The following is a 288,358-nucleotide window of genomic DNA, read 5'->3' as shown; positions in this document are numbered from 1 at the left end:
AGATATTTTTCACTTGAGTGCAATTCAAAATGGGGCAAGTCGGGGGTTCTTCTAGAGTCCAAGAAGCTGAGGAGCCCTGCTCTGCTCCACAACCCTTCCCTTCTCCTGCCTCTTTGTTCCCCCCCCTTATGCCTTCATTTTCACTTATAACCCTCAGCCAAACCACCAGCAATTTCTTCTGAATGAAATTTCGAAATAAATCTGAACTTCTACCACTTCTGTCTCTACTCTGTACCTTAGTCTAGGCTATCCTGACTGTTTGGACACATCTTTTATTTTCATCTCTAAAATAGAACCCAACACTCTTAGGGATTGGCAAACTTTTTCTCTAAAAGACCAAATAGTAAAGATTTTAGACTTTGCAAACTTTGCAGTCTCTGTTGCAAGTTCCCAGCTCTGCCACTGTGGCACAAAACAAATAGTTATGGCTGTGTTCCAATAAAACTTTATTTGCAAAAACCAGCGATGGGCCAGATTTGTCCCACAAGCTGTAATTTACCAACCCCTGGTCCAGACTTTTATTGTGGGATTTCCCTACAGCACATTTCACAGTCCTTAAAACATAATTTTCAATCTTGATCATTATGCATTATAAACCAGCTACTTTTTAAGCTAATCATTCTATGTCATTTTAAAATATGACCATATATGTTCTTTCATTTGTTCATTGATCTGGAAACATACATCGCAGTGACTTTTTCTGCACAGTGCTGCAGTGTAATCATCCTGAACACCTGACATCAATATCTCTTCATGTCTGACCTTTCTACATAATGATCTATGTGACAGACTGTTCTGCAGATACTCATTTCATCCCTACAGGAAAACTAAACAGTCTAATTAATGAATCCTCTAACTAAACCTTTTCCTTCACCCTGAACTTTAGCCAAGAATATAAGGACCACCAAATTGAAAATGAATGAAGCTTGCATTTTTCTTTCTGTCGGAGAGCATCTAAGGACTCAAAATGCAGTTTGTTTCCAAAAGTTTTTCAGGATGGGGGTTATCCACATCTTCACATGTGTATAACATACATATTTATGGGAAAAAGGAAGAATGGATTTGAGATAAGGAAGAAATTACAAGCCAATGGTTCATGAGTTAAATATAACCCAGAGAGATGTTGCTTGGCATTTATAGTTGTTTCAAACAATTTGAGCCACCACAAACAGGATCAGAACCTTTTACATTAAAAATTTCAGATTCCAGCTTATCTTTTAAAAATAAGTATTTCCAGGGGCGGCTGGGTGGCTCAGTCGGTTAAGCGACTGCCTTCAGCTCAGGTCATGATCCCAGGGTCCTGGGATCGAGCCCCACATCAGGCTCCCTGCTCGGCGGGAAGCCTGCTTCTCCCTCTCCCACTCCCCCTGCTTGTGTTCCCTCTCCCGCTGTCTCTCTCTCTCTTTCTCTCTCTCTGTCAATTAAATAAATAAATAAAATCTTTAGGGAAGAAAAAGTATTTCTGGCAACACAGTGACCAAATTATTCCAAGGCAATAACAAGCTAGAACTGAAAGGTGGCCCACTACTTTTAGATGGAGAGTATTTCCTACCTTTCCACAGTCCCCACTACTCCCTATTGTCTACCTAATATTGGAGCAAAGTGTCTGTTGCCAATTATTATTGTCTTCACACTATGTTTTTCCTACGGTAAAGAGTTACTTTTTTCTGTGCCCCTTTCCCAATCCAAAGCAGGAAAAATAGAGGATTGAGAAGGCCATGTAATTTGTGGAAAGATAGCAGTTAGAACTCCTTTATGCTGCGAGTCTGGCCACTGTAGGCAGTTGGACAGTTTACCCCTGTGAAGGAGAAAGAGCTCAGCCAGGAGGCTGGATTAGAGTTCTAGGCTTAGTTCTGACTTAGTACAAGGGGACTTCTGAGCAGGGTACACACCCTGGCTTGCCCTCAATTTGTCCCCCCAAAATAAGTGGTTTTGTATGAGTTAGGGTGTTTTGACAGTCAGAAAAAAGGTAATTAATAGGAGGATATAAGATCCTATGGAATTGATTTGAAAGCAGAAATGATATGGAACTAAGGCACTGCAAGGAGCTTGTCAGTAGCAAATGCAGAACCAGACCCATAATAGAGCAAATAAAATAGGGCAATAATGCTGGCGTAGATGAATCCCGACCATTTCATTTCCTTTGCATTCCTTGTTCACTGTTCAAAGTTCCATTTTGTGATTGGCAATACTCAGGGGTAGGTGGCCCTTTTATTGGTAGCATCAGGCCAGCAAGCAGACAGATCTGAGAGGAAGAACCCCAGCAACCCCTTTCATCTTCCTCTGCAGAATGACATCTGAATTTATAGTCTCACCAAAACTACACATACAGGCAGAGAGGGAATTCCTCAAAGGGAAATGTTGGGCTGCTCCTGAGGGAGGATAGCATATGCTGCCCAGGCCAAAAACCCAAATGAATGCCCCTTACTGGATTACACAAAATCTTGTATGGAACCTAAATATAAAAGACAGGGAAGCACAGCAGTTCCGTTTGAAACAGGAGGAAGAAGCCAGGAGTCCTATTTACTCCCTGACTCCTCACCCTGCGTTAGCCCCTGAAGCATTTCCGCTGACCCAAGACCACCCTGAAGCCCAGAGTGAAAACCACAGGACGAGATCATCTGCACGATCCCTGAAAAGCTGTAATTTTGTGATCTGAATGGCAGAAAAATTACTGGAGTTTCCACTGGTTGGTTGAGCTCAGAGACCCTAACTAGATGATGTCTACAAGATAAATCGTGACAGCCAACCAAGCCATGAGCTGGGAATAGCACTGGTAAATCATTCTCATTGACTACTGATGACAGGGACTGGCTTTCAGGTTGCTACCATCAGAGGCAGAAATTGGAAACAATGACCTCAATGTCAACAGCTGAAGGGCTGATCATCGACCCTCTGTGCCACTGGATCCTCCACACATATGGAATGCCTCTGTTGTTGGGTTACTGAGAACGTCTCTGTGGCCCACCTCTCTCACACACATCAGTATGTCTTTATCCTTTGTTTAGCATGGCAATGTGAGACAGGAAGAAAACGGGTCCTTGTGGCTTCATAGCATGAGAGACCAGCAGGAAGAAATGAGGAATGTGAGAAAAAATATCATATTTACTAAAGATTTGTTTTGAATAACCAGCCACTCGGGGTAGCATGCAGCTGGAATCACATTATTAAACTATTACAATACTGAAACAGAGCTATGCTAATAGCATACACAATCACGCAGAAAGCCCCAGTTGCAGAGATCATTAACTCTTTGAAGATTTTGGAATAATTTTTCCTTCCCATTCTGGAAATATCCCAGCCTCACACCATTCTGTTTACTAAGTCTCTCATGGCACCAGTTCTTCATATGTGAACGTGCCTTACTGTTCCAAGTGAATTATTGGCAAGAAACTTCAGCTCTCAAAGGGAACTGAGCAATTGGAGGAGCTTAGATTTGACATTACAAGAAGTATTGTCTCTTACCCAAAGAGTTCAAGTCTCCAGGGAGATACATTCCCATCATCTCAATATCTTCAGAAGTCAGGGACTCCTTCCTGGCTTCACTGTGAGGAGCATTGTACGACCACTTTCAGAGAACAGGTTTCTGGTTCTAGGAGTGAGTGACATATCGAACACCTTCCTTCACGTGGTTTCCAGGCTGCTCTGCCCAGCAGAATATCTATGTCAAATGGGAGCTCCTAAGAGCAAAGGAGCCAAACAGCCCATCTAGGAAGTAGGCCTTCAGATACCTGACCTGTTGCCCTCAGGCCCCATGTGCCATCCCTGTGGTCATAAGGACAAAAAAATGTCACATATAGCAGCACAAGCATTGTATACACATCAAAATCTGGATGTGCACCCCAGCTCTACCAAGCACAAGCTAGGTGACCTTAACAATACTTGGTTACTTTGTCTTTCCATTAGTAAGATGGGAATAAAAACTCACTGGGCACATGGAGGATGAAAGGAGATGATGTGTGTCGTAAATGGATTCTACTGTGCTTCGTGCATTATACATACTCAGTGGATGCTAACTTACATTACCATCAACCTTACCCACGCAGATTGCCGAACCTAGTGGTTTTCAAAGCTAAATGTGTAGACTCACCTAGAATGATGTTTTCAGTCATCAACGGAAAATGATCTGTACCCTAGGCCAGACCAACTGTGTCAAATTACTGAAGCTGGGATGAGGGTGTATGTGTGTGTTTATCAAGCTTTCTAGGTGATGCTGATATAGCCCATCTCTGGACTATGTTTTGGGATCCACTCTCTATAATTGGAGTAATTGGAGACATATATATATATATATATTCACATGAAAATATAGTTAAAGCCAAAGCCACGGTCGCAAAACCCAACACGATCTAAGAAAAACAGAGAGCAGAGGAGAGAGGAGGACACACAGAGGGCAAACATAGTAACCATCTTAAAACCTATGCTGATGTCAAAAGAAGCTGTCTTTTACTAAGAACCTTCTAAGCACAATCCTCAGATAACTCACAAATCTCCTGTGATTAAAAGGCTTAACAGAAAGCGTTGAAACTACATAGCGAATACTCTCAGGAAATAAAAGATTCCTTTATTAAATCTAAGCTAAATAACAATTTAACCATCTTTCTCATATCCTTTGTCCTTGCAGGAAGGCTCCTCTATTGGCACTCATTTGTAAAAATTACACTCAGGCTGCATTTGCCAGCACACATTGGAAAAATCATTCCAAGGGTGACTTTTCATCAAATTTGTCAGTGTGCTCTGCGAACCAGAAAACGTCTTGTAGAAGGCAGAGTGGATGACTGGCGTGAGCTTAGAAAGACTGGGGAATACTTCTAGACCGCTTTTCCTCTGTTTTCTAATGCGGAAGTTTCCTTCAAAGAATTAACACTTCTGCTCTGTGCCTTCTGACCCTGGCCATTTGCAGAAATCTTCTAGGGAGACTTGAAAAATTCTAAGCGCCCACCTCAGATATTTGATCTGGTGTGTTTAGGGTGGGACTAATCATTAGAATTTATAATGCTCCTGGAGAGATTCCAAGGGGCCAGCAAAATTGATGACCACTGTTCCTTTTTATTTTTTTATTTATTTATTTGACACAGAAAGAGAGAGAGAGACCACAAGTAGGCAGAGCGGCAGGCAGAGGGATGGGGGAGAAGCAGACTCCCCACTGAACTGGGAGCCCGATTCGGGGCTCGATCCCAGGACCTTGGGATCATGACCTGAACTGAAGGCAGATGTTTAACTGACTGAGCCACCCAGGCGCCCCGATGACCACTGTTTCAGTTAAAGTCTCAAAACTTGCTTATCAGTAACAACAAACTCACATTCAGGGAGTATTTTAAGCCATTAAAACCTTCTTATGTTTTGGTGTTTCCAATGGTTTTGGTTTATTTTTCTGAGAGGTACTAAGTTTGGGTTCCCAGATAAAATACAAGATGTCCTGCTTATTTATTTATTTGTTTGTTTGTTTGTTTGTTTATAACGTTTACATATGTCAAAGCCTTGAGGTGGTTTATTTGCTTGTTGAATTTTCAATTTTTTTAATTTAAATTTCAGATAAACAACAATCATGGGACTCACTTATACCAAAAAAAAATATAGTTTACTTATTAGAAATCCAAATTTGCCTGGGTGGCCTGTACTTGTATTTGCTAAATCTGTCAATCCTATCCCAAAGGCCTCAGAAAAAGGGGAGGGAAATTTCTAGTAGCCACACTTTAATTTTCCTTAAGGAATTCCTCCTCCCCCTCTTTGTCTATGTGGTTTCGGTGGATACATGAGCTAGACCTGCCCATCAGAGGTGTCCATCTCCCTGGCCACAGTGATTCACACAAGCATGGTGGACATTTAAACCAAGACAACCAATAAAACATCATTCCAGAACTTTTATGTGATTGTGAGGGAAGAGGTACCCTTTCTACTAAGGTCACTGGGAATGTAGGCTTTCCTGGAGCTACTGGTGGTCTCCTTATCACCATATGTGAAGAATCTCCCTGAATAAAGTCAACAAGAAGAGGGCAGAGCTAAGAAATGAAGAGAGACCAACCCTAATGAACCCTGGGACCCAGTCATGCCTGAAATCTGCACCCTGCACTTTTTGAGATGCCAACCAATTGATTCAGTTTTTTAAGCTTATACCAGTTTGGGTTAGGTTTCTACCATTAGCCCGCAAAAGAATCCTGAATAATGCATGTAATGAATGCACACCGAGAAGCTGGAATTCAAAGATAAGCTTTCACCTGCCTTACCACATTCTTTTTTTAGCCTTAAGAAACGGTTCTTCCAAATACCCCAGTATGTAATTCCTCTCAGTAACTATCACTGACCCCCACTGTTCCTAATCCAGTATTCCCTTCTCTGTACCCCCTCATACTTTGTCTGTTCTATCATGGTGCTCTCATACATGATAGCTATTTAAATACATTGCTGTCCTTCAGTTTTATTTATCTTTGTATTCCCAGCCAGGGTCTGGCACCGAATAGGTGCTGAATCAGTGTTTGTCAAATTAAATTGACTGTGCAGACAGGCTGTGATGATGATGATGATGATGATGATGATGATGATGATGTATTCAAAAGCTACATTGAGCCACAGGCTTGGCCTGTGCCAGAAGGGAGGGAGGCTGTGGAGGAGAGAGCTGGCCCGAATCATGCAGACCATTGCTTCTGTCCACCATCCCTACATATGCAGAGTGGAGATAAAGCTTCAGATTTTGTGTCTTATCTTACATTCAAAGTCATCAGATTTTGTTTTACCAAATTAATATGTGCCACATAGACACATATTCAGCTTATACTTACATTCTAGAATTCAGTAACAATGAACAATACATTTCCAGTTTATTTCCTTTCTTTGGTGTGATTCTCAAAAATGAAATAAAGGAAATAATCAGTGGTTCCCCCCTCCATGGAAACAGAACAGAGATTTTTTTGAGAGAAAATATAGTAATGGGCACACTCCTTGGCTTAACAGTGAACAGTGTGTTCACAGTCAGTGTTTACATCATTGACTGTTTTAAAAAATTATGATAACTCTTTTGGGAAGATGCAGGGAAGGAAAGCAGGGGATTGTGGTGAGAGCTAAATTTTTGTTCACCGCAACAAGACATTGATCGATAATGTCTATAATTGAAAATATGCTGTTATTGCTGCTTCTAGATATTTAGCACCACGGAGGCAAATGCCAGAGTCAAGAGCTAAGAGTTGAAAGTGGTTGCTTCAGGGGCCAGAACGGGGCAGGAGTGAAGCAGGGGACAGAAAGGGAGGTAAGGAGTGTTGCAAGGAGGATGTCCCCTTCCTTTTTCCACAAAGGGTTTTATTCTACAGATGATCTATGATAGGATGCAGTCCGGTACTGGATGGGTTGAAATGTGTGACAATCCTAAGGGGATAAAATGTTGCCCAGAGTGTGGAGTTCTGCTTGTAGAAAGAACCAAGGAGTCCTGGATCTCCCATCCCCTAACTGAAGGATTTTGAATCAGTTTTATGGCTGTGTCTGCAAGAATAAAAGGCAAAAATCAGTCATGTTGAAGAGTTTTGAAAGATGTGAATCCTGGCTTCCCATTCAGGTTCAATGCCATGAGGACGGAGCCTCCTGAAAGCATGACATCTGACTCTGTCCCGGTGTGTGTCTTTGTAGACTGGCACAGAAATTTCTTTTGAATTCCCCTGTGTTTCATTTAACCATGATGAAAATCACTCCCCTCTCAAATTAAACTGACTACAGTCCCATGTCCTCTGCAGGGGGCCTCAACCTTGGCTGCTAAGAATGCCATACTATTCATTCCTATGAAAGTGGCTTCCAATAACCAACCTGGCTGTTAATCTAGCAAAACAGACTGGTAGTTCTTGAAGTCATCTATTAACGATAATTGAAGTCTTAATCTGGCAGGAATCTCTCTCTATCAGGCAAATCAACTCTTTGAAGTGGCACAGGGGTACCATGGACCTCATGTTCAGAGGACTCCCTTTGAGCGGGTAGCCTGTCATCCCTGGAAGACATTACAGACAATGTCAATGGCTGTCTGAGGCTCTTGACTAGAAGCTGCCATCACTGCAAAGCTGAGATAAAAAAGTCTCCATGTTCCTCTTTAGAACTGCCCATCATCCATTTTCTCTGGAAGATTTGCTTGCCAGTTAGTAAAACCATCCCAAGCAGCGGTGACAGGGGGTAATTTCAGAGGAAGAGAGCTCCTGACACAATTTTTTTTAAATAAAATGGGGAAACACAGGGAAGAATGCTTCAGAGGTTTCAAATAGCATGAAAGGTAGACAATTCTAATTTCTTGTGTGAGTCTATTTAATGCCCATCTCCTGGTCTAAAGGAGTTATCATAGTAAGATAAATTCATGGGAGGTCTCTGACTGTTGTGATTCCATAGATCCTGGACAAATTCTGGGGAATCTGAAGTCCTGGTGGAGGAGAGCATGTGTTTGGGAGCTTCCCTTCTCTTCACAGAATAAAATGATCATACGTGCTGGGAGCACATTTAAGGCAACACGGTGCAATCTTCCACCCAACACAACACCCCTTCTCACTTGGTCTTCTTTGAAATTTAATATAGCCAGTGATGGGGAGCTCTCTGTATTCCACTCTGCATTCCAAGGGAGCATGATCTTTTCTTTGAGAACAGCTCAATTAGCTGAAAAGTTCTCTACCAGAGGCTGAATAGAATCTGTTTCCTTGTGACATTCGTGCGTTGGTCCTGGTTTTACTGCCTGGAATGACATGGTGTCATTTGAATTCCTCCTCCTACTACTGGTCATCCTTCAACTAGAGAGTGCCACCATGTCATCCCTTCTCTGGGATAAACAGCCCCAATATTGCCAGTTGTTCCTCAAATCAGTTGCTTTTCAAACAGTGTTCATCATGGGGACTTTCCCTGGACAGTCTCTAAGACGCTACTGTTGCGTTTAGAAACTATGGCAAACATCCACAGCAAGATATGTCTTCCCTTGCACTTCCCCAGGCCAGGGTCTTAAACCTAAGGAGAGCTACTTGGGATTATATATCCCTAGGGGCTTTACGAAAGTATTATTCACGGTGTACAAGTGTTGTAATTACAAAGTGCAGAGACCAGCTTGGTTGCTTATCCAATAAACTTCAAAGCAGAAGGCAGGGGTGGAAGAGTTAAAAGAGAAAGCAACAAATATCTCATAGAGCACTGGGTCGTGACTTTATTAATGCCAACGGAATTTACCCATTCAATTAGCAAATTAGCATTGATTGGAGAATAACTCCTATGAAAATAGAAACTATCGGGGCGCCTGGGTGGCTCAGTTGGTTAAGCGACTGCCTTCGGCTCAGGTCATGATCTCAGGGTCCTGGGATCGAGCCCCGCATCGGGCTCCCTGCTCAGCGGGAAGCCTGCTTCTCCCTCTCCCACTCCCCCTGCTTGTGTTCCCTCTCTCGCTGTTTCTCTCTCTGTCAAATAAATAAACAAAATCTTAAAAATAAATAAATAAATAAATAAATAAATAAATAAATAAATAAATAAAAAGAAAATAGAAACTATCAGGCACCATGCTGGGCACTGTTCGCTATTCTTGGGAACTCTGCTGTTTCCCTAAACTGATGCAAACATCCCCTAGGACTTCCTAGACGCAAGTACTTCCAAGCAGGACAGCCAGCCTGTAGCACTCTCTGTTCATGTTGTGCAGGAGTACAAATGGTGTCCTCACACAGGCTCTGGGTAGGCCTCCAAACCCATCTGTGTTTCACTACTCCTGATGTGCCTCAGGAGGCCCTCGGTACCTGTGGGTTTCCATGCCCAATGGGTTCAACCCTTTTAAACTTGATTGACTTGTCTCAGAGGTTAAAAATCAGCCAAACCAGGGTTGACGTGGTCTTTGATTCTCTTCCCTCCAAAGACTAATTTGACTAGCTAGACTTCCATTGATTCTCCCTCCCTTTGCTAACATTGACACTGGAGGACAAACAATGTCTTAGGAATAGATGTGTCCATTTGCCTGGGGCCTGGAGCCCCAGGTCAGTAATGTTAAAGCCAGACACACCAGCAGAGGTTAAAAGATAAGCCCCCAGTGTACTGAGCTGTGTTTGTTGTTTTGACAAAGTAGAGAGCTTAAGGACGTGGAGGACAGTTCATTTCCCCTGTCAGTGTCACCTAGAAGACAGATGTTTTCGGGAACAAGAGCCAGAGAGCCAAGAACCTTGGCTCAAGGCCAAACCATCTTGTCCACATCAGCAATTAAGAGAATCGACTCCGAGCACTCATGTTGCTGAGGCTGACTGATGAGAGGAGGCTGCAATCTGAAAAGCACAGCAACAGGACTGTTGTACCCCTCCTGGTCCCCACAAAGCATGAAAGTCAGCTGTCCTGTGATTCTTCCAAACAGAAGTCTGGGCAATCAGTGAGTCTGTGACCCAGCAGAAACCACGGCGTGGGGGTTATAATAGTGGAATTAACTGGGTCCTCCTCACAAATTTTTGTCAATTTAAGTGGCCAATTTCACAGCATCCCTGTGAGAAATGGGCCCAGACGTGGTACTGCCCTAAAGATTCACGCATGAATCACACCAACTGCTTTTCAAGGCCACCATTGATTTTCTTCTGTTGGGTCTCTTTCTGTGCTGCACACTAGTTTGAAACAATTTCATGGTTTCCAGCTAAGGAGGAGAAAGAGTGTAACACAGGATATTTAATACTACTTAAAAATCATATATATGATTTTTTGTGTATGTATATACCACTTAAAATCACATGTGTACATGTATGTCTTGTTTTCATACTACATATATGTATTTTACATATTTAGACTAGTATGTACCAGAGATCGTTTCTGTATTAAAATGATTCGTGAATGTTATTTTCTTCCCTATTTATCCTCAGTGTCTCACCATGTCTTACCTCCCCTTGAGTGCCCCCCCAAGTATTCCAGGGTGGTTTCTTACACATTGTAGATGTTCTATCAGTGTTAGCTGAATTGTCAATTCAGTTCAATGGGTGCATACCCACCATTGCTCTGTGCAGTCTCCTTATAACACCATTTACTACACCTAATTTCCTGCCTATTGTCTGGATTAGCCTATTTGTCTTCCTCATCCCATTTCTTTCATACCTTTTCCCAAGAGAGGAGGTCAATTTTGTTCTTTCCCATATTATCCCCCTCCCACAAAGAGGGATCTTGTATGACCTCTCATTTCGCATTTATCCCATAACTCTCCAGGAAATTACTTAAAACATCATCTGCCAATACTCCCTTTGGGGGTTGAAACTGGTCGTTCCATTTTATGAACAAAGGATACAATTTGCGTACTTCCCTCCCTAAAACTTTAAACAGTAGATATTAACTGATAGCAAATTGTAGTTTTCATATGAAGCTGGCTGCCCTGAAGTTTTGCATCCAAATGCATTTCTCCTTCATTGACATATTCATCACTGTACTTAGTCTGCCTTTGCCAAATTGGTTTCTCTCCTTTGTCATGACTAATAAAGAAGAAAAGCCTCTCTCTACTGTCTGCCTACTCCTTCTCTACTGCTAATACCCAGCTGGAGGAATGCAATGATATGTAGTCAGTAAATATTTTCTTTTAGAGTAATTCACCAGAGGAGCATTCCTTCCTTCAAATTATTGCTCTTAAAAGTATTTAGTTCAAGAGGAGTAGGAGACCTGGATTTCGTCTGGTCTCAGGAATTCAGTTGAGTAGGGATCAAACCATTCTGAACACCTACGAACTCAACAGGAGATCGAAGAGGAGGGTAGCAACAACTCTCTGAACAGAGAAGCGACCACTTTCTGGAAGGTAGGACGTGCGGAGAAGTGAATCCGAGGCGATATTCGGGAGGATAGATGGCGGGGGAGGGGCCTCCGTCGGCCGCTTCTGGCAAGTGCTAGAGCCGCGGAGCACAAAATCGGACCTTTTAGAAGTCGGCTCCGCGGAGGGACATCGCTCGAGTGGCTAAGCGGGGGGTGGAACCCTCGCGGGACAGTGTGGTCTCAGGACCCTCGGGGTCACAGAAAGACCGGGGGTGCCTGAGTGCAGCAGAGCTCCCAGGTATCGGAGCGGGGAAGCCGGCTGCAGAGACGGAGCCGAAGCACAGGCTCTCAGCTTGGGGTTGCCATAAACTGTGATCCGCGGCCCAGTCGGGCCACTGCTCCTCCAGCAGGGACCCAACAAGCGGCAGATCCGGGGAGACTCCCCTTCCTCCTCCGGGAGGAGCGGCGCGGGAGGGCACCGCAGGGATCTGCTGGGTTTGGAGACTCCACACGGGGTCGGGTGCCAGAGATAGAAACGCTCAGTCACAGGCCGGGTGAGCACGTAGTGCGGCCGGAGACCGGGGACACGGGAGTGACTGCTTTTCTCTGGGGGCGCACTGAGGAGCAGAGCCCCGAGTTCTCGGCTCCTCCGGGGCGAAGATTGGGAGGCCACCATTTTCACCCTGGTCCTCCAAAGCTGTACCGAGAGCTTGCAGGGAACAAAAGCTCCTGACAGCAAACCGGAGCAGCTTGCTTAGCCCGAACTCACAAGGGCGGGGCAATTCCGCCTCCGGCAAAGACATTTGGGAACCACGGCAACAGGCCCCTCCCCCAGAAGGTCAGCAGGAACACCCAGCAAGCCAAGACCAAGTTTACCGATCAAGGAGAACGGGAGAACTCCAGCGCTAGGGGAATACCGCACATAGAATTCATGGCTTTTTTTTTTTTACCATAATTCATTAGTTTTTCAAAGTTAATTTTTTTAACTGTTTTTTTTTATTTTTTCTTTTTCCCTTTTTCAAACAACATCTTATCAATCCATTTTCTAAAAAAAACATTTTTTATTTTTAGAGTCATATTTTTATCCCTTCATACTAGTTACCCTTATTTTTGGCATATATATATAAGTTGTTCTCTCTTTAAAATTTTGAGATACAATTTCTTCTAACAGATCAAAATATACCCTAAATCACTACTGTATGGCTTTGTTCTATTCTCCTGCTTGATCACATTCTCTCCCTTTTTTTTTCTTTTTCCTTTTCTTGTTAAATCTTCTTCTTTCTTTTTAAAAACAACTTCTTATCATATCAATTCCTTCTATAAAATCTTTTATAATTTTCATCTTTACAGTCATCTGCCATCCCTTCATTGTATCAACCCTTAATTTGTACATATATAAGTCTTTCTTCCTTTAAAATTTTAGCAGCCACTTTCTTCTAACAGACCAAAATATGCCCAAAAGCTAGTGTGTGGCACTTATCTATGCACTTGCCTGATCATATTTGATCATATTCTGTTTTTTTTTGTTTTGTTTTGTTCGGTTTTTGTTTCTTTTGTCTTTTTCTTTTTCCTTTTTTTTTTTCTCTTCTTTCTTTCTTTCCCTTTCTTGTCCCCTAGTTTCAGGTCTTTTCTGATTTGTATAGAGTATATTTGCTGGAGACGTTGTTAACCTGTTAGCATTCTGTTCTCTCATTCATCAGTTCTCCTCTGGACAAAATGACAAGACGAAAAAAATCACCTCAGCAAAAAGAACAAGAGGGAGTACCATCTGCCAGGGACCTACTCAATATGGACATTAGTACGATGTCGGACCTAGAGTTCAGAATCATGACTTTAAAGATACTAGCTGGGCTTGAAAAAAGCGTGGAAGTTATTAGAGAAACCCTTTCTGGAGAAATAAAAGAACTAAAATCTAACCAAGTCAAAATCAAAAAGACTATTCATGAGGTGCAATCAAAAATGGGGGCACTAACTGCTAGGATAAATGAGGCAGAAGAGAGAATCAGCAATATAGAAGACCAAATGATGGAAAATAAAGAGGCTGAGAAAAAGAGAGATAAACAACTACAGGATCATGAGGGCAGAATTCGAGAGATAAGCGATATGATAAGATGAAAAACATTAGAATAATTGGGATCCCAGAAGAAGAAGAAAGAGAGAGAGGGCCAGAAAGAATATTGGAGCAAATTATAGCAGAGAACTCCCGTAATGTGGGGAAGGAAACAGGCATCAAAATCCAGGAGGCACAGAGAACCCCCCTCAAAATCAATAAAAATACGTCAACACCCCGACATCTAATAGTAAAACTTACGAGTCTCAGAGACAAAGAGAAAATCCTGAAAGCAGCTTGGGAGAAGAGATCTGTAACCTACAATGGTAGAAATATTAGATTGGCAACAGACCTATCCACAGAGACCTGGCAGGCCAGAAAGGACTGGCAAGGTATCTTCAGAGCACTAAACGAGAAAAATATGCAGCCAAGATTACTATATCCAGCTAGGCTGTCATTGAAAATAGAAGGAGAGATAAAAAGCTTCCAGAACAAACAAAAACTAAAGGAATTTGCAAACACGAAACCAGCCCTCCAAGAAATATTGAAAGGGGTCCTCTAAGCAAAGAGAGAGTCTAAAAGCAGCATAGATCAGAAAGGAACACAGACAATATACAGTCACAGTCACCTTTACAGGCAATACAATGGCACTAAATTCGTACCTTTCAATAGTTACCCTGAATGTAAATGGGCTCAATGCCCCAATCAAAAGACACAGGCTATCAGATTGGATTAAAAAACAAGACCCATCTATATGCTGTCTGCAAGAGACTCATTTTAGACCCAAAGACACCCCCAGATTGAAAGTGAGGGGGTGGAAAACCATTTACCATGCTAATGGACACCAAAAGAAAGCTGGGGTGGCAATCCTTATATCAGACAAATTAGATTTTAAAACAAAGACTGTAATAAGAGATGAGGAAGGACACTATATCCTACTTAAAGGGTCTATCCACCAAGAAGATCTGACAATTGTAAATATCTATGCCCCTAACATGGGAGCAGCCAATTATATAAGGCAATTAATAACAAAAGCAAAGACACACATTGACAACAATACAATAATAGTGGGGGACTTTAACACCCCCCTGACTGAAATGGACAGATCATCTAAGCAAAAGATCAACAAGGAAATAAAGACTTTAAATGACACACTGGACCAAATGGACTTTACAGACATATTCAGAACATTCCATCCCAAAGCAAGGGAATACACATTCTTCTCTAGTGCCCATGGAACATTCTCCAGAATTGATCACATCCTAGGTCACAAATCGGGTCTCAACCGGTACCAAAAGATTGGGATCATTCCCTGCATATTTTCAGACCACAATGCTTTGAAACTAGAACTCAATCACAAGAGGAAAGTCGGAAAGAACTCAAATACATGGAGGCTAAAGAGCATCCTACTAAAGAATGAATGGGTCAACCAGGAAATTAAAGAAGAATTTAAAAAATTCATGGAAACCAATGAAAATGAAAACACAACTGTTCAAAATCTTTGGGATACAGCGAAGGCAGTCCTGAGAGGAAAGTATATAGCAATACAAGCCTTTCTCAAGAAACAAGAAAGGTCTCCAATACACAACCTAACCCTACACCTAAAGGAGCTGGAGAAAGAACAGCAAATAGAGCCTAAACCCAGCAGGAGAAGAGAAATAATAAAGATCAGAGCAGAAATCAATGAACTAGAAACCAAAAGAACAGTAGAACAGATCAACAAAACCAGGAGCTGGTTCTTTGAAAGAATTAACAAGATTGATAAACCCCTGGCCGGACTTATCAAAAAGAAAAGAGAAATGACCCAAATCAACAAAATCATGAATGAAAGAGGAGAGATCACAACCAACACCAAAGAAATACGAACAATTATAAGAACATATTATGAGCAACTCTATGCCAGCAAATTAGATAACCTGGAAGAAATGGGTGCATTCCTAGAGATGTATCAACTACCAAAACTGAACCAGGAAGAAATAGAAAACCTGAACAGACCTATAGCCACTGAGGAAATTGAAGGAGTCATCAAAAATCTCCCAACAAGCAAAAGCCCAGGGCCAGATGGCTTCCCAGGGGAATTCTACCAGACATTTAAAGAAGAATTAATACCTATTTTCCTGAAACTGTTCCAAAAAATAGAAATGGAAGGAAAACTTCCAAATCCATTTTATGAGGCCACCATTACCTTGATCCCCAAACCAGACAAAGAACCCATCAAAAAGGAGAATTACAGACCAATATCCTTGATGAACATGGATGCAAAAATTCTCACCAAAATACTAGCCAATAGGATCCAACAGTACATTAAAAGGATTCTTCACCACGACCAAGTGGGATTTATCCCTGGACTGCAAGGCTGGTTCAACATCTGCAAATCAATCAACGTGTTACAATACATTAAGAAAAGAAAGAACAAGAACCATATGATCCTCTCAATAGATGCAGAGAAAGCATTTGACAAAGTACAGCATCCTTTCTTGATCAAAACTCTTCAGAGTAGAGGGATAGGGGATACATACCTCAATATCATAAAAGCCATCTATGAAAAACCTACAGTGAATATCATTCTCAATGGGAAAAAGCTGAGAGCTTTTCCCCTAAGGTCAGGAACGCGGCAGGGATGTCCACTCTCACTGCTGCTATTCAACATAGTATTAGAAGCCCTAGCCACAGCAATCAGACAACAAAAAGAAATCGAAGGCATCCAAATCGGCAAAGAGGAAGTCAAACTCTCACTCTTTGCAGATGATAGGATACTGTATGTGGAAAACCCAAAAGACTCCACCCCAAAACTGCTAGAACTCATACAGGAATTCAGTCAAGTGGTAGGATATAAAATCAATGCACAGAAATCAGTGGCATTCCCATACACCAACAACAAGACAGAAGAGAGACAAATCAAGGAGTCGATCCCATTTACAATTGCACCCAAAACTGTAAGATACCTAGAAATAAATTTAACCGAAGAGGCAAAGGATCTGTACTCAGAAAACTATAAAATACTCAGGAAAGAAATTGAAGAAGACACAAAGAAATGGAAAAACGTTCCATGCTCATGGATTGGAAGAACAAACAGTGTGAAGATGTCAGTGCTACCTTGAGTAATCTACACATTCAATGCAATCCCCATCAAAATACCATCCACCTTTTTCAAAGAAATGGAACAAGTAATCCTAAAATTTGTATGGAACCAGAAGAGACCCCGAATAGCCAGAGGAATCTTGAAAAAGAAAAGCAAAGCTGGCGGCATCACAATTCCGGACTTCCAGCTCTATTACAAAGCTGTCATCATCAAGACAGTATGGTACTGGCACAAAAACAGACACATAGATCAATGGAACAGAATCGAGAGCCCAGAAATGGACCCTCAACTCTATGGTCACCTCATCTTTGACAAAGCAGGAAAGAATGTCCAGTGGAAAAAGGACAGTCTCTTCAACAAATGGTGTTGGGAAAATTGGACAGCCACATGAAGAAGAATGAAACTGGACCATTTCCTTACACCACGCACAAAAATAGACTCCAAATGGTTGAAAGACCTAAACGTGAGACAGGAGTCCATCCAAATCCTAAAGGAGAACACAGGTAGCAACCTCTTCCACCTCAGCCACAGCAACTTGTTCCTAGAAACATTGCCAAAGGCAAGGGAAGCCAGGGCAAAAATGAGCTATTGGGATTTCATCAAGATAAAAAGCTTTTGCACAGCAAAAGAAACAGTCCAGAAAACCAAAAGACAGCTGACAGAATGGGAGAAAATATTTGCAAATGACATATCAGATAAGGGCTAGTATCCAAAATCTATAAAGAACTTATCAAACTCAACACCCAAAGAACAAATACTCCAATCAAGAAATGGGCAGAAGACATGAACAGACATTTTTCCAAAGAAGACATCCAAATGGCCAACAGACACATGTAAAAGTGCTCAACATCGCTCGGCATCAGGGAAATCCAAATCAAAACCTCAATGAGATACCACCTCACACCAGTCAGAATGGCTAGAATTAACAAGCCAGGAAACGACAGATGTTGGCAGGGATGCGGAGAAAGGGAAACCCTCCTACACTGTTGGTGGGAATGCAAGCTGGTGCAACCCCTCTGGAAAACAGTATGGAGGTTCCTCAAACAGTTGAAAATAAAGCTACCCTACGATCCAGCAATTGCACTACTGGTATTTACCCCAAAGATACAAATGTAGGGACCCGAAGGGGTACGTGCACCCCGATGTTTATAGCAGCAATGTCCACAATAGCCAAACTGTGGAAAGAGCCAAGATGTCCATCAACAGATGAATGGATAAAGAAGAAGTGGTATATATACACAATGGAATATTATGCAGCCATCAAAAGGAATGAGATCTTGCCATTTGCAACGACGTGGATGGAACCGGAGGGTGTTATACTGAGTGAAATAAGTCAATCAGAGAAAGACATGTATCATATGACCTCACTGATATGAGGAATTCTTAATCTCGGGAAACAAACTGAGGGTTGATGGAGTGGTGGGTGGTGGGAGCGATTGGGTGGCTGAGTGATAGACATTGGGGAGGGTATGTGCTATGGCGAGCACTGTGAATTGTACAAGACTGATGAATCACGGATCTGTACTTCTGAAACAAATAATGCAATATATGTTAAGAAAAAAAAAAGAAGAAGATAGCAGGAGGGGAAGAATGAAGGGGAGTAAGTCGGAGGGGGAGACGAACCATGAGAGACGATGGACTCTGAAAAACAAACTGAGGGTTCTAGAGGGGAGGGGGTGGGGGGACGGGTTAGCCTGGTGATGGGTATTAAAGAGGGCACATTCTGCGTGGAGCACTGGGTGTTATGCACAAACAATGAATCATGGAACACTACATCAAAAACTAATGATGTATTGTATGGTGATTAACATAACAATAAAAAATTATTTTAAAAAAGTATTTAGTTTATACTTTGAGTTTCCTGATTATTTTGTCTACTAACCTTTAAAATGTTAACTGATATGTAGAGTCCTGCACTAGTAGATAATAAATAAATACCTGTTGAATTAATAAATGAAAAAAAAATTTTAAGGGTCCTTCATCATTCAGTACAGTCCCCTCTGACATGCACCAATTTATCAGTATTTCTTCTTTCTCCCAACGTAGAAAGTCCCTGTGAGTGTCTTTAAAGATCACTGTGATTAGGTAATTACTTGTTTATTAATTTGACAAATATTTAATTCCTATTCTGTATGGCACTTAGTAGACATTCAGTAAACAAGTAATGTGTTGAATAAACGAATGGCAAACTGATGAGATATCTAAATGTCATGTCCTATAAGAGAAATCTGAAGTTATAGCAAGATCTTAATCCAGAAAGAGAGACTCTCAGAAGGTAATGACACCTGTCAAAAAAAATAATAATAATTGAAGGATTGTCACAGATCCTGTCTGAATTTAAAAATTTGATACTTATTATAGGGTTTTTTGCACTCACTTACTTTTAAATATTTTATTAAAATATTACCTTGATTAATGAATTTTTTGGCATCCCCTGAAATTTTGCATATGAAGTGAGTGCCCCACTCGCTTCACCTTAGTGTAAGCCCCACAGGTAACATTTACTCAAGAGGTTCAGTGGCTTTCCATCATCTCCACAAATTCAAATCATAACCTCTTTCAAAGTCCACATTAGTGTTTAGGATGGAGAGTGCGTAGACTGTTAGTTGGTACTTGGATAGGAGAACTGGGTGTACTCAAATCAGTTCACCACAGAGGGCTCCATAGAGAGATGGACAAAAAGAACAATGATAGATGGGAGCTCAAAGTACCATTATAATTGAGTTTTCTGGCAAATCAGATTGAGACACTGGCTTAGATTCAAGCTCTAAAGAGGACTTTGTTATGGAATGAATCGTGCCCCCCAAAACTACATATGCTGAAATCCGCATCTCAGAATGTGACTGTATTTGGAGATAGGATCTCAAAGAGGTAACTGTGTTAAAATGAAGTTGTTAGGGTGGACCCTAATCCAATATGAATACTGTCCTTATAAAAAGAGGAAATTTGGACACAAACATGAATGGAGGGAAGGTGATGTGAAGACATGGGGAAGAAGATGGCCATCCATAAGCCAAACAGAGAGGCTTCAAAAGAAACCAACCCTACAAGCACCTTGATCTCAGATTTCTAGCCTCCAAAACTGTCAGAAAATATATTTATTTCTGTTTCTTAAGTCTCCGGTCTTTGGTACTTTGTTGTTGTGGCTGTAGAGAACTAATACCGGCTTTCCCTTTGCTGTAGGACCAGAGTTAGATCTAACATCAGTCAGTTGATCTGAAATGACGATGCGGTGAGCATGATCTTCTCAAAGGATCAAAGATTCCTCTTAAAGATCCTTGAGAGGAAGAGACTAGCAAGCAACATGGGCAGCCTCTGAGGAACATTATCCATTCAGCCTATACATCCGTTGGTGGCAGGATTGAAGACAGAGGGGGAGAAGAGTAATTTGGACAAATCAGCAGATATATGCAAGTGTAAAGGAAGAGAGAATACTGCATTATCTGCTTGCCCTAATTTAATGATCTGTGACCGTACCCATTAGGAAATGTGGGGCAATCTATGACCCATGGTCAGGGTCTGATCAAATCATATGCCTTCCCCTAGAAGAAAGAAAGATGGCAGAAGGGAACATAGAGGTCCTCTTCCCTAAAGTTCAGTTTAAATGTTACTCCTTGAAAAAAATCTTCAGATTTATACCCATCCTTACTCCGAAAGCTGGAAATGAGTTCTTTATCCTCTAAACTCCCAGATAAATTACCAGGTATTTTCCTACAGAATCTAGCACATTCTCACAACTACCATTTTTTGTTTGTTTCAGCATTTTATTGAAAAAAGTGTCATAAATTGAGAGCTAAGGAACTGACGCTCTGATATACATACCAGTAGAATTAGTAATTACTAATAAAAGAACAGATAAATAAACAACAAATAAATAATTTCAGTAAGGGTAACTAAAAAACCAAGCAATTGATTAATAGACTGTGCTAGTGAACTTTCCATGTGATATCATTTACAACTATCATTTGTTGAGCCAAACAACAGCAGTTTATAGAAAATATGACACGGAATCTTAAAAACAACCCCATGGGTTAGTATTCCCAACACAATTTTAGTAGGTATTAAAGTAATTTATTTCAACAAACATGTATGGAGAAACTAATATGCTCTTTAGCTATATCAAGAATGTGAAGTTAAGGTAAAGTTTTTGTCTTCAAGAAGGTCTTAGTTTAATGAGGGAAAGATAACAACAAAGAATTGGTTTCTAATGTAGTAAGTCAATTTACTCATTTAACAAATATTCATTATCTACTCTGTGCTAGACACTGTTCCAGACAATTAAAATATACCAGAGAACAGAGGCACTTGGGTAGCTCAGCTGGTTGAGCGTCTGACTCTTGATCTCAGCTCAGGTCGTTATCTCAGGGTTGTGAGTTCAAGTCTCATGTTGGGCTCCATACTGGGTGTGGATATATATATGAACAAAATAGATAATATAATATTAGAAAGTGATTAATACAATGGGGAAAAGTGCAGTAGAAGAAACAGAGGTGCTGTGGGGTGTGGGAGTTGGGTTGCAATTTTAAAGTGGGTGATCAGGATGAACCTCGTTAAGAAGATAATATTTAACCAAAGACTTCAAGTAAGTTCACCATACAGATATCTAGAGAAGGAGAATTCCAGGAGGAGGGAATAAGGGATAACAATAATTAAGGCAAAAGGAAGCCTGGCATGTTTAAGAAATGGCGTCAAAACTCAATGTAGTTAGAAGGTTAGAACAATGTGAACGAGGTATAGAGTGGTAGGAGTTGAGATCAGTGAGATACCCAGGGGCAAGTCAATGGGTCTATTTAGCTGTCATAGGGCCTTTGGATTTTATTCTGAGTGGGGAAGAAAGCTGTTAGAAAGTTTTGAACAGAGGAGTTAACTTTGAGGCCAGGACGCAACTAGAGAGTCAAGAGGATTTACTGGGAGAGCACCTATGGAGGATAAAGGGGTGAGGGTTTGTTACGGAGATAGGAGTAAACTGGGATAGACTGAAGGCCACAGTGTAAGTCTGGCACCTGTGAAAGGAGAGAGGGAAGGAAAGAAGATGGGCTGGGAGTAACCTCCTACCAGAATACAGCTCTGAGAAATTTACATGTGAGAGGCTGCAAGAGTCCAGCCCAAATGCCCTCACCGTAGTCAGTCATCAGCGGGGAGCAACCTGAGACAGCATGACTGAGAAGTGCTTGAAAACTGGGTGGATCCAAGGTGTGGCAGCTGGATGCTGTTCTTCAACCACCCTTCTCTCAGCAGATTCTCTGGAGGGAAGATCTGAGCAGCACATCACCCTGGCTGCCAACGGAAAATGAAATCATCAGGAGCGCCTGGGTGCCTCAGTCGGTTAAGTGTCTGACTTGGGCTCAGGTCATGATCTCAGGGTTCTAGGATCGAGCCCTGCATTGGGCTCCCTGCTCAGTGGGGAGTCTGCTTTTCCCTCTGCCCCAGCCCCCACTCATGCTCTCTCTCTCAAACAAATAAGTAAATCTTTTTTAAAAAATGAAATCATCTGAATTGTATATATAAAAGATCACTCTGGTTGCTGGGGAGAAAACAGATTGCATGAGACCAAGACAGAAAACAGGAGCCAGCTGTGAGGCCATCAAAATCATCCAGGTGAAGGATGAAGGAGCCTGGGATAGAGCCGTGGTTCTCAAATGGGAATGACTTTGTCCCCTAGAGGACATGTGGCCGTGTCTGGAGACACCTTTAGTTGTCACAACTGGAGGGAATGGAACATGCTACTGTCATCTAATGGGTAGAGACCAGAGATACTGCTAAATATCCCACAACACACAGGACAGCTCCCACACAAAGGACTTATCAAACAAAAAATGTCAATGATGCTGAGGGAGAGAAATCCTAGGGTAGGATAAAAGTGATATAAGTAAATGACTTTTTCCCCAATATTTTTTGAAGGTAGAACTGACAGAATTTGCAGATGGATTGAATATAAGGTATGTCAGAAAGGAAAGTCCATGTCAAGATTCCTTGATTTTTGGTATTTCGTCAATGTTGGTTGTGATCTCTCCTCTTTCACTCGTGATTTTATTTATCTGGGTCCTTTCTCTTTTCTTGTTAAGTCTGGCTAGAGGTTTATTATCGATCTTATTAATTCTTTCAAAGAACCAGCTCCCAGTTTCGTTGATCCGTTCCACTGTTCTTTTGGTTTCTATTTCAAGATTCCTTGAATTTTGAGTACTACCTAGAAAAATGGTTCCAGGTTTGTGTGTTTGTCTTTGTTCTTGTTTTCTCTCACAATTGAGATAGTATAGGCTTAGAAAGAAGTGGTTTGGGGGGTGAATGCAAATTAGGAATTTTGTTGTAGGTATGTTGAGTAGGTATGACTATGAGACATTCAACTGCTATCCAATAGGATATTTAAAATATGGAGATTTTTCATTCTCAAGGGAAACTGGAAATATAAAGTTGGGGAGCATCATCACAGAGTTGGTATTTAAAGTCATTGGATCGAATGAATTCATGTAGGATATAAGTGTTAGAAAAGAGATCCATATTTGAGTTCTGATCCATTTCTGCATATGAGGTTGAAAGATGGCAGGGATCTAATCAATTGAGAAAGGAGTATCCAGTGAGTTGGGAAGGAAATGAAAAGAGGTGGTGTTTGTTCTGAAAGCAAGAGGAATTGCTGCTGATGGGTTAAGGAGGAATGAAGAGTGAGAATTGGCCTTTGAACTTGGAAAGCTAGAAGGCATTGGTGGCCTTGATAAAGGTAATGTCAAAGGACGATGGAGCTGTGCCTTACTCTTATAACCGGGAGGAAGGCAGCCAGTTGAGGATGAGAATGCTCTCTAAGAAGATAGCACTGAAGGGGCACCTGGGTGGCTCAGTCAGTTAAGCATCCCACTCTTGATTTCGGCTCAGATCATAATTTCATGGGTCGTGAAGATCAAGCCCCACATCAGGCGCCGTGCTCAGCAGGGAGTGTGCTTGAGATTCTCTCCCTCTTCCCCCTCCCCACTTGTACTCTCTCTCTCTAAAATAAATACATAAATCTTAAAAGAAAAAAAAGGTAGTGCTGAAGAAAATGGAGCGAAAGACATATATCCCCAAATTTACCATCCAGCCCTTTTATATATCCCATAAGGAGAAGCATTCACAAAATCAGAACTTGACATGGGTGAGAATGCCATCAAGAAAAGTCAAGAACCATTTATGGAGGATGCTGTAGAGTCCTGGACTTTTAAAACAGGGTTCTGATAAGCTATGGGACTTTATGACCAGTGCCCAGAGGATAAAACCTCTTCCACACATGTTCTGTACCCAGCAAGAGACAGACCAGAGTCTGTTGTATTCTCGAGTGAAACGTTCTACTGAGTGAGTGAGAGCTTTTGGGTGGTTTCGCCACACGGGAGCTCATTTGTTTCTTCAGTTAAAAAAAAAAAAAGCGCGCTTTATAGTATTGATGTACCTGGCTGGCCAGACTGAAGACTTGGGGAAATCAACAAAGGAGGTCCTCAGAGAAAGGAGGCCCTCCCACATTTCCTCCCCATCCCCTAACTCCCAACACACACACATACCCTAGCCAACCACCATATTTCCCCCTTTAAAACCTTTTTTTTAATACTTTTTAATTTTTTGAAAGTTCTTCTTGAGAGTCCAAAATACAAATCTCTCCTCCCACCTAGAAAGGTTCTTCTGGACTGTCAAAACTGTATTTCCAATGCTAGATTTCCGAGAGCTGAAACAGCCCGGCATGCTCGCATAACACAAACACACTCAGAGAACAGCAAAGGAAGTAACATTGAAAACCCTTTCTTTGTTTGGGCCACGTTCAGAATAGACCAAGAGCAGACTTCATGTCCTTTATTTATTTATCTATTTATTTATTTATAAAAAAGTTTTTTTTTTTTATTATGTTCAGTTAGCCAGCACACAGTACATCAGAAGCACTAACTGGCTGGATTGAGAAGCTATGAATTTCATTCAGGTACAAACTGGCTAAAAATCCTTTATTTAAAATATAATATGCCAGAGGATCAAGAGAGGCCAGAATTTTCAGCTAGTCAGTGTTTTGTGTGTGTGTGTGTGTGTGTTTTAAGTTTCTCAGCCTTCACAATTAAAATTTTAAACATCTTCCAGCAAGAAACTAGGTTTTAAGATATGCATCAGCATTGGAAGTTAAAACTAAATGGGTTTACCATCTCTCTCTGGGCCAGTTGCCAGAATATTACATTATCCTCGCTCCTTCCTCTCTCTCTCTCTCTCCTTTTCTCCAGCCCCTCTGGTTTTTCCTCCCACCTCTCCCTCTGATTTTCAGTGTGTGTGCATGGGTCTTTGTCACCTTCAGCATGTGTTAGTAGGGCAAGGACAAATGAAAAACTAGAAAACAGGAAATACGGTTTCTGGTGATACTACGCTCTTTCCCACAGTAATCATGATCCCCCACCAGTCTTTCTGTGCCTCAGTTTGCCTGTTTGGAAAACAGAATGTTTGCTAAGTTAGGTGAGATCTTCCCTATGGTTTCTTTTCCCTCAGAAATATATCGAGTTGTTGCTGAAGCTTATGTCTATTTTAAGCAGTGCGGCTGAGTCCAAATACTAAATATAAGAATAATCTCAGAGCTAAAAAAAGTTTTTTGATTCCAAGTTTGAAAGACTTCCTTAAAATCCAAATTTTGATTAACAAAGAATCAACTTTCCCAATGTATGTAATTATCAAAAATCATTCCAATTACCAATTCATCACAATGCATCAACTGAAAGCTGTATATTCTTTCCAAAGAAAAAGAAGAGCAATTAAAATAAGGCTTTGTCAGCCAATGTAGCATTGTAAGGATAAAGGCATAATTTCCTGACACCTTTTATGTACATAAAGTAGTTTGGAGAGCTTACCACCGTTTTGGACCTCTTGAGGTTAGGGTACCCCAAGTTGAGAGCCATTTGCCTATAAAACACTGAGTGGGTGCTGATAAAGCAATAATAGCCTGGCCCACAATTCTATAAGTAATAATGATATTACTAATCATTTACAACAGCCCACTAGGGACTTTGGAAATAACCTCAAAGCAATTAACTAATGACCTGCCTTTGATTATGTCTCCAGCTTTGAAAGCAAAAGGTTAAGGTTCATATGCCAAACCAGTGTTGAGAGAGTCACATAGCCTGGTGGTCAGCTCTCTTCCTGAGCAGGGCACATAACTCCTACCTGGTTAATCTCCCTTCCGAGTACTCTTTCCAGAAGATGGTAATCTTTATAGGCTTTTAACATTTTTAGGACATCTTTTTTCATTTTAATTAAAACTATTGTTGACACAAAAAACTTGGAACCACAGAAAGGCGCGGAAACAAAAAATGGCATCCGTATTCCCATCAACCACCCCAACATTACATTTTTGTGTTTGTCCAATTTTTCTACCTATCAATGTACAATATGTTACTCAAAAATCAACAACATGTTAATACTGCTGTTTTTACCTGCATTTCTCATCACAACGTGTTGTGAACATGTTTCCACAGCAATAAGCGTTTTATACAGTTGTACACATTTTAGTTAACTAATTCCTTTCTGTTGGGTATGTAGGCAGTTCCAAATGTCTCACTACTTTAAATAATTCTGGGATTCTGTTATTTCACTCATTAATGACACCTATTGATAGGCATCCTTTCACACTCAGAAAAATTCTCTTCCCATGTATATACTTACACTGATAAGACAAACTTTCAAAAGGGGTATCAATGTCAATGACATCTACGTGTTTTGAAGCGTATGGCAGACTGTCTCCCCAAAACTGTTGTTTTAACTTTTATTCTTCTCTCAAGAAGTAAACCTGAGAGTGCCATCTACAACCTAAACTTTACCAATTTTAATAATATTTTCAAAAACTGACCTAGGACAAAAGCATCTCATGGTGTTTTCCCTTGCATATTTGATTATTAATCAAGTTGCACGTTTCTTACGTGGTAAGTGGTGATTGGTATTTACCGTCTATTGAGTTTCTGGTATATGTCCTTTGAACATTTTTCTACCAAGATATTAGCCTTTTCTTTATCGATTTCCTGATTGATTTCCTCATTGACTTACTTTATTTTATTGTCATTTTATCATGACCACCTCTACAAGTTGGTTCATACGAAGTTAGCTCATCTTTTGTAACTACTGTGTTAAAAAATGTTTTGTGTATATACACAAAATGGATACTTCTAGAGCATAAATTGAATCCTCCCATGCATGATGGGATTTATAATGCAGGCTTTTTTGCTTTTTCTTGTCTCCCTTCCAACCCCTCCCCAGGTCCATCTATATCTTCACCAGCACACCCCACAATAACCCATGTTAACAACCTAGTATATATCCTTCTAATTTTTTCCATTTTCTCCTAATTATATATCAATATACATATAGATATATATACAGCATTTTTCATTTATTATTTCATAAAAATGAGATTATATTCAACAATTTTGGCATCTTATTTTACTCACTTAAAGATACTTCATAAAAATCCTGCCAAGATAAAATGGTATAATTCTAATTCATTCTTTTTAATAACTAGTCAGTTTCCCTGGGGTAGATGGACCACAACTTATTCAGCATCCCCCTATTACTAGCATTCACTCTGCTTCTGGTTTTTTGTGACTATGAATGGGGCTGCAGTAAACATCTTTGAGCAGATATGCTTATTTATGGGTGCTTTCATTTTGATGGGATAGGTTCCCAGGAAGAATACTGCTGAGTCAAGAAGTATGTCCAATTTATTTTTATTTTTATGGGTGCTGTCAGATTGCTTCCTGAAAAGGCCATAATAATTCCTAGTTCCACCAGCGATGTATGAGAATTTCCCCGTAGCTACATTAGCAATAGGTATTATAGCTCTTTTCAATTTTTATAAGTCTGAAGAGTAAAAACATAGCCCTGACCACTCATGAATTCAAGTGACATATGATTTTATTGAACATGTGGATTTTACTTCTGTGAATTACGGCTTATTCCTTGATCCATTTTTTCATTTTTTCATGTCAATTTGTACAATCTTTGTATACTATAGATTTTAATACTTTGTCAGCTGTACAGTAAATCACTTTTCTCCAGGGCTCATACACGTATATATATATACCTTATTTATGGCAGTGCTTCTCAAATTCTCTGTGGCAAAGGACCAGTAATTTTAAAATTTCCAATCCATAGCTGATCAAGATTTCATAAAATACAAAATCACACACTCAGATGTCATGGTGATGTTGAATTGCTGTAAAAGTTTATAAATGCTTATTCTCAGTGTCTATACTTAACAAGGGTCGATAGCAAATGTAGACAGGCACTGGTCCCCCAGCCACACTGTAAGTAACATTTGTGCCATCTTTCTTTGCAATCAAAATTTTTCACTTCTATGTAGTCAAAGTATTTCCTTCTATAGTTTCTGGACTTCCTATCTTGCTTAAGGAGGTTGTTTAAGATTCATTTACAAGAATTATATTGCTAAGCATATTCCATTGAAATCTCTAGTCCATGTGGGTTTTTTCCCAAATTTTCTTATACCCTCTTCTTTGTTCTGGGTTGTTTATGGTGTGGGATAGGGGTCCAGCCCTAGTTTCTTTCAGATGTGCTGCCACATTGCCTTTGTCGTTGTGGAAGATATAAAGGTCTGGCTCACTCAGCGGTCACTCCCTCCCCCTTCTAGTTTACCTTCTTACGATATAGATTGAGGGTCTGGAGGGCTAAAATCTTACATTCTCAGATCAATTCTATTGTGGCTCCATATGTGATGTGCATGCCATGAAATAGGCAAATCCAAGCAAGTCTTGGAACCAGGAGGGCAGTATAACGGGCTGCATAGGGATTTTCATTTTTCTGATGTAAACACAGTAGATATTTTGTTCTCTTGGGGTAGCTGTGAAAAGTTTCTCAGGTTCTTGTATCATAAATGCCAAGCAATAGAGTAGCAGCAATGGTACTTCTTGAAAAGTCTTGGGTATGACTGGCCTTCTTTCTGGCTGCATAACATTCGGCCATTTTTCTTTCATATTCTCAGATAGTTTCTAGGAGCTACCTAACTTATCTTAATAAATTCTTTCACTTAAGCTACCTAGATTGAATTCCATTGTCTATCACAAAAAACCTTGGCCAAACAGTCATATATATTATTATCTCATATACTGAGATATTTTACTATATTCACAAAACCATTTTGAATCAATCAGTATCAATATACTCATGCTTATAACACATTGTTGTTATCACCGTGGATTTATATAGTGTTCTGAGGTCTGAGTTTTTGGTTCGTTTGTTTTTTGTTCTTCTCAAAAATGTACACTTCCATTTGCACTTAAAGATAATTGTATCACTTTAAGTCAATAAAAAGAATGAGAAGCAGAAGCACATTTGAGTAAAACTAAAGAGACTCCCTTGAGCCCTAAGCCAAAATATATGAGGACAAGGACTGAATGAAGAAATGGAAAATGACTCAGAAAAGCTGAGGACAGTCAAACCAGGACATTCACAGAGTAGCATACTAATTATCACCTTGAAGAACCTTTGATGAAATTAATAAACTCGTGGCACCTGCTAAAGATTGTGAGGGATTGCTAAAACCATGAGGTTTCTGTAAAAGCAAGAACCAGAAGAAATTAAACTCCTAAATATACTTTCTCACAGGCACTATCTTTTCTCTCCACCTGTAGGAAATAGGAAGTATATTTTCTGGAGAAAATAAACTATAGAAGCTTTGGACTTTGGGCCACCAGCCCAGAGAAGGTGAAGATAAGAGTCTAGGATAGAAGTCAGCAATTATTTTTTTTCAGTAAAGATCCGTATAGTAAATATTTTAGGCCTCATAGCCATATGATCTCTGTCACAACTACTCAACTGTGACATGGTAGCACAAAATCAGCCATCGATAATACTTATACAAATGGGTGTGTCTGTGTGCCAATACAATTTTAATTATAAAAACAGGTGGTGGCCTGGATTTGACCAACTGGCTATAATGTATAACTTCTTTGGCCTAGGGTAATATCAGGGGTATTAAGTAAAAACAGGGAGACTCCTAGTCCTCCTGTGACCAATAGTTAGGTTTATTCACCACACCATACTTTTTCCTAGCCCTCATCTCCCCCCAAAACATATAAGTAAGTTAGTAAATGAGGATATTATTCTCTCAAGAAACTAAAAATCCCAATAGCAAACACCTACAGATGCCAATATATAGTGTCAATGATTTAAAAAACCAACTGGTCCAAGAGGGAAACTCATCGCTTGTTAAGCCCTATGAGCCTGATCCAGTGAGGCTGCAGGGATTGGGGGTGGAGCAAACTCCAAGCAGTTCTCACTTAAAACCAGCTTCATTTTTAAAAATTAACAGATAACAAAAGGTCCTCTGACATTTGAAGAAAACTTCTAGCATAAAAGGCAGAGACTGGAACAAACAATACAGACAATGCAAGGATCAAGAAACAGCTTCAGAGAAACTCTAATTCATATCTCCAGAGAGGCCCATTCATTTATTAAACACATGTTTACTGAGTGTTAAGAGTGTGCCAAACATTTTTCTACATATAAGTGATATAGTAGTGACCAAAACAGATTAAAAAAAAATTTTGACATCACGAAGCTTTCTTCTAGAAAGAAGACAAAATAAAATGAAACAAAACAAGAATTCTATTTCTTAAATTATAAAACAAAAAAGTTTTACTGATGATGAAAATTTTTCAGGTAAACTTTTTCTAAAGTATTGGAAGATAAAATTGGAAATCTCTCTGAAAAATAAAAAAATAAAGAAATTAGAAGGAAAATAAGATAGAAAAGAAAATTAGAAAAAACAAAGAAAGAAAGAAAATTAGAAGGTTGACCCAAGAGGTCTAACAACCAACACTTAGGAATCCCAAGAATATTAAAAAAAATTATCAAATTAATAACACACAAAATTCCCCAGAGCTAAATGACACGAGCTACCAAATTAAGAAGGTCCTCAAAGTAACCACGCAATAAGTGAAAATTATCAACATTAAGGCACATTTCTGTGAAATTTTAGAATGCCAGGGAAGATCTGAAGACTTGCCAGAGAGGCAGAAAAGTTCTACTTCAAGATTCGAGAATAAAATCACCTCAGATTCCTCAAACACAATAATGGAACAATACCTTCATTTTTTTAAATTGAAAATTGTTTCTACCTTAGAATTCCATACCCAGCCAAACTATCAGTCAAGTGTAAGAGTAGAACACATATATTTTCAGACATTCAAAAATCTATAAAAAGGGAGAGGCAGAGCAAGATGGCGGAGGAGTAAGAGACCTGGATTTCGTCTGGTCTCAGGAATTCAGCTGAAAAGGGATCAAATCATTCTGAACACCTATGAACGCAACAGGAGATCGAAGAAGAGAGTAGCAACAACTCTCTGAACAGAGAAGCGACCACTTGCTGGAAGGTAGGACGTGCGGAGAAGTGAATCCGAGGCGATATTCGGGAGGATAGACGGCGGGGGAGGGGGCCTCAAGCCGCGGAGGACAAAATCGGAATTTTTAGAAGTCGGCTGTGCTGAGGGACGTCACTCCAGTGGCTAAGCGGGAGGTGGAACCCTCACGGGACAGTGTGGTCTCAGGACCCTCGGGGTCACAGAAAGACCGGGGGTGCCTGAGTGCGCCAGAGCTCCCAGGTATCGGAGCGGGGAAGCCGGCTGCAGAGACGGAGCCGAGGCACGGGCTCTCAGCTCGGGGTGGCCATAAAATGTGATCCGCGAAACAATCAGGCCACTGCTCCTCCAGCAGGGACCCAACAAGCAGCAGAGCAGGGAGACTCCCCTTCTTCCCCCGGGAGGAGCGGCGCGGGAGGGCACCGCAGGGATCTGCTGGGTTTGGAGACTCCACACGGGGTCGGGTGCCAGAGATAGCAACACTCGGTCACAGGCCGGGTGAGCACGGAGTGCGGGCGGAGACCAGGGAGACGGGAGGGACTGACTGCTTTTCTCTGGGGGCACACTGAGGAGCGGGGACCCGAGTTCTCGGCTCCTCTGGGTGGAGATTGGGAAGCCACCATTTTCACTCTCATCCTCCAAAGCTGTACCGAGAGCTTGCAGGGAACAAAAGCTCCCGAGAGCAAACCCGAGCAGCTTGCTTAGCCCGGACTCACAAGGGCGGGGCAATTCCGCCTCCGGCAAAGACAGTTGGGAACCATGGCAACAGGCCCCTCCCCCAGAAGATCAGCACGAACAGCCAGCCAAGACCAAGTTTACCAATCAAGAACAGGAGAACTCCAGCGCTAGGGGAATACTGCACATAGAATTCATGGCGTTTTTACCATGATTCATTAGTTTTTCAAAGTTAATTTTTTTAACTTTTTTTTATTTTTCTTTTTAAACCAACATCTTATCAATCCCTTTTTTAAAAAAAAATTTTATTTTTCATTTTTAGAGTCATATTCTATCCCTTCATAGTAGTTACCCTTATTTTTGGCATATATATATATATGTTGTTCTCTCTTTAAAATTTTGAGATACAGTTTTTTCTAACAGATCAAAATATACCCTAAATCTCTAGTGTATGGCTTTGTTCTAGTCTGCCTGATCACATTCTCTCCCTTTTTTTTTTAAATCTTCTTCTTTCTTTTTTCAAACAACTTCTTATCAATTCCTTTTATAAAATCTTTTATAATTTTCATCTTTACAGTCATCGCCCATCCCCTCATTGTATCAACCCTTATTTTGTACATATGTAAGTCTTTCTTCCTTTACAATTTTAGGAGGCACTATCTTCTAAAAGACCAAAATACACCCAGAATCTAGTGTGTGGCACTGATCTATGCACTAGCCTCATCATATTTGATCATATTCTGTTTTTTTTAGTTCTGTTTTTGTTTGTTTTTATCTTTTCCTTTTTTTTCCTCTCTTTCTTTTTTCTTTCTTTCCCTTTCTTTTCCCCTGCTTTATGGTCTTTGCTGATTTGTTTAGAGTATATTTTCTGGGGACGTTGTTAACCTGTTAGCATTTTGTTCTCTCATTCATCTATTCTCCTCTGGACAAAATGACAAGATGAAAGAAATCACCTCAGCAAAAAGAACAAGAGGTAGTACCGTCTGCCAGGGACCTACTCAATATGGACATTATACGATGTCGGACCTAGAGTTCAGAATCATGACTGTAAAGATACTAGCTGGGCTTGAAAAAAGCGTGGAAGTTATTAGAGAAACCCTTTCTGGAGAAATAAAAGAACTAAATCTAACCAAATCAAAATCGAAAAGGCTATTAATGAGGTGAAATCAAAAATGGGGGCACTAGGCAAGATGGCGGAGGAGTAGGAGACCTAGATTTCGTCTGGTCTCAGGAATTCAGCTGAAAAGGGATCAAATCATTCTGAACACCTATGAACGCAACAGGAGATCGAAGAAGAGAGTAGCAACAACTCTCTGAACAGAGAAGCGACCACTTGCTGGAAGGTAGGACGTGCGGAGAAGTGAATCCGAGGCGATATTCGGGAGGATAGACGGCGGGGGAGGGGGCCTCTGTCGGCCGCTTCTGGCAAGTGCTAGAGCCGCGGAGCACAAAATCGGACCTTTTAGAAGTCGGCTCCGCTAAGGGACGTCGCTCCAGTGGCTAAGCGGGGGTGGAACCCTCGCGGGACAGTGGGGTCTCAGGACCCTCGGGGTCACAGAAAGACCGGGGGAGCCTGAGTGCGCCAGAGCTCCCAGGTATCGGAGCGGGGAAGCTGGCTGCAGAGATGGAGCTGAGGCGCGGGCTCTCAGCTCGGGGTTGCCATAAACTGTGATCCGCGGCCCAGTCGGGCCACTGCTCCTGCAGCAGGGACCCAATAGGTGGCAGATCTGGGGAGACTCCCCTTCCTTCCCGGGGAGGAGCGGCGCGGGGACGCACCGCAGGGATCTGCTGGGTTTGGAGACTCCACACGGGGTCGGGTGCCAGAGATACAAATGCTCGGTCACAGGCCGGGTGAGCACGGAGTGAGGCTGGAGACCAGGGACAAGGGAGTGACTGCTTTTCTCTGGGGGCACACTGAGGAGCGGGGCCCCGAGTTCTCAGCTCCTCTGGGTGGAGATTGGGAGGCCACCATTTTCACCCTGGTCCTCCAAGGCTGTACGGAGAGCTTGCAGGGAACAAAAGCTCCTGAGATCAAACCTGAGCAGCTTGTTTAGCCCGGACCGACAAAGGCGGGGCAATTCAGCCTCCGGTAAAGACATTTGGAAACCACAGCAACAGGCCCCTCCCCCAGAAGATCAGCACGAACAGCCAGCAAGCCAAGACCAAGTTCACCGATCAAGGAGAACGGGAGAACTCCAGCGCTAGGGGAATACTGCACATAGAATTCATGGCTTTTTTTTACCATGATTCATTAGTTCATCAAAGTTAATTTTTGTTAACTGTTTTTTTTTTCTTTTTCTTTTTCCCTTTTTCAACCAACATCTTATCAATCTCTTTTTAAAAAAAAAAAAACATTTTTTATTTTTCATTTTTAGAGTCATATTTTATCCCTTCATAGTAGTTACCCTTATTTTTGGCATATATATATAAGTTGTTCTCTCTTTAAAATTTTGAGATACAGTTTCTTCTAACAGATAAAAATATACCCTAAATCACTAGTATATGGTTCTGTTCTAGTCTCCTGCCTGATCACATTCTCTCCCTTTTTTCTTTTTTTTTTAAATCTTCTTTCTTTTTTCAAACAACTTCTTATCATCAAGTCCTTTTATAAAATCTTTTATAATTTTCATCTTTACACTCATCTTCTATCCCTTCATTGTATCAAACCTTATTTTGTACATATATGTCTTTCTTCCTTTAAAATTTTAGGAGGCACTTTTTTCTAACAGACCAAAATACGCCCAAATTCTAGTGTGTGGCACTGATCTATGCACTAGCCTGATCATATTTTATCACATTCTGCTTTTTTTGTATTGTTCTGTTTTTGTTTTTATCTTTTTTTTTCTTTTTTTTTTTCTCTTTCTTTGTTCTTTCTTTCCCTTTCTTTTCCCCTGGTTTCAGGTCTTTTCTGATTTGTATACAGTATATTTGCTGGGGACGTTGTAAACCTGTTAGCATTTTGTTCTCTCATTCATCTATTCTCCTCTGGACAAAATGACAAGACGAAAAAAATCACCTCAGCAAAAAGAACAAGAGGTAGTACCGTCAGCCAGGGACCTACTCAATACGGACATTAGTACGATGTCGGACCTAGAGTTCAGAATCATGACTTTAAAGATACTAGCTGGGCTTGAAAAAAGCATGGAAGTTATTAGAGAAACCCTTTCTGGAGAAATAAAAGAACTAAAATCTAACCAAGTCGAAATCAAAAAGGCTATTGATGAAGTGCAATCAAAAATGGGGGCACTAACTGCTAGGATAAATGAGGCAGAAGAGAGAATCAGTGATATAGAAGACCAAATGATGGAAAGTAAAGAGGCTGAGAAAAAGAGGGAGAAACAACTACAGGATCACGAGGGCAGAATTCGAGAGATAAGTGATTCGATAAGACAAAACAACATTAGAATAATTGGGATCCCAGAAGAAGAAGAAAGAGAGAGAGGGGCAGAGGGTATATTGGAGCAAATAATAGCAGAGTACTTCCCTAATGTGAGGAAGGAAACAGGCATCAAAATCCAGGAGGCACAGAGAACCCCTCTCAAAATCAATAAAAATAGGTCAACACCCCGACATCTAATAGTAAAACTTACGAGTCTCAGAGACAAAGAGAAAATCCTGAAAGCAGCTCGAGAGAAGAGATATGTAACCTACAATGGTAAAAATATTAGACTGGCAACAGACCTATCCACAGAGACCTGGCAGGCCAGAAAGGACTGGCATGATATCTTCAGAGCACTAAACGAGAAAAATATGCAGCCAAGAATACTATATCCAGCTAGGCTGTCATTGAAAATAGAAGGAGAGATAAAAAGCTTCCAGAACAAACAAAAACTAAAGGAATTTGCAAACATGAAACCAGCCCTCCAAGAAATATTGAAAGGGGTCCTCTAAGCAAAGAGAGAGCCTAAGAGCAGCAAAGATCAGAAAGGAACACAGAAAACATACAGTAACAGTCACCTTACAGGCAATACAATGGCACTAAATTCATACCTTTCAATAGTTACCCTGAATGTAAATGGGCTAAATGCCCCAATCAAAAGACACAGGCTATCAGATTGGATTAAAAAACAAGACCCATCCATATGCTGTCTGCAAGAGACTCATTTTAGACCCAAAGACACCCCCAGATTAAAAGTGAGGGGGTGGAAAACCATTTACCATGTTAATGGACACCAAAAGAAAGCTGGGGTGGCAATCCTTATATCAGACAAACTAGATTTTAAAACAAAGACTGTAATAAGAGATGAGGAAGGACACTATATCCTACTTAAAGGGTCTATCCAACAAGAAGATCTAACAATTGTAAATATCTATGCCCCGAACATGGGAGCAGTCAATTATATAAGGCAATTAATAACAAAAGCAAAGAAACACATTGACAACAATACGATAATAGTGGGGGACTTTAACACCCCCCTGACTGAAATGGACAGATCATCTAAGCAAAAGATCAACAAGGAAATAAAGACTTTAAATGACACACTGGACCAAATGGACTTCACAGACATATTCAGAACATTCCATCCCAAAGAAACAGAATACACATTCTTCTCTAGTCGCCCTGGAACATTCTCCAGAATGGATCACATCCATTCTCAAGGTCACAAATCAGGTCTCAACTGGTACCAAAAGATTGGGATCATTCCCTGCATATTTTCAGACCACAATGCTTTGAAACTAGAACCCAATCACAAGAGGAAAGTTGGAAAGAATTCAAATACATGGAGGCTAAAGAGCATCCTACTAAAGAATGAATGGGTCAACCAGGAAATTAAAGAAGAATTTAAAAAATTCATGGAAACCAATGAAAATGAAAACACAACTGTTCCAAATCTTTGGGATACAGCAAAGGCAGTCCTGAGGGGAAAGTATATAGCAATACAAGCCTTTCTCAAGAAACAAGAAAGGTCTCAAATACACAACCTAACCCTACACCTAAAGGAGCTAGAGAAAAAACAGCAAATAAAGCACCAACCCAGCAGGAGAAGACAAATAATAAAGATCAGAGCAGAAATCAATGAACTAGACACCAAAAGAACAGTAGAACAGATCAACGAAACTAGGAGCTGGTTCTTTGAAAGAATTAACAAGATTGATAAACCCCTGGCCAGACTGATCAAAAAGAAAAGAGAAATGACCCAAATCAACAAAATCTTGAATGAAAGAGGAGAGATCACAACCAACACCAAAGAAATACAAACAATTATAAGAACACATTATGAGCAACTCTATGCCAGCAAATTAGAGAACCTGGAAGAAATGGATGCATTCCTAGAGATGTATCAACTACCAAAAGTGAACCAGGAAGAAATAGAAAACCTGAACAGACCTATAACCACTAAGTAAATTGAAGCAGTCATCAAAAATCTCCCAACAAACAAAAGCCCAGGGCCAGATGGCTTCCCAGGGGAATTCTATCAGACATTTAAAGAAGAATTAATACCTATTCTCCTGAAACTGTTCCAAAAAATAGAAATGGAAGGAAAACTTCCAAATCCATTTTATGAGGCCACCATTACCTTGATCCCCAAACCAGACACAGACCCCATCAAAAAGGAGAATTACAGACCAATATCCTTGATGAACATGGATGCAAAAATTCTCACCAAAATACTAGCCAATGGGATCCAACAGTACATTAAAATGATTATTCACCATGATCAAGTGGGATTTATCCCTGGACTGCAAGGCTGGTTCAACATCCGCAAATCAATCAACGTGATACAGTACATTAACAAAAGAAAGAACAAGAATCATATGATCCTCTCAATAGATGCAGAAAAAGCATTCGACAAAGTACAGCATCCTTTCTTGATCAAAACTCTTCAGAGTATAGGGATGGGGGTACATACCTCAATATCATAAAAGCCATCTATGAAAAACCTACAGCGAATATCATTCTCAATGGGGAAAAGCTGAGAGCTTTTCCCCTAAGGTCAGGAACGCGGCAGGGATGTCCACTCTCACCACTGCTATTCAACATAGTATTAGAAGTCCTAGCCACAGCAATCAGACAACCAAAAGAAATCAAAGGCATCCAAATTGGCAAAAAGGAAGTTAAACTCTCACTCTTTGCAGATGATAGGATACTGTATGTGGAAAACCCAAAAGACTCCACCCCAAAACTGCTAGAACTCATACAGGAATTCAGTCAAGTGGCAGGATATAAAATCAATGCACAGAAATCAGTGGCATTCCTATACACCAACAACAAGACAAAAGAGAGACAAATCAAGGAGTCGATCCCATTTACAATTGCACCCAAAACCATAAGATACCTGGGAATAAATTTAACCAAAGAGGCAAAGGATCTCTACTCAGAAAACTATAATATACTCATGAAAGAAATTGAAGAAGACACAAAGAAATGGAAAAACGTTCCATGCTCATGGATTGGAAGAACAAACATTATGAAGATGTCAATGCTACCTAGAGCAATCTACACATTCAATGCAATCCCCATCAAAATACCAAACACTTTTTCAAAGAAATGGAACAAAGAATCCTAAAATTTGTATGGAACGAGAAGAGACCCCAAATAGCCAGAGGAATGTTGAAAAAGAAAAGCAACCTGGCAGCATCACAATTCTGGACTTCCAGCTCTATTACAAAGCTGTCATCATCAAGACAGTATGGTACTGGCACAAAAAACAGACACATAGATCAATGGAACAGAATAGAGAGCCCAGAAATGGACCCTCAACTCTATGGTCAACTAATCTTTCACAAAGCAGGGAAGAATGTCCAATGGAAAAAAGTCTCTTCAACAAATAGTGTTGGGAAAATTGGACAGCCACCTGCATAAGAATGAAACTGGACCATTTCCTTACACCACACACAAAAATAGAGTCCAAATGGTTCAAAGACCTAAACGTGAGACCGGAGTCCATCAAAATCCTAAAGGAGAACACAGGCAGCAACCTCTTCCACCTCAGCCGTAGCAACTTCTTCTTAGAAACATTGCCAAAGGCAAGGGAAGCCAGGGCAAAAATGAACTATTGGGATTTCATCAAGATAAAGAGCTTTTGCATAGCAAAAGAAATAGTCCACAAAACAAAAAGACAACCAACAAAATGGGAGAAAATATTTGCAAATGACATATCAGATAAAGGGCTAGTATCCAAAATCTATAAAGAACTTATCAATCTCAACACCCATAGAACAAATAATCCAATCAAGAAATGGGCAGACGACACGAACAGATATTTTTCCAAAGAAGACATCGAAATGGCCAACAGACACATGAAAAAGTGCTCAACATCGCTCGGCATCAGGGAAATCCAAATCAAAACCTTAATGAGATACCACCTCACACCCGTCAGAATGGCTAAAATTAACAAGTCAGGAAACGACAGATGTTGGCGAGGATGTGGAGAAAGGGGCACCCTCCTACACTGTTGGTGGGAATGCAAGCTGGTGCAACCCCTCTGGAAAACAGTATGGAGGTTCCTCAAACAGTTGAAAATAGAGCTACCCTACGATCCAGCAATTGCACTACTGGGTATTTACCCCAAGGATACAAATGTAGGGATCCGAAGGGGTACGTGCACCCCAATGTTTATAGCAGCAATGTCCACAATAACCAAACTGTGGAAAGAGCCAAGATGTCCATCAACAGATGAATGGCTAAAGAAGAAGTGGTATATATACACAATGGAATATTATGCAGCCATCAAAAGGAATGAGATCTTGCCATTTGCAACGACGTGGATGGAACTGGAGGGTGTTATGCTGAGTGAAATAAGTCAATCAGAGAAAGACATATATCATATGACCTCACTGATATGAGGAATTCTTAATCTCGGGAAACAAACTGAGTGTTGCTGGAGTGGTGGGGGGTGGGAGGGATGGGGTGGCTGGGTGATAGACATGCGGGAGGGTATGTGCTATGGTGAGCACTGTGAATTGTGCAAGACTGTTAAATCACAGATCTGTACCTCTGAAACAAATAATGCAATATATGTTAAGAAAAAAAAGAAGAAGAAGATAGCAGGAGGGGAAGAATGAAGGGGAGTATATCGGAGGGGGGAGACAAACCATGAGAGATGATGGACTCTGAAAAAGAAACTAAGGGTTCTAGAGGGGAGGGGGGTGAGGGGATGGGTTAGCCTGGTGATGGCTATTAAAGAGGGCACGTTCTGCGTGGAGCACTGGGTGTTATGCACAAACAATGAATCATGGAACACTACATCAAAAACTAATGATGTCATGTATGGTGATTAACATAACAATAGAAAAATTTTAAAAAACTATAAAAAGTAAGTATTTTCTTTTGTGCCTTTTAAAACAGTTTTTTAAACTTAAATTTAATTAGCCAACATATAGTACATCAATTTGTGCCATTTCTAAGAAAACTACTAGAAGATGTGGTACACAAAAAGTAAAGAAGCTAGGACAGAGAGGATTCAATATTTGAAATAGAAATGAAGGCAAGTCCCAAGGAATTGATGAAAGAAAATGGAGAATAGGATGTGGCTGGAAAATAACTTAAAAGTTCCAAACCTTGGGGCACCTGGGTGGCTCAGTCAGTTAAGCATCTGACTCTTGATTTTGGCTCAGGTCATGATTTCGGGATTGTGAGATCGAGCCCCACTTCACGCTCTGCACTCTGCTTGAGATACTCTCCCTCTGGCCCCCCCAAAATGATAAATAAATCTTAAAAAAAAAATTTCCAATCCCTGTTACGGTATGAGGATGGATGGCTCCAGGAGAAATGTCCTCAAGTAAAAGAAGAGAAAATGATCTATTATTTGACAGGTTCTCCTTTTCATGTGGAAATTTATGCTGAGAAACATTGTACAGAACTTTAGAAATGTTGGAAGACCACCATAGGCTCAAGGAAAACTTCACAAATAAAAAAAGCAATGATTAACTCTATGCAAAATAAAAATGCATATAGAAAAGGAAATAGAGGAATAGCAAAATATTCAGCTTCAAAATGAACAAGATTGACATAGTTATAATGGAAACACTGAATACGGGCTTTATCATTTCATTGAGGCATAATTTATGTGCAATAAGCTGCACCCATTTAAATTGTATAACTCGATGAGTTTTTAACACATAACCATTTTATAAACAAACAGCCACCACTCTAGCTCCAAACTCCCACCAACACAACGCATGCCCCCTGTTCACCTCTCTGGTCTGACACTGCGTATTCTTTTTCTTTTTTTTAAGATTTTATTTATTTGTTTGACAGAGAAAGAGACAGCTAGAGAGGGAACACAAGCAGGGGGAGTGGGAGAGGGGGAGGAGCAGGCTTCCCACTGAGCAGGGAGCCCAATGCGAAGCTCGATCAGGCTCAATCCCAGGACCCTGGGATCATGACCCGAGCCGAAGGAAGACTCTTAACGACTGAGCCACCCAGGGGCCTCGACACTGCGTATTTTTGACAACAAAAGGAATCAGGGTGGGAAAGACAGCCAAATGCTTGTTCTCTTTTACTTTTTCTTTACAATTCCTATCCTCTTCTAGAGAGAGCTTTCCCCCATATTGGTTCTGCTAAGATGTTCAGAAAACCACCCCCAAATACTTCTCTCTTCAAGAATGTTGTCCATCAGGGCCCTTGGTAGAATGTTACACCTGTTTTGGTAAGTTCTCCTGACACTGAATTTACATCTCACTCATAAACATCATCTAGATTTTCCCAAAACAGTACTGATGTGAGCATACTCATGGCACCCTATTAATAGAAAGAACTTTTACTTCATTGGCTCCTATCATCACCTTAAATTATAATTTCTTTGGATTCTTGCTACTCAAAGTGTGGTCCACAGACCAGTAGCATTAGCATCACCTGGGAGCTCCTTAGAAATTCAGAAGTTCAGTCCCCACCCCAGATGAAAAGCTGCAGGATCCCCAGGTGTACACTAAAGTTTAAGAAGCACTGCCTTAGTTTTCTGCCAAGACTTCATCATTTATTACAAGGAATGTCCAGAAATAGCTCACAAATTGTCACATCATTTACCACATGGTGCCTGCCATTCCTTTCTCTTCCGCTCTGTAAGAACTCTTTGGTGATACACAATTCTGAGTCTTCTACTGCATGTAAGGGACAACAAAGGCACTTTGCCACTGTGCCCTTTATCCACTGGCCAGCCACTTGCTTCTGGCCAACGCTCCTTGCATCTCACCACTCAGCTTCACATCCACTCCTGCAGGTGGGTAAGGCTTGTAGAATTCAACAGATCACTTGCCCTCTGGACATCTAAGCAGCTCTGTATTCCCAGCACAACAAGGGAGAATGCTTCTCACCCCATTTATTACATAAATGGCTAAGCAATGCTGTTACATTCCTGATGTCTTACAAGTTTTTAATGAAAATATCTTTCAGATTTTATTTGCATCTCACCTCTCCCTAAGATTGGGACATGAATCCAAGTTATACAAAGGAATTGTAGTAGTGGGAAGCCACAGGCAAAGTGAAAGACATTAGAATTCATTCACTCATTCATTAACTTAATTTTTCATTTATCCACTCAAAAAATATTTCCTGAATGCTTATTCTATGTCAGCATTATGATGGAACCTGGGGATACAGCACCTTCCCTCCTAGTGCACTTTGTAATTGGGTCAAACCCTGTGAGTCCTATGCAAACCATCCTCTTAAGCAGTATTTTTTTTAAACTATAATATCTTAAGACCATATGACAGTGTCTCTCAAAACACGGTCCAAATTTCTTAAAAAATTTAATTCATGAAACACTTAAAATCCTACATCAGAATCACCAGGGACACCTGGAATGCAGATTCCCGGACTGAACCCCAAACCTTCTAATTCTGAATCTAGGTAGTACACAGAATACTCTAGGGCATATCCTAGATGTTGTAAACATGTGATTCAAATTGGTAATCTATTGGTAATTCTGAAACACATCGGGGTCAAGAAGGCTTTTAAGTCTGAATTGGTTTACATATTCAGGATCTGCAGAAATTGTATCTCAAGGAAGGATTGCTTAAAGGAAGAGTTGGGTACTCATTGCTCCAAAGCACCCAGCAGAAGAATGCAGTGGGGGATGAGGTAAGAGATGAGGAGAAATCACCAAATCTTTAGGACAGTAAACTTGGACAGACATGGAGGCAGGCAGATACCGGGTTCAAGGTATCTACAGAAGCGAGGCCAAATCTAAGGGAAAGCAAGAGTCAGTTCGTATGGCCCTCTGGGATCAGTGTCCGAAGGCTTTAACCAAGCAGTAAGTTCAGAGAATTTTGGAAGCCTTTAATGAGTGGTCCAGACAGAGCTACAAAGGCTATGTTAGGGTCCCATGAGTCCCTTGGAGGACCTGTACTTCTGCTCAATATGCCTCTGCTGCCCTTAAGATTTCTGCCAGCCCATCCTAGGACCTGAACATCCATCGATCCAACACAGGTTTAAGTGCAGAGACACATCTGAGTTCATGTCAATTAGAATAAGAAGTAATAACTGGTCAGGCTACTTTGCAGGAGTAACACAGATGCAGCAATATTTGTGGTCTCACTCCATACGTGATTCTTTTATTAAAGAAATGCGGAGAGTCTTTGCATCTCATGGAGAGGCTTCCTGTCTATGGGGGAGTGATGGGGAAAATGGCTGTGATCATTGCCAATTCCAGACCATCTGTGAGACGAAGAGATGAGCCATGCAGGAGATGGCTCCCTCGCAGACACAACCAGCTCAAGGAAGAGCCAGGGTCCTGTTTAGTAAAAGCTGCCTTGAAGAAACCATTCTCACTGACACTCCTCAGGGGCCAGATCTGGATTCCAGGGCAACTTTATGAGGTGCTACTATAAGGTAATGAATAGATTCTTACCAAATGTTCCAGAATTTACAGAAGCGAGTGTTGAAAACACCTCTTTTGTAAATTCCTCCAGAGCCTGCGGCAGATCTTAATCCTCTGTGTGGGATTTGAGGTTTGGAAACAGGCAACAGACAATTGGAGCCAAGGACGGAGAATCAGGTCAGTGCCTCTGCGCAGTGTTGGGGTCACAAAAAGATGAAGTTTTACTATAATAAAGATGCTTTCATCCCTTTCATGATAAATTGAAGTAAATTCAAAAATATCAGACTGATTTCCTGTGTGACTCAAATTGAAAGTAATAAGTCAAGATGAAAAAAGTGCCTTGGAGCAATGGCAGCACTATTAGAATTCATATACAGCTGCCCCTGGTGATATGACTCTGGGAAATAACCCTCAACTACAAATGCTGGCATTTTACTGTAAAAGGTCTTAGTAGAGTCTTGAAACAAACGCCCTGTTCAGAGATTTTGCACCACCATGAGGCACCACCACCCAGAATGCCCATGGTCCTGGGGCTTCTAAATCCTCAGTGGTGCTTTGCTGCCCCAAACAACTCAAAGCATAACCTGGCCTCTCACCAGGTTTCCAGCACGGTCCTAATGCTGTGGCGGGAGTTCTAAGGACTAGAAAGAACCAGGCATCAGACTGTCTTCCTCAGGTTTGGGGGCTTCTTCCAGTATAGCCTTGGAGCTGGAAAATGGATATTCATGACCATAAAAAAGGATTAGACCATGCCAACAACCTCTTTTCTAGTCCCTCTGATCAGAGTAGACTTGTTCACCATTATTTTGGACCCTTGACTCACAAGTGCAAAGTTTGTAATGGCCTCATCACCTCTCCAGGAAAAAATGTGAATCCACTTGCATGGCGCCCAAGATCCCTGCCCAACTGTTTCCCTGTCTAACATGGTCACCTGCCACATCTCCACACTTTATACTGCAGCCATGATGAGCTATCTACAGTTGCCCTGTAAATATCTACTCTTTCCTTAATAATTTTGCCTGTGGTACACTCTCCTTCTACCCCAGGGATATGCAGAGGCATATTCTCCTCTTGTTACTGACCCTTGGCTGTAAGGGGAGGAAAGTGGGATGAGTCCTATGTCAGGATCAGTTGGGGGGCAGCACCACTATCTAGATACCATTGGACAGATTTTGTCCTGGTCTTATTTCTGCCTGAACTCATCCCAAGAACTCATTATAAGATGGCTGTTCTGCCAACCGTCTCCACATGGAGTCTGGGAGGTCACAAGCCAAGTTCTGGCCAAAGTTCTAAATCTAAGAAGATCCTTATGGATGAATCACCAAGATAGCAAAATTGGGTAGATCTCACTGTGCTTGTGGATCTTAAGACTGGTCATATTTTAAAATCAGTTGGGGAAATTTTTTTTAACATAAAGCCAATGAAATTAGAGTCTCTGAAGTTTAGCCTGAACATTGATTACATTTTCAAAGCTCCAAGGGGAATTCTAATGTTCGGGCCGTACTGAGAACTGCTGTACCATTTCCTTGACTTCCTTCTGCCCTGACTCCTTTTCTCACTTTTCCATTGCCTTAACACTTTCCACCCACCTCTCTCATCTATGGCAGAGACTGGCTCACCCATCACAATTGCCCAGTGGAAACTGAACAAGGGATTGAACCAAGCTTATACCACATTGTCAAGATTCTAGGCTCTAGAAGTTTATTTTCTCATAATACATAAGGCATATTATCTGGTTTCTTGCTACCTGGCTGATTTACCCTCTTTGGAAGGAATTGGATCTGACTCAGTAGAAACCCTAATCAGACCGACGGATACCAGGAAAGGCTCCAGGAAGCTATGTCACCAAGAGCTAATGGAGCAGTTTAGAGTGGCTGAAAAAGCCCCGGTCCAAAATGGAGATGAAAAGATCTGTGTAAGAAAAGATTCTGTGACCTCCCAGACATGACTGTCTTCTAGTTGGAATGACTGTATTCGACCCAAATGCTGGGAGGAAGGGAGAGAGAGAGAAAAAAATATCAGAGGTCAAAATACCAGGAAGAGAAAGCAGACTGATCGTCACACCAGCTGCATGTTGAGAGGTGGGGATTAACTAAAAAACAAACAAACAAACAAACAAAAACCTCAAAAGGATGTTTTAGGATGATGGAAATATTCTTTGTCTTGATTGTGGGGTGCCCTGAATGCCATCTCACAGACTCTGGCCATGGGGGCCACAGACCAAAATCAAGGGCCATGCTGCTCCTTCATCTCAGAATAGCATATCCTGAGTGTCAGATCTCAATCCCTTTCCTGAAGTATATCCCATGAAACACTAGTTTCATCAGTTGCTCCCTGAATGAAAAGAATCTGAAGTCAAATAAATTTTGGAAATGCTCATACTCTGTCCATCTCTTGGATGATCACAGGATACATTAGACCAGTTCTGTCCAGGGGAATTATAATGTGAGTTACATTTGTCATTTAAAATATTCAGAGAGCCGCATTTAAAAAAATAAATTTAAGTTTAATAATATTTTTAGGTAACCCAATATATCAAAAATATTAATATTCCAACATGCAATCAATATAAAAATTATTAATGAGATATTTTACATTCCTTTTTTTATACTAAATCTGTGAAATCTGGTGTATTTTTTAATTGACAGCATATCTCAGTAGAGAGAGCCATATTTCAAGTGCTCAATAGCCACATGTGTCTAGTGACTGCCATATTGAACAGCATAGCCTTAGAATATTAAATATCTACTCTACAGGAACACACTTCAAAAATGTTAATCTAGTCCAGAGATCCACAAGTAGTGTTCCAAAAATTAGGTATAGTGTAGACATGTTTTGACTGGTCAATACAGTGTTTGTGAGTAATTTAAGTTGGCTTTTAAAAATTGGGGGATTTCACATAAAAAGCTGGATTTCTAATTTCTCTGCAAATGAAAACACCTGATATCATCGAGTCTGTATTCCTTCATGGCAACTATAGGCTAAAGCTGAGTGTCAGTTGCTCTCTTTAGAAAACAGGTGGGGTGGGTTGGGCTCCAAGGTTCACACAGCAGGATATGCCTTGCTGTTCAGAACCATCCATATTGCTCCCACAATGTACTTGCATATACCCCACCTGGGCACCCCATCCATGTGAGTGACTGTAGGCATTTGAGTACCTAATCCCTGGTCAATCTCAGTCTTTTCACTTTTCAGATAAGTAAGCTCAGGCCCCCAAAAGCTGAAGGTCATGTGGCCAAAGTTATTTTGCTAGTTCAGGACAGACTGAGAACTGTCCCCCATTTTTCCTGACCATTCCCATATGCTCTCTGATGCTTCTATTACTCTTCTTTTATCCATTTCTGCTTCTTCTCCTGCTATACCTTGAGAGACTCACAAAATCTGTGAGCCACAGACCTGCTAACTCTTCACTATTAAATTATGCCCTTTAAGTTAAAGATGGATGATGGAAATCGTCTCTGTCTTGGTTGTCTGACACAACTTGGATCTGCACTCACGACTAATGAGATGCTGACTTGAAACAAATCAAGGGGTGATAGAGCCTTTGTGGAGGTCAAAATATCGCCCAGTAGTCCTAGAGATAGTACCAAATTCCTTAGATATCGTTCAGTCTTCTTGTTTGGACTTAATCAAAACATCATGTCTGCTGTTAAGAATGGGACATCAAGAATCTCTGAACAGAATCCCAACACAAGGCATCAGGAGACAGTGCCTCTGGGCAAGATGCCAGAGCTGCCATGGTTTTACTACTCCCAGCGGGAAGTGCGTTCCTCCCGGCATGATTCAAATCTATAGCTGATGCTTATCTCAGGGCCAAGGCCAATACAATTTTTTTTCTTTATAACATCAGTTCATTTCCCCAGAGTTTCAGCTACTTTTAATAGGAGAATATTTATCCAAGAATGTGGAGAGATGGGTGTCTGTGTGTTTGAGAATGCGTGGGTGCTCATATACACATTTTAATGCAAAATTAATTACCCTTGAACACGACAGACTTCTTTCTTATGTACTTTTTGACTCCTACTTCGTGGAAAGTTAAGAAGTGACCCTGTAGTATAGAATGGATAAAAGAGCCAGGAGTTAAAAAAAAAAAAAGTACACTCATAGGTACCCCCATTAGCCTAGAAAGACAAAGAGCAAAAAGCAGAGAACAATTGATCTTCAGTGGTCTTTCTCTCTGTCTAATGGACTTATTAGCTCACTGTGGGTTGGGAACTAAGTAGAGAAATTTAAGGAAGAGATGCCATCTCTGTGATCATGTATTTCTCAATGAAGACTTTTGATCTTCCCAAGAAGAGCCCTTATTTCCTCAACTCCTTGTTATAACCCAGATCATGAGCAAGAAATGGATTAGTGGCCCAGTCAAGGAAACAATGGAGGGAAACACAATAGATGTCCTAAGACTGGTCTAGGGAGATGCTTTCCAACCATTGTGCCTCCTCTGAGCTGTGGTTAACCCCACATGTATTTCCAAAGGCTCAACAAATTTTAGAAGAACCATATTTCCTTTTCCACCTTGTGTTCTCCCCACCATCTAGCAGTTTTTCACTTGCTGGTCATATTTGTCTGGCTTCCCCAGAAAGCAGAGCCCAAAGAAAAGGCTTATGTCCTCTAAGTAGGTACTACAACACCAGGGGACAGGGGTGAGGAAAAAAGGGAGCGAGCCAGGGAGGGGCAGAAGAGCCAATGTGAGGGTGTGTCATTGGGCTGGTCCTCAATTGGTATCAAGTGAGACTTGGAATCAGGTGCTCTTTTTTGTAGGACAAGAGGCTTATACATAAGCAACTGCTTCTTAGGACAGTCTAACAAGGGAGAGAAAGATTTTTCCTGCTATTTCATAAATTTCAGCAAAGATATCCAAGGACAAGAAGAATAGGTGCTAAGCACCACCCACTCTCCTTTTTATGATGAGGTGCTAGACTGTTTATGCAAGACTTATATAAGAGGTGGCCCAAAATTCATATACCTGCATCATCCCATCACCCACCCAAGGTTATTAATGGGACGCTCAGAAGATTAAGGAGGAAGATGAACGTATAAAGCTTTGTTTCCAGAGGGCAATATTTCTGTTCTCTTACCCAAGGGAGAGAGAAATAAAATGCTCCTCCCTCCTCTTAAGCCATGATGGGAACTTCAGGAGAAAAACTCAGAGGCTTGATTTCTTTTCCCCATAGAATTTGGGGCCACATGGGCTGGTGGCTGCCTCATACCTGAGGAAGAAATAGTGGGAGGAGCCCAGTGATGGCAGGAGAGCAAAAGACAGCTGCATTAGGCATAGCCTGCCATCTCCATTTGCTAAGGATGTGTCCATGTTGCTTTGGGTCCCATGAGCTTCTTATGGGAAAGGAGTTGGCCATAAGCCATTTTCAAATGGACCCTGCCCAAGAAACCTAGAGGAGCAAGGTGACCCCAATAGAGGTGACCCAACAAAAGCCAGGGGGTGAGGGAGTCTTAGTAGTTAGGTAAATAAGGTATCACCTAATCAATGGAACTGCAGGTAGCAGACCTCAGCAGCAGGTAGGGATTCTAAAGGAACTCTCCAAAACTACACGGCACGAGAAAGAAGCCAAAGTGCTCATTGAGACACAGCTGAAGCATAACAATGCCTGGTAAAACAGCATCACCCCAGCTAGTGAACTCAAGAGGAGGCAGTGAGAGGAAATGCGGGAAGGAGCTGGACGTGTCTCTTCTCCCGCCTCAGACTTCCAAGCCCAGATGGGTGCAAGCAGAGGGAGGGAAGAACTTTTCAACTGAAGAAGAGCCCAGAGTTTTGATGTTAGAGTGGCCTGGGTTGTATTATCATTATTACCCAAAGAAAAGTAGCCAGAAAACTCTGGGAACTTTCTGGGATTTCAGCCAGAGGCAGGGAAAAACATTCGAACAAAACAGGTTGGAAGAGATAGCGGTAGGAAAGAGAAATTGGTCGCTGGGTGTACCCTGCAGAGCAATTGACCAGCTACAGTGCTCAACCAAAGGACTGCATTTGGGACAGCCCTTCAAAAATATTACTCATCCTATCTTGCTAAGTATTTGTCAAGACAGAAACCAGATATCCCGTAATCCCATCAGTTTGTTCTTTTGTGCAAAAATTAATTTATTAAAAGATCCCAGGAGAGTCCCTGGACAGGGGAGGTGTTCATTGAATGAACCCCATTCTGCTCCCTCGACCTCTCTGGTGGCCTGGACCCACCCCACCTGGCAAAGAAACTCTGCCAACAGCAAAGATGCCAGAAGTGAATTTCTAGGTCAAAAGACAAAAACAAAAACCAAAACCCTATTCTTGACGGCAAAACAAAAATTATGGGAGAATAGATGAAAACCAATAGTAGGAAATTTAAAAAATGAACTTTACTTGGAGAGGATGGAAAAAGCAAGAAAAAAATAGAGTGATAAGCGAGATGGAAGGTGGGCAAAGTCGGGAGGAGAGAGGAGAAGGATCCCCTCAGAGTTCCAGGGCACATGAAGGAAGGAGGGCTGACATGCTGACTCTCAGCTGTTATTTGAAAGTGGCAGCCCTGGGCAAAAGATTTAAAAAGGAGGCGGATGATCTATTTAAATATGAGAGATTCAAATGGACCGCAGTTGTCTATGGACTGGGAATGGTATGAGGGGGAGCTCAAAATTTTCCGAGGGGCAGAAAGTAACTGAAAGGTTGCTCTGACCAGCCCTTGGAAGTTGCCTGGCCAAGTGAAAGGAAACACATCAAAGTCATGTATTGGGCTCCTTGCCAGATGTGAGGCTGCATCTGGGCAGAAGCATCCAAGCCAAGCCTCTACACTGCAATTGGGTATGCCACCCCCCACCCCACCCCCAAGCTACCAAAGGTCCCTTCTGTGCCCAAATGGAGAAAAAGACCCCACGAGGGCAGCAGCTGCTGATGACAGAGGGAGAGTTACAAGAGGCCTTCAAAACAGGACATCTCTCCTCCCAGACTCAACACCTGGCTGAGGTAGGTGCTTTGTTGATCAGCAACAGCAGGGAAGAGGGAAGGAAACTCAGATAAAGGGCTTTGACTGGACCGAGCTAGAAATCCCTAGACCAGAAGCTAGAATGGACTAAATTAAGTTATTTGTAGACAGTAAGTGGTGGATCAGAGCAGAGATCAGACTGAGTTATACAAACCAAGTTCTATTCCTAAGATCCAGGCTGCGTCTTGCGGACTCTCGTAACTGAAGTGACCTTCTGGAGAACAGAAGGTCTTGTTTACCCTCTTCCCTCGAGGCAGAGGGAGGGAAGCAAGGTCGTGCGGAGTAGACATGTCTTGGCTTCTTTCTTTTCTTTCCCTGATTACAACAGGAAGGAGACAAAAGACAGACTAAGCCACTTAAAAAAATACTTCTTTGTGGTTTCTCTGGGGTTTTTTTTTTTTCCATTCGAATAAAAATGTCTTCATCTCCCATTCCCTGCTTTTACATAACTTCCTAAATATTAAAAGAGTCCATCAATTTGCTTAATGTTCTACGTTTTAAAGAAGTCTCTGGCAGAACCCATATTCTATAAGGAGCTGTGCTTTCCTTTTTCTGAATATTTAAGCAGAATAAATCCATTAACGAATAAAAATACACAATGGCCTTAAAATTCCTGCCTTAAGAAATTGAGGCTGTCAGTCCCAGCTCCCTCTTATTTAAAGGAGTAGTTGGACGACACCAATATGAAAATGAAGCATCTTGACAGTTCCCTGAGGTTAATGGTGCAGAACCACCTGTATTTAACATTCTGGCTTCTACTCCATTAACATGCCTAACTCAGTTTTCTTGATCTGCCAGGGAGAGATGGAATGAAAATCAATATCTTATCCCAAAGCATTGATGAGATTTTTATTCTCTCTCCCATCGCAAAGGAATGTCAGCTCACTTTACAGCAAGACTTACCCTAAGAAATTGCAGGTTGTCACCATATAAAGCTACGTTGTATGAAATCAAGAGTTGAAATGGGTGCCGCCTTGTTATTTTTTCCCTTCTTGCAACATATATTCCATGTTTGCATTAGTGCATTCAGATGCCAAAAAGATAAGTACTCAGCAATCCTGACTGTGGAAGCACTTGTTAATAGCTTCAATCCATTCCCTTGGGTTGTGAATTTGAGCTTTCCTATCTTTCCAGGAAGTCCCTCCCTCTACCTTGGCAGTGAGTGAACCTGCCAAGAGACGCGCCCCATGCCCCAACCCCTGACTTTGGTCCAGCTCTACTGGGTGTATAGGCTGCACCCTGGAATGTTCACCCTACCTGCAAGCACGCCCTGTGAGCCTTGTGCACTCACGCATGCCCAGAGAAACGGGTGAGCAAATAGCAGCTTCTGCCATAGGAATGACATGGTGCTTCCTTCGCTGCCTTGGTTAGGCTGATCCTCCACCTCTCACAGTGGAAAACATGCTTACCTAGACCCTTCCAGGTCTGCATGGCCATTCATGCTTCAGCTACCTTCTTGAACTTGATCTTGTAATTGCCAGGGCTGCACCAGCTGCCTCACTTACTCCTGCCCCATTGCTTATCTGACCCATGGTATCCACACACCACCGTTGCCTGGAGATGCTCTTGGCCCTAGTTGGCTCTTCCCTGTCATTGTACCCTCATCATTTAAAATCAGGATATCAGGGGCACGTGCCTTGTGTTTTGAGTGTGCACTCTGTGTGTTAGAGAGGGGGCCAGCAAACCTTTCCTACAGAGAGCCAGAGAGTATAAATACTTTAGGCTTTATGGGCCACACAGTTTCTGTCACAACCACTCAGCTCTGCCATGGTCCTGTGTATTAGTCAGTGTTCTCCAGATAAATAGAAGCAGTAGAATCATCTATCTATCTATCATCTATCTATCTATCTATCTATCTATCTATCTATCTATCTATCTATCTAATCTATCATCTATCCATCATCTATCTATCTAAAGATACAGAGATATCTAGAGGAGATTTATTATGGGAGTCGGTTCATATGGTTATGGGGGTTAAGCAGTCCCACACTTTACCATCTGCAAACTGCGAGTATAATTCAGTCTGAATCCGAAGAAGGCAGAACATGGACATTCCAGCTCAAGTGAGAGAGGGAATTCACCCTTCTGTCACCTTTTTTTGTTGCATTCAGGACCCCAAAAGATTGGATGATATCCGCCCACATTGGTGAAGGTGATCTTTTATTCAGTCTATTGAATCAAGCATCCATCTCCCCCAGAAACACCCTCACAGAAACAGCCCAAAATAATGTTTTACCAGCTATCTGGGCATCCCTTAGCCCAGTCAAGTTGACACGTCAAATTAATCACACATCCTGTGAAAGCAGCCCTAGACAGCATATGTAAACAAGTGAACCTGGCTTTTTTTCTAATAAAAATGTAGTAGTGGGGGCGCCTGGGTGGCTCAGTGAGTTAAGCGTCTGCCTTGGGCTCAGGTCATGATCCTGGGATCAAGCCCCGTGTTGGGCACCCTGCTCAGCAGTGAGTCTGTTTCTCCCTCTCCCTCTGCCTCTCTGCCTGCTTGTGCGCTCTCTCTCTCTCAAATAAATAAATAAAAATCTTTAAAAAAATGTACTAGTGGACAACTAAAATTTGAATTTCCTCTAATCTGATGAGTCACAAATATTATTCTTCTTTTTAATTTTGTAAGAACCATTTAAACAGGTAAAAGCTATTCTTATCTCAGGAGCCATGTGGAAGCAAGCAGTGGGCCAGATGTGGCCCATGGGACTTAGTTTGCTGATCCCTGTGTTCGAGATTTCAAATAAGCTTCCTACGTAGTAGCTGGCACAGAGTGGGTACTCAAAAAAAAAAAAATTACTTCACGGGTGAATTTAAAAAAGAATGAGGAAATGAATGAAGGAATACGGGAATGAAATCACAATAAAAAAAATTTGACTGATCCCAAGGAACTCTGAAAATGTCTTTGGTCATTTTTCTTTTTAATTGGAGTCTAAAGTTCCATGTCTGGACCCTTGTGCATTCAGTCTTTAACCTCACGCTCCACTCACTCATTTGACAAATGCTCACTGCACACCTACTACAGTATGGGCCAGGTCTGCTGCCAGCCACCGAGGAGAGAAGAGTGGATGAGACAGGCCTGCCCTCTCAGAGCTCGAGCCCTAGAAAGGGCTTTAGTGAGTGAACAAGGAATTACATCACTTTGCAAAATGCCTATGAGACAGGACAGGCTACTCTGGGATCACAAGGGATGCTACCAGTCAAGATGGAGTCAGGATTCCTTAAAAGTTAGGAAGGTCAAGTAAGGTGGGGCAGGCGGACCCTTTGACCTCCATCAAGACAGGACCCCTTTGCCTTCTGATCAGACCCAGCTCGTGTAAGTCAGGAGCAAATTCTGGGATTCTCTATTAGAGTTAGTCCAAAGGGATTGTTATGGACTGAATGTGTGTGTCTCCCTAAAATGTATATGTTGAAATGCCATCCCCCAATGTGATGGTATTTGGAGATGGGCCTTTGGGGAGTGGTTAGGTCATGAGAGTGGAGCCCTCACAAATGCCCCTTATTAGAAGAAAACAGGAGAGAGAGAATTCTTCTCTTAGTCATGTGAACAGACAATGAGAAGATGGCCGCCTATCAACCAGGAAGTGGGCTCTCACCAGATCCCAAATCTGCCAGCACCTTGATCTTGGACTTCCCAGCTTCAGGAACTATAAGAATTAAATGTTTGTTGTTTAAGACACTCAGCCTGTGGTATTTTGTTAGAGCACCCCAAACTGATAAAGACAGGGCTCACCTAATCTTCAGGATACCTCTCTAAAGTTCTCCAACAAGTCCTCCGAACGTTAGTTTGCACGTTTGTCGGTTATAAATTCCAATAATTTGAGATAAATTTTCATCTTAAAACACATGTAAAATATTTTCCTCCAATAAAGAAAAACCAAGCCCCACTCCCATGTGTTTTTTTTAAATTTTTTATTGTTATGTTAATCACCATATATTACATCATTAGTTTTTGATGTATTGTTCCATGATTCATTGTTGCGTATAACACCCAGTGCTCCATGCAGAGCATGCCCTCTTTAATAGCCACCACCAGGCTAACCCATCCTCCCACCCCCCTCCCCTCTAGAACCCTCAGTTTGTGAATTGTCCCATGTGTTTTTATGAAAGATACAGCAAGGTTCTCAAAGTGGAGGTTTCTTGTATGTCCCTTAGATAAAAGCTAGGGAAATAACATTAAATCTTAACGGAGTGGAAGTGTTTCTGAAGGGAACTAAGATAATACGCACCAGACACATGGCTTTCTGAAGAGCTAACTCAATACCAGGCTTGAGCTCAAAGAATGTAGATGAATGGATGTTTAACATGAGCCCTCAATGCTCTCTTACACACATCAAATGTCTCCAGCCAGCTTCTGGAGAGTGCTGAATTATAGCAAATTCATGATGGGTTTCTCCGATGCGTTCCTGAAGTGTCGGTGGATCCCGCTTTAATCATTGAAAGGCAAAGCCAGCCTTCCAGGAAGGTGGAGAAAGCCATACACAGTGTGATGGGAGAGGCAGGAAGGCCCACTACCCAAAACCATCTGCGCATATCCAGGTGCCACAGGGCTGTAAGCCCTCCACTACAGAGAACCTGATCACATTGCTGCCCCCACCCGGCTTTGTTTAGGGGCTCCCCATCAACTTTCAAATAAAATCCACATCCCTTGGAGTGATATAAAGAGATCTTCCTAGGAAAAAAAATTAAGTTAGATCTCTACCTCATGCTTTAAACCAAAATAATTTCCAGATGTGCTGAAGAGTTAAATGTAAGAAATAAAACCTAAAAAGAACCTGGAAAAAAAATACAGAGAAGTGAGCATTCTCTGATCTGGGGATTGTTAAGATTTACAAAACATGCAAGTCAAAAGGGAAAGGATGGATAAATTGAACCATATAAAAATTTGAAAAAATATATATATATCACAGAAATGAAACTAATGAAATTGAAAGGCAGGGGGCAAATGGAGAGAATATTTTACTATATGATGAAGCGTTAATATTTTAAAATGCAAGTAGCACTTTGCAAAGAAATGAGAGGGGAAAAAGATAAATATTAGCAACAGAAAAAAAATGGGTACAAGGCATGAACAAAAGAAATGAAATTCAGTGGTTTATGCAACAAATCTTTATGCCTAGTCTATGCCAGATCCTGTGTCTGTTAATATGAAAAAGCATTGTGGGTGGAGGTGATATGGTCTGTCCAGTCAACAAAGCCCAGCCCCTGGGAATGTTGGTTGCCTGGGGCTCTGGCTGAATCCCTTCCTAGACTTCCCTCCCGCAAAGGTAGTTGTCTCTCCCAAGGTGGAGTCCCTTCCCTGGCCCACACCCAGTGACTGGTCAAACGAGAGGCTGCAAAGGATAGACCCCTTGCTTCAGGTCAAGACAACTCCAGTTTATAGTTCAGCCTCTCTTCTGCCCAGTCCTGTTCTGCTCACACTTTCAGGTGGTATCCCCAGGATTGCTCCCCAATCTGGGCTCCACACTGCAGCCAATATACCTCAGGTCTGTTTCCAGGAGACCTGACATAAGACAGGTGTTCAGCTTCACCAGTAGGCAAAGAAATGGAAGCAAGGACATGCCTTTTTTGCCTATCAAATTAAACAAGATATTTCTTGAATGAGAATATGCAATGTTTCATAAGACAATGGGCGCTCTCAAATCAGCCTGATGAGGATACAAATTGGAACAGCTTTTCTAAAGCCTAAGTTAGCAGATGTGCCAGATTCATGTATACACATAACATATGATCCCTCTAATTTTAAAGATTTGGTCTTCTGGAAATATTTATAAAGGAGGTGACTTTCATTTTAGACATGCTGAGTGTGTAGGGAAAATATCCAGTAAGAATCTAAATGTCCATGCAAAGGGTAATTCTTTATAAAGTATTACACATACCTACTATGCAGCCATTACGAATCATTTTATGTCAAGACAACTTCAAATAAAATCCACATCCCTTGGAGTGATATAAAGGGATGACATCGGAAAATATTCATAAGACTTTAAGCTTACCAGGTGGTTAACGAAATGGCATGTATATTATAAGCCCAGTTTTTTATAATTTACCTCTTGCATGGAGGAGAGGCCTTAAATTTTTGTAATTGGGGTCACAAGCCGGGACCTGAGAGATAATTCAGCTTGCAGGTGCATTGTATTTGGCCAAAACAGAATTTAAAATTTAAATAATTTACATACCTGGTGGGGGGCAGGGGTGGGGAAATGTAGCCTCTCCATTGTGCCACGGTCCCCACTGTTATTATTAATTATTATTAGTTATTATTATTACTTTTTTTCCTTTCCTAGATCTTGAAGGCATTGAGTTTGTGACTCATTTTAAAGCTGAGAGCAAAAGGAGGAAAGTGACTTTTGCTCCGCAAAACATATTCATGGTCTGTTTGTGGCTGTGGGCTGAGAGCCTGTGAAGGCAGTTTCATTTTTTAACTTGAGCAAGTTGAAAGGGGTTCCCACGCGCTCCAGTCGGAACAGTGAAAGAGAAGGTGATCCCCTGAGCGGAGATGGTGTCTTCCAGGGGAGACATGTTGAGTTTGAGGTGCTTGTGGGATGGTTAACTGAAGATACCCATGAGAAGTAGGATCTCTGGGTGTACAATTCTGTATAAGATGGTCAGTGAAGGCTTCAGCATGAGTGAACTCATCAGCACAAATGTGTAATGTTGGCAAGGGCTTGGGCCAAACCCAGAGAAATGAGCCTTTTCAACTGGCATGGGATTTGGCCAAGAGCAGCTTGCGAAACCATTGACCTTCCTTCTCCAAGGACTCTCTTCCGAGGCTTCATAGACATGACCTTCTTGGGATTTCCCTTCCTGGGCAGTGAAGGAAGAGTCCCCAAAAGAGGGGAAGACCAAGTAGGTATAGGAAAGTCTCAGAGAGGCTAATAAAAGAGAAAATTTCAGAATGGAGGTAATGATCAATTGTAGCAAATAATGCAAAAAAAAAAAAAAAGGAGCGAGAGTTAAGGATTTTCAAAAGTGTCTCTTGAATTGAGCAATAATAAGATTTTCAACACCTGGGAAATAGTAGCTTTGGGGGAATGAAAAGTGTCAGAGCTTTGAGGCGAGAGTGGGAGGTGAGGAACAGGTGACAGCAGGTAATGCCAACTCCTTCAAGACATAATGATGACTAACGTTCTATAAATTTTGCAGGGGAGCACTCTGTGTGTGTGTGTGTGTGTGTGTGTGTGTGTGTGTGTGTGCGCGTGCGCAGTGGGCCAAAGCAGAGGGGTTGGGGACCAGAGAATAAATATTTGAGGTGCTTTGGGCCAGATGATCTGAGTCACAACTGTTCAACTCTGCCATTGTAGAATCTTTACATCATTTTATGGCCTCCCGTGCATCTGTTTAGAATGGTAGTTCTCAAAAGTTCAGCTTGCCTCAGAATCACTTGGCAGGCTTGTTAAAACAGATTGCTGAGCCCCAACCCAGAGTTTCTGATTCAGTAGGTCTGAGGTGGGACCTGAGGATTTGTATTTCTAGCAAGTTCCCAAGTGATGCTACTACTTAGCTGGTCCAAGGACCATGCGTGGACAGCCACTGTTCTAGACTTCAGCCATGGCTGTCAGATCTCCCCATTAAAACTGAAGTCTACCATGGAAAAGACCAGCCTTTCCATTTCTTTTAAGGTTAACTGCAACCTCTCGGGCAACTTCATACACCTCAACCCACACAAAACACAGCCCTGCTGCCTTCCCAATGTGTAACAACCTGCAAGCAAGAGGTAAAAGCTAATGTATAAATATTTACTCTGGGCTTTTTTCTTCCCAGTAGATCATGAAAAGTTCCCAGCTGCCAGGGCAGAAGAGGATCATCTAAACACTTCATTTCAGCGGTGTGGTGAAAAATGTTTAACAACTGATTTAGGTGGGGAGGAGTGCCAAGGTGCATCATTTGCCAATTTCTGCTGAGTAAATACTCCCACCATGGCTGAATTCAAGCTACCAGTGTGATGTCACAAAATGCAAGACTGGGTAAAGGCATCCACCATTTACTCCACTGAGCCACTGTTAAGTGGACTCCAGTCTACCACTGCATAACTTCCCTTGGGATTCACAGGAAGACAGTAGTTGGCAGGAAAATCACAGCTGCTGAATGCTCAGTGGCTCAGCCCAGCTCAGCTCCTGGACTGTCTGGTTTTCACTGGGGGTCTCTAGCCTCTGATATGTAAAGTGCTGAAACTACCCTTCCTTAGGTTCCAGTGGAAACCAGTTTACATTTATAGCTGCCCAAAACCTATCCTAGGATGTCTCTCACCCCCACCCACTCCACCTGCTTATCTTCAGAAATGTTCCAAGGGGAAAGAAGTCCAAGAATAGGGAGCAGCGGGTCCTGGGCATTGTTTCAGTTAGGATAGCAGAAGTTGATTTCGTTCTTAGAACCGCTGAGAAAGGACCAGACAATGTGTTCTCTTGGCATAGTCTCTCCTGCTTCTAGTTATCAGGCTTTCAGAGATCTCAAACAGGTAAAGCAGAGCTTTCCACCACAGATTCCCATTAGCATCACCTGTGTAGTGTTGTTTATTTTTTTAATATATAAATACCCACCCCCAGATCTCATGACTTAATTAATCAGGAGTGGGGCTTGGGCTTGAGTATCTATAAGAGGGGTTTCTGATGTACAACTATAGTTGAGAACCCCGAGACAGAATCATCGATCTTTTGTCCAAAGGGACCCAGACCCCAATTAGTCCAACCCTCATTTGAAAGATGAGAAAACGAAAACCCAGAAAGACTTAGTGATTTGTCCAAGCTCATAAAGCTAGTTAATTATACAGTGGGGCTTAGAATCTATGCCCTGTGACTTCCAATCCCATGTTCTTGCCAATGGACCATAATGGGTCTCATGGTCTGAAAGGCATTGACACCAAAGAGAATTGGCCTTCTTGAACTTTCCTTTGATAAGGGCTTGGGGACTTGGGGACTCGGCCTGGTGCCCTTTATTTCCATATGGAAGTGCCTCATGTTTCTATTGGAAGAAGACAAACAAAGCATGGTTTTGCTCCCCACCTCCATCAATACCATCGACAGGAAGTTGTCTTTGAAACCTCTTTCTCCTCAATCTAAGAGAAAATGTTTTCTCAACTTGGCAAGCTCACAAATATCAAAAAAAAAAAAAAGAGAGAGAGAAATAGAAAGAAAGAAAGAAAGAGAAAGAAAGAAAGAAAGAAAGAAAGAAAGAAAGAAAGAAAGAAAGAAAGAAAGAAAGAAAGAAAGAAAAAGAAAAAGATTAAATTTGCTTTTAAGTTACCAAATGCACCATGCAGGTCTGTAATTGACCATGAGAGTGTCGGGAAAGTATGATCTATCCTCTATAAATCAGGAAACCTTAAACAGGCTCTCTAATCGTAAATGCCGATCCTGGCAGTGTCCAAAAAGGCTCATGTTTATAAATTGTTCCCTGATGTTTTAAGTAAGTGCACAAACACAAATCATACTAAGGACTTCAGAAAAGACTTAGCTGTGTGGCAATTTATTATAAGCAGTGTAATTTTCATCAGTCAGGCAGCCCTACACTGTAATTACCTCTCCACCGAAAGAGTTACAATTGCTTTCATTACATTTTCCTAGTCATATGCTCGTCTGGATTGCCACAGAGACACTGAATGGAAAATGCATTTATTTATTGTTAGTCCTCCTAATGGCTTGTTACTTGGTTTCTAAAGATGTTATCAAGTCACTTGCTTTCCCTACTCCTCCCGCTTGGACTAGCGGCATTTATGGCCACACAAAAGAAGCTCAACTTGAAAACTCTCAGCTCGTGGTGAGCATCCAAAAATTGACCAACATCTCCAGATTAACCCAACCCTGGTCTAGGAGTCCTCATTCAGCTGGCTTAAATTCAAGTGATGAAGATTAATTAAAACCACATGCCATTGAGCACAAGGACCAGCCCCCTGGTCACAACAGAAAAGAAACCACATTTTGTTCCCTGTAGTTAGAGCTTTACAGGAACATTTAAACGACCCCAAAGGTGATCTAGAGCCCATCTCCCACATGGGTGGGTGCTGTGATTAGAGGGCATGGTCACACCTCGGACCTTGAAACATGCAAAAGGCAGGGGACAGTTCCATCCCTCTCATAGTCCTATTTAACCTTGATACCATGAAAGATAAAACGGGAAACAGAGGTCCTGGATTTGGAAGGTTGGAGCAGGTGGGTGGTGAGTAGACTGTGTCTACACAGTGACAGATGAGTTTTATCAAGCTAGAGCATTTTGCCAGTCATTGATGAAGGGGTTGCTTATTGTCTAGGACAAGAGACAACTCTGAGTCACCCACAACAGAAGTCTTCTAAGGAATCTGCCATGTGCTGGCAGCTCGGCCACTCAATAGCTGTGACTCTGAGCAAGACACTTAACCTTCCAGAAGCTCTCCTCCCCAAAAGTCCACTGAAGAGCCAATGACGGAGGTGCAAACGGTGACTCTTTCAACTTGTACATCAAACTTGGAACACAAAGGAAGGAAAGGGGTTGTCAACACCAAAAGAATTCCTTCCCATGTGGTTTTTTTCTTCTTGCCTTTACTTTTCTTATTTAAATCCGTGTCACTACTTACATCAGTAGTGGTCCTGCCTAGGAAATCCTCACTAGCTGAATCAAGAAAGGACATTTTAAGTAGTCTAGAAACACAGAGCGCCAACGTTTTAAATTTCAGAAAGATACCGGCAGTATCACCCGCTCTAGTGGTCTTATTTATAGATAAGAAAACTGAGATGCTCAATAATGTGTCAGAGTCACAGAAACACTTCATAACCAGACTCCCAGCTACCAGTCCAGATTTTGCTGCACCAAAGGCAATCTCTCCCTGATGCACTTGATGAGCGACTAGCGAGTTGCCATTAAGGAATGCCATTCTCCTGACTTTGCCCCGCACGTAACAGAGTATGCACTTTCTTGAGCGTGTGTATGAAGTGGCTTAAAACAGGGGACCTACTAAGGCTAGCTGTATCTGATGGTCCATCTTCCTTCTACAGTCTTCCTTTAGAATTACTCTCAGGTCTAGGGTGTGGGAATAAAAGCATACTCTCCCCACAGTGGGCGAGCCCTGGGGGTGCCAGCCACGTAGCATGAGTCTGCGCATGCAGTGACAAAGTTCGTAAGTGTATGTGTGTCCATTTTGTGCTCAGCTGCTGGGGAGCTCAGGAGCAGCCCATCCCCACCTTGAACTGCTTCCCGTGAGCGTGAGGGACAGGCCCAATTTCACCTAACCCCAAATGAGCCCAGGTTGGCTGTGCCACCTCCAGTTAAAATGAATTCAAAAGATTTCCCCGTGACAGCTGGGCATAAACTCATGCTTTCTAAGGCTGGTTCATTCAGGGTAAAAATTTCTGCTTTGCATGATTTGTCGAATGGAAGAGCTCTTGCTCTTGGATGAGTCTGTCACTTCTGCAGAAATCCTATACCCTCCATTTCCTCCCATTTGCTTGCATTTCACAAATGGCCACATCATTTTGTCAAATTGTGGAGCCACTTGGAAATTGGGCATAGAGTTTTGCATAATCATTCATGTCATGCCAGTGACACTCCGTGATTACATATAATGGTCTCTGAGGAGTCCCTGATGCAGGGGAATGCTACCTGGTTGGCCTCGGAGCCAAGTCTCATTATAACCACTTCATAGAGAGGGACACTGAGGGGGGGAAAGGAGCGACATCTACCCCGGGACCCTGTATAGACAGGCAGGAAAAGCAGGAAGTTCCGCTTTCCTCAGTGAGCTGGTGTCAGGAAATGAATTAGTAGTCTTGTCTAAAAGGAATTCTCTTGAAAATCATTTCAGTTAAATTGATCTCTGAGCCTAGACACAAAGGCCAAATTTCACTAAAATTTCACCAGGAGGGGAAAAAAATTAGCTTTTGCTTTAAGATACTTTATCGGTGAAGATAAAGGCACAACCGTTTTTCAAGAGTAGAGGGATGTTAGCAACAGCTAGTGTGTAACGTAGGTTCATGAAGGTTCATTGCTATTCTTTCTATAGTTTTCTGTGTATTTAAAATGTGTCACATCAAAACTTTTTTTTTCCCATAAAACATGTAATGTTTCTGTTTGGATGTGAGGATCGTTGAAATGTTTGACCACACTGTTGAATTCCAGATTATGTCGGGGGGTGGGGGGAGGGCAATGACCCCGAGAGATTTCAGAAAGAAGTAAAAATTTCTAAACAGGCAGTAAGATGGAGGGACAGAGGCATCGTGTGCCCCCTTTTCCAGGAAGAACCATGGAGGCAGGAAGCTCCTAGGGGAGAAAAGTTTGCATGGTGTGTCAGGGTAGACATGTAGTCATGTAGAGTTTCCCAGAACCTGCCTCAGTAATGGAGATGCAAAAAGGGCCACATACACCCTGGAGTGGCATGGAAGTTATGGAAATGCCTGCCAGACCAGAAGAGGTGGGTCAAGAGAAATAAGGAGCCTCTTGGTCAACGCCGTGTAGCCAGATGACATTACAGGCACCATTCCCCAAAACTTCAATGCAATTCCCACCCCCTGAAATGACAGACATTGTATGTCCAACACTAAGGCAGTGGAAATGAAATAAATTGAGACAAGATTTAATCCTTAATTCTCTCCCCTCTTAATTTCTGTAACACTTCATCTGTGTCCTCTGGTTTTAGGGCTTATTTATGAGTTGCCTTGCTCGCTCTTTTCTGATGTGTGTTGCACTTACCTCACTGCAGACTGTAAATCCTCTGAAAGCTGGGGATTACGTTGTATACTTTTAAAGGCTTCCCTGGCTCAGCTCAAGACCCACCTTTAGTACAATCTTCTCTGATGATTATGGTCTACGCCCTCCTTGTGTCTTCTAATATTCGTAATGTCTGTATTACAATTAATGTATTGGGATGGTTTTGGCACTCACTTTCTGCACACAGTTCTTATTTTATTATGACAGTATATTTCTATGTTAATAAAATGAGAGAGCAATAGCAATCCTTGTGAGATGCTGTGGGAAGGAAAGCAGCAGATACTCTCATTTCTCCAATGCTACTCCTGGTCTCAGCCCCCTTCTTCCCTGCCCACCTTCATTCTAGAGGTGAGAGACGCTCTGGCTTAATTTTTCTTTGAAGAAGCTTGCTGAGGACTTCTGGAAAGGCTTTTACTCTTCCCCATGAATGCGGACACATGTGGCTGGCAGCACCTCTTCTTTCCCCATCTCCCTGCCTAGATTGTGTATTCTGGATGCGATACCTGGTGTTAGGGTAACTACCTTGAGACTACGGGGGGAGGCAAAAGGAATGACAGGGTTGGCATTTCTAACCTCACTGAGGTGCCGAACCAAAGCCAGGAGCCACACACCAGGCTTCTTACGGTGTGACCCCAACCCCATGACAAAATGCTCAGGCTTTATTCGATGTGATGGGTGGCCCTGTTGGGAGGGAGGTGATTTTGCCTCCCTTTAATGAAGACAAGTGGTAGCCATATAAAGGAGTATGGGAGTGCTAGAGGCAGGAATGCAATTAAGAAGCTCTTCCTTTCATTGAGGTAAAACACAAGAAGGACCAGAAATAGGGCGATAGCCGGAAGGATGAACATCTGGGGAGGGACATAAGACATCCTGTAGTTGTAGAATTAACAAATGTGGGTAACTAGTTGGAGATGGAATGAGAAGAAAGACAGAAGTAGAGGCCATTTGGAGGTTTTATCAGGTACCCAGATGGATGGTGTTACTATGTCGGTATGATTTCCAGGAGATCAGGGATTTCAGGATGGAAGGCAGGCTGTATAAAATAGAAGCAGACTGAAAGATTCATCAAAGTGTCTCCGATAGTATGAATCAGCTGCAACCACGCTCAGTCTCATGTCATTTATGTAATTTTCGAACCCTTAGATGAGAGCATGGAATTGGCATAGCTTGGACCACGAGCCCATCTTGATCAGGGTTGAGTCGGCACCTGGAACCACAGTCCCACTAAGACTGTGTGCAATGGAAGGAAGGAAGGAAGTAACCCAAAGGAAAAGCAGGGCACTATTAGGAGAAGGAGGAAAAATGGAGTTTGGGAAAAAGTCATTCATGTCCATTATACCTAATCATGTAATAATTCTAAAGGCTAATGGAAAGATGGAGCACCTGTGCAAGAAGAAACTGAGTGAAGACTGGATTTCTGTCTCCCTTGTCTAGAGACCCCTAAGGTAGGTACCTTTCTTTTGGTTTACTTCTTCCAAAAAGAAGTCTAACTCCCGCCTTCCTCCTCAAGAGCAAATCTTATCTTATGGTATATTGGCGGCAGCACAGTATGACTATGGGAATAATGAACAGTAGCAATGTAAAGGCGAAAGTTTTATTTTTAGTGAGAAAAAAATCAAGGGTCTGTGCTTTTCAAAACTGACCCTAAGAGGAGATGGCTGGATGTGTGGCACTTTGAAGGACAAAGGAATGTTTTGGGGGGTGGTGGGACAGATCAGGCTTCCCTAGAAACGTTTCCCAGCTTCTAAACTACAAAACCGGAAGGAGAAGCTTCAGATCATTTGGCTCAAGGCTCATTCACCAGCAACAGGAATATTCTGGCATACTCTAGAGTAAGGCAAAGGCTCTCTCTCCCTCTCCCCCTTCCAACACCCCCTTATCAGTATTCAAACAAGAGCTTAAAGGAAAGAGTAAACAAATCAGAGCTGCTCCATGTGAAATCAAATTTGAGGGCTTGAATATTGCCCCCAGTACCCCTTGTTCAGCCTGTAGTTTTTGCTGCACACCACCCAAAACTAATGACTTCAGACAATGGCCATTCATTTAGCTGATGTTTCAGGGAGTCAGCAAGTTGGGTTGGGCTCTGCTAACCAGTTCTCAGCTGGGGTCATTCCTGCATAGGCAATCTGCCATCTATCAGCTAGGCAGCTCTACTTACAGGGTTTGGCTGGTTGAGATGACAACTACTCATCCTGCCATAGACAGACTTGGGCTGCTCATAGTTTCCAAGAGCCTCAGGAGGGCAAGCCCTAAGGCATAAATGCTTATCAAGCCTTGGCTTTTCTCACAATTAATAGTGTCCCACTGGCCAAGGCAAGTCACATATCCAACCCAGTTTCCAAGAGTAGAGAAACAGTCTCCACCTCCTGGTGAAAGGATTTGTAGTGGTACATTGCAAGGAGATGAACACAGGAATGGATAGAATTTGTGATCATGCTTCAGTCTTCCATAGAAGGTAAACTCTGATGGGATTCCATGGATCCAAATTTGGAAACCACTGGGCTAAGCTAACCTGATTTATACAGCCTCAGTCTGCATGGATGACTTCCAGCCCACCTAACTAATATGAGGGGAGCCTGCTATGTCCAAATCTCTTATTTTCTGCAGGCTTCTGGGTGAGTAAGTTAGCAAGAGCGACTCCACTGCCCAGCTAAATCGACATTTATCTTGCCTCCCCAGCCTGAGCCATCTGCCCTAACACTGCTTGCTCCTTTAAAATGCAGCATTAGCAGATAGAGACCCCTGTGCCTTCCACAGACCTTGGAAAGACAGGCTGGCTTTCCTTGTAGCACGTTCTGCTGATGGTGAAACAGTTCAAAGCCGGATCATTTAAAGCTCTTATTTAACTCAAAGAATTCATTTGTCTTTTGATCCACCTTTCACTCTGTCAAATGCTCCCTTTCCTATCATATTCAAACACACACCCCCTTCAGAAGCTGGTAAACTCATCCCCTGCCAAGGAATGGATTTTCCCCATATTGCGCTATCTGAGTGATAAAAGGGTTTAATGTCCCAAGTTCGTTTTTCAGTAGCTAACTCAGATACACCCGACACAGCAAAGCGCCTAAGCTCTTTCTGCAGTTATTAAACTGTTATCCCTAATTCCTTTGGAGACTCAACCTAGCAGCAACGATTCTGAGGCACTTCCTATTAAATCTGCGTTGTGCACAGAGAGATAAAGCAGGCCAGCTCAACCCTGTTTACAAGGATGACAGAAGAGCTACTGCAGGCTGCTGGTGCTGTCAGCACTTTCTCCTCTCAGAAAGGTTGTGCGAGATGGTCCTTCACAGTCCCTGGCCCAGGCACATTCGCCAACTTTTGTGGACTCTGCTAAAACACTTCCAGGGTAGGAGCTCAGAGCCGCCGGGCAACACCATGGGGCGGTTTTACCACAGGCACGGCGTGAGCATGCCACAAGCTCCGCCAACCTGAGAGGGACAGGAGGTTCCAGACACATCTATATAAAGCCAAAAATCAGTCTGCAAGAAAACAAACTTGTGTGGTGTGATACATAAAAGGGGTCTCCAAATTGTGTGCACAGCTCCCGAGGGGGATATAAAAGGATGCATTGATGGATAAAAACAATACACTAGAATTACAAAAAGAAAAAAAGAAATTAAGTTTTCCTAATTTTCTAATATATAGATTTTCTCAAGCACCCTTAAGTGGTCTCCATGTGAGGTGGCGCATGTCTCATGGGACACATGGGTCCACCACAGGAGGAGATAGAGAGCAGACTGAAGAGGTGTCCTCCCTCACTGATACTTTAAGCAGACTGTGACATATCACTGTTTATGTGAGACCTGTATAACTAATTTAATGACTACATGATTTATTTAACCTAAACCAACTCTTAAGACACAGACGAGCGGCTTAAAAAGGATTCTTGCGAAGACATTAGAATTGAAGGTACGGTGATAACGTGGCCTCTCGGCAGCAATAGACATGCACTCCATTCTCCCCTTGCTATTTGATCTCCCTGTCAGCCACCCGATGAGGAGAAAAACAAAAAGAATGGGGCTAATTAGATCTGACGAAAGTTTGAAATATGAATGTACATCCACTACTGTCGATGGCAAACCTCATCCAAAGTACCTTGAAGTATGAGCTAATGATGTTTGCAAACTTTCAAGATTAGAAGGTTGCTTATTTATTTTATTTTATTCCTTATTTCTTATTTATCCCAACCTTTTGTAATTTCTATTCTGTACATGTCTTATAGTATAAATAAAGATGCATACATTGGAGATGCATGGTAAGATATTTTTAACCAATGGGGTACTACAACCAAAAATAATTTGGACTGTGACAAAATGCATGGATCTGGAGGCATTATGCTAAATGACAGGTCAGACAGAGAAAGAAAAATGCCATATGATATCACTTATATGTGGAATCGAAAAACAAAACAAAACTCATAGATACAAAGAGCAGATGAGGTGCTGGTGGGGGTGAAGGGATGAAATGGGTACAGAGGGTCAAAAAGTATAAACTTCCAGTTATAGGGCGCCTGGGTGGCTCAGTTGGTTAAGCGACTGCCTTCGGCTCAGGTCATGATCCTGGAGTCCCGGGATCGAGTCCCACATCGGGCTCCCTGCTCAGCGGGGAGTCTGCTTCTCCCTCTGACCCTCTTCCCTCTCGTGCTTTCTATCTCTCATTCTCTCTCTCTCTCTCAAATAAATAAATAAAAAATAAAATCTTTAAAAAAAAAAAACTTCCAGTTATAACATAAGTAAGGCCTGGGGATGTCATGTACAGCATGGTGATTATAGTTAATAATATCATATTACAAATTTGAAAAGTTGCTAAGAGAATAGGTCTTAAAAGTTCTCATCACAAGAAAAAAATTTGTAACTATGTATTATGAGGGACCTTACCTAGACTTATTGTGGTGATCAATTCACAACATATACAAATATCAAATCATTATGTTGTACACCTGAAACTAATATATGTCAATTATATGTCAATTATAACTCAATAAAAAAGTAAAAACAGTGGCAGTTATATTACTTTACGTAGTAAACTCACTTCCTAATAGTCAAACCTCATAATTACATAAAAAAGTGAGAATAAATTGGAAAGCCTAGTTTAAGAAGAAGGTAAAAAGGACAGCCAACATTTGCGTAGCCCAGAGAACGTTGCCTATAAATTCATAGCTTTTCAAAAGTCAAACTTTGTGTATTTCCCACTCATGGAGCCTCCAACTAAGAAAATAAAATTAAATTAGAAAGGTTATTGGATCTATTTTATTTGCTAACTGTTGTAGGTGTTTGCTTAAATTGAATTGTGTCCTCCCGGGTTCCCTAAAGACCATTCATTCAAAGACTTCTCAACGAGAAGTACAAGTGAAGAGGCATTCCTCCTGATGGTGATAACATGACCTTCCCCACAACCAACAGTCATGTACTTCCTGTGTAAGGGTCTTCTTCAAAGAGCTTGATGTATATTAACACACTTAACTCCTCACAATAACCTTTTGAGATACTGTGGCGGACAGACTCTAAAGGTGGTCTCATGACCCCTAATTCTTGGTGTCCATACCTTTAAGTGACCATCCACCCCCACCTTTGAGTGGTGGGCAGGACATATGACTTACTCCTAATCAACAGAACACAGCAAAGGGGACATGATCATGTTACCTAGTACTGCCTGACTTGCCAGAGCCTCTCTGTGTCCCTGGTTGGTTTTGAGAAAGCAAGAGGCCACAATGGGGTCCACATGGCAAGGAACCGAGGGTGGCCTTTGGTTAATAGCCAACAAGAAAATGAAGACCTCTGTCCCAGAATCACAAGAAATACATCTTGTTGACACCTGCAATGAGCTCGGAAGTGGATCCTTCCCTGGTCGAGTGTCAGATGAGACCTCATCCCCAGCAGACACTGCCTCTGTGAAGAAGACTCAGCTGAGTGAGGCCCAGATCCTGACCCCTAGAAACTGTGAGATAATAAATGTGTGTTGTCTTAAGCTGTGAGGTGTACAGTAATCTTGTTACTCAGCAATAGATAGCTAACACAGCTGCGTGTCCCTGCATCCTTGCTTTACAGATGGAAGCTGAAATAAATCATCCAAGTTCACACAGCTAGTAAGAGACAGAGCTGAGGTGAACACCTGGGAAGTCTGGTTCTGGAAGATTAGTCTTAACCATTCCACTTACTGCCTCTGCAAATACTTTACTTACTAGACCACCAGTCACCTCCTTAGGGTAGGGACCCCTCTCCCAAGGCCACAGCCCCCTCCCTTGCAATCCCAGTGCCAAGACTGAGGCATGGCAATCATGCCGCACAAAGGAAAGAGTGGAGACAATGAGTCACGGATGTTCCTTCCAAGGCCCTGGCATCTGGGAAGGAGCAAAGCTTAGTAGCAGACCAAAGGCTCCGGCTGTCTGTGGCTCTGAATAAGTTCTGCCAATAACTCAAGCTTCCCCACAAATAAAGGAGGAAAATAAGTCTGTGGGTGTCACAGAAAGAGTCTTGGCACGAAAGTCAGCACATTTAGCCTCTGACCTTGGGTCTGCCAACCAGGAGGCCGTGGGAACTTGAGGAAGTCACTTAGCTTCTCTGGGCCTCTTTTTTCTCATTCTAGAAGGAAGAGTTTTGATTGGATGATTCTTAATGTCTCCAAAATTTTTTTTACCTAGTTCTAAGGTACCGTCTTGGTTCTGATACACTGAATGCCTTCCCCTTCCCTCACTCCAGAACTGACAAGGCCTTCTTCATTTTGTCCACCTAATTTTGAAACCCAGGTGACACATTTCTAATGGAGACTAGGTAGGAGAAAGAAAGAAAGAAAGAAAAAGAAAGAAAGAAAGAGAGAGAGAGAGAGAGAAGAAAGAAAGAAAGAGAGGGAGGGAAGGAGGGAGAGAGAGAAAAGAAGGAAGGAAGGAAGGAAGGAAGGAAGGAAGGAAGGAAGGAAGGAAGGAAGGAAAAGAAAGGAAGGAGGGAAGGAAGGAAGGAGAAATCTCACGGGGTCAGAGATACAAGGAAGGTTGGAATCAACAGCCAAAAAAGAAGAAATTCTCACCCAAAGCTATTGGAGCCCTGAGCCTCCAGCCTTGGCATTTCTACCCATCGCCCAAGCTCAGACACCAGGGCTCCTGTGTCCATGCATTCCCTTGCAGATTGAGTCCCAGCCTGCATGACAGTCTCATTTTTCACTGAATGCATGCAGTGAATGCTAAACTGTAATCTCTTTTTGCATGCTTCGGTTCCAAATTCATAACTGGAGGAGCAGACCCTGTTGTGTGCAAGCGACCGCTGTTAGCCGCTCTGCCAAGCTGAGCCAGGCAGCCCTGCAATCTTGTGGCATTTTCCCTGCTTCACACTTTGTCAAAATGCATCACGAGCGACACAAAGAAATGGCCACTGGAAACTCCCCATTTTCCAATCCTTTTACTATCTAATTGTTCTTCTTCTTCAAGGCTTGGCCATCCTCAAAATAGGCCAGGGTCCCTGCTTGGGTTGCTTTCACTTTAAAGCAGAATGCACTACAAAAGAGAGGCCCTTCCTACAGCTCTGAGCTGGGCAGTGTTTGTCTTCATTGTCCTAAATTCTGCTTTCTGTGCTCCGAGCTGCCTCCAAGTTGCTGTTTTACCCTTCCTCTTAGTGGCCAATCCCTTCCAGCACTACTAAAACATGATCTCATAAAGAAGATGGGATGAAAAGTAAAGCAGATCTGCCCTGCAAGAATCCTCCGTGGGCTTCCCATTGCACTTAGAATGATGTCTACCTCCTTGCCATGAACCCGGAACCCTGCCTGCCTCCCCCCAACTTCACCCCCAGCACAGCTGGAAGATCAGTCCCCTCCAGCCTTTGCACATGTTGTTCCCTTTATCATAATGTTCTTTGCCCAGATCTCTCCATGGCTACCTCTTGCTTGTCCTTAGTCTAGGGAATGGAGGCCAGCAATGTCATCCTGATGTTGTCCTGGTCAGCCCTGGCTGTGCACATGGCTGGACTCCAGACCCCAGCATCTGTGACTCCACCTGAGCCTTCTGACCACCAGAGCCCACTCTGCCCTGAGGCAAGTCAGTCTGGTGACATGCCAGTGATTCAATGGCCCCAGGAGCAGCCTTCAATCTATTCCTAGCACCCTTGTCCCACAGCTGGGATAACTCTGAGGCACAGGGTCTACACTGGCTCCCCAGGTGCCCACACAGTCACTTGTTTGGCGTCACACCCTCTACTCATTCCATACTCTGTCTCACTTCTCCACTCCTCTCCTGGTCTTTTCGGGAATGACTTCCCCAATAAACTGCTTGCACTCCCATCCTTGTCTTGAAGCCTGGTTCAGAAATCCATCTAAGAGAATCTGCATTCCCCATTCTGTCCCTATGACCTTGTCCTATTTTCTTCACAGCTCTTGATCTCTGAATTCTTTTCTCGGTTTATCTATTTCCTTACTCTTTTTTATCAACTGTCTTCTCGACGGAAAGAATGTAAGCTCCACGAGAGGAGAGAATTTTTTATTTGTCCCCAGCATTTGAACAACACCTGACACAGAGTAGGTGCTCAATGAATGTTTGCTGAGAAATGAATGAACTCAGGGCGCCTGGGTGGCTCAGTCGATTAAGGGTTTGCCTTCGGCTCAGGTCATGATCCCAGGGTCCTGGGATCCAGTCCTGCATCAGGCTCCTTGTTCATCAGGGAGTCTGCTTCTCCCTCTCCTTCTGCCCCTCCGCATTTATGCACGTGCCCTCGTTCTCTCTCTCATATAAATAAAATCTGTTAAAAAAAAAAAGAAAGAGAGAGAAATGAATGAACTCACAGCTGACTGATGCTGAGCTGCTCTTTTGTCTTTTAATGGGATTTCCCATTGAAGGCTAAGGTATCCTACAAAGCTGCCCCACCCATCTGACGCCCCCACTAAAACATGTCAAGCCCATGGGGAGGGGGAAATAAGGAAAGTTCTTTGTGCCTCAGAGGTCATTGTGCAATCACTGAGGCACCCGGTATCCACCAGCCGTGGTCACCCAGTCCTGCAGGTGAGACCTGACCAGAAAGGACAGTTAGATGGCGTGATAAAAACTGCCTAGGTCTTTGCATTCTTGGGACAATGTAACTATTGGAATTCTGGACTCTTGCCTTAAATTTAGGTTGTTTAGTTCTGCCAGATGAAAAGCACATTTGTCTCAAGTGGCCATCCTTTGTCCCGCAGGATGTTCTCTGTGGTTAACTAGGTCTTGGGTCTCAGTCCACAGAGGAATGAGCTTGCTCGTTAGGTGGCTGCCAGCAGGACTTGGAAAGAAGACCAGGTCTTCCCAAGCCACCCTCTGTTCTAAATGCGAGGATCACAGAGCATGTGCCCTTGTGTGTGTCTATCTCCCAGGGGTGTGGAGTGCCTCTTCCACTCATGCCCACTCCCTGCCCTTATCCCTTATGCCTGGTCCATCTGTTTAACTTCCCCAGACCCAAGGCACTAGAGACCATCTCTCTTTATTCACCATTGTGTCTCCAGTGTTTACTATAGTTACTATAGTAATTATTAATTAATTATTAATTACACAGTGGGTGAATGAATGAATGAACAAATGAATGAATTTGAGTTTTCCCAGAGGAAGAACCACTAAAACCCAGTGAAAGAGTCTCTAAAGCTCATTGAGATGGAGTAGAATCTTCAGGAGTCCTTGATGAAGAAAGGAGCAGTGACAATGACTAGCCCACTAAGAAAAAGTCATAGTGTCAAAGAATCCGATGAATGGTGTTTAAAGAAAAAGTTGGGATTGCCCATGGGTGATTCCGCACAGGCAACTGTGGCTTAGCTACAAACAGATGGGCTAATTTCCAGAAAACTCCACCATCAGTAAGTTATTGCCAGAGCCAGGTTTTAAATCTCTTTTCTGATCATGAGGGGCACACCCAGACTCCTAAAATGCCCAGTGACTAAGGAGACAGGAGGCTACACAAACTGTCCCAAGAATTGAACAAGATGATGTATGAGGAGGCATTCTGTAAAGCGTAAATCTCTTTACCCACAGTGTGTTTTTATGATGATGATAAATACTGCTGCTAAGTGTGTTCAGTGGATAATTAGTCCCAGACGATGTCCCATTGGAAAAAAGAAAAAAAAAATGTGTGGTCAGAAAGCCAGAATGAAATCCGTTTAAAATATAAGTCAGATCATGCTACACCCCTGCTCCAAAGCCTCTGGAGTCTCCCATTCCACGCAGAGGCAAACTCAAACTCCTCACTAGGGCCCCCAAATCAGATGTGGTCTTCCATCTGGGCCTTGATCATGTCAGTTCTACAGTTAGTTGCCTGTTAGAAAGTTCTTCATGTAAAATCCTAAAATCTTCATGGAGCAATGCTCAATACCACTAATCGCTAAAGAAATGCAAATCCAAACGGCAAAGAGATTCCACCTCACACCCAGTAAGACGGCTATTATTGAGGTAAACAGAAAATAACAAACATTCGCCATGACGTGGAGAAATTGGAACTCTCAACGCACTGCTGGTAGGAAGGTAAAATGGCACTGCCACTGTGGAAAACAGTATGGCGGTTCCTTGAAAATGAAAAATGGAGCTTCTGTTCGATCTAACTATCCCACTTCCTGGTAAACATATACCCAGAAGAATTGAAAACAGAGACTCAAACAGATATTTGCACTCCTGTGTTCACTGCAGCATTATTCATAGTAGCCAAGATGTGGAAATTGTCTAAATGTCTGCCAACAAAGGAATGGATAAAGAAAATGTGGTATATACATACAATGGAATATTATCCAACCTTAGAAATTTTGACCCATGCTACAATCTAGATGAACCTCAAGGTCACTATGCTGAGCGAATGAAGTCAGTCACCATCCCATTTCTATGAGGTAACTGGATTAGTCAAATTCATGGAGACAGAAAGTAGAAAGGTGGTTACCCTCCTGGGGGTATAGAGGAATGGGGAGCTAGCATTTAAAAGGGACAGAGTTTCAGTTTGGAAAATGAAAGAGGTTCTAGAGATGCACAGTACTGACGCTTGCACAATGATGTGAAGGTATTTAATGCTACAGAACTGTACTCTTAAAAAAGGTTAAAATGGGAAATTATGTGTTATGTATATTTTAACACAATTTAAAAATAGAATAAGGGGCACCTGGATGGCTCAGTCGGTTGAGTGTCAGACTCTTGATTTCAGCTCAGGTCATGATCTCAGGGTCCTGGGATAGAGTCGCACAACAGGCCCTGCACTCGGTGGGGAATGTGCTTGGGATTCTCTCTCTCACTTGCCCTCTGCCCCTCTCCCTACTTGCACATGCACACACACACTCTCTCTCTCAAATAAATAAATACATCTTAAAAAAAAAAAAGAAAGGAAGGAAGGAAGGGAGGGAGGGAGGGAAGGAAGAAACGAAGGAAGGAAGGAAGGAAAAAACCCACATGGGTTTCCTCTCACTTCTCTCAGCATCTGAACATCAAATGTCACCCCTCCAAAGAGCCACACCTGACCACACCCTTACAAAGCACCTCCAATCCTCCCTGCCCCCTTACCTTGCTTTCTTTTTCCTCCTGGGCCTTATCCGTGCCTGACACATTATTACTCAAATCAGTATTTGATTTTGTCTGCAGTGTAAGCACCATAAGGCCTTTGTTTGGTCCGCTACCATTTCCCCAAAAGCTGCAGCAGTCTTTGACACATGGTGGTTCTCACTAAGTATCTGTAAAACAAATGGACGCAATGCCTTTTTCTAGATGAGGAAACCGGAACTGCAAAAAGTGAAGTAACATACCCATAGTCACTCACACGTGAAATAGACACAAAAGCCAGGCCCGGGACCCAGCCCCAAGTCTGCATCTTCTCCCAAAGATACTGTGTTGTTGTTGATGGTGAAATTCGTTCAAATGCCCCACCTTTTCTCGCCTGAGTGAGATCTCCCCCAGTTCAAAATCAAATTGCCTGATAGGCAAAAATATATGGGTTCATTCATTCACTCAATGCCTATGTTCCCGGCACTGTGTTAGGCACCAGACGGGAACAAAGAGCAGGAAGGTCAGTGCTGCATAGACCAAGCCTGCGGTGATGAGAACCAGCCTCGCCTTGTGTCCATGGACAGGCCCTGGAGTTCAAGAAACTCTTAGCCACGTGACAGGAGGAACTGAGGCGAGGAGAAGAAAATGGTGCCACCATGTAGCTTGCTACCAATGAAGCTTAAGGAGCAATGTGGAAGCCAAGAAACGAAGGTGACAATATTTTGATGGAGTGTTTCCTGAACAGCTAACTTTCCTTCCCTTTGCCTTATCCTTCTAGACACTCCAACTCCCTTGAAGTGATCTGCCATGGCGTGGATTTGCACATCAGATGGAAGTGAGTTCCAATCTCAGCTCGGAGTGACCTTCAGCAAGATATTGTAATCTCTCCGGAACTCAGTTTCCACCTCCATACAGTGGGAATAGAGTGATGCCTACCTCAGAGGATGATGAGGATTAACAGGAAAAACACATGGAGAGGACAGTACCTGGTACTTGGTACCCAGTAAGCATTTAATAAATGATGGCTCTGTTATTATCTTGCACTGCACATGCCGCCCATATATTTTAACATGTTCCTTAGCCCTTCTGACTATAGAGGGGGTGATTTTTTTTTTTTAACAGAAAAGAGTTTGTAGAAAATAAACTGGAAGTGGACAACCAGTGTAGAGAATTGAAAGAATCTGATAGAAATAACAGATTTGTTCTTTCTGGCAGAATTTAAGGGTTTTGGGAGAGAACCGTTGGGATGGTACCCCAGAGCCAGTCATGCCGGCCACACATCTCTTCCCAACTCTGTGTCCAGTAACCTCACGATGGCGGCTTGAAATTGACCAGGAGGGGAGAATTAACACCACAGAAATCAGCAAAAACCACAAATCAGGGCTTTTTTTTTTTTTTTAACCTTTTCAGGAAAGCTGGTTTATCAGCACCTCTCTGGAACTACAGCACAAGCTCTCCCAAAGTTTTAGAGGTCAGGTTTTCCGACATGATTGACCAGGTTCAACCTGGCTGTTGAACCTTGTGTGGATGCGATCTGCGTTTACACTCAGGATATTGCAACATATGGTGTGCATTTGGAACATACTTACCTCTGGTGATAAGACCACCTCCCTCGGGCTGCCACGGGAGGATGTGAGGGGCACACCTCCCCTCGTCGCGGGTGCCCACAGAGAAGGCTTCTCGGAAGAAGCAGTGTCTCCATCGAGTCCTAAAGGACAAGGGGTTAGAACATCAGGAGAGCAGAGAGTGTTCCAGGCATAATCAGGAGCCGCTGGAGAGTTCAAACCGGGAGAGGATAGGATCAAAATTGCCTTCGAAAGCTCACTGGCTGCAGTGTGAGGTGAAGAAAATGTCGGGTAGAGGACCCGCCAAGAGAGGCTGTGGAGGAAGCTGCGGGGGGTGGTGGTGGGGGAGCCACGTGAGGGAGGGTTGGTGGCCGCCTGACACGGGGTAAGTCGCTGAGGGAAGAAAACAGGGAGGGATCTGAGCAGGTGTTCAGTGTGGACCATGATGACAGCAGGTGGGGTTGAAGGATGGCAGAGAAGAATTGGAAGCAAGGACTGGAAGAGATATGCGTACATCTCTGCTCACAGCTGTGTTATTCACAGTAGGTGGAAACGACCCAAACACCCATCAACAGATAAATGGGGAAACAAAATACGCTATGGGCAAACAATGGCATATTATTCAGCCGTAAAAAGGAAGGACCTTCTGACACCTGCTCCAACATGGGTGAACCCTGAGGACATTGTGCTGAGTGAAATAAGCCAGTACCAAGAGGACAAATACTGTTTGATTCCATCCACTGATATGAGACGTGTAAAGTAGTTGAATTAATAGAGCCGGAAAGCAGAATGGTGGTTGCCAGGGACTGGTGGGATGTGGAATGGGAAATTAGTGTTTCACTGGGACAAAGTTCCAGTTTGGGATGATGAAAACATCCTGGAGATGGATGGGAATGGTGGTTATACCACAATGTGAGAATACTTAATGTTACTAAACTGCACACATAGGAATGGTCAAAATGGTCAATTTTATGTTATATCTGTTTTACCACAATGTAAAAAAAAAAAAAAAAAAAAAAATAGAGGGGAGTGAAGGATCCAGCCCAGAGTTCAGGGTTGAGGGCTGTAGAAGAGAGGGGTGTTCCTAATGGACCACAAGCCTCCTGATTAGCACTGCCCTGTCCAGTCAGACGCCAGTCATAATGATTCTCTCCAGCAAACTGTCAGCTTGTTTGACTGAACGAACTCCACCGACGGATTGTTTGCTGGTGTTTAGACAAAGCTAATACTACTAGAAATAACAAGAGTGGCCTGGTGCTGAAGTGTCAGATCATGAATCACTGAAGTCAAAGTGTTCTTCAGTCTGTAGCCCAAAACCACCACCCACTGGATTAAAAGGAAGGAACTACTGATAAAAGCAATGATATGGGTGAGTCTTAGAAGCATTACGCTCTCTGAAAGAAGTCACTCACCTAGAGTGCTTACACCAGGATCCAATTCATATGAAGCCCTGGGAATGGGTAAAAGCTCATCTATGGTGGAAAAAAAAAAAAATTAGAACAGCAGTTGTCAGGAATCGGGAGTTAGAGGGGGTGTGCTAGCTGGGAAGGGCCATGGGGAAACTTCCAGATATAATATCTTTCAGGGCTTTATTTCCTGATAAGGGTTTGAGCTACATAATTATATTCTTAAAGGTTGCCAAACTGTATACTAGATCTATTCACTTCTCTGTGTATAAATTCAACCTGCTCAAAAGGACTATCAACAAATACTGAACTCTAGTGAATGTTTGATCTGCATGCTGAAGTATTAGGGACGAACTGTACTGATGTCTGCAACTCACTTTGAAAGGAATTTAAAAAGAAGATGAATCAGTGCATATGGACAGACCCGGGAGGAGACCAAAAGTACAACACATTGGCAATTATAGAATCTAAGTGGTGGGTACATGGGTGTTTACAGTTCTTTCCATTTTTCTATATATGTTTAAAAACTTTCATATAAAATGTTGAAGGGAACAAAATTATTGTTTAAAAGAAATGGTTTTTTTTTAAATCACTCAATTCTTAGCATGTTGCATAACCAGACAGATTATTAGAACTGTATGACCATTGGGTAGCACCTAGAATAGCGGTTCCTTTTTTATTTTTAAAGATTTTATTTTATTTTATTTTTTTAGATTTTATTTATTTATTTACCAGAGAGAGAGCAAGAGTGAGAGCACAAGCAGGGGGTGCAGCAGGCAAAGGTAGAGGCAGGCTCCCTGCTGAGCAAGGAGCCCAATGCAGGACTTGATCCCAGGACCCTGGGATCCTGACCTGAGCCAAAGGCAGACGCTTAACCGACTGAGCCACCCCGGCGCCCCAAGAAGAGTGGCTCTTAAGCCAAGCTCCCTAGGAGTCTTTCAGGGACTTCCTTTCCTTTGGGAACGATAGCTCTTCTTTAATATGTTTTATATGTTGGGGGTTCTGTGTAAGATTTTTGTTTGAAAAAAACATTTTCGCTATTTAAAAAATGTCGATGCTTGTCAATACTATGTCATCCACGTTTGGGACTGGCTTTTGCTGTGCAAAATTGCCCCGTACATTGCTATACCTGGGCATCCTTGGTCTTCAGCCACTAAACGTCAGTAACACCCCACCCCATCATGGTAACAATTGTAAATGCCCCCCGGGACATTCCCATCTTGGCCCTCACCCCATTGACTCCCACATCCCTTTGCAGTTAGTGCCAAATCTAAGAAACCAAGGTCAGCAGGTCTGCCCTTAAGTGGAGACTGTTTTCCCACAATGGCACCATGCCTGCAAGGCTTCTCCAGTGTTAACAATGTTATAAAGGAATCCCGGGAGGCGGTTTCTACCTTCCACACACAATTCTTGGAAAGAAACGATCATCCTCCCCTCTTCGCAGGCCGGACCTGGTGCTCTCTCCCTGTAAACGGATGTCTTCAGACGCTTCCTGGATGCTCTCACATCTTGACTTCAGAAAGACCACGGCTGCCATGACCACGCCGGCATTCGTACGTCTGGTCTACTCGACAATTCTGCTTACCATTATAAATGATTAAATTTGCTTTCAGGCATCTGAAAATAAAAATGAAGAAAGACCATGGTGCTTAAAAATCCATGATGACACCCAAGCAGTGTGCCAAGTGATCAAGACCTCCATCGGGGAGGTTGCCTCTGAAAAGGACAGTTGTCAGGTGGCACCCCCACGCCCCCCAGACAAACCCCTTTCCCATTGTTTTCTTAAATGAATGTGCACATGGGAAACGAGTGAGGAGCATCCTGGAACAGATGTCTAATATCATTAAAGTTGGCTCCAGAAGAATCCAGATCTCAGTTTGGTATATTAATGCTCTATTTATCTTTAAGCACAGATGGATATTTTTATTAGTATTATTTTGTTTATCTGGTTTCAAGAAAGGTTAGTCTAGGGGGCAGATGCCTCTGTTATGAGAGCACATTCCTGCCGAGGGAGTGAGAAGAGAGGAGTAGGCTTTTCAGTAGAACTTTAATTAGAAAATCCGAAGTTATAAATGTTGGCAGCTCTCACCTGATCTAACGAGGCCAGTTGCAACAACAAACAGGAAGACAAATAGGACATTGGCAAGCCTCTGCTTTCCCACCTCTCCTCACCAGCTGAAGAGAAAAACAACACACCACCACCTCGTCCCCAAATGTAAAACAGACCGTGACCAAATCCAAATTCTCAGAAAACGGATGTTTTCATAAGCAGCTGGTTATCACCGAAGATGACCAAGAGCAATAGGTCTGTTATTTAAGGTCCCAGTTGTGAACGCATGGACCTTCCAGAAGTTTTGGGGTGAAGCAATTTCTATTAGGGATTTCATGGCTTTTATTAGAGGACAGCCTGTAATCCTGGGGGCGGAATGCACAATTATAAGTGTCTCTGCACAATTATTACCTCTAGTTTGTTTTTCACTGGAGTCGATTTCTTATTAGACTCTCCTTTTAGGGGATTTAAATGGGATTATGGATCCACATGCCCAGGAAATTTCTTACCTGATTGGATTAAGAGAGTTCATTTGCTTGATGGTTCTTCAGAGAACTGTTAACAACGTGCTGGGTTTTGTCACTAATAGCATAATTCCTTACTACTCATCTTTTTTTTTTTTTTCATTCCTTTTTCTACCATCCTCTCTATATAGCCGCTTGTGCAGGTATATAAGGGGAAAAGAGCAGAGGTTTTAAAACCCAAAGTCTCGGTCTAAGGGTCAGTTCCGCCCAGTAGCACATGAACACAGACATACCACTTACTGCTTTCTGCCATAAATTTCTTGCCTCTAAAATGGAAGTCATTGTCTCCTAGGCACCTTACAAAGTAGTCTGGAAGATGTGAATCCATCATGATCCTGCCAAAAAAACAAACAAACAAAAAAACCCAACACGCTGCCTCTTGTGCGTCATGCTCTCTCTCCCCAACGGCTCATGCTCAGCTTTTCTTAGAGTCCTCTCTTCCCTCATCCCCTGTGTCTACCCCCTCTCTCAGACATGTCTTGTCCTTATTTTCAACTTGTCCTGCTCCATTCTCAGTACCCACATCAGCTGCTACTCCCACTGATCTATCTGCCCCGTGTCTCCTATTCCCCTGACATTCACTGATCCAGGTGAGTCTACCTGACCCAGAAACACACTTGTCTGTTCCGTGGCTTTTCATGGCCCCGGTTGGTATATTATCTCAGTTTGGCATATTTTGCTGTGTATAAAACAAGACACAGACGACTCGGCCTGCTGGTCAAGGATCTCCTGGATGCAATCTGACCCCCGCTTTCCAACTTCATCTCCCCAAAAGTGTACGCCTTCCAACGGTACACGCCTGGCCATTCTCTTGCATAATGCCAGGAACATCCACTTCTTGTTCCTGCTGCCCCCTCTTCCTGGAACACCTTTTGCATTCATTTTCTCTACGTGTTTGTATCTCTCAAGGCTCGGTTCACATTCAACCTCCACGAGGCCGTTCCTGCTGAAAGTCTGCGGAGATCGCGCTCCTCTTTACCCCAGTCTCTGTACCTCCTCATCTCCACCTCTCTGGGGTGCTTATTTGTACTTCTCCCTACCATTTGATTATTTGCTATGTGCCTGTTAGGATAAAAAAGTCCTTGAGGGCAAGCACTGTGTCTGACTGGCCTTCCAGAAAGCTCCACAGCACCGAGCGCCGAGCAGACTCTCTATAAGTACACCTTTGAATCAAGAGTGCTATTTGGAGCCTGAGCAACTGCTGGGAGACCCGCATGTTGGGACACGTCTGGCCTTCCCAGTGCCAAGGTGCATAAAGACTGCAGGAGCCCTCTGGGACATAGCCCATCCTGAGGCAGAAAAGGTGAGCAGAAAAGCTTGGCCCCCTCACAAAGCCTTTAGTCATGGCAGTAGGGGCTTGGTTTTCGAGTAGAGCATAATGTCTGCCTTTCAGCTTTGTCTCCTTTCCCAAGGCCTGTTTGCTAAAAAAAAAAAAAAAAATCTAGAAGGCATTGGAACACAAATAACACAATTTAAAAGTCTCTGTTAAAACACTGGAAATGGAGAGGAAGCATCCCCCAGACTCCACAGAATGAGAAATGCCTTTGGCATCGAAGGGCTCCAGAGGACGTAGGGCTGTTGTTTTGGTGCCTTAAAAACACAGCTCCTCGGAACCCAATGGGGTCAGCAGAAAAGCCAAAAAAAAAAAAAAAAAATCATAATAATAATAACGCAGATGGTGCACAAGAACTAAGCATTTATTCGTGAACACATATAAGATACCTCTAAAGACCCCAAGAGTCATCTGTGGAGAGCCGAGAATTGCAGAGGCTAAAGATCCTGGCATTCACAGGTGGGGCCAAGGGCAAGGGAAGTGCGGATAACCTAAGGCAGGGGTGAGGACATAAGAGGACAAGGTGACATGTACAAAAGAATTGTTCGAAGCACATACAGATCACAGGTTTGGGTTGTTATGATTCACTGGGTCTCCAGGTATCTCTTGGTTATAGGAACACGGTCTCACAATCTTGAGTCTTGTCACTCTAGAATTAACCTGTCTCCCGAGACCTCGAGCCCCTCTTCCCAAAGACTGTTTTCATCTTTCTCCCCTCTAAGTGTTAAATCTATTTGCATCATCCCTCGGAGGCTGCTTCAAATAAATCCACTGAGCCATGGGAACTCATGTCACCAGTCACAAGAACCTTTTGTTTGTCATTGCAAATATTGGCTATCAGATAGGAACAATGAAGGGGGGAGGGGCACCCATGATGTATGTCCCTGGAGTTTGGGAACTGGCTGAACTGGTGGCAGGCAGAGGAAGGAAACTGGAAAGACAGACTATCCTGCTTAACTGCTCCTCATTTCTCATGCCTGATGATTATTAATTACATTTGTGCATTGATACAATTTGCTAGTTTTCTGAGGAGGCAAATCGCGCTTAGTCATCTTGGCACTTTTAAATGTAAATGAAAAATCACCCAGTGCTCCCAGCCAGAAGCGAGAAAGATAAATAACACCAGGAAGCTGGTCGTTGCCCGTCTGTCATAAAATTTCATTAGTTTGGACAGGCTGTACAACATAAGCAATGAATGAATGCTAACTATACTTCCTTGTCTGTCCGCTCCCATAAGTCACCGGCGCTGGACAGGGCCAGAGAGGTGCCACCTGCCAGGATGTCTCGATGAAGGGCACACAAGCCTCCGGGGGCCCCAGGAGGACCCCACGGCACCCTCCCTCAGTAGCGGGCTCCGAGCCTCTCTGTCCACGTGGAACGGGTCTCTTGTTGGACTCGTTCATTAACAAATACTCCTTGAGGCTTCTACGTGCTGGGCACACCTCTGAGTGCAGGCAATGTTAAGTGCATCCACCAAGTCGGACGGTGAGAGGTGCCAGGAAGAAAACACATGAGCGAAAGCAGAGACGGTTTTGCATGAGGGGTGGCAACAAGTTGTCTCATTGATCACGGAGCCACGTGGGCATTCAAGTCCCAAAGATGGTGACAGCCCAGGAATCCTGAGACTCTTGGCGTGATTGACATAAAGATAAAGGCGCTTCTGCTCACTCCCCACCCCTTCCTGAACAATTCAACTTTAAAGCCGTTGTGTGGGACAGAACAGGGGTCAGCATCTCTGCAGGGAGAAATGGTAAACACAGTGGCCCAAGGGTGTCAGAGTCCCAGAGCAGGGTGAAAAGGGTGTCCCTGCAAAGTGATGGCCTGGCCTGGGGTGTCTGAGCCTGATGGTAGGTGTTGGGACTTATGTGCGTGCATGGGGACTCAGGGTCAAAAGCTGGGAGGAGGGGGTCTCCACTGGGGGCAGGCGGGCATGGGGATTCAGCCCCAGCAGGGTGAGGAGAGCACCTGTTCATAGGGCAGCTTAGCATGGGAAGTCAGCCCCAACAAGGCAAGGAGAGAACCATCACCCAAAGGGGTGTCAGAGCTCAAGCAGGGTGAGGTGGGCATCCACAGGCAGATTCAGGGGAAAGGGGAAATGGTCACATTCAAAAGCATTGATCAAATGAGTAAATAAAGGAAGGAAATGGGGGCCTTGGTTCTCACTGTCAGAGAAAGGATGTGGATGTACACATATGGGGAAAGAGAGAAAGCTAGAATAAACCCCGTGCTGTTGGATCGGAATTAGAGGAATCAGAGTAAACACGTTGTTTTCAATTTATAGACATAGACGTCAGAATAAATACAGATGAATATATACATTCCCTTGCTGTGCCCACTGAAAGCTTGGGAGAAAGAACACCCAATAAATGCAATTTTCTTTCTCGTGGGGTGGTGCAGATGGTAACATAAAAACTTAGAGATTTACCACCATAAAGGGAGAAGCTGCCTGGGAGTAAAACAGAGGAGAATGAAAGTAAAGAGATGGGATCCTGATGGCATTATTTGAAGCCCTGGATCCAGCCATGCCTGAAGCTTTCTCTTATAATCAAACGGTCTTTCTTCTTTCTTTCTTTCTTTCTTGCTTGCTTGCTTGCTTGCTTGCTTGCTTTTTCACTCTTTCTTTCTCTCTTTTTCTTTCTGCAGGGTTTGTTGAATTGTTGGCACTTGCAGTGGAAAGAATTTTGATTATTAATACTCTCAAAAAATTCCTGATGATTGGTCTTAATTGAATCACAACCTCAGATATTTCAAGCACCCTACTTTTTGAAGGCATTTGCAGGGTGCCTGGATGGCTCAGTCGGTGAAGCATCTGCCTTTGGATCAGGTCATGATCCTGGGGTCCTGGGATCGAGTCCAGTGTCAGGCTCCCTGCTCAGTGGGGGGTCTGCTTCTCCCTCTCCTTCTGCCCCTTCTCGCCCGCTGTCTCTCTCTCACTCACTCTCTCTCTCTCAAATAAATAAAATCTAAAAAGAAAAAGGCATTTGCATCTCCATGTAGTCATTTATTTAACAAGTGTTAATTGGGTGTCTATTACATGCCAGACAGTATTCTGGGTTCTTGGGTACACCAGTGACAGAAAACTGACAAGAATACCTGACCTGTGGAATTGACATTCTAGTGGCACAAGACAATAGACAACAGACAATAACGAAATAAATAGAAAGGTATAAATGCTGTGGTGTTGGGGGTGGGGAGAAAGAAAAAGCAGAACGTGGTAAGGGGGAGACAGACATTCCAACATAGGAAGGGGGACTTGCAATTTTATTTGATTTTTTTTAGAAGATTTTATTCATTTATTTATTTGAGAGAACGAGAGCACAAGCAGGGGTGTGACAGGCAGAGTCAGAGGGAGAAGCAGACTCCCCGCTGCGAAGGGAGCCCTATGTGGGGCTCGATCCCAGGACCCTGGGATCATGACCTGAGCCCAAGGCAGACGCTTAACCAACTGAGCCACCCAGGTGCCCTGGGACCTGCAATTTTAAATAGAATAATCAGAGTAGAGAACACAGTGAAAAGGTTCCATCTGAGCAGAGTCTGGAAAATGAAAGGGTTAGACTAGATTGGGGAGAAAAGCATTCCAGTTGACGGGGGACTGCCAGGGCAAAGGTCCTGGGGCAGAAGCATGTCTGGTGTGTTCAAGGAACAGAGAGAAGTCACTGCGAATTGGGAGAGAGCTGGGAGTGATTGGTGGCCTAAAGGGAAACACTGGGGGATTAGGTAAGACCTTAAAGGCAGTTTAAGCTGTCAGCTTCGACTCTGAATGAAAGGAGTCACCATCCTATCATTTTAAGCAGAAAATTGCATGGTCTTAGGTGTCAAAAGTATCACTCTGGCTGTTATGCTAAGAATGAACTAAGGGGTTGAGGGTGAGGCGGGTAAGAGCAGAGAGATCAGGTAGGAGGAACTGAAGCGAGAGATGCTGGTGGCTTGGGCCAAAGTAATTCCAGGAGGGAGTCAAAAATAAATCCAGGGTTTTGTGCCTGAGCAGCTATAATGATGAACTAAATAGGAAATGCCACAGGAGGGGAGATTTATGGGGAGAAAGAGCAGGAGATCAGTTCTGGATAAGCTGAGTTTGAAATGTCTATTAGACATCCAAGTACAGATGTTGAGTGGCCGTTATATATAAGAATTTAGAGTTCCGAAGATGAATTAGGACAATTTTTAACTTCTGCAAACTCTTACAAAATTAGCTTCTATTTTATAGAATAGAAAATCTGTTTTGTAGAATTTGTGTATCGGAGGATCCGTTTCTAAGTGCAATATTGTAAAGATCAGGCCAAAAAATCATAAAACCTTAACCTAAAATTTCCGGTGCTGTCTCCACTGTACCTTTCTCTAGGCCAGTGGCTCTGAGAGTGGTCTAGTCACCTCTGGGGCAACACTAGGACCCTTTCGTGGTATCTGGGAGATGAAAGTTATTTTCCTAATAATAGTAAGGGATTTAACCAGTTGTAACTGCTTAAGCAAACCTCTGTAAAAACCTCTGAACTACAAGGTTTGGAGAACTTTGGGTTGGTGGGCCCATGGAAACGTCAGGAAGGTGGGGTGCTCAGAGAGGGCTCGGGAGCTCTGCGTATCTCCTCCACCGTCCCCTGGATGTCTCTTCCCGTTTGCTTGTTCATTTGTATCCTTTATAATAAATCAATAGACCCAAGCAGAATGTTTCCCTGAGTTCTGTGAGCCATTCTACCAAATTATGGAAACTGAGGAGGGGGTCATGGGAATCTATTTAGAGCCACTCGAAGAACAGGAGGCCCATGGTTTGCGATTGGCGTCTGAAGCACCAAATTCACAGACAGACTGACCTGTGTCTCTGCAGGTCAGAGATGTGGTCCACTAAGCTGATGAGATCATCATTTGGAGCTCCATGGGTAGGCGCTCGAGGGGCAGGAATTGGGTCCTCTTAATCCAGACGAGGCCTGTCACCAAGAGAGCCTTCTTCACTATCCGATTACTTGTGGTAAGATAATCTGGACCTCCCACATTCACCCCAAACATTTTCCCACACCAGTGTGGGCTTGTTGCCGTAAAAACATTGTTTTGCTTCCTATCCAGAACTTTCCACCTACACAGTGATCATTTTTGTAAATCGTCAAGCATATCCAACACACACACATACACACATACGCATACACACAGAGGCTGGATATAGAAGAGATCCAAATATAAAATCAAAGAATTTAAGAAAAATGGAAATGCTAAATTTGAATTTGGAATGCCAAGATGAACCCTATCAGGTAACACAATATCTATAAATTGGTCTCTGCCCCTGGCTCTTGGCACAGAGCTCCTAAAACCCTTATAATTTTCTGAGTGATAGGAGTGTCTTTTGTTCCAATGAGGGGACTCTTGGGGGCTCTGGGATGGCTTCAGGTTGGAGCTGGGTGCCAGAAAGACCAGGCCAGGATGAGATGCTTGGAACTTTCAAGCCATCTCCTGTCCCCGCGCAAGGGGAAAAAGGCTGGAGATGGAGTTAATGATCCGTGATGGTTGCACGATGAACCTTCCAGAAAAATCCTGAAAGTACTGGTTCTGGAACTGTCAGGTTGGTGAACACGCGGGGAGGGTGGCACACCCCAACTCCGTGAGAATAAGAAATCCTTCACTTGGAATACTTCTGGATCTTGCTCTGTATATCCCTTCATCTGGCTCTTCGTTCATAGCCTTTATTATATCCTTTATTTAAAAAAAATAAATAAATAAACATATTTCCCTGAGCTCTGTGAGCCATCCTAGCAAAGTATCAAATACAAGGAGGGGGTTGTGGGAAGTCCTATTTATAGCTGGTTAGTCAGAGGTACAGGTGGTGACTGGTGACTTGGGATTACTGTCTGAAGTGGGGGGCAGTCCTGTGGAACTGAGCCCTTAACTTGTGGGATCTAATGCTGAGCCCAGGTAGACAGTGTCTGCATTGAAGTGAATTATAGGACACCAGGTAGCGCTGCAGAGAATTGCTTGAGGGGTGGGTCTTACAGAAGCACTGTGAGGAGGTGAGTAATGGAGAAATAGAGAGTGTGTTCTTCCCAAACTACCCATACAAGGTATATGTGTGTATTTCCCCCCATTGTGTCCCCCAAGAACGTGGAACACTAGCGCCTGACGAGCAAAGTATGTGCAGCGCCCAGGTTTTGATTTCTAAAACCCACTATTCTCTAACAGAAAGCAGCGTTCCTTAGAGAACTGGTCAGAGCAGGGAGCCGCCAAGGTGAGTCTATGAAATCTCACCGGGTCAGAAAGCGGAGGGAGGGTTCTTGTTGATGAAAACCTGAGAAAAGGTCATGGGAACTGCTTGAAGAAGCTCCCATGGCCATATTTAGAATGATTTAAGCATCAAAAGGAATGATTGCATGCGAGTAAATAAAAACCCACGACGCAATACTGATAATAACAGAGAAGAAAAACAAAAATTACGTTTGCCCCAGAAAATAAGAATATGATGAACAACCACCCCAAAAAATGAATTTTGCAAAAATCTGGATGGTGGGAAAGGAGGTGGGAGTTGAAGAGTGGTTAGCACAATTCACTCTATTTACATTTTTTATGGAAGTTTCTATGGGTATCTTTTTTTTTTTAATAAACAGGTAAAAAACAAGGGCACTTGGGTGGTTAAATTGGTTGAGCGTCTGACTTCAGCTCAGGCCATGTCCTCAGGGGTCCTGGGATCAGCCCAGGGTGGGGGCTACACGCTCAACGGGGAGCCTGCTTCTCCCTCTCCGTCTGCCCCTCCCCCCTCATTCGTGCTCTCTCTCTCTCTCTCTTTCCCAAATAAATAAAATCTTTAAATAAATAAATAAACAAGCAAAAAACAAACAAAAAAGTAATGACTTAAATATGCCCCAAAATGAACAATCCATCCAGAAAAGGCTAGAAAAATGAAAGATCAAAATCAGTTACCTATGGTTAGCAAAAGTAGAAATGATTTTAAATCCTCTTTTTTTGCCTTTTCCCCCTAATTTTCTACAATAAACATTACTGTAGTAAATATGAAGAAAACCAAGCTAACTGTCACCTGCTAACACATAGAATGCACACAATCCTTGCAGAGCCTACCAAGTAGCACAAGGTAGTATCTATCACTCTTTCATGATTTAATTATATGTACTTCCATTTTTCTCTTACGTCTTTCCTCTCTTCTTTCTTTTATGTTCAAAGAGATATTGTAGAGTCAAAAATGTAATTACCGATGGCTAGATTGGGCACAACTCAAAGATCAATGCACTTAGACTAGTTTATACAGGTCTGGGTTTCATCTCCAAAACAATACTCAAGAAGAAGACATGAAAATGTATGAGATTGGGCAGCAAAATAATGAGACAAATTTTTTCAATACCAAAATATATCTGGAACTCCTCTTGAGTTCTTCAGAGTTGAAGTCACCTTTCTTAAGGAGCCTCAATAACGTAAATCTTTCACTTTTGAGGATGAATTTCATTTCTGGAAACAACCAAAAGTCCTCCAGAGCCAATTCTGATGAATGAAGTGGTTGATCAAGCAGGAAACTATTTTGGGGTTAAAAATGAGGTGCAACTGGAGAGTGATGAAACAGAAAACATAAACTAGCTCAGAAGCAATCCCAAAGTGGAATTCTTTAAGCATTTTGAGACACTTTGGCGGGGGAAGGGAGTAGAGCCTCCCCAAGTGAGTACTTTGAAAGAATACTCATTTATCATCATTATTTACTATCTGTTTCTCTCACCAAAGGAGGATAGAACAGCCTCAGACCCCATGTAGCTTGAGCTCATCACTAATCTCCCTTAAGGGGAGCCCCTCACTTGGCACAACTATGTGCCCTCTCCCACTCTGGAAAATGGTCTGAAATCCTCTCCTCTCCTCACAGAACTGAGTTCAATCATCTGTCATGGTCAACTCCTGTACATTTCATTCCAGTTTTGGAGTAGGCATCTTGACGTCTCCAGGCAGAATCATTAAATAATTATTCCACACTGTCCATTCTCTTGGATCCCTGTCTTAGCAACTAAGAGTTGCACGTTCTGGAGGCGCAATGCTCTCTTCTTGTAAGAAGTCTCTGGTTTGGGTTAATCTCCACCTCAGATGAATTTTTGTTCCTGGGGCCATCTTCTGCCTAGAGTCTTCTCTCTGTGGAGCTGGAATGTGGGGGCCAGAAGAGCCTGTCCCATGCATATCAGAAAGTACCTCTTCCCAGCTTCTGACCCAGCATTTCTTTTCCTATATTAGAAATGCAGGCCACCGGCATCTCAGGAGATGGGAGGGGGCTCGCAGGGGACCCCACAGGACCAGGGCCAGTCTCCCAGAGTGCGACGAGAAGGCAAACTAGGGTCCTGTAGTGTGGCTGAGCTGGACAGGTTAAGATCGAACTAGGTTCTGAGTCTCCCAACACCTTCATTCGGTAAACTTCTCAAAGCAAAATGTCATGAAAACAGATAAATTCCAGCCTGAAAATCCAGCCAAGCTTTAAAAAAAAAAAGTGAGTTGCAAAAAATAAAAAGAGTGGGTGAGGAGTATAAGGTTGTGAAAGCCACCTTGACAGCACATTTCCATAACCAGATTCGGTATGCACTGTGGGGTGAACTTGGTTCTAGTTTCAGCAAATAGTATTAATTTCAAAAGCTCCTTTTTTTTTTTTTTTTTGTCAGGCTAAGTTTATAAACACAGCTATTTGCTAATAAATGTGACCTTTAAAACACATTACTCTAAACACAGACTTGCTCTGTGTCCAGCTGAGGGGCGGGGGGAGGCAGGGTATGGCAGGAAAAACCTAGAGAAGCGTCTGGAAGGAACTATTCACAGCCTCTCCTCAACCACTCAGACCTGAAACAAACCTCCAATGGAGTGCTTCCATTTATCCAACAAATTTCTTTTTTAATCTCTTGAGTATTTACTGCGCAGAAGGTGCAAGGTGAATATAGTAAAGGTACAGAAATTAATAGGACACAATCATTGTCTTCAATGCATGAGCAACCATAAGACACCACACAAAAAATATCAATCATGGTAGCATTTGAGACGGCTGGTGTGTAAGGTGTCTGCATAAAGGCACACTTCGAAGGGGAAGAACTCTGTCTCATCCACGTAAGATGGACAGGAAAGCTTTAAAGACTTGCGGTTAAGTGAATCCCCATTTTACAGATGAGAAAAGAGAAGCATGGTGAGGTTGAATAAGTTGCTCATGGTCTTAAGTTCTGGAGGTGAGCTGCTAACTCAGACATAAGAGTCTCGTTACCATAATTGTGCCAAAGATGTTCTTATTCTCCTTCTTGCATGCAATCTTTCTCTCTTGCCACTTATGGAATCCCTTGAGTGGCCCAGCTTGGCATTTGCCGATCCTTAACAGTTTACGAGTCCAATAATCCAAAACTTTCTTAGATGTTTCTGGAACTCAGTGATTTTCCTTCTCTGGTTGGGCCTTTAACATATCTGCACTTCACTGTACTGAAAACATTGTGAGTTTGGTGCTTCCTTTTCTCTGGACCTTTATCTCTGGGTTTCTGGGTTATTACACCTGGAGTTGTGAGAACCAGGAAATCATTCATTGAGACACAAATAACAGATAGATTGAATCATAAAAAAGGTTATTGGGAGGAAATTAGTTAGAATTCTAGTTCCCGTGTGTCCAATATACAACAGTGCACCCGTGTGTGCACACACCCACACAGACACACATGTACAATCTCTGTCCACAATTAGTCTTCTGCCATTGCCTTTATAATAAACCATCTGTTTCTTTATCCCTCATACTTAGCACTTTTGAGTTCTTAAGTACAGTATTGATTACATTTATGCATGAATTTCTTAAGTTTCTAGGGGGTTTTGGCAATTTTATGAGTTCTAGGTATTTGGTTTTTATTCTTCCCCAATAGACTGTACAATCTTTGAAGATGAGAAACAGATTTCTTTCATTGGCCAATTTCCTTTCCATTTTTCCCCAGCATGAGCTAGAGCATATAGAGGACACTAAATAAATTCTACACACACACACACACACACACTTGCACACATATGGTTGTGGCCCACTCCCTTTCAAATACAAGTTACCTAAATCATATTTTGTACCTAGATTTTTCTCTTCCATTGACAGACTCCCTTGTAAAAGTCTCATCAAGAAGAAAGCAAATGCCTTAGCTTTCTATTTAATTTCCCATTCTGCAATTAAGAGGCTTTCTTTGTTTCTAGCCTGTTTGAATCAAGGATCTCATATGCCATGGCTCTTTCACAGGATTTTGAAGACTGAATTACAGTCCTATGGCAAACAGGCAAGATTCTAATTTTATATATTAACCGTAAATACAAGTATTTAGTATCTAGCATATACCAGATAATGTAGGTATGTTGGATACATAATAGAGACAGTCTTTAAACCCTCACAGGCTCTTAGACTTATCTGAGAAAGAAGAAAATGGAATAAACCTAAGATAAATTAACAATGCGAGACTGTGAATTACACAAGTGACAAATAAGTAGCTCAGACAATGAGGATTATATGAAATCAAAAAGTGTGTATGATGGGTCAAAATGGTTCAAATAATCTCATAAAACTGAGACTTTACCTTAAAGGATCCTTCTATTTCAAATCAGCCAGCAGGTAGAGCTTTACCTGGCTATTTCCTCTTCCTGGAATGTTGCTCTTGAGAAGGTTAGCTCCCCTACGTCACAGAGAGACACCAGCCTCAAGGCAATCTCCTCAGAGGTTTTAGCTGTAAATCTAAAGGATGCCCCCCTCCCTCCATTATCCCCTAGTGTAGTACCTGGTTTTACACCCCCTCTCTAACACTTACTGTCTGATCTTTTTAATTGTTTTCTGATTATTTGTTTATTATCTTCCTTCCCCTTCTAAAAGGTAAGTCTCATAAGAGCCATGCCATTGGTTTGTTCTGCTGTGTTTACAGTCCCTTGAAGACTGCAGTAGGTGCTCAACAAACATTAGAGACATGTATGCGTGGGTGGATTGGGACATGCATCATGAGTACAGCATGAAGAACATTCCTGGAAGAGCTCGAAGGCAAAGAATAAGTCTGACAAGGTGAAAACGCCAAACTACAGTGACAAGGTTACACAAGGGACCAGTAGGAGTAAGCCTGCCTGATAGTAAAATGAACAAGGAATATAAACAGACAATTCACAAAATCTAAAAACCAGAATATCACCTTAGCATATAAAAACACACACAGCCTCACTGGCTGTTGAAGAAATGCTAAAGAAGCATGAAGTAGCATGAAAATAGACAACAATTAAAATCAACAAAATGTTTAAGATGATAGAGCCTAGAATGGGCAATATTGCTCAAATTCGGCACTATTTCTAGAGGAAAATATGCATCAAATTCTTCATAATCTATACATTATTAGACCCAGCAATTCTACACTTAGAATTTATCTTGGGAAATAATTAGGCAAAATGGAGCTTCAGGAATGTGAATCTCAGGATTGTTTATAAAAGTAAAAAATTGAAAACTGCATACATGTGTCACAATCAGCAATTAGCTTAATGGATTATGGTGTGTTCATGCGGTAGAATACTACGCATTCACTAAATAGGATGCTTTAGTCATCAGAGATGCTTGTGACTGTATTGCTTAGTAAAAACAAAGGTTTTTACTAAGGCATGATTCCACTTTCATTAAAACAAAACAAAAATAACATTTATGCACTGAAAATAAAGTTGACTTCCAAGACCAAAATGATCAAGTAAGAATCACTCACTGCATCTGCCCAATCAAATACAGTTTTGTAGTTCAACTTGAAAGTTTGGTATAATTAGTGATAGGTGTCAACAAAACTAAGCGAACAACAATATGAGATGATTATAAACTCTAGGGAAAACAAAAATTGCTTTAATGTGCAACTTGGCTCAGCTGTGAATAATATTTGGAAATCCTTATTAATGCAAACACTGACCACTTATATCAACAACAAGTATGATGTAACCATACTACAGAATATAGGAGGGGCCAGGTATGTGCAGCCAGTGTAAGAAGGTTAAATTCTCTCCTCCCGTAGAAGAAAGTCAATAGATAATGTCTCCAAAGTCAATAAGTAACAGGATCAAAATAGTATTTAGAGATATATACCAGAATAAATCATAAAAGGTTTGAAAGCAAGTACTGGGACTTACAGATGGCATGTGGCAGTTTTCATTAAAAGTACGATACAACTTCTCAATAATCATGTGCCTGTATCGATTTGATTTAAAAAAAAAATTCAAATTGAAATAAGAGTTGAGATTTTGACAGGAATTATTTTGATTTTTTTACTTACCTGGATTCAATAATGTGCCAGGTTTTACTGTATATGGTTAGAAAAAAAAAATCAGCTTCTAAATTAATAGCATTCAACCAAACAAAGACTGGCTTTCTTTTTTCTGTGTTGTTTTCGTCCAGGCTGCTGTAACAAAATTCCACAAGCCAGGTGGCTTATGAATAGCAGAAATGTATTTCTCCCAGTTCTGGGGCTGGGAGGTCCAAGATCAAGGCACTGGTACGGTAGTCTACTGGTGAGGGCCCTCATCCAGGGTCATAGCCACCTTCTCGTCGTGTGCCCACATGGTGGGGAGGGGCAAGGGAGCTCTCTGGAACCTCTTCTATAAGGACACTAATCCCATTCATGAGGGCACCATCCTCAGGATCTAAGGACCTCCCAAAGGCCCCACCTCCTAGTACCATCACATCAGGCATTAGAACTTCAACATATGAATTTGGGAAGATACAAAACATCCAGTTTATGCATTTACTTATCAAGTTTTTGAATGGGTGTCCTATGCCAATGTTCACAAAGATAAAATGCAGTGAGAAGCAAGGTGCTTCCCCACTCTCGAGGATCCAAACACATCCTAACAAATCAGACTAGAATCAATGAGGCACTTCTCACGGTAGCCAATTTCAGATTTAACAGATCTTAGATCTCTTTCACAGGTCGCAGATTTAACAGTCTCCAACTATCCCCCAAATCCCAATTTCATGTGGTTTTGCTTGCCAAGGTCATATCTCTCTCGGTAGCTCAGAACATCCCAGCTTCTCCAGCAGTGGGACCAACAAAAGGCACACAGGGTGGTAACAGAACAGATAAGTAACAGTAGAAGAAACTTTGTATCAGTTCAACAAACATTCCTACTGTGGACCAGGCATGGTGCCTCCGGTCGTGCCAGGCTCTGGAGGGATCTCATTAGGAGGTACATCAGTAATTTCAATACGTTGTGGCAAATGCTAAGATTAAAATACCCAAAGAGAATGGTGATAGCTCAAATAAGAGACACAACCCCATGTGACTCTCTTAAAGAAGGTGAGATTGAAGATTAAGACATCAAGAGACGGGGAACTTGGGTGGCTCAGTCGGTTGAGTGTCTGACTCTTGGTTTTAGCTCAGATTGTGATCTCAGGGTCATGAGATCGAGCCCCTCATCAGTCTCCACACTCAGCAAGGATTGTGTTTGGGATTCTCTCCCTCTTCCTCTATCCCTCATCCCACTCGAATGCTCTCTCTCTCTCTCTCTCTCTCTCTCAAATAAATAAATAAATAAACCTTAAAAAAAAGAGAGGTTAAGAGTAAGATTAAGAAGTCAGGGCAAGGTTAGAACATGGACCCTGGAGTCAGACAGACCTCAGTTCTGATCCCAGCTCCATTATTTATGAAACCAGTGGTAAGCCACTTAACTACTCCAAGCTTTAGTTTTGTCCTCTATCAAATCGGCTAAGAGATAATGTACACAAAGTACCTAGTGAATAACAGGCACTCAAAGATGCTTCTTACTCTGATTATTTTCATATTTGAGGACTGCTATCATGTAGAACAGAGTAGAGGCATCGAGTTCTTCCAGAGGGAATAGACATGGATGAGCTTCAGAGAAAAGGACCCTGGTCCTCATCCTAGGACAGAGTCCTAGGGAAAGAGAAAGAAATCTAAAAATAACCTATAGAATCTTTGATCAGGGAAGACACAGGTCTTATTACTTGGATGGAATATGGAGATGCAGCAAAATTCAGAGTAGAAATTGGGGTGTGGAATGTCTAGGAAGAGAAGCTTTAGATCTCTCCCCAGTTTTTTCTTGTATGGTGTGTTGCTACAACCAAGCAGTGGATGAGCTTGTTGCCACCCAGGAATGCGCTTGGAACTAGAATTGAGGAAAATATTTTTGGTTACTCAAGTTAAACCAATGACCGAGAAACAGGGGGTTGCTGGATGTCAGTGACGACTGATAGATACAAAGCCTTGACTCCTAATGTGCTTCATCAACCCATCAGAACTTAGAGGAACCCTTGGGGAGGGAGATGTCATGAACTGACAGTCCCCTAACAGAATGAGAGCCCCAAAGAGAAATTTAGGTTGAACTGTAGAAAAATGAGTCACTTTTTTTTTTCATACCACAGTTTGTAAGCTGACATTTGTACCTGTTACATTCATTCTTCTAAAACTCTCCAAAACATTCTGAAGCTCAAACAGGCTTGGGAATCACTGAATTATTTATGCTTTGCAGGAGCAGAATCTTACTCATGTCAATGCCCAGGGGAGACTGAGCCTTAAGAACACATGAGACCAAGGTGGACGTCAGAATACCAGCTTCCTAACTTAACTGCCATTTAGAGCACAAATACATCAGCTTGATCAGCACACACTCTCCCTGTAGTCAATCTAGATGGACGCCATATATTATAAGAAGTCACTCTCGGGGCACCTGGGTGGCTCAGTTGGTTAAGCGTCTGCCTTTGGCTCAGTTCATGATCCCAGGGTCCTGAGATCAAGCCCCATGTTGGGCACCCCACTCAGCGGGGAACCTGCTACTCCATCTGCAGCTCCCCCTGCTTGTACTCTCTCACTCACTCTCTTGCTCACTGTCTCAAATAAATAACTTGAAAAAGAGAGAGAGAGAGAAGTCACTCTCATCATAAGGACAAGAAACATGAGAAGTCAGCATGGTCAGCACACTCCCCATGGATTAGCCAGCACTGTTGCCCTACTTAAAGTCCCTCGAAGAATTCAGATAGTCCATAGCTATGGTCCAAATTCTTAGGATGCCGTGTGAGTTTCTACCCACTTGTCTGACCATGTCTCATCGTTCCCCCTCACAATGCCCCTGCTCCAATTGCACTACTGGGTATTTACCACAAAGATACAAATGTAGGAATCCGAAGGGGTACGTGCACCCCAATGTTTATAGCAACAATGTCCACAATAGCCAAACTGTGGAAAGAGCCAAGATGTCCACCGACAGATGAATGGATAAAGAAGATGTGGTATATATACACAATGGAATATTATGCAGCCATCAAAAGGAATGAGATCTTGCCATTTGCAACGACGTGGCTGGAACTGGAGGGTGTTATGCTGAGTGAAATAAGTCAATCAGAGAAAGACATGTATCATGTGACCTCACTGATATGAGGAATTCTTAATCTCAGGAAACAAACTGAGTGTTGCTGGAGTGGTGGGGGGTGGGAGGGATGGGGTGGCTGGGTGATAGACATTGGGGAGGGTATGTGCTATGGTGAGCGCTGTGAATTGTGCAAGACTGTTGAATCACAGATCTGTACTTCTGAAACAAATAATGCAACATATGTTAAGAAAAAAGAAAAAGAAGAAGATAGCAGGAGGGGAAGAATGAAGGGGAGTAAGTCGGAGGGGGAGACAAACCATGAGAGATGATGGACTCTGAAAAACAAACTGAGGGTTCTAGAGGGGAGGAGGGTGGGGGGATGGGTTAGCCTGATGATGGGTATGAAAGAGGGCACATTCTGAGTGGAGCACTGGGTGTTATGCACAAACAATGAATCATGGAACACTACATCAAAAACTAATGATGTAATGTATGGTGATTAACATAACAATAAAAAATTAAAAAAAAAAAACATTGCCCCTGCTCCAGCATCACAGAAGTCCTTGCAAGATGTGTCTCTACCTGAAGTGCTCTTCCTCACCCTACTCCTCCTATGAGACCCACTTCATCATCTAATTTGACTAATATTAAAGAGAAGATTTCACTGACCTATGGCTTCTACCGCTGCTGTTGAAAAGACAGGTATCAGTTTAATAGCGCCTTCTTCATAGGTGATCCATGTTTTCTCTGTGGCTTCACTTAAGATCTTGTCTTTTACCATCCATGTTCTGCACTTTGATTATGATGTGCCCGGGTTTGGCATGTCTTCTTGCATATCCCTTTTTGGAACTTGTTTGACCTCCTGGACCTCAAATTGGTGTCTTTCGTCCATTATGGTCATTTTTTTGTCTACTGTCTATCTGTTCAAATATTGATGCTCCCCTTTCTCCCTTTCTTTCTCTACTCTCCTTCTGGAATTCTGAGTAAATATTTTTCTATCTCTTTTCACCTCTGTACTGTAGTCTGGCATTTCGTTAAATCTATTTTCTAGCTCACTAGTTCTCTCTTCTGCTGGGTCTTATCTGCTGTTAATACAGTGCGTTTTAAAATTTTGATTATGGTGTTTTTCAAATCTGCTTGATCATCTTTATAGTCTCTTGTCCCTTTAATGTCTTCTTGATTTCTTTAGATATGCCTACTTTATAATCTATCTTCGACAGCTCTGACATCTACGAAATCTTTTTTGTGTTTGATATTGGTGTTTGTACTTTCTGCTGTCTCTCACTCATGGTAACTTGTTTCATTGTTATTTGGGCATTTCTTACCTAAATTAGTATCTTTTGGAAGTTCTCCAATGGGAATTTTTTTGAGATCTGGTTTAAAGGTGGGTTCCTTCAGAGAAATCCTTCATAGAGGACTTATTTTTGTGTCTTCCAGATGCCAGAGAGCACAAAAAACCCAAGATCGCTTTAAATCAAATTATAGGCCTGAGAATTTTGCAGAGATTCCAGTTAGTACCAATTTGGGCCACAAATTGGTGTGAGAAATAGGTGGGAAGAGACGTGGATTCAATGCGGAAATTTTTTCTTTTACTCAGCAAACAGTTTCAAGACTGGGAATTTTTCTGGAAGTCCCTTGGATGTCAAATTATTTCTAGTTCAGTTTTACATGGTAACTTTCGGGAGCCCCGGCTCTACCGATGGGAACACCAATTATATCCTGCATCTTGGGCAGCCCCCATACTCTGTCTTCTGCCCCTTGAAGCTGTGAGAACAAAAGCTTAAGGTCACCAGGATTCAGTATATAATTGTGAGTATTCTACTCATCCCTATGGGTCTCTACATTCACTTAATTTGGCTTCTAAGGAATCGTTATTTATATAGCAGTTTATCAGTAGAAGATTTTTAAAAATTTGATTGCATTTTAACTAGCATTTTGTTGTGTTCAGAGGAACAATTGGCCAGAGCCTCAAGTCGGCCATACTGTTTGACATAGATGCCGGGAGTGATTTGTTTTCATAACTGCCTTCCTAGCAGAGTGTGGAGGGCCATAGCATATGTGCATGAGCTGATGCTCTTGTCATTGGGGGGAGTTATCTAATCTGGTTACTTAGGAATTCAACCTTTGATGGATTGCTAACTCAGTGAAAACTGGGACTAATAAACGTTGCCCACTAGTCCAGAGAGACAATATGGAAGTTGTCTCAGCCATGACTGTAGCTGGAAAATTAGAAGGCTAAATCAATAAACAATTCTTCCATGGAAACTCAACATACCAGGCCTGTGTGTTTAGAGCTTGCTCCACAATGCATTCATGGTGTGGGAAATCCTTGAGCCAAAAAGTAACGTAAAATTGCTCTTGGGCTGGTACTAGCTCTGGGGTGTTCAGGAGAAGCAAACAAAAACACACTGGAGGGATTCTTTGACCACTCAGGCTGCCCAGATTCCCAAAGAAAAATAAAGTCTCTCTTATAATCCTAAATTACAAAGTGCACAAGGAAATTATTCATTGTGAATGAAAGTCAACAAAAATAGGAAGCATAAGAACTAAAGCCCCAAGTGGCTGGGTGATAGATATTGGGGAGGGTACGTGCTATGGTGAGCACTGTGAATTGTGCAAGACTGTTGAATCACAGATCTGTACCTCTGAAACAAATAATGCAACATATGTTAAGAAAAAAAAAGAAGAAGAAGATAGCAGGAGGGGAAGAATGAAGGGGAGTAAATCAGAGGGGGAGACGAACCATGGAGAGGATGGACTCGGAAAAGCAAACTGAGGGTTCTAGAGGGGAGGGGGGTGGGGGGATGGGTTAGCCTGGTGATGGGTATTAAAGAGGGCACATTCTGCATGGAGCACTGGGTGTTATGCACAAACAATGAATCATGGAACACTACATCAAAAACTAATGATGTACTGTATGGTGATTAACATAACAATAAAAATTTAAAGGAAAAAAAAAAAGAACTAAAGCCCCAAAATACAAAATAATTGAAAAATAACCCAAAAGAGAGTACAATGACACGAATGAATAGAGGTATTAAATGATACAGAAGTGATAAGGTAGAAAAAGAATTAACGCACTGGAGGCCAAATCTGGGTAGATTGCGCAGAACACAGATTGAAAGATGTTAGAAGACAAAAAATTTTAAAGAGAAGTTAAAAGACATGGACTACAAATTGAACAACTCCAATGTATATCTAATAGGAATGCCAGAGAGAGAGAATAAAAACGGGGAAGAATTCAGAAGAAACAGTGTTCCTAATGAGCATATCTTAGAATTATCTAGATTTGATTTAAAAAAAATAAATCTTCACATTAAAGAAGTGCAGTAAGTCTAAGCGTAATAAATAAAAATAAACTATGTTTAGATTCATTGCAGTGAAATTATATAAAATCTAAGGAAACCAAACTATCTGGTGGTGGGGGCGGGGAATAAATTATCAATAACAGAACAACCACCTAAATGGCAATGAAATTTTTAGCAGTAACGTTAGAGGAGGGAAAATAATCAGCAACTCAGAATTCTACTATCAGCTACATTGAAGGGTGAGGGTGAAGTAAAGTGAGAAGGGGTTATTAGTGTTTGCCACTAGGAGAAGAAGCAAAAATAATACGCTCACTGTGAGGCAAAGTACATACTTGGTAAAGCTAAATAAACATTGACTCAAAATATAAAAAATAGAAATAATGACTAATTTAAAATAATGACTCATTTAAAAATAAAATACTAGCAAAGCATAATATGGAAGTTGGACGGGTGACAGCGATTGGAATTAAAGAATTCTGAGGTCCCTGTCTTATGTCAAGTCATGGATGCATGTTAACAAGCTAATGGCTGATGCTATGATAAATAGGAATAGAATTTATAATTTCCAAAGAGAAGATCAAAAATAAGGGAATAAAGTACATAGTCACCCTAAAAAGAAAGTTTTGAAATAAATGTGGTATCATGTTAAAATTTGATAGAGCTGGGTACTGGGTACACAGAGATTGTTATTATCTATACTGGTCTCTACTCTTATCTATGTGTATGAAATATTTCATATAAATAATAATAACTATTACCATAATGATATTGAAAACCTAGTCATCGAGCAAAGGAGAAAGCAGAACCTAAAGAAAGACCTGATCAATGATGCTGAATGTAAAGATTCTCTTATTAATTACAATATTTAAAAACTTGTATCAAGAAAAAATTGGGGTATATACTCTTTATCAAAGATATATCTAAAATATATTGAAAAAGTGAATGATAGAGGATGGAAAGATATATACTAGGCAAATATTAACTAAAAAAGGCCATCATTTGACATAAGTATCAGATAAAAGAATAATTAAGGCAAAAGACAATGTTGAGGGGAAAGAGAGCACTACATATTAATAAAAGGAAAATTTTATCAGAAAGTGTGGTAATCATATATGTACCTAACAATTTAGCCTCAAGACATATAAAGCAAGAATGGATGAAAAACAAAAAGAAATTTATGAATCAATATAGGGGAAGATTTTTAATATTCCTTTTTCAGAATTGACAGATTAAGCAGACACAAAACTTGGTAATGGTAGAAACAACGTGGACAACACAATTAAGCTGATCAAAGGGACAGATGTAGAGTCCTGAGAATTAAAGAACACACATTTTCAAGTACACATGGAATATTTTAAATAAATTGACTTTATCACATGCGACCAACCAAGTCCCAATAAACAACAAAGAGTTGATATCCTACAGACTACAGCACAATAAAATTAAAAATCAACAACAAAAAAATGATTTAATATGCTTGGGAATTTTAAAAAATATTTCCAAGCAACCAATGAGTAAAGAAGAAATAATGCAATTTAACAAAATCTTAATACAAACACTAAATACTGAATCTGGAAAACAGCAAGAGGTGTCCTGATAAATGTTTTCCAACAGGTTCTCTGTGTTGGGGTGTGTGTGTGTATGTTGGTTGGGGGATGGGGATGGGGGAAGTAGATGTGCAGCATTTGCCAACATCTGTAGTATAAATATCCCACCAGGTCTGTTTCAAGCTATCAACATAAAGGGTAAAATCGGAAAGAAATACACACAATCAACTCTCACAAACCAGTATGAGCTGGCCACAGTTGGTTCTGGCACACCACCGTAAACAATTGAAATACATCTTCAAATGCATATATTAAACAAAGAAGAAAGGTTGAAAGTGATTTTACTTAGTATCTAAATCAAAGGTTAGAAAAAGAACAGGAGAGTAAACCCAAAAGAATTAGAAGGAAGGAAATAATAAAGATAAGAGCAGAAGTTATTAACATTACAAACAAAGACACAGTCAGGAAGATTAACAAAAGGGGGAAAAATGGCTCTTTTGGAAAAGAAATTAACTAGGCAAACATCTGGCTAACATGATCAAAAGAAGAGAAATTAAAATAAAAATAAACAATGCTCTGAATAGAAAGAATATAAGAGACGTAGTAGAAAAATAAGAGATAAATATACACGATGCCAACAAGCTTGAAAACAGATTAAAAGGGGAATTTTCTGGAAAAATACTAACAGAACTGACTCAAGAAAAAGTATAAAATGTGAGCACACATGTTACTATCAAAGAAACAGAATCAATCCCTTTGCCCCCTGCTGTGGCTCTCCCTTAGCTCACACAAACACAATCGCCAAGCCTGGCTGGTTTTACAGGTAAGTTCTGCCTTCAAGAAATGGATAATTTTAATATCATAAAATTGCTTCAGAAAAATAGAAGAAGGAAGAAAGCTATCCAGCTCATTTTATGAGGCCATTAAACCTTGAAACAAAACTGGAAAGAAAAACCGTAGGCCACTTTCATACACGAACAAAGAGACAAGTGTATGACAAAGCATATTATTTTAAAAATCTGGCGGTGCAATTTCATAACTCGTTGCTAATTAAGATTTATTCAAGAATGTAAAAAAAATCCCTTTGACAGTCAATTAATATAATCATCACATTAACAGGTTAAAGGAGAAAAATCATTTCAATAGATGCAGAAAAAGCATTTAATACAATTCAAAAATCATTCCTGATTAATCTGAATATACTTCCCCTAAATAAATAAATCTTCTTAAGCAAACTAAGAATAGATGGGAACTCTGTTAACTTAAAAGGACATCTTTCAAAAACCCACTGCAAATATCAAAATCACTAATGTTAAAAACATGAGAATACTCCCTTATTCTGCTTTCGATGCTATATGTAGGTACTAGCTAACAAAATAAGAAAATAAAAGAAAAAGTTAAAGATTGAAATGTTCATAGCAACGTTATTCATAACAGCCAAAAATTCAGAGCAAACCGAATGTTTATCAACAGGAGAATAGGTAAACAAGTTATGGACTATCCACACAATGGAATATTGTTCAGTATTGCTGGTGCTGGCAATGACATGGATGAATCTTAAAATAACAGTATGCTGTGCAAAAGCAGCCAATCTCAAAATAAAATATACCATATGATTCCATTTATAGAAATTTCCAGAATAGGAAACACTAACTGATAGCTGCAAAAACCTGACTGTTGGTTGCCTACAAATCAACTGCAGTTAGGGACTGACTGCAGGAAGGAAGTTTTTTGGATTTGGAGTGACGAACTTTGTTTTATGTCCTGACTGGGGTGTTGATTATACAAGTGTATATAGTTGTCAAAGCTAATTGAACTGAATAATTAGGGTCTGTGCACTTCATTGTTCGGTAATTATATCTCAATTTTGAAAAGCGCAATAGATATAAAAGTTTAGATTTGGAAGAAGAGGGTAATGTAATTGGTGCATATAATGTGTTTATATAGAATATCCAAGAGAATCGACAAATAAATATTTGTACTAATAAGAAAGTTTAATGAGTTGCTAGAAATCAATATTACAAAAATCAATAGTTTTTTTAAAGGACATTATTAACCATGGCAATAAAAGCTTTTAAGGTGGCCAGAAATAAATCTAACAAATGGTGTGTAAGATTTTTATGGAGAAAGCCACAAAACCTTATTGAAGGGGGAAAGCAAAAAAGGAATTACTATATTCATGGATGGGAGGGTTCAGTATTTTAAAGATTGCAAGTTTCCCCCAATTTACCTATAAATTCAATATTTTTTCAATAAAAATGTCAGTAGGGTTTTTCAAAGACCTGACAAGAATAAGCTAGAAAATTGCAAAGAGAAAGAAGGGGAGGAGGCTTCAGAAAGAGGCGGAGGAAAAGAAAAAGGGAGTTATCCTTTTGAATATTGGTATTCATCATAAAGCTATAGTAATTTAAACAGTGCAATATTGCCACAGGGAATAGAGAGCTTAGAAATAGAACCACTTAGCTATGGAAATTTGGAATATGACAGAGATGGCATTGTAAATCACTGGGCAAAGAATGAAAGCATTCAATAAATGATGCTCAGACATCACCATATGGAAAAGAGAAATCCAACTATTCGTATGCAAAAGGGTAAAATTGGATATCTACCCCCATATCATGCACAAAAATCACATAAATGTGAAAATCAAAACTTAAAAAGAAAATGTAGTGTGCTCACTTCAGCAGCACATGTATTTTTAAATATGTAGGAGAATATCTTGATGACATCTGCATACTGTCATATGATTTATGGTAACAAAAGCAAAAGCCATATTGAGAAAAGAAATGTTGTAAATATAATTATATTAAACTAAAGGAACTCTGTGTTTAAGGCATATAGCTACTGCAGGAAGGTGCTTACAACCCACATAACTAACTTTATATAATTAGAATATAATAGAATTCCTTAAAAATCAAGCAAGACAATCCAAGAAAAAAAAGAAACACAAATGAACATACAAAAAGATGTTTTAACCTACCTAGTAATCAAAGAAAGTGTAAATTAGAATGAATACCATCCATACCTATCAGGTTGGCAAGAATCAATAGCCAGTAATCAATACATCCAATTCCAAGAACAGGTGAGGCTACTGGGAAATGGGAAGCCTTATACAGCTGCAAATTGGTAAAACTATTTATTTTTTTTTTATAACTAACAGTTATTCTGGAATAACTGTTAAAAAAAAAAAAGTGTTGATGATGTTCTTCCAACCAGAAATTTGGCTTCTAGATGTTTGCCATAGAGCAGTACATGCAAAGACATATGTGCAAGACTGTTCATTGCAACATGGCTTGTAATAACAAAAAACTAGGGGAAACAAACCACAAGCGTTATCATATCATATATTTTTCTAAATATAAAAAAATCCAATGTATATTTATTATGGCTGGATATGTATTTAGAGAAAGTACATACCGATACACAGCAATTACAGTATAGGGGTGGTATATGGGAAACCTAAATTGCCTGGGTTGGGATCAAGGTTACCAGCGATACGGTCTTGGACAAGTTATTTAACCACTCTTTCTTCTTCTCCTCAACTATCAAATGGAGGATGATAATAGTATCAGTGTCATATGTCTACAGTGGGCATTAAAGGAGCTAATGTATGCAAAGTGCTTAGAATAATGGCTAGCATCCAGTACATTTGCTGCTTTTATTACCATCATCATCATCATCGTCATCGTCATCTCCATTGTCATTACCATCATCATCAAGACAATGGTTACCACTAATGGGAGGGGAAGAGAAGTGACAGAGGTAAATCTATAGCTTTATCTCTAAGGAAATATGGCTATGTTAACATATATTAAGCCTGAATCTAATATGAGTATGAGGCCAAGGGTACTTAGCACATGATTTTTTGCCAGATAACTTTCTGGGCTTTGCTGTGTATTTCAAATCGTTCATATATTAAAAGTTTTATTTAAGTAAAAAGATGAATGGTCTGTGGAATATTATGGAGAAATGTTTAAGCTGCCTTGTTTATTGAATACTGTGAGAGGAAATTATTGTGGGAACATATTTTTGGACAAGTGCTTGACAGCAAAATGCTAGCAACAGCAAGTTACAAAGTTCACAATTTAAGAAAGAAAAGCCATGGGAGTTACAAGTAATTCTTTCCAAGAACATCCGAGATCTCAAAGTTGCAGAAAAATGTGCAGAAATGCAGTTTTTAGGGAGGACATAAACCCAGAGTTCCTGCAAGTGCCAAAGAAATAATGTTGGTTTATGTAAGTATCCAAAAAATGTTTCCTGAGAGAACTATTATAGTAAACTTGTAGAACATTTATTCATTTTTTTCAATGAATATTTATTGAGCCTCAATTATGTATACATACATGTTTGCTGTTTGTCTTTTTGCCCCAGGGAGACCAGCTATTATTTCTTAAAAGGAAAGGAAATTGGGGGCACCTGGGTGGCTCAGTTGGTTAAGCATCTGACTCTTGATCTCAGCTCAGGTCTTGGTCTCAGGATCATGAGTTCAAGTCCCGCATTGGACTCTACGTTGGGTGTGCAGCCTACTTAACTACAAAAAATTTTTTTAAAGAAAGAAAACTTTTATGTTCTTTATGTACACATATCACAATAAAGGGCTTTGCAGCTACAGTCCTAGGAAGAAGATGATCCATCTGTCAGAGTGCTTTCAGTAGCAAGGAGCAATAGCTATCTAAATCTTAAATCCTGGGGGTTTATTGTTATCTCATTAAGGAGAAGTCTGAAGGAAAGTAGTCCCAGGGTTGATTCAAATGCTCAGCAACATCCACAACACTCAGACCCTTTCTGCCTCTCTGTTCTATTGTCATGTATGTCAGGAATATTCCACTCAAGGTCGTGAGATGCTCGCAGCAACTCTGCATCATGTTTTCTTGCAACCAAGCTCAAAGGCAGGAAACAAGTCAGGGCAGCAGACCCCCTGCTCACCTGCCATGTTATCAGGTAGAAAAATCTTTTCCAGAAGCCTACTCAAGAGAATTTCTTTTCCATCTCCAGGACCAGAACTGGGTCCCTGGACTTTCCCTAAACCATTCATTGGCAAATGGATCGGAGGTTACCATGACTGTTTTAAGACTCATCACTAATTCATCACCTAGGGCTGGAATTATCTTCTTTTAGCTTATTACCCCTTGTGCCTGCACAAAACCTAAGTTATGTTATCAAGGAGGAAAGTCACAAGGAGGAATGTGAGCAACTCTTACTAATGAAAGAGACAAAGGCAAACAAAAGAGAAAACACAGACCTACACGGAACCCACCCAGTTTTCTCTAGTAAGACATGTGGCTTGTAGCAGACACTATTATCTGTACCCAATGGTTATTACCAACCTCTTTCTTACCAGCAGTGCCGGACTTACTTATTCTTGTGTTCCTGGACCCAATTCCAATGTGAGGGTGAGGTGGGTCCCCCACACGTGATACCAACCAAGTCTTAACCACGGATCAGGTGTCTGAGAATTCAACTCAATTCTGACACTATCTACCCAGAGAGAGCATCAGATCCCACAGATGAAGAAGGGGTTCAGTCCTATAAAACTGTTCCACATCCCCCACTTCAGTTGCCAACCACGAGCCTCAGGCTGTTACTTGTGCTTCTAGATGACCAGCTACAGATGGGAGGTTCCAACAACCTTAAATGTGATTAATTTGCTAAGGCAGTTCACAGAACTCAGGGAAACAATTTCTTACATTGACAAGTTCATTAAAGGATATGAACCTACAGCCGGATAAAGACATACAGAAGAGGAGGTCCCAAACAAAGGAGCTTCCCTCTTGTTTGTTTTTTTTTAAGATTTTATTTATTTACTTATTTGAAAGAGAGAGAGAGAGAGACAGCGGGTGGGGAGGAGCAGAGGGGGAGAAGGACAAGTAGACTCCACGCTGAACGCAGAGCTTGATGCAGGGCTCTATCCCAGGATGCTGAGATCTTGACCTGAGCCAAATCCAGAGACAGGAGCCCACCCAACTGAGCCACCCAGGTGCCCCTCCCTTGGGTTTTTAAGGAGGTTTCATTACATAGTCATGATTGACTAAGTCATTGGCCACTGACTGACTGACTGAACCTCCCGTCCCACCGGTCTGGGGATGGGATTGGAATTTCCAGCCTTCTAATCACAGGGTTGGTTCTCCTGGAAACCAGCCACCATCCTTAGGTATGGCCACCCTTAAAGTTACCTCATTAACATAAAAAGACACATTAACAACTCTCAGCAATTAGAAAATTCCAAAGGGGGCGCCTGGGTGGCTCAGTTGGTCGGGCAACTGCCTTCAGCTCGGGTCATGATCCTGGAGTCCCAAGATTGAGTCCCGCGTTGGGCTCCCTGCTCGGCGGGGAGTCTGCCTCTCCCTCTGGCCCTCCCCCCTCTCATGCTCTCTCTATCTCATTCTCTCTCTCAAATAAATAAATAAAACCTTTAAAAAAAGAAAAAAGAAAAAGAAAAAGAAAAAATTCCAAGGGTTTGGGACTCTGTGAGCCAGGGACTATGGAGGAAAACCAAACACACTTCACCCAGATGACCACAGTCTATTTCTTATATAACACAACATCACTTTTACGCTTTGAGCAGCCAAATGTTTTCCAGAGATTGGACCTATTTATGGCCTATGGGTGAATCTTCATTGGTCTACACCCACCCAAGTAATTCATTCCCCTTGCCCTTGACCAGGATAGGAATGGGAATGTGACAGGAAGGGAAGCCTTCTGGGGAGCCTCTGGGTAGGGACAGAAGAAAGGAGGGCCCCTCTCTAGTCTGGGAACACTGCTGTGGGGATATCTTGGCTATAACTCTTGCAGCCATCTTGCAACAATGAGGGATGTCGGGCTTTAGCTATCATAGTGAAAATAGGCCCTGGATGTTACTGTCGACTTTCTAAATTAATCAACCTATTAGCCAGTTTACCCCTAAACTTCTTATAATATGAGATAATGAATTTTCTTCTTTGTTTAGGCCATTTTAGTTTGATTCTTTGGCACATGCCATCGAATCATCCTGATGGTGTACTCTTTTGAAAATATAAAGCAAAAAATTTGAAGAGAGATTTTTTCAATCTAGATAAATAAGAAACTAACAAGAGCACCTCTAACTGCTTTAAATTGGTTTGAATCCACATATTCAGAATAATCAAGTGTCATAATACTTAAGGAAAACCTTTTACTAAGCATTTCCTCTGTGTCAGGCACTTTTATGAGCCCCATGATGAGGCAGCGATTGAGCAAGTAGGCTAGGGACACACACAAAAAAATGGAAATACCTGATCCTTAAATTCAAGGATCTTACACTACAGTTGGGGAAAAAGTTCATTTGACAGTAAAAATTCTAAATTTTACATCAGTTTTAAGGAAGTGGTCCCATTATGTTCAAAGATGGTACCTATTATCAGTCAAGTAATAAATTGTACCATCACTCTGTAATACATCAAATATCAGAATCCTTTTCCACACAAAATCTCTAGATCCTAAAGTACATTAGAAAAACCTTTAATTTCATAAGATCAATCCTTCTTTTGAAATAGCAACCGACATCTGAACAGATTTACTTTACCCTTGAGCAAGTTGAAAATTCATCCAGAAAGACACCATGCCCAATTTTTTACTTAAAGCATTTTACCGTTTATGAATGATTGTCATAGACCTGGAATTAGTGGAGTCTAGATTAATGAGTCTTGGCTGTATTTGCATGGGAGTATAGTGATATCTGATTTGATAGTTTATCTTTAAATTTACTGAGGAAAAGAAAGCCACCACAGAGATAGTGGAGAGCAAGTTGACCTGTTCACACTTGATGTAATTCATTTTGGTATTTATGGAGAGAGTGCCCAAGGCAAGGAGGAATCTAAGTAGTGATAAGTGTGCATTTTGCCTTCATGGGGACCCTGAGGGAGATGAAGAGTGCTAAGTCTTGGCAAGAAAGCAGCAACCCAGATATAAAATACTTCAGCTCCGAATGTGTCTACCAGAGCATAAATTTATTAAAACCCCATTTTAGACCATAAAGCAAATGCATCAATAAAGCAGCAGCTCCCACTAGCTAACTCAGGTTTGTTTTGTGTTTTGTTGTAGTATTTTTATATATATATATAAAAGTATGAGTGGTTCAGCAACCGTGGCGTTAAAAGAGGCATCTCAAGCACCAGGTCCATGGTTGGTGTGCTACGAAATACAGAATGGCCAAGTCGTGGCCTTCTGCATAAAACCACTTGAAAGCCTTTCTCTAAGGCTGAGGGTTCCATTTTCCCCTGTAGAAAGCAGCAAGTAGCAACACAGCCTGTAAATAGAAGCTCTTCGTTAATAGAGGATTGTCATTTCCACTGAATCCCAACCGGGAGAGTTTGACTGGACTGGACAGAAGAGGGGAAAGGCAGGTGGCGGATAAAAGAAGCTACAAGGTACGAGGAGGGTGTTTCAGCTTCTAAAACTTTCTCTCTATCAGACAGATTACTGTCTGCAAGGGCTGTCTGCCCCTCACTTTTCATGGAATCCTGCGATCCTGCAGCAAGGTGTTACTACGTTGATTTTTTAAATGAACACGTTTCAGTGTCAAGACCATGAAAGACAGGGAAAGATGGAGAAATTGTCATAAATTGGACTGAGGACACATGATAGCTAAATGCAATGTGGCATCCTGGATTGAGTCCCAGAGTAGAAAAAGGACATGAGTGGAAAGACTGGGGAAATCCAAATAATGCATCTAGTTTAGTTAATTGCACTGTACTGTGTTAATTTCTTGTTTATTAACCGTTCATCTTTATCTTTCCTGGACATTAAAATTTACTACCTAAGGCTACATTTAAAAGTAAAACATGTTCAAGAAGTTATTTTCCATGTGACAGAAATGCAGTGTGTTTTTCTCCAGTTTAAGTGGTGACGGTCGCAGAACAGGTCTTCGCTACTAAACATGACATCTAAAGAAATACCTAAACCTGATATTGAAAGAAATCTAGGGAACTCACATGACTATTTCAAGGGAAATATGATGTCCAGTATTGTCCATATGTTCATTGTCTCTTGAGAAAGACCAACTGGCCATGAAGAGAAAGTTGAAGCGTGTCATTGGCAATACTGTTACTCCCTACCTACTTCCGTACATGCCAATCTATTTACCAGCAGTGTCCTGAGAAAGAACTAGAATTTGGGAAAGCCAAGAGGCAGGGTGAGGAGGTTTCAAGGAATTCAGAGCTATAGGCTCTGGGTTCAAAGCCTTAGCTATATAAAGACAGCTACCCTTCCACCCATACTTTGTAGCCTAAGTTTCCACGTGAGATTTCATTTGGGAAAAAAAATTCTGTTTCAGTTTTGGCCATGGCGGGGTGGGGGTAGGGGAGAACATTCTTTTTCAACTTCTGTTATGAAAAATCTCAACTATATACAAAAATAGAATGGAGTGAATCCCCATGTACCCATCATCCAGCTTCAACAATTATCGATACATGGCCATTCTGATCTCATTTATACCATAATCACTCCCCCACCATCCACTCCCACAAGATTATTTTGCAGTAAATCTCAGTCAGACATCACAGCATTGTATCTGTGAATATTTCTGTATGCAGCTCTAAAAGATCTTATTTTTGTGAAAAAAATATAAACACATTATGCTAAGTGAAATAAGCCAACCACAAAAAGACAAATACTCTATGATTCTGCGCATATGACACACTTCGTCAAAATTATAGAGACAGAAAGGAGAATGGGAGTTGCCAGGGGGTGGGAAGAAGGAGGAAGTGGGAGATTAGTGTTTAATGGGTACAGAGTTTCAGTTTTGCGAGATCAAAAGAGCTGTGGACATCAATGGTGGTGATGGTTGCACAACATTATAAATTTATCTATTGTCACTGAACTGTACACTTAAAGATGGTTGAGTTGGTAAATTTTGTTATGTGTGTTTTACCACAATAAAAAATAGAACAAAGGCAATTAAAAAAAACCCACACAACCACAGTAGCCTTCTCATACTGAAAAAATTAACACTAATGCCTCCTCAAATAGCCAGGAAGTGTTTAAATTTCCCCAATTACTCATAAGTTGTTTTTTTTTTTTTTACAGTTTGTTTAAACAAGATTCACACTTTGCATTTGGGTTTAATGTCTCATAATTGTCATATAATCTAAAGGTCTGCAGAATTTTTCATTTTCTGGGTTTTACTGATTACATCCTTGTGGTGTTATTTCACACATTCTTTGGGCTATAGGTTTTTCTTCTGCTGACCCCTCGCCCCCTCCCCCACCAGACACATTCTTCATGCTAGTGTCTGTTCTGGGCCCTGTTATGCCAAGCGCTCCCCAGAAGGGATTTGATTCATCCTTGTGGTTTTATTCTGGTCCACTTGAGATCTGCACACCCACCTGCCGAATGGAAGTCATCTCCCATATCAACGTGAGATGGTCCAAAACAGAGTTCACTGTCTTCTCTCCCTCCCACTATCAAACCTTCAGTGTTTCCTGTGTTCCTTTCTCCTCAGTGAATGGAACCACAGTCTGCACAGAGGTCCAAACCACAAGCATGGGCGCCATCTTGGACCCCTCCCTCTCCTACACCTCCTAAGTCATCTGTGCCAAGCCCTGTCAATTCTACCTGACATCCATCACCCACACCGACACTCCAGTTGATGCCACTGGTATCTCTTATCCGGATCTTACCTGGAATCTCTTCTCTGGATCGCTTTAACAGTCCCCCGACTGGTTTTCCTGTTAAAATTCTCACTGTGTTGCACATTACTTTGTCATTCGGCATTGAGAATTGTCTTCCTAAAACAAATCTGATTACATTGCTCTGCTATTTAGAACCCTTCAACGGCTCTTCATTGCTGTAAGGATAAAATCCAAACTGTTAGACATGGAAAGCCCTTCAAGATTTGGACCCTTCCTTCCTTTCAAGACTCACTTCTCCTCTACCTCCTCTACCACCCCTCCCACTACACCCCTGTCATTGAGGGCTCCTTCTGAATCTCTAGATATGCCTCCAGGCTCTCATCCCTCTTCTTGCTGCCCTCACATCCTGTTCCCTTCACCTGCTTAAACCCTACTTATGTTTGGAGTTCTGCTGTGATTTTCCTCCCGTTCCCTTGGCTGTAATCACCCCCAAGGACGGTGTTGGTTGTTCCTCCTCTATGTTCTCATAGCCCCCAGATTCAGCCCTAACAGTACTGTTTGTATCTCTACTACCCAGAAATCTCCCTAAGAGTATGTCTTGATGCTTTCATGTGCTCAGGACAAATGCCTAGGCAGTTCATTGGCTAAAATGATAAAGGAGTAAAGGAATAAATGAACGAATCAATCAATGGTTGAGTGAAAACTTCACATGCGAATGATCTAAGCATACCAAAGGCAAGCTAGATAATTCTGACTTTTCAAAAATTCCCATCCTTTAGCCTTCTAATATAAACTACTCAGATTCATCCAAAAGCAAGCCATTATTCCCTTTATCTTGCACTGTGGGACTTTTTTAATGTAGCAAAGGAAAATTATCTTCAAAGCATTTCCCAGATAAATGATGAAGTTAGAACACAGGGCATAGAATTTTATGATAAAGCTATTAGTTAACGTGTTCCTAGTATCTGATAACTCTCCTATGGGTACAGGAGATTATGAATTTTGAGGACATTTTGGAAACAATCTCAGTTTAAAAAGATCAGGGGTATGTGCTATGGTGAGCGCTGTGAATTGTGCAAGACTGTTGAATCACAGATCTGTACCTCTGAAACAAATAATGCAACATATGTTAAGAAAAAAGAAAAAGAAGAAGATAGCAGGAGGGGAAGAATGAAGGGGAGTTAAGTCGGAGGGGGAGACGAATCATGAGAGACGATGGACTCTGAAAAACAAACTGAGGGTTCTAGAGGGGAGGGGGTGGGGGGATGGGTCAGCCCGGTGATGGGTATTAAAGAGGGCACGTTCTGCGTGGAGCACCGGGTGTTGTGCACAAACAATGAATCATGGAACACTACATCAAAAACTAATGATGTAATATATGGTGATTAACATAACAATAAAAATTTTTAAAAAAAGATCAGGTGCAATATTAAATTATTTTCTTTCAAAATACCAAAAGTGTGCAATATTCTGCTCTTAGGAGGCTATTCCCATTAATGTGACATTTCTGTGGCTACATTTCTGTGGCTATTTATAATGCATTTCTGTCTATAAAAGAACATACACTGTGGCTCTTTTTTTAAACTAGTAGTATACATAAAAGATTTCTCAGTTTTAAAAGAAATGTCCCTATTTCTAATGATGTACTCCCTCTTAATAGGCTCAGATCCTCTTTTGACTTGTCAATAATGCCACTATGAAATTCTGGTTCTTTGGTGACTACCTAGAGTGAGGGTCCTTCCACCACCTCTCCTGCGGCCTCTCTAGGGCTCAAGGAAATATAAAAGAGAGACTGCCAAAGCCTGCAAGATTAGAAAAGGCTATTGACTTTATAATGGCCACTGTCATCCTAGAAGAAGGTGAGGTGATCCCTCAAACCCAGTTCCAAGGGATAAACATTGATAGTTTATAAAGGTTATTATGTCCCTTCTTGCTCACTCCCCCCTTTACCATCACAACGCATATTCCATAAGAATATGATAAGGACTAGGAGAAGCAAACCCGCAAATTCCCTGATTGAGTCCCAGTTCCAAATACTATATCCCAATAGTATTTGTTTTTTAGCCAAAAATTTTTTTATTCGTAATTGACAGTTCCGCAAATGAAAACCATACGTTTTTACACATACAATTTCATTGGGTTAAATGTGCCCACACCCACAGAACTTTGACACAGCAAGCACCAGGAACCATGCAAGCAGTAGGAAATGCAAGCACTAAAACGTATTTATTAACTGAATAAGTCCCTGCCTCAGCTAGGCAACTTGTCTAGAGAGATATGTCCATATAGACATTAAAAGTTCTTCTAGATCCAAAAGCAGCTTAAAAAAAAAAAAAAACGAAAAAGGAAAACATTACCTGTCTCATTTTATTTAAACTGACTGGACAATATCATTTTCTGTTTAATTTCAGTGGGAGATGATGTCAGAAGTCCTCGCTGCGTGCTGGCCAATCAGCACTTGAAAAGCACTTTCTAGGTAATGTTCCAGATTTTTAGTTTGAGCAAAAAAGCAAGAATAGCCTTAAACATCCAAGCATCTATGGGAAAAGATTAGCAGAAAATAGGAGGTAAAACAGGTTTGCTCTCATTAATCAGTCACAACCAAAAAACAGCAGAGCTGTGAAAAGCATCCTAAAAGATGAGCTGAATTGGAAGTCCCTGGGTGGCTCAGTCAGTTAGGTGCCTGACTCTCGGTTTTGACTCAGGTGCTGATCTCAGGGTCCTGCGATCAAGTTCCGAGTCAGGCTTCGGTGCTCAGCACGGAGTCTGCTTCTCCTTCCCCCTCTGCTCCCACTCTCTCTCTCTCTCTGTCTCTCTTTCTCTCTCACTCTTAGAAATAAATAAAATCTTAAAAAAGAAAAAAAAAGGATGAGTGGAATTGAACTCTTAGTTCAGTTATTCTCATTGTACTTAAGGTAACAAATTTCTTAATCCACATCTGATTAATTGTGATATATAATCTCAAAATTGCTAGTATTTTCTAAGCAGCCCAAAATTGCTGTTTTGATTTCTTCTTTGTCACAGGTTATTCAGGAAAATTTTAAATTGCCAAGAAGTTTTATTGCTTGTGCTAAAACTTTTAAGTTTTCTTGCATTTGGGGCCTGTATAATTCCTATGATTTGGGATTTATTGGAAAGTTTGTGGCTTCTAATAGGATCGGTATTTGTAAATATTTCATGATATAGTGTGTAGTCTCTTTAAAGATTTGTTCTTTTTGTTTATACTGATTCTTGATCACAGTAACAATGATTACTTAAACATCAACTTTTTTTATGCTTTCATTATACATCACCATTTTTTCATGCAATATTCTCTTATTCTTGAAGTCTTCGTTGTAATTTATTTCCAGTAAGCAGGACATTTTCAGGTCATTTCTTTTTCAGGACAGGCATAACATGAGGTGTATTTTATGAGTCCCCAAATATATCTAAGAACATCTCTGTGGCATTTGCACATAAAACTATACTGGCTTGGGGCGCCTGGGTCGCTCAGTCAGTTAAACGTCTGACTCTTGGTTTCAGCTCAGGTTGTGATCTCAGGGTTGTGGGATCGAGCCCCACCTTGGACTCTGTGCTCAGCGTGGAGCCCGCTTGAGAGTCTCTTTCTCCCTTTCCCTCTGCCCCTCCCCCTGCTCATGCGCTCTCTATCTCTCTCAAATAAATAAATAAATCTTAAAAAAAACCATACTGGCTTGATATAAAATACCTAGGTTACTTTTTTCCCCTGCAGAATTATATTTTAATCTTCATTTTCTTCTGGTATTTATTTTTGCAGGGAAAAAAAATGATCCCTAATTTTTTCCCATTACATTTAAATTCCTTGAAATTAAAAAACTTTTAATTCAGATAACCTAGGTCTCTTTTCACCAAATTTGCCTGACATTAATTTTGCCCTTTCATTTAAATATCTAAATCTTTTTCTGGTTTTGAAAACAATCATGCATAATTTCTTTCATGATTGCTTCATTTTGCCGGCTTTGTTCTTTCCTACCAGAAGTACTTTTGTGTATGTATGAAATTTCTTGATTTTCTCTTCAGAGCATCTCTCTTCTATAACTCTTCATATATTGCTAAAATTAATAGACTTTTTAAAGCAGTTTTAGGTTTTCAGGAAAAAAAACAGAGAAAAATAATCTTGAGTTGGGGTGCTCATTTCTTACAATCTGTGAGCCCAAATCAATACATTATTACTAACTAAAGCCTATAGTTTACATTAGGGTTCACTCTTGTTGTACTACATTCTATAGGATTTTTTTTAAAAGATTTTATTTATTTACTTGAGAGAGCAAGCACGAGAGAGAGAGAGCACGAGCGGAGTGGGGAGAAAGGCAGATAGGGAGGGAGAAGCAGGCTCCCCCCGAGCAGATGCTTAACCGACTGAGCCACCTAGACGCCCCTACATTCTATGGGCTTTTGATAAATACATAATAGCATGCATTCACCCATACAGTGAATTGCAGAATATTAATTTCACTTCCCTAAAAATCTCCCATACTCTACTTATTCATCCCTCCCTCAAACGCCCCTAACCCCTGGCAATTCCTGAATTTTTAACTGTCTCCGTAGTTTTAGCTTCCCCACAATGTCATATCATAAAGTATGTTGCCCCTTCAGATTTATGGAATCATAAAGTATGTTGCCCCTTCAGATTGGCTTCTTTCCCTTAGCAATGTGCATTTAAGTTTCCTCTATGTCTTTTCATGGCTTGATAGCTCTTTATTATTTTTGTTATTGCCTAGTAATATTCTTTGTCCGGATGGACTACAGTTTGTTTATCCATTCACCTACTGAAGGACATCTTGGTTGCTTCCAAGACTTGGCAGTTACGAACAAAGCTTCTCCTAACATCTGCGTGCAGGTTTTTATGGGAACATAAGTTTTCAGCTCATTTGTGTAAATACCAAGGAGCACAATTGCTGGATCATCTGGTAAGAATGTATTTGTTTCCATAAGAAACTGCCAAGCTGTCTTTTAAAGTAGCTGTATAATTTTGCATTTTCATCAGCAATGAATAAGAGCTCCCTATCTTCCACATTGTCACCAGAATTTGATGCTGCCAGTATACTGAATTTTGGCTATTCTGAAAGGTGAGTAGTGGGATCTCATTGTTTTATTACATGTCCCCACTCACATATGGTGTGGCACATCTTTTCATAAATTGACTTGCCACCCGTGTATCTTCTTTGCTGAGGGATCTGTTCATATCTTTGGCTCATTTTTAATGGGTTCTTTTTTTTTTCAAGATTTTATTTCAGAGAGAAAGAGAGCATGAGCAGGGGGAGGGGCAGAGGGAGAGAGAGAGAGAGAGAATCTTAAGCAGACTCTGCACTGAGCACAGAGCCTGATGCAGGGCTTGATCCCATGGCCCTGAGATCATGACCTGAGCTGAAATCAAGAGTGGGCTGCTTAACCAACTGAGCCACCCAGGCTCCCCTTAATGGGTTGTTTTCTTATGTTTCAATTTTAAGAGTTCTTTTTGACTCTTGAACACCAGTCCTTTAACTGATACGTGTTTTGCAAAGATTTCCTCCCAGTCTGGGGCTTGTCTTCTCATGCCCTTCACTGTCTTTTTTGTAAAGCAGAACTTCCTAAATGGTGTTATATCCAAAGAAGTCATCACCAAACGCAAGGTGGCCTAGGTTTTCTCCTCTGTGACTTCTAGGAGTTTTATAGTTGGGCATTTTTTGTGTAGATCTATGCCCCATTTCGAGTTAATTTTTGTGAAAGGGGTAAAGTCTGTGTCTAGATTCATTTCTTTTGCGTATGGATGTCCAATTGTGATAGCACAATTTCTTATATTTTTTTTTCAAATAATCTTCATTTTTTTCTATGAGTTCTCGGAGAACTTGACCTTTTCCCCCAAGTCACTTATTTCATTTTCTGGACTCTCCAGTCTCCCGTTCCCTGTTTCTATTGATGTTTAGTAATCATTTTTAGTTCACTCTTTACTTTTTATCTGATTCTTTTCTCATATCAGATTGTTTCTGGTAAGTGAGCAATGACCTCTTCGGTTTTCTTGGAGAATATGGACTACAGATTTTTTTAAACTTAAATATATATAAATTGGGGGAGGATGCATCTTGCTGAGGGTCTGCTTACATCTGTCATATTGCCATATAGTCACTAAGAGCTAAGTATAGGATAGCGTTCAAAAGCATTCCAGTTTGGACAATAAATTATACAGTCGCTCTCTATGCAAAACTTAGGTATGTTTCCGTACTGTTTCGCTGAGCCTTGTTTTACTATGTGCTTCTTCAGCCTTTTTCACTTTATGCTTCTTTCATTATGGCTAAAGGACATTAATTGTCGTCCTTTATTATTTTACCCTGTGCACACAAGTCAATCCACACGAGACATCATTTAACCCTCCCCCAAATCCCACAAGTCAGAACTACCCTCCCCATTTTACCGATGGGGAAATTGATGCCCGGAGACAGGGCCTGGGGGCAGGGCAGAGCTCCAAGCTTTTCTTAACTTTCCTTACTAGGGAAAATCCTATGGACAGGAAGTAGGAGAGGGTTGTTGCTATATTTGTTGGCTTGTTTTAGAGAGAGAAAGTAGGGGAGCCCTTTGACCCAGGCTGGTATCTGGCAAAGGTGACACTTTCTTGAGGCTCCCTGGAGGCATCTTTCCTTGTGTGGAATATCTGGTGTGGGACCAGACACGGATAATGAGCAAGAGCTGAGTCAGACTTCTTCTAAGAGGCTGAGGATGACTCTTTTTGCAGATTGGCCAAACCAGAAAGGTCTGCAAAATGCACCCCTGGTCTGCATTCCTGACTTTGAGAGCTACCTGTACGGCCTTTGTCAGGCTTATGGCATAGTGCAGGGTGAATGCAAAGGCCAAAAACTTGACCAATGCAGGTGGACTGACAACAATGGCCCAGACGTATTAAACATTCAATAGACTGAGAGGCTGGACACAATGACACGCCTGATACAGGGACCTCACCAGAGACGTGGCCCAGCCCAGATACATTTTAAACCCAATAAAGATCCACCGAAGGGGTATGTGCACCCCAATGTTTATAGCAGCAATGTCCACAATAGCCAAACTGTGGAAAGAGCCAAGATGTCCATCGACAGATGAATGGTTAAAGAAGATGAGGTGTACACACACACACACACACACACACACACACACACACACACAATGGACTATTATGCAGCCATCAAAAGGAATGAGATCTTGCCATTTGCAACGACGTGGATGGAACTGGAGGGTGTTATGCTGAGTGAAATAAGTCAATCAGAGAAAGACATGTATCATATGACCTCACTGATACGAGGAATTCTTAATCTCAGGAAACAAACTGAGTGTTAACTGGAGTGGTGGGGGGTGGGAGGGATGGGGTGGCTGGGTGATAGACATTGGGGAGGGTATGTGCTATGGTGAGCGCTGTGAATTGTGCAGGACTGTTGAATCACAGGTCTGTACTTCTGAAACAAATAATGCAATATATGTTAAGAAAAAAAAAGAAGATAGCAGGAGGGGAAGAATGAAGGGGGGTAAATCGGAGGGGGAGACGAACCATGAGAGACGATGGACTCTGAAAAACAAACTGAGGGTTCTAGAGGGGAGGGGGGTGGGGGGATGGGTTAGCCTGGTGATGGGTATTAAAGAGGGCACGTTCTGCATGGAGCCCTGGGTGTTATGCACAAACAATGAATCATGGTACACTACATCACAAACTAATGATGTAATGTATGGTGATTAACATAACAATAAAAAATTTAAAGAATAAACCCAATAAGGATCCCAACTGACTACTCCAGAAAGTAATCACCCTGAATACACTCAGTCCTCCAGACATAGAACAAGCCTGATATGTGGGCCACATCACATACTCAGAATACCACTGACTCGCTAGCATCCCAGACCTACTAAGATGCACAACCCGCTCCTAGCACCAGGAGAGGCCCCACCCACTGGAACCAGGGTGGGTGAGATGGAGAAGGAGGCCAACCTGAGATCACCCGGAGTTCCCGGTGGAGCAACACTTTTAATCTTCTAACCATATAAAACCCTGCTACTGAAAGGGTGGTCCACCATCCAGGAGCCTTGGCATCTCCGAGATGTCTGTCAGAAATGCAGAAACTCGGACCCCAACCCCAGACCTACTGAATCACTATCTGTATAATAAATTCCCCGGGGGGAGTGGGGCACACCTGGGTGGCTCAAACGGTTAAGCATCTGTCTTTGGCTCAGGTCATGTTCCCAGGGTCCTGGGATCGAGCCCCACGTCGGGCTCCCGGCTCAGTGGGGAATCTGCTTCTCCCTCTCCTCCCTGCTCATGCTCTCTCTCACTATCTCTGTCTTTCTCTCTCAAATGAATAAATAAAATCTTAAAAATTAATTAATTAAACAAATTCCCCAGGGAGCTCATATGCATTTGAAGGATGAGAAACACTGATATAAACATTTGCATATCTTTCTAGAAGTTTGAGCTGGGCATCAAGTAGCTGAAGAATGAGTGAAAACATGCCTATTCACTTGCAAGCGTTGTCATGGACCGGCAACACAACAAGCAGGTGTTTTTTACAAGTTGCATGCGTTTGCGAAGCTTTATTTTCTTACTCTTTAAAAAAATAATCTCAGGATATGCACATGCTTCTTTGAGCCTGATCCAGCACCAAAACGGAATTATGAGATTTACACATGCTTCCAAGTCTGTCACAGGGATAAACTTCTGGCAGAATCTGTCTATTTCCCTCAAAATCTGAAAATAATCACAGTCAGGTATGTATTCCCCTGTTGCTGGACTCATTCATTGTAATCCTTGACGAGAGCAAGGTTATTAATTGTGTTGACCATAAAACATGGGAAAAATAAACAAAATGCATTACCATGTTATGAATTATTGAGAGCTGTTAGAATGGGTTTCACGTATATCTCATTCCTCACAGGTACTCACATCCACGAGGCAACTTCCATGGGGCTAACTGATCCCATTCCCTAATTTCGAACTATTGGCCAAATGCGTGCTGATGGTTCCGCTGACCCCACCTGACACGGGGAGAATCTGTGTTCGCCTTGTGCGGAAAGTTGCGATGAGTTCTGTCAGAGTTGTTTTCATTCCCTTCCAAATGTTTCAGTCCCGGATGAAGGGAGAAAAGAAATGTATCCTTTCTCTTTGCCAGATTAGAATTCCCACTGCCTGGAAGGACTAAGAGATGGGCAGATTTTGCCTTACTGGCTCTCCCCTCCCCCCATAACACACACACATTAATGCAGCAGATGTGACTCTGGGTTGTTAGCCTTAGAGAAGTGATGTATTGGGGGAAAAAAAAGGAAAGAAAAAGGAATCTCTTTCTGGCTATTTAGTTTCAAATACCTGTATTCCAAAAACATAGATTTTGGAAAATTTCCTTCCCTGTGATGGGAGAAGCAATGAGATCGTGGGTGAAGGATGTCCGTTCTATTTCTAACCCGCTCCCCTCACCCCTCCACCAGAAGAAGGAAGCCTTTTTCTTTGCACAAAGGTACTTCTGCTCACCAAGCAGTAAGTCTGCATGGCTTCATCCAACCACAGGGCACACTGTTTCCTATCTGGACCATCCAGATGGGTGCCTTTTTCTGATTTGCACAAAGGCAATAAATATATATGCTCACAGAGACCTAGGGAGAGGGTGGTTCCTGAGCAAGAGGCTCTGTTTCCTGCCCTTAAATTGGGCCCAGGAAGGTCAGGAGGTAAGGAGAGGAGTTAAATTTGCAATCCCCATGTAGATTCCTGGGAAGACAGGAAGACTGAAGAGAAGAAATGGTTATGGGACATATCTAGGCAGAGGCAACATTACATCTTGCAGGAGCAGCAAAGAAACTGCTGCGTCACAAGGTGCCTGGCAGAAGGTTGGAGAAACAGCTCCACTGCGAACTTCACAGACGAGGAAATGGAGGAAGGAGAGAGCATGGACAGGAGAGGCTAGCTGGAAAAAACCAAAATCGTAACCAGAACTCAAACGATGAATACCTGCTTTTCCCTGCCCTGTCACTCCTCCCCCTGACAAATGTCCACCTTCTTATTAGATAAACTTACCAGTATTTTGCGAGGATTGGGGGTACAGTGCAAAGGACAGTGGACCCACAGTTGATTGAGTCTAAATTTCTTCCATCATGGTAGAAGAGAAGCTTGGGCTACAAGGTAAGTAGTTACAGGAAAAGGAAATAAATTGAATAAAAGAGGATACATTTCTTGCTTCCCTGTATTTGTAGGCTGAGAGTTAACACCTGCTACACTTTCTTCTGCCCAGTCAGGCACCACTGTTTATTCTGAGACAGAGATTTCTAACGCTACATAACATCATGCTTTTAATCAGCACTAAGTGCATATTTCTTAACTTGGCAAACGATGTAGTTCCTTAGAAAAACATTTTTGGTTTCTTGTGTGTGCGTGTTTTTTAAACAGTGTAATTCTCTAGAACAACATTTAAGGAATTCTTGAGCAAATTCAGATTTTTCTGATACGAAATAGTGGAGATATCCTGAACACATCCTTACACGCTGGACAAAGTTTTCTAATAGCAAAAATATTTCATAATTTGTGGATAAATTCATAATCTGTATGACATACAGATTATTTTGTCGATGCTTAAAGCATCTTAAGTTACCTAAGCTCACCGTGTTTGTCTTCTCATTTTTAAGAAACAAACTAGTTTTGAACCCAAGTGGAAAAGCATAATTGTATTTTAAAAAAGATGTTTAAAACAAAATAGGACATCTTGACCCATTTTAAAAGCAGCAGCGTGGTAAATAAACACAGGCATGGTAAATAAAGGTCTCTGGCATTCTTTTCCATGAAGCAATAGTTGGAAGAAATGAATGAAAAAAATTAATACAGTAATTTTCCTATTTGGCTCCTCTTCTAAACTTTCTTCAGCTCTCCAGCCTTTATACCAGATTTGCCCTAGTTATTATTTGAAGGGGACAGTCATGGAAAAGTCTTGAGAAGTGTTATAAAGTTTGTTTCTGAATTAAGATCTATATATTTTTTCTAATATGGATTTTAAAAAAAAATGTGTTCTGTGTTTAAAAGTCTTCCGTATACAGCAACAACAACAAAAATCTTTCTGGTTTACAAGTCAAACACAAGGAAAAATCCACGTTACTTTTCACTTTTACAGAAATGCACATCTCATGTGCACCCGGATTCAAACACAGACCCTGAAATCGAAAGTACGCCATTCAAAACAATCGTCACTAGCCTCCATTCGTCACCAACTTCAAATCAGAAATGTTTTATTTTTATTTTTGTTTTCTTCGGTGCCCCACCCCCACCCCCTGCCACATTCTCATCATCCCCAGTAGTCTTTCCACTCTGCTACATCCTTAAACTTCTTGAAATCAGGGTGTAAAGTGACCTCTTCCAGAAAACTTTGCCCAGGTAAGTGTATCCTCCCCTTTATAAAAACTGCCCAGAAATTATTTCCGGTCCTCCACATCAGTCTTAGACATCTAATTTCCATTGCACACTTATATGGAGTGCATGTTATGCCCTGCTCTTCTACTCTATTCCATTAGCTGCTCCTTGAAGGTACACAGAGATGTAGTTTAGACTTCGGGATTTCATGTTCCCAGGTTTGGGGCTACACCCCTTTCCCATCTCTGGCAGAGATGGGCATTCAACTTTCCACCATCCATGTCTCATTTTCTTGGTAATTGAAATCCTCAGAAGTGACCACATCTACCCATGGTAGATCTTACTGACTCTGACCTGAGAGGTGTAAACATCCCTTAGAAACTGGGGACTCTTATCATGGAGCTAAATACCTGTACTTGACCCAGGCATTCAAGAAGCAAAGGGAGGATCCAAGAAAAAGTGGAACTGTGGGCCCAGGTGATTGCCTCACACCACCGAGGTGAGGCAGCAAATAGGTGATAACATGTGTGAGCTACAAAATGGCAGCCGTGGGTCTTCTCCCAAAACCTCCTAAAGAACCTCCCTGTGACCCACTCTAACCAGGGACATACAGGAAAGGGGATTCTGGGATATGTAGTTTCGTACGGCTTGAAGTTGACTTTACAAAGTCATCGCATTCTGGATTTCTGTAAATTTTCTGTTTTTAAAACTACTTTATTCGGGACACTATGAGCAACAAAGTATAATTCCTAATGGATGCTGGGCCCCTATAAATAAACGTTGACTCGGAGCTGAACTAGATAATGAATATGACACGTGGACTCAGATAACTTCAACACAGAGACTTTTCTTGTCTTGATTCTATGTAAGACGTCACTTTAAAGAAAACTTTTGAAAACCTTCAAGAAATGCATGCTTGGAAAAAAAGGTCAAGGCATTGATTGAGAAGGGTAGAATGAAAGAATCATAGTCTTCATTCCGGAAAGAAGGCCGGGAAGGAATAATGTCATCGTTTAATTGGTCACAAAAGACATGGCCAAGGGAAATATGGGGCTTGTAAGGAAAACTCTGAAATGTTAGATCCAGGATGAAAGAATACTATCACCACGCGAAGTTGTTTTTTTAAAATATGGCTGTTTTTGCACATGGCATAAACTTCTGCAATTTGAGCATTTATGTTTGGAGTTTGCTACTATCTTATTTCTAAATGAGATAGTTCCTTGTAATTTTGGAAGGCAGGTGTCAGACCACACGCGTCAGGTGGATCCTCCGAAACGGAGTTAGGATTGCGAGCTGGTTCGTGGAAGGGGTGGGATAACCCGTGAAAAATAAAAGGGGCAGGAAGCAGAATTGGACAGAGAAAGCTTAGAGATCCTGATGGAGATCTGACTCTCAGGAAGAAAGAGGAGGGAAGCAGGACGCCCAGGGAAAGCCCAGGGAAAGCCTCAGATTATGATACGGATTTGACAAGGGTTAGGTTAATCCAGTGGGGAGCCCTGGAAAAGCCCCACATCCAGCAGAAATGGCCAAATCCTAGTATTCACGCCATGCTCAGTCGCTGGATGGGACATTTCTAGAAAGAATATGGTGGGGGCGCCTGAGTGGCTCAGTCAGTTAAGCGTCCGCCTTCTACTCAGGTCATGATCCTATGGTCCTGGGATCAGGCCCTGCGTTGGGCTCCTTGCTCAAGGGGAAACTCCTCCCTCTCCTCCCAGCTCAGTGCGCATTCTCTCTCTCTCTCTAATAAATAAATAAATTCTAAAAAAAAAAAAAAATAGAATATGGTGTCAGCTCAAAAGCTGGGTTGGATCTGAAGGTGCTAGCATTGGAGGCTGTCAGCTAACTGCACTCCTTACAGGTGAACAGCAGTTTCTTCCTCGAAGGAGATCTAAGTAGCACATTTCTGTGGCAGCCACAAGCACAGTTAATAACACATATATCCTTTCAACACGAGCGACAAACCCATTTCTCAAAGCCAAGATGATAAGAAGAATACTTATTAGGGCAGAGTGACTTGCTTCAGATCAGAAATTAATTGGAAAGAATGGTTAAGAAATGAATGGGCCTCTTCCAAAATATTTTACTCTTGATTTTGAGCTAGAAGTTTTCACTGTGTTCACACAGGCCCTGAACCAGAATGGAATACATGTTAACATTTATCCATGGTATTCCTTGGGGCCAAGTTCAGTGACTTTTATTCCTATTCAGCACATATTATCCAGGCAAATCATGCTCCCATATCCCCCCCAGCTATTCAAAGCCCCACTGTCCCTGCACCCCAGCCTCACCCCACCTCGATTCATTTGTAGATCAAACCACCCTGAGAAGTAGCTTCTCAGGCTTCCTACCTTCCCTAACATCCTAGCTTCCCACCGAAATGTACATGCTCTGTTTTGCATTTCCTTGCTGGAAGATTGACAACCAAGGCTGAAAACCTCATGGACTTGGCTAATGAGAACACAGTGATTGCCTTGTTTGTGTCTAGAGAATTAACCCAAATAAATGGCTAGCTAATGGGGGGATTTCCTTTCATTTGTTCAGGCGAATGTTGGTGAAATTTTGGATAATGTTGGTATGCATGTATTCACCATTTACACTGAGAAGGCAGCAGCTTATGCTAAATATAACGGCCAGTTGCAGATTTTACTCTCAAAAAAGGTACTCATTCGAGACTAATGACCTCAGCAAGTGGGTCATGACTATTCATCGGCCTATTTGGGAACTTTAATATTGTAGAGGACTTTCTATACTTTAGATGTTCTACTCTAGAGAGAGGAATAGAAAGAGTAATAAAATAATAGTTAAGTACCTGCTGGATACAAAGAATGGTGCTTGGTACTTTACGGGTACCATGCGTTTAATTTAGTTGTCCTATAAATTATACACTATAATTTCATTTTACAGATGAAGGTCAGAAAAGTCCAATGGCCCAAGATCAATCAACCAGAAAATTGTAGTGGTTAGGCCTGAATTCAGATCAGGTCTACCTGATTCCCAACTCCTCTGCTCTGTGCTTTCTCACCCTACAATTCCACAGGTACTTATTAGAGTCTAAGACTTCTGACTTGAACTCCACCTCAGCAGCATCTAACAGTCGGTGTGGGAGGGTGGTTGGAATTATAAAGAAAATAAGATTGGGCATGCGTTGATGGTTGCTGAAGCAATATGGGTGGGGGTACCACCCATATTTGAGGAGGGTCATTATACGAATTTCTTTGCTTTTTACATATTTGAAAAATTCCATAGTAAACCTAGGCTTATAGGAATTTTCATTCCGTAAAGGTATTCCACAGCCACAACAGGCTCAGCACCTAACCAGGACATTATGGAAGACCCCAACGGGCCACACGCACGCGCGCGCATGCACACACACACACACACACACACACACACACACAGAGTCAAGATATTAATTAGTTGTCAAGGTGCAAAACACAAGTCTAGAGATCTCAGCGTTTCCAGCATATATCAGTAGAAGCAAATGTTCCCTTTCCGTGAATGAATTGCAGCATTCAGCAACATTTACTGTCATGTTCCTCACCATTTGCTTAAGCCCAGCCAAACCAAACGAGGGATCACCAGTGGAGAGAAAAGCAAATGTTTGCAAACTGTGAGCAAATTAGGAGAGAGTCCTACATTTAGAGAGACATGAATTATTGTGTGCAGATATAAATAAACATTGTTCTCAGCTCAGGCTCTGTCGTCACCTCAGCCCTCCACACAAACTCATCCAAGGATAAATGAGCTAGTGTTACTCAGACCTGAGGAGCTCCAAAAACCACCTGAAGGGGCACACGCTGTACTTTGCTAAGCTTGTTTGCAAAACTCAGCCCTGGGAATACAAAGCTACCACAAAGTATGCCGCCAACTCTGAAATATGTGTTTTTAGGGAACCATAAGGGCAAAACAGTTATTCTGTTCTGTTGATCCTCGCTCTGGATCTTGGCAGGGGGCCTTCAGGGGGTCCCACAATTATTTCCCCCTCTACCTTGTCCATTTTTTTAATTAAGGCATGCTTATTGTATAATCTGTTTTAAAATACAATCAAAAGGAATATTTAAAATTGCCTCAATTCTACCAACCAGAAGGAACCACTGCTAATTTTGAACATATGCTTCTAGAATTTTTAATGCATATATAAACTCTTCAGAATTAAAATAGGAACATACTGTAGGTAACTTGCATTGTTCATTCAAAAAGAGCCTATGAACATTTTAATGCCTATAAACAACCTTTACAACAATATTTACAATGTCTGCACATATGGACATAAAACAATTTATTCAGTCAAGACATATTATTGGATATTTACCAAGAACTGAATACTCAGGCTGCTCACACATTTTTGTCCTGAAACTGAGCTTGGATAAATATTTTAATAGATAATTATTTCTACAAATCCATCATTATTTCCTCATGATAAATCCTTTGAAGTAGAATGCACAGATTAGAACTTTTTGAGGCTTCTAATACAAACCACTTTCCAGAGAGAGTATACAAGGTTACGTTCCTCATCATCCTAGACTCTAACAGCACTGAGTGATGATTATTCTTTTTTTTATCTTTGCCAATTCAATAGGTAGAGCACTAGATCACTTTTTTTTCTTGGAATTCGCACTTCTATTACATTAATGATATTGAAGTTTTATCATGTTTTTTTTATTTTTATTTATTTTTAGATTTTATTTATTTATTTGACAAAGAGAGACACAGTGAGAGAGGGAACACAAGCAGGGGGAGCGGGAGAGGGAGAAGCAGGCCCCCTGCGAGCAGGGAGCCCAATGGGGGACTCGATCCCAGGACCCTGGGATCATGACCTGAGCCGAAGGCAGACGCTTAGCGACTGAGCCATCAGGAGCCCTATCATGTTTATTGAAAAATATATTATCTTCCTCTCTGTTGATATAGTTTTGTATATGTATTTGCATTTAGTATTTATCTTTAAGGCTGTTCACATTTTAATAGTGGCATTTCCTTGTCTGTCCTATGCAATGCAATTTCTTTCCTCATTTTTGATTGCCTTTTAACTTGATTTGCTCTTTGGAACACAGAAAAGTTTTAAATTTTTAGGTTAAAAAATGCATAGATCTTTCTCCTTACCGATTCTGTGATTTAAGTTGTACTTGGACTACCCTTCCCAAGCTTATATTTTCTTCTATTAACTCATTTAAAAATTTTAATCCACCCAAAATAAATTTCAGAGAATAGTGTGAGAAATAGATATGACATTTTTTTTTTTTTGCCGAGGGATAATTCAGTGGTCCCTATACTGTTTTTATTTTTATATTTTTTTAAAGATTTTATTTATCTGAGAGAGAGTGAAAGTGAGAGAGATCACAGAGGGAGAGGGAGAAGCAGACTCACCACTGAGAGGAGAGCCCGACATGGGCCTTGATCTCAGGACCCTGAGATCATGACCTGAACTGAAGGCAGAAGCTTAACCAACTGAGCCACCCAGGCACTCCCTTACACTGTTTTTAATATAAGCACTCTTACTTGTTGTGATGAGCACTGGGTTGAATCACTATATTGTACACCTGAAACTAATATTACACCGTATGTTAACAAACTGGAACTTAAATAAAAACTTAAATAATAAAAACTGGAGTTTAAATTTAAATAAGCACTCTTTTCCATACTGATTTAATGTACCTCCCTTATTTAATACGTGAAATACTTATATAGTCTTTGGTCTGTTCTCGGACTTCTCATTCTTTTTCAATGATCTTGCTATCTATTCTTGGGCAAGTACCACCAGATTATTTTAGCTCTTGGGCCCTTTCCACTATGTTATAATACCTTAATGGGGAGCCCCATCTTGTTCCATTTTATTCTCTGACTTTTCTTTGCTTTTCTTGCTGGTTTTTCTTCCTGAGACACTTTGGAATCATTTTATTAGGCACTTTATTAGGATTATGTTACAGCCATAGATTATATTGGAGAGAATTAACAGCATGGCAATTATTATTTCTCCTAATACAGAAAGATGGTATGTCTTTTCATACATTGTAGTTATGTGGGGTGGGGCCATCCGATTAGTTCTGAGCCATGAGCTGGGAACAGAGGAGACATTTACCATTTCTGATTAGAGGGAATTAAGAGTATATGTGAGTCTTTCACACTCTCTTCCGCTAAGGTGATGACCGTAGAGGCCACATCTTGAGAGTGGTGGAGTCACAGTCACAAGGTGGAACCAGCCTAGATCCTTGAGTCACTGCCTGGAGGATGGCAATCTTGAAGTCACCCAGCCTGCGTCAAGCTTTAAGTGAGCAAGACAGAAACCTGTGGTTTGTGTCAAGCTACACAGGTTTGCGGATTTATTTTGTTACCACAGTATAGTCCCTTAGGAAAGGTTGCAACTTCCTTCCTCAGTAAGTATTGATGTGTCTCTTGTTATTGTGATAAGGGAATCAATTGCGTTTTCATTTGCCGTAATGTTAATTTTTTTAAATTTTATTTTATTATGCTGTGTTAGTGACCATACAATACATCATTAGTTTTTGATGTAGTGAGCCACACTTCATTGTTTGCGTATAACACCTGGTGCTCCAAGCAGTACGTGCCCTCCTTAATACCCATCACTGGGCTAACCCATCCGCACACCTCCCTCCCCTCTAACACCCTCAGTTTGTTTCTCAGAGGCCATTGCCTCTCATGGTTCGTCTCTCCCTCTGATTTCCCCCCCTTCATTTTTCTCTTCCTTCTCCTAATGTCCTCCATGTTATTCCTTATGTTCCACAAATAAGTGAAACCCTATGATAATTATCTTTCCCTGCTTGACTTCTTTCACTTAGTATAATCTCCTCCAGTCCCGTCCATGTTGATATAAAAGTTGGGTATTCATCCTTTCCGATGGCTGAGTAATAATCCATTGTATATATGGACCACATCTTCTTTACCCATTCGTCTGTTGAAGGGCATCTCAGCTCCTTCCACAGTTTGGCTATTGCGGACATTGCGGCTATGAACATTGGGATGCATACAGCCCTTCTTTTCACTACATCTGTGTCTTTGGGGTAAATACCCAGGAGTGCAATTGCTGGGCCACAGGGTAGCTCTATATATAATTTTAATTTCTACCGGATAGGGATAGGATCTCCATTCGCCTAGCCGGTGAGGAAGGGGACAGATACAAAGTAGGAACTGCGATGCCGTGCCTAAAAGCTTCTCTTCCAGATTGCAGTTCTAGCTCACACTCGGCCCAAGCTGCAGGGGCAGCAGACCCCACTTCCTCTGTGTGAAGCCCCTCTTGCTGCTGCCCTCCTTTCCTGAGCCGAGGAACTCATGCCAAGTAGAAAGGTGAGTGAATGCATCAAGCAGCCCCTGTGTCTGTACCTGATACACTCACTCCTAGATTATTTGTCCTGGCTCCCGGGCCCTCTAGCTCTAAGTCCGGGGGAGGGAGGGATTGGTTGAATTTTGCTTTGTGGCTCCCCACCCCTCGTTCTCTGGACGTGAGTCTCGCCCTTTCTGTGTCATGAATCATGGACTGATGGGCTCTTTTCTCAATCTGGTTTCACCTATATACTCTAAATGGCAGGAGTTCTCAGAAATTCTAGCCAAGTGGGCACTACCCCTGATTCCACATGCACACATGTTCTTTTCATAGAAAATCTGGAAGGCGGGGGAGAATTAATTAAACGTGTGAGTGCAAGTCATCATTTTAGACTAGTGGTCCTTTCATGAATATTTTCGTGAGAACTTGGAAAAACTAAGTGGAAACCCAGATGTTGAGTGAGGGAGCAAGTTATCTCCTTCCCTACCCTCCGCCATCCTCTGCATGTGGAAGGGAGTAGTGCTCGCAAGATTTATTTTCCCACTGAAACCTTCCTTAGAAAATGGAAATGATTACGGTCAGTTTCAAATAATATTTTTCCCTCAGTTGCATAAATCATGAATGCTAGCCAGCACTCAGTCGATGTCCTTCCTTGTGTTACTGTCAGTTCCTGCTTTTCAAACACCCATTCATGAATGAGATCTTATCTGTGGAAAAAGTTCTTCACTAACTCTGGGGTCAAATATATCACATATGAGTATTTTCTTTTTCATAAAGCAAAACTATTCAATTTAAATAGCTATCAGATTATACCCTTTTAATATTTTTGGCATTAAAACGATCTATCTTATTATGGAGCAATTCTATGTACACTAGATGGTAGTTCGAGTTGTTTTAAATGCCTTTATAAGGTTAAAAGTTGGCAATGCTGTGTTGGTTTCTGAATTATTTTTGAAATGTTTTGCGGTCTATATAATCCCAAACCCTGTGAGCCACTGGAATGTATCTTCAAATAGTTTTTCAACAAGTGGAATATTTTCTGAGCCCTTGCATTTCTGAGAACGCTGCCTGTCCCACTGAAAGACAAATCGCTGCGTATCAAGTTCTTAGCCCATAACTTTTTCCACCTCAAAACCCCGTGGAGTCATTTGGCATCTAACTGTTGCAGAGGAAATGTCTGAGACCAACCCAAAGTTTTGTCCTCTTGTAAATAAATTTTTACGGAATAGTTGCAAGATTTTTTTCTCCCCTTTCTCAAGGCATTGCTTTACAATTTCCCCTGTGCATTCAGTGAGATGGTATGTGTGCCGCCTGACAGGCCAAGGGGAGAGATCCTGGCATCACCTAAGTTTGAACCTAGTTCCACACGTCAACAGCCAGTGTCTGGGGCAGTGTTATGGGCCGAATTGTGTCCCCCAAAAAGATATGTTGAAGTTCTATTCCCCAGTACCCATGAACATGACCTTAGTTGGAAGTAGGGTCTTTGCCGATGTAATTAAATGAAGATGAGGTCATTAGGGTGGGCCCTCATCCAATGACTCGTGTCCTTATAAGAAAAGGGAAATTGGACACACACACACACACACACACACACACACACACACACACACATTGAACACCGTGTGAAGACACAAAAATAGACATGGAAGGAAGTTGGCCCCATGAAGACAGAGGCAGAGATTGGAGTTTCACTGCCACAAGCCAAGGAATGGAATGCCTGGAGCGATCGATGGGAAGCTGAAAGAGAAAGGAAGGTCCTCCCCTAGAGGCTTCAGAAGGAACGTGGCCCCTGCTGAGAACTTGATTTCAAACTTCCCGCCTCCATAACTGGGAGACAATACACAACTGTTGTTTTAAGCCAACAGTTCGTTATGGAAGCTCTGGGAAATGAATACAGATTTCCCAAAGACTAGGAACTTCCTTACTTTATCTACAAAATGTGGATAATAATTTGTTAGAAGATTGCTGAGAAGGTGAAACGTGATGAGATGGGACAGGATACGGAACTTCTGGCACACAGGAAGAATCTAATAAATAGGTTGTACCATCATCTCCCGCCCCACTCCCCCATTGCCTTCCTTGGGTAGCTCTCTCTCCTGGAAATGCTTTCTTTTTCTGTCCTCCTGACATTTTTAATATAAAGCTTATACGATTTTTATAAAATAATGAAGTCATTAACTGTGGATTCCCAGGCCCACCCCCAAAGATTTTTTGATTCAGTAGGTCTTAGGTAGACCTCCAGAATGAATATTATTTGAAGGTGTCCAGACGTGAATTCTCATTAGGTATGAAAGTGCAATGTAATTTAAGTGGTAGACCTGGTATTAGTATTCCTGTTCTATAAATATGGAAACTGAGGTCAAAGGAAATTGAACCCAAGTCAGAAAATGTAAAATCAAGTAGTTTTTTGAGGCTGAACTTCAAGAACTTCACTAGTTTGATGAAATGTGAAACTCTAGACTGGTATGAAAAAACCCCAGATAATGAGGGCTCCATAATATATAAAATATGGGAGACGGTCCAGGATTGGATTAAGAACACATGGAATTAGAAAGGTTTAAATTCTAGTTGTGGCACTTACTTTCTAGCTGCGTGAACTTGAGAAAAACTATTTAACCTTTGATGGTCTCAAGCTCTTCTCATCTGAAAATAGGAATAACACATATTGGGGTTCTTGTAGAAGCGAATGAGATGCTGCAACAAAGCATTTAATACATGGGAGGTACTAAATCAATGACATGTTTTTGCAAACATGCGTTGATCTTTATTTCAAAAAAGGTAACAACATCTTCATTTTCTGCTCTTGACTGCCTTAAAGGTAAAAATGCAGGGAGAAGGAAAGTCCATAGGTGAGAATTAGTAACTCATTTTATTGACTGATTGATATTATTTGACAGAGAGACAGAGAGAGAAGGAACACAAGCAGGGGGAGCGGGAGAGGGAGAAGCAGGCTTCCCGCTGCGCAGGGAGCCCGATGCGGGGCACAATCCCAGGACCCTGGGATCTTGACCTGAGCAAAAGGCAGACGCTTAACCGACTGAGCCACCCAGGCACCCCTAGAATTGGTAACTCATTTTAGAAAAGATGTGATGTCCATGCTTTCCTGGTAGCTTATAAATGAATAATTAATTGTTGTGAGAATAACTTCTTTGGGATTCTTATTAATTTGCCTTTAGCAGGTCTCCTTGTATCTTGGAATTCCCTATTTTCATAATATTGACAGGTCACCTAACCAAACTACGTAAGAACCATTTTTAAGAGTTGCTAGCAGCTAATAGAAAATGTGTGTTTAAGGATGCTCTCAGTGGGTTATGATTTTCTCAATGAATAGTGCCCCAAAGGATTTGTTTCCTGCTACTCTTGGAACATTTCATTATATTCTCCCACTAGGCCACAGGATGCCGAGGAGGGGACCAGGAAAGGAATGCTTTCCTGATGTGGGGAAGCAGGATATTTTGACATCATCAAAAGAGTCAGGCGCACATAAAACAACAAGCAAAAGGACGGGAAACGCATCTGCACAAAACGGCTTCTTTTATTTTGGTGTTATTCAAACCACTGTGGATTTGTATCGAATTAGAAACAGCCACCATATTCAAATTTTATTTTTTGTTGAACAGAACATGCTTTTCGGATATCTGACATGATTCCAGTTGTTTCTCCACGTCATCTGTCCTCAGCAAACTGCAATGCCAGTTTGCTTAACTCCCCTGCTCTACTTGTCCAATTGATCATCCAGGATGCGAAGAACAGGAAACTACACAGTAGCTTAAGTATAACAATATGCTTGTAGCAATATGTCTGCAACGGACGTTCCAGACTTGGGGCAGTGGCTCAACAATTTTTTTTTTTTTTTTTTAGTTTTTAAAGATTTTATTTATTTGACAGAGAGAGAGAGACGGAACACAAGCAGGGGGAGTGGGAGAGGGAGAAGCAGGCTTCCTGCGGAGCAGGGTGTGTGATATGGGGCTCAATCCAAGACCCCGGGATCATGACCTGGGCCGAAGGAAGACCCTTATCCAGCTGAGCCACCCAGGCGCCCCTGGCTCAACAATTTCACCCCAAAACTGGGCTCTGTTTCTTCCACCCTGCCTCCCACTGCCTATTTTCTTGTCCTCAAACTTGTCACTTCATAGCTGCCATATGGCTGCCTCAGGGCCCGGAATTATATTCTCAGCCCTGCTTCCTGAGAATGAAAGGGAAAGGGCCAAGAAAGCACCTTCCTTGGCATGCCTGGTTTTTTTTTTTTTTTTTTTTTTTTCAACAGTAAACAAAATTACTCCTATCTTTTGAGCCAGACTGTGTAACGTGGCCATCTCCGGAGTTCGACTCTGGGAAATGTGACCGAGATGACTCTGATTGACCGAAGGCGATCAAGATTCACCTCCTGAGACTGGGCATCTTGCTTCCCTTCACAAAATTAGAGCGTTATTTAAGAAGGCAGAAGGCCATGTCAGTGAACAGAATTTCCTATCGGGCATCTCCCTGCTGCTTTTTTCTGCATTCTGCATTCTGCCCTTTTCCCTTCTGGTATCCCAAAACTCATGTATGGAAGCAGCCCTGGGGAGCTGAGAGGGAAAAGTGCAGCTGGTTACAGCTGAGGTGTTGGATCTGATTGGCATGATCTTGGACTCAGATTCTACCCTGATGTTACCAGCTACCCCGGAGGAACTATTAGCAGGTCAGAGGAACTGATTTAAGCTGTTCAAGCTCACAAGAGGCTGATTTGTAAACTCTAAGCTGCACACTTCGAGTGGAACATCTATGCAAATAGAACTCGCAGCTGTTTCTCTGCCCTGGCTCCAAATCTACCTTGGAGACTGGCCTTAGTCATTCTGTAGTGTGGAGCTGGGAGCTGGCAAACCCCACTCCTGCAGGCTCAGGGGTTGGCTCCGCCAATAAGGGATGGCCGTGCTGCAAGGCTGGGACAGGGAGAAGGGGCTCCCCGCTCCTATCTGCTGTGGGGCTGCCTACGGCTCCGCCCACCTCCCCGCCAGGCCTCTCCACTCCAGAGGCAGTAGCTGAGCCTGGGGTACAGCTCTTCTAACACTTCAAGAACCGGCATGATCAGCTCAGTGGCACTGTCATGTAGAGACAGCCAAAGGCAGGGTCCTGAAATACTCCACGCTTCCTCACACCTGAGTGCCTACTGTAGCAGGAGTTCACCTTTACTAAGCCTCCAAAGGAAGACGAGGGCAGCTAAAAGCCATTTTTTTTATTATGTTAATCACCATATATTACATCATTAGTTTTTGATGTAGCGTTCCATGATCCATTGTTTGCACATTAACACCCAGTGCTCCATGCAGAACGTGCCCTCTTTAAAAGCCATTGTTTAGGATTACATTAAGGTTCTGGACACATCCGCTTATGTGGAAGCTCTAACTCTGGTGAGCAGAGCTAGATCTCTGGTGGGAGCCCATCGAACTAGAAGGAGTCTGAGCATCCACCCTTCTTCTGGGTCCTTTTCAAAGCAGGAGACCTCTCTCAGGCAAGGAACGTACCTAGGCCTGTCTTGTCTCCACCCACTCCCAAAAGTCATGGGACCAGAAGAACCATCAAAGGTGACGGGTAATGGCAGTAGATTCCGAGAGAAGAAAATCCGAAGACCAGAAATCTCAGAAGCCTGAATCCAAAGAAGATGTGAAGTCGAACTCAGTATTATTTTTTAAAGATTTTATTTATTTGACAAGAAAGAAAGAGCGCGAGCACAAGCAGGGGGAGCAGCAAGCAGAGGGAGAGGAAGAAGCAGGCTCCCCACTGAGCAATGAGCCCGATTCGGGGCTCAATCCCAGGACCCTGGGATCATGACCCGAGCCAAAGGCAGACACCCAACCGGCTAGGCCACTCAGGTGCCCTGAAACCCAATATTTTAATCTCTTTGCCCCTCCTTCCAAAAGCTGGGCTCTTGGCGGCACAGCTGGTAACATCCACACCTTATGTCATTTTACTAATGAAGTTACTACAGGTAGAGTAAGGGATGAGAGAGATAATATAATGAGACAGAAAAATGCTGGCCTGGGTGTCTGGAGAGGAGGTTCTACCACTTAGAGTAAATTAGCTTCTCTGGACCTCACTTTCCAATATATGAAATGAAAAGGTCGAGCTCTATAGATGTCTGAGGCCTACCTCTGCAAGTCCCATTAAGCGACATTGTAAAGGTCAGGGCTTCTATATGGTGTTTTCCAAAGAAACCTGTCCATTAAAAGTAAGTCTAATGAAACATGATAGTTTCAAATCAGGAAGTCTGATTCACCTTAGGGTAAGTAAAAATTGTCGACACAAACATATTCCAATCCCCCAAACTGTTCGTGTGTGTGTGTGTGTGTGTGTGTGTGTGTGTGTGTGTGTAAGGCTACCATTTCCCAAGTTTTCATGGCATTTCACAAAATGGGTTGTGTTCAAAATGTTTGCAAAATAGCAGGTTCAACAAAATTGTGGCAGACTCTTTTACAGAGAGAGGGGCAGAGGCGGAGGAGAGAGAGAGAATCTTAAGCATGGAGCCTGACGCGGGGCTTGACCTCACAACCCTGAGGTCACGCCCTTAGCCAAGATCAAGTCAGATACCCAACCAACTGAGCCACCCAGGTGCCCCTGTGGCAGACTTTTAGTTGCTTACCCAAAATCCATTCCTTACTTGTTCCCCAGGTTGAACATTACTTCGATGTGATTTGGGACAGCTTTACTTGCAACTATGGGTGGCCAAATCATTGTGCACAGGCATGTAACCCTGCTCGTTCCAGAAGTACCTCTGGGGATTACTTTTCAGGAGAGTATGCTTTGAGACTACTGACCTGGGGTAACTTAATTACAAACATTTAGATAGATGTATGCACCTCCTGACCAATCACACCAGGATGTATTCATCTTTTAGGCCATGTCTCACAAAAAACATTCACTCTGGTTTCTCTCAATAAATTGGGGCATCTGGGTGGTTTAGTGGGTTAGGTGTCTGCCTTTGACTTGGGTCATGATCCCGGGGTCCTGGGATCAAGCCCCATATCGGGCTCCTTGCTCAGTGGGGAGCCTGCTTCTCCCTCTCCCTCTGCCTGCCACTCCCCCTGCTTGTTCTCCCTAATATATAAATAAAATCTTTTTTAAAAAAATAACTAACTAAATAAATAAAAACTTATGCATTAATTTGTGTACTTGATCAAACCCTGCCCCCATTTTTGGAAAGGATTTAAAATGAAGAAAAAATCTGTTAGCCAAAGAAGAACATGTCTATTCAACACCTTGTCTATCATAAATCAAGAGCACTTGGGAATTTGTATTTTCTGAGTATATGAAATACAACATTCATGTTAATCAATCTTTTAGACATAGCTGTGCTGTCAAGTAAAAAAAAAAAAAAGCTGAAATCCAGTAATTCTCAGTTCTGTGTACCAAAATCACCTGTGGTGCTTTAAAAAGAAAATTACAGGTCTCTTCCTTCCATTCCACACCCCTTCTGATTTAATTGGTCTGTAAGTGGCTTAGGCATCTGTAATTTTTGAAGCCCTCTGGGTGATTCTGACAGACAGCCAAGGTTGAAATACCGTGTTTTATAAATCACAGAAACTGTTACACTTCAAGATGCTCAGGTGAATAAGGCTGTACGATATGCTGGAAAGAACAGGTATCAGGGGTTCTGGTCTTGGTTCTGGAACTCAAGCAGCTAGGAGGAGACTGGGCAGATCACCGAAAACTCTGAGCCTCAACGTGTTAGTTCATAAAGACTTGCTATGGGAATACACATCAGGTGTTTATAAAAGCACACGATAACGTATAAGGAGTTTGAAAACTTTTAACACAGTATTTAATGCTATTTTTCTCTTCATGGAGTGTCCTTTTTCTCGTCTGCAGGAAAAATCTGTCCTCCAACTGAGTAGAGTTCAAATCTCTGCTACCTTCCCTGACCCAGTTAGAATTGTTATCTCATCCATATTTCTGCAATACCTTTTACATCACCCCATCATGCTGATTCTATTAACTGAACCTCTCCTACCACCACCCCCTGCACTGGGAGCACAGCGTAATCTCTCACAGATGGGGAGGATCTTTTTTTTTTTTTACATCATTAGTTTTTTTATCAGCAATAATTATTTTAAGTGAATATTTTCCCCCACTTTTTATTATGTTAATCACCATACATTACATCATTAGTTTTTGATGTAGTGTTCCATGATTCATTGTTTGTGCATAACACCCAGTGCTCCACGCAGAACGTGCCCTCTTTAACACCCATCACCAGGCTAACCCATCCCCCCACCCCCCTCCCCTCTAGAAGCCTCAGTTTGTTTTTCAGAGTCCATCATCTCTCATGGTTTGTCACCCCCTCCAATTTACCCCCCTTCATTCTTCCTCTCCTGCTCTTCTTTTTTTTTCTTAACATAGATTGCATTATTTGTTTCAGAGGTACAGATCCGTGATTCAACAGTCTTGTACAGTTCACAGCGCTCACCACAGCACATACCCTCCCCAATGTCTACCACCCAGCCACCCCATCCCTCCCAACCCCACCACTCCAGCAACCCTCAGTTTGTTTCCTGAGATTAAGAATTCCTCATATCAGTGAAGTCATATGATACAGGTCTTTCTCTGATTGACTTATTTCCCTCAGCAGAACACCCTCCAGTTCCAACCACGTCTACAAATGGCAAGATCTCATTCCTTTTGATGGCTGCATAATATTCCATTGTGTATATATACCACTTCTTCTTTATCCATTCATCTGTCGATGGACATCTTGGCCCTTTCCACAGTTTGGCTATTGTGGACATTGCTGCTATAAACATTGGGGTGCAGTACCCCTTTGGATAGATGGGGAGAATCTTAATCTTCCTATCCTGTGTCTAGCAACGTTAGCTGAGGTGAACCAAAACAGCTATCACCTTATCAATGAAAACACATACCCCCGTATAGAACGCAGTTACCTAGTTACCTATTTCTCTCTTTTCCAAAAGCTGCATCTTCCTTCTTCAGTGTCCTTTTACTTGTGAAACTCCTACTTTAAAAAAAAAAAAAAAAAAAAGAGGAAGGAAGGGCTTCTGAGATCTGCTCTAGAAGTCACAACACTAATGATCATTTATTAAAGCCTATATATAGTAGGTGCCTGGCTACCCATTACAGAGACTTTATTTACTTCTCTCGACCCATCTTATAAGGTAGATGTTATTATCCCCGTTGTACAGCTAGATGATGAGGTTCGGGGAGCTTATGTAACTTGCTCAAGCAGGTCAGAAGGCCAGAGGTGAAGTGAGGACTCGAAGACAGCCCTCTCACCAGAGCCCGAAACCAACCAGCACACGCACCTGCTACATCCTGAGACACTCTGATGATTCCACTCCCCGGTGTGGCTCAGGGACAAGCGACCCCGAGTTCACCGGTCCTCCCACTTGACAGCCAATAGAGTAAAGCTGCCCCTGATCAGACTGGAAGGTGGAGGCATCGTCCCAAGAACCATTTTCTCTTGACGATTCAGTCTGCAAGAAGCGTCCCAAACTGACTTTAAACTGAAGCGCGCGGAGCCCGCAGTCCAGCCCCGCTCCTCGCACGAGGTCACCGAGATGCGGCCAGAGGACGCCTGGAAACCTCTGGGAACGGAGGCGCGGGCCGAGCTCCGCGCGCGGCCTCTTTTCCGGGAACACTCAGCCACACCGTGCTCCTCGCGTTTCTCGAAAGAACCTCAGGCTTCCGACCTCCAGGCCCGCACTCCCCCGCCCGCCCAGGGCGATCACCTTCGGCCACAATCTTTCCCTTCCGCCTCTTGGCCGCCGGAAGTGACGCACCGGAAGCGGCTTCTCTCCCACGGGGGCGGGGAAGGAAGATGGCGGCCCCCAGCAGCCGGTGAGGAGAGAGGAGGACACGGGGATCCCAGGGAGCGGCCGGACTCTTGCGTTATGGCCGCATCCCCGCACACTCTTTCCTCACGCCTCCTGACAGGTACGGCACCCGTCCTTGGGCACGACTTTGGGAAAATTCTCATCTAGTTGCCACGTGCAACGCCGTGGTTCCAGCTGGCTGCAACCTTGGGAGCCCTTGGCGAGGTCGGCAGGGCACCGGTGGGGGGAAGTGACCTCTGGAGCAGCCTGAAGTGAAGACGCTGGGGAGCTGGGGTCTAGTCTTGCAGGGGGGCCCCAGTGGTCCGCACCGCCTCCGTGCCCCTCCCCCGGGGCGGTGGTGTCCGGGGCTGCTTTCGGTTTCCGAGGGGAGGCTGGTGGAGAGGATCGAGTAGAACCTTGGGGCCCCACGAGTCTCGTGGTTTCTCAGAGCCCCAGTTCCTAGTTACGAGGGTAAGTTACTTGTAAGCTCCCTCGTGAGGACTGGCGAGCGCTTTGCCCTCCCTCAGAAACCTTGTTCCAATACAAAGGGTTGTGCTGACAACGGTGATGTACGATAAAGGTAAAATGATACAGGTGATGACAACTATAGATAGTGGGCCACAGTCCCTCTCAAACTTTTGGCTTTCTACCATCAGCGTGGGCCCTGATAGCATCCTCCCGCTAAAGGCCCTGTGACGACTGTGTGTTAAAGGTGGTAGGTGCTTCCGTGCCTAGGTCTCAGCTCAGGTGGCACCTTTTCGGAGATGCCTACCCTGACCACCCTATTTAAGGTGCAGCCCCCTGCCCCTCTTTTCTCACATCACTCTTATCTCTTTCCCCATGGTTAGCATAGTCTGTAATTGTTTTTGTTTTTGTTTTTAAGATTTTATTTCTTCGAGCGAGCGAGCATGGGTGGGGGGAGGTAGGGAGCCCCGTGCAGGGCTGGATCCCAGGACCCCAGGGATCGTGACTTGAGCCACCCAGGCGCCACTTAATTATTTATATACAGGTTTATTATGTGTTTCTCCCAACCCTGTGAAGGTTAGGGACAGTTCCTCTCTGGCTGGCCTCTGTGCCCCTAGGGCCCAAAACGGTACCTGGTCTGTACTGTTCACTCTTAATAATTGTTCGTTAATCCTATTTGTCCATTCATTTCAGAGATTAATTAAAGAAATGTTAAAGAGGAGGTGGGGAATTGTTTTGCCCTCGGTAGTTTTGATGATAACAAATGGCTGTGTGAGGAATGTGTTGCTGGTGGTCTGAATTGGAGATGGGTAGCAGAAGCCAGGGACTCCTTTTTGGTCAAATCCCGCTGTTGGGTCTCACCTGTCACAAGCTCTCTCTGCAGTGCCTAGCGATGTTGATCACAGTGACTCTGTGAAACTCCTTTCTTCCTTTTCTCTTATCATATTATTATTTTTATGGGTCTCTTTTGGCTGTGTAATCTCAGGGCATATCATTTGTGTTTTCCGGAGTTGAGTTTACTTATCTGTAAAGTGAGGCACTTGAACCAGATGAGCTCAAAGTCCCTTCTGGTTCAAAAAGAGGGGAGGAGTGTGGGAAGTGGGAGCAAGTAGAGATGAAACAAGATTGGCCCTATTTTAATAATTGTTGAAGCTGGGGAATAAGTATTGGGAGCTCATTGTATTCTTACGTTATTGTCTACGATCGAAAGTTTTCATAATGAAAAGTTTTTTTAAAAAGGTCTGTGATTCCTTTTTCTGTCATCCCTGACTGTGAGTGTTCTTTGATCGTGACCCTAGGCACTGATTCTCAGAGAGCTCATCCTTTCTTAGTGCTTGAATTGCTACCTCTGTATGGAGGTTTTTCCAGTGTGCATTCCTCAGCCTAACTGCTCTTCTGCCTTTCAGTCCCAAACTCGCGGCTTCCTGTAAGAACAGTCTCACTTCACTGCTCAGAGTTCCCCAGTTCCAGTAGTGGGCTGCATATGGTTTGGTGCTGGATCAGTCTTTTCAGTGCTGGTACGAAGACAGTTTAGCTTCCTGAAACAGTGAACACAATTGCCCAAAAAATCTGCTAGTAAGTGGTCTGTACAACCTGCTATGATCCCCTTGAAAGATCATTACAAGACCTGATAGGGAAGCACCGTGGCAGGAAGGGGTGGAAGAAAGGCAGAGTGCGACCATATTAGGTATCTGGTGGTTGTGTCTGCTTAATGCAAAGCATTTTATTGCCATTAAAAAAATTCAGAACCTACAGTTACACGTCTGTGCACTACATTCTTAAAAGCTCTACCATTGTGACTCAGTGTGACGTTGAATGGTGGGTATGGTCACGTTAACAGATTTTTAATGTAACTCTTGTAAGCTCTGGGTATCTTCAGACCGACATTTGTTATCCAGGGCTGAACTGTCTTTCAGTTTCTAGGAACTGATTTATAGAAATGGGACATGTTTCGCCTAAATGAAGTGTTTTCATCATTTGAAAGTGCAGTTTCCAGCTGGTTTCTTTTTTTCCTTACTACTATTCTGTAAAATCTCAGTTTGACCCACTTAACCTTGAGAGATATTTTCCGAGGTGGTTCTTTCCCTCCCAGCAACTTGTATTTCTCATTGGACCAAATGACCTCAAAATTTGAAATTAAGGCCCAAACAATAAAACTTTGATGTTTTTTGATGTAATCTTTTATGTATATTATTTTACTTTATTTATTTATTTGAGAGAAAGAGAGTGTGCACATGCACACGAGCAGGGGGAGGGGCAGAAGGAGAGGGAGAAGGAGAAGCAGACTCCCCACTGAGCAAGATAGCTCACAGGGTTGGGGGGGCTCAACCCCAGGACCCCGGGATCATGACCTGAGCCGAAGGCAGATGCTTAACCAACTGAGCCACCCAGGCGCCCCGACATAATCTTTTAATGTTAAAATCCTATCTCCCCAAAGAATAATGTCAGGGCAAAAGAAGGAAAATTGTACACCATCAAACAAAACAAGCAAACCCTTGAGTATCAGGACTCATTTGAAAGGAAATTTCAGAGGACTGATTTCAGTGCTTATTCCCTCCTGTACTATGCATGTGCAGGCAACGCATATTCCCGTATATGGAAAATAAGCATTTCATAATTAACTGAGATTGGAGAGTATGATTCCAGTGAAGAAGTGACTTATCTCTGGTCTACGATAATTGCCGTGTATTCTGAGGGGCACTGATACTTCCAAGTAAGTTATGTAGATGGAAAATCTAGGCAGCGAACATGATTTCCATGTTGCAGAGAAAGCACTCTGTCAACTTTTGTAGCAGAGGTGAGTGGAGAATCTCTGCCCTCAAGGAACCCAAAACTATGATGGTGGAAACAAATGGAAACAATTGGCAGTAAGAAGTTCCATAAAAAAGAGTATAAAGTGACAGAGTAATTGAAAAGAGACTTTGAAAATTTGACAAGCAGAGAGGGGAGGCAAGGCATGGCCAGCAGCAAGCATCCACAAAAACGAACAAATTGTGTAAAAGTGTGGTGGGCTTAGCGGAGAGTGATCAGTTACGCGTCAGTTACGAGTACGTTTCTGGGGAGTAATGTCTATCCTGGGCTTCCCAGAGAAAACCCGTCCATTACAACCCATCCCTGTGTTGCTAGGAGAGCAATTGGCGGTAGGCTTGATGACCCTGGAAATGAGTGAAAGCTTAGGAATTACCCTATAATTGCATTTGCTCGGGGACAATATGTAGTAGAACACGATTGTCTTAAAGTGGCCAGACACGGCAAGAGAAGATGCGTGAAGGTGGTGGAGAATGAGCAATGTTTTGGGTCGTGGAAGCCATGGGACCATCGCTTCCATGGCCTTACACGGAAGCATTGGATTCGTTGTTCGAGAGGTTTGGTTTGATTAAAAGTCAAATTCAGACCACAGCTCTTTTGCTTCTTCCTGCCTACGTTGATAGAGCCAAACTTCACTGAGGACTGTTTCCCCTCCCTTTTGGTTAGTTGTCTTACCCAGCATGGCCAAAGTATTAATCTGAAATGTATTTTCCAGTTTACTGTCACTGAGAAAACCTGTGTTTCTCATTTTCCACTATTTTAAAAGTGACTGAACTGATTGTTTTATATTTTTCTCAAAACAATCTACAGTGTGGTCATTTCAGCACTTCATATAATAAAAGTATAACGATTCTGAAATGAAAAATTGCCCTATCCCTGCTGAAGAATTTACACTTAGTGAATCGAGGGGATTCGTGGCAGTGATGCACAAATCCGGTCAGAGTTCTGACCCTTCACACGTCCCATTGCTTATGGTGGTGGCCAGCTTTGCTTCTGGGTAGACACAGTCAGGTTTTGGTGAGAAGCACTAATCACGTGAACCTTTCCCTTTTCTCCATACAGGTTGGGTAGGAGGATGTGTCTGGTATCTACAAAGAAGAGCTATGCAGGAGTCCCCTCACACATTCGTGCATCTTTTCAGGAATGTCAATAAGCAGTGGATTACATTTCAGCACTTGTCCTTCCTCAGGCGCATGGTATGTTCAGAAGACCATTCTCACTCGGCTGCTGTCTGCCTTTACTTTCTTTGTATGAGGGAATTTGAGAAATTCCTATTAAAAGAAGAGTTGTAAGAAGTACTGCTTGAAAAAGACTTTTATTTAGTGTCCTTTTGGCATTTATCCAAAACTTTAATTCCTTGTTTTGATTATTCTTAACTAAAACCAGAATAGTCCTGGCATTGGAGGTTAAAAGTATGATCTTGAACTTACTGATTAAGTTTGGAGAAAGATTGAAAACTTCTGGCATATTTTACCTAGGAGAAAATTAGGAAAAGCTGAACTGTTATCATATATCTCTTTAAATTCTTTTAAAGTTCTGTGAATATATCAATGATATAGAAATAATTTCTTTAACAGTGTGACCTTCCCGTTTTCCTATATCAGCAGTGCATCTAAAAGTCTTTTAAATGCATGCGCCTCTGCGTAGTTTTTGTAGCAAATTGAGTTTTTAGAATTTGCTAGGCATTTTTTTTAATTTTTTATTGCTGTGTTAATACATTACATCATTAGTTTTTGATGTAGTGTTCCACGATTCATTGTTTGTGCATAAAACCCAGTGGTGCACGCAGAACGTGCCCTCTTTAATACCCATCACCAGGCTAACCCATCCCCCCACCCCCCTCCCCTCTAGAACCCTCTGCTAGGCATTTTATAGTGGGCATTACTCGTACATCCTGGTCCTCTAGGTTGGCTCCATGATATTGTGGGCAACATGGTAGCTTATTCCTAATTACCAGTAAGGACATTTGCCATTAGTTAGAAAAGTATAGAATGGAGATAGTTAAAAACTCATAATTATGATGCAAGCCTGAACGGTTAGCAAGTTCATGATCTCAAATCTGATTTGACACTTCTCTTTTTTTAACTCAGAATGCCCACTTTAACTTAAAATGTAAAATTAACTTAAAATCTTAAACTCATTATTTTGATAAGGGATTTACATTTCCAGAAATGTTCAGATTTCTTACTTTGGGGATCAAGGGTAATGGGTATTTAGAAGAGAAACTCAAGTATGTATAATGCCTTATGTGCACAGAATTCTGGGTTCATTCATGAGTTCGTAATTCCTTTCTAGAACTAGTGTGTGTAATTTCAAGTCTTTGTGATATAACAGAAAAATCACTTAACTGGTTGTCAGAGCAGGTGGCTCCGAGGACCAGGGCCACTTATAACTAACTGATTGTTGACTCTTGTCAGTTACAACTAACTAGTTGTTGACTCTGTCACTTTATTTCTGAGCCTTAGTTTTCTCTTCTGTAAGTTAAAGAAAGAGATACTGATAATGATCCGGCTTCTTAAATGGCCTTTAGAAAAGCACAAATAAGATATATACTTTATAAACTATGAAGATCTATATTATGTAAAACTACACAGTGCCTCACTATGTTAGTAATAGTTAACTGCTGCTTGCTAGTAAGCAATAGAGACTGCCAGACTGTAAAGCTCACATTCTTTCCACACACACACTGCTCTAACGTAACTGAGCCCTGAATTATACCCTACTGCCGAGCCCCCCTCTGCCCTGTTTGCCTAGAAACGTGGAAAGTCAACAGGTTGACTTGGGCTCTTGATGTTAGAACATTTTTTCACTGTATTTGGTGGGGATCATGTTGGAGATCATGCTGGAGGGAATAAGAAATTTATTTTTCTTTCAAGGAACTTAAATGTCCAGGATTTTCTAAACCATAGAATTAAAAACCATCACCGAGGTGTCAGTTATGTTCTCTATACCTCTTAATGTAGTGATTTCCATGTAACAAACACTTGAATATTCATTAATTCAGCATGTATTTACAAAGGTACGGGAAAATCCTTCAAGTGCTGTAACAGACTGATGGGAGGAGTTACCCAACAGCGGTGTAAGAGCACTTTGGGCCTTGGGTTTATAGTAACATGTACTTTCCTTATTTAGTATGTCACACAACTGAACAGGAGCCTCAACCAGCAAGTAAAACGGAAGCCAGACCCTGTGGCATCTCCTTTCCTTGAGAAAACATCTTTGGGTCAAGCCAAAGCAGAAATCTGTGAGATGAGACCTCTTCCACCCCCCAGCCTACCGTTATCCAGAAAGCCAAATGAAAAAGAATTGCTCGAACTGGAATCAGCCTCCATAATTGAAGGCTCACTAGATGCGGGGAAAGAGATGAAGGACGAAAAGCACTGGAAAGAGATGAAGTTGCAGCTGGATGATTTGCCAGGAATTTTGGCGCGGCTGTCCAAAATCAAACTCACAGGTACTTTATTTTTCTGATACACTTAGGTTCTTACTCGAAACTTTATTTTTAGTTAAACGAAATGCTAATTTTAGTACCGCACCAAAAGTGCTATCTTGAAACTATTGATCCTCTGTTAGTATTTTTTTTCTCTCTTCAATTTAATTGGGATTCAAAATCAACTTTTCTGAATTCTGTTTACACAGAACTGTAAATAGTTTTGCGGTAAACATACCGTACTAAAATTAGTCTTTTTTGTTTGTAATTAAAGTAGAATGCTTATCCTGCTTATACCCTTGTCTTTTGTGTTCTTACGCCTACTACCCTTTAAAGATGGCAGTGGGGTAATGAGTTCTGTTTGAGTTCTGAAAACAAAAAGGCCTGCACGCCTGTGGCCACTGGGTCTCCGAGCACACCGCTGGGTTTTGCTTCTTGTAGGGCCTCTGGGATTGTCGCAGGCATGTGGGGATTTAGAGTGCATCTCTGGAAAAAAGGTCTGGAACCAGATTGTATGGCCTCAGCCTAACAAACTGTACCGAATTTTATTGTATGCATTGGGTATTAACCCATAATTATGTCATTCGGTTGTCACCGCCGCCCGGTGAGTCAGGCAAAGTTTTATGGTCATCACGCCATCTCACAGCTAAACTTAGAAGTAGCTTCTGGGCTAACCGTGTTCAGAAGGTATGTTCTGGGTCATCCTGCAGCTTGAAGACCCCTTCTCTCCATTTCTTCTTGGACGAGAATAGGGAGAAGAAATACAGCAAGGGAATAATAAAGTTAAACCAGGTATTCTTTGAGGAAAGAAGTGGAAAGCAATGTTACTGAGTCAAAATTGGGAAATGAACAATGAGACGAGAGGCTTTGGAGAGTAGAGAAGACCAGGGAAAGAGTGGTGTGTGTGTGTGTGTGTTTCAAGACAGTTGAGCCTGAAATCCAAGGTAAAAGGAGATGAAGCAGGTAACTTCTTTCCTCAGTGACCAAAGTCACTTAAAGAAAATCTTTTTGGGGGGTTGGGGGGGGTAGAAAACAGGCATAGGGAGTTTGCCAGATAGAAGAATCATAGTAAGACTTACTTAGTGTAACTCCAGAACAGTGAGGCTAATTCCAGGTGGCATCCTTGAAAATTATGGTAGCTGAGCAAGGAATCACCACATTTCAATGAAAAGTTATCTTTTATCATTTATCATGTTGCTGACATGGTAAGAATGACTGCAGATACGATCGTAAGGATGTCACCCCGAAAATGAGTCCTCTCAGTCTGAAGGCAGCGGAATTGACCTCTGTCAACAGCAGGAGCTGCTTGCTTTGTGTGCATCATCGTTGACCGTGTGTTCATGTCTGTATCCGCCTCTCACTCCGCAGACTGCTTCTCTCTCACCATCCCATTCCTGGCGGTAATACCAGCATTCTTTGCTTCCCCCAGTCGGGAAACCTTAGCATCATCCTTAATTCATCGCTCTCCAGTCACCCTTCATCTCTAGTCCAACATCCAGGTGTTAACACTGGTGTCTTTTGTAACACCCGTGCGATTGCTCATCCCTGTTTCTGAAGCTGCCATCTTAGCTGAGAGCCAACACATAGGAGCCCTCTGGTCACTACAGCAGCTCCCAGCTGTTGTCTCTGCCTCTCTCCTCCTGCTTTACCAATTTTCCTAAAACACTGCTTTCACATATTCCTTACCTACTCAAGAGTCTGCAGTCCTTCCGTATTGCCTCCTGCCTCAGCTCTGCCTGGCTTTAGAGGAAAGTTGTGATCTTGAGTGATCAAATTCTTCCCCATAAATAGACTGCCCCTCCCAACCCTTTCCCCTACCCTGTCCTGCCAATTAGGCTAAGCCTTCCATCCACCATACCCATCCCTCCTGCCTCCGTGGGAGACCGGTCTGCCTCTTTTATATCTAGTTAGAGCCTTTCAAGAGTTCTCCATTAAGCCTTCTCTTGCCTGCTCTTGGCCCGAGTCTCCCTCTCAAAATTTGGAATATGGCTTTGAGGTCCAGCAAAACTTGAGTTCACATCCTGGCTAGGACATTTACTAGTCAAGGGAGCCTTTGGGCAGTTTCTCAGCCTTGTTGAGACAACTTCCTCACCTGTAGAGTAGCAACAATAATAAATCCTCCAAAGAGTTAAATCACATAATGCACTCAAAGTACCCAGCAGCGGGCCTGACACAGGGAGCACCTCAAAGGTTAGTTTCCAAATAAATACAGGTAAACGTTTGCTTGTCTATTTAATGTATCTTCCCCTAAGATGTTCCAGGCCAAAAATCCTGCCATCTCCGTGTTGAGTATTTGTAGTCTGGAGTCCAGTGCTTCTCACTTCGTAGAGGAAACATGATAGATTGAAGTCATCCAGGGTGGGGCAACTGCTGGGAAAGGGGATAGAGAAACCCTGTCCCTTGGGGACGAGATTGTTTGGCTTGAGAGAGAGAAGGGAGGAGGGAGAAAGAAGGCGACGGAAGGGAGAGTGGCCATGTTCAAGTAGCTGTCGCTCCTGTGATTTAAGGGAACAGTGCTGCTGATGTCCAGGCGAGAGGGCAGAACAAGGAGATTGCACGTCCAGCAGCATGGAGAGCTCTCAGGAGAACGATGGGATGGGAAATGGGCTGCCTCTTGAGGAAGTGGTCCTTGTCATTGGAACCATCCAGGTAGAAGCAGATCATCTTTGAGGGAAGTTGAAGGGATTCCTGCACTGTGTAGTGGGTGGAACTAGATGATACTAAGAGCTGGCCTCCCTTCAGTATTTGTTGGGTGTCTACCTTGTACCTTTGTGCAAGATGCTGAAGATACGGAGATACATGATTTCTTTCCTCAAGAGGAAGCTGATCATCTGGTGGAGGGGGGATTTTGTAGGCATACACATATATACAAATAAAACAGCTGTGGTCAGACACCTCTGCATTTCAAACCCTGAACTTTAAGTAACCTTTGTGATCTTGGGTCATTAACCTTAGAATGCCCAGTTTCTTTATCTGTAAGATAGAGATAATCGTACTCACTGTATATCCTCACTGTGAGGATTAAATGAGATAATGCATGTGAGACACTCATGTGCCCAGCACCTGGTAGGTGCTTAATTAGCTATTATTAATACTATTATTCGTACTGTGTCCATATTTAGGGCAGTTGGTGTTATGGGTGTTGTAGCAGTTCTATGTGTTAAGGCAGAGTGGGGACCCAGAGAGGTGAGTGTTGTTTCTGCCTGTGAAGGGGGCTGAGGTGAACGAGTGTTTACTAGGTACAGAAGGCAAGGACTGTAAGCAGAGGGAGAAGGCTTTGCAAAGGCAAAGAAGCTGGATGCATCCTGGCACATTCTGAAAACTGCGGATACTAGGAGTCATTAAGCTGGACCTGCCTGTGACACAGAGGAGACACTCACTGAGAGTTAGGCAGGGCCACAGTACCATGTTGGCATGCATTTCATGCTAGGGAGTTTGGCTCTTATACCCAAGCAGTGGGAAGTTCTGGAAGGTTCTTTGGAGGAACACACAATCACTTTGTGTTCTGTCTCAAATATTTTTTTTTAAGTGGCTGAATTAGTACCTGATTATTATAAACTTATTGCAACGAAAATTCAAATAATACAGAAGCATGTATCTAAAACTGAAAAAGTATGCTTTCCGGCCATTCTAGGTAAAACCCCTGCTTGAAATGTAGCCTCTTCTATATGTGTATGATCTAAAGCCATGGATATGGTTGTACATTTTAATGGAAATAGGATCATTACACACACACACACACACACACACACACACATGGATATGGTTGTACATTTTAATGGAAATAGGATCATTACACACACACACACACACACACACACACACACACACACACACACACACACACACACGGTTCTGCAGCTTGCCACTTTCTCTTAACAGTGTAGCTTTCACTGAAAGTATTTGCCACTCTGTCCCCTTCCATTATGTAGAACTGCCATTGTTTGCTTACCTAGCCGTCTCCGGCTAAACGTGCAGGGTGTTTCCAGCATGTGCAAGTCTGATTCCCTCCGTATTCTGTGCTTATGCATAAGCAGTCTCTACTGGTTTTGCCTCTAAGATAATGGAAAAGGATTTTTATGTGTGTTAGGTTTCATATTTTAAGTCATGATGGGATTTAGCATCTTTTTCTCTATTTTGATCATTTGTGTTTTTTCTTCTATTGTTTCTTATACCCTCCGTCATTTCTTACTGATATTTTTTTGTGATGTTTTGTTGTTTTGTTTTGTTTTGCCCCACTGAGATATTTACCTTTTAGGTGTTCAAATTATTTATTAGTTGGTTTTGTTGGTTTTTTTTTTTTAATGCTTAGAAAGATTTTTTTCTGCCCTGTGGTTATAAAAGCATTCGCTCATGTTTTTTCCTGGTACTTTTCTATTTTTAGCATATTCTCTAAGGTTTGGGGACCACGTTGAGTTTAGTTCCACAGAAGGAATAGGATTGATTAAGAGATCTGTGGTAGCGGCATCATTGAGCCAGGGGTGCCTGTTTTTGTAAATAAAGTTTTATTGGAACACAGCCATATCCATTTGTTCTGTGGCGATGTCATGCTGCATCAGTGGCGGAGCTGAGTGACTGTGATAGAAAACGTACAGCCTGGAAAACCTGAAACACTTCTTCTCTGGCCCTTTAGAGGGAAGAACTTGCTGAGCCTGGCTATCAAGCATGGGCCAGTGAGAGGCAAGCGTGAGGACCAGCACACCAGTTGGCGGTCAGTTGAGACTTGGGCTGCACTAAGGCTGTAGTGGGTCAGGAGGAGGAAGAGAGAGAGAGAGAGAGAGAGAGAGGAGGCAATAGAATGAGCAGAACCTTACGTAGAGATGGGGGAGTGCTGGGAGGCCTGAAATAAAAGGTTAGGGCACAGAGCCGCAGAGAGTTTGGCTGCCACAAAGCAAGCATTCTCCAGGTCTCTGGGCCACGTGCTCCCTGTTACCCTCCACCCGACCCACTTCTCTCAGAGAGAGCATAGTGTGGTGACCTGTGGTCCAGAGTCCCTGCATTCAGATCCTGGCTCTTACAGTGACCTTGAGCAAGTTCCATAAAAAAAGTAAAAACAACTCTGTGTGCCTCGGTTTACCCACCTGTAAACTAGCTAATGATATCTACTTCCAAGGGTTGTTCTGAGTATTAAATGGGATAAAATTTGCAGACTACATAGAAAGTGATAGGTTAAGAGCTATACACTTGTCTCGTAAAAGACAAATTTGTTACCTAGGTGCTGCCACAGGCATTTTGAGTTTGAGATGATTATCCCTGCTCTAGAAAAACTTCCAGCTTTCTGATATGGATCAACGGTAGTGTGAGGCTGAAGAGTCTGAACACTGAAGGAAGAAACAGGTTTGGGGGGAAGATGAATTCAGTTTCGGACTCGTGGATTTTGAATATCCCGGTGGTGAGGTTCAGTGGGCAGTTGGCTGTGGAAGACAAGAGCTCAGATAGAACGTTGGGCTGTAAGACTGAGGGGTCTTCAGCGTGGCGCCAGCCATGAAGATGTGGTAGTGAACAAAGTTGTCTGCGGTTGGTGTGTAGTGACCAGAACAGAAGACCAAGGTCATTTGGGGTGCATCCCCTTTTAAGGATTGGGGAGAGCGTGTAACGGAGCCTGCAAGGAACTAAACAATCAGAGAAAGTGAAACAGGAAAGGGCTTAGTCACAGAGGCCAAAAGAGAAGACACGGTTCGTAAAGGAAGTGATGAACATTTTTTTTCTTTTTTAAGTAGACTGCACGCCCAACATGGGGCTGGCACTCACAACCCTGAGATCACGAGTCGCATGCTCTCCCAACTGAGCCAGCCAGCCGCCCCAAGGAAGTGATCAACACTTAAATGGTAGAGGTCTACTAAGATGGCTGGCCAGAAAGTTATTTTATTTGGCCAGTAGGAAGTCAGTGTTGCCTTGACTGCTAAATCAGGAAATAATTGTCAATGCTTCCTCTTCTTAGAGCCTTAAATGAGGTACTTGAAATGATTCATTTAAAGTAATTCCTTAAGGTTTATTTTCAGAGTGCTTACTTCTTTGGGAACAGAAGGGAAGTATGGTAATTGGTTTAGGATCCTTTTTTTTTTTTTTTTGGTGGGAAGCCACACCTTCCTGTCCTGCATCCTGGCTGTTGTCATGCTTTTCCTTTTACGTACCATGTGGTGTTGTATATCAGAACAGGCATTCCAGCTGCAGGGTTTGATACTGAAAACATGGTGACTGAAATCTAAGGCAGTGATCCAGTTGCTCATTTAATAGTACATAACGTGTTAGAGCGTGTGCGTTGACTCATCGGTTCCCTCATGTCGGCGTGCTAATGAGCATACGCCGCACTCGTGTTCACACGACGCTTCCTGGCCCCCATCCACAGGGATCCTGGTCCTGTAGGCCTGGGGCAGGACCCCGAGGTCTGCATTTCTGACAAGCACACCAGATGATCCGATGCAGGTGGTCCTGGACCACCCTTCAAGCAAGTGAAGTAGGTGTTGGGCAGGAAGAGTGCCGGGCGCAGACGCCTTGGTCTGCTGGATGTGGGGGGCACTGACCCAGTGAGAGCAGAGCAGCCCCTGCTACTGCCGGCAGCAGGAAGAGCCAGCTGGGCAGGATCTGGACCACACAAGAGATGGATGCAAAGCAAGATGCACCGAGGAAAACGGGAGCAACAGCCTCCGCTGCAACCACAGATGGAGAAGTCCCAGGGCAGTAAATTTCCCCTCGTATCATTTTCTATATTCCCTGCCCCAGGTTTCTGGATGAGCTAATTGAATTAAAGTCATTTCCTTCTGCTTATTCCATTTAAAGAGGCAGCACCCTTTGGGTGACCCCTACCCCCTTATTTGACCTTTTACCTCCCTCTTTAGTTTATTACTTGAATTCACACATGCCTTGGAGTCAGCAGGATTTTTTTTCTTTAAGAAAATCCCTGGTATCTATCAATTGATTTCTTTTGGACTCTTAACATCTTGGGCAATTCATTTATAGCTAATGATAGCCGAGGCAGAAATATCTGAGAGTCAGCGATCACTTTTATGGAACTAGTCTTTCTTTGCCTCCCTTGGTTTATAGCTGTAATATACCAAGGATAATTAACTGTAGAATAAGTGAAGGGCCATACAGTGATCCTACTTCTGTTTCATTTGTAGGATATCAGGGTAGCAGCAGATGGATGCCTTGACATGCGTGCCAGGATCTGAGCCAAATGTTTGCTGGTGCTATACCATTTAAGGATTTTTTTTTTCTATGAAAGGAAGTAAGACTGAATTTATAAAGAAGCAATAATAATGTCTCCCTTGAGTTTCTCTTGCCAACTGAGCTATTTACAATATGTTTTTGGAGTTTGTTGCAAGGACCACACTGGGTTGGAGAAATTTTATTGGGGTTAGGATCATAAGAGGCTTTGGTGACTCAACTGAGTTTATACTCAGTATGGGTCAATAAAAAGCAGGGTTTTTTTTCTCCCCCCCGCCCCCCACCAATAACATCTGTACTGAAAAGCTACAGCATACTTTCTGAGACCAGAACACGAAAATAGATTGTTTGTTAGAACCAGTAATTATGCTGTTGACAGGACTGATACAAACTAGAGTCTATCAATGTATAGATTTTTTTTCCCCCTAGAGCCTAGAATGCTTTTTATTAAAAGGAAAAAACCTCACAAGAATAGAGGATACAATTTTATTGTTTTTAAAAGTACACTTACTCCAGTCTTTGGCTCTCAGATACTATATAACGAATCTTTATATTGATTGAGTAGAATTATGATTTCCTGGCTTTTCATTTATATTTTGAAATAATTGCCTTAATGACATGCTTATAAATGTTAAAATAGTATCTTTATTAATTGTTTACTTTTAGGAAACAAAATGGAAAATACAGATAAGCAAAAATGAAAAGAATGTAATCTCCCCTTAATTTCTGCCTTTCAAAATAATAAGCATTTTGATGACTTTGGCATACTCTAGAACTTTTTTTCTATACATCCTATTCATACATATTAATGCATACATAGTTTCTGATGTGTTTGTTTTATAAAAATGGGGTCATAATACACATTTTGTTCAGTTATTTGCTTTCTGCCCTCAATAGTGTGTCACAGACAAGCTTCCTCATCCCTATAGTGAAATCTGCCTCCTATATTTTTAAGATTAGTTGTACTCCATAGTGTGGATACATTGAATTTATTGACCGATTTCCTTTTTAATTGATATTTAGGTAGTCTGTAGCTTTTACTACTAGTAATAATGATTTTTAATATCATCGTACATCTGTCCTTGTACACATTTATTTCTGAAAGAGCCTTAGACATGCACTTTTGCTTTTTTTTATTTCTTTTAAAGATTTTATTTATTTGAGAGAGAGAGGGAAAACAAGCAGAGTGGGGAGGAGCAGAGGCAGAGGGAGAAGCAGACTCCCCGCTGAGCAGGGAGCCCGATGTGGGACTCGATCTCTGGACCGTGGGATCACGACCTGAGCCAAAGGCAGACGCTTAACTGACTGAACCAGCAGGCGCCCAGGATGCTTTTGCTTTTAATGGGTAGATAGCATGCTGTTGCATGGCCGTATCATAATTTATTTACCACCTATTCCCTTTAGATTGTTTTCAGTTTCTATTATTACAAACGGTGCTGTAATATCTCTGGCCATTTTCCTACAGTAGGTGCCTCCAGGGAGCCTTGCTGAATCAAAGGCTATGCAGACTCTGGAAGTTTTTATTTTTTCTGGCAGATTTCTCTTGAGAAAAGTTCCACCAGTCTGTGCTATTATCAGATTAACCAACCCTCTGTACCTTCCACCAACGAATGCTAGATAATAATACACTTTTAGAAATAACTCTACCTATTTGGTGGGTGAAAAATGGCACTGGAGTGTTTAAATCTGTATTTTTAACTTTATGATTTTATATTTTCATTTAAATATTTCCCTTACAGGAAATGTTTTACAGCCAATGGTATAAGGTGGAGATACCCAGTTTTTAATAAGTCATTAACCAGTGTTGAATGTCATACTCACACATTTAAGAGTTTGTGAAATTCTGTCCCTGGTGGACAAACCTCATTGCCCTTAACCCCAAAAATTCTGTTAGTATTTTAATTGGTATTTCTGCATGTTTACAGATTAATTTGGGGATGAATTGAGATCTTTACAGTGTACATCATCCTCGTTTATCCAAATCTTTTATGTCTCTCAAGTTTTATAGTTTTCTTTGAATAGACTGTTCTTACTGATGATTTTGAAACAGTAAAAAAATATATTTTCAGTTGATTATTGAGTTTTTCAGGTAGTCAATCAAGTGATGATCAGGTTGTCTCCTTTTTCATATTTATACCAATTATTTCATTCTCTGGTGTAATTGCCGCTTTGTTCTGTTCCCTCCATTTGCTCTCCTCATTGTAGTTTCATCTTCGTTCAGAAGGAGCCCGTGAAGTGTGTTATGTTCAACACTGATTTGATTTGCTGCTGTCTGCTTCTTATTACCACTCCTGACTTCGAACGTTCTGCTAATGGCAGTTTCTTTTTCTGTATCCTTTTCTTAGCCCTTTTATTCTGTTTCATGGGGTTTGTTTTTTCTGCTTTGTCTACTCATCCTCCTGCTCTTCACGGAGTGCCTGTTATGCCCCAGGTGTGCCCTTCCAAGTGCCCGGGGTAGAGTGGGGTGAGGGCCCCCTGCTCAGGCCCAGCTCCTGGGTCCGACTTCTGTGGGGGAGCTTATACGCTGCTGGTCCTGTGGTGCATCTTCTTCAGAAATATATTTAACCTCTTTTTCTTCCATGCTATTTTTTTTTCCTTTTATGTTGTAGAATCCTTTTTTTAAAGCTTCCATTTGGCCCATTTAATCCATTCCTGAGTGAAGACGACTATTCCCGACAGTAGCCACACCCCCCAAAAGAGTGTAACGTCCAGGAGGACGAGTATTTTGTCTGTTCGCACATTCCTCTGCCCTCCGTGCCTCCGGCAACGCCTGGCACATAGTAGGTGCTCATTATGGATTGATTGAAGGAATGCACGGTTGGCTTTTTCTTCATCCCCTAACACTTAAACTTGGCATTGTTGGGACTTCTCTTGCGTTTTAAGCTGGAGGATGGAGGTTATCGGTTTACATGATTGGTGTAAAGTTCCTGTGGCCTGAGGAGAAGCAGAGGGAGCTAGCTACCAGCGAGGGAACTTTTTCTCGAAAGGTGTTTGCGTGGTGTTTTTGAAATCACAGCGCCAGTGTCTTGCTCCCCAAGTCTGGTTCTTGGTGTAGTCTGCCTCTTCCCTCAGCCTGGCCTTTTCTCTGGTGCTGCTGCCCCCTGAGCTGAAGAATACCCCCCCGCCAGGGTGTAGTGTTAGTGGGTGTCGTGTGATGCTGGATTCGATGTGCGGGAATGTTTCTGCCTTGTCGCCGTGAGAAGGATGTCAAGGCAAGGCCCGGCTTTCTTTTTGGTGTGACCACTTTTCTCTGCCTCTAACTCTGACGCGGCTGCCTCTATAAATATTCCTGCCGGGATGGGGAAGGGACTTTGCATAGAGTGGGCCCATCCCACCCGTGGCCCCCCTGCCCTCTGTCCCTGGCTCCCTACCTCTCCATGTTAGGAAGAAATAATGGGTACTGTCAGCCTTCATTTCCCGTATTTTTCTATTTCCTTATTAGTTGGTACGTAGGTACTCTAATTTTTTGCCACTCGTGTAACGAAAGTAGTAAGTCATCTCTCAGCAACTGTCTTCAATTGAGTTTCCTCTGTGCTATACTTAACAAATATTTCTTGAGGGTTTTAGTATATCCTCTCGGCCTAGTTTATTGCTGATGCAGGTTTTTCTCTGGTTTTTAGTTTTATTCATTCATTTCAGTTGGTTTCTGGTAGGGGTGGGCCATGAAGATGCCTTAGCCAACGTTCTAAGTTAGATGAAAAATACATGTATCTGGGCTATTCTGTTTTCTGATGATTTAATTGTTTTATATCAGTTCGATGTTGATTAAATTGATTGTAAGCATAAGATGCTATGGTAGATGCCAGAGGAACGTAAAGATAAGTTTCATACGGATGATAATCATTCTCAAAAAATACTGACAAATTTGGGGCGCCTGGATGGCTCAGCCCTTGATTTCTGCTCAGGTCATGATCTCAGGGTCCTGGGATCAAGCCCTGAGTTGGGCTCCCTGCTCGCTGGTGAGTCTGCTTCTCCCTCTCCCTCTCTCTCAAATAAACAAATAAAATCTTTAAAAAATATATCAACAAATTTAAAGAAGAGAAACAGGAAAAAAAATAAACAAGGTTGAGAACGGGCTCAGCTGCAGGTAACTGAAAACTTGGAAGAACAGTGACTTAAATAAAGGGTTTATTTTTCTCTTGTTTAGAGGAGTGTGAAATTATGAGTCTAGAGCTAGTGCTGAAGGTTGCTGTCAACATACTTAGGCTGCCGTTACTTCTTTGGCTTTTGTTCTCAAGACCCCAGAATGGCTGCCACCCCCCGTCGTCGTGCTGCACTCCAGGCCGAAAGAATGAAGAAGGGGGACTGTGTGGAAAGGCAGAAACCTCCTTACAAGACTTTGCCTTTTTATTTGGAAAGGAAAGCTCTTGATGGGGACTTCCCCTTAAGTCTCACTGGCCAGTACAGTACAAAGTGGCTACCTCCAGCCACAAGGGAGGTTGTAAAGTCTGGCATAATTCTTACAGAAGTGGAGCATCTAAAATCCAGCCCCGTCAACTGGCAGTAGCCGCTGGGTTGTGTCATTAGGCAGCGCAGCCCCTTCCAGGAAGAGGATGTAGGGCTGCCTGCCGCTCCACGCTCCAGTTTCCCCAAGAAAACCCAACGCCGCCCCATAGTCCGCCCGGGGACCGCCACTGCGCATGTGCGCTTCATACCTAGAGTATTTCCGCACAGGCCGGCTTGCCAACGTGACGTTGGCTTTCCCAGGGCTCCATCCCAGGACCCCGAGACCATGACCTGAACCAAAGGCAAGTGCTTAACCAACTGAGCCACCCAGGCGCCTCACAAGGGTGCATTTTTATCTGTATTTACACTTTGTGATTTTTATTGTGGTTGTTGCCATCACCTGCAGAATTTTGAACAGTTTAGCCTTTTAATTACAAGTAATCGATTATTTTACTCTATTGGAGTAGTCGAATGCTTTGTGGTGCCTGGAAATTGTTGTACCTGAACCAGGTGACTTTAGGTAACTGTGCTTGGTAGTCCCTGGGCCTGCTTTTTACACTGTCGCTTTCACCTGTTGTCATTCTGCACTGAAGTTTTTAACCTGCTACCTTATTTTGTACTCAGCATAACTGTGGGGATGGAAGATAGCCCTACTGTGTTACCCAGAAAGTTCACGGGACTTGTGAGAGCTTGGAAGCTCAGAGGGGCCCTTTGAGGACTCTACTGTGCTTTAATCTAGTCCCCAGCTAAGAGACTTTTTTTTTTTTTGTCTTTCAGATAGGTAGTGACCATAAAGATTATCAATGAGTCATCTATGAGAGCTCACAAAGTCAGTTTCACTTAAAGGGACAGCTGCGTCATTAAGGGAATTCTTCCATTTGTTGATTATCTTAAAAGTATTTCTAAGAGTCTTCATGCTAGAAAGTTGTCTTGAACGCGTAGAATAATGACACAGCCAGCATTATTGCATAACTGATCACTAGGAGCAAATGAAAATTTTCCGTGCAAAAGATCATGATGCATCAATAGACGTATGTATGCATTTAGGTCCAGATACAAAGAACAAGTGAGAGGCCCATTTTATTGACCCGTTAACATGTGTGGCAAAAAATATTCAAATGTAGATAAACACTAAATCCTGTCAAAGTCAGAATGATAACTTAAATGAACCCTTAATCTTAGTTCTTTAATTTAAAGGTTTATCGTAAAATATCTGCTGTCTGGACACTGACCAACAATTTTGAGATGAAAGTGAGAAAAAGCTCAACTAACAGTCCCTTCTTGCCAAATTCATTTTTCAAAAGACAAAGTTCCACTTTTTAAAAGTTTAACGTACATCTGTTTTATGGAAAAGTTTTCTAGTTAATTACAAAGGCTGTAAAGTGTTGTTTATTAAGTATATTAAGAAGAAGTATTTCTTTATTGAAAAGGGGGGAAAAAACCCTAAAAATAGGATGACAAAATAAAAAGCTTAGATGGTTCAAGGAAAAACTAATTCAGAGAACAATTTTAGGATCTCATTCAGTGTTGCATTATTAACTTAGATATAAACAGGTTTTATTTATGTATTTATTTAAACAGACCTGATAGATATTTCATTTCCCTTTTCTGAATGCTGACTGTAAATGCAAACCAAATGCTTCCTGGTGAATTGCCTTGGGGACCATACTTAAATGTTTCATTTTGGTAACAGTATTGCTCAATCAATTTGAAGTATGAGTTTTAATTTGGTCCCAGGATTTTTTGGGACTGGCTTTGGTCGTTAAGTATATGGAAAAAAAGACAGAGGGAAACAGGAAGGCCCTCTTAAGGAAGTTCTTAATTTTGCGGCTGTGTTATTCAAAATCTCTATAAAAAGTCTTATCTTTTAACCAGAGCTGTTATGGTTTGTAATCAGTTATCCCTGATTGATATCCTTTAATGTGGCTGAGCAGAAAAATACCTTGTCTCTCATCAGCTGACTTTTCATCTGAATTTAGCAGTAAGCAGAAGAATTACCACCTTCTTTGATATGTGTGTTGGTAGAGGACTGTGTCAAGAGGTTCGAAGACCGCTGCCAAGCCAGGAAGCCTAAAAAACTCACGTGCATTAGAAATTGAATCATTTGAAGCTTAAGCTGTTAATAGAAACGAAGAGAGAGGAGGAAATCTTAAGTACAGCTATTAAGTAAAAACTACCCGCTCATTTTAAAATCAGAAAAGACTTAATTCCTGCCTCCTAATTAAGTTACATCATTTTGAACCTCGAGATCAGCCAACAGAACGGATTCCATTGCTTGGACACACGCATAAACAAAACCACGTAGAGGTTCATTAACTGCCTGTTCCTATCAGCTTTGTACATGCAAGAGCCTTAAAGAGAATACGTCTCAAATTTGTAGGATTTGGATTCCAGTGTTGCATGGTATCTGCTCTCAGGGGTAATGAGACATAGTAGATCACAAGGATAATTTGAAATCTGTAGAGAATCTCAAACTCTAATTTAGCCAGGGGTTTTAATCTTGTGACAAAATCTTTTACCAGAGTTGATAATTATCCAAATTGATTTATTGGAATTTTGTTTTTCATTTAATTCTTTAGGAGCCCATGCTAAAAAAAAAAAAAAACAAAATTAGTGAGGTTTTAAAATAGAGATAAAATCAGTTGGTAGATGACCAGTTTTTTAATACCATCCTTATAGTTATTTTTAACTGATGATCGCAGGAAATAAAGTGCCTTCATTATGCTTGTGCTCAAAGACCAGTAGTTCTCAAAGTATTGAGCCTTTAAAAAAATCTTCCTTCCTTCCTTCCTCCCTCCCTCCCTCCCTCCCTTCCTTCCTTCCTTCCTTCCTTCCTTCCTTCCTTCCTTCCTTCCTTCCTTCCTGTCGTGCACATACATACGTTTATAATGTTTATGCTATTGTGTATGAATGTCACATATAGCAGAAAAGTGAAGAGTTATTTGTAAATGAAATTCATGTACTTTTATACCAATGCACTGTGTTCATTTTAAGATAAGCATAATGTGTGTTTTAAAATAATTAAAGTCAAATATAAGTGAAAGTTCTCATGGTTTCTTCCCATGTCCCTGAGTTATCCGTACCCTTCGTTTTTTTTTTTTGAAGTGTAGGGCTTTCAAGCTTTAAATACACATAAAAGCACTTTGGCACTGTAAAGTGCTTCACAAACGTAAGTTTTGTTTTTTACTGTTATCATTTTTAGTCCACATTTATGGAAGGACTGCTCTCCAGTCACTCTCCTGGAGCCACAGAGAAATAAGTGGGGTCACAACATAGAGGCCTTCGGAGCTTGTAGGCAGTGTTTTGTTGTCTCTCCAAGTTCCTTAAGGCAATGCTTTGAAATGTTAAGTCTAAGCTAAGTGGCCAGAGACCTGTTTCACCTAGAATTCTAGAAAGCACATTTCAAGAATTACCAAGAGCGCCACTTACTAAGTCCTTTTTTGCTGGGCATTGTACTTAGTGGTTTTGGTACAGTGAAACACTAAGTGTGTCTCTTAAAGGTGTCATGTAGCATGGACAAGAGTCAGAAGTCAAGAGTTGTTGGTCCCTAGGAACACTTAGCTTGGGGAAACCAAGGTGGTGGGATCGTTGCCTTTGGGTGATTGAAGGATTGTGCTGAGAGAGGGGTCCTTTGGTGTCGCTCGAGAAGAGAGAAGCGACAGGGAGGTATTTCAAGGAAGCGGATTTGACTCAGTGGAGAGAGAACTGTCCAGCAGCTAGAGCTCTTCTGTACAGAAGGGAGAATAACTTCCTGTCCCCAGATTTGGAGAGCGCCTCCATCCAGAAGGTTGTCCCGGGTGTTCTGAGATCAGGACAGAGATTACGCTAGTTGACCCTAAGTTCCCTACAGAAGGCCTGTGCCAGAGCCTTCAAACTGCTTATCTGCACCTCTGTACTGTCCTTCCCAGGCCCTCACCGCCTCCCACCCAGCGCACTGCCCTAGCCTTTTCTTGGTCCTCTGAGTAAATTTTCCTCCACTGCAATCCATTCTCTGCGTTGTTGATAGACTGGCCGTTCCTAAATGCCACCCTCCTCACGGTGTGCGCTACTTTTCTTTGCCTGCAAAGCAAGTTACCACAACTTAGCAGTTTTTTTTATTTTATTTATTTATTTTTTTAAAGATTTTACATATTTTTTGACATAGAGAGTACAGGCGGGGGGAGTGGCAGGCAGAGGGAGAGGGAGAAGCAGGCTCCCCACTGAGCAAGGAGCCGGATGCAGGACTCGATCCCAGGACCCTGGGATCATGACCCAAGCCAAAGGCAGACGCTTAACCGACTGAGCCACCCAGGCGCCCTACAAGTTAGCAGTTTAAAGCAGCACACAGTTATTTCCCAGCTTGAAATCAGCACAATGGTCTGGGGTGTGGTTCTCACCTGGCGTCTTCTTCTAGGCTCGCTGTTCCCCTCCAGCTATTGGCCTGGACTGCGCTCCTCTGGGCCCTCCCAGTTCCTTGCCATGTGGCTCTCCTAGGCAGTTCCCATCAGGGACTTTTGCTTTCTTCCAGCCCAAGGGGACAGGTGTACTTGGGACTGTTTCAGAATAAATACATGTTATACAGAGTGTAAGTAAGAACTTCTCTCTGGAGAAGGCGGGCAGACAAGAGAACGTATTTGTTTACTCCTGTGAATGATGGGCTCTGGAAGAAGGCGGGTCTTAAGGCAGGCCTTCTGGTTCGGAAGAGATTGGTAGGACTGCAGCAGACTGAGCTTGGGCCAGAGAGTCAGGACTGCCTATATCCTAAGCACCTTTACGGACTGCCGCTGACTCTCTGTGCATGCCGGTGCTTGTGGTTCACTGGCTGGACACCCACCCAGGAGCGGGAATGGTGGTGGGTTGGGCTTCATGGGGGGTGGGCATATTCCTCCTCCTGACTTCCTTCCAGAGTCATCCCAAGGCTTGCCGTCCAGGGCCCCTGGGCCTCTTATCGGATGGGTCACGCTTCGTTGGCAGCATTGATTTTATGCTTACACATGAAGGGACAGAATATGAGATTACCAAATAAAATATAATTTCAAGTGTTATTAATGAAAGAATATATTACACTCACTTTTAATGAGATCCTGGTGTTGCAGAATGATTCCATGTAATGAATCCCAGGAAATCAATGAAAAGTTTAATTACAGTTGTTAGCAGTGCTGTATGAGAGTATTGCTTTGGTCAATTTTACTTGTACAGTGTATCAATCCTTTCTGCCTTCCTCTTTCTTTAAATTAATTGCCTTGATGAAGTAAGTATAAATACATTCTTTGTTAGAGTTCAGTGTTTAAACGTGTTACAAAATGCAGGTTTCCTCCTCAATAATAATAATTATAATAATAGTGTTGATCAGTTTTTAATGTACATTACGATTTGTACAGTTTTAAATTAGGCAGTGTTTCCATTTTGCAAACTGAGTCATTGTTAGGTCTTACTAAAACTTAGTCCTTTCCCTTTATCAGTTTTTTGCATATCACTTTCTGTCTCTTCTTATGAGTTGACCCGTTAGTCAAAATTTGATGTGCTTTTTGTATCGTTCATCACTCAGTCAAACTCCGGGGCAAGTAAAAAGAAAAACAAGATACTTTCTCCTCTGAACTAACGGTTTTATTTTCATGTAGCTACACAGCCTTTCTGGGTTTAAACAAAGTGAATTTTCTTCTTGCACCATTTTTATCTTGACAGTTCAGTGATTATTGTGCTGTCTCTTCCACTACGGTGGAAATTGCTCTTTCTTTTTATTTGTTTATAAAACACAATACAAAATGTTGATGTGAATATTGAGAGATAGCTAAAGTTACTTTGGTGACTCTGGATTTTACTAATTTTATATTGAGAAAATAATTATGCATTTTCTGTGCTCTTTTAACTCCCATGGTTGTTTACAAATAGTCTACTTTTGGTTTAAGGTTCAAGGCTTCACCATAGAGTCAAGCATTATTTTAGGGGCCCAGGGTGGCTCGGTTGGTGAAGCATCTAACTCTTGATTTCGGCTCAAGTCGATCTCAGGGTCATGGGATCGAGTTCCGTGTTGGGCTCCACGCTCAGCTGGGAGTCTGCTTGGGATGCTTTCTCTCCCTCTGCCTTGCCCTTCCCTGCTGCACTCTCCCTCTCTCTCTCTCTCTCTCTCTCTCTCAAATAAATAAGTAAATCTTAAAAAAAAAAAAATTATTTCAACCGATCAAGTCTATGGGTGGGAGCAATTTACTTAGTTCATTTTGAGAGGAAAAGCCCTCCTGTCTCTTTTCCTTCCAATTCTCCCAGTGACACACCATCAACCTGTCTTCCTGGGTGGTTGAGTTGAGAAGTAACCTGGGTGTTACCAGCCTTTTTTTTCCCACTCCTGGCTTGTCACCGCACACGGTGATAAGTGAGGAGTCGCCTGACCTCTCTGGAGAGCTCTTGAGTTGTGCAGAAGCAAGACGACTCATTCCAGGACACTGGCCTGTCCACAAGGCTTGGTGATTGATGGCGTGTATCTATAAAGAATGAAAAAGCCTCCTCACAGAAGGGAGCTGTTTTGAGTATTCTAAAAGGAGTTTTGTTGCTCTAAAACAGGTGCCTGCCTTAAGAGTCATTATATAAGTGCAGGTATGGCTCGGTGGGCCGTGAAGTGAGGGGCCGTTCTTTCCCTGTCGTGCGTGGGTAGAATGTCCTCTTACTTGAACCTGCAGGGGCTGTGGGCGAGCCTGGAGTCACGTGGCATTTTCTTCTGGATGTAAGTCTCCGTGTGGCTGTTCGCTGGTCTGGACTTAGGTGAGAGTCCTGTGCCCCCCACTCGTGGTACTGGACGTGGGCCAGAGCACACTGCACCCCAGAGCCGAGGACAGGAGTGGGGAGCTGAGCATGCTTCCTGGCCCAGGCTAGCCTCTTTTCTCCTGTTTGCCTTCAGGTCCTAATCTGCTGCTTGCCTTTTTGTAACCTTTTATCCAAACCTGCGTGCCCATTCCTGTACTTGTCCTCCCAGGAGATGTGGACGCACACCACGTTTGGGGACGACATTGTTAAAGGAGGGACTTTCTGGCCAAAGGACATATTCTGGTTTCAGGTGACCGTCTACACACATGTACTCAAGTCACCTTTGCACGTTGTCATTGAGCCCAATCAAAGAAACACAGAAATGCCAAGAAACCTGTGTCCAGTCTAGACATTAAGGGCTTGTCCATATGGTAAAACAGGAAAGAGTTTCTATATGCTGCTGATAAAACTAGATTGAAGGGAGTGCCAACCAATTCGTGATCATTAGGAGGAGCGGTCAGTTTCCTGATCATTTCTTGTTGCCGTCAGTGGTGGTGCCTCTGGTCGAGCTTCCTGGGGTCCCATCACCGCACCTCATCCTCCTGGTTCTTGTGATGTTCTTTGTCTGGGTTTTGTGATGTTCTGTGACACGGTTTCCTTTTCCCCCATCTGTGAAGTTCTGACATTTTTAAAGAGATTTTATTTATTTATTAAAGAGAGTGAGCACGAGCAGGGAGAGGGCAGAAGGAAAGAAACACAAGCCGACTCCCCACGGAGCACAGAGCCCGAGGCTGGGCTTGACCTCACAACCCTGAGATCATGACCTGAGCTGAAATCAAGAGTCGGACACTTAACGAACCGAGCCACCCAGGTTCCCTGAAGTTCTGACATTTTTTTATACACTTCTTTCCACTGTACCTCATTAATTATCTCATCCATTCCCTTGGGCTCAGCCATGGTCTCTGGGAAGGTGACTCGAGAGCCTCGTGCCTCCCTCCTGCCTCCCCAGGCTCTTTCCTGAGCTCTGGTTTCATCTTCCGTCACTTTCTGTACATTTTTACATGGATATCCTGTGGTTCTTCAAAAGCAGCACATTTTGTCAAGACCAGCCAGCTGGATCACCTCTCCTGGGATGGATTTCTTTCTGTTACTGTTATAACGCTTCTCCAAGTCACCCTGTGGTGCAACACTTTACCTTTTATCCTCTTTTGTTGTTATTTTGTTTTGTCTTTCTCCTTCTCGCAATTACCAAGTCCTAACAAGTGACCAATCACAATATCCCTTATATCAATTTGAGTCCCGCTTTCACTCCCCTTAGAGTTGATTAACAGTAGAGCCTCTCCAGTTGTTTCTCTGAAAAACCCTCTGCCTGTAGTAAATCGCAGTGCCCACTGCTTCAGGGCTAACCTTCCAGTGACAGGTCACACCCTTGCATTGGGCTGTCAGTGACTCTCTCCGCCAGCCAGACAACTTGCAAACTACTCAGCTTGAGACCCTGCCGTCTGGCAGCCCCCACTCTTCCTCCCCCATCCCTTCCTCCGGATGTGGCCTAGCCATAGCCCTAGAAGTCGTAGTGGCGAACCACGTAGTCAGCTCCTGCCTGAAGGAGTGTCTGGGGAGGGCCTCCCTAAGATGTCATATTTGAGGGGCGCCTGGGTGGCTCAGTTGGTTAAGCGCTGACTTTTTTTTTTTTTTAAAGATTTTATTTATTTGAGAGAGAGAATGAGAGAGAGCACAAGAGGGAAGAGGGTCAGAGGGAGAAGCAGACTCCCTGCTGAGCAGGGAGCCTGATGCGGGACTCGATCCCGGGACTCCAGGATCATGACCTGAGCCGAAGGCAGTCGCTTAACCAACTGAGCCACCCAGGCGCCCAAGCGCTGACTCTTGATCTCGGCTCAGGTCATGATCTCAGGGTCGTGAGATCGAGCCCCGTGTCAGGCTTGGTGCTGAGCCTGGAGCCTGCTTGGGATTCTCCTTCTCCCTCTGCCCCTTCTCTTCCCGCCCCCACCCCCACTCACGTGCTCTCTTTCTCTCTCTCAAAATAAAAAAGAAGTCCTATTTGAGACGAGATCTGAAGGATATGGAAGGGGGCAGGAACCCACAGGCAAGAAACCTGGCCTGCTTAGAGAGCAGAAGGCCCTCCCGATGGAGAACAGTGAGTGGGCTAGAGAGAGGCACAGGACGCATCCACACGGCAGAGGAAACTTTGCCTTTCAGTCCAGGTGTAGTGTCAAGGGACTTTCGAAGCAGACTGATATGATCGCCTTCTATTTTTAAAATATCGCTTGGTGGACAGCTGGGTGGCTCAGTCCGTTACGCGTCGGCCTTCAGCTCAGGTCATGATCTTGGGGTCCTGGGATCGAGCCCCACATCAGGCTCCCTCCTCAGCGGCGAGTCTGCTTTTCCCTCTGCCCCTCCCCCTGCTTGTGCGCGCGCTCTCTCTCTGTCAAATAAATAAATCTAATAAAGAAAGAAAGAAAAATAAAATATCATTTGGGAGAGAGGCAAGGTGGAAGCGAGGAGGTCACTCAGGGGACCGGCTCTTGCCGTTGTCCAGACAAGATGATAGTTGGACTAGATGACGTGTTTCTCAGCCTCAGCGCTCCTGACGTTTTGGGCCAGAAAATTCTTTGTTGTGGTGGCTGCCCTGCGTGCTGGAGGATGTTTAGAGGCATCCCTGGCCAGTGTCTGCCCACCTCCAGCATGACAACCAAATATGTCTCCAGACGTTGCCCAGTGTCCCCGGGGGGCAGAACCATCCCTGGTTGTGAGTCAGTGGGCTTGATGGTGGCATTAGAGGGGGGATCTGAAACACAGTACCCTGCAGTTGATGGGGTGTCGAGCAGGGCAAGAGACGAGAGACTCAGTAGTGCTTCCTGCGTGTTTGGTTTGAAATCCTGGCAGATGGCGTCAGATTCCTTTAGACTCCTGACATTGGTCTTTCTTGCCCCTGCGCCTGTTCTTGGAACTATCCAACCACCTGTGATGTCACCCACCCTACCATTCTCCTCCTTTTCTTACCTCCCCTCGTGAAGGTCCAGTGTAAATGCCATCTTCTTGAAGTCTTCTCCGATCAGCCTACCACTGGTGATCCTTTTTGCAGTGAATTTCTACAGCCCCATATCAGTACCGCCCCTGGACACTTTCTGGACCTGTCGGCTTCTGTAAACCCCCAGCAAAGAAGGACCAGGGCCTAAAGGAAGGACCAGCCTTAGCGGATGCTTGAATTACATGGTTTTGCTTCTATCCCTCTGTTCCCATTGGTGGCTGTACAATTATCCTCTCCCTCTGGTCATCCTCTAACCATTATCTGGATCCCAGAATCATCGTCTTTTACAGGTGAGCCTCTGCTCAGGTGGTCCGAAGCTTGTCCCAGAATTGGGACACTTATTATATGCTGCTCTGTGTTAGAATTATTGATGTATGACACTCAGCTCCCTGTCAAGTAAAGTTCCTGAGAGCAGGAAGGAGCCCTTTCAGACCTTTATCCCATATACTGCCTGATCAGCACAGTACTGATCACGAATTAGGTATTCATTCAGTAAGTGTTTGTTGAATGAATAAGAGAATGTTTGGATCTGGAACATTGATTTTTTTTTTTTTTTTTACTCTTGAGTATAATGGCATTAAAGGAAAATTAGCATTTTTCTATAATGAACACCTAGAATTTTGATAATCAGAAAAAAAAATTTTAATTTTTTTAATGAGAGAGGATTAGCCCGTAGTTTGTGTCACTGATGAAATGGGTTGGTTTCTATGGAAGAGGGCTGGGTTTTTGGAGTTTATAGTCCGGACTGTGCTTCAGTGATGAGACGTCTGCTCTCTTTCTGTCTTGCAGCTCTGGTCGTCAGCACCACTTCGGCCGGATTTGCACTGGCCCCAGGACCTTTTGACTGGCCCTGCTTTCTGCTTACTTCTCTGGGCACAGGCCTTGCATCCTGTGCAGCCAACTCCATCAATCAGGTGAGTGGGCCACTTTTCAGTTCAATCGTGGTATTACTACTTTTTCCTAGACTGTGGTATTGTCACATTTTTTTTAAAAAATGACTTACCAAACCGCATATACAGATGGAGACGTTCCAGGAACTTCGGACACTGCGTCTCCTATAGAGGTCTCTGGGTAGCAGAGCTGATCTGTCTCATCTCTTGAGGTGAATGGTTTTTGGGTGAGAGAGCAGTCGTGTATCTGCTTCAACTGACCAGGAGTCCTTGGGTTAGAAGCGTTTTCAGAGCCGTCAGACTTTCTGCTCTCCTCCGGTTCATGCACATTTCCCTGAGCTTATCATTTTCTGTGTTCTTCTTTCTTTGGTTTGCTTTGTTTGCATGTGTTTACATATACAGCAATGTATTTGTTTTAAGATTTATTTATTTATTTCACGGGGGGCGGGCAGAAGGAGAGAGGGAATCCCAAGCGGACTCCACACTGAGCGTGGAGCCCGATGCGGGGCTCAATCTCATGACCCTGAGATCACGACGTGAGCCAAAGCCAAGAGTCGGACGCTCAACTGACTGCACCACTCAGGCGCCCCAATAATGTATTCTAAACAAGCATATCCAGCTTTTTAAAAAAAGCAGTAATTCAGTATTCAGTAAACTTGGTGTGTGTGGAATCACAGAATATTTTAAAAAATTAATTAGCATATTATTTTTAATGCATCGTTTTGTCCCCCTTTTATTTTAAACATCAAAATTGTTGTCTAAAACTTAGTTCTCCCCCCACCCCTGCCTGGTCATTGTGGTGTGTGCCCCCATGCATCCTTTTTCATCAGATACCAGAGTGAAAAAGTCTTGGCTAAAACTTAAGTAAAGTCGTTTTCATCACCAGAACACCCACGAGGACTTGGCCCGGTTTTAAAACAGGAATTCAACTTACGAGTAGGAAAACAGCGTGGCCGGGTGGATATATAAGCTGGTATTCTGTAAAATACGGGAATTTTAATTTGATGATGCCTCAAATCATTATGCTTTCACAATGTGTAATCAGCTGTTTGGGGAGGGATCAATCCATTTCAAATAAGGTTTATTTTTTGTTACCATTTTTGTTACTATTTTTAATGTCCAAACAGTCTTATAGGGAGGTCCGACTAATCCTGCCACACTCCATACGTACCGTCCCATCTTGTATCTTGTAAACCACCGGGCAGCTCTTCCAAGCTGTTCTTCCTTCTGCTCTCCTCCCTTGTTGCTTGGCTAAGAGAAGAATCCTGGTTTCACAATGAACATGTTTTTAATGAAATTTTGAATAGAAAGCAATATAAGCAAAATGGATTTGTGTTGCTATTTTGCGTCTATTTCTCAAAATATTTTTTAAATTACTACTTTTATTTAGTTATAAATCTAGGTCACGAGATTAAGCGAGGAACACATTCTAGTTTTCAGGTGAAGAGCTGTACTTACCCTTGAGACACTAGCTGCTGTCTCCTGCTTAAATTATATAGATTTAAATAAAAATTTAAAATGAAAGTGTAGACATTTAGAAAAACAGTAACAACTAACTAATAAGCACCAAATGGTTTAGAAGTCCCCAAACATTATAAAAAAAATAGTTTCCTTGAGTTTGAGCTGCTGTCCCTCTCCCATCCCCTGCCCTAAAAAAAGGTAGTTCAAGATCTTATCGTGGAAAAAAAGGTCTGTCACTAGCAAGACAATATCTAGAGAGAAAAAAATAGAATGATTTACATTTCAGCAGAAATTTCCAGAAACCGAACATAAGCTAAGGTGTTAGAAATTTTAAAAGTCTAAATGCGTTTGGCTGCTTTGTTTTATCATCTGTAGGAAGTATATTTGCTACAGGGGTGATTTAGGGTCTGTGCGGCTCAGACTACTGAGAAGACTCAGACTACAACATGATGGGATTCTTTCTGGAATCGACAAATCGCGTTGTCTGCCTCTTTCTGTTAGCATTCCCTTCTTAGGTTGGCTTCCTAGCCCTGTTCTGCACTCACTCACTCAGCTCTCCAGTTCTTCCTTTGGAACACTCCACGCCCTCCTCCATGGTCGCTCATCCCCCGCAGGCTTCTTCGGTGCTGTGGGTGACATGGGCCCTTAATTTCTTCATTTCCTCATATTCCTCATACCGCCTCCTTCCACTCATCCTGGGCTCCAGTTTCCTTTGGAAACATCACAGTACTTAAACATCTCAATGATCACCGTCATTGTTGAGTTCCACTGTCATTATGGTAATGGTAAGCTTCCCGAATTACAATATTTTCTCAATTTTGTTGGAAGGATTTTAGTTCTAGTATTAGTAAGCAGTCACATAAAATAAAGGAAGGCGAGAACATTTTCACTAGGGCCTTTAATTAGTGTAAGCAGAGCGAAGAGCACCGGGCAACAAACCTCTAAGTGAGTTTTGAATAGCAGGTAGATGAAGAAATAGTTGCTGGTGAAAAGCCAGAGCTTGCTGTTTTCTTAGGGAGCTGGTATCCAACTTAAAGAATGCATATATGTGGTTGGTATGGATAAAAGTTTTCAGCTTCTAACAGAGTTCTGTGGGAGAAAAAAAATTTCTGTCTGCATTTATGAAAGGATTCAAATAATATTTCATTTTTTTTTAAAGATTTTATTTATTTATTAGAGAGCGAGTGAGAAACAGCATGAGAGGGGAGAGGGTCAGAGGGAGAAGCAGGCTCCCCGCTGAGGCGTGAGCCCGATGTGGGACTCGATCCCAGGACCCCGGGATCATGGCCTGAGCCGAAGGCAGTCACTTAACCAACTGAGCCACCCAGGCGCCCAATATTTCATAATTTTTAAATACTTCTTTTAGCTGTTATTAATTTAGAGTGCTTCTTCTTTGTACCCTACTTCTGTGATCTCTCTGTGAAAGTAGGAAAAATAAAGCTTTGGAAAACAGTTCCTACGTTTGTTTTCGGGAGAGAAAATAAATGTGCTTCAGCTTCTGATTTATGAAGTAATGACTAGTGCATAAATATATATATATATATATATATATATATATATAAGAAACCACTAACATTAAAATGTGAGAAGGAATTACATCCATGTTTTGTAAAATATATGCATGCTTCGTTTGAAACCATAGTGAGGCCTGAAAGCAGGTGTGCCTTCAAAGGATGAAAGCCATCCATAAAATTTAGCAACTGAAAGATGAAATGTGATAGATGGCTTTGACTGATCGAATCTTGAGAAACAAGTGACTCAGAGTGAAAAGCTGAGTAAATTCAAGTGGAATGAATTTAAAAAATTGAAAAAGATAACTTGTCAGAAAATTATCAGCATAATTGAGTATTTGACATAGTAGATATTGTTATAATAAACTGTATTTGGGATTGTTTTACATATGTTACATAGAGATGATTTTTTTTAATAGAGGTTAGGAGTGGATGTCAATAAATACATTTCTGCAGGATCCATTTTATTGGTGACCTGCGCTTCCTCCTGATGGAGGTGCCCCCCACTTTCGCAATCCATGCTCTGTTGCAGCCTTGGGCTTCTGAAGCCTCCATGCACATTTCTAAGTGTTTTCAGAGGACAAGATAGGAGAAGTGACATGGATGAGGTGAGGGCTGCCAGCCAAAGCATATATGAGACTGATTTCACTTGGAATGTAGGGGCTTAACAAAATAACTAATTGCTGACATTCATGCAGTGTTTTAGAGTTTACAAAGCATATTTACATAAATTATTATTTAAACCTTACTACCCTGTGAAGTAGGTGGAATTACTCCCATTTCTATTTGTAAAAGATTCTGTTTTGCCTTTGAATTATTCTTTTTTTTTTTTTTTTTAGAGATTTTATTTATTTGTGAGAGAGAGAGAGCACGCACAGAGGGAGAGGCAGACTCCCCGCTGAGCAGGGAGCCTGACACGGGGCTCCATCCCAGGACCCTGAATTCATTATCTGAGCCAAAGGCAGTTGCGTAACTGACTAAGACACCCAGGCGCCTCTGAATATTCTTTTTAAAAGCAACATTTAAAACAAAGTGTTATGCAAATAAGATTTCCATTGCAGATCAGTGAGAAAATATAAATAAGCAGAAATAACAATAACATTCTTTATTTTATGTTTTCCTTGTGCCAGGCACTGCTCTGTGTTTCAGAATTACAGCAGAGGACACACGGAAACCCCTGACTTTGTAGTGCTTATATCGCACCACCCAAATAGATTCACTTGTTAACGTTTTGACTTCTATTATTGTCGGCTTTTCTTTTATACACATACAAACTCCACACATATGTTAATTCCTCATAGAAATGATTTATATGTGTAATACATATAGCTACTATATACCCTTCTCCTTTAAGTAATGTATCGTGAACACTTTCCCACATCAATATTCGCTCTGACATGATTGTATATAGGTATACCTTGATTTGTTTAATCAGTCTCTCTTTATTTGACGTTTTAGGGATTTCCACTTTTTTGCCCATGTAAATCATGATGTAACGATGAGCTGAAATTCTTGTAGCTAAATATTTGAGTGTGTCCTTAGCTATTTCTTTCAATAAATTACTAAAATCATGTGTTAAAAGATATGTAGTTTTTAAAATAAAAAGTTAAGGGGCGCCTGGGTGGCTCAGTCGGTTAAGCATCCGATTCTTGATTTCAGCTCAGGTCATGATCTCAGGGTTGTGAGATCGAGCCCCACGTTGGGCTCTACACTCAGCACGGAGCCTGCTTGAGATTCTCTCTCCCCCACCATCTGTTCCCACTCTCTGTTACTCTCTCTTTAAAGAAATCTTTTAAAAAAACAAAAAACAAAATAAAAAGTTAAAATCAAACAAGATATATATTGTAAGTGCAGAGAAATTCCTTCCCAGAAGGTCTTTTGTTTGTGTGTTTGCTTGTTTTAAATCACCATATGCTTCTGTGTGGCACATGTGAAGGGCTCATCCCCAACACTGCATGTTAGGAAGTCTGGGCCAGGTTTGCAGGTAACGTTAGGTGCGTCCTTTTAATTCAAGTTGTTTTGATTACTTAAGAGGTGGAGTTTTTTGTTTTTGGTGGGGGGAGGCTTTTAATGTTCATTGGCCATCTGTGTTTCCAGTACGTTCTAATGTGTGCAGATCGGATTATTAACTCTTTGTCATGTAAGGTCTGAATATTTTCTGCAGTTTTCTTTCGAAGTGCAGATGTTTCATATGTTTCTGCTGGCAGATCTTTTAATTTTTAATATAGGGATTCTCAGCCTTGGCGCTCTTGCCAGCGCGGGTTGGCTGACTTTGTTGTGAGGGGCTGTCCCGTGCTTTGTGGGGTGTCGCCTGGCATCCCTGGTCTTTACCCACCGGCTGGTATTAGCAACACACCCCTGAGTTGTGACAACTGAAAATGTCTTCAGACATTGCCAGATGTTCCCTGGGGATCAAATCGCCCCTGATTGAGAACCACTGCTTTAATGATTTCTACTTTTGATTTCACCCTTAGATCTTTACCCAAGATCCTGGCTCCAATTTCTGCCTCAGGCATTCTCTGGCTCACATTTCTCTCTGTAACTACCCACTGATAGCTGGGTCGACCATATGTCCTCGTTTATGCTTGTGTTCCTGGCATGATTATTAATAATGCCACCTTTTCCCCTCTCCACTGTTCCAGTTTGGACAAGAAATTATATGGGCTCTATTCATAGCCCACCTGTGCCTTCAATCTTTCACTCGAGAGGTGGTAAAAGCACCTTTGTACCCAAAGATCTGGCCTTGGGTTCTCCTTTTCTCCTCACCCGTGTGCGGACTGGACAGGTGGGGGTTTCCTTACTGCAGTGGCCTGCCTCTCCTTCACCGTTACTGCAGTCACAGACAGGATCCACCACTGGGCCGAACTGTGGAGCTGTGTGTGCGAACAGAAAACAGAGCTTAAAGAATCTTCTCCTCCACTGTTCCTCTGTTAGTAAATCGTCCAAGAATGTTGACGATTTCTTTTGTGTTGGATCGCTTTCATTTTTACAATACCCCGGGCAGATACTGCTTACACGGTTATCACTGATTGCCAAGGTAGCTGGTTCCCTAGGTGGGCAGCCCGGCCATTGGAAATGTCTTCCTTATACGGAGCCAGAGTCTGCACCCTCATAGCTCCAACCTGTTGCTCATAATTCTCCTCTCTGGGAGAGCTCAGTGTGTCTTCTTCCATGTGATAGTACTTTCAAGCTATCACTTTCTAACCATGGTTAATAGGCCCTTGTGGTATCGCCATATAATTCTTCATCTGTATCTCTTCCCTAGAGAATTCTCAACTGTTGAGACCCAACGACTGCGGCTTATTTATCATGTACATCCAGCACCTCTTCCCCACAGCACATAGCAGGCCAGTAGGGTGGAGTGCCCGAGGAAGGCATGTTGGGAATAAAGGAATATTGATGGGGGAAGCAGGGAAAAGTAGCAAGAAGTGTTCATCATCATAATAATCTCAGCTAGCACTTATTTAGCACTTGCTATATGCCGGGTAATGTTCTAAGCATTTTATATCAGCTCATCTGCTTAAGTCTAGGTTCATTGGATTTCCCCTCTCCCCCCTGAAATGGCTTTTTTGAAAGATCAAATAAACGATGAATGAATTCATAACCTAGACTTAGCTCTAAGAACCCAGGGACTTTATTTTGGAGAAAATTACAAGAAAGGCACAAAACATAAGTAGACTTTCAGATCTGCGAGGTAGGTTATAATTAGAAAGTAAAGCTGACAAGCGTATGTTATCTCCAGGCTCTAGTGTCTCTGGGAATGTTGAAGAGTTTTTATGAAAGGAAATGAAAGAGATCAAGAGGTGTGAATGAAGCAAGGTCAAGAAGAGACGTGTTTTTTTGTTTGATACTGACAGTACTTGAGAGACTTTTCATGGCTGAAATAAGGTAAAAAGGAAGAGCTTTGGATAAAAAGCTCTGAATTATAGGGTGGGTAGGGCCACAGAAAATTCACAGCCTTTTAAACTCTGAAAGGAGAGACAGATAAAGATTTTTCTGTTTTCCCAGTGAATATGAGATTAATATCTAATACATCTTTCTCCATTCTCCCTTTCTGTGATGTTTCTTTTGTTTTGACTATGCAGTCTGCCTTGAGCAATAGGAATTGACTTTTATCTTCCTTGTTGAACAAAAGCAGTTATTAAACTTGGTGGCGTATTCTAGGAGAATAAGACCAATGTTAGCAAACATCAGTGATGTGATTCACAGAACATCCCATGTGTAAGAAAAATCAATATGAGAAATGTACTTTTCCTCTGAATGTTGTGATTTGTTTGACTTTGATGTTCTAACTGGTGGGCAACTTGCATTCATTCAGTGGCCTCTGAAGTCCATAACTTGTGGCTTATTCAGATGATTCACGTTAGCTACTGCACTAGATCAGATCTGCTGAGAGTCTTTGAATAGCATGTGGGAAAGAGTCTCCAACTAAATATGTTTTTTATATAAGGCAAATGATGAGCATTACTGAACAATGTCCAAAAGAAAACGCACTTTAGATGCAGAGTCTCTTTTCCTGAATTTATATAACCCCAAATAGTTCCTAAATTGCATTTGATTCCCCTCTCCGGAATGATCCATCTAAGTAGAGTGAGTTTGGCATTGGTATGCATAACCAAAATAACTCTAGGTCAAGTTTTGCCGGCAAATGCAGAGATGATGATAATGTGAACATAGATTTGTAGATAGTATTTTGTAATTTACGCGCCACGTTAACTGGCCATTATTTAATTCATTGTATTTATTTTGCTTCTCACGACATTCCGTGAGGTGACATTATTCCAGTCTTGTAGAAGAATATTGATCACATGTCTGAAAGTGGTCAAATTGGGAGCAGAGCCTGTGGACCACAGACTCCAGGTTCACTGTGTTTTCCTCCCAATTGAAATGTCCTGGTCCAGTCACCACTTCAGAATAGGGTTATTCCCCTTAATACGAGTCTTTCTTCTACCAAGCTAACTGCTGACATCGTTGCTACTAAGTGCTAGAGGTGAAGGTGCCATTCTGGACATGGTAACAGAGCCGTCTCTATTCAGAGTGGAGGATTTAAAGCACTTTGCCTTTGGAAAGCTAAGTGCTCAATTAACGGTAGTTGTTTTTATTAATATTAATATGAACATGTGGTCTGTATTTAGCCCACATCTTCCATGCTTTCAGAATCTGGTTATCCATCAGCTGTCTCCCGTTAGGGTCTCAAGACAGAGAATGGGAAGGGAAGATGTGTTAATTTTCCAGTGTACTGAGAGACTTGGGTTCTACTTGCAAACTGTAATATGTGTGTGTGCGTATGGAATATACGTACACACTTCTTTCGAGTGTGCATTTACCTGTATTTGAATTCTTCACATTTGAAAGTGTGGTTACCATTCCGTGGGTGCTGTGGAATGGTGTAGTTGGTTCTGGTAAATCTAACAAGTGTTGGTAAAAATGGTTCATGAATCAAACAGCAGATGTTTAACTGAGACATAATGGAAATAATACCAATTTGGATTTTTGGAGTTAACGATTCTTGGCTTGTGTCTCTGGGTAGTATGTCATGATTAAACCTGGTTTGGGGGACTCAGAGACTTGCCACCTTCCTGGATGTCTCCATGTCGTTCCAACACGAAATCAAGCCGAGTTTCTTCCCAAGTGATCTCTCTCTTCTTTTCTTTTTGTCCTGTTCCTTTCTTTTTTTAAAGATTTTATTTATTTATTTGACAGAGAGAGACATAGCGAGAGAGGGAACACAAGCAGGGGGAGTGGGAGAGGGAGAAGCAGGCTTCCCGCCGAGCAGGGAGCCCGATGTGGGGCTCGATCCCAGGACCCTGGGATCATGATCTAAGCAGAAGGCAGATGCTTAACAACTGAGCCACCCAGCGCCCCATCCTTTCTTTCTCTCTCTCTCTCTTTTTCTCTCTTTCTTTCAGTCTTAGTTATGTTTTGCCTTTCCTGATAGTCGGTTCTTCTTAAACCCAGTAGCCTGTTTGTCTCCTGCTGTGAACTACAGACTCCCCCCCACAACCCGCCATTAGGGGGACTCCCAGCTGACTGAGGGCTGATGACATGGATTCGAAGCTGACTGTGTGGCCCGTTTCCGGGAGACTTGTATGTTACCTTATCTCATATGCACTCTCTTAGCCTTGGTGACAAACTGCTTTTAAGGTTTAATACATGAAAAATTTTGATGTCTTGATATTTGTACTGTAAAGTTGAGAGTCATTCGATGATTCTGAATTCCCTGCTGAGCTCCTAGGCACTTGAAAGGAACCGGAATAGGAATCGGGGTGTCTGGGATGGACAGTCGGACAGGTTGTCCTACCCACGCTCTTTAACCCAGACCAGCTTTGGAGAATTCTTTGTATTGCCCTTTCCAGCCAGTCACGGAGCCCCAGACTGCTCCAGGTGAGCAGTTAGACCTTTAAAAGTTGTGTGTAAGTGAATAAGTAAATCCTAAAAATTCACATTTTCATGACCACCCAGTTCTGTCTTATTGAATTTCTAAGAAGTTTTAGAAAATATTGTTTGGCAAGAAGGGGAAATTACTTACCTGTGTGATTAATCTTAAGGAAAATTTCACTCTGGCATTTCCTTCAGATCCTATGCCAGATTTCTCCCGGAAGCAATGATCACGGAGGAAACAAATTCTAAAGGATTTGAATGATGGAATGTAGAGATAGGATGAAACAAAAGAGAAAACTTGGTAGTTAATAAGATTTATGTATACTTCTAATCTAGAGTGTCCTTATGCCTTAAAATATACAGTGCAACCTTAAAATACTAAGATAATATGCAGGTCTAGCTTTTATTCCAGCTGAGGTTCCTTTTGGAGTAGAAGATATTTACCTGCTAGCTTATAAGAAAGAAGACTAACACTGAAATAAAAATCTAGTAATTTATCTGAATAATGTTATTCTGGTATTGCTTTTGGCGCATGTGTGGTCGATGGTCTAGAATGTGCTGTAGTTCACACTATTGTCATGAGGCGAATGAAGTAAGGAGGATTAACCAGTGCAGCGTGTCATTTCCACAGGCAGCTCACCGAAGCTCCGTGCATAAAGATCCATCCACTTTGAAGTTACTGTTGTCCTTTCCTAATTAAAAATACCTTAAGGCCAGATTCTTAGTTCTTGTAGAAATACTTGGGGATTTGAAAATTGGGGTATTAGTAAAGAACAGAATGTACCGAGCCTGGATTCCCTCCATGATTTTCACTTACTCTTGAGTGAAGGACCGAGTGACTAGCAAAAGAGCTTATTTAAATAAGCATGCGGTTAACCTTGGACAGTTAGGCAGTCCCCTGATTCAGGGTCTGATATGTTTTCTCACAAGAAGGGCAACAGTTGGTAAGTCTTTCAACAGGTAGATACTCAGCCATCCCAACTACCTCTGGGGTAAGTAAAGCGAGGTTACACTGAAAAAAAGAAAAATGACCCTTTTCATAAGTACTTGGTGAACATTCAGGTTTGAAGACTTGGCCTCAATGCCTTTGAAAGACGGGAAAACGTGACTGGACGAGTTCTCACTTGCACAGAGTTTTGTTCATTCTGCGTAGTTCAGGTTAAAATGATTGAGGCAGGAGAAGCTGTTGAAATCCCCTCGACAATTTACCTGCCTGTTGGAAAGAAATTTCGATTCGCCTCGGACCAGAAAGCAAGACATCATTGAAGTAGCGGCAAATGCTGATGCTGTATGGTGGTCTTTTCCTGAAAGTTACTTACAGAAAGGATCCTCATGCATTTATTGATGACTTTTGCTAGTGATGGAAAAAGCTGTCCCTGCCCTGAAGAAGCTGCCAGCTAGTGGAGGAAGACAGACATCCAGGTAAGTACAATAAAACAATTAAATATGCTGGTACTGCTGTAGAAACAGGCAGTGCCTTCGGTGTAGAAAAGAAGGCGTAGGGAGTGGTCATTTCCACCTGTGAGGTCAGGAAGGCTTCACAGAGAAGGGACCGGAGGCTCCGAAGGAAGGTTAGGTGGGTGTTTATCAGGTAGATGTGTGTGAGAGAACTTTCCAGGCAGAGAGAACATCCTGAGTAAAGACACAGCAGATGTGAAATTTTATGAATAGGAGATCTTTTGGGCACCTGCACACATTACAGTGTAGCAGAAAGAAGGCCCATAGTGCCGTGGATACTACGAGAGATTTGGCTTAAGGAGTTAGCGGGACAGGTCATAAAGGGCCTTGCCTGCCTTGCTAAGCATCCAGACTTACCCTGTAGGTATTTTTCTATTAGTCTAAGGATAGAGAAGACAGTCCTAACTTTGACCTACAGACTGCATGGCCTGTTTCTTCCCCAGCCTCTTCTCCTTCCACAGCCCACACCTTAGATCACAGGGTCCGCCTGGATCTCCACTAAAATGTCACCTGGCCACAAGCGTTTCCTGAGCACCTGGTACGTGCCAGGCACTGTGCTAGGCACCAGATATGTCGCTTCTCTCGTGGTGTTTTACATAGGACAGCAAGAGTTGGGCAGTAGGGGCGCCTGGGTGGCTCAGTCGGTTAAGCGTCTGCCTTCGGCTCAGGTCATGATCCTGGACTCCTGGGATCGAGCCCCGTGTCAGGCTCCCTGCTCAGCGGGGAGTCTGCTGCTCCCTCTGCCTGCAGCAACCCCTGCTTATGCTCTCTCACTCTCTCACTCTGTTAAATAAATAAATAGATCTTAAAAAAAAAAAAGAATTGCACAATAAATATATTAACAAGAAAGTATCAAGCGGGGGACAGGACTATGTGGAAAGTAAAAGCAGACAGTGCAGCCATATCAGGGTCTGCACAGACTTCCTGACCCTCCAGCCTGTCCTCTCTTCCTCCTGCGCCACACCGTGCAGCTTTCCTTTGTAGTGCTTTGCATGATTTTAAGTAGACATTCAGGTGATCGACTGTAAGCTCAACGAGGGCAGGGACCCTATTTGTTTATCCACACATCAGGGCCTGGCGCCAGGGAGTTGCTCCAGGGAGTTGCTCGGAGGCCAGTAAGGACCGGAGGTCAAGGACAGCCTCGGGGCAGGATCCGTGTCCGCCCCTTATTCGCCCTGTGACTTTGGACAGTCAACATATTCTGGCCTGACAGACGAGGTTGGTGAGAAAATGAAATGATACGTTTAGTTCTTAGAGAAGGGCCTGGTACTTAGTAAGCATGCAATTAATGTTAATTATTATTACTATTTATTTATAAACATTTATTGAATGAGGAAGGGAGGTGGGAGATTTGCTTTCTCTAAAAGTTGGTTTAGCCATTCCGTGAACCAAAGCTGGAGGACAGACCGATCCAGATAACAAAGTGGGTAAGATCCTGAGAGCCTGAAGGGCATCATCAGGAGACACTCGGAGTTGAAAGGGCCCAGTCAGTAATTGGATGTCCATCCTAGTGAGGAAAAGACAGGTGGAGGCGATTTCGGACATGGGTGGAGGGCCATCCCATGAGGCAGGGGATCCGGAAGAAGGAATGAGTCTTGGCAAGGAAATGATAATTCAGCTTGGATTTGGGGGGTGGGTTCCGGGTTTGCTGTTCTCTCTCCTGGTATATCCAGGGGGAGATGAAGCGAGTCCTCAGTGGCTCCCAGGAGATTTTGGCAGGGGATGGAGACAACAAGCGTGTGAAGGGCTGGCCCCATGAAGCTGCTGGTCGGCAGACAGAGGAGAGTGAACGAGTGGGCGCGAGGAGGGGAGCGGTGCAGACTTAGGGACAGTTGAGAGGACAGGACCCGTGCAGCCGGAGTGGTGGTAAAATCTGTGGTGTTTTCTGTGATGGGAAAATTAAGATACTGGACAAATGGAACGAAGGTTGTGGCACAGGAGTGCGAATGGGTCAGCCTAGAGTAAAACCTGCATCCTTACTTGTGGGTGCTCTGGCCTCGGCCTCCATTCTTCTCCCTCTGGCACCCTGCCCTCCCCACACCAGCCGGCTGCTTCCTTGCCAGCCCCCAGACGTCGAGCACTCTCCGCCGCAGTCTTGCCAGTCCCTGTGCCCTCTGCCTGCGCCTCCCCCCTGCCCTCCTGCCCCTCTCCTCTGGCGTATTCTTTCTGGTTGTTGTCTGTTTCCTAGAATGTCAGCACCGCGAGAGCAGAGCCCTGGTTTTATCCTTCGTTCGTTCCCCAGTGCCTAGAAAATTGTCTGGGGTACAGTAGGAGCTCAGCGTGTGAATGGATGAACACGTGAGTCATGACTGTTGCCCGTTGTTTGGTGGGAGAAATAGGCATCAGTCAAAAACTCACACAGATGCCTACTGTGTGATTGCAGCCGTGGCGGGGGGGTGTGTTCTGGCACACAGGGGACGCCTGACCTCTCCCGCGGGGAAGCGTCCGCTGGATTGATGCCAGGTGGGAGGCCGACCTGGAGACCTGCACTTGGCCCTCGTGACTCACTTTGTGCTTCCTACTGCTGGCTCCCTGCAGTGGGGCAGGGACTCCCTGGGCGCGGATCTAGCCATCCCACGCTCCCTCCCACCCCCCCTCAGACTCTTGACTTTCTAGGACTGTAATTGTGTTTGTAGGGAGCAGTGTTGCTGGAAGATGGTTATGGGCAAGCCTTGGAAATGAGATTTGTTTTTTTTTTAAAGCTATTCCCTGGTCACAAGGAACTCATCTTAGTCACCCTCAGTGACTTTTTCCATTTTCAGAGACGCAGGCTCTCGGCTCTCTTCATTACATGTTTTACTTGTGCTAGAACCTCGACTTCTTCAGTACAAGCTGGACACTTGGATTTTCATGTGAAATTTCCTGAGTTTTAAGTGTTAAATGTTGGCTCAACAACAACAACAAAATTTGCCTGGAAGACCCCCTCCACCACCCCCGCCAAACACACACACACACACACACACACACACACACACACACACACACAGTTCTGGCCTTCGAAATAGGATATATAATTTATCATCATTTACCAAAGTTTTTTTTTTTTTTAAAGAAGAAAGATCTACGTTCTGAAAATAGAATTCTTAATGATTAAATAGTGAAATGTGGTTTTCTCTCATTTTTACCACACCGAGAAGAGTGAGGCACAGACTATCTCAGTAGCTTCCTTAGAATCAAGCCCTGGTGCTGAAATGTACTTTGTGGATTAAACTGCTAGCTTTCTTGGCCCTGTGTGGCTTCTCCAGCTGTACCATGGAGGAGCTCATTATTTTTAAATTAAAAAAGGGGGGGATGGTAAAGCTTTAGCATCCAAAAGGTAAAGGCGAGGAGGGTCAAATAAAAATTACTTCAAGAAACACCTGGAAATTTCAAATGTGTTTACAATTATTTCTCCACCGCTGGCGCGTTATGTTTCAGAAAGTGCCATTAATCGTAATAGAGTAACACATAGCTCTTTGTGAAATTTAAGTCCATTGAGTATCAGTACCTTCAAAGACAATAAAAATCCCAGCCTGCATTTATCTATTCCCCTGTGAGGAGTTACTACAATGTATATTGTATCATTCCATGTGAAATTCTTTGGCTTAATCGTCTCTCATTTATTTGCAGTTGTCTGAGGTCAGCTTTCCATCCCGCAGTTGTCAAATAGCTGTCAAATTAAGAGACCAGATCCTAAACTTCATTTACATTTCATGCCATTCCATATCCATACATTTCTCGGCTTAAGTATTTGAATAGTCATCCACATTTCTTAATCATCCTGCCCCTCAGCCCATTTCTTCCCCCGCAAATGCCTACACACACGTTAAGTGCGATATCCTAAGTATTTTTATTATTTTCCAGGCATCGTTTTAAAAAATTCACGTGAACTTTAACAACAGCAACAGAAAATCAACTTGAATTAGACAGCCAATTTTCACTCACTGCTCTTTTTTGCAAGAAGAGAAAATCCAATCAATTCAAACACGTCACCCTTATTTTCATTGTCATCCTGCTTTTCACCCTTACTTTTATCATTTCCGTATGTTGAAATCTAAATCGTAATTGACCGTAGAATTCTTAATTTGCTTTCTAAATGTCGGCATAGGGGAATGTAATAGTAACGAATTCAGCATTCATTTTTAATAATTCGTTGATCAAAGAAATATTCCTGAATAGGCCGTTGATGTTTTACTACAAAGTATCTCAAGCTGCCAGCAGGTGACATTGACGCTCCACTGCTCTATAAACGAGGTGCAAAAAGATAAACTGAGGCATCTTAAAATCTTGAAGAGTGTGTTTGAGCAACAATAGATTTGAATCGGGCAGCACCAAACCAGAAGTGATTAGGAGCGTACTACGGACAGGAGCCAGGAAAGAGACGGGGAAGCAAAGCAGGGAAATTATTTGGGAAATTATTTGATTGGCTGTAGCTTAAGCGGTTGCCTTATTTGGGAAAGTTGGCTGTTTGTGATTGGTTGCCCTTGGGTTTTTCTTTCTTAACCTTGAGGCGTTTCAGGCTCAGGTTTTGGTTTGCTTCTGTCCTAGCTGCTAAGGTGTTAGAACCACCTCGGTGTAATGGCCTCCTTGTTCAATTGGCCACGCTTAGGTGTCTGAGGGATACTGTTCAGTCATTTGGTAGAACTACAGTCATGTGTAATTGTTAGCTGTTCGGTAGAAAACACCTAAGATGGAAGCTCTTTAAGTTTGGTTATTAGATCAGTAAGTGGTATAGCACAAAAACATTCCCTTGTGAGTTATATTTAACCTTCTGCACTAAGGTCACTTAAACCAATATTTGTTTAGCCCTTGTTTTCCATAAATTTGTGTGTTACACCAGGCTTAACCTTTTCTGGGTTTTGACACATTCTACTCTGATCTCAGAGTTCCTCGTCTGTTTCCCTGTTGCAACATTTATTAAATAGCACATTATGTTTTTACAGATCTGCAGGGTCCACTGGCCTCTGAGCCCCTCTTTGGCTAAAAGGACATATTTTATTTACCTAACTCCCTGGCACTTGGTGAATGGCTGTTGAATAAATGAATGGGAAAATGAGTCAGCAAATGAGAACCTATGTTCCCGGGTTAAAAGAGCCTAAATAAACATTGTTCCTTTGTTATTCTAACTTCATGGAAGCCATTATTTAAAAATGAAATTACATTTTACAAGGTAAAGAGGAAGATAATCCATTGTTTGTGCAAATTTTCTGGGAAATTTATTAGTCATTTTTGAAAAGATTAGCATTGAGATCGTAATGAAACAAGTGAAATTAAAATTGGGTAATGCTAAGCAAGCAGAAATAATTCAGCTAAAGTGAATGACGTAAAAGCGTAAAAGTTATCTACGACGGCAAAGTAGGTTCTTTCACACGATACTAAACAAAATTGTGTATTTATTTCATCTCCTTTGTCATTTGAAGGTTTTTAAAAATTATTCTTCATTAATTGGTCTTCCAAAGTGATTTGGAGATAACTGTTATGAGTTATGTGTTCTCTGTTAATTATGACAAATAGTGAAAACACAGGCCAGTGATACATTTCCTTGTCAGAGACTTCATTACAGGGACGCCCGGGTGGCTCAGTCGTTAAGCGTCTGCCTTCGGCTCAGGTCATGATCCCAGGGTCCTGGGATTGAGTCCCACATGGGCTCCCTGCTCAGCTCAGAGTCCGCTTCTCCCTCTCCCTCCGCAGCTCCTCCTGCTTGTGCTCCCTCTCTCTGTCAAATGAATAAATAAAATCTTTTAAAAAAAAATAAAAAAGAAAGAAACTTCATTACAGAGAACTTAGGTGGGAGATATAGAAACCCGGACTCTCTATATATCCTACTATCTACCCAGTGGCTCCACTTGGATTTCTGCAGGGTAACTGAGATGTAACTTCTTTTTTTTTTCCTTAACTTTTTTATTCCTGTATAGGTAACAAACTGTTATTTTAGTGTCAGGTGTGCAATCTAATGATTGAGCCGTTGTGTCCATGACTCTGTGCTCACCGCCATCACCATCGGTGTTCTTTTAATCCCCTTCACCTTTTTCACCCATCCCCCACCCACCTCTCCTGTCAGACCTGTACCTCTGAAACAAACAATGCAATCTATGTTTAAAAAAAAAAAGATAGTTGGAGGGGAAGAATGAAGGGGGGGGAAATCGGAGCGGGAGACGAACCATGAGAGACGATGGACTCTGAAAAACAAACTGAGGGTTCTAGAGGGGAGGGGGTGGGGGATGGGTTAGCCTGGTGATGGGTTTAAGGAGGGCACGTGCTGCATGGAGCAAACAATCATGGAACACTACATTCAAAACTAATGATGTAATGTATGGTGATTAATGCAACATAAAATGAAATGTAACTTCTGAAACCAAACTCCCGATCTTTTACCTCGAACCTGCTCGGACTGCCTCTCAGCTCCTGTTAACCAATCCTATGTGATGGCTGCAGGTCAGAGATTTTGGAGTCTTTCGTGATCCCCAATGTTCTTTCAGACCCCACGTTCAGTCCTCCAGGAAATTATGGTGACGGCACACACACACACACACACACACACACACACACACACACACACACACACACACACACCCGCAGGGGTTGTGGGGAGTGGCTGGAGGATGTTTGAACTTTCCAGCCAATTCTTATAATCTTCACATTGCCAGGACTATTGTGCCTCGCCTGGGTTTTTTTTTTTTTTTTTTTAAGGATTTTATTTATTTATTTTAGAGAGAGAGCACAAGCAGGGGGAGCGCCAAGCAGAGGGAGAAGCAGACTCCCCACTGAGCAGGGAGCCCGATGCAGGACTCGATCCCAGGACCCTGGGACCATGACCTGAGCTGAAGGCAGATGCTTAACCAACTGAGCCACCCAGGCGTCCCCCTTACCTGGGTTATTGTAATAACCACCTAACTGGTGTGGCTCCTTCTGCCTTGGCCTTCTCCAGTTGGTTCTCAGCACAACATTCAGGGTATGTTCTAAAACATAAGTGGGATCACATCCCCCCTCTGCTGAAACCCTCCAGGCCCATGTGAACACTGTGCCACCCAGCCCCCGATTCTGTTTCTTCACACTAGCAACTCATTTTGTTTTTTTAAGTCGTGAGAAGAAGAATACAATTCGTAATACATACCACATACAGAATGTGTTCATCTACTATTGATGTCGTGAAGAAGTTGGCTTCTGGTCCATAGTTAAGCTTCTGGGGAGTCAAGTTGAAGGTGGATTTTTGGCTGTGCTGGAGGTCAGCACCCCTCCCCCCTGTGTTGTTCAAGCCTGTATATTCAAGCCTTACATTTTTAAATATTCAAAACTGTCATTTTATGATGGCTTCTTCCTTGAGAAGAATAATTAGAAAGACCTTAGATCTTAATGTGTGGATTCTTTTCAAAAATACGTTGTGGGGTATGGACTTAACCTGCTTTGGTTTTAAATTGTCAGCTTCTTATCCTAGGAAGAAATGCCACTCTTGTAAGAGCTACATTCCTATATACTCTGGATTGATGTCTGTTTCCAGAACCACACCCTGTTAAGTAGTGTATCTCTACTCTACACTTGAATATCTGGGAGAGCGAGGCTTCCTGCAGTGCGTTTCTTTTTCAAGACTTCTGTGGTGCTTCTCATTAGTTAATTGTTTCAGATTGAATCATTGTTTTGAAGTCCTTAAAAAGAAAAATTGGGATTTTAATTAGAACTACGTTGTATCACTAAATTTATTTGAGGAAAGTATACATCTTTGCACTATTTCTTTTTTTATTGCAATTATTTTATTTTTTTAATTTATTTTATTTTATTTTATTTGTTTATTTGTTTATTTTATTTATTATGTTATGTTAATCACCATACATTACATTATCTAAATGTACATTATCTATTATCTATTATACATATATACATTATCTATTATAACTAAATCATTAGTTTTTGATGTAGTGTTCCATGATTCGTTGTTTGCGTATAACACCCGGTGCTCCACGCAGAACGTGCCCTCTTTAATACCCGTCACCAGGCTAACCCATCCCCCCGCCCCCCTCCCCTCTAGAACCCTCAGTTTGTTTTTCAGAGTCCATCGTCTCTCATGGTTCATCTCCTCCTCCAATTTCCCCCCCTTCATTTTTTCCTTCCTGCTATCTTCTTCTTTTTCTTTTTTTTTAACATTTAATGTATTATTTGTTTCAGAGGTATCTTTGCACTATTTCTTATCCAAGAGCGTTTCTTAGATTTTAGTCTTAATTTCTTTAGATTTTAAGATTTGTTATCACTCAAGGACAGAAAGGTCCTAATAGAACACTGAACAGCATTAGATCTCCTAATCAATCTGAAGATGAATTCCAGTTTCAGAAACGTTAAAATATAAGGGAGAAAAGCACATATAAGAATCAAATATGCCAATTTTGTCCTGTTGGCTCACGCTATATGTTTTAGTAAAATGCAATTGCTAAAATTTAGAGCTTATATCTTTCCTTTTTTTTGAGAGCATTCCACAGCTTTCTTAGCTCTTAAATTTTTAGTTTATTTAAAATAGTTTCATTTGTCAACCATTTTCTTTTTATACCTGCCTGTGCTCAGGCAGCTTTTTTTCTCCCATACAAGTATGTGGTCTATCTTCCTTTGGTCCTTCTTTTATGGCCATGAGAGTAAAAAACAAATGCTTTCCAGAATTTACTTTTTTTTTTGTTCCTAGTAGGATTTGTTTTTGACCTTACATTCTGCTGCTTCCCACCTTTTCTGTTGGGACGTCTGTCAGTCCTACTGTTTTTGTTCTCCTGTTTATTCAGCCTTGACCTCAGGCGTATTCAGGGGTGGGCCTTTCCACCACTGCAGATGGTGCAGTATTTACTTGAGGCTACAGGGCTTGATGCTCCAATCCTCCTCTCCGCTCCTGTGGTTTGCCACAGTGCATACATTTCTCCCACCTACCTTGATGGTCGAGTCTGTTCGTCTGCCCTGAAGTGTTTTATCTCCCAGTCCCACTTCCCATATTTTGTAGAAGTCTGTAATGTTTGCTTTAGTGAGGCAGTTGGCTCATGTATTCAACTCATGTTCTACTATTTTGTCTTCAGCTGAGCGCCTATTATATATTACCAGTCACTAGGCAACAGCATTCACAGCGGTAAGCAAGAAACAGACACGATCTTTCCTCTCAGTGGACCTAATGCCTCGTGGGGAGTAAGGAGGCGGACAGAAATTAAATAATCGCAAGTACTGTTTGAAAATTAGAAGATGCTTTAGTGAGTGCTGCAAATGAGAGATACTGCTGGTACTATTTGAGTTGGTAAAAGTGATGGAAATGATGCTGGAGCTGAGATCCTACAGATGAGTTGAGTTTACCAGGCAAATTGGGAGGAACAAGGTTCTAGGCAGAGTGAATAACGTGCACAGGCCCCAGGGCAGAAGGGAGTGTGGTTTAGAATACTGAGAGCACCGTGAAGGCACAGGGACAGGGACAGGGACACGGAGGGAAATGAGGCTGCGTAAGAGGACAGAGATCAGACTGTGTGGTGTATGGTCTTAGGGGCTATGTTAGGTTTTTTTTTTTTCTTTTTTGGAAGAGCATTTGGAAGCCATTGTCATGCGTTAGCGGTGAGAGATAACCTGATTGAATTTGTTATTTGAGCCAGAATGGACACAGAACAGCCAGGAGGCTTTGCCACACTCTAGGCAAGAGGTGGTGATAGCTTACACCAGGGTGGTGCTAGAGGGGGCAAATTTGAGAGATTTTTAAGAGAGTAAATGAATAGTCCTTACAGACTGATAAGCAGTGGAGAAAAAGGGGAGAGAAGTTGTCAAGCATGACTCCTGGAGTGTAGCTTGTAAAATCAAGTGGGTGGTGATACCACCTTTCACTACTCAGAGAGGATCTAGATTTGCTGGAAGGACTGTTGAGTCCAGTCTGGAAATGTTGAGTTTGAGGTGCCTTCAGTGTAGCCAAGAGGAAATGTCAAGTAGACAGATGGATATTTAGGGTCTGGAAGTCAGAACAGAAAATGTGTTGCAGTTGGAAATTTGAGAGTCACCTGCATAGAGGTGGTCATTGTAGCTGCGGACATGAGGGAGGTCAGCGGGCTCCGTCCCAGCCCTGAGGAGCCACCCTATTTCGTGGCACGTGGAAGAGAATAACCTTGCAAAGGACACTTAGGAAGAAGGCCAGGGTACCACAGAAGCAGAGGGGGCGGTGGACAGTTGTATAGAGTGCTGCCGGAGGTTAGTGGGCTGGAGACTAAGAAAGTCTCTTGGAGATGGTGATGAGGAGATCATTGGTGATCCTTAGGAAGAGCTGTTTCGGTAGTGCGTTGGATGCGGAGGCCACGGGCCCACAGTGGGGCAGAATTCCAGAAGATGTCGTTCACGTGGGGTCAGAGTGAATGGCACTTGAAGGAGTGGTGCAGGACAGTAACCATGGGAAGCCAGGTTGGAAAGAGAAGTAGAGGGTGATGCAGTGGCCGGTGTGTTATCCCCGTGGCGGGGTGGTAGATGACCCTGTCCTCCGCCAAATGGAGCTCGAGGTCACAAGCAGGTACACCAGCCCAGTGAACCCCGCTGTCTTCCCCCATTGACCGTGGTCCTGTTGGCCACTGGCATGTTCTTCGCCACCTGGTTCTGCGTGTATGAGGTGACCTCCACCAGGTACACTCGGGGTAACTACAGAGGCCCCTCGGGAGATACCTACAGGAGTTCCCTTCCTGCTCCTCTGTGTTGGCATCTGTGCGTGAGCTCCCGAGGGCTCTGACCAGGCAGCTTCCCCGAATCCCTGCTTTTGTAAATTAATTTCTTTTTTTTTTAAAGATTTTATTTATTTATTTGAGAGAGAGAGAATGAGAGACAGAGAGCACGAGAGGGAAGAGGGTCAGAGGGAGAAGCAGACTCCCCGCCGAGCAGGGAGCCCGATGCGGGACTCGATCCTGGGACTCCAGGACCATGACCTGAGCCGAAGGCAGTCGCCCAACCAACTGAGCCACCCAGGCGCCCTGTAAATTAATTTCTTGACCCACTGCTGGAAGTGTCCCACCTGCTGCTCACGATACAGGCAGATGTGTGACCATCAGAAAATAAAAAAATAAAAAAAAAGAGGTGACAGGTGGCGAGTGTGGGACACTTCACAGGGAAATGATGAGTGAAGACCACGCCCTCTGGAATCGCGTCCCCAGGCTTGTCCAGGCTGGGTCTCTCCAGCTGATGGCTTCATATCTATTAAGCTTAGATTGCCCGCAGTACAGAAGTTAGGATGCGGAGAATCAAGATCTCTGTAACACTCCGTCTTCCCGTTCAGGTGTTGGTCGTGTTTCCTTTTCCTCTGTCTTTCTGGATTCTGCGCGTGGTGTCACACTCACTCTGCCGATGACTGATTTCCTTCACAGTGGATTTCGTTCTTTAATGTTTCTAGTGCCGATTTTAGTTCTGTAATGATAGTTTTAAAATTATTCGTTTGTATCTTCCAGCTCCCTTTTTATATTGTGCCTGCCTCAGCCAGTTGCACTTCATCTCACCTTTGATTTCGTGCTTTATGATCTGAATTCTGTTATCAACAGGAATGAATATGACATCCATTAAAAAAATTACATATATTTATTCCCAGATACTTTCTAAGAACCATGACGAGGAAAAAATAATAAATTGCGAAACTTAAGCCAGAAGCAAGGTTAACGGTTAGGGGTTCATATCTCAGTACCCTGCCCCGTTGCTATAGTGGACCCAGCTTAGCCACTTCGGCTTTAAGCAGCCCAATAATCAACATGAAAGTGAAAATAATCATGAGTTCCAACAGTTGGCAGTGTCCTGATAGAGAAGCTAGATAGCATGATGGTTAAGACCACAGCTGTGAGTGGAGGTGTGTGACATGGGGCAAATTAGTTAACCTTTCTTTGTTTTGGTTTCTTCATCTGTAAAATGGAGACAGTATAGTAGTATCTGCCTGTATCATGTGCTGTTATTGGAGACAGGTAAATAGAACATTATTTCTACTCTTGCAACCTAGTGGGATGTGAGCTGTATACACAGGTAACTGCAGTTGAGCATAGAAAGTACATAAGGGAAATGAAGCGATGTAGGATATCATAGAAGAAAGATTCTCTCTCTCACGGTGGAAAGAGTTAGGGCAGGCTTCCAAAGGAGAGGGTGCATTGATTTTGAAGATGATCAGATGGTTTCGGTCAGAAGAAATACCCTGAGCCCAAACGGGCGCTAGAAAGCACATATGCAAACATGCATGTGTATGGTATGGAAGGACCTAGAATGTCGGGTTGCAGAAAGGAAGTAAATGGCCATAAGACTGGAGCCATATTGTTGAGTATCAAAATTGCCTGGTAGGAGGTCAGATTTAATTCAGGAGGAAATAAAGAGCCATTGACACAGGAAAAGCTTGGAGACACGTTGACCCTGGAGGGTATGATTACCACAGCCCCTGTAAGTGCAGGCAGTGGAAACGCAGAAATGATGGTGATAGTAAGGAAGAGGAAATGAATTTCAGGGGAAAAAGGGGGCCTTCCTTCTGAGAAAGTTAATTGACTTTGAGCTCTGACTTTATTACTGTGCAGATGCACACGTTGGCCTGGGTGGTAGCCTGCATTCTGTGATCCGTGTCCTCTTCTTCGAGAACACGTCAGGGTGCAAACACCTCTGCTCTGACCAGTCACTGTCACCCAGTGAAACCAAAATACAACCTGCCATCTGTGGTCTTTCCGAATCCACGCTAGCCTACTTTTTGTAGTTTATCGTGGTTTCTTTGGTAAAGTTTTTTTTTTTAAGGAGTGAAAATCAAGTAAATTTGATACAATTATAAATAAGACTGGTGAGAGAAAGTATTTCTCCGGGACTTTTGTGAAGAGGTATTAGCAGTGGTTTTTCATGAAACTGAAAAAAAAAAATTTTTTTTTTTAGAAATGCCAAACTTTCTATTTAAATTTCTAGTTCTCGCTTATTCCATTAATTAATTCTCGAACTTGTTGCTACCTAGAAATTTCAAAAATGTTAAAATTTGGGTGTATTACAAGTAAAACAAACTTGGCTAATGATCATTTCTTAGAGATTCTTACTCTTACTTTAAGCTCTGCGTTGGTAGTGGTGGGACCAGGAACTTTCTTTAGTTGCTGGTCAGATGACAGTGGCGGTATCCATGGAGAATAAACCCAACCTGTTGCTTCCAGTCTTTCCTTTGGGGTGATTTTTCTCCCTTAGACGTTTTTTTTATTGACACTTGTCCAATTTGCTGAAGGATTGGGTGAGATGGTCAGCGGTCTGTCTCTTGCAAGAGGAAACTCCTGTGTGTCTTTCTGTACATCCTTGAAGCGTGTGAAACCTGATCTCACCAGAGTCGAAATCTTACCATTATCAGAGTTGTAAACAGAGAGCTGCTCCCTTTTCCAGTCCACACATGACCCTTTTCTGTCACGTATGTGCCTGATAATCTGCCTCCACCTTCTATCTGATCTGTGACTAGATTGGTTCCATTGGGTCGGTTCCTGCTTCTGCTGGAACAGCATTAGCGCTCTGTGCCTTCATCAAGGAGTCCCCGGGGCTCTGCGTCTGCACACTGGCCAGGTGGTCCTCTCTCCTCCCAGTCTTCTTTATCTTCTGGTTCCTAGTCAAGTGGGTTATGCTTTGAACTTCCCTTTTGGCTCTGCTCACCGCAGGTAAGCCCTCCAGGTTTGTGCCTTGGGCAACTCACTGATTCCCCTGCTTCTGGCTCAGCCACTCTGTAAATAACCATAATCATTTGATGATGATAATAGAGAGCATCGCTTTAGGTCACAAGGCACTTTACATACGTCATCTGATTTTATCTTCCTAGGCGTTGGTTTCACAACTTGACCATGAAGGAGAAGGATGCCCAGAGAAGTTAAGTGCTTTGCCTAAGATCATTTGGGCAAATGGCAGAGCTAGAAGTCATTCCAGTTTTTATATGACTCTTGAGCTCTTTGTGTCTGGCCTCCGACGTAACCCCCTGATGTCTAACCTTGTTTGACCAAACCTTCACTCACAGTGTCTATTCCGATTCTTCCCTTCCTTTTGCCATCAGATTTTTGGATTTCACCTGTTCCTGTGACGTTTTCTGCTTGATGCTTTAAGGCTTGTCTTGCCTCTGTGTTCTAGCTCCTCGCAGTAGCCCGAGATTTTCCTAGGTGCCAGGCTGACTGAAGTCTTGGTGGGTGGCAGTGACTGTGTTGAGATTGAGGAAGAAAAATGCCCTTGACCAACTGAAAGAGGTCCTGCCAGGTGGTGAATGGCGCTGTGATCCTGGAGAGACTCGGCCTGCTCATTGCCGTAAGATATACTGCCCCGTTCCTTAGTCATCCCAAAAGCCAAGGTACTGGACATTGGTACTGGACTGATCCATTGGCCAAAATACCGTTGCTCCAGGAAACCATGTTAAATTAATATCTTTCATGATTTTGCCTCTGGGGGAGTTGCCTCTATGTGGAGTGGACCTGGTTGAAAAAGGGCTTGAGAGGGGCGCCTGGGTGGCTCAGTTGGTTAAGCGTTTGCTTTCGGCTCAGTTCATGCTTCCGGGGTCCTGGGATCGAGCCTCACATCGGGCTCCCTGCTCAGTGGGGAGCCTGCCTCTCTCTCTCCCTTTGCCCCTCCCCCAGATTCGTGCTCGCTCGCTCTCTCGCTCTCTCCCCCTCTCAAATAAAGAAATAAAATCTTGAAATAAATAGAAAAAAGAAAAAGAGAAAGGGCTTGAGAGCTGAAGCCACGTCCATTCAGTAGTAGAACCAAAGGACATCTTAGAGGGTGTGGAGAGAAGCGGAGGAGTGAGACTCGTACTGTAATGCCTTGCATTTCCAAGCACTTCACAGTTTACAGAGCTATTTCCTGTGGCAGATCTTTGAGGTACATGGGGTCACAAGTGGGCACAGTAGGTTGAGGTATGTGGGGTCACCAAGTGAGCACAGTAGGAAACAGGCTCAGAGGCCTTGTCTTGTACCAAAGCTCAAACTCAGAATCCATTTCTTCTATCACTGAACCTACTGGTTCTTCTGTTGGCTCACGCAGTAGACTTCTGATCTGGGGAAGTGATTCCCAGAATTTCTCTTTAAGCTGTAGATTCAGAGTCTGCGGTAATGAATCTCGATCTCCAGATCATAAATCTCTTCTCAGCAGCATTAACTGAATACTTTTCTTGAGATTATATGACTAGAATGGACTCACGTAGGCAATAGTTGTGAAAATTAAAACTTTCTCTAAGAATTCCAGATTTCCCCCCAGTTGTGGATAAAGTAGCCTGGAGCATAATGGAAACACATGAAACTAATTTGTCTGATTAAAAAGAAAAAAAATTACACAATTTTTTGTGTAATTTGTGTAAACACAAATCATAAAATTAGGAAGGCAGTTTATAATGGAAGGCATTAAATGGAGAACATAAATGTTATTTCTGTGGTCTATTTGGTATTACATTTTAATGTAAATAATGTTCCCCGAAGAAACTGTGAAATTGATTAATAAATCCCGGCTCCTCCCGTGTGAGGCAACCGCGAAGCGGCTCTCTGTCCACGGACAGTGTTCTCAGGCTCACAGGGGCGTGGAGGGGCTGCCAATATGACCAATATAAGAACAACAGGTGTGCGCAATTTATGTGCAAGAGTAGTTTAAGTATCTTTAATCAGTCCGTTTTAAGTCAAACCATATGATGTTCAGACAGAGACATGTTTGCATCCAGGATCAAGTACTTTTCCCTTTCCTCAGTGTTCCCTATTAGTAGTACCCAGCTGTGAAACTAAGCTTGCCTCTTGTTACTTAAAAGCAGATAAAATGTTTACAACAGTTACAGTTGATTGCATGGTGGTTAGTTTCACATTTCTCACTCCCGTGGCTTGACAGTGGGTCTCTAAAGAATAAATCAGGTACCTGCCTCTTAACTTTCTGCTCAGCCCAGCTATAAATAGGTTAGCTGTTGCATCCAATATTGCAGGATGACCACTCTGTTAGACGCACGCAGCTCTTTTCTGGTGCTGGCAAGATCTGCTTTGTCTAAACTTTGTGAATTGTGAATGCACGCTTTAGAGCTATATTTAGGGTTCATGACCCTTCATTGTCATTTCTCCCAGGACAGAGAGGTGGGGGATAGTTGCCGCGAAGTAGAGCCCTATCCTAAGAATAGTCGACAAGAAGCCCCATTCTGGATTTTTCCTGATTTCCATTAACATGGAATTCAGAGGTTAAAGTAAAATTTCCGCAGGACAATTCGAAGTTGGTTATTTTTCTTATTCTGTTCAAATATTAGAGCTCGGGTGTGCTGTGGCTAGTCCTGCTGTTCTTTGTTGGTGTGGATTTGTTCTCACAGTTCATGTGCACATGTAATTTGTTAATGGGCCTCTTGATAATTAAGATGGTGTATTCATTTCATAACACCCGGTTGTTAGGTGATTACTTGTGGGAATTACATAAAGAGGGAAAAAATGACCTGTCATGTTCTTGCCCTCGGTGGTCCAGTGCAGAGAGCCCTCCTCAGCTTCCTCAGCTTTCCCCCTGCACTTTGGTTTCTTGACCTGTCGAAATGTGAAAGTCTTCGTTCCCACCCTAAGGAGGGATGGTGGGGGTTAGGTGTTTTCGTGCTGTGCGAATCCGAGGCAAGTGTTGGGTATCATTTGTTCCGTGGCGAGTCACCATCATTTTATAAATTAAGCTTGAAACACATATCCTGCAATTTTAGAAACGTTCCTTTTTGTGTAAAATTATTTAAATCTTCTTTTTCCTCTTGCATTGTGTGTTTTCACTTCAGTTTGAGATAGAGAATGGCCAGTAAGAGCAGGTGACAAACTGATTTATGAGATGCCGCTTGGGTTCCTCCCCCCGAAATGTGAACAATGAAATGTGAACTTCGTCTTTAAATGTGTTTACACAGGTTGTCACCGATGAACGCGCGTTGGTAAAATAACTACAGGAATGTTTTTACCCTGTCACCTCCAGTTGGAACATTTCATGGAGGCTCTGAATTAGAAGGCTGCAGTCCCACAGCTGACAGGAAGGGACAGCATGGCCTTCTTGCCCACCATTGTCATCTTATTAATAAAAATGTTACGGACTCCTGCAACAGTCTAGAAAGGAAGTTGAGGTTTGTAACGTTTGTAACGTTTGCAGTGTGAAATTTGCTCTTCACTGAAGTAGCCTCATGCAGTATCAAGGGCCTTCCCTGCCACTGAGAGGGAAACACTGGGGCTGTTGAAAAATAAATTTTTACTTGAATCCCGAAAACCACATTGTAAAATTTAAAACATACTCAGAGGCCAGTATTCAGAGCCAGCGGATGAAATGCAGCTCTTTTGAGAGGCAAATAAATTTGGGTACGGATTACAAAGGGAGATGCCCGTGGGTTTAAAGAACTGAACCAGGACTCCTACAAGTATGAGTGGTTGAGGCCTATGTGTATTCACCTTTTTGTATCTAAGATCCCTGAGAAGACTTCACAGCTAATGTTCTGGGTAGTAGAAGGCATCCAGTTAGTTCACTTTCAGTCTTTAAAATACATGTCAGTACTTAAGTAGGGTAGACGGCAGCACTAATCACATTAAGCACAGTGTCTGAACTCACGGTGAATGCATAATTAATGTATTGTTTTAGAGGACCTAATATATTAGTCAAGGGCAAGAACTTCACGCAGAGCCTGTTCTGTGGGTGAGGAGGAGGGCTCTTTGGTGGTGCTGCTTTTGCATGGCCGCAGCTAACCGTGCTCACTAAATCTGTTTTGTTACACCTCTAATACGCGCCAAAGCCATCAGACAACCCCCATTAAAGTGTTTGCCACAGAGAACTCTCTCTGGGATAGTAAATGCTAATTCAGTGTCAATTAGAAAAATGCTTCCAACAAAACACCACGATTAATAAGGGTCCTTGTGTTGATTCATTGCCGGGATTTTTTTTCCCCCATTCCTTATAAGGATCCATCTTTCATTACCTGCTATTTATTATTTTAAATATGTTTAGCTTGAAGGCACTTTACCATTTCATCTTTATTTTAAAATGTACCCAAATGTTTACTTCTCCATCAATATCCATTTAAACTGAAGCCGTTTGGGTTTCCCTAATTTAAATTCCTTTAGTCAAGCCATAGAATAAAAGGTTTGGTATAAACTCTTGAATTACTGCATTCAAACACACTTTTAAAAGTTTCTGATTTCTATAATCCTCTTCTCGGTTTTAAAGATGTAGAATGCACACTTTAAAAATAAATTCAGCTTTAAGAAAGCTCCCGTTGCCACTGCTAATTAACAACCGAAAACTAACTTTTCTCCGAAGCTTTCAGACTTCGTGTAGATGTGTTGAAATTTTAATAATGGGATTCTTACTTTCCTATATATACAGTTTTCAAGCCATCTGATTGAACTGTGTTTAATGGCGACAGTGGTCACTGTTCTGTTTTTCTTATTAGTTATTTTGATGAAAATGTTTTTGTTAAGCTCATTGATATGAGTGTGTTTGGGGAGGAGGTGGGGGGGTGTCAGCCGGGTGGGGGCATGTGATGGGGATAACTTATAACTTGGTCATGTGCCTTTAGTAATTTGGTGTTTTATTTAATTCTCTCACGCTCCTGCAGTATTAAAACCCTACATATATATGTGTGTGTGTATATATATATATATATATATAGGTGTGTAATATTTTATTAGTGCTTAAAAATTACGAGGAAATATTTAAGTATTAATCAGTGTGAGCATTATTGAAATATGGTAAATCATATTGATTTGGTCTCTGATCTCTCTGATTAAAGTTTTTTAACTTTATAGAAAAATAAATTGTTAATAACTATAATTCATGTTTCCTTAGATAATAGAATCATAGATTTGGTGCAAAGGACCAAGAGTCCCAGGCTTCATATTTAAATCTTTGAAATATAATCTTGAAAGAAAATAGCTTAATTTGACCAAGACTGTGGTAAAACTTTTGAATTAGCTTTGGCTCTTTTTAAGAGAGTTAGTTTTAACTCAGTATGGAGCAATGTGTAAATTTAAGCTATTTGCTTTCTTCACTAAACCAACTTCTCTACTGTAGAGGTATGCTTTTTTTTTTTTAATTTGATGTTTTTGAATAGATTATTTTTTGAAGAGTATTTTTCCTGTATCCACTTTCCTGGTGCTCCCACTAAGTCAGGTTAGGGCACTGAGACATTCTGATGGGGTTGCCAACAGCTCAGCCATAATAGTAAGCATATCTCACTATTTATTATTCGTACCTCGGTTTTCTCAAATATTTATGTAGCGCTGGCAAAGAAGAACTGGCAAGATATATTCTGATGTAAAGTCTTAAAGTTTATAAGTGAAAATAAGATGAAGTCAGTTTAAATTTTCTCTACCTATAGGAAGTTTTAAGATCACTTACAAAACTTTAAATGCAGTAAATGCATTCTACTCGTTCGAGTCATGTAGGTCAAAAACGAAGAAAGGATATTGAGCTAGAGAGTTCTAGTAAATAAAAATTTTATGTACATATGTGAATGTGCTGCCCGGAGAATTTGTACGTTTTGCCCTATGCTTAAATTAAAAATGTTAATATTGTTACTCTGTCATTCTGTATTTAAAAATAATTTTTTTTGCATGCTTAGATGTTCTTCTACTAATTACACGCTACTAAGTTATTATTTTGCCCTCAAGTACCAAAACATTCTGGTAACATGGCCACATCAAAGTTAGTACCACCTTCAGAAGTGTTTTTAATTTTTTCAAAAGGTACATTTTTAATAGTAATTTGAATCTTTAACTCTGTATATGTGTGTGTGTGCGTGCATGTGTGGTTTTTAAATTACAGCGTGGAACCTTGAAGGCCTACCAGTACCTCAAATTTGTTGCAGATGCTGTATATAAATCTGATTTATCTTTTTTTTTCAGTGTAGACATTTTATGTTTAATTTTACTCTTTTTGGTACCTCTAATAATTTAATAAGCAAATTTCACTCAATGGAATTCTTAGTAAAAAGCAAAGATAGGAAAACAAGCTATCTTCTGCTCCTACGTAGAATTTAAAACTCAAAAGGATTAGGGAATTATGTCATTTTATCTATTTTAACTCAGCAGTTTTGAGCATTTGCATTTTCAGCTATATACTTATGAGATAAAAATGTCAGCTTTGAACATCGGAAGGAAACAGTGTTTACTTGACAAGAGCTATCCCTGTAGTCCTTAATAAAAAGTGCTAAATATCAGATACGCATTTTTGTTTTCAGTTATGACTCGATTATAATACCTGTTTCTTGTTCTTCTATTTTATATTTCAGAAGTATACTCTCTCTCAAATATTCTTTTGGTCGCTAAAAACCATCAAAATTGGGTGACTTAGGACACACATTATCCAGAATCCTTCTAATAGAGTGTGCATATTGTAGGGATTCCCTAATTGTTTTGCATGCATGGATTCTTGTAAAAATGCTTTCAGCTCAAATATTTAGATAATTAAATAAAAGGGTATTGGTGGAGGGGAACAGGGTGCTTTGAGAGAGGGAAGTTAAGTACATTATGGGGGGATTTATGATTGTACAGCTGGACTGAGTTACAGCAAGCACACAAAATCTAAACAAAAGCATTTTACTTTAAGAAGAGCGTATCTCAAGGTACCCTTCTAAAATCTGTATTTCTCCATTTATTTTTTTTAAACACCTGTTTTGCATTAGTAAAAATAAATCTTTTTCTTCGGATGTAAGCTATTGCTAGGGACATTATGCTTAAATTTTAGTTTGCAGAAATGAAATTTCTTCCCTTTGATGAAGCAGTACTTGTATATTGTTACGGCCGTGTGTAAATAATGGAACCTTTCCTCAGCTGATGAGCCCCTTGCCATGCAGAACTATTTACTCAGGCTCTCAGTTTCTCCTACCTGAATTCTATTGTTTGATTTCTGGTTATACACATACTGTCTGAATCAGCTTAAAACTTCCTGTGGCATTTACCTCTTTTATAATCTTTACTGGGATCTTATTCTTAGTGCTTAGTGCTGATGTGAGTAGAGCTATTTTTACTTTGTCTTATATGGGTAAACAAGCTCGTTTGACCTTCTGTAGTTTTTGTTTGCTTTTCCTCTGTTTCTTTAAGGCCTCTTGAGAAAACTCCACAATCGCCTCGCAATGATTTTCTTCATTGCACTCTAATTACGCCCTGTTGGCTACATGTCCCGTTAGCAAAACATGCAAAGAGGGTTGTGCTCCAGCAAAACAGACCTCTTTACCTTGAAAAGCACACCTATAGAAAAGTCACCTTTTGCAGAGCTCTGATAGCAAGAGGACAGGAAAGACTAGGTGAAAACACGGCCAAATACGGTTTTGTTTCTGTTTATTGAAAAATCAAGATTGCAAGCCTGCTTCTCCTTTTTCAGCCTGTGTGTCAGCAGGTCTAGGAAGTTCCACAGTCACATATGAAGAAACCCAGATAAATTAGCTTGTGATACTCCTTAATCCCAGGTGTGTATACCTGTGGGCCCTAGTGTCTTCTCGTGGCTCCTGCCGCCCAGGAGAACACAGGGGATGTGCTGAAGTCAGCCGCCTGGAGTTTCAACACAAGTCAAGGGAGGAAAATCTTTCGGATGTAAATGGGAGGTTTTTAGTCCCCAGTTAAATTACGCTGGAAAAATAAGTACCCCAGGGGGGTGAATGTATTCTGCCTCCTTCAGAATCATTCCACTCTTCCTAGGAAGACACTGCTCCCGTATTTGTAAAATATTTTTACAAGTCAAGGCGCTAGATATATTATTGTTGTGTGATTATACCTCTTTAAGATAAAATCTGAGCCCTGTCTGTCAATGATTGGGGGATTCGAAGCCCAATCACTGCCTCTGTAAATGGAGCTTCGTAGGCAATTAAACATCCTCAGGAACCTGTAAGTTATTTGTAATAGATGAGAATCTATATGGGAATGTACTGGTTCAGGTCACAGGTCTGGGAGTGGAACAGGCCTGAACTCAAATTCTAGCCCCGCTTACTAACTACAGGTGCATGGTTTACGTAACTGCTTAATCTTGTTGACTCTCAGCTTTTTCACACAGAAACTGGGGCCTCTGACATCTACCCTCCAGAACTTGTTTCTGAGAATTAAGTCTGTAATTTTTAAAACTTTGGTCTTGCCATCTTCTGTTGTCACTGTCTGTCTTCCTGGCCATTGCGTCTCTGGTCACTCCTCTGTTTGCCACGTCCCATCTTCATGGCCCTCTTCCTCATTGTCTTCATCTTTGTTTGTTTTCCCTCCCTCCTTTGCTGTGTTTTTTCCTGCCTTGTTGTCCTGTCGCCCATCTCTCCCATCATCTCCCCAAACCTAAGACCTTCCAGGAACCTTCCCAGAGCCTCGAGGACTCTTCCAGGGTTTTATTCTGAGCCCTCACAGAGTGGATGGTCTGTGGTTGTGCCTCCTTAAATGGTAGCTTCTTCCTAAGATCAGGAACTTCGCTCCCCACTGTATGCCCAGTGGCACACCACAGATGCTTAATAACCTTCTTGTCAAATAAATGAACTATTGGGATTTCCCTTGTGACGTGTTGTTCAGATATATTCAAGTCATTTAAATGAATGGCCAACTGGTCATTGGTTTGTAAGCATCTTAAAAATGGCAATTTATTGAAGAGAAAGTCCGATTAGTTGCTGTAATTTAGAGGAATAACCACAAAGCTGCTTACAGAAATCTAAAGACGTGTGCATGGAAAGAATGACTCTGTAGCCATTACAGGTGATGAGGTAGGTCTATCTGTGTATATATATTTGAACACCAATGACGTTCACTGTATATTGCTAAGCGAAAGAGCATATTACAAAACAGTCCATATGGAAGTGGAGATAAAACTACATTAACTCTTTATATATGAGTAGCAGTACTATGGTTTTTCTTTTCTTTTTTTCTTTATTTTTCCATTTTCTCTGATTTTGTAATTGGAAAACAAAGCATGAAACTTGCCTAAAGCCCAAGAAAACCCAAGTTTTATATATTAAATGACGAATAAACAGATGACTTTGCCTGTTGTAAGATGGGTTTCTGAAAGCTCCCATCAAACTTAAGGTTATCATTAAAGTCTTAATTACAGTTCCGTAATTAAACGCAATAGTCAGGGTGCTATTGCTGGGATTTTCCCAGCACTTCACAGTTTTGGATGTTTCCTTCACAACGGAATAGACCACCCCCCAGCTTAATCCAATAACTAAAAACTGAAGATTGCAGGCTCTAGGCACGGGTTTTCCTTTGCAGTTTCTCTGATCACTGGTACCAGTGCTTTTAGATTTTCATCTTGTACTCATTTTGCAGATATGAGAGAAGACTCCATAAAATATTTAAATAATTTCACCAGTCCTATCATCAAGACCAAAGAAGCAATACTACCAAACTCAAATGTGACAAGCTCTGTAATAGCTCAGATTTATTATTTGTTAGCCGATGTACAAAAGTTAGAACTCGTATCACAGAAGACCACTTTAGGTGTACTTAAAATGCATAACGTACAAGGAGGAACATACAGACGTTGAAGACTGTATATGAGATGAGGACAATGAGTTCTCAGAACCCATTCTAACATCCCTCTGGTACTGTGAAATAGTCCCATTTAAACACAGGGGCAAAAACCTATGTGCAAGGCTGATATTCAGCCATTGCTCATTGTTCAGATAGGGTTGATAAATAGCTCCTACCCCTAGGCTGCCTCCTTTCCCCCCTTTCTAGGACTCCCGGACTCCAGAGGAGTGGCGATAGCAGGGGGCCACTCTCCCTTTGGATTCGTCCCATGCCCTTGCTATACTAGTTGCTAAATATTTTGAATTGCCCCTGCTCTGTATCACTTACATGTTGTGGTTAAAAAGATTACACCGACAGTCTTTTTAGCAAAAAGGACCTCAGTTTTACGCAATTAAACCTCAGCCCAAGGGAAAACCTAGAAGCAACCAAACGGTATGATACAGAGAAACAAAAAGGGGCACAAACCTACCCATCTCATTCTACCTGAAGGTTATATAAAAATATGTCTATGAAAAGGCACTTTCAAGTGAAATAATACACGTGAAAACATTATGTAAGTGGTGAAATACTATTTAAGGATAATTTATTCATAAGCCCGCGAGGCTGAAGGATTGAAAATGTTCCATGAGAATAGGTGGGTCTCAACTAAAATGCTATTGAAGGAAATGCAGGCTGGTAATAGCAGCAGTCCTTCATTGAGCACTTGGTATGTGCCAGACACAGATGCTTTACCTCCACAGTTCCCACAACACCTTTGAGAGGCAGGTATGATCATTCTGTTCTGGAGCCTATGAAACAATTTGCAGAAGCACAAAATGCTCCTCCCTTGGCTTGTGTTTCCCCTGTGTTCCCTGGCTTGAGTCTTACACAGCAGGGAGCTTCTGCCTCTTTGACTCTTCCCCTGTCCTGGGACACTAGAGAGATGTTAAAACTACTGACGACACGGCAGAACCCCGTAGCAAAAGCCAGGGGAGTAGGAAGGGGGAGGTTCCAATTCTCAACTTATTTTCAGGGAGGAAGGTGAGTCCCCTGTGAGGGGATTTGTTCTGGCCCTGGCTTTGCACGGTGAAGCAGTTTTAAATAAGCGTTTGTGACCAAATGATTGGGTTATACCGTGAACTGTACTGGATGGAGCCAACAAGACAGACAAAACATCCCATTTCAAATATCCTACTGGAAATCATTTGGAAAGCAGTATCACTAGGAAATAGTATAAAGCAGAGTTTTCCTCTTCAATGACGATACCACAGCCCGTATTATTACCAAGTAAGACCAGCACGTGCATGGGAGTATTATGAAACTCACGTGCATGGGAGTATTATGAAACTGACCAACCCAGTGTCCTGAAGAACGTTGGTGTGTATATTGCAATACTGACATTCATCAGGCGTGGAAAGTAATTAGGAAGGAGACTGAAACCGCGGCCAGTAGCTCTTTGACAGAGTCCTTTTCATTTAGAGGATCTTCTGACTAAAAGAAGTTGGGGGATTAAATGATTAAGTGATGAACAAGCGGGTTGTTTATGATTTCCTAGTAACTAGACTTTTCCTTTTCAGTATGTGCCTTTTTATTCTTTATATCTGTGTCAAAGTACTTAAATTGGCTTTTGTTTGAGTTTCATTTTCCGTTATATTCCTACGTTCTACATTAGAATTTAATCACGAACAAAATGCCACCATCATTCTTTTCCAAACATCATGAAATCATTGCAGATGAGGTGAGGAGATAAAGTAATTGGATTAGAAATGGCTGGTTTAAGTTTACACCATTTTATTATATCAGGAATTTTTGATATTTGAGACGTAGATCTCCACAGCTGTGCGATCGCTTGTGCCCGGGATGCGTATATGAAACCAAGTTCTGTAATTTTGTTATTTTTAAATGCTGAAGGAGGGTAAGTGTAGATGCTCAAATCTATTGCCTAAGAAAGCTTCATCTGAAGTAAAACAACTGATGGATCAATTTATACAACACAGAGGTATGATCCTTATTATATTACTAAATACTCTTTCCTTTGATTCTCTGCTTTCTCTCACTTTGAGTTTATTAGCATTTTAGTGAATAGTTGCAGCAGTGTATGGCCTAATAGTTTGTGTTTAAACATTTTCTATCCATAGTTTTCCCCTAATCTTAAAAAATACCATTTTACATATTTTTTTTTTTTTTTAGTCTGACAAATATACAGACCTATTGCGGACTATTTGTTTATAAATTGTTAAATTTTCAGTAGTATGTATATGGAGGTTAACCTCCTAACCCATTAAATTATTTGAGAAGGAGGAAGAGAAATCTGTCTGTTGCTTAAAGTCCTGGTTATTTTGAGTTTTTCCTGCGTTTATGCTGATGTTAAATCATTGCATAAGAAATTCTTAGGTAGTATTAGAGAAGAAGTATGCATTGTTACTATAGAAATTTAATAATCTAATCACGTTGAACGAATTGTGTGATTAGAACTTTAACCATTATTTTTATAAGTGTAGTTCATTTTAGGTTTATTTAATTCCTAAATGAACCAGTATAAATCAATTTTGAGGGTTTTGTTGAAAGTTTTAAGTTAAAAATTTGTAATATAACTTTGGTAGCTTATTTATAGAGATGATGTGTGGTGTTTGTCAAGTTCTTTACAAAGGAACCAGGAAAAGATGGGGTTAATGTAGATTTTATAAAATTCCCCGGGATTTCCATCAAATTTATTAAAAATAAGCTGTTTAGTCAACAGTTTTTTATTAGAAATGCTGTTTTAAAACTTTGTATCGTAGTAATTAAGCTTTGTATTCATTTAGTTAGATTGGGCTCCAGGTACTTTTGGTAATCTTCATGAAAACAAAAAATCAAAATGTAATTGTTGAATGTGTTTTTAAAAATAATTACAGTATTTTAAAATGTGTTTTTACATCTAAACAAGGGAATTGTTAATAAAATACTTTTGTGACTCATACACTAAAGGAAGCTTTGAGGGAGCCTCTGGTTATCCGTTAATCTACTAACGATTTGTGAAAGGTTCAAATTGTGGACTGTTTCTGAAGAAATCCAATATTGTTGTTTTTCAAATTAAAATCATAAAGTCCTTGAAGAGTTTCTTACTGTTAGGAGTAGTCTTTGAGTGTGGGTATTGTGTCTATTTTTGTATACCCAATTGTAGCTAATAGTGTAACTAACTGAATTAACAAACATGATTTGTAATTATACGCAATGTGTGACATAAAGTACTTGACAAAAGATACTTGAAGATACTTAAACATTTGATTATCAAGCATTTCAAATGCCTGCCATCACTATCACTATCAGCACGAAATATTGTAAAAACTGTGAAATGATACTATAGAGAAAGAGTTTCCTAAATGGAGATCAGTTTCATCCTGATTTTAATATGGATGATGAGAAAAATGACTAATTAATAAAGTTTAAATTCAAGAAATTTTTGAAAAGATTTTATTTATTTATTTGACAGAGAGACAGCAAGAGTAGGAACACAAGCAGGGGGAGTGGGAGAGGGAGAAGCAGGCTTCCCCCTGAGCAGGGAGCCCGATGCGGGCTCGATCCCAGGACCCTGGGATCATGACCTGAGCCGAAGGCAGACGCTTAACGACTGAGCCACCCAGGCGCCCCTAAATTCATGAAATTTTTATCATAATTGAAATTAAGGAAACATCCTTTAAAAAAAAAAAGTCTCCCATTCAAATTTTTCATTAGTTCCAGTGTAACCTTAATTAGTGAAGTGTTAGCCTGAGTTGGCATAAGTGAGACTATCTTACCATATAGAAATATTTTGTTTTTGTAAAATACGTTCAGTAGCAGAAATACTGAGTGACTTGTGTTTTATGGAGAGGAACTCTGGTGTCCCTAATGTTTCTTTGGGTCTGTGTTTCTGACTTCTTTTTAGTTCTTTGTTTTGGTATTAAGGGATTCCTTTTGACACCATAAATATTAATAATAATCCTTCAGTTACTTGTGATTAAAGGCTTCATGATATAGACTCCATAATGTCTTCACACTCAACAAATGTTAGTTCCTGAAGGAAAAAGCAGTGATTTTCCAAAATCCATTACATATAGATCTTTAAAGAGTATGGTTTTTCGTGTTTCACTGAGTTGCCCCTGACACTCTGACCTTTAGGAATATTATTGATGGAAATACTTACATGCTTGTTAATGTCCTCTTAAAGACTACAAAGGAGATAAAACATAAAGTTACCGTCTCCATTTGCTTCAGTAAATAACTTCTATGTTAGAAAATGTTTGTTTTCTGGAAAAAAATTAACCGGGTCTTAGAACTACCTTAATGGTCGTTCGTCCTGGAAGGTGAAAAGCACCCTCCTTTGTCAGATAGTGTTTCAGCACGGAATCACTCTGTAAGATGCCTAATTTTGTTCTGTATGTGGGATACAGATGTTTTCACCTCCGAAAAGGGGTAGCGAGCCCATAAAAAGGAGATCAGACCTGTTCCCAAAGAATATGTGTGGCATAGTACACTCTCGGAGAGGATTTTGAAATCAACTAGCTTATTAAGAAAGCAGTGCCATTCAACTTACCAGCAGAAAGTATGCCTTCCAGAGTAGTAGTTCTTTGACTAGACATGAGTAAATTAAACATTGTGGGTGGTTTCTTAAATTGGACTCTTTATTTTGAGATCATCATAGATGGGCGTGCAGTTGTAAGAAGTGAGAGAGCCCGTGTTCCTACCCACGGTTTCCCCCGTGGGAACTTCTGTGGAACTCTAGCAAATACATACCCCGGATATTGACTTTTCCTCATGTGTTAAAAGGCTTTTTACGTCTATCCACATGGCCAAAGCACAGCATCATTATTTTTCTTTTGTTCTGAATAAAGGATAGCAGTGCATAACCATACACATAAAAATTATCTTTAAAGTTAACCTAATAAATACATAATAAGATTTCTCTTATTACTTTGGGGGCACAAAGATTCATACGATAAAGCCGTTCATTTTTGAATAGGTGAATCTTAATGAAATTCTCTACGGAATGCTCTTTGCTTTCCTGTACAGTATAGTTAATTGGTCTGTTGGCAGATTTTGTTTGGATTTTTTAAATCAGAATCATCTATAGGCTATATTAGAGTTGAAATCTCAGTAATTTTTGGTAATTAACCAATACCACAATGACAAAATTTCTTTGGAACGAATGCAGCCATTTTTGTTGGGAATGAAAATATGTTAAGGTTGATTTAGCAAACACATCACTGATTTTAGATATATTAGATTATTAGTTCTCAAATTTTACTGTCTGTAAAGAATCACCTGGGTCGCTGAAAATGCAGGCTCCCCATCTCCACTCTGCTCTCTAGAACTTCTGGGTGGGGCCTAGGGATCTGCATTTATAATTAAGCACCACAGAGGGTTTTGGTGCAGGTGGCCCCCCCCGAACTACACTCTAAAAAACGCTTCCTTAGATAATCTAGCATTCTACTGTAGAGGCAGTAGAATGTTTCAGTTTTTCCCTGTGTATAAAGAACATCATTTTTATTTTCTAGATTTTTGTTCAAATATGGAATTACTGTTTTTCATAGTCTCCTTACTTACTGGAATTTGTAGATTAGTGTTACAGCTCGGTAACACCTCTGCCCTCCAGCTGAAATCTTTTTTCAAGCCTATGGCCAAGAACTTGGGAAATGCAAAGGTATTTGTACAGTAAAGAAGAGAGCTAGGGATAGAGACAGAGAGATGTCCTAAAAGCACCACCTTCTATAATTGCATTTAATCAAGTTAGGATGGTTGTGTTATTTTTCCATCAAGCCTTTTTTATTTTATTGTAAAGTAATGACAGAAATAATTGAAAGCAATAAATTAGGGATTAGAGATGAAGGTAGAGAGGAAGGAAACAGTAGCAAACGCCAAAACAAAGAAAAACTAAAGGTGATTTATTTTAAAAAGCTTAGGAGTTAGAGCAGTGTCACATGAAGGCGGGCATCCTGCGTCCCTGGAAACCAGGTGAAGTGATGCTCAGTAAATTGTTTTGAAAGTTCAGAACGGGGAGAAGTTTTAGAAACATTTCCATCAAAAACTGATTTTAATTTTATAAACGTAGCTATTCAAAGCAGAAAATCACTTCATGACTCTAGAAAATTCATCTGTACGCAACATTTTACTTCCCAGAGAGGACGGAAAAATGAGATGTGACTTGCTCACTCAACTTTTGAAGAATAGGGTTTGAGAGAAGGGTTTCTCAAAAGCTAGGTAATTATAAATACCTTCTCTTCATTTGCTTCCATTCATTTCTGGTTTGGGTAGCCCCCTCCGTTCGGCTTGACTGTGACATACTGATGTTTTAGGAAATTTCTTGCCATACAGCACAGTTGAGACGTTGGTTATTTAGATACCATATTTACTTGTTTTCCCAATACGGACACATCAGAGCTTATAGTGAATCTCTTACATTTTCCTGCTAGTTTTTTTTTTTTTTAATCATCGTATTTATGAGGTTAGCAGAACAAGAGCTCCCGTTTGACTGATGGTGTTAGGAAGTAAGGATAGTGAAAGGGGACAGGGATGTGTACGATTGTAGTCTGTTCATACAGATCTTTGCATGTGCTGATGGCTGTGTTTTAACAATCAGCCTTTTATCAACCTAAAGATGGTCCGTGAAGCGAAGTTGTAGGGTTTAGTGTACATTCTCTGTTGAAATCTTTTCATTTGTGTGTTTATATTTTTCATTTAAAATCATCTGAACTTCACGTTTACTTCAGTTGTCCTAAGAACTTTGGTTTTTGCTTTTTTTTTTAAAGATTTTATTTATTTGTGGTTTTTGCTTTTTAAAAAAAAATAATTTATTTATTTGTCAGAGAGAGAGGGAGCACAAGCAGGGGAAGCTGCAGGCAGAGGGAGAAGCAGGCTGAGCAAGGAGCCCGATGTGGGGCTCTGGGGCTCCATCCCAGGACCCTGGGGTCATGACCTGAGCAGAAGGCAGACACTTAACCAACTGAGCCACCCAGGCATCCCAGGCTTTCGTTTTTAAATCAGTAAGAAGGCTCTCCGAGGCTCTATAAGGGCATGAGCCATTACATGCGTAAAGAGGTTCTTGGGTTGTTCTTGATCTCAAATTGTTCTACCCGCAGCTTGGGAGGATGTTGCAAGGCGGGCCTCCTCACTGCTGGTCATAGTGTAAATTGGGGCCGTTTTTCTAGAGGGAAATCTGGGAAGCATAGTTTAAAATTCTTAAAAATGCCAATTCCCTTCAACCCAGCACTTAACATTTCTAGGATTTTTTTCTCAATAAGCTACCGATGCAAATACTTTATATTACAAATATACTCGACAGAATTTCAACATTCAAAAATGGGTTCGGTTAAAGTAAACTGTGTTTTTTCCAGATAATGGAATGCTCTACAATGTCTTAAAAATCACATTTCCAAATACTTTTTAATGACACAAGAAGTTGATGTGTGGTAAATGAAAAAAATAAAAATTATTAGATTTTAACAGTCTATGTGTGATATGTGTATGTATATGTCTGAGTGGTAGATCCAAAAATATTTGTACTTTTTTACCCCACGATTCTCCTTTTGGAAATCAATGTATCCTAAGTGAAAGAAAGTAAATATTTACACCTCTTTTTAAAACAGTGAGCAGAGATGAAGAGATTAAAAATAATTCTCCCTGTGCAAGTTATTACATATTTAGTGTTTTAATACAGAAAATTGGATGGGTAGTATTAAAACAGCACAGTTAGAATGCTTATGTGAGAACGTAAGAACTTTCTAAAATACGTCACAGCAAAATGATAAATAATGAAGGGAGGATAAATAAATAGCATTAAGGCGGAGTGGAACGTCTACTATATTGGGTGTCAAAAGGAAGGGAGGATTTGAGTCCTAACATTCTGGTGGGGGAAATCTCTTCCAAATTAGGAAATCATTGCTATTTTCAGGTTTAAGTGCAATTTGTAAGTCTAAACTAATTGACATGTCCTTCAACAAATTGCCTATTTTCTGTTTTGTTGGTTTGTTGGCTTGCTTTTTGCAATTCTATCAGAGATCTTTAATTCCAGAATGTTCTTGAATGGCAGAGGCAATTCAGTATATTTCAACATACTTCTACAACCTAGCAATCTTTCCACATTAAAATAAAGTAAATCTCAATACTCTGATTCCTGTTCTTTCAACTATTATTCTTAAAGAGATGATCATTAAAGGAGACACAGGAATAGAGTTTCCTTGCAGAGGAAATAACATCACTCAGTAATACTATGTTGGTTTATAGCTCTTGTCTAACTTTTTTCAGTACACACCCACAAATCGGTGTACTATATATAGGACATGCCATAATCTGACTTCTTCTTTTCATACCAAGTCATGAACTTCCTAGGTCACTAAATATGATTTGCTTTGAAAAAATTTTTAAAGCTCTGTCAATTGTGCCATTATATGGAACAGGCAAAATTTACATTAACTAAGCCCGTGCTGTTGGATATTGGAATTCTGTCTAATAATTTATAAGTGATTCCACCGCCTGTACACATACCAGTGGTTCTCTTTGAAAAGAATAAAGTCATTTGAAACACGCTCTCACCATGATCCTCCTCAAGCTGACTGCTGTATCGGTGGCGAGACTGGAGTTCTTTGAATTATTTGTGAAGGTCAGCCCGACCAGGTCTTGGGTGCTAGCCAAATACATAAGTAAACATAGACTTTTGCCCCGAGTTCTCAGTTGCCTTGTACCCCAGTGCCTGGTGGGCCAAATTTTGGATGTACTAGTGTTGAGAATCCTAACCTGTCCTTCCGCCAAACTCATTACTGGCCGATATTATCTGCATTTCTGTGAATCCTATCGTACTGCCTATTATTATATCATACATAAGTATCCTATCTCCTGAGCTAGGCTGTGAGCTGGAGCCGGGGTCTGTATCTCGCACTGCTTTACAGTCGCATGCTGGCCCTTGGCTCTTGCTCAAGCATAAATGCTGTATGGTTCATAGGGTAGTGATTAAACACAGGGACCCTGGAGTCAGACTGTCTGGGTTCGAACCCAAACCTTACGACCTAGGTTAATTACTTTACTTTCCCTCATCCTTCAAATGCTGATAACGGTACTACATAACTACCAGAAATGTGGTGAGGATTAACCGAGATAGTGGTTAATGTACAGAACACTTCACACAGGCTTGGGAACAGTCAACCCTCAGTACATAAAAACTAATAGGAGTACATGGTTCCTGATTTAAGAAACAAATCAGTGCATTGCTGTAGCCTTATCAGCATAAAAAAGGCATGTCCCATTGGTGCTCTGTATTTTGCTTGTCTGTTATATTCATTCGATTATAAACTAACCATAGATTTTCACCTGCTTTGATAAAGCTGTGAATGGTTATCATGAGAGACATTTTACGGGCATTTTAACGAACGCTCACAATATTCACCGGGATCTGTCAATTATTTGTTCATAACAGACTTGTCGGTTACCCCGTACGAAATCCATTTCCTGCATCACTACATCCATAGCTGTGAAAGTGCACCGTTTTTTCCAGCAGAAAGCTGATCAAAATAAAAGGTTTTATAATTTTATAATGGAAGTTACATAAGAAAGTTTCAAATGAAATAGCCCAGTTACATTTTTTATGCCTAAATGAGCCAGTGGGATTTCTCAGCTATTAAAGGGTGTAGTGATTGCAAACTTACACGTTTTGTTCATTGCCTTCACAACTCAAAGTGGAAAAGCTACAGATGTGCACATGTGAAACCAGGGAGGATCTCTTTGTTACCTCCACTACTTAGTATCAAAAATGGTTTCAGCTCGTAACATTTACTGGATCACGGCCTGAATGTAAGTTCTTGAACAAACTAGAGCATGCTGCAGTAATAATAAACGTAAAACAAATATTCTGAGAAACGTGGATTTAGCAAGCTGCAGCTGCGCATAAACAAATCAGGCTCTGGGAAATATCATTTTGGAAAAGCGTTCCTAAAAGTGAAGAAACCTTTTATAAAAGGAGCTTCTTCCAGAAGTTTCTTTGACCTGTGATCTTTGTAAGGACCTTCCACCCTCAGACTCCCCTTCCAAAGCATTTATGGTGAACATTTTACATTTCTAATGTGTTTTTGGAAAACCTAAAAGATTTTTTGTGGTTTGGGAAATGTGACATTTAATGCTTTAAAATATTCCCAGACCATGTGCAAATCCTTTTTTAAAGAATGTAGCCACATGTATCAGTGTAATTTAGTCTTTGTGTTTATTATTTCTCTCCTTTTTTATTATAAAAGAAAACTTTGGAAAGAGAACAAAAAACGATAGACCCACCACTCTGAAACAAATTGTAAACTATAAATTAAACCATTAATTTATAATTAAATTTAGAGTGAATTATCAATCATTAAATGTAGAGTTCCACATGGCCTTTATAAAGAACATTTTCCCTTTTCATTTATAAGTGATATTAAAATAATGTAGTCTCGTTTTCATATTACTGCTTATGTTTTTATTTTTAATTTTAAGCCTTTTATATTAAGAGTAATCTCATTGACCTGTTATGAGACCATACAGAATTTAGATTATTAAATGTGTAATATATGTGGTCAGTAATCCTCAGTGAGCCTGTTCTTCATTTAATTGCAGCATTAGATCTGGTTTCTTGGTCCCACAGCTTTCAAAACCTTCGCTTGCGGTGGTATTTTCTTTAAAAGAAAACTTTTAATAGAATTAATTTTAAGTCATCACATTATGATAAATGATGAAGGAAATGATATCTCAAATATATTTAACTTAACATCTTGAAAAAATAATTGATTTAAACTATATTCTGTTTTATTGCTGTTCCTCATACATTCTTTTGAAAACTCACACGTGGATATTATCTAGAATTTTTCAAACCTGATTATAAGTTATAGTGCTAATTTATCTATCTGTTAAAGATCAGTTGACAAAGTCCCAACTCCCCAAGGTGGCTTGTCTTACTAATTTGTATCACACCTGTAAAGCCTACCTTTTATAAGAAAGTGGGGGTATTTTAAGTCTGTTCTTACTATGGAATAAAAGTCACTGGCATCTGGATAGGCTAAGCTAAATGGAGTAATGGTTAGATAATTTGGCATTGCAGACTATTTTCTTATAAAGACATTTATTATCTAGCATGGTTTTATATCATTACAGATTTAATTATAAGGGGTCTGTTTACCTTTTATTTGCTGTGGATTTTGTGGGAGCAATCCTGGTTGTTGTTACTTAACATTTTATCCTGGCACATAGAATTGAGAATTTCTCTGCCTCCCTTAAGGGAAGCAGTATGTGATCTGGAAGATTTTTTCTTAAATATAGTATTGCATTAAATTGGGGTGCCTGGGTGGCTCAGTTGTTAAGTGTCTGCCTTCGGCTCAGGTCATGATCCCAGGGCCCTGGGATCCAGCCCTGCATCGGGCTCCCTGCTCAGCAGGAAGCCTGCTTCTCCCTCTCTCATTCCCCCTGCTGGAGTTCCCTCCCTCACTGTCTCTGTCTGTCAAATAAATAAATAAAGTCTTAAAAAAAAAAAGATTGCATTACATTGAGAACTGTGGGCCATTTGACATTTCTAAAGTGACATCTCTCATTAGAAATGCCCTCAATTAAGTTTTAAAATGCTTCATCTGTAAAACATGATATTGTTTAAAATTTAGTCTAGAGCCAGCTTTTCATCCGTTGTTATTTTACCATCATTGTTGCTAGTATGGGGCCCATCTAGGGCTTCCTTTTGTCTCCCCTTAACCAAGAGTAAGAAAGGGAGGACGGGCATCTCTTAGGAAACCTGCCCTCCCACTAGTGTATTTAAGAAGAAACTCAAAAGAAATGTAGTCAGTGAAACTAAAACGTTTTTTGCTTGGAAGTATTTCTTTAAGACATTAACACTCTCCCTTTAACTCATATTTGTCAGAAAATTAGATTGCTACTTTACACAGGTAGTTGTGTGAACATAGAAAATTGTGTGTGTGTATTCCTAATATTCTAAAAATTGCCTCTGAGACAGAAAAGTGTAATGCAGACAGGAGCTATACAGGCATGTAATCTGTTGTAATTCTTTATTTTTAAAAGTGCTTAATTTTTTATATTGAAGTATAGTTGACATAGGGTGTTATATTAGTTTCAGGTGTACAACCTAGTGATTCAACAATTCTGTATGTTAAGCTATGTTCACCACGATAACTGTAGTTACCGTCTCTCACCATACACCATTATTACATCTATTATAATTTTTAAATATTGGGATTTGATGACCAAATGCCACTTATCTAGCTGTATAATCTTATTAATAAATTCATAGTCATATCAGTGACTGTAATTCATAGGCATTTTGAAACGCTGCCTGCTTTCTGGGGTCCAACTGGTACGTGGCAGAAAAGTTAGAAATATTTAAGTTCTTTTTATGTCATTTTTAATTCATTAAATGAGAACTTTTAAAGGAAGTTGCCCTTGAAAAACTCAAACGAATCTCTGAACCTTCCTGTACCTTTTCTTTTTTACTAACTCCTAGTAAGTAGGAATTTTTAGCCACATGTCTTAGAAAAGTAAACATTTTTACCAGTTTGGCCCCAATCGGAGGAGGACTGGAAATATTTTGTATGTGGATTGATCTCTTTGTTATTTTCAGATCATTCTGGAAGGTGGTGCATGCGCATAGACACTTCTCAGAACACAGTGACCATGCTTATGGTGCATTACGGGTTGTTGTTTGGCTTTTCAGGACAGAAGCCACATACTTAAACTTTTGAGGGTTCTGGGATATTACCCAATGTCCTGTGCACTGTGTGTGACAAATGTCTGGCCCTACCAGAGGAATTTTCAGCCATTTCATGGCTTTCAGCAGAGGGATGCTAGACCCTCCTCTGCCGTGCGGATGGTCCGACTCTGCACTTGGACGTACATTCTGAACATAATCAGACTCAGAATTAAGGCATTTCCAGTAAATCAGGCAGAAGGGAAAACAGTGGGAATATAGGAACAGGAACAATTATAAAATCTGTCAGAAGCATGTCACTTAGTGACTGCCGTCTAACACTTTCTTTAAGCCCCCTTTGAAAATGTCCCGATGTATTTAATTGCTATTTTTATCCTTTGATGCAAGTGTTATTTCTCTTATCCTTTATTTATTATTTTGACATTATAGTCATTGTTTTAATTCACCATACAGTTTTTTTTAACTGAAATTCATAAAAGAAGCACATTTTATATTACACTTGCTTTAAACATGAAGATTTTTAGGAAGTTATTTTGAACTAATTGTAGTGAATCGGTAAGAGAATATTCTAGGATCATGGGGGAAATAGGCGGCAGAGGAATTTTGCTAAAGTTGAAATCCATTTTAAGTGTTCCCCCATCACAGACTCTCAGAGGTGGAAGGAGCAGGGAGGGTCATGGAAAGGAGAGGTCTCAAGTCACTTTGCTAAGATAACATTTGCTAAGAAAGTTGGTGTCTCCTAACAAACCAAACCCTTTCCCTTTTCAGTCGCACAGTCTCGGAAGTTCAAAAATAAACTGTAATCTTAGAAGAAATGTGTTAAGCTTTCAACATGTTAACTGAAAATTTACAGAAAGAACGTGTTAACTGTGTTTTCAAAGGTATATATTCTCCGATAGGCAGAATGAACGGGACATGTATTTTTTTCCCATTCCTCGCCACCACCACCCCCCACCCCCGCCCGGCTGCCTGCCTTTTGCTCCCCCCTTCCCTTTCTCTGTGCTGTGCAGAGCAATGCGATGATTAAACCAACAGGTGCCAGGAGTTGCTGGAGCAAACTGGCTTTGTGCCCACATGCGTACAGTGGAGATATTGTATCACTCCAGGTTCTGGTGTATTGCTGTGTCCTTAGGAGGGAAAGGATAACCCAGTTGAAATACATACTGCAACTCCTGAGGGATTAAGTGTGTTTCCTTTGCTTTATAGTTCAGAATTTTACAGTTTCTTTGTTGGGGAGTTCTCAGATTGCTTAATGATTTCTCTAGCCCCTCGCCCCGTTGTGACCAGATGTACATTACAGCCGCATCTGAGCTGCTGTAGACTTGCCAGTTTTATTGCTCAACGTGCGGTATAACCTTTCCTTTCCTGAGTATCCTACCCTTCTCCTGCCGCGGAGTCCTAGAAAAGATGATTTTGCTTATTTCTTGCCTTTTAAAAATGGTCGTGTCCTCATTTTTTTCTTTTTTTTTTTTTTTTTAAGAGAGGCATTTAAACTCTTTGTTGTATTTGAGGGGGCTGCTTCCGAGGTCAGGCTCTTGTCATATTATTTTATCACTGTTCATGTTGTCGGTAAGCACGCCTATTTTGTTTTACGGCTGTGGAGGGATCCACGAGGATTTATTAATCTGATAGCCTTGTGTCCATATTAGGGTAGGATGAAGTATATAACACTAGTTGAGGAAAGAGTTTCTCGTCTTTTAAGCCCTAGTTTAAAAAAGTGTGTGTGTGTGTGTGTGTGTGTGTGTGTGTGTCTTTGTTTAATTTTGCAATCTCTGTTCATATCAGTAGCCTTTAGTGGGCTTTAGTGCATTTATTTGTTGTTTTTCACAACTGGCCTTCAGAATAAACTATTTTAAAAATGGTTTTTGGCAAAGATGGGATTACAGTCCTTGGCAGCTGTTAGAGCAGAAATTCCTTGGAGCTTATTTGGAGGTTTGGGAGGGCTCTTAACCTCACCCTGGACACCCCCTGCTACTGACCACGCTGGCTCAGATGTGAGCTCCAGACTTCACGAACACTAGGAAGAGACCATTGTCTCACCCTTCCAGGTGCTAACCTTGTGCTAGAGTGAGGTAGTGACATCAGGGTGTATGTGGGGCTGGGGGGAAATTAAACATGTTTAGGTACAGATGGGGGTAATCCAGCCAAACGCTGCAAGCTGAATATGCCCTAGAGAAAAGGGTTAGTTGATGGGACAGCTTTCCTGGGAGGTGGGAGGGACCAGGATCGCCAGCCTGGGTGGAAGAGGAGGCCACGTGTGTCCACGCCTGTGTCCACAGGGGTGAGAGCGCAAAACAACAGTGTCTTGTTAGATGTCATGTGTGGATGAAGGGATGTCCGAGAGCGGCCAGACGTGGAACCTCCTTGTGGAGAGGCACAGGCCAAGTTGGCGGGAGAGGTCGTGCGGGCCAGCCCGGGCACGAAAGAGCCGTGTGAAACCAGGGGTCATGAACTTGCAGTGGGGAGGGTGGGCTTTCCAGCGCACCCCCAGACTCCACAGCACCCACTTGGAGAAAAGCCAACTGCGGGGCAATGCAGCAAGCCCTGGGGCGGTGGCAGAGGCAGCCTGGGGCCTGCTGAGCACGCAGGCGGGGATGAGAGAGGAGCTGGTGGCCTGCACTCCAGCGCGGGTGGACAGGTGGCTCCGAGGGCTGAGCGGGGAGCGCAAAGTCATGGCCAGTGGCAGCCCCTGCAGGCCGGCTTGTATCTGGAAAGATCACTTTGGCCCCTGCGTGAAAAATTGGTCCCGGGGCTCCCTACTGGGACCAGGAAGTGGTTAGGAGGCTGTTGTAACCTAGGGGACAAGAAGTGGGGGCCGGAATTCCGGGAGAGGCTCTGAGCCCACGTGGAGGGAAATGGGTGTACTTGAGAAATGCTCAGAATCAACATTTTGTCCTCCTGTGATTCTTTGGTGGGGGGGGGGTTCTAATTGGCTAAGGCTCCATAAGTGTGGGTTTTACGCTACATCAGTTCAGAAATTCTTTATTAGTTAACCTAAAGAGGGTCTGTCCAGATAATGTATTTCTTATCATTGATGCAGAATTTTTATCTTTTTTTTCTGAAGTAGAAAACACATGGTCTTTATAGACAATTGTAAAATACAGAAGGGTAAAGGATAATAAATCACCCTGTATCTTTCTACCCAGAGACAAATCTTGTAAATATTTTGATGTATTTTCCTTCCACGTTTTTTCAGAAAGCAGTGTTACAGATCGAGGTCTCTCAGGCAGGGGAAGGGGTGACCTACTATACCGTTTTTGAAGCTGGTTAAAATTGATGAGACGTTCTGAGTTTTGTTACTTACAGGATGTGGTACTTTGGGTCTCTCCTAAGTGCCGGGTAACCTTTTAGGCCTTTCTGTTATTTTCCTTTAAGAGTGAGGCCTTCACATACAGCTTAGTAAGAGATAGATGGCTTGAGTCACATGTTTATAGGAGCACATTGCCCCCGTCACCACCTGGGGTGAAAAGCCACTTCTGAGGAATACCGGAGCACATATACACTGCTTGCTGCAGATGCCCCATGAGGAAAAATCCATGGGAACAAGGAACCTTGCTTTACTTGTTTATTCTAGGTCTGGCAGAGCATCGGTAACAGCCAAAGAGGATGGCTGACTGGGGGTCTTAGCTGATTTGTAAGCCAAAAGTAATGGCCTGTGGAATCCTGCTGGATAAGGGGCCTCTCCCTGTGCTTTATTTTTTTTCAGCATCCCTTTTAACTTGGTCTGAGATTGATTGAGACATTATCTTGGACCTTGGAAGCTGTGAGCCATATTGGAATGACAAACACTTGTTGACAGCTTTGACAAGACAGATGGAAAAACAAACCTCCCGACAAGGTTCGCCTGTTTGTTTCTCAATTGAGTCTCGAGAAGAATGTTGCTGTCGTGACTCGACATAGGGAAAGAAAAAGTTGCACCTTGTTATCAAGGTCAATATTTTCTGAGCCTGACTTCCAGTCATTTCTAGAACACATCTACTTTTTGCACAGGGTTTAATTAATCAGAGTAAGAACAGGGAAGTTCCTCACGTGGGGCGGGTTGTATTTCTATCCACTCGTGGTATCTGTGTCATTTTCACTCGTGAAATTTGGTAGTATCGTAAGTACACATTATCTGTGAAGATTAATAGGTATATTTTATATCTGAGCATCATCTCTTTGGAGTCATAATAATTACTAATATGAAAGCATGGTATAATAACTCATAATAGGCATCTAATAAATATTTATCCATTGGTGTGAGCGTGTCCCGTATCTTCAGCATGTGAGTATGGGGAAAAAAACAACGATCCATTTACTATAGTATTAAATAGAACTATTAAATTGATCCCCAAACTGATTATAAGACACAGATTAATATAAATTATTACATTCATATTGATTAGGGCCTTTCAGATGCTTAAACTAGGAATACCTTTTCTGTCGTAGGCAAGTTACTTTCTAAGTGTGACGTGTGAAACAAAGTGATTTGGGGTCGTTAGTTTTACCGTGAGTCATAAATAATTTCACCGCTTCCGTCTGCCTAACATCTTCCTACTTTCTTTTGGTAATAGAATTTGCCTTTCCTATAGAGAAGATAACATTTGCAGCTTAAGGAGATACTGCATTGTGGTGTCTCTCCACCAATACCCCTCCCCTGCTCATAGGATAGTCTCCTCCACCCCGAGCCATGAGGATGGTTCTGGACCTTTCTTTTAGAGCTATCAGGAAATCAGCTTTCTGCCTGGGTTGCCAGGATCGTGGGAGTCTAAGGCTGCCAGTGCTGTGTTGGCTGCCCCATGGAAAGGGCCTGCAAGCAGGAATATGCCAAGCACATTTAAGAGATGGAAAGAGCCAGAATCATGGTGGCACATTTGACACAGAATCTAGTCATTCCTTTTTGTTTTTTTAAGACTTTATTTATTTTATTTATTTGACAGAGAGAGAGCCAGAGAGCACAAGCAAAGGGAATGGCAGAGGAAGAGGGATAAGCAGACTCCCCACTGAGCAGGGAGCCCAACGCGGGGCCCCATCCCAGGACCCTGGGATCATGACTTGAGCCAAAGGCAGATGCTTAACCATCTGAGCCACCCAGGCGCCCCGAATTCTAGTCATTCCTAAAAGCATGTTGTCAGAGAGAAAGCTCTATTTCTCTTTGTGCCACTATGAGTTATGTTTCTACCATTAGCTGCCCCAGGGGCCCTCGGGGTAAAACAGAACATAGGATCTCTGGAGAAAAAGCAGGAGGGAGTATATGACTGACTGGAAGGAAGATGGTGAGGTAGGGCAGCTGAGTACCAAGGAAAAAGTCTAAAATGAAAAGAATTCCAAAAGACTGCTGGATTTTTACGAGGAAGGAGACTGAAAAACTTGTTTTTGAAAATGAGCATAAATGGAAAGTAAGTTGTTTTCTGAAGGAAAAAGCGAAGTATTATTCCCTTCTGTGTAATACATTGCTCTACATTTGAAATATTTTCCAGTCTTCATGTATTAGGCCATTGGAGGCCAGAGGTGCAGTCCCGTGCAGGGTTGATGGGAAACTGTGAAGGGCCAGAGGTAACTTGACCCCAGGATCCCTCTTGGGTCTCTTCTCCACCTCCCTTTATCCTAGTCCATGGCCACAGACAACCTAAGAGAAGGGAGGACGTCTTTTCCTGGGCTTTGGTTTGTAAAATCCGAGGAAAGATTCTCAGTGGCCCAGTTCAAATCAGATACCCGCTCAGTCAGCCAATCACTGTGCCCAGGTACGGATGCTGGGTTATACGGCCATTTGAGATCCAATGAGCAGAGCCTTCCAAAGGCAGGTCAGGTAGAAGCCTGGCCCCTGAGAGAACCAGTGTGGCCTGAGCTGCTGTCCAGATTGTGTTCACTATGGTATATTTTACTTCTACCGGTATTCGACGTAGTCAGGGTCTATGGAAAAGGGGGCAGAACAATATATTCTAAGGGCTAGCAGTGCTGCATGTATTTGGTTTTAACACAAGTTGCAAGAGTTTCACTTCACTGTTCAGAAGTAGTTGGAGCCAAGCGAAATGATAAGAACATTATGAAAAACTTATTATAAAGCACAGGAATGAAATGTGAGTATATTAAGCCAGCTGGAGGTTCTAAAGTCTTTAAATATCTCATCTAACTATCCTACACTGTATGTTTTGGAAATGTGCTTTAAAAAACTAAATGGAAACAGTAAACCTAACTGAAAAGCCTTGTAGAAAATGCATGGAAAACGGAATCAAGTGGCATACTGAGCTCTGGTCCCTTGGGGCTAGGAAGGATTGTCGAGCGCTCACTGAAATGAACCATCGGTCTTGGTTCGCGTGGTTAGCATGGTCTTTCTACCCAGAAGTTGGTCATCCTGCTAAATGTAAGCCTTCATGGAAGTCAGACGCTCCTGCCAAGTTCTGGTACCTGCAGTTGGATTGCACGTTCTCGTTCGTTCTAGACCCCAGTTCCCATCTTTGGATGGCTGGCGTGCCAGGAACGTCGACAAGCTAGTATCCCTTCTTCGTTCAGATGAAATCACTCATTCGGTTCCTGAACTAAGACTTGAGAACTGCCAAAATATTTATTTATATAAGAGTTTCTGGTGTTAGGTTAAATAACACCTTACCAGCGTTTGAATAACATGGTTTGTAATTGGAATCCTCATTACTCCTGTGAAATTAAATTAATAGGTTATGAAGGAAAGATTATTTCAAATACCTATAGAATGTGTTTGAATGTTGGGGTAGGGAGGGAATTTAAACAGACAGAACATTTTAATTACATGTAACTTGAACTAGTTCAATAAAGAATAGAGACTTTGGGGGACAAAGAATTCTTTAACACTTATAAATCATTGTAAAATGAATGTGATACAATCTACAGATGTACGTATTCATTTGTCCTGATGCTTCATTGAATAAATTACTTGTGCCTATTTGCATAGCTCTCTTTAAACATTAAGAATTATAGATGCACGTGTCTCAGGAAGCTTGTCACTCAGAACTCCAGATAAGATGAGCATATTGAAAAGTTAAATACTTCTAAATAGCGGCACTGTTGAGAGGAACAGAGAAGACGACTGTACTGGGGTTTGATCAGAAGGCCAGAACCACCGTGAGTGATGTAAGGGCTGTATTATGGGGTATTAAGCCGATGTGGTACCGGGAGTGAGGCTGTCTGGAAAGCTGCTGGGCCAAGGTAAGCAGGACTGTCAGAGAGGAGAGTAGGGGCGGGGTGGGGGGAGCCACCTGAGATCTGCAAGGCTGAGCTGAAACTCATCGGAACAAACGAGAACACGTGTCTGTGTCTTGCTGCTTCCAAGCCCGCAACTTGGATGATGAAGGTACCTTCCCAAAGAGTGGGTGCATTTCTCCGTGGAACGACACACAGCCTTGGCCCGGTATGAATGAGAGGTGGACGAGCTCAGGGACTGTCTTCAGCCCAAGGAGCTGGTAGGAGCTGGAGAAGTTACAGCTGCGGCGCCCCTCCAGGCCACCAGGGCAGCCAGCAGACCCTCAGCTATGGAGTGTGAGACTTCAGTTCCACCTTCCAAATCCCATGCCAGCTCTGTGGCTCTCCAGAACATCCAGTTGTGCAGGAATGGCGGGGGGGGGGGGGGGGGCAGGCTGGTTCCTGGTTAACTGAACTGATGCAGCATAAACCCAACAGCCGTCATGGTTCACCCCTTGTCAGCTTGGCACTCGGACACACGTTTCGATCAAACTTAGCTTCCAAAGAAGGCGATAGCAAAATTGTGTTTACGCCGAACAGGATGAAATGATCCCTCAACCCAACATTCACTAATCCAAAATTGACTAGTCCTCTCTGCGTCTGGGTGATGTTCCTCTCTCTTCAAGCTGGGTCACAGTCCCCCTGGATGTTATGCAGCCTAAATTCTGAGACACAAGATGAAATACTATTAGCATACATTCAGTGGTAGGAGAATGGGAGAGAGGAATAAACACTTTGGTTTATATATATGAATATGATTATATGAAAATAAAAGTATTCAGATTCCTTGTGTCTGCCCTGGGTCACAGGACCACAGCTGGTATTTATAACTACCTTTTTCTACCACCCATTCCATATTCCCTTTGTCTTTGGCAAGCACCTCAGACGATTGTAGTTCTTGGCACCGGAGATGACCCAAAACTGAGTTCCAGAAGGGTCTGGACGTGGAGCTCCTAGATACTGCTAGTAGGAATGTAAAGTGGCAAGTCCCCTTGGTGAAACGGTGTACACTTTAAAAGGCTGTTGGGGGGGCGCCTGTGTGGTTCAGTCGGTTAAGCCTCTGCCTTCTGCTCCGGTCGTGATCTCGGGGTCCTGGGATCGAGCCCCACGTGGGGCTCTCCACTCAGTGGGGAGCCTGCTTCTCCCTCTCCATCTCCTTTTGCCTCTGCCTCCCACATGTGCTCTCTCTCTCTCAAATAAATAGATAAGATCTTTAAAAAAATTAGAAAATAAAAATAAAAGGCTGTTGGGCTAGAGGGTAAAGCAGGATGTTGATTTCTCTCCATCTCCATTGCCACAGCCTTGTTAGGCCTTCACCGTCTGTCACCCGGGCCATTAACAGCCAAAACCATCCTCCAAGTGGCAGTCACAGTGATCTGCCCAAAATGCATCTCCTACATGTTAGTGTGGCACGTGAAGCTCTCCACGATCTGGCTCTTCACCTACCTCTGGAGCTTCCTTTCCAGCCATGCAGCGACACCGATGGTAATGGTAGTTAAATGTGTCATTATTAAGCACTTGGTCCATGCCAAGCATAATGCTGTATATCAGTATCTTACTGATCCTCACATTAACCTTGCAAGTTGCATGTTATTAACCCTCATTTTACAGATGAGGAAATGGGCTTTTCAGGCAGTGTCACATAGCCACTAGTTGTTGGTAAAGCTGAAATGTAACCCTCATCTCTCACTGCAAAGCCTAGGTGGACCTTTTTTTTTTTTAAGATTTTATTTATTTATTTGAGAGAGAGAGAATGAGAGAGAGCACGAGAGGGAAGAGGGTCAGAGGGAGAAGCAGACTCCCTGCCGAGCAAGGAGTCTGATGTGGGACTCGACCCAGGGACTCCAGGATCATGACCTGAGCCAAAGGCAGTTGCTGAACCAACTGAGCCACCCAGGCGCCCAACCTTGGGTGAACCTTTAACCTCTGTGCTATCCTGAACTCTTTCTAGCTACTCGAGCGTATCATGAAGTTTCTGCCTCCCGTGCCTTTCTTTGTGTATGTTTCCCCTTGGGTCTAGACTGCGCTTTTCTGCCTTCCAGTCCCCTTAAAGCATCTGACTCCTGCAGAGTCTTGAAGTCTGTTTAGGAGTGCTGGAAGGATGTTTGCCCTGCCTGCCTCCCGGCTACTTCAGAGCCCATTTTAGCACATCTCCTTTTCACTGTGCTGTGCACATTATTATAATCATCTGTATCCTGGTCTTTCCGTTAGATTAAAGGTCAGCAAACCCTTTTCAGTTAAGGGCCAGAGAGTAAATATTTTAGGTTTTGTGGGCCATACTGTCTCTGTTGCAACTACCCAACCCAGCCTCGGGTGTGAGGGCCAACCATAGCACGATGTGACAGCGAGTGTGGGTGAGTTCCAACGCAACTCTGCTAATGGACACTGAAATCTGACTCTCGGATAATTTTCACATGTCACAGAATATTCTTCTCCTTTGGATTTATTTTTCCAGTCATTAAAAAAAATGTAAAAAAAAAAAAACCAAAAACGTATTGTCTTGTGAGCTGTACCAGGAGCAGGTGCAGGTGGGACATGAGCTTGCCAACCCCTACATTAGAGTATGAATTTCTTTTTTTTTTTAAAGATTTTATTTATTTATTTTGATGGAGAGAGAGAGAGACAGCGAGAGAGGGAACACAAGCAGGGGGAGTGGGAGAGGGAGAAGCAGGCTTCCCACTGAGCAGGGAGCCCGATGCGGGGCTCGATCCCAGGACCCTGGGACCATGACCTGAGCCGAAGGCAGTCGCTTAATGACTGAGCAACCCAGGCACCCCTAGAGTATGAATTTCTGGAGAGCAGATCCAGTACCTCATTGTTAGGGTGACCATACCAGTGTGTCGTCCAGATTGGGATCCTTTTGAGAGCGAGAAGGGTTGCTGTTAATGATGCTGGGATCACAGGGGTAAAGGGGGAGCTGCCCCAGGCAGAGAGAGGTGGTTACACTAGTCACGGTCGTTCCCTTGTTGGCTGTGTACTTGACTTTAGTGGCCCATTTCCCTGGTTGATTCACAGGCTTGGCGGGGTGTGCAAGGTTCTGAAATCGTCTAGAGCATGAAAGCTTTACACCCGCAACAATTAACTTCCTCTGAAGGAAGCAACTGTGTGTTTAACTGTGGTTTTCAGAGTGGATCAAAGTGGAACCGCGCATATTCTAGACAATTAATGCTTATAATTTTTTTAAAGATTTTATTTATTTATTTATTTGAGAGACAGAGCATGAGTGGGGCGAGGGGCAGAGGGAGACGCAGACTCCCCACTGAGCAGGGAGCCCAATCCCAGGACTCTGGGATCATGACCTGAGCCGAAGGCAGATGAGATGCTTAACTGACTGAGCCACTCAGGCGCCCCTTTTGCATATAATTTTTAAATATGTCTCTCCCAGAGAATTTTCCTCTGTTGAGTGACCAGAGTATGAGTTCATACAATCAAAATTAAAATGACATTTACTGTGGACAAAAGTATAAAACTGAAGCAGAAAAGATTGTTTTATGTTATATTAACGTCTTCTGTCTTTTTTTCAATCTTTTTGCAGTTTTTTGAGGTGCCGTTTGATTCAAACATGAATAGGACAAAGAACAGACCTCTCGTTCGTGGACAAATCAGGTAAAATCATGAATAGAAGTCTCTTTCACCTTCTAGAACATTCCTTTGCTTGTTTATCCTGAATCATGTCCCAGCCTTTTGCCTTGAGTTGTGAGGTGAAAATAACACCCTCCCAAAGGGACACGTTGATTTGGATGCACAGTACTTTTAAACTCTCCCCAAAATGTACTACAGAGCACTTAAAACGGATCTAAGATTTGCTGTTCTGTTGTGGGAGTAACTCATGCAATGGATTTCTTTATGAAATTCCATTTTGAAACACGGACTTGTTTCATTGGTAGTGGCTGAGGATGAAAACATTCCATTAACACAAATGATTTCAGACAAATCCATATAGGGTCTCCAAAGAAAGATCTGTCTGAAGCCTTAGTTTTTCAGACAAACTGATAATGCTGTTATCTGCCGAGTAAAGCACTACCCCCATTACTCTCCTTTCTACCAAATTCAATTAAGTAGAACTAAAAGGCATATAAATATTTTAATATCACTAATGGTTAATAATTAAACATTTTACTTCCTGGAGACCTTGAAACTGGCATTTAAAAAAAATTTTTTTTTCAAATCCAGTGGATATCATAAGCCAAGAAGAATAAAAAGAACCAAATGGTTTTACTGACGATTCTAAATCAGTGAATCCTCTCCTATTTCCAGGCAGTGCCCTGATGGAGCTTAAAATGTATTGGGGTAACTTTGGATCAAGTAATCACACATATTCAGTAAAACCATAAAGGGAACAAATGGAGATACAGTCGGAAGTCTATGTAAAAATGATTTTTAATATTAGCTGTTTGGAGCCGTTCAGTTCTTTAAAATACCATTATATTGCAAAGAGTAATGAAAACATATAAGAACAGATATCCCATATCCACTGATACTCGATTTCCTTTTTTGAGATACAAATAAACCATCTGCTGTTTTTATTTAAAGTGTCAGAAGTACTTTTATCTGGGTGGAGTTGTTCTAGAAGAGCAAATACAAACTCCTCGTCACCCAACTCAAAAGCTAGAAGCTGCCCGTGCCTCTCGTGAGATCACTGGGAAGTCCTTACGCCTTCCTACAGGAAAATCACACCCCCCGCAACCCCGAAAACCGACCAGCAAGTAGCCCTTAGGCATCTAATGATCAGATAAAGGCCTGCCATCGTCCTCCTATCTCATCTTACTCTGCCCAGTGTGGTCACCTTCTGCACCCAGGAACGCCAAGCCGACCAGTGCATCCAGGGAGAGGCGCACATGACCTTGTGGTTGGCATCGGGCAATGCCCATCCTTTACAGGAAAGAGGCTGCCGCACAATCATTAGTCTTGTTAAACCGGTACTTTAATCTTTTGTTTGCAAGATGACGCGGGCAGAATCTCATCTATGCTAATAAACCTTAATTGCTACCTAAAGTAGCCTCTAAAAGGGCAAATGTTAGGGCTGAAAAAAGGACTCCAACTTATGTGAAGAGCTGGGATGTATTTTATTAAACAGATGCAAGGAGCTGTTCCTTGAGTCTGGGGCAGAAGAAATCTTGCCCTAAGAATCATAGTTTTAAAACTGAAGACTTTATATCTCGCCACGTAGGGTTTATTATAACCTGGTGAATGATTAAGTACTACACAGATATTTTATAACTGGGTGGCCATGGGGGGGTATAGTAGAAAGTCTTATAGACCACCCATTAGCATTAATTTCTCAGCTTTGGTGGTTCTGACATTCACAATGGCTATTGGGCATTTAAGTGCAAAGCCCAGCCAGTTTATTTTGAAATTCTCGATTTGGCATTTACTGCCCCATTTGACTTAGACTGATCTGCCTTATTGAATCTATCCCACTTCATAGACTTTGCAGTTTGGCGTGTGAAGTGTAAGTTGCTGACATTATTGACAGGTCTGGGAAGGAAGTCCTTGGACGTCTTTGCTGATGATAGCTGTTTCCGTCTTGTACCTAGCTTGGCACCTCTCCATTCTAATGAAATACTATGAATATTTATGGGGGGGAGGGGATTATATATAGAGAGAGAGGGAGAGAGAGAGAGCGCATTTATTTTTTTAGGTGATTAATTATTTTGAAAATTTTTACCGAAGTAAATAAAATTATATTCTAAGGAGTTAAAGAAATATACTTAAGGAAAGAAACATATGCCTGGACTAGTTCTGGTTTTTTGGGTTTTTTTGAGAACCTGGGAAATCGGTACAGTTGTGCACACATGTGGCTGCCATTCTCTGAACTTTTCGTCGTTTCTTCCAGAAAAACGTGGCAGGGTGGGTGGGCACTGAAAGCTTTGTGGAGCTGACCCAGAAATAGTGCTTTTTTGCTTGTTTAATTTAGTCTTTATTCCAGAGAGGATTAGAGGTATCGTAAGACTGTATTTTATTTTTTTTTAAGATTATTTATTTATTTATTTGAGAGAGAGAGAGAGAGAGAATGAGAGAGAGCACGAGAGGGAAGAGGGTCAGAGGGAGAAGCAGACTCCCTGCTGAGCAGGGAGCCCGATGTGGGACTCGATCCCGGGACCCCAGGACCACGACCCGAGCCGAAGGCAGTCACTCAACCAACTGAGCCACCCAGGCGCCCCATAAGGCTGTATTTCAGCAAAGCAGAGAGATGTGTAAAGAAAGTCAGGGTTATAGAAAATAGAATATGCGATAAATGGTAAGAACCAGGAAAGCTTCTCCAGTTCACCTCGTTAATAAGGTTGAACTGTGGATTTCATTCTGCATTCCCTGTGAAATTACAGCTCCATCGTAAGGGTAAGCATTGTGTGTATTACAAAGAAGTGGGAGAACCAAAATTTGGCCTCCTCCATTGGACTCCCTGCCCTGAGTCCATAGCAACTACACATAACTGTCTCCAAAAGTCTCTTTGTCCATCAGAAGAAAACCCCACTCTAGGGAGACCGAACTTCTGCCTCTCCATTCTTTAAAAAATAAGATGGGACACTTGGTGATGATCTTAGAAGAATGTTCTCTGTGACTTCCGTGGAGGAAGCAAATCATTTTCTAAGGCATCTCTCAGCACAAGCCAGGGGAAAATACCAAAGAACGGCTCCTGCTGTGAGAACCGCTTAGAGTGAATCTCCTTGAAGCAAGTGGGGAGGAAGAAGCTCATGGTCAGACATATTGGCCTAAGGACTATCTCTAGTGGATTCAGCTTGATCCAGGGATTAAAGGTTTATTTATTTATTTGAGAGAGAGAGGAGGGGCAGAGGAAGAGGGAGACAGAGAATCAACAGCAAACTCTGCGCTGAGCATGGAGCCTGACGCGGGGCTCGATCCCACAACCCTGAGATCACAACCTGAGTCAAAACCAGAGTCAGACACTAAACCGATCCTGCCACTCGGGGCCCCTAATCCCAGGGTTAAACTGAGACCGTGAAAGAGAGAGGAGAAAGGTGCCAGTCTCGTGTGTCAAGCAGTGTGGGGAATGTCCTCTGCCACGTGACACAATTGTAAAGTGGGCTAGCGGTGGAGTGGCCATTTGTCCCGTTTGCCCAGGACAGTCCTGCTTTACGCCAGAATTACTGATGGCGTCCCACTCTCAATAATGTCCAGGCTGGATGATGACTCTGTGCCACCTGATATAAAGGGATGGTGGGGATGGCTCTGATGTTCACAGAAGTCCCTTATTTTTAAGTCTATATTTCCTATAAATTCCAATTGCTTTTTTTTCTGACTAGGGGAGGAAAAAAAAAAGCACACAAATGGAAAGTATGTTGTGTCTAAATCAGTTTGTAGATACACACCATGACACATACCCTTCTAAATAGCTTTTTAAAGATGACACTTGCTGTCTTTACATTTGCTTATAAATTAGAGAAGATAAATAAGGTCCGCTAACTGGTTTGGACATTTCTGGCAAAAATGTCACGGTTCTGAATGACTTGTCAGGAGGAGTTGGGCTTAGAGCTCCCTTTTGATTCTCTGGCAGAGAATAGAGCGTAGAATTCATGTCACATGTCAGGAACTCACATTGAGGGGCAAGTCACCTCACCTAAGGAGTCAAATCCACAAGTTACGTAATGAAGGTAAATGTCAAGAGAAGTTTATCTTCTTCTTGAAAGTCAGACCCAGTGTGATCCAGTTTTAACTTGGTGACTAGAGAAAGTTAACCAGCAATTTTTAAAAAATCTGTATAATAGAAGGCATTTCAGTCTTCAGATGTTCTTCATATGGTAGTCAGGGTCTAGTGAAAAATGTTACCTAACAGACCCGAAGCTTGGGCAAGTCACTGAATTAACCTCTACCACCTCTCCCTCCTGGAGGGATCGCGGTTCCAGCCTTGTTCATCTCATGCCATCGCCGTACAGGTAACAAGATCCATAAAATCATGCAAATACATGTGCATTGTTGGGAAGAAGGTTTAAAACTCAAGAGAAAAAAAAAAGGAGTTATTTGTAGAAATTTCACCTGTTTCCAAAATTTGCTTTAAAATGTAAATATTCCAATACTTATCAGGCAATAACATAAAAAAGAAATTTAGGTTAGTTTCTAGGGTTAGGGAGAAAGAAGCAAAACACGTGGAAAGGGAGAGAACTCAGAACGTGGCAGGTGTGTTTGTGTGACCATCCAGCGGCAGCTTGTAAGAGAAGGTCGTCACAGTAGAGGAGTGTGCCAGTTGCCAGGGTTACTAAGAGGTGGATGACAGGCTCTCCATTCTCTTAGGATAGCATGGAGGAGGTGACAGGCCTGTGGCGTAAGGACACGAATTGTCGCCGTCAGAAGTACAGTTCACTCTGCAGATGTATCTCCAGATGCACCTGCCAGTCAGGCCCCGCACCGGACGCCAGAGGTGTAACGGTCAGCACGGCAGAAGGGACATGCCGGGTGATGTGGCAGCACAAAGAGGAGAACCTGACCCAGACCGCGGAGGTCCAGGGTGGACTTAGCGGAGGGGTGAGGTCTTGATGCTGAGAACCAGAGGATGAGCAAAAGCTGACCCAGCCTGTTCTTTTTTGAGTTCTTTCCATTCCTGCCTCCCCTGGCCGCACCTTCATTGGAGGTCGCTAGCCTCCTTCTGATCTCATTCTTTCTCTGCAGACACTGCACTCTACACTGTCTGTACCTCCGGGCCAGACCGCTTTTCTGGGCAGAGACCCTCTGAAAGTCTCTTTTGGGGTGCCTCCGGAGGCATCTCAGCTTCCGGAAGTACACATCCCAGTACATCACTTCCTCTCCCACACTGGCTTTTTTGTTCATTCACATTCCAAAATCAGGCACCCATAAGTCACTCCAGACTTTCCGTCCCGCCCCCTTCATCCGACTGTGGGCCAGACTGTGTCTTTCCAGCCCGCAGAAGCACTCTGGAGTCTGCCCTCTCACCCTATTTTTAATGCCACGATACCAGAGGGAACAAAGCAGACAGAATCCCTCACGTCACGGAGCCTGCATTCCGGCCATCACACCTGGCAGATCGCCGATGCTTAATGAGGGATGGGTGCACCGATGGACGGACGGATGGACAGACGTTAGAGACGTAGAAATGACCTGCCACGCGAGGGAAACACAGAAGCGAAGCCTCTGAGACAGGGGTACTTGGCACACAGCGTCAAGGGGATGAGGAAGCCATTGGGACAGGCGTGAGCAATCAGTGAGGAGAAAGTGTGAGCATGAGGGTGGGGGTGGGCGGTAGACCTTGACAGACGAACCGACTTTGGATAGCATAGGTGGAGAATAGAGCAAAGGTCATACCAGGCAAGACTGAGCATGAGGAGCAAAGGTGCAAGGGAGGGCAAAATAATGTGTTTGAGGATTAAGGATATAAAGGAATAAATGACTTGGCCAGACTCAGACGGAAGGATTTGAAGGAGCATGGTGAGGAAGCAGAGCCGGGAAGGAGGCTGAGAAAACGTGCCTGCCACACCAAATTGTGAAGTCTGTTCTGTAGGGATCGGACCGTGGTCTGCGTTGTGCTGGGGCTCTTCAGCAGTGCAAGACAAGAAAAAGAAACAACAGGCCTGTGTTTTGGAAAGGAAGAAATGAACTCTTCATTCACGGACAATGTGACGGTTTACACGGAAAATTCAAATGGTCTACAAAAAAGCTACGAGAGCTAGCAAGTGAATATAGTGGGGGGCATGAGACTCAAGGTCAAGACACAGAATCCGGCTGCCTGAAGTTAGGCAAAGAATTCTTACATGAAACACAAAAAGCACAAAAAGTAATAGGTAGATTAGACTTGACCAAAATAAAAATTTCTGCTCTCCCAGAAACACTTCTGAAAATGACCGGACCAGCCGCAGAGTGGGAGAAAATATTTGCAAAGCGTGGAGCTCGTGAGGATCTTGTGTCCAGAATACATACCCAATCCCTAAAACCCACTAACAAGAAAACAACCCAGTTAAAACATGGACAAAACACTGAAACAAACACTCCATTAAAGAAGACATACGGGGGGGCGGGGGGCGTCTGAGTGGCTCAGTTGGTTAAGCTCTGCCTTTAGCTCAGGTCATGATCCCAGGGTCCTGGGATCGGGTCCCGCATCAGGCTCCCTGCTCAGAGGGACGTCTGTTTCTCCCTCTCCCTCTGCTCATGCTCGCTCTCTCTTTTTTTCTCAAGTAAAATCTTTAAAGAAATGAAAAATAAATAAAACTTAAAAAAATAAAGAAGACATACAGATATCAAATAAACACATAAAGTTTTCAATATCACTAGTCATTAGGGGAAATGCAAATTAAAACCATAGTGAGATACCACTGCACACCTATGAAAACAGTTATCATTTTTATTTTTTTAAAGATTTTATTTATTTATTTGAGAGAGAGAATGAGATAGCATGAGAGGGGGGAGGGTCAGAGGGAGAAGCAGACTCCCCGCTGAGCAGGGAGCCCGATGTGGGACTTGATCCCGGGACTCCAGGATCATGACCTGAGCCGAAAGCAATCGCTTAACCAACTGAGCCACCCAGGCGCCCAACAGTTACCATTTTTAAAACAATAATACCAAGTGGTGGTAAGGATGTGGAATGACTGGCCTGCTCCTGGGTTGCTGGCGTGAATACAAAGTGGTGGAGTTACTTTTTGTAAAACAGTCTGGCAGATTCCTATAGAGCAAAACAAGATTTGCCATATAACCCCACTCCTGCATGTCTCTGGAAATACATGTCCATATAAAGACCTATACACGAATATTTGTAAGAGTTTAATTCGTGATTACTGAAAGCATCCTAACTGTCCCTCAGCTGGTGAATGTGTGTAGGTACAATGACGGGGATACAGTTCAAAAGCATTGTAAGTGAAAGATACCAAAGGTTACATACTGTACAATTCCATGTGTATGACATTTTGGAAAGCCAAAACTTTGGGGACGGAAATCAGATCAATGGTGACCGGGAATTGGGGGAGAAAGAAGGGGATTGAGTACGGAGGAGCATGAAGGAACTTTGTGAGGGGACAGAAATATTCTATATCTTGATCGTGGCGATGGTACACAACTGCACATCTTTTTCAGAACTGAGAACTAACCATATGCCTGAAACGTGCGAATTTTACCGTGTGCAAAATGACTGGATTTTCAGGACACTTCGCTTTCCCCGGGGATCATATTGATGTAGATTGCAGAGCATAAGGTGCTGGGGTCACCCTGCCTGGACTCAAAATCCAGCTTCTCTACCTGCTCCACCAGGCGGGAGCATGGTAGTAAACTGCTGTATTCTCTCCTGTAAAATGGGGATAATGCCCTTACCTTGCAGGGTTAGATGAGAACACGACCTTTTTTCCAAAGCAGATAGTGAATGACCATTCAGTCATCACTGTGTTGGTTACTACTTTTTCAACAGCCATGTGCTGAGCATCTCTGGGTGTTAGGCTCCGGCTAAGTGCTGGAATATGGCTGACATGATCCGGTTCCTGCCCTCATTACGGTCCCGTGGGGGAGGTAGAAAGTAAACCAGTGAACAAGTAAGTTTTAAAAGGTCGTTCTAGATGGCCATCAGTTGTGCAAAGAAAATAAACGGGTAATACAAAGCAATTGGTGGAGACCCTTTGAGAAAGAGAGGTAGAGGGACGCTGCTCTTGAGAAAGTGGCATATGCGTTGAGACTCGAAGGGTCAGGATGCAGAGAGTGTGGCAGGTGCAAAGCCCAGGCCGTCAGGGTGGGCCTGACACGGTGAGGAGAATGGAGGCCGCAGTGACCAGAACGAGCAGAGTGCTATGGGGTGCAGTCGGAAGTACAGCATGGTGAGAAGTCTGGCTTGAATCCTGGGGGCAGTGGGACGCCAGAAATGAATCATAACTGTGAGATCACTGTGATTGCATTTATATGTTCAAAAGAACTCTGTAGAATGTACCATAGCGTCACAAGAGTGAGCAGAGCCCTGCTCTGCTGGGCGCAGGGGAGTGGACGATGGCGTGGACCCGGGCGGTCACAGTGGAGGTCAGGTTTGTGGTTGCTCCATTCAGAAGGCGGGCTGGCGACCCTTGCTCGCAAGTTCACTTGAATTGCATCTGCTCTGCAAAGCCTTTCCATCTTTCCTGTGGATCACGGGTCTCCCGCAGATAAACCCCACCCGATCCCTGCCTCCCTGCCTCTGTTCCTCCCGTTCCTGTCCACCTGCCTTCTCGAGTTTTCTCTCTTCCACAAGGTCTCCCCTGTCTGCACTCATCACCTTTCTTAAATTCTGCAGCCTCCGTGCAGGCACCACGTAATCCGTCAGGAGGTAGAGTAGCAAAGCGGACCTGAGAACCGAACCCCCAGAGAAGTAGTAGCCCCACTGTCCCGTCGAGCACTCCCAGCCGCCACAGCAAAATGACATGGCTGTTCAGTCTGCGAGCCAGTGCCCGACGTTTAGACAGAAAGGACTAGACCCTGCAGGGAAACAGACCTCTCTAGGAATCCCCATCTCTCCTCCCCGGGGAGCCATAGAAGCCGAATGGTCTGAGCACCCAGCCATCTAAATACAGACGCACCTTTTGTTGAACTCAGTGATTCTCGAGCTTGAGTGGACATTATTTTCCAGAATTGGACATACGTAACCTTGCGTGCACTTTCTGGATCGCTACAGGGGATTCTGAAGGATAATTTTGAGTATCATGTATTTTCACCATAGGGCCGACCTAAATAAAGGAGACAGGCGACAGCAGCCCCACTGTGTTTCCAGACCGTGAAAATGCACACGGTCCTGTGACGGGTTTGATGTCCAGCCTCAGTGCTGCCTGCCCTCTGTTCCCCGAGCGGCCACCGCGGCTTCGTCTGCGTTGTTCCCGGTGATGGAGAAAGTGACGTTGCGTGCATTTAATAGACGAGGAATAGTAAGACAATTGATGGTTTTCAAAAGAGCCAGTTAGAGTATGCGCACACCCATTACGTTTTAGGCAACAGAAACTTTCTGCAGTTGCGTTGAGAATCAAAGGTGAACATCTTTACAACTACAGTACCATCCAATGATAAAATCTGTGAAATTATACTATCATCTGTTTCATTTTCCCAAAGAGGGTACAGAGGACAGTACTTTGAATGATCTCTTGTATTGCCTGCATAAAATGCCAAGTCTGTATATCGAAGGTTATCACTCACCATTAAGAAAAGAAAGACTGTCTTCTTTATCAACTGTGGGGAACATACTGTTTTTCCTAGTGGATCGAAAGATGGCTTTTTTTTTTTTTTTTTTTAATACTAAGATGACATGTTTAAGTCCATCCTAACTCTTGCAGGCCTGCAAGAAGGGATTATTAATTCCGATTGTCTGTTCCGGAGAACAGTGTGGTCTTAACAGTAATTGCAAGTGGTTAATAGAAACATCCTTTTGCAGCTTCCGTTTACCAAACGTAATTCCTGTGGAAACATTTGACCCCTTGCCTTTCTGAGCTTTTTACTTCAGCCCTGGGGCCTTTGTGGCAGAATTATTTATCAGAGTCTTTAATGGCTTGCGGGCCACTTGATGAATTTGAGCACACCGTTCGTCACGTCACTTAGGAAGCATCCCAGATGCTCGCGGCTAAACTCAGGAGTCTTGGTGCCTTTGGCTAGAGAACTCGGGCATCTCTGTTTGCATCCGAGGACATCTGGAGAGAGTGGTTCCTGGGGGTCTGAGTGGCGCCTCACCACAGAGTTTATCCCTGGTGTGCTTGGAGCCAACTGCCTCTGTTCCCCTATGGCTGAGCGATCCACAGCTCCAGTATCTGGGGACACGTGTTGGTAAAGGAACTTGTCACGGGCAAAACCAAGAAGCGTGACGCCTCTGAGCCTCCTGTCTCCCGTCCTTCCACCCCCTTCCATGTCACAGCTATCCAGTGCCCCAGAATTCCTTCCACCACTGGAGCGCCCTGACTTCCTGCAACGTGGGTCCTAATTGGATTAAATGGATCTGGTAGTTTGAGGATGACCAAGGTGAGGGGTCAGAGGAAGAGGGGGTGTTAGAAGGGGATGTTCCCCAGTAGTTCTTCCTCAGATGCACCTCAGTTCTGCTTAGGAGGACCAAGTATTTTTCCATAGCAGATAATAGCTGGTGGAAGCTGACACCTGTTTTTTGGCAGCTGTTGGGAACCCCTGAGGCCCTTGGGACCCTGTTTCTCCTGGTGGTCCGCAAGCTCAAAGACCTAGAGACCAGCTTGCCTGAGAGCAGGTGCTGGGCTTAGACTCTCCCTGGGGTCTCTCTCATACCTCTTCCAACCCCACCACCCCATTGAGGCCCTTCCTTCTGACTTCATATTTGGACACGTGGTCCTTCTGTCTTGGAGAAAAGTCTGCTAAATCAGCTGTTGCATCTAGTTTTTCTCTTACTCTCCTTATCGCCAGACTTCCCTCAGGGCTTCAGTGACAGGTTGGCCTCCTCACTCACTGTCCACGTCTGCTTTTCTCTATACTTCCAACTTCATTTTCCTCTCTCAGTGCCTTGGCTCTTCTGATCCCACTTTCCCTTGAACGGACTCAGCATCAAAATGGCAGCCTCAGCCTTAGCCCCCCGGGGACCCCGGCGGAGTCCTCTGCCCCAGTCCCAAAGCCTTGTGAGAGGAAACAGGATTGTCCAAGTTTGGGCCAGATGCATCATCCCGGGTCCAGTCCCCTGGGGCAAGGGAAGGGGATGCAGGGACCGTGAAGTGTGGGGGCGGGGCGGGGGAGAGTGGGGAGGCACACGGAGGACCTAAGGCTACTCCCTCCACTGAACTTGAGCTTGCTCTTGGCCAGATGTGTATCTTAGGCGCTCATTCTGCTTTGTCACTTTCTAGCTATGACCCACCTCCCCCACACCCAGTGTACACACTTTATGTCAGATTCTTTCCGTGAAGATAATAGATTTGATATTCCCTGAGTCTTGTGTTTTGCCTCATGTACAGAGAGGTACGCATCCTCCCTCGCCATCCTCCGTGTGTTTGACAGATCGTCTGTGGGAGCGTTGCCCAGTTCTGTCAAAGCCAGAGTTTTCTGTTTTAGGTTCTCTTTCAGGTTCTGTTTAGGTTCCCATTTCTGTTTTAGGTTCTCTTTGTTTTCAGAGAAGACAGAGGGTTGCAGACACCTTTAATCGTCCCTCTTTACCTATTTTGAGGTCCCTCAGACTTAAATTTCTAATGTATCCTAAACATGTATTTTTTATTAAGTCATAAGCTTTTTCCTGGTCTATCTTAACTCAAATGAATTGTTCTTAAGAATGTCAAGGTCTAGGGCGCCTGGGTGGCTCAGTTGGTTAAGCGACTGCCTTCGGCTCAGGTCATGATCCTGGAGTCCCGGGATCGAGTCCCGCATCGGGCTCCCTGCTCGGCGGGGAGTCTGCTTCTCCCTCTGACCCTCTTCCCTCTCGTGCTCTCTATCTCTCATTCTCTCTCTCTCAGATAAATAAATAAAATCTTAAAAAAAAAGAATGTCAAGGTCTAGTGTTTCTTCTGTATATTTTAGAATTAAATAATTCCTTTGTCTAATTCAATTCATTAAGAATTTATTGATTACTGATAATGTTACCAGCACTGGCAAGTTCTGTTTTTATAATACTCAGAAGGCTTATAACCTGGGTGAAAAAATTAGCCAGTTGCATAGAACGCTTTGCAGACGGCCGAGAACAGCCCTCCAATACGCACTGAGTGAAACGAGGGAATCAGGACAAACAAGAAGGGCTCTGGGAGGTCAGGAAAAGGAAGTCCGGGTAAGGACAGCCTGGACAGCAAAAGAGCTTCCTGAAGGCAGGCCTGGGCCGAGCGTCCTTCCTTGTTATTTTGAAACACATGTGTATTTTGATGACCTCTCCTGGAATTAGCCGTTTTGCAGCTCGGTGCTGCTGACAGGGAAATAATGCATGCCCACGTTCGTTTTTTCAACTTAATGGATCAGACGAGGGTGATCCATAACTGGGAAGCTGTAGGTGTGGGCTGCAGGTAGGAGGGATAGAAAGGTAAGAGTGGACCGAAAGGTTATTGGGACAGGACAAATGAAAACACTTGGGGTCGGGGTCGGGGTCGGCCACTACCTGTTGTTTAAATAAATGACGAAGGTGGAGTTTTCCAAGTGAAATGAATGGATCGTTTAGTTGGCATTATTAACTTAAAGAACGGGGTTTAGCTTAAGCATTATAGGGATTTACAAGAGACATTTTTCAAATTTACTGAAGGTTTTACCAGTAAGCACTTAAGCAAATGTAAACATTTTGCAGGCTGCAGGGGAGCTGAGAATATTATTCATCACCCAGGCCCACTGGTCCAGTGGACAAGTGCCCAGACCAGGCGAACGCCCCGCAGAGTTTCTAAGGATTGTTATGATTAGTCTCTGGGTGTGTATATACTGCAAATGTGATAAGAACATAAACATTTTATAAGTATAGAAATTTCTTTTTTTTTTTTTTTAGTGTTAGCCAATCATTTGAAGTGGCAGGAAGAACAAATTTCATCTCAACTTAATAATCGTGGTGCTAAGGTAGAGAATTGTGTTCTGAAAATTATTCCACATGACGAACCACTCAGGAGGAAGAGTCAGCAGAAAGGTTTTGTACACATCATTGTGCTTCGCCATGGCAGTGGGTGAAAGGGGAGCACTGGTGTTTTCTGGACGTGAACGTTCCTTTCTCTCATTGTCTTAAGGAAGAAGAAAGCATTTACAGTTACTCTGAAGCATTGTGAGTTGTGAACATTTCTCGCCAGCCGTCCTGGGGATGGGGGAGTCTTCAGTTCCCATGTCCCATCTTATAACCAAAAAACATTCAGATATTCTCATAAATATAAATACAGAGGGTTAACTATCACATTGTAGGAACCCACTCAATCCCTTGTGGCCACTTGAGCAGTAAGTCCTAGGAGCCAACACCTTTCATTAATCACCTGGAGTCAGTGAGTCTCCCATGTTGTCACTTTATCTCTCTCTTCTCGAATGGGACGAGGTGAAAAGATCTGGCACGACGGAACGCCATTCCCGTTGACCGGTGGTACATGGGGGGTGGTCTGAAGGCGGTGTTCGTTCCTTTGTGTGCGTGCTTTGTAAAGGTCTGTCTCAGACAACGTTTGGGGTGCACCGGCCTTGGATACGGGGAACAGAAAGATGAAGAGTCCCGAGTGCAGGCATTAAAGCAGTTCGGATGTGGTGGGATGGGCGGGAGGCCTGAAGGACTGAGACGTCTGTGAGAGCCAAAGGCATGAGGACCACCCGTGGGCCGGGGTGGGGGGCAGGAAGGAGAGCAAGCTGAGGGGAAACGTGCTTGGAGGACTTGTTTGGATGTGGAGGCTGAATCTCAGAGGCTGGGGAAGAAATTGCCACACGAGACTGAAGAAAGTCCTGGAGGGGTCAACTCCAGGGCAGTGGAATGAGCGATCTGTACTTGGTGGTGGAGAACTTTCACTGGGCCGCTTATTGCAAAATGGCAGCCAACAGGCCAGATCCTGAGGAGACCTCTTTTGTTTGGCCCCCTGTGCATTTCTACTGTTGCCAGCACTTAAAAAGCAGAAAATGCTAATGTAAACCACGGGTTTCTGGGCTTCTTTGCACGTTCCCACATGGTATGTGCCAGTCAGACCTGAGGACCAGTTCCCACTGTTTGTCACCACTCCTGTTTCTTCAAGGAGGCCCCCTTTGCTCCTTAACATCACCAGCCTGGTCCCTGTGGACGTCCCTGCGTCTGCAGACACTGCCCTAGGCCACCGGCTCTGGTACGAGCAGCTCTGCCCGAGGTGGAGTCCCTTGCAGCTTCGTCTTGGAAGCATGCGCCTCCAGGTACTCTCCAGAGCTGCAGGATGGGTAGTTTTATTCCCTACCCTTGCTTCTTATAAACTGTGTTTTATTAACACTTTCCAAAGACTCCTTAAAATTCAGTGACCCTCACTTTATGGAGGTGAACAGAACCGCTTTTTGAAATAGAATCCTATAAATTAAAAAGGGGAGGGGGTAGGAAAATTAAACCATCTGGCTCAACAGGGAAAAAGGAAAACTCTCGAAGTGTTACGGGAGCTGGGGGTAGTGGAGGAGTTCAGGAGTTTGAGAAATACATTGAGACAGGACCCCCTACACTAGAAACTTGGTTTCCATGGACGGGATCAAACTACAGAAATCACTTCTTGAAAATTCCAGTCTTTGTGCAAATGGGTTATCCTCTATTTAGGCTGAATGGAGGTAGCATAACTTAAGAGTCCCCATTTGCTTTGTCCTTGAATTAGAAGGTGGCATTGCATCTCAGAGATCAACAGTGAGTAAGGTTCGTCGTCACTCCCCCCAACCCCTGCCTACCTTGCTTATCTCCCTCCTAGACTAGTAAGAGTCAGTTGATTTTCAAAACTCATTCAGCTCAGACCTGCTTCGTTTTCTTCCTTGGGGGGAAAAAAAGTTTTTCTTAATATAATGCCATAGCCCCACATCCTGACTACAGTCGCGCCAAACATATGTGCTTATTCTTGAATTTCTGTTAAACTTCTTTTTTTAAGATTTATTTATTTGAGAGAGCGAGAGTGCACGCCGGGGGTGGGAAGATGGAAGGAGAGAGAGAGTCCTCAAGCAGACTCCCCGCTGAGCACAGAGCCCCTCATGGGGCTCGATCCCACCACCCTGAGATCATGATCTGAGCCGAAATCAAGAGTCAGACGCTGACTCTTTTCTTTTAAAATATGATTTGTCTCCAGCTTTTCTTCACCTGTTCCTTAAATTCTGAATTTTCATCAGTCCTTGTGGTAGCTGTAACTTGAGTCTTGTTCAGAAATAGAAAACTCCTGAATAAGATGCTGGGGAAACATTTTCAAAACAGTTATCTATAGAGACTTTCCCCGAAAAACTCAGGTCAGAGCTCAAATGTGGGATTTATACAGGAAATTAAAGCTAAATTGGCTTGGTTTGATTAAGGTTTGGGGTTGTCTTTTGTCTTTTAAAGAAGAAGATGTTATTTTGTAATTTAAAAACCATTTATTCTGGAAGAATGACCAAGAAGTATGAGATTAATTTTTGCATAAACCAGTTACCTACAGAGCTGCTTACAGTATAAAGCCTTCTTGACTTAATGTAATGTTTCGTAGACCTCTCCGACACATGACTTAAACATAAAGAACACATCTCTCCAGTACATTATTTCAAAGTCCACTAATTTAAATTACATTTATTAAGTGCAATAGTCATCAAATTAAAGCTTGCGTATTTTTTTTCCTCATTTGTTCCCAGTTTCTACAGAAAATTCCACTTCAATAGAGCCACTAAGGATTGGTGTTTAGTAGACAAAGAAATAGAGTATTTTAAAGGAAGAATAAATAATTCATAGAAATGTGTGGACAGATTCTCCTTTCCCTAGTCTGTTGTTTCTTTTCGGGAGTAGCCTTGGGCAGGAAAGGGAGGAGAAGGCCACCTGTGTGCTGACGCTCAGTAGAAAGATACCTCAATTTGAAATGTAATTCAGTTTTGGATATGAGTTTGGAAATAAATCATCATTCACCTCTCTGCATGAGCCATGAACCTATTTGCCTGTGTGAATGAATGTGAAAAAATCGTTTTAGTTCAACGGCTAGATTCTTTTTTCTGCCACCCTCCTACCTCCCTCCCCATGGTGCTGTTTTCCTTATTCATCCCTTTATTCTGTTTTATTGAAAATTAGTAATTGTTTGCAATACCATTACACCCCATTCATCTGCTTTGCTAATCTCTCCCATGTCAGTTATCTCTGGTGACAACCATTCGCAGAGATATGAACTCCCACTCCTTAATAAAGACCATTACAGTGTTGCAAATATGCAAGAGGACCAGCATTTGAAAGGAAAAAAAAATGTTTTCCATGTGATCCATTTAGTTTTTCCTGGTGCTGGTTTATTTTATTTTATTTTTTTGTGATTTGATACAGTAAAGTTAGATTCTTAAAGTTATTGAAAATAAAAATAGTTTCGCCATTTTAATTATTATTAGAAAATGCTACACAGGGTGCCTGGGTGGCTCAGTCAGTTAAGCATCTGCCTTTGGCTCAGGTCATAATCCCAGGGTCCTGGGATCAAGTCCTGTGTCGGGCTTCCTGCTCGGCGGGGAGCCTGCTTCTCCCTCTGCCTCTTCCCCCAACTCATGCTCACTCTCTTTCTCTCTCTTAAAAATAAATTAAATCTTTTTTTTTTAAAAATGCTACACAACCATCATACTTTTATAACTCATAATTGAGATGACATTCTTGAGTCTATATACATCTATTTCCGTATTCTAATGTGTATCCGTATGTCTTCGTAAGTTTGAAAAAATTAAATTGGGGGAGCAGTTTACTGCAAGTTTATCAACCCTTCCTTCAGTTCTCTCTTTTTCCTATTTAGATAATGCCGTCTCATTTTGCCAGTTCTTCTTCACGTAGCCGATGTTAATTTGAGAATTCATCGCACTCGCATTTGTTTAACATCTACCTTCCTTTTGAGACTAAACATCGCCCCCTGTTTTGTTCACTGCTGTATACCCACACTTAGTATAGTGGCTGACTATACCAGCAGTGAGAGAAATCGTAATAAATGAATGAGAGACCACATGAATGCGGGTGCTCATTTGGTGGGCACTGTGCTAAGTGCCTGCATTTAATTTTTTTTTATTTACGTTCCTGCATTTAATTTTTAACTCTAAAATACCTCCCATTCTACAGATGAAGAAACTAAGACCAACAGGTTAAATAATTTGCTCGAGATCATACAGCTTAATGAGCCAGAGCCCCTGCCTTCCCCATGGTCTTGTTCCTGAGCCTTTTTGTGTAAGCCACTTTAATGTGAGCTCCAACCTTGCCATCAAAAGAGCCCTAAGACACCCTTGATTTTACAGTTGAGGACACTAAGGATCAGAGAGGTTAGATAATTTGCCCCCTTTTACATAGCTAGTGCAAATCAGAACTGGAACTCAGACCCCCTGATTCCTGTCCACCATGCTTAGTTAGTTTTGCTATGGTATGGAAACCAGAATATCATACTACTGCTAAAAAGAACATGAACACATTTTAAAAACATTTTTGCTATGAAAATGTCCCGGGAGACACAATAGCAGAGATAGTACAGTGAACCCCAGCAAACTTGTCACCCAGAATCCACAAGATTATCAAGACTTTGACATGCTTGCTTCATGTCACCCTTGTGGCGAAAACACTTAGCAGCATGACTAGATTAAATCAAGGTGGATGAGGCAGAGGGATGTACCTACAGTTCCTCTGTGAGTTGCAAACAGCTAGGCTGCTTCCCTGTGTTCTTTCCTTTTAGAATATGTCAGGAGACATATATCAAAAGACAGCGGGAAATGGGCGACCCACCCAGGCCAGCTGCAGGCAGCACCGGAGGTGGAGTGGAGATGGAGGCCTTCTGTAGGCTCAGCCTCCGTTGGCTTGGCCAGATGTAGGCCAGATGGGACCAGCACCACACTGGTGATGGCATAGCGGCGAGTCTCAGACTTTGGCGAGCCTCTAGGTCACCTGGACCCCTTACAAGTCCCTAGGTGACGCTGATGCTCAAGTGGGTCTGGGGACCACACTCCAACAGAACCCTGGGCCCCACCACAGAGAGTTCCAGTGCGACCTAGGGAACCCCAAGGAAGCCTGCCTGGCCTGTCTTCTCGTTTTGCTTCAAGAAATCAGGCCTCAGAGCAGCATTTGAAATGGAAGCCACCTGCTAAGGAATTTAGATGATAATAGGAGCCAAAGGACTAATGGGAAAAAATGTTTAAGAAAAAAATTTAAGCAAAATTTTTAAATAGTGAATGATGGAAAGGGAAATAACTCTGGGCATGTACGTGTGTGTGTGTGTGTGTGTGTGTGTGTGTGTGTGTGTGTGTGTCTCTGTGTGTCTCTCTCCAGATTTGGGATACTTTCTAAATAGTGAATGATGGAAAGGGAAATAACTCTGGGCATGTACGTGTGTGTGTGTGTGTGTGTGTGTGTCTCTGCAGATTTGGGATACTTTCCAAGACCCATCCAGAAGTGGGAGAGAACAGATAGGTTTTTTGATCAAGGGCTGAGCACTCTGATTAGGAGGAAGAGTATATTGAGTCGTTGACCTAAAATAACAAGAAGTCGATCTTCAACAAATTTATCCTTCAAGTCTTTGAGATGTAGCTGGACTTTTATGTGTACTAAAGCAGAAAATCATAGTTGTGTTTAACTGAGATGAGAAAGGAACACACTTGACTAATCCTTTTCTGCATCAGAAATAGATCTCTTTATTAAAATGGCTAAATTTGTGGCGCCAAATGGGGGCCTCAGTGGATTAGGTGTCTGACTCTTGATTTTGGCTCAGGTCATGATCTCACAGTTGTGAAATCGAGTGGTGCATCAGGCTCCACACTCAGCACAGAGTCTGCTTCTCTCCCTCTGCCCCACCCCCTGCTCATGCATGCACTCTCTCCCTCTCAAATAAATTAAGAAATCTTAAAAAAGAAATAGATCTCTTTATTAAAACTGCTGAATTTAAGCCACTTTAAGATCACCGTGATTGCTAAAGATTTCATGGTAAATCAGACTTTAAAAAATAGCCCAGAGGCCACTTGGGACACATTCTCTTCATCCCAGAACCATCACTGTTGCTAGTGCTCTTCCTGCTTGCAGTGGTGGCGTGGCTTGCCATTCTTTTCCTCGAAAATACCTAACATGAACTTCTCTCGTGAGGTGAGCAAATGCTTGTCTGTCTTCGCTGGTCCTCAACGGCAGGCAGAGGGGTCCTTGTGAAAATCACATCTGATTATTTTCTTCCCCTGTTGAAAAAGCAGAGAAATCTTTTTTGACCCCGCATTTGCCCAGAGGCGATGTTCAGGTAGATGTCTCAGCATGGCCTTCCTGGGGCTCTCTGACACCCCCCCCCCCGCCCCTTGTGCTGCACCTCCTGCCTGAAACACTGCCCTCCATCCTTCCAGCCCCTCTCCCGCCCATCTAGCACTTCTTGCTAGAATCCTTCCCTGCCCACCTCCAACACCCGCACGCTGTCCATTCGTGGTCCCAGAGTGCCCGTCTTTTTAACTGTCTCACTTCATATAAGTGCTCCCAGGACAAGGACCATGTCTGTCTTACTGCCCACATTCTATCCTAGGTCTGTCTGTGGTTTGGTTTTTGTTTTTTTTTGTTGGTGTTCTTTTTTAATATAGTGCTCCCCATTGTTTTCATCTCAGGAAGTGCAATGGGAAGTTAGGCTATTTCTACAACGGGGTAAACCAAAGGAGCTTTTAAACCCATAGGAGGCGGCTCCCAGTGGAAGGCAACAGCCTAAAGACTCCGGCTGCCCCAGACCCTCAGCAGACCCAAGAAATCAGAGAATCAGTAAGTCATATTACAGCCGCGTGCCCCCACCTATCAGTTGGATTAAGCGCATCCTATCAGTTGGATTAAACGAGTGAGCCAACAAATAAGTCCCGAGTGCAGATCCTGTTTCCAAGTTACTTCACCTGTATAGTTGGCCCTTGAACAACATGGGTTTGAACTGTGCGGGTCCACATACGTGCAGATTTTTTTCAGTAAATCTCTTAGAAAATTTTTTGGAGATTTGCAACAATTTGAAAAAACAGATGAATCGCGTAGCAGAGACATTTCAAAAAAACTGAAAAGGTAGGTATGTCATGAACACATACATATATGTAGATACTAGTCTACTTTGTCATATACTGTCATAAATATATACACATCTATTATCAAAAGTTAAAATTTATCAAAATGTACGCACACAGGAGACGAACCATGAGAGACGATGGACTCTGAAAAACAAACTGAGGGTTCTAGAGGGGAGGGGGGTGGGGGGATGGGTTAGCCTGGTGATGGGTATTAAAGAGGGCACGTTCTGCATGGAGCACTGGGTGTTACACGCAAACAATCATGGAACACTACATCAAAAACTAATGATGTAATGTATGGTGATTAACATAACAATAAAAATTTAAAAAAAAAACCTTACCCACACAGACATTTGCAGAGTGCACATGGTGCCATGTGAGTAGAGAGAAAGGTAAACAAATGTAAAAGTATCGAATCATAACCACGTAAAATTAACTGCTGTAATAATTTCCTAACCACCTCTCATCGCCATTGTGGTGAGCTCAAGTGTTGTGAGCATCTACCTAAAATGCCGTGGGGGGCGGGGTGGAGGGGGCGCCTGGGTGGCTCAGTCAGTTAAGCATCTGCCTTCGGCTCAGGTCATGATCCCAAGGTCCTGAGATCAAGTCCCGCATCGGGCTCCCTGCTCAGCGAGGAGTCTGCTTCTCCGTCTACCCTTCCCCACTGCTCACGATCTCTCTTTCTCACTCAGATAAATAAAATCTTTAAAAAAACGTGGCGCTAATCATCTCTGCATGAGCAGTTCATCTCCAGTAAATTGCGAATCACAGTAAAAAGGGGTCTCTTGCAGTTCTCACTATCAGTAGTTAAGTCTGGGGGAGTCAAAAGTTACATGTGGATTTTCTCTTTTTTAAAATTTTTATTTATTTATTTTTAGAGCAAGTGTGTGAGTGGTGGGGGGAGGGTCAGAAGGAAAGGGGGAGAGAGAGAATCTTAAGCAGGGTCCATGCCTACCTCAGCACCCAGCTCAGGGCTCAATTTCACAACCCTAAGACCATGACCTGAGCCAAAATCAAGAGTCGGATGCCTAAGTGACTGCACCACCCAGGCGCCCCTGGATTTTCAACTATACATTGGGGTCAGTACCCCATCCGCCTCACTGTCTAAAGGTCACCTGAGTCTTGGTTTCTCGTCTGTGAAATGGGAATAATCCTATCTGAATAAACATGTCTTACTTTGTTAATTTTTGTTTTCTTTTTAACGCCATACCCAGTGTTGATACAGTTCCTAAAAATAGGCTTCCTCATGTACTGCTGGTGGGAGGGTAAGCTAGTCTAAACCCTCTGGGGTATAGTATAGACTGGCGGTACCAGTCAAATCCCTAAAAATGTGCCTGTCATCTGGCTTAGCTATCTCACGTCTGAGAATTTATCCTCGGAATTTATCCTAATCAGAACTATGAACAATAGTCTGTCTGTAAGATCTTTATGCCCACATTTATTTCTAATTTCAAAAAGGGAAAAATATGAAGTGTCCAGAAGGGGTATGTTGATTGAATTAATTGTGGTATATCCAGAGATATACCACGTAGGCCACTATGTACTATTAATGATGATGATACAAAAGAATTCTGAGTGGCACAAGGAAATTATTAAGAAATACTGAAATAAAGTAAGGAACAAAACCACAGTTCAGTATGTTCTGTTATTTTTAAATGACAAATAGATATGTCATTTAAAAAAGGCAAAGAAGATATAAACCAATGTGTTTCACTGAGTAATTTAGAATATCGTATTTGTAATCTTCAGTAGTTCCAAATTTTCTGAAAAGAACAGATATTACTTCTATAATAGATGTTTTAGGAAAACAAAAGCATCACAGGAAAGTAAACTTCACAGAGTTTGCAGTTGGAGCACCTTTGCCCATAATGTGAGAAAACCATGAAGTTCACCGATTCAGGCCTCCTTGTACCAGGAGGAAAAATGTGTCGCTTGAGCCTCCAGGTGCCGGGGATGGTCGCGGCTACCTGGGTAAATAGCCTCCTTTTTGCTTATGTAGCTTGTCAGTCTCCCCAGTTTCCATCCGTGCCCCTGAGCACACTGATGGAAACACCAAAATTAAGCCTCATGATTTTCTGGGATGCCTACAAGGGTCAGAAACTAAACTTCCATGTGAAATTGCCTATCTCAATAAATTAAATTCATGTGTGCTTTTCTAAAAGGGCTTTTCATAACACTAATACCTTTGAATCCAACTGGCTTCCACAGACCTAGGAGAAGGAGCGAACAACCTTTTTTTTTTTTTAAACACAAGGTCCAATTCAGGAAAAATAAAAATGTTTATGAGCCACATTTTTCTCCCACCCAAAATAAAACTCGCTTTTTTACAGTCCCATAGGAAAAAAACAAAACAACTGTTCTTATAAGCTATAAACGACCTTATTGCAAGAAGGACAACAGTTGTAACATTTTCACTGCTTTTTGGCCATCTTTTTCTGGGCATAGGTGAGATCCAGCAGCGCAGAGCCATCCTCCTGATTTTTCATCTGGAGAATGGGGCCACTTAGCGTGGTTGTGGGCTTTCTCTGGCAGGAGCAGAGGCACTGGGGGGAGTTGTCAGGGTGGGATGGACTGGAAGGACAAGGCAGGATGAAAGTCCGAGGGGGCCCAAGTGATGCCGTGGGAAGGAGGGACCCCGTGCTCCAGAAGAGGTAGCCAGGAGGCAAGGTAGAAATTTACCATCCACATGGAGCATGCTTGAACAAGCATCTTGGCAACAATGTATCGGCATATGTTCTCTTCTCCATGAAAACTCTTTCTTGCAGGGCACCCAGGTGGCTCAGTCGGTTAGCCTTCGGCTCAGGTCATGATCCCAGTGTGCTGGGATCGAGCCCTGCATCAGGCTCCCTGCTCCGTGGGAAGCCTGCTTCTCCCTCTCCCTTTGCTTGCTGCTCCCCCTACTTGTGCTCTCTCTGTCAAATAAATAAATAAAATCTTTAAAAACAAAACAAAACTCCCCCTCTGCTGGGTTCCATCTTCAGGGGTGGTGGCCACAGGATCTGATCTGATCGAGTGGAATCATTGAGCCCCATGCAGTTGTCTCAGAGGCGGAATTATGGCCTCCATAAGGAGAAGGCAGGCTTGAGGGACCTGCTCGGGTTTCTTAAGAAAGAGTAAGTAGGGGCGCCTGGGTGGCTCAGTCAGTTAAACATCTGACTCTTGATCTCAGCTCAGGTCTTGATCTCAGGGTTGTGAGATGGAGCCCCGCGTTGGGTTCCAAGGCGTTGGTCATGGAACCTACTTAAAAAACAAACAAACAAACAAAAACAAATAAACAAGCATATAACCGGGAACTTACAGATCCGATTCAACTACGCTCTCAAAAGTCTTTCACAAGATTCCACAGAAAGTACACCTTAAAAAGTGGGCTGTGATGAGAATCGGTCTTAGAATCGTCACTGCCAGTGGAGAGTTGTATTTGAGGGTTAACCACTGCGTATATAACATCGTAGGACTCCCCTCGAAATCCCGTGTCTCTGAAGCCAGCTGTGGCATGGAAGGAAACTCAACTGGAAGTGCCGTCACCACGGAGCGGCCCCCTGGAGTTTCGCTGTTGGCACCGCGCTGGTCCCATGCTGAGCCTGTCATTCATTACAGATAGATACACCCAGACACACGATCCTTATCCATTACTGCTAATTGGGTGATGTTTTTCAATAAAGTATAAATACACGTCCAGAAGGGCTTCCAGAATTAAGACACTCGTTCCTGCCCAAATGTTACAGTATTGTGTTGCGGGCGGTTTATCTGTAGCTGTCACATCCCTCTTTTTTTTTTTTTTTTTTAAGATTTTATTTGAGAGAGAGAGAGGATGAGATAGAGCATGAGAGGGGCGAGGGTCAGAGGGAGAAGCAGACTCCCCGCTGAGCAGGGAGCCCGATGCGGGACTCGATCCCCGGACTCCAGGATCATGACCTGAGCGGAAGGCAGTCGCTTAACCGACTGAGCCCCCCAGGCGCCCTCCCTCTCCTTAACTGTAAAACGGAACCCTGTGCTGGGGCGCCTGGGGGGCTCAGTCGGTTAAGCGTCTGCCTTCAGCTCCGGTGGTGATCTCAGGGTCCTGGGATGAGCCCCGCATCAGGCTCCTTGCTCAGCGGGGAACCTGCTTCTCCCTCTGCCTCTGCCCTTCCCCGGGCTTGTGCCCTCTCTCTCTAATAAATAAATGAAACCTTAAAAAAAAAAAAAAAGCAACCCAGAACGCTGTGCCAAATAGGCACTGGTCTGGGTCTGTCCTCACTTCGGCCGGTGGGGGAGAGCAGTCCACCATCTCCGGGGTACAGATGAGCAGAGTGCCGCTCAGCACCCGCACTGCGTGCGAATGCAGGGCCGTCTAACCTCGACTCTTTAACTTCATCCCCAGACGGGAGCTGCAACAGCAACAGCCAGAACGCCTGCAGACACGATCCCTCCCGATGTTAGGTGTCGCAGAGAGAATGCCCCGTAACCGGGAGCAAGGCGGGCCAGCACGCCGCCCCGGCCCCGCCACTGGACCAGCGGATGGTTCGCTCCGACGGCTCGGGCCGCGCACACCGCATGCTTAAGTGGACCGGACAGTGATTGCTCTGTGTTCGCTGCTCTCTTTCAGCCCTTTGCTAGCTGTGACCTTTGCCACTTGCTGTGCTGTTCCAGGAGTCGCCCTCCTGACCTGGGGGGTGAACCCGCTCACGGGAGCCCTGGGGGTCTTCAACATTTTCCTGTATACTTGCTGCTACACGCCGTTGAAGAGGATCAGCATCGCCAACACTTGGGTGGGCGCCGTGGTCGGGGCCGTCCCGCCCGTCATGGGCTGGACGGCAGCTACTGGCAGCCTCGACGCCGGTGAGTATCTCGCGTCTCCTCTGTCCACTTGGGCCCGCAGGCGCGTGGCCGGGTGCCCGAGCCAAGCCCTCCGTAGCGCCCCCTGTCGGCGAGCACGTGCCAGTCAGAGGCATTTCCCGAACTCTAGTCCGTGCTGGTCCATTTTAGTCTGTACTCACTCTCTCGGCAAACGGGCGGATGCGGCGGGCTGAAATACTCTGAATGCAGAGCCGAAGGGAGACCGTGTCGTCCGACTTCCAGGCAAGCGTGCGCTTTCCAGGGTGGGGAACGTCTGGGGGAGAAGCTAAAGGAAAAGCAGTGACTGCACAGGTGGAATGAAAAGCAGGTACCTAAAAATCACGAATCAGGTTGGGGCTGATGATTCCTTTGGGGTGTCCTGGTATGGTGGGGGGGGTGTCTGGGATGAGGCCTCCAGCTCTCCTCTGGAAGCAGATGCTCCGTCGTGGGCAGCTCCCTGCATCAGCTCTTCACCCCCTGGTGGAGGAGCAGACCCATTTTCATTAGTTTCTAATTTGTTTTTATATGATTTGCTTAAATTGTTCATGGTGTCTACAGTAAAACCATTGAAACAGATCTACTTTTTGGTGGTATGTCACAACGAAATTTGTGGGGTAAAAAGAGCTCATTTTTACCATGTGTAAGGGAAGCTTCACAGTCTAATTAGCCAAGTAATTAGTGTTTTTGACCAACACTTAGGAAGGAAGTGGTGAGGTTTCCTGCAATATATGTAAGTACATATTTTTCACATGAGAGATCAAAAGGCAGTTGACCATAAACCATTGCCCCGTAAACCACATTTCTGAAGCTTTTCATAAAAGCCCTTGCACTCTGACTTGGCAAGCTTACAAAGGCGATTACACCTTTAGCATGATCATCTCTGAGAACGGTTTTAATATCCTGTAAATGTTGGAGTTTCATGAATCTACAAATAAAATATTCTAGACCGTACATGCTCGTTTGCTCTGCGATAAACCCCCAAGCCTGAATCTCGTCCGTGTGGGAGCCGTGGCAGCTCGGTGGTTGGGAACCAGCACTGCGGGGCAGGGGTGCCCCCGGGTTTGGAGCCCAGCTCCACCTCTCATTAGCCGCGTGCCCTTTGGAACGTTCTGGACTTCTGTATGCTACTGTCTCCTCCCCTCCCACGTGGTCCCCTCTCATGGAGTTGTCATGAGGACTAAGTGAGTTGTTATTAATTATTCCTCATTTGTACAGTAGATGGATTCATACAGATCGAGAAAGGTCATGAGATTTTATTGATTTGCAAACTCTGAGCGGTTTGTCATTGTTACTTACCAGGCTTGGTGGGAAAGACCCCTGGGTCCTTAGGGATGGCTGTCTTGGGCGAGGGTGGAGAAGGTGGGAAGCATGGGTTTGATATCCCTAGACTAGATGGTGTCTGAATTTACCCCCTCGATTGCACCTGCATACCACCAAATTCCTGGTCAGATTCCTCATCCTAGTTCTGCCTGGAGCCCCAGTCTTGACCCAAACGGCTGTCGCCCCTAGCCGTTTTTTTTTATCATAGTAAAACCTAGCTCTCCCCTCGTGTACCTCTCCAGAACTCTCTAGTGATTGCCCAGACGTCTGAGGTGGGGCCCCTGAAAGCGACCCGTCTTGTGCAGCGATGTGGTGCCCCAAGTCTTATCTGATGGACACAGCCCCACACCCTGCCAGGAGTGCCAGAACCTTATGCAGGTTCCTCAAACCCAGCCTCAAGGAACCAGGCCCCCAGAACTACCTTTTCTCTCTGGAAACTCCCAGACCCGGAGACCGGTGTCACTGAAGATAGGTGGGGGCAGTGTGGCTCAGGGCCATGCTGAACTTGGTCACCTCTGTCATCTGTCGGGCACCTAGATTCTTGCTGAGGGATAGAGGCCTTTGTTGTACTCCCAGGCGGTTCCCTCAAGAGGATTTTGAGCCTCAGTGTGTGTTGGCTAGAGTTGCATCCCCAGAGGCCAGAGAAAGAAAGAACTTTGCAGACGTCTTCCCACTTACATGTTCAGGGACGGTGTGGATTTGGTTAAACTGCTAATAGTCATACTTAACATTAAAAAAAAAAACTTTTTTAATTTGGGGTATAGTCTTTCTGTAATCCATGTTCAATCATTTGTATACAGATTCCTTAGTGAGGGATAGCTAAGGTCCAGACTTAGGTTGCAGAGTAAAAATGCATGTTTATCTTGAAAAATGAGACCCCATCACCTACCTGAACTGACCCTGACATCAGGCAGAGCCGTCTGAAACAGATTGGTATCACCACAGAGAGGAGTTGGTTGAAGAAGGTTGACCTCTATTACATCCTTTTTCTTCAAATCCTAGAGGCACATGGCAGGGCACACAATTATGGCTTGGTGTACTGCCCCCCGAATTCTAATTCACCCCCAGGTCCAGTCCTACATCTGAAGTCTTATCAGATTTACAGTGTGTTACTTTACATAATGCTTTAAACTGCTTCCAAAAAAAAGGTTCAAAGCATTAATTTGCTAGAGCAAACTCGAGATAAGCAGCAAGTCTTGGATTAAAATTGAATGAATGAATGAATGAATGAATGAATCAGTCAATCAGTGAATAAGTTACCTTCCATTTTACAGCTGACAAAACTTGGTTAATCCCAGGTCAGTTGCCAAATATTTATTGAGCCCCAGTTATGTGCCAGGGCCTATAAAGGAGGAAGTGATCCAAAAAAATAAGGTAGAATCTGAGAGAATGTAGTTTCAACATTGATATTGCTGGGATTTTAAGACACTGGGTTGAATAAGATTATATATATATATAATACACATAGTTTTGTCACCTTCTAGAACTGTACCATCCATTAGGACACCCACTAGCCACATGTGGCTATTTTAAGTTTTAGTGTCAACGAAATAAATTTAAACACTGAGTTCTTCGGTCCCAGGAGCCATATTTCAGCTGCTCAGGGCCACACATGGCCAGGAGCTGCCATACTGGTGGCACAGAGAAGAGCATTTCCGTCCTTGCGGAAGGTTCGTTTGTCAGTTCTGCCGAGAAGGACACATGGATGTCCTTATGAACCTATGTGCCCCATCTTCCTCGTGAGTTCGTGCTTTAAATGCTAGGGCATCGAAGGAGACTGCACCTGTGGTCTCCACAAACTCTAAAGCAGTGGTTCTCAAATTTGAGTGCACCTCAGAATCACCTGGCAGGCTTGCTAAAACCCAGGTTCCTGGGCCTGAGAACTTGCCTTTCTAGGAAGCTTGCCAGGTGATGCCAATGCCCCTGGTCCAGGGACCACTTTAAGAACCACCAGCTTGAGAAGACAGAATGGGAGAGAGCTCTGGTTGTCAGGATAGCTTGGAAATACCTCAGGATTTGGGCAGAGGGAGTGGGGTAGATGGCATGATTTGAGACGCACACACCCACAGAGGTTAGGTCTCTCGTCTGGGTTCTTATCTCAGGGGACATGCTTGCTTTGAAAGCGCCCTGCTGAGAAAAAAAGCGGCCCCACATGTTTCCCTTCTGTGGTATCTCCAAATCCTTCTGTCTTTGACCCTCGGAACCGCAGTGATAGGAAGGAAGAGAGGAGGGTGGAGGAGAGGCAGGGAGACCACCCACTCAGCTCGTCAGCCGGCTTCGTGGTGCAGGTATCAGTGAGGACCTACTGTGTGCTGGGCACTGAGGAATTCGGACTTGATTGAAAGGCACTAAAGACCCCTTGGTGGTTTAAGCAGGAGAGCAGCTGGGCCCGGAGTTGGGGTTTTATCTAACAGTGGGCCGTAGGTGGGTTCTCTTTGGTGTTGGAAAGCAGTACTTTGCTGGGCCCTCCTTGGTCCTCCCAAGCCTGTGTGCCTTCTGTCTCCTCCTGGCCCCTCTCCAGTAGGCCTCTACCTGTCCTGCGCCTGGCCTCCACCCTCCTGCCTTCCCTAGTCACATTTCACCCCTCAAGTGTTCAGTGAAGCATCCATCAGCTCCTCCTTTGCAAGAGCAGCTTGTAAACGCCCGTGAACCTCCAGGTGGGCGTGGATGCGGGGTGTGTGTGTGAAAGGGGGCCGACTCCACTGAGTGCCGTCCATGCCTTTGGTCCCTCAGTCACCCTGACCCTGGGAACCTCCATAAAGGCCCCTTCCTGGGCCCGGAAGGCAAGATTGGAACAGCTCGAGGTAGATGGGCAATGGAAAATCCTACAGCCTCCACACCTATCTAGTTGAGAAGAAAGATAAAAAAATAAGTGGCCCTAGAAAACAGTTTGCATCCCAGACAGCTTGCAGAGTAAGGAAATGTTAATGTTCCAAAGTACTTTTCCCCTTCTCAGCATCTAGATCATTTTGTGGTTTCTGTGGTGGCTGTAAGGCCAATTAAGACCTCCAGAGGGTCTGAGCCCTGAAGAGAGAGATTATGCTGCCTTCCGTCCTCCAGTCAAGACCGAAAACCTAAAATAAGCATAAGGACATCCCCCGGGGTTCTGATCCCCCCCCATAACTACTTTGTTGTTTCTTCACCAGACAGTGAAAAAGCCTTTCTTTTTTTTTTTTTTTTTTTAAGATTTATTTGAGAGAGAGAGAGAGAGAGAGAGAGCACAAGCAGGGGGAGGGGCGGTGTTGTTTCTTCACCAGACAGTGAAAAAGCCTTTCTTTTTTTTTTTTTTTAAGATTTATTTGAGAGAGAGAGCACAAGCAGGGGGAGGGGCGGAGGCAGAGGGAGAAGCTGACTCCCCGCCGAGCAGGGAGCCCAGTGCGGGGCTCGATCCCAGGACCCTGGGATCATCACCCAAGCGGAAGGCAGACGCTTAACCCACTGAGCCACCCAGGCTCCTTTCTCATTGTTCTAGCTGCCCCCCGGGTGGCGTGGGTGCAGAGTGAGTGTGCCTGCCCCACCCCGTAGGTACCGCAACACTTGGAGAGGGAGGCCAGATTTGGAGTGGGAGGGGAGCCAAACGGATCACCGGATAGAAACCAGGAAAGCCAAGCCAATGTGAGTTCTTGAGATCTGCTCTTTCGCGGCTGATGCTCTTCTAGCTGGAAAGCGCTAGCTTTGCACAAACATCACGCAGTGGGGATTTTGTCCCCAGCAGGGCTGTGTTGTCACACACTGGGCCCTAGCTCAGAAAGCCCCTTTTGCGGCCAGCTCGGCCATAAAGGTCATCACCATAATGGGACTGTACCTGTGTCCATTTCCCTCCGAAACGCGGGGTTAGGCCTTTTCTCCCACCTGCCTAATTACTTTGCCTTCTTTTAAAAAAAAAAAAAAAAAAAAAAAACACACACACACAACCGCTATTAGCAGAAAACATTAAAAATGCTTACCAGCAAAAATAAAAAACCCAGGAAGGCCAACCAGGAGGGCTGCTTTCTGGCCCCCGGTGTGGCCAGGACAAGGGGGGGAGAAGTGACCTGCACGGACCCGGGGAAGGGGTCGCTTTGGGGCCGGGGCGCCGCAGATAAAGTGCAGGGAGCAGACAGCCCAGGTCCCAGCGGGCCTGGAGCCACACGCATTAGGCTTCTCAACAGTGTTTACCTCCAGGGACGACTTTCGTTTATCTTGGAGGCTTCAGGGTAAAGTACTTCCCCTCCTCCTTGCCAAAGCCACCTCTCTCTCTCTCTCAATCTCTCCCTCTCGCTCCACCGCCCCCATGGCTTTAAAAAGGCTCTGATTCTATTTGGTCATTTTCCCCCAATCTGACCCTATCCCAGGTTTTGGGAGTTTGTAGAATGGGCCAGGGTGACAGTCTTGTAGAGTTGATGTGTAAATTGCCTTGGGTTTGTAATTCAAATGTTGTTGTGTGGTAAACATTAATTATGTCAGCCAACATTCAGTTACAAATGAGAACTCAGCCGTGGGCCCTTATCAGGAAGTGACATTTGGCGGATGGATGGTTTTAGTAACAAAAAAGAGAGAAGGAGTTTTTTTTTTTTAGCCTCAGCTGGTAAACTACAAAATGTTAAATACTGTTTCACTATATTTACCTCCTTTATTCCAGGATGAGAAGAGAGAACAGGACAGAGGGAATGTTCCATCCACTCACTCATTTAACAAATATTTATCCAGGCCTTCCTAAGTACCTGGCTCTGTTGAACCCAAGCACTTTCAAAGAGTTCCTTAAGAACACGGGTTCAGTTTGAAATGAAACTTGAAAGTGAGTGTCTGTGTTCATTTTGTGTGAAATTTTTTTTCCTTAACTAGCCTCAGAGGGTCGTATTAATTAAGACAAATGATATTTTTAAAGACAGGGTGAACAAGGAACATTTTCATGGGAATATTAGCAAACCAAACAGTATTAGAGCCCTATTCTCTTCGTAGACAAAACCCACAAAAGGCTGAGAAAGAATGTACTAGAAGTATGTGGCTAGACCCAAGACTGGGTATAATTGGAGGCCGCCTTTGGTATGACCGAGGAAGTACGCTCCGCGAAGTTGACCAGTTGATGAGGGCTTTTAGGGAGCCCGGCCAGTGCCTTCCTGAGGGAAATGATAATGCCAGGTAGACATGGTGCCTGGCCCCAGATGCACGTTTAGTCAATACTGTTCAGGGAACAGATTAGTATTGGGATAAGAAAGACGGAAATGCCCTCAGATGTGAGCTAGGGGAGTACAGAACATTCGGATTTTTTTTTATATAGTTCTTTTTTTATATATTTTATTTATTTATTCATGAGAGACAGAGGGAGAGAGAGAGAGAGAGAAGCAGAGGGAGAAGCAGGCTCCCAAGGAGCAGGGAGCCCGATGCGGGACTCGATCCCAGGACCCTGGGATCATGACCTGAGCCGAAGGCAGACGCTTAACCATCTGAGCCACCCAGGTGCCCAACATTCGGATTTCTTAGAGAACCTGCAGATGCCCCAAACTAAACTTCCCTGTAGGGAAATGATTAAAAAAAGAAGAGGGGCGCCTGGGTGGCTCAGTTGGTTAAGCAACTGCCTTCGGCTCGGGTCACGATCCCAGGCTCCTGGGATTGAGTCCCGCATGGGGCTCCCTGCTCGGCGGGGAGTCTGCTTCTCCCTCTGATCCTACCCCCTCTCATGCTCTCTCTCTATCTCATTCTCTCTCTCAAATAAATAAATAAAATCTTTAAAAAAAAAAAAAAAAAGAGGGAAGCAGTTTTTTTCCAGAGTCAGAACTCTGTGCTTCCTTTATCCCCGTCTCCCTTCAGATAGAAGCCTCAGGTGACTCTGGGGACAGGTGACTCTGCAGGGGACAGGGACAGTGGGCGGTGCGCGACATGGTGAGGGAGGGAGGGAGCCTGTGCCCTGTTCACTGGGCCTCTTCGTCATTCCTGAGTCACTTCCAAAGAATTCTCCCAGGGCAAGCTTTCACCGCCTACTCCAGTCCCTATTTTCAGAGGACCCGCAGTCTTGCCTTTTGTCAGTGCGCAGTTGATCAACTGGCCCCCACACCCTCTTCCCTTTATGCCCAGCGCCATCGAAGTCTATTACACAGTGGAAGCCGACCTGTTTCACAAGCTCCATTGTGTTCACCCTCAAAGGGAAGGCTTCGGAATCTGTGACCATGAAGCTTTGGGTTTGGCTCTGCTCCCCCAGCCAGCCCCCAGTTTACATAACCATGTACCCCTGAGAGCACAAATACAACCAGCCTGGCAACAGACCAGCTACCAAGGGCCACATTTAGAGGGAGCCTATTGTACAGGGGAGGGCAGACCTCCCCAGCCCCGTACCAAGGTTCACTGGAGCTGTTTCTTTGTCTATTTCAAGGCCATGGGTGGGCAGTGAATGACAATGAATGGGTTTGGGGTCGAGGCGGGAAGGGGTTGAATGTGAGCCCACCGGGCAGCAGAAGAAGCAAGCTGAAACCACTGAACCCCGTTTCAGAAGGAATTTTGTTTTGGGAGAGCACGCACAGGGACTCAGAGCTCCAGCTTGAAGATGTCTGTCTCCATCCTCTTGGGAAACCATGTGGTTGGCAATTGCCTCGGGTTGGTTTGCCAACAAAATGATGGATGGATGCTGTGGGCAGGTGTTTCTCAACCCGAGCAGAAGTGGCAGTGGTTGAGGTTCCCCCACCCCACCCCGCCCCTCGGTCCGTATGGTGTAAAAATGATTGATAGATGTTTTGAGAGGGTTTTAAAACGCATGTATTTGCAAAGGGCCGCTAGGAAGACATTGGTTAGCCTTGCCCCACCTAGCCTTACACATCACTTCTTCCAGGAAGCCTTCCCCATGACCTCTCTAAGGCTGACTTAGGTCTTCCTCCTCTGTGTCCCCCACAAGCCATCCACCTAAGGTGATCTTCAGAGGCCATCCTCCCGTTTCGCGTTGTCTCCCTCCCTGGCCAGACTCCAGCTGAGGGCCTTGAGAACACACTGCATCTATCGTCACATCGTGGGTCCCAGAAGATAGGCCCAGGAACAGCAGACTGCTCGGGGTGGGGGCGGGGGTGGGGTGGGGGAGGCTGAGCGCAGGCCTTTGAGTCAGTAAACTGAGTGCTCTGTGTTTACCCCACAGGGAAGGTGGGTTCCACCACAGCCCCCGGACTAATCCAAGTCTTCCTGTTCCGGTTCACCTTATCTTGATGAAGAGAGCAATTTGTTTTACATCTTTTGTAGGAGCAAGTAGAACCGTGTGGGGGTGGTGGTTTTCTGATTACAATCCATTAAGGCTAAGCTGTGATTTCTAAAGCTCTTTCATTTGTGACATGAGCCAAACCCACACCCAATTTCCTCTCGCATAGAAAGCAGCATGCTACTTTTATGAAAATGATTTTTTTAATTATGTTATTTTAAGCAGAAGCATAACCGAAAATGCATATTGAGCAAAACAGAGCACTCCAGTTGGCACACAAAAAAACGGGCTTTTGAGAAAGGTGAGCAAGAGCCCACATTGGGGCCTGGACCATTTTAACTGTTTCTAGCCTGGTTTCCCGGCGACTTTGCTTTTCCTCAGCTCTTGCAGCACAATGGCAGAAGGGCTACGGGGCCCTGGCTTACCTGATTCCCCTCCCCCGGTTCTGAGTCTTCTCTTGCCAGGACACGTCTCAGCCTTGTTCTACCCCGCCCCATGCCCCGGTTGTCATCCCTGAGGCCCATAATCTGTTCAAACCCTTCGGGTGTGAGGCCGGTCCCGAACGGCAAGCAGTTGCTCCCCGTTATCTCATGCTCAAGACCTGAAAAGTGCCCCAAGGCCCCGAGAATCTAACAGCACCCCCTCTTTACTGGTCCTTTATGATCTCCTTTCCCATAGCATACGAAGGAGAAGTCCAACCTTCTTCTGTCTTTTCCCTTTCCACAGTACTCACTGTGGAGACAGAGACTGTTTGTGCCTAACGGAAACAAACTTTTTTTTAAAGGTCCCAGGACCCCCCCCCCCGATAAACCGGCAAATGCAGTTTCTCCTTCCAGCAAGCCCTGTCTCTACCCAGCAACACTGACATTTGAATGGGCGCCCAGCGGTTTGCTGTTACCAGTCGATGTGGGTGCAACTTCTATTTTTTTTGTAATTTTTATTTTTTTTAATTTTTTTGGTTGGGGGGCAACATCCTCCTAAGAGAAGGTGCTGGTATATGTGAATATCCCTGGGTGGGCCCGTTAAGGAATCTTTCCATCTGTAAGAGGAGAGTGATGTCACCCACTGGAAGGTGGTCGTGAGCATGAGTGTGCATATAATTCCTGCACCCAAGGCCTGGCGTGTGACTGCCACAAGGCATTTAACTGGGTTGTCTTGTAGGCACCTCAAACTCAAAGTAGCCCCAAATAGCGCTCTTAGTGCCTCCACCGTGAACACACTCACCTTTGTGTGTTCCCGGTATTCCCCACCTGAGTATGAGGATGAGTGTCTGCCACCCCCATGACACCTGATCCAGCCTACAGATGCCCGTGTGGCCCAGTGGTGAGCTTTCCACTTAGCTGGGGCATGGTGCCAGCCTTTGGGAAGGCCTTCCCTGAGCCGTGAGCCTCCAGCCACCCCATAGTGTGGCCCTGTTCTGACTGTAAACAGCACTCATCACTGTCACGAGTGCTCCTGTCTGTCTCTCCCTCCAGACCTGAAACAGGGCCTGGTCTTGCTCCCCACCGCCCGTTAGCATCTGGAATGGTGCCTGGCACACGGCAGACGCCCTCCATCTATTCACCAAGGGAATGGAGTCCACGAACAGTGGCTGCTTCCATTATTACCACAAAAATTGGAGTTATGTTTACATGAACTAAAATATATACGTATCAGGTTATTTATAGACTGGGTTAAAATGGATTGGAAGGATTTGGCAGCAACCCTACCGAAGCAGGGACGTGCGCATCGAGTCTTGGTTATTTTGTAATCTATAGGCTTACAGAACCCATGAGACCCCGTCACTGGATCGGAAACCTGGCCCCCAGTCCTCCGAGTCTGCGCCCACACGAGTTCTCCTTGTTATGCCACAACTGTCTGACGCAGTGAATTCAGAAATGGGCGCGTGTCTGCCCCGAACAATAAGGGTAAAAGTCGCCATTCTGTCTGGGAGGGGACGAGAAAGCCTGCCCCTATTGTCGCTGCGCATCCCACGCTGTAGAGGAATACAGATCAGAGATTAAAAGAGGCTCAGTCCCTCTGATCCTCCTCGGCGTGGGCACCACAGGGCCCCTGCAGGACCTTGGAAGCCCCAACTTGGTTTTCTGCACGATTCTGAATTATTTAAACTGCCTTCTCGCCTGCTGAGTTCTGTTTTAGCAGTAGTGCGCCCCCCCCCCTTCTCTGAACATTCCCACAGACAAGGGGCTTAAAAGATGCTCATTACCTGCAACAGGACCATGGTTACAGATTTTCAACCTCTGTGCGGGCTGGTGCTGGCCAGGGTAGATGACACAGTGGGTTAGTGAGCCCTCAGGTCCCCGACCGGGGACCCCCAGGAGGCACTTGGGTGTCAGGAGCAAGGCATTGAGGCAGAGTGTCCCAGAAGACGGAGGAAGGGGGGAGGGGAGGTAGAATCCTAATAGCTGGCCCTGTCGGTTCACAAATCAGTGCTGGAAAACAGCAACCTCAGGTGGCTTTTAGTAAAGCCTTTCTTTGTACACGTGGGCTCCTGCTGATGTGTGTGAGGACCCTCTACTGCAGTGGCATCGAGCACTTTCTATATTCTATTCCAGAGATGCAAAGGAAAATGAATGTTCCCTTCAGGAATTTGCATTCAAGCAGAAAACATAGGAGCACGTCATGATGGGACACCGGGGTTTACCCAGTGGTAGACACAGGTCTGAGTAGCTTCCAGACACACATCCCGGCTCAGACCCCTCTTCACGATCTCCTGGTTGCCATCTGGATGTCCCAAAGGCGTGTCAGGCTGGACACACTCAAGGTCACACTCAGGCGCTGTCCTCCCTGTCTCTGCTGTGTGTCATCTCAAGGAATGGCATCTCCACGGGGCCCCTCTTGATGCCTCCCTCTCCCTCCCCGCCTTACTTCACACTCACTGCCCGTCACGTGGCCTCCTGAAGGCCTCTCGGGTTCGCCCTCTTTCCACCCCACCGTCACCACCTTGATCCCAGCTCCTGTCGCCTCTCATCTCGGCCCCTGGTCGGGCCTCCCCTACCTTCTCGGGGCCCCTCCGGTGTGTTCTTTCACAGATTGGTCAAGTGACACCACTGCCCTTTGCTCACACACCCCCCCCCGCCAACACGCGCATGCGCCCACGTGCACACACTCACACAGCCTTAAACACATCACCATCTCTCCACGGCTCCCTGTTCCATTTAGGATCGAACCAGGACTTAGCACAGTCTGCAGACTGTGGGGGGGCCCCACCCACCCCGCCAGCCACACTCGCTTCCTTTTTTGATTTTGATACATTTTTTTAAAATGATCATACAGGCCAACTGACCTTTTTTTCTTTCGATAGATAGTGCTATGAATCCTAACACATGTTCTCATCTCCTTTTAATACCCTGGCTACACCGTGCATCTTCCTGCCCCTTCATGACGACCTCTCCCTCTGCCAGCCCCCAGGGGACCAGGTCACTCGTCCCGCAGAGCTCAGCTCCGACGTCCCTTTCTCAGAGACGTCTCCTCTGCCCGCCTCAACTGGGTCTTGTTCTGTGTCCTCATGGCACGAATTTTTCCTGCACAGCTGCTGAGTGGTGATGTAGATTCACTGGTGTGGCTCCTGATCTAGTGCCCTGCTGGTGAACCCCCCCACCCCAGGAGGGGCACGTGTGGATTTGTGCTCGCCATCCTACCCCCAGCGCCCAGCACAGTGCTCTCCACTTAGTAGTAGGTGCTCAGCAAACACTTCCATGCATGAGTAAATGGGCAGGGAGGTGCTCAGCAAACACTTCATGCATGAGTAAATGGGCAAGGCATCGCCTGCATGGGAATGAGCCAGCCCTGCAGTCAGGACTTGGGGGAGGTGGCTTAGTGTGGTAGGGGAGCCGGTCTCCACATCAGACAGGCTTGTTCTGAATCCCTCCTTTACCTCTTTTTGTAGAATTTAACACCCTCCGAGCGGTGTTGGCTCACTTAATGAGCATAAAACCTAACAGCCTATGGGCAGGATTAAATGAGCTAAACTGCATGAAAGTCTCGTGCTCCAAAGTGGCGGCCTGCAATCCGCCCTCGTGGGTGAGGGGAGGCCCTGCGCCAGAGGGGCTAAATGCTGCTTGAGATCCTAATCCATCCTCCTCGAAAACCTGCAAAGCCACAGACAAGTTCTCGTTCTGCTCAGGGACCGTGTCCCTTTATGCCTCTCCATTTACTGAACACAGGCTGTTTTAGTACCGCCTGCTTGCCCTGTGGTGCAGGCTCTGTGGAACGTGCCAGACCCCTGCCCTGGAAGCGCTGGGAGTCCACTGTGAAACAGTCAGGATGCAGACAAAAGCCAGGGTGCTGAGCGTGGGCCCTCAGCTACCTTCAGTACCATCCTTGGGAGCAGGGAGCTGCCCGCCACCCTGGGGAAGGACCTTGTCCAGGAGGCCAGGCCGGCTTGGGATGTGGCCCTGCGCCTACCCACAAGCCCCTCGCTCTCAAGTGGAGCCGAAGCCCTCCCACGGAGGTCCCCCCGGCCAGTGCAGGGGCTTCTGGGGTTGTTCACCATGCGGTGCGCACCGCGTGGACGGGAGCCCCAAGTGCTCAGTGTCCTGGGGAGAGGGGAGGTGGTGAGAAAGCTGGGGGGTCCTGGAGGCTCGTCTCCGGTGCCAGGCTGACCTGGACAAGCAGAGGCGAGAACAGAGACTGGCAGGGGATCTGGGAGCCGCGGGAGATGCGGAGGGAGCACCGGGGGCCGGAAACGATGCTTCTGTGCCTCTCTGACCACAGCCTCTCTGCTTTCCCCCTCCCCCCCCCCCGCCCCCGCACAACCTGCATGCAGGAGCCTTTCTTCTGGGAGGGATCCTCTACTCGTGGCAGTTCCCCCATTTCAACGCCCTGAGCTGGGGCCTCCGTGAAGACTACTCCCGCGGCGGCTACTGCATGATGTCGGTCACGCACCCGGCCCTGTGCCGGCGCGTCGCTCTGCGCCACTGCCTGGCCTTGATCGGACTGGCGACGGCGGCGCCCGTCCTCCAGGTCACCACGTGGACCTTCCCCGTCATCTCCCTCCCCATCAACCTGTACATTTCCTACCTCGGCTTCCGGTTCTACACGGACGCGGACCGGAAGAGCTCCCGGAAGCTGTTCTTCTGCAGCCTGTGGCACCTGCCCTTGCTTCTGCTGCTCATGCTCACCTGCAAGCGGCCCCCAGCTGCGGGCGGTGCGGGGGGAGAGCCTCGGACTTGAAATCCCCGGGGGCGCGTGGGGAAAAAAAACCAAAACCAAAAAACGCGTACAGGGAGACGCACATTGTTTTTTTCTTTTCCCTTTGCGGTGAGAAGAATATTTTGGTAATTCTGGAGCTCCAGAAAGGGAAATTCCTGGGTTTTAGTACAAGATCGTAAAATGATTTGGTGCTCGGTGATCGCCCAATGATTTTTTTTTTTTTTTAATAATAACGTCCAAAATGCTCCCCAAATAAGAAATAGGTTGGCTCAGGTGATGAATACAAAGAGAATCTTTTTCCCTCGAGGAGTCTTTATATATTTGTTCCTCCAACACCTCTGTTGTTTTTCTTCCTCCTGTGGATGTACAAGTGCACCTCTTCCTTTTCTGGCCACGCACGCACACGCGCACACGCGCGCACACTCCCCACCTGGCCAGATGCATGGAGCACTGGGACTCTGTCTGTGGTCCTCTCCTCAGGTCCTTGGAGGGCCACGTCGGAGGCCATGCGCACTGCCCACCCTCCCTGTGACTGAGCCAGGGGCCCCGGCGCCAGCTTTTTCTCGAATATATTCTCAGCCACATATTCCCCCAAAACAATAATAGAATACCAAGGATGCACTGCTGCTGGACTTTCGAAGGGAGAATTCCAAACGGTTGCCTAGGGGACCTCGGGCAGGACTGCCAGCCCCCGGCCCACCCCCATTACGTATCCGCATTTCAACAACTCCGAGGAATCAAAGGCATCTTTATAGTTCACTTGAAATACAGGAGGCGTCTGGAGCGTTTCCTTCTGGAAGGGTGGCGCCAGACTTCACAGCAGCGGTCCATCTGCCTCTGACCCGTTACTGTCCCCCTCCGGCCACTGCTGCCCACCGGGCAGGGAAAGCCCAAAAAAGGTGAGCCGGCCTAACCAGCCACATAGCTCACATAGTTCTTGTCCCTTTGGTGAAAAACACATTTCTCTCCAGGTACCTTCTGAATTCAGAAATCAGCCCCCATGCGTCCAATGGCCATAAGAGCCAGAGGCTTGGGCTGGACTCCTGGTGGGGGTGCATCCGGTTCCGGGAGTTGTGCGAGTTAACCTGTAGCCAGGTGTGGCCTCAGTCACCTGTGGTTCCTCCCATCCGTCCTTCACCTACGCCACTAGTCCGCTGTCGAACCCCACTTGCTGGAAGGTCTTGATGCTTAACAGGATGTTTGCATTACTCCATCTCCAGGGCACTGTACTGCCCCGTAGGAACTCATTTCGGGGAGTTTAAGCAACATTCAGACGGTCCTGCAATGTGCCTGTTCTCAGAAATTTCTGAAGCGACTGCAGAGACCCTCTGACCCCTGTTTCTACTTATCTGCAATATTACCTCTTGGCTGTATCCAGCTTCTTGACTGTGGGGAACATGGCATAGGAATGTCTGCAAAGAACATCGACACCTTTTTGCAGGCTTCAAATTTGTAAAATGCCCCCATTCTCTTCTCCTGCCCCAATAAACCGGTATGTAAGAACAGAAGCATGTGCGAGGTCCTTTCTTTAAACACCTTGTATGGAATTTTCACCGGTCCTGGCAGACTTGCTAACGTTTGACTCACTTTTATGAGCTAGCAGACGATTAGAACGCAATCAGCATTTCTGTGTCAAGGTGGTGGAAGTGAACCCACTGGATTTTATTATTATTATTATTATTTTAGTGGGAGAGAGGGAAAGAGCAGGGGGTGGGGGGCAGAGGGAGAGAATCCCAAGCAGACTCCCGGCCCAGCGTGGAGCCCGATGCGGGGCTCGATCTCAAGACCCCGAGATCATGACCTGAGCCGAAATCAAGAGTCAGACGCTTAACCGACCGAGGCGCCCAGGCGCCCCCACTCTTGATTTTTAATACCTGTCCACTCTAAAAAATAATAAGCTTAATGATTATTAAGAAGAAGAAGGGCCATGACCCTCCAACCCTCACCCTCCCTTCAGTTTGGAATCCCTCAGTCTCTCCCTTCTTCCTTGAAAACCACCACAGAAATCATCCTCAGGGCCCTCCTAGGCCTGTCATTCTCCTGCTCGGAAAATACCAGTGGCTTGCGTACCATCCCCACCAGGCAGATGAAGTTCGAGCTTCTCACCACGCGGACCAAGTTTTCTCTCCGGGGATCTTGGATGTGAAGCCACCTCGAGGATTTCCCGCCACGCCTCACACCTCCCTGAGGACACCCTGTTCTCGGAGAAACCCCCCCACCACCTCCCCAAACCCCTGCCCCATAGGTCCCAGTGTGGAACGAGGATTTCAAGCTCTAGTGACCGCCCCCCCACCCCGCCGCCGTCCCCCAGGCCCCAGGATGTTGCTCACTCACCGGGAGGCCTGGGGCACCTCGTTTCTTCACACCTGGCCTTGACCACCTTTCCTAAGGACTCCGTGCTCCTCATCAGCATTCCCCAGGTGAGTGAAGCCTGTTCTTTAATGGGGTGTCCTTGGGAAGTCTTTGCCTATATAACAGCTCCCTTGGGGTGTCACTTAGGCACATGCACGCAGTATGGCCTCATGGGACCCAAAGTTAAGTAAAAATTTTAAAAAATCTCTGTTGTTTGCTTCCCCTGGCACTTCCCAAGCTTACCCTTCTCAAGTGCAGGACCCTCCTCCCCCGGGGAGCGCCTCCCACCCCGCCCCTGAATTAGTGGTCAGGAGCACAGCCTGGAACATGCTCTCTGGGCTAATCAGTTTTCATCCGGGTGCTTCAGGCCACGGCTGCAAGCACAGCACTAGGCCCCCAGGGGCCCTGATGGGGTAGGGGCCACACGGGTGGGGGGAGGGGCTTGAGCTATGAAATGGGGTTCCACCAGGAGGCCAATTATTCTGGAACACAGCAAACGAATGAAAGGGAAAAAGGACGCGTCCAGCCACTTCATTATTATATTTTTTTAAAAGCATGCTTCTTAGCACAGTATCCCTTCTGACCCTGGGGAAATGGTACCAGCCTCCTTTAATTTCAGGAAAGCTACTGTATCAGTTACAAGGATAAAACCACATTTCACCAAAGGGTCCGACTCTGGAAGCCTGCAGCTGCCCGGGGAATGCTTTGCCTGCTCCCAGGACCCACTTTTGTCCTTTCAAACACACAAACGGGCTCCACAGAAACACCTTTCGATACATGCGCTTTGAGCCCCCATTTGCCTGTTCTGGAAGAGAAAAGGCAAAACTGCCGAGAGCCGCGCTTGGCTTTGACCCTCGGTCCGCTAGCTCACCCTGGTTTCTCCCCACCCCGCCGTCATCCTCCCCTCCTGTGTGCTGTGCTAGGAAAACAGGGACCCAGCACTTCTCTGCCAGGCGGCGGTCCTGGGAGCAGAGCAAAGCTTTTCCTGCTTGCTGCCCCTGGTGTGACAGGAGGCTCACTCCTGTCTCTGCTGGAGCTGGGGTCCCTGAGACCCACTTCTCCCCGACTCCCTGATGCGCCCCAGGTGATAGGATGCTTGTAACTGACCGCAGGAGGGTCCCTTCTAAGGACATGCTCACGTTCCAAGAGAACAGCTCGTTTGACTTGAATGGGGATCGGGATGTTGCCTTGGTTCTTCGTTTGGAATTTGAGGACCGCTAGGGATGACCCACAAGGTTCTGCTTCTGCCGGGAGCACATTCTCTCCTTCTGGTCAAGTTAGTGGTGTCAAGCAACCAGGCGTCTAAGGCAAGAGGAAGATAAACAGGGTCCAGCCATCGGGATGGACACTTGGCAGGCTGCCTTTGGAGTCTTTCCCATCAGCTGCAAACTGTAGGTACCTTTCTATCTGCTACTCTGCCTAGAGTAGAAGTAAGCAGGACCAATACACTTGTTTAGTCTTTGTTGGAAACTCAAATATATTACAGTTTCCCAGCATCTTCAGGCCACAGTTTTGTAACCAAATAGAAGATGTGAAGGGATGTTCTGGATCAAAGAACCTCCGGCCCTCACTTCCTAATTCAGGTTCTGTCCCACGGTCGCTGGGCCCCGCCAGGCACGTCACAGAACATCCGAGAGGCGAGGCGCCTGGCGGCCTCTGACCTCCCCAAGCTTGCGTCCTGATGGGCCCAGCCTGGGTCACTGCTCATGGCGACCCACCGTGGAGGCCACCGGCTGGAAAATGTCGCCTGACTGTGACCACCACTCACCTCCTCTGTGGCCTCCAGCTTGGGTTTTCGACATCGTTTCTGGGCTTCGCCTGCTCTAACTGGAGACTGCCACCCAGCCAAGCACTTCTGTGTCTGTCTCCCTTGGGACCCATCAGTATGCAACCTGCATGTTGTATTTACCAGTTTAGAGACCGTGCCCTGCTTCCCCAGCACCCCCATTAGACTAAAACCCCAATAAAGCAGTGCTGTCTGTGTCTCACCGCTGTGTCCACCGGCCCCTAGAACCAGAGCTGACGCGGCAGACGCTTGGTCGGTGATGGGAGGAAGGAGTGCGTGGCTTTGGGGGAGGGTGGCCGGAGCTGGAGGAGGAACAGGACTCTCTGCTGGAGTCCTGGACCAGCCCTTGAGGGTGGGGGAGAGTGGCACCCACCCCCGTGGGACTGAGTCTGGGGCAGATGCAGCTTCCTGCTCAGCAGAGTTGAGCCAAGATGAGTTACTGTCATTTCTTGATTTCACTCAGTCTTTGTTTTCTAAATTGTGGTGCATTTTTACCACTTCCTCTCTCTTCAGGGCTGTCTTGGCTCAAGTACTCAGCAGCAGAGGGTCCTTAGTCGAGTGGACTTCTTGGCCAATATTTCTCTTTCTCTCTCTCTCTCTCTCCCCCCCCTCCCCCCTCTTTTTTTTTTTTCTTTTTTTACTTTTTCGAATACTTAGTGTCTTGCTACCTTCTTCCCCTAAAGTCACTGTTTCGACTCCTTCCCAGCAACCGTGAGCTCAGCTAACACCTGTGGCGTGTGAGAGAGAGCCAGCCCGCATCCGGGGTCAGCTGAAATGAATGGAGCCCCACCCGGTTCATACATTGGGGGACCCATCTGAGAAGTGCAAGCCGAGAGAATGGGGGCCCCAAGCGCAGAGAAGGTCAAGAAGGCGGGTCAGCCGGATTGGGTGGGTGAAAACGGGGTGCCAGGCCCTGCGGGCTGGGGTAGCTCCCGAAACTACTCAAGAGACAGCGCCTTTCACTAAAGCAAAGCCCAGCGCAGAGCTGGGGACTGACAGGAGCCCGGAGGGTAACCCCGCTCCACCCCAAACATCTCAAGCTGGCAAGGTGACCAGGACAAACAGTCCAAGAGGCATCAGCAAGACAAACACAAACAAGACCCCCCCACCCCCCACCCCTTCCCAGCTTCAACAAACACAAACCAAAATAAAGCATCGAGAGAGAGGAGAGGCACCTCCCCACCCAGAGGGGGTGGGTTAACTCAACAGCTATTCAGTCGCGCTTATGGGCCAAGCAAACAAATATCCCAGGGTGCTATTTTGCTGCGCACCAGGCCTTATGCGGGATAAAGAGACGAACCCAGATCCGTCCCTGACCCCACGGAGTCCACTCTGGAGATTTGCAGGGCGAGGGGACTGCAGTGGCGAGGTGGGAGTTGCAGGGGCACCCCCTTTCTGACCCGGAGTGCTTGGATGGTCTTCACCATCTCTGGGCCCCACCGCCTTGCCATGAGGGGGGGTTGCTCAGCCCCTCCTAGGCCTTCTCAACACCTACTGCTCCAGGATCCTGGTTCTTGGGTCTCTCAGTTTCACTCTTTGACCCTCTCCTCTGGGCTCTATACCCATCGCACGGCCGTCTGGCTGTGGGCCCTCACCCTCTACTAAGGACGTCTGAGCCAAAGTGGGCCTACAACTCTCCATGCCCCACTCACACCTTCTTCTCCTCCTGGGGCTCACGGGCATCCAGGTATCGTCTTAGTTGGGCTCTGCGCTCAGGGAAGAATTCAGCGTCGGCCACTGGTCATCAGGCCGAACACGGCAGAGGAGGGGAGCTGGGGGGCGAAGGCATTCCCAGCACAGACCAGGGTGAGCAAGGCCCTGTGGGACGTTTCGTGGAGTGTCTAGAAGTGTCTGGAAGAACAGGCAGTTCTGTGCGGCTGGAGTTAAGGGCGCAAGGGACAGATGAGGGATGAGACTGAAGGCGCGGAATCGGCAGACTTCGTATATGCCTCAGGAAGTAGTCTGGACTTCACCTAAAGGGCAACGGGGAGCCACTGAAGGTAGCAGGAAGATAGCAGGCCAGGTTCGTGCCTTAGAAAGAAAATTCCAGCCATGGCATGGAAAGTAGATGGGGAGAACTGGGGAGACCAGCCGAGGATAAAGGGTCTGAACCTGGGCAGACAAGGGAAGGGGACAAAGGCGGGGCAGAGGGAAGCCCACAGGCCCAGTCAGGTGGTCGGCAGAAAGAAGATCCTGGGGTATTCTGGGGTCCCGGCTTGGGAGCCGTTCACTGATGACCTTGACCACTGGGCTGACCTCCTGCGGAAGACCCAGACTGCCTCAGCCTGCCCCCACCCCTCATGCACACAAGCATGCAGACCACTGACAGCTTGAGCCTCTGCCTAGAGTCTCCCCGCTGCCTGACACTCAAGAAAATCTTCTTGGCCAGGCTGAGCTGCAGTTACACGAGATGGCGCAGTGCGCTCTAAGAACCCGCTTGCTCAAGACGACGTGCATTTTCTTTGGGCTGAGAGCATGGCCTCAGCCCCCCGCCCCGCTCCAGTCCAGTGCCTCTGCCCAAAAGGTTCTGGAACAGGAACTCCTCCCCCCCCACCTCCTCCGCACCTTCTCCTCCCCACCCTTCTGAGTCTCTCCAATCTAAATAACCCACCAGCATATTCATTCATTCACGCCCCTCAGGCTGTCACTTGGCATTTGTTCATCTCTAAAATACAGGTGACCTATCCAGAACTAGACTGGGAGAAAAATCCACAGCTACTCTCCGGGCAGAGCATGCCTTCCTCCTCAGTTAACCATTAACCAACCTCTGTCTCGGTTTGGACTCAGTCACAAGTGACAGGAAACTGCGGCAGGCCTAAATAAGAGAAGAAATGGGTTGGTTCATGTAGTTGAAAGGTCCAGAAGCAAGCTGGCTTCAGGCAGGGCTCCATCCAGGAGGTGGTTTATTCCCTCTACTTGCTGTTGGCGCAACTCTTGGCAAGCTCCCTCCCCTTAAGATGGAACCCCTATTAGTCACAAATATTTGTTGACTACTTAACTTGTGCCAAACTTCTTATCCAAACCTAGGAAGAAAGGAAGTCTTAGGGGGTGCCTGGGGGGCTCGGTCGGTTAAGCGTCTACCCTTCTGCTCACGTCATGATCCCAGGGTCCTGGGATCGGGTCCCGCATCGGGCTCCTTGCTCAGCAGGGAGCCTGCTTCTCCCTCTGCCACTCCCCGTGCTCGTGCTCTCTCCCTTTCTCTCTCTGTTAAATAAATAAATAAAGTCTTAGAAAAGAAGGAAGGAAGTCGGATGTCTTGGTATTGAGACCCTGGCCTTAACTGGCCTGATTTAGGTGCCCATTCTTGTGCCCACTCAGCCTGGTTCAAGTCCATCTGAGCCCATGTATAGAGGCAGTGATCCCCTCCCGTGATGAAGGTTTGGGAAATGTGGTAGGAAGGCGGTTGAGAAAGGGGAAGTACCTTCTCGTTTGGGCCTCAGGGAGACTTTGGGGTCAGGGCACTGAGGAAGCGGGCCCATGGCTGGAGCCCCAAAAAAGAACCCCCAGGCCTTGGGGAGGGGTCCCAGCAAAGTCAGGGCCCAGCTGCTGGGCAGACCCATAGACCCTCCCCCCCATCACCACGGAGGCAAACTGAAGGTTTTGCCTATGATACGGTTGTCCTGACCCTATTACACCTACGGTCCGGGAGTCACTGTCAAGAAAGACCATACCTATTTGCAGATGCAGATTAAGGTCCTTGTTTATCACACGGCCATTTACCAGATGGAAAATCCAAGGCATCTCCCTACCTGTTCTTTATACCAAATCAGCCGCACCACTGGGATTTCCCAAGCCAGCACCCCTACTCAGGGGGAGGCAGAGCCTGAAAAGTGCACCCTAACGGGCACCTCTCACCTTTAGGCACTTTCTTCTCTATATACGATGTGGCTTGGAAGACACTTCCGCTTTCTTAGGAATTGTTTGTGGAAAACTCTTCCCAATCAAAGAGCCAGAAATGAGCCAGCCAGTCCATTTTTCACAGTTCCCCCACAACCACCACCCGGAGGCCCCAACCCTGGGCATGTGCAGGGAGCGGAGGGTGAGGCCTCTCCCTGCCAGCCCGGGGTCTGTCTGACCGTCCCACAGGCACCGGCTCCCCGCTCCAGACCCTCGGAAAGGGGGAAAACACCTGCCTCGTGCGCTGCTCCCCGCTCCCTGGGCAGTGGCCCTCTCCCTCAGAATTGTCCCTGCTCCCTCAGCTAGAAAGGGACACTTGGCATCCCCCCCCACCCCCCCCCCCGGGCGAGGTATTTTAATGCTAATTTGTTGAGTCCAAAAGATGAGCCCAAACAGATGTGGGCCATTTGGCGGGGCATGTAGTTCATTTGTTAGCAAGTGCAAAAGCCTCTTTGGCAGGATATTAAATATTACCTTGGCCATTCACAAACACTTCATATTTCAAGAAAGGAAGGGAGGAAAAGGCCGGGTCCTATAAATCAGCCTTTCAAAGAGGCAGAAAGAGGCAAACATTTGATAAATCTATGTCACTGTAGCGGGAGATCAAAGGCCCTCACATGTGTATTTGTGTACCCAGCATTCCAGCGGACAGCTATCCCACACACACCGGCGGCCGGGGCCGCTCGGCAAGGGAAGAATTAGCCAACTCTAATCTGCCATCAGCCGCCACTGTGTCTCGGGAGAGGTCCGGGGGGGAGGGGGGCTGGGAGGGGATGGTGGCAGGCGACCCGGCGGGGAGGGTCGTGAGGATGGTGCCGTTGGGTCCCTACACCTGCTCCGGGGCGAAGGCCGCTTCAAGACCACCGTTATCGGTGACAGGCCGGCCGCCCCCCAACGTCGAAAAGATAAATATACGTTGGCTGTTGGGCACGGCAGTAAGTCAGGGTGGCCGGCCCCGTCTGCAGGGGTCCCAAGCCAGCCCAGGGCTCTCGGGGTCTCGCCACCATAAGCCTGACTTCCTCCTCCCTCTCCCACAGCCCTGTCCCCCTCCTTACTCGTGCATTCACTTTTGCCTTCGCCCCAGCTTGCATTTTCACGGGCAGTCATGCTGATCATTTGGAACCACCGGTGGCCCCAGCCAATAGCTCTTGTTCCGGTGGCTGAAGTGTCGTCCGTCATGGTCAGTCCGTGAGCGTGGACGTGCTTCTGGGCGGCCTCTGATGAAGGCTGCTAGGGCAGGACCGTCCATTCCAACTTCAATAGGGTGCTTCGGAGTAGCTCGGAATGCAGAGAGGCAGGCGGGCCGTTGAGCCGGGAGTCCATGCAGACCCGCTCGACGGGTGGGTGCTGGGGTGGCCGGGCTTCCTTGCTTCAGATGAAGAGCTGGTGCTCCCTCCTCACCTGGGTCCCATCCGCACCTTGGCCTGCATCCTGGCGCCTGTGCTCCTGGCATTTCATTGTGCTCACTTGGGGAGCACGTCAGCCAGATGCTCACGCCTGCACCTGGCCGCTGAAGGTGACTGGAGGAGGATGCCCGCCTCCCGCCCCCCCCCAGGGTGGCCTCAGCGTAGCTCACGGTCACGGGCTTCGGCGCGGCCTCGAGGCGCCTGGGTGCCCTCACTGCCTCTGTGCTGTGCGGTCCACACATTCTCCCCTGTCCTCCAGCTCTAACCTCCCCCCCTTCTCTCTCAGCTGTGAACCCCCTCCCTGCCTCCCAGAGAAAGTGAGCAACTCACCAACATCGGACTCACCCACCCACCTTCCAGCATCTTCTCCCGGGAGTCGGCTCGAGGGCGGGTTTCCAGGAGGAGCTCTTCCCTCTAAAGCCAGGCCCTGTGTGTGTGCACTAATCTGATTCCCTCTCCTCTGTTCCGAAGACGTTGCTCCAGAAAGCCTCCCCGCTCCTTCCTGCAACACGGACTCCCTATTCTCGGCGGGATCTCTTCCACAAACACATAAACACACGCCACATCTCCCATTTGAAAGGGAAACAAAACAAAACAACAAACCCCTCCTGACCCCACTTCCTTTTCTGGCCGCCCTGCCATGTCGTTGCTCCCCTTCGCAGCAAAATTCGAGAGAGAACCGTCTGGAATTGCTGTTTTCAATTCCCCCTGTGCCCTCTTACACCCACCAGGCTCCCGTCCCCACCACTCTGTTGTAACCACTGGTGTCCAGGTCACCCGTGACTTCTGCGTTGCTAAACCCAGTGGGCAATTCTCCATCCTCCATCCTCACCTGACCCGACCTCTTAGCAGCACTGGACCCAGCTGCGTGCTATCTGTTCCTCTTGGCTTCTAGTAGCCCCAAGGCTGCTGGGTTTTCTTCCTGCTTCCCTGGGTGCTCAAGGTCAGCCTGGGCTGACGGTTTTTCTTCAATCCCTGACCTTCTTCTCCTTCTTCCTCCCCTCCCCGCCTCACCCCCTTGTGATCCCGGGCAGTCCCACGGGGCTGGGAACACCAGCCATATGCCGGTGACTCCTGAAGGTGTCTCTGCAGCGTTGACTTTTCTAGCTAATTCCAGGCTTGTCTATCCACCTGCCTCTAGGCATTTCCATTTAGATGTCTAAGACACACTGCAGACCCAACGCGCCCCACCAGACTCCTGATCTCCCCGCCCCACCAACATCTTCCCACCCAGAGCTTCATTCCCCCTTCGCTCCGCCAAAATCTTTACACCCTCCTCTCTTCCTCCCATCCGCCATGTCCAATTGTCCTGAAAATGCTGCCGGCTGGATCTTCAGGGTGGAGTCAGAATCCAGCCACCTCTCTCTGTTGGCACGGTCATGGTCACCAGCATCTCTTGCTGGGCAGGTGGGGGTGGCTCCAATGTCTCCCTTCCGACCTTGCCTTTCTATGGTCTATGTTATCACCGCTGCTGGAGAGATCATTTTAAATCATCTCCACCGTGCACCCTGTAGTGGTTCCCCAGAGTAAATGGCTCACCAGGCCCTACACGATGAACACCCCAGGACCCTTCTGACCTCACTCCCCGGTGCGCTCCCCTTGCAGCCTGCACTCCAGCCTCCCTGGCCCCCCTTGCCATCTTCATGCAGGCCAGGTTCACTTGGGCCTGAGGGTCTTTGCTAGATGGTTCTCCCAGCTGCAAATCTCCTTCTCCCAACGGCCACAGGACTAACCGGCCACCATCCCCCCACCTGCTGTCCCCCAGAGCGCTCAGGGCGCTCTAACAAAATGTGTCCTGGGCTGTCTGTCTCCCTCACCCATTCCTTTCCTCACTGGACGATATGTGCCTTTGGGCACCATCTTTGTTGGTTCACCTTCCATCCCAAGTCCCTCAGACGATGCCAGGCCCATTGTCGATCCCAAGACCGCGTTACCGAGTGAATGACATTGAATGCATGCGTGGCGGATTTTCGGACTAGAAAATTTTTTTCGTTGAGTACATTCGTTTTCTGTTACCGCCTGACAAGCTACCACAAACTTGCAGCTTAAAACAACACGCCATGTACTGTCTCTGATTTCTGTGGGTCACCAGTGGAGGGGCACAGGGTGTCCGGGTCCCCTGCTCAGGGTCTCACCTGAGGATCTCACAGGCAGGTCCCTTCAGAGGCTCCACCAGAGAAAGGTCACCTTCCGAGCTCCCTCAGGTTGTTGACAGAGTTCTCCTTCTGTGGTTCTAGCACTGGGTTCAGTGGGGAAGCTCTTGGTGGCTAAAGGCCACCCCCACCTCCTCCCATCACTGGCCTTCTCCACAGACCCGCTCACGATGTGGCAGCTTCCTTCTTCAAATCCACGAAGGGAGAACCCCTCACAAACACGACATCATGTTATCATGGGAGTGACGTCTCGTCCCCTTTGCCACGATCTTCTGTACAGAAGCAGGTCACAAATCGCATCTGCTCTTATCAAGGGAAGAAGATCATACGGATTGTGAACATGGGGACCATATAGCTTTTCTGTCCCCTCCTCCGACCTTGTTTCTCCTGATATTGCACCAAAAGGACTTTGAGAAGTGTTTCAGTTAGGATGGGCTAGTTTATGCCACAGTAACAAGCAACCCCAAAAGCTATTGGTTTATTTTTTTTTTACTGTGCATAAATTTTTTTTTTTGTTCAAGTGATATGTGCACACCGTAGGTGAGCTGGGGGCTCTGTCTCATGTCCCTAAACTCTTGACACCCAGACCGAGAGAGGCGCCCCCTCCTTCAATGTTGCTGATTACTATAGCAAGGGGAAAGAAAGCCCTAGAAGGTCTCCCACTGGCAGTCCAATGCTCCGACTCACAAATGTCACACATTACTTCTATTCAAAATGCCTCCCCAAGGGGCCAGCCTGTATAACCCACTGTTTTTAAGGGCAGAGGCTAAAAGCCTTTGAGGAAGTACCCATGATGCTCATAGGAAGACTCTTCACTGGAATGGAGCTAACGGGGAGTTTGTCAGTTAAAAAAGTTGAAAGAAGAAAATTTACCTGAAGGACATTTCGTGTCAAGCAGATACGCATTACAGAGCTCTCGAAAGTCTGCAAGGGTCTAACTTCACGGTGGAAGGTCCAAATTAGCCCTAGATTATTTCGTGATTAGTAGTAAGAAACAATGAATAAAGGACAGCTGATTGCACCTAAATGTGCTTGCGTCTTCTTCAAGGTCATTGGTTTTTTTATTTGTGTTTCTACATTTTTTTAATGTACCTCAAATATCAAAACTTAGCTCTCATTTTTTCCTTAATAAATTCTCATGGCTCCTGAAGAAGGTCATTGGTACCTGGAGTGGAATATTACAAATAGCAATCCCTACAATGTGGAATCAGTTATCTAAGTCAAAGTGAGCAGGGCTCCTTCAATCTCTGGTTGAGACATTGCGAGTCTTTGTTACAGTGTAGTGGTTGGTTAAATGTTGGCTTTGATACCTTGGAAGTCAGCCCATGGGGTTATGGAAGCCAAGAGTTTGGGGCTATTTTCCGAAGACTTGCTGGACGGATGAAAACATAGATCTGATACAAAATCTAAAGTTCCTTTCAACTCTGATATTCTTACATATTCTACTTAGGCCTATCCTTGAGGAGCTCACAAATACAACACCATTAAAAGAAATGCCTGTCCCCACCCCTCCCCTTGTGAAGTGCCCTAAGCTAGTTCTTTATTCATAACTAAATATTGCTCCAATCTCATTGTGACTCAGACTTGTAAATAATCTTAGACAAGATTCAGCAAGAACAACAGAACTGGTTCTAAGACACCTATATCCATTCTACTCCAAGTGATAAGGCTCTTGAGCCAACCATTGCAAGCCCACCTCACTTGCAATGAATGGAATTGGCTTAAGAATGGGTGTGTGACGTGATCCTGGCCAATAAGACATGAGGGGAGTGGGCGAGGTGGCTTCTGGGAAAGGTCTCCCCTAGTTTGTAAGACAAGGGACCACCCCTCCTCTGAGCATGTGGTACCTGGCTGGGATGCCTGCAAATATCCCAGGGAGTGCAGAGCCAGAAAACCTGCAGCAAATTCAAAGTAGGACCTCTCGCCTTGTTATTTGAGATAATGTCTTGCCTATTATTTAAAACAATTTCAGTCATCAGCAGCCAAATGCATCCTAATTGACAACATGAAGGGGATGATACAGTCCTTCACTATCTCCCTGCAACACATGGCCTTTCCACAGGGGTACCACTGGAAGCCCCAAGAAATGGTTCCAAGGAGCTCTGACCCTGGCACCCTCAATTTACCAGCCAATATGGACGAGTAGACAGTTAAGTGCAGATGGGGAGGCAGTCTCCTGCAAACACTGCCTGGGAGAACTGATATTGCGTGCTGAGCCACTTGGCTAATATTCCCCAAGATCACAGGCCAGTGCTCCCCATCAGCTGTTTTAACTACTGTCTATAATCTTGATTTATAAGATGTCCACTAGGATTTTTCACCTAATTGCTTGGGATCTAATATGGTCACCTCAGTGATTGCAATGCCTGAGATAGAGGGATAGGGCTGGGAGTTTAGCTCAAGAGTTAAGGAAGCAGGGTTGGATCCGGGGCCCTTTCCCATTTCGGAGGGCCAACCGGTTTTCATAACCCTCAAGGACATAAACATGCTCAGTGGACATGGACAGAAATCTTATTCTCATTTCTGATGAGATGGGTCTCAGCTGCCCTGGCTGCATTCTGAGCCCTCCAACAGACTTTCTCATCCACAGTGTTACTGGCGTTTGGGGCCAAATAATTCTTGGTTGTAGGTAGGGGGGCCTGTCCTACGCCGTATGTACCATAGGGTTTTAGCAGCATCCCTGGCCTCCACCCACTAGGGGGCAGTAACACTACCCAGTTGTGAAAACCAAAAATGTTTCCACACATTGCCAAGTGTGCCCTGGGGGAGGTAATCACTTCCCCACCCCACCCCCCAGTGAGAACCATTGTCTTAGAATTACTCTCAAATAGCAAATTATCTTGTTATCTTCATCACCAAGCCATCCATTCCTCACCTTCATTCCATTAACCGCTCCCTGACTTCTCTACGGGGAACCACCCCCTTCTACCCTCAGGCAGCAGGGTTTGGATGAGGCTGACCCTCCACCAGGTACCACAGGTGACCTGTAAGCTAGGTTTGGTCAGTGGGAGCACAGCATCCTCTTGGCCACAGAGGTCTGGTCAGGACTGGTCGTGTGGTCTGACTCATGACCAGGTGATTCAAGCCTAAGACTTTGAATTGAGCTGTTGGAATTGCACTTTTAAGAAAATAAGCCTGGTATTGCTGGCTGCCATCTTGTCCCCTGAGAGACACGGCCTCTCAGAACGTAGCCACTGCAGATGAAAGCAGAGCAAAGAGATGGGGAGAGGCCCTGACGACATTACCCAAGCCCCTGAATCCACCGTGTCTCCTTTGGACTCACCACTTATATGAGCCAATCCATTTCTTTGGGGGCTTATGCCGTTCTGTGTTGTTTCCTTGCAGAGAATCTTTACTTCGTATTTGATGAGTTTTGATCTATCAAAAGTATCATTTGCAATTGTAATTTTGCTTGACCTTCCCAACATCCACAGCCTTTTTCTGCATGAGGGCTTGTAGCTTCCCTGGAAGATGGCACTTTTCTCTTTCCTGCTTTCCCTTCCTTTAGGCAGCTCTCAAGGATGAGGACAGGAAGAGTAGTTCCCTTTAGAGGAACGGGACCCTCTTCCTCTGGACCTGGAGAGTAGGGTAAAGTGATGGGGAAAGAAACAGATCATGTGATGGTTAATTTTATGTGTCCAATTTGACTGGGTCACCAGGTGTCCAGATACCTGGTTGAACATTATTCTGGGCGGATCTATGAGGGCCTTTCTAGATGAGATTAGCATTTGAATCCGTATACTGAGTAAAGCGAATTGCCCTCCTCAGTGTGGGTGGGGCTCATTCAATCTGTGGAAGGCCTGAGTAGAACAAAAAGGTGGAGTAAGGGGCGCCTGGGTGGCTCAGTTGGTTAAGCGACTGCCTTCGGCTCAGGTCATGATCCTGGAGTTCCGGGATCGAGTCCCACATCGGGCTCCCTGCTCAGCAGGGAGTCTGCTTCTCCCTCTGACCCTCTTCCCTTTCGTGCTCTCTATCTCTCATTCTCTCTCTCTCGAATAAATAGATAAAATCTTTAAAAAAAAAAAAAGAAAGAAAGGTGGAGTAAGAATTCGCTCTCTCTGCCTGATTGTCTTTGAGCGGGGACGTTGGTCTTCTGCCTTCAGACTCAGACTCGGACCGGAACCTACATCATCTGCTCTCCCTCTTCTCAGGACTTTGGACTCAGACTGGACCCATTTTGTTGACTCTGCTAGGTCATTAGCTTGCCTATCTGGGACTGCAGGACTGCAGGTCTTGAGACTTCTTAGTCTCCATAACTGCATGAGCCAATTCCTTATAATCAATCATCCAACCAGTCAGTCACTCAGTCAGTCAATCAATCCTGTTAATTCTGTTTCTCTGGAGAGCAGAGACTAATGCAGATAGGTTTGGGCAGAACAAAGGTGCAAGGAGAAAATCTATGCCTTACTCTGAAATCAAAAAAAAGTGAGCAGGGTTCCTTCAATCTCTGGTTGAGACGTTGGGAGTCTTTGTTATAGTGTAGTGGTTGGTTAAATGTTGGCTTTGAGAGAAATCAAGCTTTCTCTCCCTTGCTTGTTTCCACTTCTCTGATGTAGATGAGGCCACCCTGTTAATTAACCTTTGCCACTTCACTGAAATGGGATCCTACCGTCTTAGAAAGTTCCAGTGAAATGAGTTGGGAATGTAGACCCAAGGCTTCAAGGAATTTTGTGAAAGTCTTTAAGTAATTGGGAATGACTTGGTCACTTCTGGGTTTGCTTTTGAGGGCATCTTTTATATCTTTATATCTTACCTACATGGGACCAGAACCGCCTGGACAGAAGGTGCCTAAGCTGAAAAATAAAACAAACATATTTTATATGTAAATGCTATAGACCCCTCCCCAAAATGCCGTCTTTATTTGTGGATTATGGGCAGCTATTATAAGACTTATAAAGACTGATGGTTACTCATAAGCCCCGCCGTAGTCTCCTATGTCTAGGGCAGTAAGATTAACATACTTTGAGACTCCCTTAAAAGATAAGACCCCTGCAGCCTAGAAAACAAACACACCTACAAAATTTTGCAACAATTTCAGAGGGTCCATGGATTCCCCAAAGAAATCAGGCCATGGGGAGAAATCAGGCTGTCTCTAATATTGGGGAGGTGATTTCTTTTTTTTTAATATATATTTTTTAAGGTGTTATTTATCTATTAGAGAGAGAAAGCAAGAGGAGCAGAGGGAGAGGGAGAAGCAGGCTCCCCGCTGAATAAGAAGCCTGATGCGGGGCTCGATCCCAGGACCCCGGGACCGTGACCCAGGCTGAAGGCAGACGCTTAACCAACTGAGCCACCCAGGCAGCCCAGGGAGGTGGTTTAGATTTTTGCCCTGCTCTTTTCAAGTGCCTTTTTTATCCCAGGCACCTGGCTTCAAAAGCTTCGGAGAGCACGTCTATTTGTGTAGTCCACATATGATGGGATGATCACGCATTGAGGAGTCGGGCAGATCCAAATTTGAATTCTGGTCTGCCACTCAGCGGTGTGACTGAGGAGATGTGTCACCACCTCTGCGAGCCCCGAGCCTGCCTCCCGATCTGTAAGATGGAACAATCCCTAGCCATTTCAGAAGTCAGGGCGAATCACTGGAGTAAATAATTCATATCCTTTGCTCTGTGCTGTGCTGCCTCACTGAACTTTTAGTCTGACTAATGATTTTATCGAATGGCCCAATGGCTTTGGCCTCGTGTAGGCACGGCCAGTTGCTGTACCATAGAACAAGATGGAAAACAAAATCATAATGCCTGAAATGTAGGGTGTGGGCGTGTGGGAGTTTGTGTGTCAGTGTCTGGCTGGGTTTCCTTGTCCGCTTTACACACTCATTCTAGGCATCTGGGCTCTTTTCTGTTTCTGTGTAGGTGCTGTGTACGCTCGTGTACACGATCGATCCCTCCTTCCCTCTCCTCTACACACCCCCCCTAAATTCTCTTGGCTCCTCTCCATGCAGGAGCTCATCAGCCCTCATTCCCTCTCCACGTGTCCTAGTTTCCTAGGGTTGCTGTCGACAATTCCCACCACACTAGGGGCTTAAGACAACAGAAATTTGTTCTCCCGGTTCTGAAGGTCGGAAGTGTGAAGTCAGTACTGCCTGGTTGAAATCAAGATGTCCATAGGGGTGTGCTTCCTTGGGAGTCTGGGGGCAGAGTCCCTCCTTGCTTCTCCCAGCTTCCGGTGGCTACCAGCTTCCCTTGGTTTTATGGTTTATGGCCGTATCACTCCAATTTCTGCCTCCTTTGTCACATCATCTTTGTATGTGGGTGTGTGGGTGTGTTTGAGCGAATTCTCTCCACCTGTCTCATATAAGGACTTGTCTCCTTAGGACTCCCTTGGATCAGCCAGGATAATGGATAGTCACACTCTGTCCCCTCGCTCTCCCGGCTGAACCCACACCTGCCCTGGCCACTCAGCCACATCCTGCTACGGTCACCTGAAATTCAAGCCGCTCCTCTGTCCAATGCTCGCCAAATAATCACCACCAACAGTCGCTTCTCACCAGCACTCACCTCCACCTCTGGGATCATCTCCACCCTATATTTAGCCTTCCATTTCTCCTCATGTCCCGGCCAGTAATCCTCATTGACAACATCCATTTTTAATGAGCCAGGAGTTGCCTTTGATCTTTTGGCTCCCAGCCTCCCAGCCTCACTTGACTTCCAGCCCCACTTCCCATCTGCCACCCACGAGGGGGCCGCGTCCTTACCGCCGCCTGCCCTTCCCCGCACCCAGGTCCAGACAGCAGTTCTATTGGACACAAATTTGTTCACCTCAAATTTCCTCAACTGTCCTCTTCCTCTTGTGTGCGTTTCTTAAGGCTGGGGAGGGGCTTTCCTGCCTCCTCCAGCTTCTGGTGGCTCCAGGCCTTCCTCGGTTTGTGGCAGCTTCACTCCAAGCTCTGCTCGAGTCTCCACACGTCCTTGACCTCTGTGTCTCCTCCCCGCCTTCTAGGAGGACGCTCCTCATTGGAGTTAGGGCCCTTCCCTAACCCAGAATGACCTCATCTTTGCATCTATAAAGACCCCTTTTCCAAATAAAGCTCTTTTCCAAATCAAGGGGCTGGGTGGACAAATCTTTTGGGAGACCCCCATTCAAACCACCACACCTCTCCAGTTTCAAATTGGAAAACCAGGCCACACTGGGCCCTGGCTTCCTGCAGTCAACAAGGGGAGAGTGACGGGATCTGCAGGTGTGAGGAAAATAGCTCCCAGATGATGAATCTTGACCTGTGGGAAATAAGAGGTGGAGAGCAGATGGATAAAGCCCACCCCGCTCCCGTGGACCCCCTGCCACGCTTCTGGAGAAGGCTCATGTGCCAGTGAGCAAGCCTGCCCACCAGCCTGCCCAGCCTCTTCTAGAAGTAAATGCCCCCAAGTAACACCTGTTGTCTCCCCGAGCCTCCCCTGACGTCCCCGTTGTTTCCCATCCCCATCTCAGTGGGATTGTGCCTCTTAGATACCTTGTTAGCACCTCACTCCCAGCATCCAGCTTTGTTTTCGAGAAGAATCAAACTACAACTCTAGCCAGCCATGCCCCAAGTTTCTGTTGAGCGGGAATTGGCACTGGTCCTCTCTTCAGATAAGTTGCTTGCTTTTTGGATGAACTTGCTTGTCGCACAGACCATGGCTGATGCGCTGAGGGATCTGTAAGCTGCCCCAAGAGGACTTGGGGCAATGGGGACCTGTCATGCAGGGGGGCCTGGGACGACAGCCCTGCCCAGTGGGGACAGTGCACAATGGAAACATCCAGGATCCCTGTGCAGAGCTGTGTGATGGAGGAGGGGCACAGGGTAAGGAGCAGCTGCAAGGTAGGGAGAGGGGCAGGTGCAGAGATAAGGACAGTGGTGTGACAACAGAGACAGAGATGACCAGAGGAGACAGAGAGCTGCAGGTGCACTCCTGGGGGGTGGCAGGGACAGGGTGACAGTTTTCCAGAGGCCTGATTGGGCAACGGGGCTTCCATCTTGAGAGGCATTGGGTGGCCGTGAGGGCTACTTCCTGTCCTACACCTCCCTGCCCTTGGGGTCCTTACACCAAACTCCTGTCCCCTGAGCCAGTGAGGGCACCCTGACCCCTTGCAGCCTAAGGGAGCTCAAGGAACACGACCCACTTGGCCCTTCACCTCCCTGGAGCCCCTGCTAAACATGGGGCCATTTTTCATCATTGCGCCTTTACGCCGTTCCCCAGATGAGCCGCCGTCATTTAACCCACTTCGCCACTGTGTTCCACCAACACTGCCGTCCCAGGCTTTCCTGTCCTCAGCCTTTGCTCTGTGTCGGTCCTGTCGTAGATCCATAGATACCTTCTTCCTTCTACTTCTTGTCTCATTATAGTGAAACACTTCATTATTGTTAAAAGGACGTCAAATTTATCACGTTTACCATTTTTAAGTGTATAATTAGGAGTACATTCACAATGCTGTGTAACCATTGCCACTGTCTGTTTCCAAAACATTGCCAGAACATTTCCAGAACAGAAATGCCCACTAAACATGAGCTCCCCATTCCTCCCTACCCCCAGTCCCTGGTAACTTCCATTCTACTTTCTGTCTTGATGAATTTGCCTTCTTCTAGCCTCCCCAGAGAAGTGAATTGTGCAATATGTGTCTTTTTGTGTCTGGCTTATTCCACTTGACATAATGTTTTCAGGGTCCGTCCATGTTGTAGCAGGTGTCAGACCTTCATTCCCTTTGATGACTGAGTCATAGTCCATTTCGTGTATACACCCCATTAATTTACCATCATCTGCTGATAGACACTTGGGTTGTTCCTACCTTTTGGCGATTGTATAAATAATGCTGCTATGAACACGAGTACACACGTATCTGTTCAAGACCCTTTTTTCCATTTTAGAGGGGGTATATATCTAGGATTGGAATTGCTGAATCTTATGGTAATTCTGTGTTCAGTGTTGTGAGGAATGGCCAAAGTGTTCTCACAAGCAGCTGCACTGCTTGATGTTTCCACAGCCATGCATGAGGGTCCGGGTTTCTCCACATCCTCCCCAACTCTTGTTACTCGCCATTTTGTTTTTTGTTTTAAAATAGCCATCATAATGTGTGTGAAGTTGGTCTCGTTGTGGTTGTGATTGGTCTTTCCTCAGTGACTAATGACGCTGAGCATCTTTTCATGTGCTTGTCGGCCATCGGGACATCTTCTTTGGAGGAATGTCTATTCAAGACATTGACTGTTTTCTGAAGCGGGTTGTTTGTATTTTTGTTCTTGAGTTTTAGAAGTTATTTATATGTTCTGAATATCAATTCTCATCGGATATATGACTTGTAAATATTTTATCCCATTCCATGAATTGTTTTCTCATTCTCTTGAATGTCCTTTGATGAACAAAAGTTTTTAATTTTGATAAAGTCTGATGAATCTATCTATCTATTTTCTTTCATTGTCTGTGCTTTTGGTGTCATGTCCAAGAAATCACTGCCAAAGCCATTGTCATGAAGATTTTCCCCCAGTGTTTTCTTCTAATAGTTCGATAGTTTCAGCTTTTAAGGTTAGCCTCTGAAGTATTTTGAGTTAATTTTTGTATATGATGTAAGGGTCCAATGTCATTCTCTGCATATGGCTATCCATTTTTCCATAACTATTTGTTGAAAAGATTGTCCTTTCCCATTGAATGGTGTGGAACCCACGTTGAAAATCAACTGACCACATAGGGGAGGGTTTATTCTGGGCCCTCCGTTCTATTCCATTGGTCTATATGTCTTTCTTTATGTCAGCACCACACTGTTTTGATTACTTCTTTGCAGTAAATTTTGAAATCTGGAAGTTTGACACCTCCAAGCTCATTCTTCCTTTTCAGGATTGTTTTAGCTGCTTAGAGTCCTTTGAGATGCTACATGAATTTGAAGGTAGATTTTTCTATTTATGCAAAAAAAAAAATGCCTTTAGAGCTTTGATAGGGATCGCATAGAATCTGTAGAATGCTTTGGGCAGAATTATCATCTTAACAGTGTTAAATCTTCCAAGTCATGAACACAAAATGTTGTTCTATTTATTTGTCTTCCTTTAATTACTTTTAGTGATGTTTTATAGCTTTCAGTTTATAAGTCTTTCACTTCCTTGGTGAAGTTTGTTCTGAAGTATTTTATTCTTTTTGATATCATAAAAGGAATTGCTTTTTTTAATTTTTGTTTTTTGGATTGTTCATCATTAGCATATAGAAATGCAACCAATTTTTGAGTGTCGATTACGTATCCTGCAACTCTGCTGGGTGTGTTTATCCACTCGAACAATGTTTTTGTGAAATCTTTAGGATTCTTTCCCATATAAGGTTTTCTCATCTGTGGACAGGGATAGTTGTACTTTTTCCTTTATATTTTGGGTGACTTTTATTTGTTTTGGTCTAGTTGCTCTGGCTTAGGGCTTCCAATAATATGTTAAATAGACGTGAAAATGGACATTTTTTATCTAGTTCCTGATTTTAGAAAAAAGGTTTTGGTCATTCACCATTGAGTATGCTGCTACCTGTGGGCTTTACATAAATGGCCTTTATTATGTTGAGGAAGGCCCCTTCTATTCTCACTTTATTGTTTTTTATCACAAAAGCGTGTATAATTTTGTCAAATTTTTTTGCATCAATTGAGATGGTCATGAGGAGTTTTTTTTACCCTTTATTATATTAATGTGGTGTATTACACTGATCCATTTTTGTATGTTGACTCATCCTTGCATTCCAGAAATAAATTCTACTCGGTCATGTTGTAAATCATCTTAATATGCTGCTAAATTTATCTTGCTATTATTTTATCGAGGGTTTTTGCATCAATATTAATAAGGGACAATTTCACTGCATCCTATAAGTTTTGCTATGTTGTTTTTCATTTTCATTTGTCTCAAAGTATCTTAAATTTCCCTTGTAGTTTCTTCTTTGACCTATTTGTTAAGAACGTGTTATTTAATTTCCACATGTTTGTGAACTTTCCTATTTTCCTTCTGCCATTGACTTCTAGTTTCATTCCATTGTGATGGAAAACAAATACTTTGCATGATGTTAATATTTTTAAATGTTTTGTTTTATGGCTTTAACATATGGTCTATCCTAGAGAATGTTTCACA

At 43.4% G+C, this 288,358-nt stretch overlaps 1 protein-coding gene and 1 pseudogene across 1 annotated transcript; both read left to right on the top strand.

The window, feature by feature from the left end:
* The first annotated feature begins 140,748 nt into the window (after window positions 1-140,748).
* COX10 (cytochrome c oxidase assembly factor heme A:farnesyltransferase COX10) lies at window positions 140,749-267,213 on the top strand. Its single transcript, XM_028089050.2, has 7 exons — window positions 140,749-140,872; window positions 145,087-145,220; window positions 147,157-147,478; window positions 169,623-169,747; window positions 227,291-227,361; window positions 251,846-252,078; window positions 265,320-267,213. The coding sequence occupies exons 1-7, from the start codon at window positions 140,830-140,832 to the stop codon at window positions 265,724-265,726; spliced, it is 1,335 nt and encodes a 444-aa protein (XP_027944851.1). The 5' UTR covers window positions 140,749-140,829; the 3' UTR covers window positions 265,727-267,213.
* LOC114197843 (dolichyl-diphosphooligosaccharide--protein glycosyltransferase subunit TMEM258 pseudogene) lies at window positions 190,989-197,352 on the top strand (annotated as a pseudogene).
* Window positions 267,214-288,358: the final 21,145 nt, after the last annotated feature.

Source organism: Eumetopias jubatus, unplaced genomic scaffold, assembly GCF_037043125.1.
Source record: "Eumetopias jubatus isolate StellerSeaLion01/CBP00866 unplaced genomic scaffold, mEumJub1_p1.0 scaffold_10, whole genome shotgun sequence".
Classification (NCBI taxonomy): Eukaryota; Metazoa; Chordata; class Mammalia; order Carnivora; family Otariidae; genus Eumetopias; species Eumetopias jubatus.
The sequence above is the reverse complement of the archived record's forward strand: the minus strand, read 5'-3'. Positions and strand labels throughout refer to the sequence as shown.

Coding starts and splice junctions, on each gene's coding strand:
- COX10 (XM_028089050.2), top strand. CDS start 140,830: ATGGCCGCATCCCCGCACACTCTTTCCTCACGCCTCCTGACAG. Junction 140,873..145,086: donor TTCCTCACGCCTCCTGACAG/GTACGGCACCCG, acceptor TTCTCCATACAG/GTTGGGTAGGAGGATGTGTC. Junction 145,221..147,156: donor TGTCCTTCCTCAGGCGCATG/GTATGTTCAGAA, acceptor TTCCTTATTTAG/TATGTCACACAACTGAACAG.